A 248,816-nucleotide genomic window follows, 5' to 3' on the forward strand; every position below is an offset into this window, starting at 1 on the left:
AATAGTTTTGCTTAGAAATATGGGAGCAATTAAATTTAAATAACTTCTTTAATGGGGAAATTATGTATTGGTTAGGGTCCCTGAGCTACAAAAATAAATCTATGTGGTGACAAAACAACATTCACCTACATGGATCAACTCAATGACACATTAAAAGGCAAAATGTTGTATGTTTGTAAATTCATTCTTTTAAACATGATATAATTGATATGAATGTATTTCTGCCTCTTTCCTTTCAGCTTACTGGAATGCCACCAGGGCTTTCATGATCCTCTCAGGGATGTCGTGTTTCGCGGGCATCATTGCTGGCATCATGTCCTTTGCACACTTCTCTTCCTTTGAAAGGTTCAACCGCTCCTTTGCTGCAGGAATCATGTTTTTCGTCTCCAGTGAGTAATCTGACCTGAGTTTTCTAACCTGATGCACACATCATCATACAAGTGCAAGTATACCTCACGTAGGACTGACACACATACTTTCCTCTGTCCACATCAGCGTTCTTCGTTCTGCTGGGTATGGCCATCTACACTGGAGTGACAATCAACTTCCTGGGAAAGCGCTTCGGTGACTGGCGCTTCTCCTGGTCCTACATACTGGGCTGGGTGGCCATGCTTATGACCTTCTTTGCAGGTGAGAAAGGTCATTTTTGCCATGTAGCCTGAGATCATCTTCACTCCTCTTGATCCATTATGAATGTAATGTTGTTATATGACACAGTGTACATCACCAACCATGCTGCCTCTGTCTGTTGCAGGTATCTTCTACATATGTGCCTACAGAATGTGTGAATGCAGGAGAGGAACCGGCCCACGCTAAAGGAAGACAAACAGCATGGTTGTTGTTTTTTTAATAAAAAATAAAAAAAAGAGGACAATGCTACTTTGAATGGGAGACAAGCAATAGGCTAAGGCAGTTTGACTGATCTACTGAAGAGATAATGGTTGATGCGGCGCCTGGGGGCCTTTGACATTCTGTTTAACATGGTTTCTAAAAGTCACTTTCTTGTGATATGGATTATTTTCAGGAATATTTGTGATGATAGTAAAGTGAAAAAACAAACCTAACTAAACTAATCATGGTGTCTAATTATTGTAATGTGATATTGGTATTATTGAACTTTCTCTTCAGGAGTTCTTTTTCAAATCTTTCTGTAAATTGGCACATTCAATAAAACTTGTCCTCAAAAGTTAGTGTGGTTTTTGCAGCTGTACTCAACAGCCACCAGAAGATGGCAGCACCAAAGCACTCCACCAGAGCCAAGTATTGCTTGATGGGGGACAGGCATAGGGGCCAGGGCATGACATTACAGATGTAATCAGGATTAAATTAAAGAACATCTAATAAAAGTGTGAGATACAGGGAAATATAAATTATCTATCTGGAGCTGCAGCCCTGTGATTCTTTACATTAGAGAAAATTCGCTCATAACGGAAGCAATATTTCCCCTCAGGAAACAGTTTGTAGTTGCAAGAGGTGAAATATATTGTGAGAAAATGAAAATGATAGTCTACAAAGCCAAGAACAATACATCAAAGTTATACAGTCCATATGTTTGTCCAAGGATTCCCCCTGAAGCTGTGTGTTTTGGCCCGTGGATCCAAGGACCGTGCAGTATTTTCTTTATTGGCTCGTTGCTTATGAGAAAAGACTTCAGCATCCAGGCTGCCAGACAGATTTTCCACAACAGGTTTGTTGACATCTCTTCAGTGTATTCAAGTATGGAAGTGGTGGGAAGGTGTGAGTGGGGGGGGGGGGAGGGGGGGGGGGGTCTGAGGCTGGAACATGCCATATAAAGCAGAGCACAACCTGAGAACAAGATCATGTTCTTGGACCGGGGAGAGACCAGGGTGGGGTCTCCAGCCGCTGATTGTTCCATCCCCTCTGTCTTTAATAACGGCTTCCTGCTGCTTCTTTGTGTGTGCCCAGTCCTCGACCATCAGCTGGGGGGGAACAGAGCAGTAGCCGCTGAGGTAATGAATGCTTTGGCTACTTGGTGACGCAGAAACAATGAGAGAAATGTAAACAGTCACCGGACAGATCTCATGATCCAAGTTTCCATACTTGGTCGCTGTGGCTGCAGCGAAGAGATACGCTCTGTGATATCATCCTCTACTCAGTGTCCACTCTGAAGCGTTTTCACTGAGGCCTTAATGCGAGCAACCTGTGGGATGACACAGCAAATTTTCACATCTTAGCAAATCAGCTGACTGATTCTTACAGAACTACTAAGGGAAGTTTTATGATAAATACAGAGGAGGTGAATGTAATAGTGGTTTTTCATTCATCTCATACGCATTAAATTAATAAAAATGTGAGCAATGAGAACACACAGCAGCTAGTTTCCTAACAAATTCAATTAACTGAGAAGATCACATTACAAGACAAAACATTATTTTATTTTAATGGAGGCAAATTGCATATTGTCATGTATTAAGTATTAACTAAGTTAAACTGAGTGATTGTTCTCTCAGTCTAAGAAAAATGCACATCTGACTGAAAGTGACTTTTGTTGTAAATTCTCAAGTATATGTCACCAGAAACTGTCCAGACTGAATGTGCACTTAAGGTTGAACTGTAACTTAAATTGAGCAATGCACATATACTCAAAACCTATTAAAAAGTTTCATAGGTGAGTGATTCGGTGCAGGCATGCAGGGTTAAGGTCATCCTCCTCCAGGTCTGCTCACCCGTCTGAGGGACTTGGTGCTGTCAGTGAAAACACCTGGTAGTTTTCACTGACAGCACCTGTTGATATATGTGGCAGTTTGCTCAATGTGGCTAATTTTACAGACCTGCAATTTCTCGCACTTCAAACAGGAGGGTGCCCGCTCTCCAGGTTAGAACACAGTCTCTGTCGGAGGCAGATGTTTAGCCAGGTGTTTACGCAGAGGCGCAGACATGCAAAACACAGAAATGAACACTTGTATAAAAAGGCAAAGCAGAATCAATGTTGACAGGAGGGACCAAGATCAAGATCAAGATAGATTTATTGTCATTGTATGGTTGATACAACGAAATTACATTGCACTCAATATGCTGGGCTCAATATAAAAACAATTAAATACTCTAGTAAAATTAAAAAGTCTACTCATCCATACATCGTCTCATCCATTCAGTCACATTCACGTCATCATACATCACACCATTTACTCAGAAACGAGACAGTGAAAGTGCATATGCTGTGTATGGTACAAAGTGCAGTGCATTTTGTGAGTTCTTGCTGTTATGTTGGCAGATGTTGGTGGATCTGTTTCAGGTCAGTGTTGAATATGGTAATGGCCTTGGGGTAGATAATGTATTTTATTTAAGTATTGTGCAGAAAAGTGGATATTTTTAATCTATTTGATTATTTAATTGAATCCGTTTTAGAGAGACACACACAAAACAGCATACTCTTTCTGTTTTAAGAGCAAAGACAGAGACTGTCTGATGTTTCTAGATGTTAATAAAAAAGTGAGGGTTTAATTCTTGTGTAATACGACTATGCCTGCAGTAACCTACAGTATAATACATCACACAGAAAATAAAAGCTAGATAACTGAGTGTGGAAAAGAGAAGTTCCAACAAAAAACCAACCTGAACACTTTTCAAATCCAGTCTTCAGACCTCCACTTCTAAATAATAGTGGATAAAATATTGTATATACAAACTCTTAATTATAAATACTAATACTAATAAAACATTGTTCTCTGTTATAGTATATGATTCAGATATCCTGTGTGTCCTTAACTGGCTTCAGTGTGGCCTATACTGTATACATTTATGATGGATCATGCTGCAGACTCTGTGGCCTGGTCTTTCTCTGAGTGATGGCCAGAGTTATTGCGCTTAGTGATGGAAGATAACGCTGACACAGCAGGGCCTTAGAAAAACTGTCCTCATCCCACCCAGCCACGTCCTATGAGGGCTTCTCCCTGATCACCGCGCAGCCTGTCTCTCTCTTTGTGGCTCACTGATCCCAAATGTTCCCAAAAATCACACACCTTCTCTACCATCTAATCTGCATACTATAACAGACATTTTTTCTCCACTGATAATATCTCTCGCTTTTCAACACAAGATACAACACAGGCTATCATTTATTGATCGATGAGACAGTGTTGTTTTTGGAAAGACTTTTATTGTGCTGCACAAGTAAACACTAATGTGGTATTGCATTTAGTGCACACAGTACAAGAGACAGAGAGATAATAAAACATTGCACAGGAAAACGAGGAAGAATAAAAGAATATAATTTACACATCTTGTCATAAATAAAGTCTACACATCAGTGACTATGGAGTGGTTCATTTTACATAAAATACACAACTTGTGAGTGGATGTCTGCTGCAACTCCTGGGTGTTTCAGAGGAGAGGTTGTGTAGTTGGGGGAAACTGTTTGGCTGAAGTTAACACCAATTTGTACGGGTCAGATACGGGTTCAGCAGAGAATCTTTAGTTGGTATTGGTCCCATCTGAACCTTTATGCAAGAATAGTCATGCTAAATGTGGCACATGTATAGTTCATGGACACTTTAATAGCTTTTACAAATCTTCTCTGCATAGCCTGGCATTTATGATTGTTAATCTGACATATTGTAAGCTACATAAACCAACACTGACAACAGGATGTCCATCCACAAAGGAAACAAGATGATTCCAGCTTTGGTCAGATCCCACCACTTTCTTCTGCATGAAAAACTCACTTAGGCCCCGATACACACCAGTTACACTGCCTGTTACTATGCCTCCCTTTGTCAAAAAGCTCCTCAAGGACAAGATGATCTCAGCCAACAGGCTTGAAATGAACATCTTAGTCTTCAGGTGCATTTAGGAAACATGACCCTGGTTTGTCCCAGAGACGCAAAAAGTCATTTATCTTACAATGATGCTGCTCTTGAGCAGGAAGGTCATGAAATATCTTATCTTATCTATCTCTGCCAGTGAGAGCTGCATCATGGTAGAATAAAAAAGTCGAGTAACTTAAGTTCTGTTCAATGATCTTCTCTCTAGCAACAAATGAAAATATAGAATTGAAGAATGCCTCCTCAGGCCAAAGAGGTCAGTTTCACATTGTTTTCTGTGTATTGTCATTTATTGTAAACCGGTTGTGCATCTCATGTCGATGGGCTTCTCTTCATCCATAACTGCCTTTAAGACTCATGAGAAATATGCAACAACTGCTAATCCATCAGTAGCTCCTTCACCACATTGCACATTGTGTGTCCATCCGGACATTTCTCTTTGCTTTTATGTCCATCTCCCTATCCGTGCCTGAAGGAGACGACACACAAGATCACAAGACCTGATGATATAGAAATAGAAAAACCTTTTGAAGTTACAGTTGAAGCACATCAAGATGTAATATAAGGTCAGCAGTAATAATACACCATGTTTTCCTTTTCAAGTGAAGCTGTGCTCGGAAAAGGTCTGAAAATCCCTCAATCAGCCGGCAATCGGTTGGAATAAAGACATCACACAGCGCTGTGACGCTATAGCGGAGACAGACGCAGGGCTGCTGCGTTGGAACCAGTTACATTTCCAGCAGAGCACAATAAAAAATAAAAATGAGAACATACCAAGCGAAACAGCTTATCTGCAACCTGTGTGACTTGAACCGGTTTTTCAGCATTAGTTCAAAGTGGCTTTACATATCTATTACAAATGAAATGCATCAAACTAAAGACAGCTATTGTAGCACAGACTGGATATAGCAGCAGCAGCACCCCGTCCCCCCACCCCCCTCTCTCTCCTGCTCCCCCCTCGCTGTGATCAAACAGTTACAGCTATGTAGAAGCAGAAAAGCAACTGAGTCATGAGTGTGTTATGAAAGTTACTACATACAGTACATCGTAAAATGAGTAGGAAAATAAAACTTAAAAAATATAACTGCAACAGAACGAAAAAAAAAAAACATCTTCATGTCAAAATGTAACAGTGTATACAGAACAGAGCAAATTAAGACTACTATACACATATATCTTCTTTTGCAGTGGTCAAAACAACTTTTTAATCTTTTTCTTTTTTGATTTTTAATGAGATGGTGGGATCAGGGATGGTGCCGTGGCTAACTTTTAACTTTCTCATTGTTTCATAGTTTATTTCACCTACAGCCAAGCACAAATGCTTTTTATTCGTCCCTGTATAAATTTACAAAGGCCTGTTTTACTATCACAGCACATTGATTTAAAAAAAAATCAAAGGACCTTTGATTCTTTACTTAAGTTTCGGTCAGTGGCATTGTCATTGTCATTTCCCCTAAAATCCCAAATCAGAGTTTTTGAGTGTGGAATGTGTGAGAAACTCTTCTGCCTGCAGCCGCCAACTCTTTACAAGGGTGTCCTCTCTTAAACCGAGGGAGCGAACCTGTGCCTGTGTGTAACTGACAGCTAAGTGTCAGTAAGGTCTTCTATGATATATTATCATGTTACACAGTTAAGCTGGGCGTGTCTTTCTGACGGGGTCTGATGTCCGATAATCTGGCTCTCAGATTCCCTACTGGATTGTCGTTATGTAGTTTCAGGTTGACACATGAAAGCATAAAAAGATCAGATTGAGCTTCTTCTTCTGTCATCAGCCAACTTGACATGAACATGTTTCACCAGATATTACGCTGAGGATTCTGGGAAGTGTGGTCTTTGGAACAGTTGGTACCTGAGGTGTTTAATTGCAAGGCAACACAAATAAACTTTTATTTCAGCTTTTTCTTTGTTTTTGGTGCCATAAACCTTGAGCGAGAGGAGAAACGGAAAAGGTTGTCCTCTTAAAGGGGTAACGGTGGAGGAGAGGAGGGGTTCTACTGATCCCCAGGGTAACATAAGGTGTAAAAACAGAGGGCTCTGGGGCTAATATTGTGGCTGTCCCTGCCAGCTTGGTGGACAAGGGGAATTGATGAACTTCTCAGACTCTTGATGTGGTTCTCCTCTGGGGCGTCACCTTGCTATGGGTGGGATAAAAAAACAAAGGTCTTGATGGGGTCTTAACACCTGTTGTGTCTCTAAATGTGTCGGCGGTGATGGTGGTGATGATGGTTGTGCATGTCCTCCATCGTGATCCTGCCCCACACTCCAATCACAAACGCTTCAATCTCACACTCATTGTCCCCACGAGCGATGCGGAAGTAGCCTTCCTCTCCCCAGTTCTTTCCCCAGGAGTTGGCAGCAATCTGTAAATGTATAAAAAAAGATATTAATATACAAGCATCGTCAATAAAATTCAAATGTTTTTTGTTTTTTTTAATATTGATTGATGGATGATTTGGGTGTGAAATCTTTAACCTTTTCTGTTGTGATGATGCAAATTTTGAAAGAATGGTTTCTTGTGGTTGTATGTTTGTCACACTTACCCAGTATTTTCTTGATGTCCCATCAAAGTTTCTCTCCTCTCCCCACCTGTAGCACAAAACAAAGAGGACGGTTACTCAACACTAAGAGTGTGAAAAGTCAAACAACAGGAAAACAAGATGCCCTCTGAAATACGCAGACATCAAATCAGCTGTGTCAGAGTTACACGGGAAAGGGGATGATTTCCAACAAACTTCCCACTGGGTGCAAACAATTCTCAGGAATGTGTTCACGTGGACACACTTGCCGTTATTGATAAAGAAAAGCAGGAAGAGGTGTGAGTGGCATTCAAGTATGAGAAGAAAAGAAATACTTCATCTTGAAAACAACATCCTGAAAACAGAGTATATATAGCTACTTGCACTTCTACATCATTCCAGGAATATGAACATGAACATGGAATTCCCTTTTCCTCTGCTATTTCCATACTCTGCAGGAAGGAGAGGGCAGGTCACAGTTCACCCACTGTACAGACAGCACCCAACAACACTAATGATAAAAAACACACAATTATACACGTGTGACTCTGACTCTTATCTTTACCCTTCTCCCTCGCCAGCAAGCTTTGTTCTCAGGAAACCCTGGCAAAGCTCCATAAATTCCCATCATGCCTTGCACTTTCGTCTTAGCTCAGGCCTGCCACTTCTGCTCGTCATGATCAAAACATTCTCCCAAAGCCAATTCCCATCCTGTTTTTGCACTCCCGGCCTTTCGTTTTCCCAGAGACTCCCGGTGCCCGACTGCTTGTTATCTTTTATAAGGGAAAGGAATGCTGGGAAATAGAGGGGCTGGCTGGCCGGCTGACTCTGCCAACTCAGTAGCCTGCCACCACAACGCTGGCAGATAGCGCCAACCGTCTATCAGCGAGTGACTTTATTAGCCCAGAGTTGTCCTGAGTGGAGTCAGACGTCACATCGACTCGGTGCAGACCAGTAAAAACAGCTGTGTAAACAACAGATGCCAACTCCAATCTGAGATAGGCCGCAGAGAGACGGGATTTGTGTTTTTGGGTAAGGGCGCATACACACCTGTATATGTGTGGGATGAACCCATATGCATGCATGCCTGCCTGCCTGCATATTTATTGGTATGGACAGAGCCAGACAGAATCGGACCACTGCTGATCTCTTATCTGGCCTCCAATCAGCTCACTTGCTCAGTCGTGGACAATGATGGGCATACCGCTGTGCCCATGTGCCCCGCCCTTCCCCAACGCCCCTCAGCCCACCCCTGACCTCTTCTCCGGGGGACTGATCCCCCTCTCTCTGTCCGGTGCAGTCAGGATCAGCAGCCCAGACAATGCCCTTTCCACCACAGTGGACCTCAATGCTCTTTCCACAAACTTTCCCAGGCCCTGGGCTTAAAGGAACGCACCGCTATGGGATTTGGTCTATGTAAACACACTGATGCTTGTGGCTGGCAGGTTGGAGCTCAAAACACTATGTTCATCCCCCGCCCCTCCTCCTCTCTTTGCTCCATCCGTCCCTAAACCCATGTCGCGGGTACATCCACTAGCGCAAGTCGTGGCGAGGAATCACAGCATCGATACAAGGAGCCAAAGTGCAGGAGGCGTTCAGGAAAGCTAGGAATTCTCATCCTCAGCATCATCTCAACAGTCTACACGGCTCTGCAGTTTATTTTACTGAAATAGTGTAGAGATGTAATTACAGTCCACAGTACAGAGTGTGATCCTCATGCATCCACAGTCAACAGCGCATCTCAGAACAGTGTGTGCTCCTGAGGTATGTGAATTGAACAAACTAAGTACAGGTTGGAGGATGAAGGCTTTAGTGTTTATCAGACACATGCCCATACATGACATATGTTGTCATGAAATGTTGTGAAATATACATGAGAGAGGCAGGAAAAACCATGGCTCCCTTGTAGACGGGTTGTATTTTGTCTTCATCTTTGGCCAATCTGATAAAAGCAGCTTTTATCATAGCGCTGAACTCCCCTGTCTGGAGTTTTTGTCATTTTAGAGACTGTTTTTCATGTCAGAGACAAGCTCAGACGCTGAGGTGCTGAGGCACTGAGGCACAGTCAGATGCTCATTCCTTAGCCCCCCATAATAGACCCATTACGAGGTAGCTGCTTATTTCTCTAATTTGAAAAGTGAGACTAGTGAGCACAACATATCATTGTCTTAACGTACACACCACCTGGATGCCTGAAAAATAAGAGCCCTGTCATATATTTGTGAGTGAAAAAAGGGATGTTTATGGCTTTTTACAGGTCAGAAACCTCTGCTGGCATTTCACTGCGCTCCAAACAACACATAAAAAACAACCACCTGTCTGTGTGGGGGATGGTCTGAATGAGAATGAGCTGTGTTTTGGCTTAGATACGGAGAGAAGAATAAAAGAGGAAGCAGGAGGGTCAGTGAGTCAGAAGGCCAGCTGAGCTGACGAGTGATGATGGAGACGCCACGGACCAAGAACAACCGAGGCAGGGAAGTGAGGAAGAAAGGAGGGCAACGAGAGACAGAGGGTGGGGGCAGGTAATCCAGGTGTGTTAGCCGTCTGCCCGCCTGCATATTTGTGGTCGCCGTAGTTACTACATAAAGGAGGTTGGGGCAGACAGGGGAGTGGGGCCAAGGTGTGTCTGCAGCAGCAACAGACTGGAAGGGAAGATTGTCCACACACACACTCTCTCTTAGCCGTGTGTAGAGAAGCTCTGAGTCGAGTCTAATAGCAGCAGCTGTTCAGTTAAAACCTGATTCATCCTTGATAAACTATCGTTCTGCTGGAAACAGTGTCCAAGTAACAAGCAAAAGTAAAACTAGACACATGAAGACTTGGATTGGGATGAGACTGGGCTGTGTTTGTACAGGGAAGTTTGTGTTACAGATGCTTTTCCTGTCGATAACTCAGACTGAACAGAGGCTTTAATTATCAAACACAAACACAAAAGATCCTGGTACACACTCAAAAGCAAATGTGTTTATTTGAAGTCTAATCAAGATTGTGCAAAGAACAAAACCTCTCTACCACCAAGACTGTGCTATGATTAACGAAGTGTTGTGTGTTTTTGTTAACAAAACCAGCTGTGTTACTGTACATTGGTTACGTACCCAGTGATCCTGACTGAGTGTGTGCCATGTTTGCGGTACTGTTGAGGTTTGGTGAAGCTGACGTCAGTGTGTTTGTAGATCCCACTCTTGTAGACAAAGAAGTCCTCGTGGACCTCCATAATAGCTGCAAGAACAAACAGGCAGAGAGAATTAGTAGGCTGCTATAACCTGCATACACACACACACACACACACACACACACACACACACACACACACACACACAATATGACTATATAAGGCGTTTGTAAGAGCTCTGCTGAATCCATCAGGGGGGAGATAAAAATCTTATTCAAACTCAATTAATCTAAAAGTAATTACCTAATTTTACCAAACAAATGTTAATTTTCCCCTTGAGTCATACACACCCAAACATCAGACAGGGAGGCTGTGTGTGTGTGTGTGTGTGTGTGTGTGTGTGTGTGTGTGTGTGTGTGTGTGTGTGTGTGTGTGTGTGTGTGTGTGTGTGTGTGTGTGTGTGTGTGCTTGCATGTGACGTTTTGATTCCAGCTCAGTGGGAATAACCATCAGGATGTACAGCTCAGAAATTCCCTCTTTTTTGAAGATCTACCTGCTTTACCCACACGGAAAGAACCTATAGGTTTTAATATAGGTTGAATATATGTGACATACATAAAATTGGCCGCTCTCATATAGTATACGCATATGCTAGTATACATATATGGTGCATATACGCACAGATAAACTGCATATACCGTAGGTTTCATATATGCGCATATATCCTCATAAGGATATATAGGATATATATAGTATATGTGCACCATACTGTATTAGCATATATGCGTATATATGAAAACGGCCAATTTTATGTATGTGACATATATTCAAACCTACTGTATATTAAAACCTATAGGTTCTTTCTGTTCTTCCGGTGTTCCCTGGAAGACTATGTGGAGCTTCAGTCTTATCACAATGCATCACATACACACACACACACACACACACACACACACACACACACAGAAATGCCTTTGTGTAGGAGAGAAAGTCAAAGGCAAAAGGGAAACTTGAAATTAAGCCAATAAGTCTTCCTGGACTGCTAAACAAAAACAAGAACCTCAGTGGGGAGTTCCTCAGAAAATCACTAACACACACACACACACACACACACACACACACACACACACACACACACACACACACACACACACACACACATGACCCCTACACTCAAGTGTACTTGACAATGGTCCAGATGGGCACCAGACAGAGAGGCGTGCTAGTAAAGGAAGGGCCCATCATTTCTGACCAGGTGACTGAGGTCAGAGTTGAAACCCCGGACACAAGCAGCAGGGTGAGAAGGTCAAGCATGACATCATCCTCTGTCATATACCCCAGCACGGGGCTTTAAGGTGCTCATGTTTGGATTTGTGTGTCCCTCAGGCAATGCAGTAACACAAATATTGAAATGAAGATATTATTTACAAGTTTATTGAAGTAGAAGAGAACACACACATAAAGGCATCACCTTACCTTGCACAGGGCCATTATCCATAATCTCCTTCATAATCTCTTTTTGCTGAGAGAGAGAGAGAGAAGATAAACAGAACGATTTATAGGCCGAGGAGAGAGAGACAGACAGAAAGATCATTACATGTCAGTGAAATGGGAGAGGATGAAAACAACCCCCCTGGATGTTAAAAGTCAGATAACAAGATTGAGTCCAGCAGGGCCCTCTGCCCTTAATGCCTGGTTTATTGACTTCACAGGACAGAAACAACAGGCTGTAATGATTCTGAGAGGCATTAGCTGTCATTTAGCTCTGATGGATGTTGGCTGATAAAACCACATGTTGGCTGCAGCTCAGCGGTCGACTTTGAGTCAGAGGAGATGCTCAAAGCTGCGTGCAGGCCGGGGCAGTGTCAGTGATTGTTACACAACACTTTACACTGATAAGGAAGGGCAGAGGGGCTTCCTGCACGCAGCTCATCACCCCGGTTCGAAATAAACTCTTACGGAAAGTTGTGCTATTTGATATCAATAACCAAACAGAGTGTTTACTGACATTCACAAAGAGTCGAGTAATGTGATATTAGAAGGTAAACACAGAAATGTAATTCCAGATTCACTTTTGAGCCTTGGACTGAAAGCAGATCAGGATTATAGATGATGATATCTAACATGCTTTTTGTAAATTGGTATAATTCACTCACTGCCCAGTTTATCCAACATATTTCAAGGCAAGCTAATCTAATAAATAAGAATAGATCACTTTATAATTCTACATCATATTTCAGTCAGCCTTCTAAATACTGCATGTCTGCCTGCCTGTGAAGAGCTGTGGAGCACTTAATCCTGTACATTCCCATGTTCATTCACAAGGAGTCAAGTACGCATGAGGAAAGTGTGCAAAAACACATGTAACACGTGAGAGAGATTATGTCTGCTGTAGCACAAGGAGAGAACAGGAAGAAGGAGAAGGTACAGTGATGTAATCAAAGCTGATCAGGTGTGGGATACTCGTCTGTCTGTGCGTGTTTTGCTTTGTGTTTTATGCGCTGCTTACGTTGGTTGAGAGCCTGTAAGGCGGCGTGGACTGGTAGATGTCGTTTTGGTAGTTGTGTGTGTTGGGGCAGCGCTGCGTGGCCTGCCTCTTCCCCCGGCCGATGGAGCGGCTTTGCATCATACAGCGGCCGATCTCGGCTGGCGTTTGCTGAGGAGGTCGGTACGGGTAACAGTCTTCCGTCACCACTCTGTGAGGATGGAGGGAAAGTTGCCTTCAAGTAATCACCACGACAACAAATAGCTCCTTTTGTTTGGAGTTTATTCACCGAGTGCTTACCCTCTGCGCCTGAGGTACCACCAGGCTCCGTCGATGCGACCGCCGGCACAGCCGCCCTGGTTGCGTGTGTCACAGGAAATAAGATTTTGGGGCGACAGCTGAGGAGTCATGTGACCCATTGACTGGATAGAGATTCTGTCCGAGGCCACAGCTAATGAGAAAGATCAGGAGTGTTACAAATTTTGCAGGCCAAATATATTGAATCATATTAGATGTTGGCTTTGTACAGTAACTAAACACCTTCAATGAATTACTGTGTGATAGCCATTGTTAATTATTTATCAAGAGGCCCATCAATAAATTCTTTTCAAGTGAAGTTGGCTTGCAAACATTTGCACAGAAGGATGGTATGTATGGTATAAGAAGTTCTCTTCCTATGCTCTGTCATTGTTATATGTCTCATCCCATATTTTACGGATATTTCCATGCATTGTCCTTATACACTGAATTATTTTACCTGCAGTGGAGAAAGCCCAAGAAGCAGCACAGTTTCCCTGGTCCAGTGGTTCATGAATCTTCCCCGGCCACTTCTCTGCTGAGTTAAAGTAGGGCGGCAGACGGTCACTTTGAGGATCCATGTTCATCTGACAGAGGGATAGAGTGAGGAGAAGTTAGAGACAGCTTGTGGGGCCCTGCTTTCTGTGCAGAATTCAACTCACATAGCTCTTCCCTTATATTGACAAAACATTAATATTTCTCAGTAAAAACAGTCATTATCATATCTGACAGGTCAACATGTAGCAGCGGGACAGTGCAGAGGAACTGTTTGCCCACAACAGAACACAAACTGGTGGCTGCAATTAAAATACTTGTGGCCGGCTTTGTATGACAAGTTCTGATCACAGGCAGGTTACATAAGTCTGCTAATCAACCCTGCAGGAGAAGGGACTTATTCATAGGTGATTAGGACCATTTGGCCCAGTGTCAATCTCTGACGCGGGAGGACAGACAGGAACCTTTGATCCCCAGTCGTCTCCATGAAACCATGGGGCCGCTTGGGTACATCAGTGTAAAATTGACTGAACCTCACAGTGTCCACGGAGGCATAAGGGTGTTGCGATACATTTTGAATATAAATTATTTATTTATTTAATACAGAGAATATCAATCAGTTGCCACTTTCTTCCTTACACTCACATTTGAGTCTATTCATTTGCCATAGAAGCAACAAAACATCTCGTTAAAGATCAAGTTGACTGATAGAAATTTCTACAGATATCATGATGATATCATTATTATGAATTCTTCTGCGCTGTGATTTGATCTGATTTCATGATAGCTCTGATTCAGAAACTAAGCATTTATCATCAATTTGATGATGACTACTAATTGGTAGATAAACAGGGTCAGTCTATTAGGCTCCACTTCAGGCTGGATGCTCTGCTCATGTCCCAGTTATGTGTGATGTAGCTGCCTGAGCTGCATTCCTCTGATTAAACGGTGAGGTATTCAAAGCACGAACAGCCACCTGATACATAGCTCAGGAATGTGCTACTGGTCAGAGAGTTGTAGTAGAGGAAGGACAAAGTCCGAAAATACAGGCACCTGAAGGAATGCACCTTAAGGTGTGGTAAAAGAGGAGACCTGGCTGTAGTGTACGAATAAGGTGCAAGGATGGTAATAAACTTGAGTCTCCAATTTTCCATCCCATCACACAGTAGTCTGCAGACAGACAGACAGGAAGAAGAGTGGGAGAGAGATTTATGAATGGGTTACATGGCTCAGATCTGGTTCCTGGCACAGGTAGGGACACGCTGACAGCGGAAGGAGGAGGGGGAGTTGTGAGGGTTTTTTGGGGGGGAGGGAGAAGTTGAAGAATGCTGGGAGAGGTAAAGAGAGTGAGGGGTGAGGACGGATGAAAGGAAGGGATGGATGTAGGGCGACGGTGGGGAGGTGCAGACTGAAGAAGAGGTTGCTCTTTATTCTCCAAGCAGCCAGCCACCATCGCCGCTATCTTTGTCTGACGTTTTGGTTCCGTCTTATGTAATCTGTCTGGCTAAGATGTAAACAAAGACTGAGTGGATCTAGTAGGCGGAGGTTCCTACTGTACATGGAGACGCCATCACAGACCAGCAACAAGGCACCGCAATTAAGTGAGAAACGTTTTGATCAGTGTTCCTTTGTTGTTGTAGATCTTAAAGCTTGATATCACAGATCTCAAATTGAGAGGGAGTATCAAGAAGATTTTCAAAAAGAGTTGAAACAATTACATTTTCCTCTGCATTCTTACCTGCTGGTAAAACTTTCTGCTCTCCTCCACCAATATCCCTCACCACACACAGGCACATCCCCCTCCACTTCCAATTTCTTAATTTTTGATAAACAGTGCATTCAGTGTATTTTAATAAATACTCAGCCGCTTGAGACTAAAGCACCAGGCAGCTTCTTTCTTCATAACCTGTCAAATATGCAAGCTCTCCTTTTTGGACCCCACACATATTGTACTTTCTTCCTACACCTCCAAAATGATCCTCTTTTGAGGATGCACACTATCCTTTACCTGGATCTCATTCATGTTCATGATGGTCCTGGAGGGTCTCTGTGTGCCCAGACGGTACCGGATGCCCTCGTCCAGACTCATACCATACAACTGACTGTAGTTAGCTGCCTTCCACCTGCAAACACAATGTTTTTTTAAAACAGTGCCTAACTATGATATGCCTTTAAGTATGGGTGTTCATGTGTGTTTGTTTTTTTACCCATAGTTCCCTCTGTTGACAGCATGGATCATGTCAGGCTCCATCAGACAAGCGTTCTGCTCACACTCCCATCGTCCTGTGGTCCCACATGTACTGCAGGAGCAAAGGTGAGGCCATTAAAAGACAATCTGTGGTCACATAGAAAATAACTGCAATTTCCATATTTATACCAAAGCTAGTGATGTCAGAGGCCAAAACAAGAAAGACCAGATCTCAGACAAAAATGCAGAGTCTCAGTGGGACTTCTAAATAAGAAATAAATTGCGGGAAGAACGTCAGAAAAGAGAAGGAAATGTTAAAGGGAACATTCAGCCTTTTACGGCTGCAGAATGCAGATCCATTTTTAGTCAGAGCGAATGAAAAAGTGGAGATGATGACAGACGAGATAAGAGCACAGGATATTAATAATAACGTCCACATGTTTACTTTGGGGATGCTTAAAAATAGAGTTTGCACTGTGTACTTTCTGATGATTCACCACAAAGGGGTGTGTGTGTGTGTGCATGCGTAGATACATGCATGCGTGTGTGTTGATACGTGTGAAAAAAAAAAAAGTTGAAAGCATTAATATCAAAACAAAAGCTGTGTATCAAAAGCCCTTCCGTTTTAAAAGTAAAAGCAAAAGTATTAAAGTAGAATTACTTAAAATAACACACTCTGAGAAAGCATTGGATTATCATTTGAAACCTTCAAAGTTTTGGATGAAATTTTCTACAGAAAAGCAAAGCGCTTTCCCTTTGAAATATAGCAACAAAGAAGTACAAAATTTTAAATACTTAAGCAAAGTACTGGAAAGAAAATTAACTTGAAGTTATAGTATTAGTTTCACCAGACTGTAATTGTAATTTTTTCTAACCATTAATATAAAAATGATGTTTAACTTTTCAGAAGAGTATTTCATGCCTCATACTTTCTTATTAAATTATTGGAGGCGTCAAATTTCATGATATCACTCAGAGACATTGACATACTGATTAATAATTTTTAGCTAGCCTAGAATCTAGAAATCTAGTTAGTTGGTCAGTCACTCAGCATAAGACAAGCAGCCTGTTGTGTCCTAAGGTATAAAAAATAATGAACCTACTCTGGCTGTTTTACATCTTTTAACTGAATTCCTTTCATTCCTCTTAGAAAATGTTAAAACTTTAATGGCGTTTTCTTGATTGCTTGATTGTGTGCCTGTAAAAAGTTGCTAAGCCTATGAATTGACTATAAAGTGATTATAAATGACTGTGTGCAGCAGCCACAAGGCCAGCAGCCAAATTGGGAATATTATATAGTGTGAGTGTGAGAGAGAATGGATGAGGGGTGTTCCCACACAGGCAAGTATGTGCCACCATCCATAATGTCTACTGTGCATTAGACGTCATGTTTACAGAGTAGGGAACCTTTCCAAAAGGATCATTAAACACACACACAGTGCAAATTCCCCTTTAGTCACACTGAATCATACAGGGTGTATCACCTCTCAAACTTCACTCCTCCCTGCTGAGTCTCTTAGACACGTGCAAATATAATGTTCGAGCACACACCTACACACAAAATATACACGCACACTGGCAGAGACTAGACTGTCTGCCCGGCATCCCACAGAGGACTCTGTCTGATGGCTTTCATTAGGGGAAAGACACAATGACCTTTCACCTCTCTGTCCAAGCAGCAGGACTACAAGCATGCAGCTCAGTGTCAGTGGGTCACAAACAGCAATAAATTCACTCAGCAATAGCATTGGACGCACACACATGGACAGGAGTAATGACAGACTTATGGAGACGGGGGAAAGAGTGTGAAATATAAGGGTCAGTGGGAGGCTATATTTTACATTCCACGTCCCCCTCCCTGCTAGAGACAGCCTGTCCACCTATGAGACCATACACACCTGGGTGACAGGAGTTGTATTGTCCCAGAGCCATGTTTGTGTGTTCAAATACACATATCAACACTGTCTGAGAAACTATATAACGACATTTTTTCAAAGGAGGTTAAATCGAAAGCAACTGGACTTAGATATTTGTTTTGTTTATTTGTTATTTCTTCCTAGACAAATAACTAAGTCCAGTTGCTTTCTACTATGACCTGGACAAATGAGAATATGCACCGGCTTATATAACGACATAAAAAAAAAGTTGAAGCATTGGCTTCTGTCCGATCTGAAGTACAGAGCAGAGCTGCTGCTGCTGCCAAATCTGAGCTGAGATAGTCGCTCCTGTGTGAGATTGCTGGTGTGAGCAGGAGGCGCCACGTTTCAGATCATTTGGAGGCGATAAAGAGTTATCAGGATGCCAGCAGCACGGGCAGGAAAAGGCCTCAGCTGGAGATACCATTAACACAACAAAAGACAGCCACACTTATCACGGTACATCTTCACACACATGCACACTGCTGTAAACATGACATTGCTCTAATAACTTATGCTCAGTCTTGTTGAATTGTTTCTGTCTAGCACTAACACTGATTTTTTTTTCCAGAATTGGCTGTTGACACTGACATCAAAGCACATCAATTTACTGAGTGCTATTTTTTGATACTTGCTAAAACTTTTAAAAGCTAAAAAGTAAAATCGGTGAAGACATGTGAGAGGTGCAGATGAGAGAGAGTGTGGGCTCCATCACAGTTAATGAGAGACTAAGGAGGGAAAAAAGGGAGAGTTGCCCGTCCACTCAAGGCGGAAGTCCCGTCCTCCTCCTCCTCCTCCAGCTCTGTATCCAAGAGGACGCACATTTGGGAAATCAATAAGTGAAGAGAGTGGGAGCAGGAAAAGGGAGTGTGTTTGTTCCTGTGTGCCAAAGTTGTGGTGCAATTTTTCAAGTGTCCATGTGTATTGCCTTAGCAAGCACGCGTGAGAGCGCATGTGCATAACGCCCTTTTGTTTGTTGGTGAGAGGGGGAGTTAGCACATAAATGCTGTTTTCTAGTGATCCAACAACGCCTGGGGTTATTTTTAACCATGCAACCGGTTTTTGCTTCCACAAGTCTTTCCTCAGCCATTCATCAACCTGCATCCTCGCCTATCTACACGCCCATCACACCCTTCAGGTCAAACCAATTTGAGCTGCTCTGATAAGAGCCACACTTCAGGGCTGTCAGACAGACACAGCAGCTACTGGAGCTGAGCAGGGAGGGAGCTCCAAGTGGATGATGATGAGATCAGCGGGGTCAGCCTGGTTTACATTGGACATGTCATGACAAACAGCTTCAGTGAGTTCACATTGCATGAAACTAAATATAATCTTGACACACAAATGGATGTTAAATCAATATTTGTGTGTGAGTGTGCATGTTCGCACACATATACACTCACAGGGTTTTTGAGGAGCATCAAATGGCACAGATGTGAGAAGCCACAGTGAAGGACAGGTGAGGAATTTCGTTTCCGCTCTCCCTGCCTTTACTCACATAACCTCCCCCGTCTCCTGTGAGACTCTCAAGGACTGTTTTATGTTTTCTTTGACTGTCGTCCATATAGTTCAGAGAAACAGCTACACAAAGTCCGTTGCTCTAAGTTTGTGGAAGGCCATGGGAATAAAAGTCACTTCACAGGCCACTGAGAGTGAAACTGAAATAGAGGTTTTCATACCACGTTAAGGTCATAAGGGGAAGAGTTGTTTGTAAAATATCCATCTGTCCCTGAAGTGGACAAATTGATACAACCCTGTTCAGCAGATCACAATATCCAGGCTCAATTACTGTGCATTAGAGGGCAGTGATTTTTATTTTCAAAGTACTCCGGGCAGTTCAGGCGCTCAACAAAAAGCCAATTACTATGGGGAGACACTGTGATTCTGTTGTATTCAAGTTGAACACTGAAGCTGACGAAGCTAAATGGTATTCAGCCATCAGTTATGTTGTTGTTGTTGTTGTTGTTGTAAAAGACCTTTAATGAACAAAAGGTTGGTGATTGCTCAGTGTGTGAGTGTGTGTGTAAAATAAAGATCATGTGATCATAATGTGATTTCCCTCAGGAGCATGGGTATTTAGATATGGATATTACTCAATAAGGCCACCAATGGATTTGTTTTCTTTACAAAGATTATCTGTGCGCACACATACACACAACTTGTTTTAAAATCCAGTACAGATACCAGAGGTTTTCACAACACCAAGTCATGTGCACAGGCAGGAAACTGTGATGCAAAACACATCTATTATTGGTAATGGTGCGTCCATAAAAACATAGCGTCATGGGCTTGAACAATTTACTCAGTAAAATATCATCAAAATATAATGATTCATATCAAGTGTTAGAAAAAGGAGAAAGGGGGAACAGTCAAAGGGTGAAGGAAAATGTTTTTTCAAATTTTAAGCTACTTAAGGGGACATTTGAGGGAAAGCCCAGGAATTAAGAGGTTGAAAGAGAAAAGTATGGAAAAAAGAGGGGTTTACATACCATAAATTGCAGTTCTCTTTGTATGTTTGCCCTGTAAAGAACCTGTTGCCATTTCTTTCGCAGACGCCTGAGAGGAGACAAAGAGGGGCATCTTAATATATGTGGGTTTGCTGTGGCTAAACAACAAGGGTCTTGCCACTAATCTCACAGAGAAAGCTTCAAATACAATCACAAATAAAACCTACATGTACAGCACTCTCGCAATGAGTGTAATACAAATACACACTGGCTATATTCATCCACCTGCACCCACAACAAAACATGTTCACAGTAACTCCTCCAGTGTGTGTGTGTAGTCTGTGTGCAAGTGTATACACAGAATATGTGAGGTCTAAGGAGCTCTGAGCTCCAGTAATCCAGTGTAGGAATGTGGCGTTAGCTTCTTCCCAGGCTTCCCAGGCCCTCGTCATGCTTTAACCAGCTTACGCTCAAATTCACCACCTCTTGCGAGAAAAAAATATATTGGCATTTGTTGAGCTGCGGCAGCCAGGGTTGAGTGCACACTATTACAAACACACAAAAATTGATCCAGGAGTGACACAGTGTTGGCGTTCGTTTTTGAATGAAGTCTGAACCTCGTTTGCTCTCGGGTTGTGAAAACTATACGTCCTCGGTGACAGGCTCACATTGACACATTATCTACTACCTGATTTACAGCGCAGGGTGCTGTCAGTGTGAATTTCATGTGGAATTTACAGCATGAAAAATTTACAGTGTGAGTAGGTTTCCAGGTCTCTGGCATGAGGCCGTGAGATGATGGTGTGATTTATGGCTCAGGTCTTCTGATATACCCCCCATCCCACACACACACACACACACACACACACACACACACACACACACACACCCAGCTGTCTCAAACAGCTCTGTCACAACTCAGTTACTGCAGAGCTGCCACACACTTGCACTGAGGGGGTTTATTATGGAGGAGGCAGCCTGCTGAACTGGCACTATGTGATTTCATGTAATGGGTGGCTGTGACTTTTTTATGATGTGTACATTTTTTTTCAGTTTGATTTAACTTAATTTAATTGAACTCCACTGGTGGTGAAAAATTGAAAATTATATACTGACTTTGACAACATAATGAGCAAAGTCCAGCTGAATAGAGCTTTGAATACTGAGTTAGAGACCACAACAAACTGTGACTGGAGCCCAGCGATAAGAGAAAAGAGCCATTGTAAAGATCTGTCACTTCCTTTATTTAGCTTTCATAGCTTTCCTCCAGGCTGCACAGCTGAATATGTGTGAGTGTGTAATAGTGTGTGTGTCCCCACCTCGTGATCCCCCTACCTTGTCGCCCAGGGAACACATACCTGCAACCCCCCTCTGCACCCGTTGTCTGTCTCTTCCTCCCTCCACATAGCCCACATTCTTTCTCCTGACCTCCATTCATCCTTTCATCCACCCTCCCTCCCTGTGTCTGGGTTAATAAGAAGCCTACTGTTCCCTGCTCTGTTCTCAGGTAGGCCTCTGCTGGCATATTTTACACCTCTGCACTAAGAGAATGGTACTTTTAATGTGAAGATATACAAACATACGGATAGCTGAGCTGAGGCTTACTGTAGCTCATCTCCCTAGGGAAAGAAGAGGTCAAAATGGTGAGTGTAATACTTCTTATTGCTGAATGGGCAATAGTTATTATTTCTGAGATGTATTGTGTAGAGACAAACACTGTAAATTGTTACTCTCTATCTTCCCCAGAATCACACATGTTACTTATAGAAAGCAGATGCCTGTTTTTTGAGAAACAAACTACATGTAAAGCTAAATAATGTTTATTGATAGAAAGTTCTCTTCACTTCTTCCCCAATTTTAAGCATTTTTCTTTCAGGCCAGTTTAACAGAGAGCAGGTATGTATTTGTAATTCCTTTTTCAGGTGTCATGCTGCTTTGCATTGTGGTCCAGCACAGAGCTTGTCAGCATGGTTCTCTGATGCTTTCTGGCTGAGCTTAACTAACTCCGACAAGCCCACACATACACATTGTGCACCCATACTTACCAATGAAAGGTGGCTCGACGCCCAAACAGTGTCCCCAGAAGTCAGGGCAGCAGTCCGAGACGGTGCGGTTGCAGAACAGGTCGCAGTAGCAAATGGTGTCCAGGTAAGGCACCGTGCACAGGTCGTCTCTGCCCGGGCAGCAGCCTCCTCTCCTCTCGCAGTATGAGCCAAATGGGTCCCTGATTCCACCAACATGGAGAGGGCTGGCAAGCTCCCTCTTGGTCCTCCGGGACAGGACTCTGTCTGCAGTGCTGTCCCCCACCACCAGGAGCAGCACCGACACCATGAACAGGATGAGCTTCATGATGAGTCTGTGAAGGACAGGTATCTCAGGTCATTCTTCACTATTACTATTTCAGTATTATAATATTATATATAATTGCTATTAAAACAATGAACAGACTGAGTGGAAAAACATTTGTGGAAGTTGGCCCATTTTCCTAAGAAGACACACTCCAACTGCTCCACACTTCACAGACGCGAGGTGAGGAGGTTACGCAGTGAGCTTGGTAATTGGGGTATGACTACTGCCAACACACTGTCCTCCTCCTGCAGTGGGTAATTCACATACACACTGCTGCATATACACTTGATAGCATATGTACATGAACACACGTGAGATACATTTTCAAAGCTGGCAGCAAATGTTCCAAATAGAGACCCACATGTTCCTTGGAGCATCATCTGCTTACTTTTTCCAACTTTTCCTTTCAAGCTGCCAAGACAAACAGCAGCTAAATCTGAAAATGCACTCAGCGAGAAAGTGATGAAAAACTTGATAGGGCATGATAGAAACAGAGATTGCCTTCAGTGTGTTGCTTCATGTATGAAGGGTTAGTTTTCTACCTGGTTTTTTGTCCTCTGCTCCTGTGTTTATGCTGGTATTTAGTCCCTCCTGCACTATCTTTATTTTTATTTACACAGCACCAGTTGCACAGTAGAGCCATATAAATCCAGCTGCACTATAATCACCTTGTAATTAAATATTGCACTTCTATCTGTGATAGACCTGCCAGTGCACTCACTTGTCATAAGGAGGGGACGTTATCATCCAAGATTAGGATGCTATCGCAGTCACGGAAATAAAGTAATGTCCTACTGTCAGAGCTAATCTGTCATCCTTTCGGAAATAGTCTGGGTAACAGACACAGTCCATGTCAAGTATGAACAATTAAGTTTATCTAAATGCCATGTTGGGGCCTGGCAGCAGGGCAGCCAGAGGGACTGCACACATACAGTAGATGTCTATTCAATACAAATCATATGATAATCATACTTTTGCTCCAGCTGCAGTCTCACAACAAGCATGTCAGACAAATCTGAGAGACTTCACATAATGAACGCTGTGTTACAGTTTCTTTATTTTGGTTTTAATTGTTACACAGTTAATGTACAGTACTGTGCAAAAGTTTTAGGCACTTCAGATGTTTAGATTCTTATCCATCATCTGAGAGACCTCTGATGGTCTGATAATGACCCAAAAAATTACAGTCAGTGTCAAAAGTAACTATTTCAATTCACAAGAAGAGTCATGCAACAGGTGGTATAGCTGCCCCACAGATTACTGATCTCAACATTATGGAGTCAGTCTGGGATTACTGTACATGCAGAGACAGAAGACAATGAGACAGCCTAAATCTACAGAAGAACTACGGCAAGTTCTCCAAGATGATTGAACAACCTGCCAGTCAAGTGTATCGATCAGAACTGGCGCTGTTTTTAAGACAAAGTGTGGTCACACCAAATTATGATTTTTTTTAGGTTTCTTCTGTTGACTGAACTTTGTATAAAGTTAATCTTAATAAAGACTATTCATGGTATTATTTTTGAAAGCATCCGCACTTTACTTACGTTGCCTAAAACTGCACAGTACTGTCTGTGTATCAGTACCCTAGCCCAGCTTGGTGTTTGTGTGTGTGAGAGAGCACTACAACTCTCTCTCTCTAAGTCTTGACAAAGGTCAAACAATCATCTATATGTATGGTTATTTGCTCGAGTGCATCTGTCTCAGATTACTGAATGGGTGAGTCTACGTAAGGCTGGACAAAGACGAGGGGTTGGCCCCCTGCTTACATAAATAGCATCATTAATTATCCAATCAGATCTCAGAGGACAATAGACACTCCGCACATAAAGCAGGGCTCCGGAAAAGATCTTTGCTGTGCTGTTTTCTGCATGACTGCGCCTTTAGACGAAACACACACACACATACCCCACATTCACACACACACACACACACACACACACACACACACACACACACACACACGAGCATATGGCAGCATGGGATGGGCAGTTCTCCTCCTTTACACAAGTGTTTTGTTGTGGCAGACTGTGAGCAGCAGTGCAATAAAACACCCACCAGTCTGCTCAACAAGCTGCTGAGGCCTTCAGGTCAAAGTGTCCGTGTAAAACCAAGTGATGGTCACAATGACACCTGCTGACAGTCCCCTGTCAGTAGCCTCCTCATACAGCACAATTTCCGCCATAAATTCTACCGCTTAATTATAAGAAAACTTGTGCTTTGCAAAGTTTGATAAATAAGAAACAGTATTTGACTCTGAGTAATAGATAATATCGATTAGATTAGAACACATAATGCACAGATGTCACAGCTCATTTTAAACTTATGGTACATGGCTTTTACAGAGTGTCAGTGAAGCTGCCATATGGCCCATCAGTGGTCCGGACAGCTGCAGCCAAGCTACTGATCCCACTCTGAAGCCACGGGACAGATGAACCCTTGGCACAGCCGACACATACAGTACACACTCTGAAACACACACACATACACACACACACACAGATATACAAAATGTACATACACATATATCACTCAGAGAACCACAGAGTCAGTAGGAGTGAGAGTCACAGCTGGACTTCAGTCACAGCTTCAGGACCAAACCACACAACCTACACGTTCTTGGCCGCTCACACCACTGTGGAAAATCTCAGATTAAAACATTATAAAGGGTCAGTTCACCAAAACTACAACACATTCTTATACCTATTACTATTTCTATTACATTTTATTCATTATTATTATTATTATTAGTGATATGTGCGATTCAATGAAAAAAATCACCACAGACCTTAGTGAACTATTTTTAAAAGTACTTTCCACTAAATAAATGACCTCTAAGAAAGATTTTACAGCATATTGAAATATTCAAATGCGATTTTTCAATGCCATCAGAACCCCGAAATTTAAAATTTGTTCACTGCAGCATTGGGTTGGTGAAGAGGTTGAAACTCTGTGAGTTAAACTCTGTGTTATACTGTAATTTAGGTGAATTTAACATTTATTTTACCCTTGTTAACACATGTTCTGTGGGTGCACGCTTTCACTTTCCTTCACACTACTGACCTTTGAGATATCTCGGCACCACCCACCAGATGAGCCTGGAATCTTGGCTCGCTATATCTGTGTAAAAGCTCTTTCAGCTCTGTTCCCTTCTGTGTGACACAGACCCCAACTATTATCTGTTCAGCTCTATTTTCAAAACACCCACCGGGTCAGGGCAGTGGACAGCATTTAGACTGCTGTACAGGTGTCTAATAACACCTGAACCACGACAGGTGAGTGAAGAGATTACTGCTCTTGATGTATTATCAGCCTCATTGTAAATGAGCAGCCAGTAGACCCAGTAAACTGCTGAAAAGTGAAATCTAAATCTCAGCTGTCTCATTATCACTGTTCTTGAATCTATTAATAACATCTTGAATAATGTGTTCTACTGTACAATCCCACACCCAGAAGGCAAATATGTTGCAACGGTAAAGACTCGATTCACCTAGTAATTTCTGCGCCTTTGACTCAGTAAAGAAAGAAAGTAGCAACACAGAGAAAGAGGATGAAGAAAAGACAAGGAAAAATAAGCAAACATGTACTGTAGAATAAAATAGTTTAAAGGTTCCCCGTAATTCATAAAGTAACTTGAGGGAAGTCTGTGACATTGAGTTTGCACCTGCTTCGGATCTGGTCCGAAACAGACCTGCTGTGGAACAGAAGAAAAGAAAAGTGAACAGTTTATTTACCTTGAGCTGAGAGAGAAATCCGGGTTTTGTAATCCGATAGAAGCTCTGTTGATGTGTTGCTCGGGAAGTCACCCACAGGTAGAGTCAGTTTGGGTAAAAAGTGAACCTCCCTCCCAGCCTCTCTCACAGGATCTGCTCTGTCAGGCTCTGTCTTCTCTATATACAGGCAGTCAGTGAGCAGTAACCACTCCGCCCCTCCGACCCCTCTCTCCACCCCCCACTCTTTGCCCTCTGTCCCTTCCTTCAGTGCCTCCTGCTCATTCTCCCTCCCTCCCTCCCTCTCTCTCTCACATTCACACTCACATTGCTTTCCCTGTGACTCCCACAGGTCGGATATCTCCTCATGTCTTTCCCTTTCTTATCAGGCTGGAACCGTTGCTTTGCACTCAGCCACATCTCCATTCACTCTGCTGCTCCTAATGCTATTCTCTTCCCACTGTCACTTTCTACAAACAGCACTTCCCTCTGCACTATCTGTTGCTTCCCCTGCAGGGTCACATCTTCTTGTGGCAGACACAGTTAAAACTGACCTCCTGCCCACCACCTAGTGGTCACTAGTTGGAAAGCTTCACCCCAGGCAGCCAGGAAATAAATTAACAGCCTTCAGAGGACTCAGCTTCTAGAAATGTACAAACTAGCCCCTGGAGAGGGGGTTCTGGCTGAAGGTTTAGGGAGGCCAAAGTCCCTGACCGCTCAATAAAAGAATTACGGATGTTTTCCCTCTGCATGACTCACATGTCAGTTGTTTTTAATCTGGTTACATCCTCTGTCTCTGTTTTGTCCTTTTAAACCTGAACTGAGAGTGAAATATTTTTATAGGTTATCTACTGTATGAATGAACCATCTCATGACTTTTATGTTTGATGCAAAATTTAAGTATTAAGTAAAAATACACAAACACACAGCACTGTTGTTTTTCATATAGTATGAATGATTTTTTTTCTGCCTTTTGTATATTTCTGGACAAGAATACTAAACAGGTACTTAGGAGAGTGACATGGTGGTCCCGAAGGACACAGCTGTCCCATGGACCCCCCTTTGGGTTGATCAATAAGCTAAAGGCTGAATCAATAACTGTAACACAGCAGGGTGTTAGACAGAGGAGGGAGGGGGGAGGGAGGGCAGGGCCCCCTAGAAAACCCTCTCAGAACAAAAGAGACCAGTGACCACACATAGGTAGATTAATGTCTATAATAGACATAGACTCAGCATATATAATATGCTGAGTTGTTGATCAGAAATGACAATTGCTCTGGTCACTGGTTGATTGATCATTGGTCAGTTTTGGCCAATACTTGTTGCAAATTAATACAAAACATTGTTATGTGAGATGTATGTCAGCAATTATCTGGACATCTGAAACTCAAAGCTTATCACACAGTATCAGCATGACTACTCTCTTTACCTAAAGAGATATATTGACTCGTCATTGCAAAACACCATAGTCACGCTCAGAGACAGAGTTTCTTATGCAATAACCATCCTTAAAAAGTAAATTCTGATATTAAATCAGTGATTGATTTCAACTTTTGAAGCCTGAATCTGTAATATGTATGATATGATTATTAATGATAGTGACTCTGACTAACAGGTCAGAGGTGAAAAGCTTGCAAACAGTTTCTATCAATAATGTGAGTAAGATGAGACAGTTCTGGTTAGCTTGTTTGCTTTTCATACGACACTATAATTATGGTTTTGAAAGCTTTTACGCAACCGGATACTTCCTGAAGAAAAGTGCATGAAGCTATTTATTACTCATCACACCTTTGACTAAACATGTTGTTTACTTAACAGTGAAGACTGATACTGATAGTGTACTTTGACAGCAAATGATTCATGCACGTCAGAGTGTGGCTGTGATTCTACGTTGACGGTAAATGCACAAGAACTTGATTGTAGCCATCTGTCGGAGTGTGTGCGTGTGTGTTTGTGTGTGAGGACCCTCAGATAAGCCCTTAACAGACCCCTGAATCAGTGGAGGAAGTCGCCAGATGAGGGAGTGTGTGTCTGTGATTCATCCTCAATTCATCAGTAAAGACGAGAGTGAATCACAATGGATGGCTGTTACAAACGCTGTATGATTTACAGGATCTGTAGGTGGTGTGTCGCAAGACGTATGTCACAGCGTACATCTGATATGTGCACACACACGCTTGACCAACCCTGCAGTGACTCAGGCCTCCAGATGTTTAACTGTGACAGAAAAAAAAAAGGGAAACAGATATGGGATCAGCGGTGCTTCTGTTTGTGATGTCATTTCCCCGAAAATAGACTGAACTGTGGAGGCTGAGGACACACATGGTAACAATAGAGCCTATACATACACAAGGAGCGCTCAGCGAGGGCACTCCAGGGAAACACATTCTGTACTTGGACACACACACACTCATATGCACACAAAAAGACAGTTGTGTGCACTCACTAATGCGTGCTCATTTATATGAATAGACTTTAAATGTGTTTAATTGGGAAATTATCAGGAAAGACGCTCAAGCTTTGAGATGGGACCTGACAGGCATATGGTGTAGGCCAGAAACACACACACACACACACACACACACACACACACACACACACACACACACACACACACAGTCATCTTGAGGAACAATCCCTCTCTCTTTCAAGATCGTTGCATCACAATCCTCCAGTGATGCTACGCATTGAGGCCGGGAATCCCAGCTGCACTTTGTCAGGGTGGAGGTCTGCTCCCCTGACCCCATGGAGGAGTGGATACATCGCCGTCTCCACCTCCCTAAAGCATTTTCCCTTCCAAGAACATGTAGGATGTATGCTGCTGGTAGTAAACAAGAAAGAACGTGCTGACGACATGCACGTGGACAGAGTGCATCGACTCTTTTCCTGGATGTTTTGCGGCAGTGACTGCAGCAGCAGGTGTGTGGAAAAACGCCCACACAGAGAAGAGACATTTGGGAGACTGTCAGAATATCATTGTACTGTTTGTTCTCTCTCTGCTGCAGCTGGAGCTACGGCACATGACAGCTTTGTTTTTGAGAGCAGTGGACGTACTTATGAAATGACCCAAACACAAACAGCTACATGAAGTGTGGAAATAAGACACACATCTATACTAGCCCCCTAATCCTCTTGTTCAGGTCAGTCTCAGGATCAAATTGCTTCTCACGTTGAGTAAAACAGGTCTTGATCCTGATCCAGTTTGGGGATCTACAGCTGCTTTTGTTCTGTGGATCTCAGTGACACAACACCTGTCAGTCAGCAGAGAAACGACAGGGATGGCAATGGTTTTTTTTACTTCTGACACTCATGTTAGCGGATTTGAAACCTAACGGTGGAAAGAGGATGTAAGGTCAATTCCTGAAAGTGACTGAATGTGTTAAAGGGCAAAGGCAACAAACGTTTCAACTTAGTACAAACACTATACACAGATATATCTGATCATTATCAAAAAATATGCTATGAACTTTTGTAATACAAGAAGGTTTTACTGCCTGGATTCTGTGTAAGTAAATGAACTGCTTTGTTTGTGGCTCTGGGGGAGGAGGAGTGCTGTTATCAGGTTTAGACACAGTTTAGGGGAAGATTGAGAGTGTGATTGTGGTTAAATGCTAATTAAATAAACAGTTTGTGTCTCTTTTAGTTGCTATGAGCAGGTATCAGGCAAAAGCTGCAGAGGAGACGGATGAATAAAAGAAAAATGGCATAAAAGGGCTCTCACACCATCCCAACAATCTCACACCATCCCAACAAATAATAAGTACACTGGACTTTTGCTCTCTGTTGATTGGACCACTTTGTGACTTTGTGACATGCCAGGCTACAAGACGAGACTGTTGTTCACTCATGACGGACAAATATGGACACATGTGCAGACACACACGTAATCTGTATGTACTGTCTAGAGCTAGACTTCAGCTCTGTATACTACCTACTGCTGTAACATGTTATGTCAAAATGTCATAAGTAAAAGAATGTTATGTCAAAATGTAAAAAGCAAAAGAAAAGAAAAGATTACGATAAAGATTTTATTCTGTGGGTAATGGGGGCGGGACTAGATAAGCTTTTGCTTCTCCCGCTTTCCCTTTCGGCCATGTGTATTGTATTATTTGAACTAAAATGAAGTGTGATGATGATGATTGACATGCCCGAAATAAACAAATTGATTGATTGATTGATTGATTGATTGATCATATATACACCTATACATCTAAGCCCTTTTCCCCAGTTTCTGTCAGTGTCGATCACAGTCATCTTCATGAGATGGAGAAATGGATTAGTCAGTGCGCACTACAGGATGCAAATGCCATGAAGGTCAGTTTGTCTATCACATTTCACACCCACGCGTCTGATCGTCTGTCACATCAGATTCATATTGATTGTGAAACCACCGGCTTGCAGGCTGATTCTTGCTGACTGAAAACCTAAAGATTCTGAATCATTCTGTCAAAGTCATAGGAAAAACTGAGTTGCTAAAAATCCTTGAACTTCATTTATGTCAGCAAAATTAAATACAAGTTGGTTCATTAGTCACAAGCTCAGTTGAAAGTAGTTATTTTCAGTCTGGATGAACATCTATTGATACTGAACTTGCAGGGAAAATGCAATATGTGCAAGCCAGAGACATGTTCACCTTGTTGTAAATTATTAAGAATTTATGTTTCTTTTACACTGACATCACAAATTTTATCATGAAGTCATTTACAATAGTATTGCAGTTAAGGTATTTTTCCAAGACTTAGTAATGAAAACCATTATTATTGCCAGTGATTTTATCACTTTAATGACTGCTATAAAATCAAAGCGTTACTTTGCCTCGGCTTCTCTAAAAACACTAAAAACTTCAGCTTGTCATGATTTATTTTGAAGGTCCCTGTTGATATCATATCACTCTAAATTACACTGCTCGGTATCTTCAGAGCCAGAGATTACACATGAAACATTGCCTCAAGGTGTCTCGTTGTCTAATTGCATTTTTTTTGTCACAAGTAGAAATTTACTGTATGAGACATGCAGGGGCTTGTTGCTTTGATTGTTTTGTTTCTTTAAGCTGAATGTAGGCTACACTAGTGGTGCTTTTACAGATAGACAAGCAGACCCCCCACGTAGAGAAAATGTAACATTGGACAGTGAAGGAAACACTTATATAAGGATTTGTCCAGATTTGAGATGTGTGTGTCCACTGGGAGAAGAGAGGCACCACATTATCCCTCTAATACACCCCCACCCCACTCCACCCCCTTACCAATGATGTCATCTGCTTACTTTAAACAAAAAGACAAGAGGAGGCCTCAGGTGGTCTGTCCTCTCCCTTTCCCCTCCATCCATCTATCCTCTCCATCCCCACAGGAACTGACCCACCCATGGTAGTCTCAACTCTCTCGCTCAATATCTGCCACCCATCCATTCACTGCAGGCACTCATCATTACTAATGGGACAAAATACAGCCACCAGGTGTGTTGTATTGACCCATGCAGCCGTCTGGTCTCTCCATAATTTAGAATATCATAAGTAAAACTGCACAAAATCCTTGTATCAAATTGAACTTTGATAAACTCTGACACGTATTTGCACCGTCAGCAGGTTTTCATGACAGTGCTGACCTTCAAGGGAACAGAGATCTGGAGATTACAACATAGGAAGTAGGAACCACCATATTATTTGAGTTGCTACATCCAAATTTATCATGCCTCATTGTCATTGGCAGTCAGGGTCAGAGGCATCTTTTCCAGTCATCTGTACATGTGTCTATCTTATGATACGCTGAATACGCTGTGCAAATTTAGATTTGCCTTGGCTAAAAGATAACAAGCTCCCCTTAGCTTTAAATCTTACACGTTCCCATTAATCTAACATGAATTATTACCTTTTTTGTTAATTTAATAACAATCTTTGAGTTCACAATGCTAGTGCAGGTCATTGAACTGCACAGGAAAGACAAAAAAGAAAGCAGCTTGGAAAGCTATCGTCACCAGCCAGTGTTAACATGTTTCCAGCTTTCAAAATGCTAGCTGTGAGCTTTCATCCTAAATTACTTTACCAGTCAGCCCCGCGAGAAGTCTGAATTTGCAAGGACATATTTCACTGTGCCAGTTTCTGACCGGACCTGTTCTGCCGTCCACCAGTTTGAATCTTTACGTAAAACAAACCTTATAGGGTCTAAAAATGTTGAATCACCTTGTAAATACACTGCTTGTTTTAGAAATATCCTTTAAAGTGGCATGACTCCTCACTGCATGACACGTTTACATGCTTAATTTCCTTAAAAGTATCCTTTACACAAATACAGTGGAGGTAGTGTTGGCCTAAGGAAAGAGTTTTGTTTTATTTGGAGCAGAGTGGGGTTCACAGGGCTCAGGGGGCGCCGGCATCAGCAGAGCTCCTCACCTCTCCTGTGTTTATCATCTGTTTATCCTGACTCACACACAACTGTTGCGCAATCAATCCACCGATGGGATTCAAGACTGAAGAAACATCCCGAGCTTCAGAACAGTTTGGCTGCTTTGTTTTTGCTGGTAACTTATGATTTTTTGAAAGGCTTTCTAAAGTGTTGTTTTAGAGCCAGTTTCAGAAACGTGTTATTCCTTCTTCTTCTCTCCTCTCCTGTCTCAGTTCAACAAGTTGTTTACCATCCACTTCCTGTGAAGGACAGCAGAGCAGTGGATGGTCTCATTGACTACAAGATGCTTATATCAGTGCAAAAAAAGGAAAAAGAACATACAAACACATTCATATGCAAGGTCTCATGAGCATGTGCAGGACAGAGAGGGACTGTATGAGTTTTTTTGATACCAGTCAGTGTCACAGGAGCAAGACTGTCTCAGTCAGAGGCTACAACAAGCTGGCAAAGACATGAAATGGCATTCATTCCTCGACGACTGTGGAACATCCAGCTTCATGTCAGATGGTTGCACAGGGACCGTTACGATGGAGACCGGACTAGTATTGGTCCAAACAGAAGTCTTGAGTTCTCGAGCGGCATAAAGAGGGTGTTTGGGTTGTTGCAGAAATGTCAAGTGGGTGAGAGAGAGGCAAGAGAGAGAGAACAAGTTCAGCCATCAAGTCGCTGCACAAGTGATATAAATGGAAAGTGTTGCTAATATAAAATGCATGTATACGTCACATGTCTTTAAAAGGAATCTATTAACAGTATCGTGTTAACAAACTTTATCATCCTTTCCTGCCTCTCTCTTCATTGGGAACCAGGCATTTTACATTCTCACAGCAGGCGCCTTTGTTGACTAGTGACTCATACTATTTCCACAAACATTCATCTGGAACAATTTGGGGTCATGATAAATCACCAATATGATTTATTGAACATGTTTGTACTCTCATTGGTCACCAGACACATCACAACAACTTCACTTCACTTGTTTAGAGTGGATGTTGAGACTATTTCAAGACAATAGCTGCTTGTCGTGCGGGTTAGTCTACTTGAGTGCTGTTTGTTTGTGTGTTTGTGAGAATAAACTGGTTAAAAAAACTATGTACGCAAAAAAACAGCTATTACCCATGCATCAGCCACTTCATATAATAGTCCTGACGTCTGACCCCTGCTAAGCTGGAACCTCTTTGTCTGTAAAACCACAACACTTACCCTGTAAGCCCGTCAACACTGCTCCCCTAAGAGCATCACTGTTAGATGACAGCACCTGCTATCCATCAATACGCTTCACGTAAAGTTGCTGACAGGATTAGGTTCAAGAGGCACAGTACGGCGAGGAGACATGGAGCAGACAATCCCACCCACAGATGGTATCAAACACACATTAAAGGCCAGCCACATCAGTGAGGGTCTTATCGCAAGAGACTTGTTCCACCTGTGGCCTCTTCCCATTCCACCTCCATCTCTATCTCCCCCTCCTCCATATTCCTGCTTCTCAACATGTTGCTGCAAGGCTCCTCTAAAATTCCCAGAATATCTTAGATACACTATCACAAAGCATGGCGGAAAATTAATAAACAAGGGAAAATAAAAGAAGAGCGAACTTAGACGTAGACATAACAAAACTACTGCTGGTTTCTGACACTCCCGTTTTATTTGGACACAGACAGAATAAGAGCAAAGAATATTCTGGGAAACAGAAATGAAAATTTTTGCTTATTTCTTGTGATACTTAAACACTTTTACCTCTTTCATCTTTACATCCTTCAGATGACTTTTGCCTAAACTTGCACAACTCATGACCATGTGAGGATGTGTCACAACTAGGCATTTCTTCACTTTAAAAGGTCATGGGTCAACCAACACATGCTGAAACAGCTGCGTACCGCATCAAGTAAATGCATTTATCTCTGATCATTTGGAATATTGATGCTCTTCTAATCAACAATAATTCATAAAAAAATGGTTGAAATGGAATAAATGTAAGAAAACAAGAACATATGAAAGAAAATGTTCAAAAATCAAATATTATTGGGGTGCACAAACCATAAACATGCAGACGATATCAAAGAGAGATAAACTAAGGTTTAAAATGTACTTGTCGCTGTTTAGTCACTGTCTTTTATGTTGATATAAGCCACACTGCTCCACAGCATCACAATATGCCATACAAAGACAGGAGCAGAGTGCAGAGTGACTGAGAATAACCCTGCTCCCACTGGGACTGCTGCCTGACCCTGAACAGAATGAAACAAGCTCAGTATATTAGTTCACTCTCACCATGACATCACTAGGAAAAGTTTCAGATAGTGATTCAGTCACAATCAAAATACTGCAGGACTTTTGAATTGTTCTCCAAGTCTGGGCACAACTCCCCTCCTCACTTCCTCTTTCTCAGTATCATCTGTGGGCGTCTGATCTCTACTCAAACAAACATTTCTCTCTGTGCTCCACAAAATGAACGCTGCGAGAATGCTAGAACGAAACTCAGACATCATCGCCAAATTTTGTAATCTAAAGAATAAAAAGAAAGCATCTAATTTTTTTAAAGTTTTGAGAGAGATGAGACATTAAGATTAAGAGCTGTTGACTTACCAGCTCTCAGAGAAGCTTCAGCCACGTTTGTATAAGAGGTTATAAAACATCCTCTCATCACCACTGCATCTTCATAGCAAACTCAGTGCTACAGTGGCTCTGTATTGAAAAGTGATGAGATGAGCCCAATTAGAGGACTAGCGGATTAGTATGCTAACCTCAATGGAGGAAAGAAGTAATAGAAACAGAAGAAAAGCAAAGAGGTTGATTTCCACCACTGGAGACAGCTGTTGGTGGGAAAAATAATGATCTTTGATGGGAACTCAATGTTGACTCTGGACTGATAAGTTTACAGCTCTTAATGCCAATGTTGTGCTGTGTGGTCCTTAGAAACAACTCCTTGAAGTGACATGTGATAAGAGGAGGAAAGCGTAGCATATACTAAAGGCTGACCCCATGGAGATAATGGCGTGGCTCAGAACGGTCCTCCTGGGGGCCTGTGAGGGAGGGGCTGGTGCAAACTGAAGCTATGTTAAGCCTCTTAATTGTTTAAGTGACATTTGGGAATGGGAGACACGGCCTGCATTGACAGATAATGTCACTGGGCCTGGAAACATGATCAGTTCACTTAACCAACCAGGAGTCAGACCACAGGGCTTCTCAACTTAAGAGATATTACTGAAATATTCTCCTCACCCAGAGCACTGGGCCTCGACTTTCTCTTCTCTCCCCCTCCTTCCTCTCCTTCTGTTTATCTTTTTCTCTTCAGTCTTACTGATTTGGGAAGATGTCTCATACTCAGACTGCTGCCGCCCAGGCACAGCCAGGTGGGTATGGAAAACCACCTAATGTACACACACATGTGGCGTTTATCTCTCACTATGAGTGGAATGATGCAGAGATAAGGAAAGAGGCTTCAGTCCACCCACTAAAACATGTTAACGTGAGCTTTTAACAGTATCAGCAGCTTTGCTCCTGTAGAAATGACCATGGCCTGCCTCACCATGTGGAAACAATAGCCCAGTTTTTTGTTATGATTGTATTATATTATGGCCAAGCAGTTTGATTATGCAGGGGGTTTAAGTTTATTAAATCCAAAAATGATGAGCTCAGGGCTGTAGCCATGATTTTAGAAAGCCTGAGCTTATTATTCCTACAGCCCCCCAGGAAAGTCTGACCAGAGACCGAAAATAAAGTCTGTAATATTGTTGCAATTGATATATGTAATTAAGTTAAATTGTATTTCTTGTCAGTTATATTTTTTCTGTTGGTAAATACATTTTTAGTTTCTTTTGTTATTGGCTAGACAGCAGCACATTTTATACACAGTGGGTTTGAAATTCCCAGATAAATTTAAAACCAGTAGTTTTTTCTTCTATATCTCTTCCATAGACAATATCTGTCATGAAGCAAATATCATGTGGTTGCCATGACAGTTACATACATGCAATTACATAGCAGCTGGAAAAAGCTCAGTCTCGACAATCTTTTTATCTGTTTGGAAAAGATACAATCACAGACAGCGATCACTGCACAGCATTCCTCAGCAGTGACATCTTCTCACCTGCTTTTACCCTCCTGCCTGCCAAGTTTCAGTTTTGATCCTGACGGATGTAATGGGAGGAATCAAGTGCCATTACCACGCTAGGCACGCTTTAATTTCAATGACCTGACTCAGCTGGAAAGTGTCAAAACATCAATTTGGCACAATTTTCTCCCTCACTCTGTCAATTTTTGGACTTGCTCCCACCTCGAGTCTGTCATGTTTTGCGTTAGGCTTGTTGCTAGGCAGACATATATATCAATTTCTATCATGAGAGCATAACACTTAAATATAGTTATTACTCCAATTACCATCAGTATTTTGAAGATGGTTAAATAGTTAACTTGTGGTTCATTGGTTTACACAGTGGTCTTACATCATAATACATCAACATAATAGCCCCAGTAGGCAAAAGATACAGACTATCTGCAACTTGAACCTGCAATTTCAAACCATAGTTTCATTAAAAAGGTCAGGGATCTTTTTGAATTATTGTGTCCTTCAATCGATTAATAAAATATTCCAGATTTGACTGAAGGTAACCACTGTGCTGTGACTTCATGATTCCTATTAAACTGTAGAAGCCACACACTCATCATGGTAATAAATCTCACCTGTCTCACCTGACCAAAAGTTGAAGGATACACACTCTTATGACCAAGAGCAACAAAATGAAAGATAAAACACAACAACATTTACATTACCATGACTTCAGGGTGTCCCCACACCGGATATTCTTGGTTCCCCTCGAGGGGAATAGCAGGGTCTTGTCGTCCCATGTTGGTATGTGGATCAAAAGGATCCCACATCCTCAACCATCCAGGAATGCTGGGAATGAAGGGAATGAAATGAGTATTTGAGCCAGGATGAATAAAATATTTGTAGGGATCTGCAGGGAGTCAGAAGAAAGACTTATTTGGGGGTTGGGGGTAGTTTTACGTAGGTTGTACAAGAGTAAACACAAGTGCAAGATCAGGCTCAAAAGCATTTGTGGTCTATCTATCATCCTTAACCGACAAGAGGCTTCAGAGGACACAGTGCCCTTTGGATATGATGAAACAGTCATCATCTATAAATGTAAGACTGCTGGTTAAAGGGCACTTGGCCTTTGTTAGTTTCTGAGGCTCAGCTGTTTCTGCTTGATTGAACCTAAACTTTACCACGTTTAGCCAATTATGGTCAAATCTGAAACACCTGGGTTATAAACTGTATCAAAATATGTTTGGTTTGATTTATTCACCATGGCATACCGGTCTGAATTACACAAAAGTAGGCTATAGTACAGCTTCAGTTGAGATTGTTTGTTAAGATTGATGCTGTGTAAAGCCCTTTGAGACAGACTGTTTGTAAAAAAATGGGCTACAGTACACAAATAAACATACCTTCCCTTGTAATGTCAATATGACTGAATATGACTTGTCAAGCTGAATGCATTTAATGTGATTTAGCAGGGAAACTTCATCCCCCCAAAACACCTTGACAGATTATCATATAATTTACCTGTTTACATCCTGTGAATACTACAGGAATGATGGAGAAAACAAGGGAGGACAAAAGCATCTGCATTAACGTGGACAACTGAGACAGATAAGACAAAGCAAAAAGAAACGTGACAACATCCGGTAAAGGAAGTGAGTTCTGACCTTATTTTTACAGTCCATGGTTCTGACCGGGTTTGAAGCAGGACAAGGTCGCTCCCTGGTGGTTGTAACAGGTCGTCCTCCCCGTGGTGAACGCTCTTTCACGTTGATTATAATTAATTAAATTAGTTCAACATATTCAACAGAGAGTGAAATAAAGAAACAGAGAGACCGTCGCCTTAGATAAACCAAGATAACAGTTAAATGGATGTTAGCTTAGCTTGGCTGTTAGAAAAAGAATGTTCTAGTGAAGACGTTAGAGGGTTCGTTGTCAAGGCAACGACACGCTAGTCTGAGATGGGAAGAAAACTAAAGACGTCTCACTTTGTTGTCGTTGCTTGGATGCGGGGACAGAGTAACAAAGCCAGGCGCTCATTGGCTGTTAGTGAACACACCTGTCGCTGATTGGCCTGTGAACGCCTACAAACTCGCTGCTTGTTTGTGGACCCGAGTGAGATCTCAGGTTTTTTTTGGGTTTTTTTTTCTTGGCTAACAGCAACTAGGAGTAAACATGGCAGGAGAGGAAGCCACGTTTGAAAAAACTTTTTCTTTTAGTCCTCTTCCCTTTAAGAAATTCTCTTTCCTACAGGACAAAGATGCTGTATCACTGTTAATGAAATGGTAAATACATTTAACTTAGCTAACGAGAAAAGTGTTAAGCAGAGCATAGCATGTGACATGACTTGTAATGGGTGTGTGTGCGTTAATTTCAGGTCCATGCTGGGGAGGATTTCGGCTGAGTCTTACAGCTTTGACCAGAGCTTCTACACATACAACAGTGACAAGTTTACACTGGTAAGGCCCACCACAATAAGATCATGCTCTTGGTTCACTGTAATAGACGTACACCTGCAAGAATTAATTAATTACCCAAGAGAAAGAAACTACGGTATTGTGATGTCTTGTCAAGCAATTTGTGAAAAATGTTGTTTACAAATCATAAAATGAATAGTAAATTTGATGATACTAAGGGGGAAATGGCTGTATCCCTAAACTCTGATTTACCTTTGTCAATAGACTGAGCTCATCACAAAAACAAAACAACTGCAGGTTGTCTGTTTTAATAAAACACTTTACATGTTTCTAATCATATCTGAACGCGTGTGTGTGTGTGTGTGTGTGTGTGTGTGTGTGTGTGTGTGTGTGTGTGTGTGTGTGTGTGTGTGTGTGTGTGTGTGTGTGTGTGTGTGCAGTGTTTCTTCAGAGACCCTGACGTGGTTGCCAATCTGAAGAAGATGGAGGCCGGAGTCTGGGTGCCTCTTGGTATGTAATATCCCACAGAAAGCCTTTCATCACTGATCATAGGAAATTGGTTTCATCTGCTCGGGCAATATTTGCTGTCAGATCTGTGTGGAATGTTTTTGAGTTTTGTGTGTGTTTGTGTGTGTCGTAGACGAGCCGGTGGTGTCTGTCGATGTGGAGGAGGTGCCGTGCACTAAAGTCTCCATGGAGCTGTTTGACCCAATCTACTCTTGTGGCATCGTGAGGCCCTCTGGACACATAGTTAAATGCTTGCATGACGTCTACTCCGACTATGATGAACTCAGACAGGTGATTCTCTCCATCCACTTCGATCTGTTTGTCTTGTCCATATTTATGTGTTTTGACATGAGGTCAGTGTTTGTCTTCCTCTGTTCTTCCAGATGCTGCAGGAGGAGAACAGTGAGCACTACCACTTGGTTGGGAGAGAGGAGCGAGGAGAGTTTCTGTTTCGCCTCTTCAAGCACCTGTGTCTCGGAGGGGAGCTCTGTCAGTATGAAGACACCATTGATCCTTACATCAACACCACAAAGAGAGTGTACAAAGATTTGATCAGGTGAGAAGAAGGTTTCCCCGCATCTCCATGTATCTAACACATATCCTACATGTATCTGTGTAATTTATATAAAGATAACTAAAAAGATCAACTTTATGCTTTACTTTGCAGTGTTCAAAAGGATCTAGACACAATGAACATCAGTGCTGTCTCCACGGTGCTTAAAATCAGGGCCTATGTAAGTTACTAGTTGAGTGTTTGTGTCAACTGCATGGGAAGTGTGTCTGAGGAGAGATATTACATAATTATTTTAAGATTAAGTTACAGTGATATTATCACCATTATCAATTATCTTCAAACCAGTGACGACTATTTTTTTTATTCTTTGCAGGATAAGTTAGGGCAGTGTTACCCTGGGAGACAAGAGGAGGAGCAGACGTTTGCCTATTTAATTGTTGACCCCTTCAAAAGACATGTGACTTTGTTCTACCACTTCTATGGCGTTGGAAACTTCACATCGTGACAGTGAAGAACTGGACATAGGCCTGTTGCCTGAATCAACGAATAATCATTTTTTCATAGTTAACTGTCACAAAAACGTTTTAACCAGCCTTAACTCCATGTCTGCCTTTACAGGCAGTGTTGTGCTGTTTGTTGTGTTGGCTTTCTCACTTTATTTGTAATTTAACAGGTAACATCTTGTTCTGACTAAATATCAGTAATTCAATAAGGGAATAAAAGAGTTTTGCCACATTCTTGACAAATCATTCTGTTATGCTGTAAATATAGACAATTACAGTTTTACATTGAAGAATCCACTTTAAAGAAAAGAGAACAATCAACATACAGTTCAAAGAGCTTTATTGAAACAAATAAATTAATAAGTTAGTCAAGTGAGCTAATTTTATCCTCAGCAGATACACATTTTTGTATCTCTTTAAAAGATCAAATAGAGGTGTGCATTAGATTAGAAAATAAGATAAGCGCCATATGTCATCAACCAGTAGCTACATCAATTGGAATTGGAAGACTTTGTTAGGTTAGCATTTTGCTTATTGCTTTGATCAGTTTGTGTTTCGTTTCAACAACAGTTCCAATACCTAAGAGAGCAGTTAAAGGGCAACGAGCTGGAATGTCAAATGGCAGCAAGTCAGTGAACGACGGATGGTAAAGGACGTCATGAAGAAGAACAGAGTGAAGAAGAGAAAAGAGAACATGCAGATTGAGTCATGCATAGCATTCAGTCAGTTAGACAATCAGTTACTTGTTTTTCATACTTGGTTTCCTAGACTAGTGCCCCCTAGTGGCCTCAGAGGTAGTTGTGTGGAAGCCATTCTGATCTAAGTGACATGCTTATGAAAGGAGACATGCCTGCAGAGTTTCCTGTGGTGATTCAAAAGTCCATGCCCCCAGTCGCCAGATCTGACAGGTGTTAAAATACAATTAGGGCATCGACGCACGGAGGTCCTGGTGGGGTTACAATGATATGCTGAAACATACAGTAATATTCTCAGAAGATATCAAAGGATGCAGCAGTGGTAAAAGACCACCACCCCTAAAAACAAATTTGATAGTATTCCTTTAGTTAGATCGGCATTTTTGCAGAAAAAGAGCTAATGGCTATCCTCATGTGATATTTCTATCAACACTGTTTGTCATCAAAGCAGCATTAATATTTAAGTTTGAAACAGAAAGCCGCACCATATCATTTACAGAACAAGGACATAGAAGGCACAGGTCATTTCCTTTCATGACTTGACTCAAGGCTTCACAGAAGACATCCTAAATTATTATTTTTTTCTAATACTGGGGCCACTACTAACAACAACATGCAATACAGTGGTCTCACATACATTTTCATGAAGCTCAACATTCCAGGTGACAATGAAGTGACAGTACTGTTCAGAGTACCAACGCCTCTAATAACGAGACATCTCTGGTATAATTTAGGCCAAACAATAAAGCTACCTAGCATTTCTCTTTGAAATGAATGCAAAGACTTTACAATGCCAACAGCAAGTTGAAGTGCCATTTTATTCCGCATGGCAGCGATCTAAAATAAATAGATCTAAATAGACCGAGCAATGGAGTACTGTACATTCACTAGGCTTGGCTTGAATGGAGAAGTGGAGCACCTGAGTCAACTGGCTTGACTGAACCAAATAAATGAATGACTTGCAGGGACAGAGGAAATGTTTTCACTGGCCAAATAACGGTATGATGAATGTTTTCTTAGTTGAAGCTGGCAGCAATTATCTGATGACATAAAAAAAAAAAAACATGATTAAAATACATATGAGCTCTGCGAGTTGTGTGCATGTGTCAACCTGATCAGCTGTGTGTAGTTACAGTTGTGTCATCCATGATTTAGCTTGACAAAAATGCTACATTTATTTAAAGATCATATCTAACAGAATTAAATATATTACCTTAAACCCTACATTCACTTTAACAACCAAAAAGAAAAAAAAATCATTACAAAAACATAGAAATTTGCCGTTATAGGTTACACAAAATTGAGTACATCAACAAAGTTACAGTAAAGAAATAAAACAAAATGACAAAAGTTACACATGACAAAAAAATGTGTTATATTTATCAAGTGACAAAGTATTTAAGTAAAGAAATTGCTTTCATCGTGTGTATGTGTGTGTGCGCCTTTGTGCACTCTCCAGTTTAGTCCACAAACACAGAGCATTTACTGTGCGACAAGAAAGAACCAGAAAAGACAGACGAGAGTAAAGTGGACTGGCATTGACAGTGTAACACCTATAAAGTGACGGCCGAGACTCAACCCTGCACGCTGTCTGTTTGTGATGAAGCTGTAAGGCCGGAACCATTTCCTAAAACACGTGCATTCATGAGGACAATGGCCTGGTATTCATGCGCTGGACCTGGACTCCTTACAGGTGGTTCATTGTTTAAAACTGCATCAAACTGGCCAAAAAAGTCTCTGCGAGTGCATGTACCATGTGATCATGACTGTAAGAGTGACAGGTATCCTGCTGTAAGATATAGGCTGTGAAGTAATGCCGACTGCCTGAACCAGCTGATGTGGTAAAACCTGACCTGAGGCTTGATGTGAGTTGCGAGGACTGGTGGCAGAAAATAAATAACCTAAATGTTTGAATTCTGACCGTGAGGTTTTATCTACATCTGAGCAACATGCACGTTCGTTCGTAGGTTGGGCTGCAAGGCAGAGTTTTGTGAGATTGTGTTGAAAACATAAATTCTAGTCACTGGAATACTTCAAACGCAGCAAAGAAGGGATTTGAGACCTGTGAAAGGACATTTTGGCTCTGTTAAATCCTAAATAAGTGGGAACATTCCTCACTTGAATGCCAGCCAAGCAGGGAATAATGTCTTATGTCTTTTTTTTTTTTTTTGCAAGTGGGCTTGTTGAAGACAGAACTTCTGAGAGAGGGAATGAAGATCAAAACAAACAACAATGTACAGTACACATCAGTCACATTTTTCCAGCTCTGTTTTCATGTGACGAGTTTGGGGCGATTAAAGCAGGATTTACATATTTATAACCCCCTTGTTTGGGTTGGGAGGTTGTACCGTTTGGTGCATTGGCGAGGTCAGCCCGGTCTGCCCGTCCAAATCCGAGGGGGGAGCAGATTATTTCTCCTCTAGTAATGTATTTTGTTTTTTCTGGTGGTGTGAATGGAACGTTTTCAGGTGGTACCCAATACATTCATTTGAGAACCGTGATGCCATCCTAAGGTACTGAACAGACGAGTGGCGTGGCACGTGCAGCACTGTCAGTGGAGTCGGAAAACTCTCGGTCAGTTGATCAAAGCAGCCAAAGAAAAAAACTGAAATGATGAATGAAGGAGGAGAAGGGGGGAGGGCGGAGTGGGTTTTCCAAAGACGTGCACAACTTCGAAGCTCACAGTGTCTGATTATCTACAAGTGAAGCTTCAAAGTAGGCACAGATATAAAGGATGAGGTGAGTGGGTGACAGTGGTTCAGTAGTCAAGTAATAGTTGTTTATGTGTCCTCTCTTGATCTCCAGCTTTAGGAGGTGGAGCCATCTGGTGGCCTCTGTCTGTATCAGCTGCAGAGAGACATTCACTCAAAGAAAAAAAGGGGGGGGGTTGATGCAGTTTTGAGGAGAAGAGGGGAGACGGAGTCGGGGCTGCTCGGAGTGAGGGCTCAGCTGACAGAAGACGTACTGTAAAGGGTTTGTGTCTGTGTTCGAACGGCCCCCCAGACTGCTCGGCGGCTCACTGTCATTCCAAGTTGCCGCTCTCCGACTGGGAGATGTTGAGCGTGTTCGCGGAGGGGAAGAGGTCTCTTTGGTCCGTGGGGCTGTGGTAGTCAGACGTCAGGTCGGGCTCCAGGAGGGAGGACAGGGTGAAGTGGGATGAACCTTTCTTTAGGCACTGGGAGTAGAAATTGAGCAGCAGGTCCAGCTTGTTCTCTATGGACTGAACCTGAGGAAACACGAGCAGCGAGTTTATTGTCACACTTTGTTTTGGCAAATCCTGGTTACACTAGTGTTGGTGATAAGATGGATGATGACACTGGGGCTAAATGGGTATTTACTAATGTGCCGAGCGCTGGTAACACAATACCTTATTATTTCTTAGCATTCAAAAACAACTTAAAAACCTCCTGGGAGCTGTAGTCAAAACAGACTGATGATAGAAAACCCATTGACTAAGTAGAACAGGGACTGCAGCTGCTAAATTACATCATTTCCTGCTCTCAGTTTATTGCACTTCCTGTACTTTTTTTTTAATCCAGTAAAAGCAGTCCAATCAGATTTTTTGACGGATGTGTGTGATTACACAGAAAGTGCTGTCTTCCTGTACAAATCACAGTGTTACCTGCTTCTCCACCTTGACTACACGTCCCATCATGCTTAGCTCATCCAGTGGGTCCAGTTCTGGTGGTGTCTTCTCTCCTTTTTCAGGGCGTGCCTTTTTATCAGGCTGGACAGTTCCTCGTCCAATTATCTGGTCCACCCTGTAACACAAATACAAGAAATTACAATAAATATAATGAAGACTTGACATAGGCTTATTTGCCATAATTAGATGAGAAGAGCCATACTAGCCGTGCTTCTATCTTAAACTAAGCTTATATGAAGCTGAGGTGTACATGACCTTGCCTGAAATTAAATATAATATATATAATATTAAGAAACAGCAGCACAAAGAGCAAACATGAGTTTCATGAGTCCATCTCAAGGCCCAAACAAAGAATTACATTTTGTTCTCATTCAGTTACAAAGTGACAAACCATTAGGACCTAAATACAATACTGTGTATGTCTATGTATTTTTTGTGTATGTCTTCTTCTTGTGTATCCTTGTGTCTTCCTGTCATTTTTTTTAAAAGCTCTTGAGCTTGAACGAACATTTTAATGATTTCTTATACTTCTTCTATGTGTGAATAAACGATTGAATTGAATTGAGTTGAAACATGAAACCTACCGCATCTGCAGACTCTTGATGCGGCCCAGCATGTCCAGGTGTCCAGCAGAGTACTGCTCTATGACGTCCTTCACATCATACGGACGCAGCGTCTCCTTAAACTTCCTCTTGGCCACAAGAAACTTTAAGATCCTAAACATCAAAACCAAAAAATAACTCAGGCTGTTACCACTGCTCTGGGTGCCTTTAAAGGGCCTCACATCCACGTACACAGGGACATACAGTACAGTAAACCTTTGGAAAAATGCAGGGGCAGCCCACCCTGATGAAGATTAATTACAGTCAGCGACCTTATCATTCACAAACAGCCCCCGCTAAACCATATGGATATATTGTGATGATGACAACATCTTCCAGAGACATTTTGCTTATCAGTTCTTGCCGTTTCAGCAATTAGCACACATCCACACACACACACGCATGCATACACACACACACACACTTCTATCAGAGCTTCACCCTCTTTCTGCTCTATTGTCAGCGTGACACTCATATCACAGGGGCGCTGGTGGACCACAGCTGCTCCCACACCCGCTGCTGCACACAGCCCATCATCACCACCCACCCACATCCCACTGTGGGGGGAATCACACCGAGGAACAACTGCACCCACCAAACGCAGCACTGACAGCCGGGGTGTCACACCGGAGAAGTTAAAGTTAAAGTGTGTGTGTGTCTGAAAGTGCGTAGCTCTGTTTTGGGTGGGTCAGTCAATTCCCTTCTTATCACTTATGCGATGGGTCGGCTCAGAGATGCTGGCTCCGCAGGAAGGACTCAAAACACCAAATGTAAGCGAGACAAAATACAGACACCCAAGCTGTCATCTCATCATGTGATGGATTGCACTATACGAGTCAAGCCGGGTGAGATGAGGAAGTGAGGAGGAGGAGGGATGGAGGGATGGCGCAGAAGGAGATTTTTTTTTTTTATAACGAGGAAATCCTATCTCTCACACCCAGATGACTAAGTCCACTATTATACTCCCAGCTGCCTTCACAGGGGGAAAAAAAGAAATCACATCAAAGGTCTTGAAACTCTCAGCTGTTTCAGGAAAACACCACGCTCGCAGATCTCTGTACACAACCGCGCACACGTGCACAAAAACGGAAATATTATGCCACAAACGCATGCACAAGTGTAACAACACACTTGTCAGACACACTTAAGAGTAACACAACCACGGGCACGCAGGCTAAGCAGGAGGAAGTGAAATCTGAACTTGTGCGAGACGGGTCATTTTCTGAAATAACCACAGTAACCTTTATCCTGGCCTGCAGCGCTTGCATTTACCACAGCCACTAAACAGCACACAGTTGTGTGTAGTAGACCGATGCTACAACAATGAAGAAGAGAGGGTGTGAGCGTAGGGGAAGAAAAGTGAGAGGAGGAGGAGGAGAGGTCCACACAGCTGGTGCCGTAGCAGCCATCAGCGCACTCTTCCCCCTCACGCAGCACAATTGTTTCTTGATGACTCCTGCATTTGGGGTATTTTTGCAGCCGGCCTTTTTCTTATTTTGCAGGTAGATGCAGATTTTTTTTTGCCAGGGTGGGTCTCAGGTGCAGGTACAAGAAAAGGCTGGGGAAAGACTTTCGTTTTGGATCCTTAGAGGGTTTCTTCAAAATGCTGACTCTCTTTCTCAGTCGATGAAATGGCTTTCATAATACATGGTTAGATCTGAGTGTGGCCCCCTCTCTCTCCTCACAGAAAACTTCCAGCTACGTGGCAACAGTCAGCCGCAGCGACACAGCGGCAGCTGGCACCGCTCGCTGAAAGATATTATACCTTCGTGATGTTGGGAAGTTGAGATGTAAAGACACAGCGATGATTGGACGGACAGGAAGTGTCATCTGTGCAATAAAATGCTTGCATAGCTAGGACAAATATTTTTTGCAGTTCAGCAAAAGGTGGATCCCTGACGGTCTCCAATAACAAGGTTTTATCACTGACTTAAAGATGACGCGTATCCTGGGTGGCCAAGTAGCGTGAGTCACTGCGGGGGCAAGGGTAACAAAATCTAATGCACAGTGTGAGAATTCAGTCGTTCTTGAGGAGAAATATATTGTATTAACAATATCTGAGTTTAAAAATACTGCAGCTGAAATGCTAGAAAAACTGATGACGACAACAAAGATGCAACGGTTATAAACAATCGCATGTCCAAACTATTTATTTAATGAAGTGGGAACTTCATCTGAGACTGTAAATGTGCAGAAATTTGCAGAAGCAGTATTGGATTTGTGTGTGCAAAGAGTCAAAGTAAAGAGAGAACAAAAACTATCACACCTTGTTTCCCCATCCTCTTCCTCTCCTCCTCTTGCTCTCTCCACCCATCCCTCCGTACGTAAACAGAGCATCATGTGCATTTATTCAGGGAGCCTGGCTCTGATAAACCACACTCCTCTCTCTAAACTGAAGTCTCAGCACTACGGCCTGCTCCAAAAGTCTGTTCCACAGACATCAATCATGGACCTCACGGAGACACTGCATGGAGGTGTGTGTGTGTGTGTGTGTGTGTGTGTGTGTGTTAACACAGTGAAGCACCTGCTGTTTACACACCGGCACTATCTATAGGAACTCCCTCTCTCCTGTTGTCTGCGCCACAGAGCAGCTGAGGTCAGAGCTATTTGCTGAGTCAAGTGAAAACCCGAGGAGAAATCATATAATACTCTATCAGCGCCCCGACAACATCAAACAATAATAAATCAAGCTGTTTCCCTTGAACTAAAAGTATCCACCTGCTGTACGTCTGCCAAGGAGAAGCCTTCAGTGAAGAGTGAACAAAGCACCTGGTTCAGTCAGCTGACGAGTGTTACTAACATGACAATGTGCTCATTTATAAAATGAAAGACAGGAGGACAAATGGATGGACTTTATTAATAGAAATACCTTCTCACTTGCCTTAGCTTAGGGAGCAAACTGAGGGTCGATGTCTAGGACACTTCAACAGGAGCTGGTGATCAAACCCTAACTATGGATGACCCATTGGACCACCACAGACACAGAGGCAGCTGAACATATGTATGTTATGTAAAAAAAAAAAAAAAAAAATCCAAGTGATGTTATATTAATTGCCAAATTGTACTTTATCATTCAACATTATGTCAATGCTGAAGAATAAACATGACAAAAATTGTGTGTACATCTATACTGTAGGTTTAGTGTTAACTGTAAATTTCCCCAGCGTGGGATGAACTGGAATATCTGGTCTTGTCTTATCTTACAATCACTTCAGATAGAAAAAGAAGCACTACAGACAAAATCAGGGAAGGATATGAAACTATGATTCCCTCTTTAATATTTTTGACTGCTTATTCAATTTCAACATCCACAATGTTTCCCAGAACCACACACTACAACACAGCGCCACGCCATCCTGAGAAAACCAGATGTTAACTGTCCCACAGGACCAAAAAGAGAGTCGTTGTAATCCACTCTCACCTGCCTCCTCTCCACCAGAGGAGCAGCCCGGCCCCAACACCAGATGTTTGCTAGCAGTTGTAGTTTTTCTGCCACCATCAGTGAAAAACTCTACGCTGTTACTACACTGTGTGTAATTTTGTGTGAGTGTGAGTTGTGGGTAGGTCAGCGTTTACTGTTGGTACATCGTTCTCTGTGGGACATCTATATATTTAAACACACAGAGGGCTGTGATTAATTACTAATGTGGCATATCTTCCGTCACACAAACACACACAAAGCTTCTGCTACAGGCAAAGATGACACAGTGGCAGGGATTGATCAGCTGTTATTACAGTACAGTTGTCTCCATCTCTACTTGAATTCCTCAGTGTGCTTGCTCACGTGACCTCTAACAGGCAGCCGTATCACGCCACTTTACACGATCAGCCTGAATGAGCTGGGCTCGCTGAGCGACAAGGTCAGACATGGGAACTAACCCTGCCTGCAGGAGGGCTCGGTTTCCTCTCCTAAGTGGACATTTCCGCTCCGTCAGCTGTATCTGCACACAGCAGCACCTAAATGGGGCGGGTAGCAGCATGTTCACCTATTAATGCACAGGTTGTTTGTATGATCAAAGTGACCTTAATCCAGTGTTGACCAGCGGCTCATCAGTTCCAGTTTTCACCGTAACGTTGTGATTTGTTGCTATGTACTGTACAGTGTAGCACCTGGAAACACAAACTTAAAGGTAAAGTAATCAAGGTTTTTAATTCTGGTGCTCTATTGTTTGGTAAAGCACATGCTGCAAGTTTCATAAAGGCTTATTGAGCTTAATTGTGTAAATCCATGCAGCATAAAAAGGTTGATGACTTTGTAATAACGTTCCTGGGTGATACCTCTCATAATTGCTGAAAAACAATATAAGAACACAAAGCACAAAATCCGAGGACACCTGTGTATATTTTCTACATTATAGCCTACATAATTGTTGTGGTGTAAAGGTGAACAGGGAATCATTTTCTTGTGCTACAATACAAGACCCAAAAAAGTGTTGTACTATAATTGCACCAAAACAAATTTCAGCATTTCTGATCTATGTCTGCATATTTTACGATTTATTGCTTTTTGCTTGTTCTGTTTTGTTTGGTGATCAGTTGGGACAAATGATCTTGTCAGAGATCAATTAAATGTCTCACCTGACAGCTCGTATGAGCGTTTTCACCGCAGGGATAACCTCCTCCATGGCCACGTCATAGTATGGTTTGTCTTCCACGCTGTCTTCCCCGACCCCCTCCACTGGAGCAACGTAGAGGGAAGATTTTAAGAGATATTGTTGTGTGTATGTGTGTGTGTGTGTGTCTGAGTGTGTGTGTGTGTGTGTGTGTGTGTGTGTGTGTTTGCCCACCATCAACAGGAGGTCGTGGTTTGAGCCGAAGCGATGTGCGGAAGCGCGTGCGGTCGTTAAAGCTCCAGCTCTTCTGGACCTTCCCCGGGCTGGTCATCTCGGGGACGTTCTCCTGGCTGGGAGAGCGTCTGACACCGGAGCCCGGGGGCAGCGGCGAGGCCTTGTTCCGAATAGTCTGGGAAGATCGGGAATTGTTCATCCTGATCCGATCCCGGAAGCCCATTTTACTGCTGACAGTGAGGATAAAACAGTCAAACATCTATAAGCAGAGTATTCATTTCGGATCATGAGAGGCACTCAGTCTTTGTCAATGATCACAATGTCCATGCCTTTGACCTTAATGGGAAACTATGTAATCCTGGGAGCTAAGAGGAGCAGCAGAAAGGCAGCCTGAGCTTGTTAGAGAAGAGTTTGTTAGGAAAAGTGAGACACACACAAACATTCAAAAAGAAAAAGACCTATGATTTTTGTAACAAATAGACAAAACGGTGACACAAACAAACACTTACATTTTGTCTCCATGAAAGACAGACTAGCTGACTTATCATGGAGGCAGTTTGACCTGAGGGACCACTCAATAAAGCTTAAAACTGATTCTGCTTTTTTTTTTTTTTTTTAATGTGCCTATCATAGCACCTGATTCAGCAAAATCAGACTGAAACCTGATTCAAGACTTGTAATAATGCTGGGGCGGCGGAAAAATCCACCTCCACCTACCATCAGACCAAAGATACATCCTTAATCCCTTCGACAGAGTGAATAAGCATCAGAATATTGACTTCTAAGTGCAGCCATACAAAAAGGTGTCTCATTAGGTACTCTACACCACTCACTGCAGCTCGACGAAACGTCATCTATTTACAGGAGAAGAGCTATTTGACGGCCGTTCTCTCCAAAGGATTGACTCCTAACGCTGCCGTTGGAGCATGCTCTGGAGACCGCTCCTTCGCTGCAGCCACTTTCATGTTACACACCGTCACGGATCCATAAGGAAATGCAAACGTCATGCACCACAGAGCAATTCCGACCCCGTCGTTCACTCCAACATGTTTACGATGATATATACTCTTTGTTGTGCGTGTGTTATAAAGCAAGCCATTTAAATTAAAATTTAAACAGTTTAAGGGATGCGAGTGGACACGGCATTTCATACGAGCAAGGCTGAAATGTTTCAGGTACACTGGAGGAAATGGGGGAAGAGAGACTGAAAGGCCTTTGCATGCTGTTGGAGAAGGAAGTAAATGATTGGGATGCATCCAAGACCATGAATTTCACTGCATCTTTCAAAAACATTGAAGGATATCGCATGCAGACAGAGGCATTTTCACCCGGAAAAACCTTTTACAAAAACAGCACAAACAATCTGATTTGGTAGAAAGGCTCATACGACTAATAGGAAATGTAAAAGCATGCTGAATGATTTAAAGTGAACTGAATTGGAAATATGAAGCAGGTCTAGAGCAGGGGTTTCCCCTTCACTTGTGAATATTGAGTGAATATTCAGTTTCCTCGTTTCATCAGAGACGTTCGATGGGAAGGAAACAAATGTACAAAACTTGTCACAGCCATAAACCGACACATGGTTTATCAGGACCTTCAAGCCAAAGAAAACAAACTCAGTCCCAGTTTCTCCAGTGCTCCCAATAAAGACCAAGCTGGAGAAACATCCTATCGGAAAAACAGAACACAACACGTCCTCCCAGTGAAGGACTCACTCAAGCATTCATGGACCAGAGACCAGTGCCTATTTAAGGGTTTCAATTGGAAACTACTGTACAGGACATCATCGAAAATAAGAAACATCTCATGGCATCTGCTGCTACAAAGCCACTTTAATTGAGCTTAACTTGATTTTTTTAACAATAACACGATATTTGTATCCAGCCACTGCACCGGTCCACAAATATTTGAGTGTTTCAGGCAAGTTCAAGTGAGTAGGATGTGTGCATTAAAGGAGGAGTTAAGAGTGGTGTTATTATCGGATGGTGACGATTTAGCGTGCCCCGTGCACAAGCTCGTTGCCGTGGATACCTCTGCTTGCGCCCAGCGTGAATCCGGAAGAGACCCCGCTTTTTAGAAAGGAGCTGACTGAGGAGACACACAAGGTAGAGGGAGAGAGGGTGAGGGGAGGAGAGGAGAGCAGTGGAGGGAGTGGGAGGGCGAAGGTTGGACAAGGAGCTCTGGGACAAAACCTGCGTACTCTGGGAACGTGTGAGGATAAAGGAAGAAAATCAGAGAAGGAGAGTGAGGTGTGATATCTCAATAATCCAAAGAGTCCCGCTCTTGAAAAGCTGAGAATTATACTTCAGAGAGGGTTTTGGATTACAGAGACAGACTCAGTGAGGGGGTGAGGGTGGGGGAGGATCATGCAACAGTAGTGGGCTGCAATGTTTCACCCGAGTATATTCATCACAACAGCCCATTAAACAACATGGTGTGAGAGCAGCACCTCAAATCGAGGGACACTTCCAGCAGCAAAAGTCGTATTATTCAGAAACACCGATGTGCTCCTCTCATCTAACGCATGCACAAGTCAGATATACACTGCTTACGTAATCAAGCCCTTTATTACCCTGGCAGCTTGTTAAAGGTTTTTATGCAGACAAAGTTATGAGTCTAATGCAGCAAAGTCACCCTAATTATTACGGATATCCTCCAACCGACAAGCACAGCTCATGACTTGAGGAACAAACCTGAATGGACCTTCTGCCTTCCTGAGAACAGATGAGGGATGGAGGATGGATGGATGGCATGGAAAAGACACAAAGGAAAGGAACGAAAAGAAAGAGGACAGGAAAGACAGGAAGAGGAAACCGATGAGTGAATAGCGGGAGGCGGTGGAGATGGCAAGAGCATGAGCTAAGCAGACAAAGATGCTGAGAAGCAGAGGGTCCTGTAACACAGTGGTCTCAGATCAGACATTAGTGGAGTATTGTTAAACACACAACACGTCCATGCAGAAAGCTCCACAAGCAGTCAGCCTTGATGACCTTTTGTATGTGTGTATGTATGTATGGGTATGTGTGTGTGGGTGTGTGTGGGTGTGTGTGTACACCTGTTGAATGTGTTCTTCTGTATGTCCCCAGTGTGTGTGTGTGTGTGTGTGTGTGAGTGTAGGTAGACCTTTGGCCACCTATCTGGATGCACTGTGAAGTCATGAGTGGTGGCGGTGTGCGTACCTGTCTCCCGACAGGTAGGGGGAGCTGTAGGGCCGCAGCCCAGACAGCAGCGTGTGGTAGGAGTTGTGGAGAACCTTCTTGGTGTTACGCTGCTGTCGCTGGAGGTGACTGAACAGTAGCGTCAGTTCTCTGACACCCCACGTGCACAAATAAAAAAACAAAAAGAACAAAACAAAACAAAACAAAACAAAAAAACACATGACAAATGAACAAAAAAGCAACAAATAATGATCAACTCACAAAAAGGCCAAATCAATGGTCCAAAGGCTCAAAAGAAGAGGGATACTTGAGAGGAATAATGTGATGTGTTAAAAACTTGAAAATTTAAGATTGCAAAGAGAACATTTTGACTTGATGTCACTGTAAAATAGATGCATCTTTCTATTTGTGTTTCTGATCCCCTCCTTTTAAGCAAATAAAAAATTAGTCAAATTAATACATAAATGCAAAATATAAGAAACCACTGTGTAGAACAAAAGTTGTGGAAATTGAATTGAACAGTGGTGGCAGTGGTACTTCATAGTGCTGGGCCAAAGTTTAATTTAAAATAATCGTTTAAAAACATAACAGAGAGATCAACACTACGGATTTTTCTTAAAACCACCACTGCACAGAACTGAGAGGGGTTCTTCATGGGTTAAAGGTAGCAGGTTTATTTATTATAATGCAATGAAAGTATGAGCAGAATCAAAACAAAAGTATAGTTTTCACCCCTTTGAGATGCACCTCTCAAATCTCTGTCTGCATTAATTACACTTCAAACAAATGAGCAAAGGCAGATACACAGATACTGGTTGAATCCATTCAGTGCTGAACATGTAGAGTGATGGCAGCGCCTACCTGAACGAAGGCAACATGCTGTCATAGAAGTACCATGTAGCTGTTAGATAGGAGTGTTTGGGATCTGTAGAGTAGAGACGCCATGCAGCCTACACAAAGCCATGAACACACAAAACAGAAACGCAACGTGAAAGTTAACACACTACCTGAATTTATTAAACACCATATTACATGAAGACTTCATGTAATATTTACCTGTATTAGGTTGGCAGCAGGCATCCTCCTCTTCTCAAAGTGCTTCTGTCGGTGCTGCTCTTGAACCTTCAAGGCAAAACCTGACCCCAGGATTCCCTAAAGGTCGGAGGTCAAATCTGAGTCAAGAGCGCAGCCAAGCAGACGGGAGCCACTGATGGAGATATGAGTAAACACACGGGGGACTTACAGCAGGCAGGGCGAAGAAGGAGACTCCCAGGAGAGCGAAGCCTGCAGCGAGGAGCCGCCCTTGCCATGTACGAGGGGTCTTATCACCGTAGCCAATAGTAGTCAGAGTAATCTGCCAGTGTCAGGAAATGCACACACACACACACACACACAATGTGATGGGTTTAACAAAATGCAAGAGAGAGGCTGCATTTGTCTAAAAAATACTTGCACTTGAGCTAAAATTATACACAGAATGCAACATTGCTCAAAAGATTTAGCATGACAGCATCTACAGTACATGTTCTAGTCACATGTGTCAGTTCAATGTGAAAACTGTCCATAATCTAAACTAAAACTCTATGCGGATCATTCTGTCAATTGAAGTTGATACATGGTGTTATTGTCAGCTTTTATGCCTAAAATAATAAAAGAAAAAAAAGAAAACTACTGTGTTAAGACGGCTCCACCAGTTGCTTGGCTAAAAACATACTGGTCATCTGGAATGCACTGACTATTATCTGCAGCTTGGAAAGTCCCCTACAAAGAGTCTGTTCACAAACAGCGACTAGTATTGCCACAGCCGCACTAGCTCGAAAGGGTGATTGTGTGTTTGTGTGTGTGTGTGTGTTATGCAGTACTCACAGTCCCCCACCAGAGGGAGTCTGCATAGGTGTTGAAATCTGAGTTGATGTCTTTCTCTGCCAGGTAGACGAGGAAGGAGGCAAAGATCAGGACCAGGAAACCGATGTACCAGGCTGTAATCAACTCCTGAGAGAGAGAGACAAAGAGAGACAGAGAGAGACAGAGAGAGAGAGAGAGAGAGAGAGAAGAGGATGTATCAATCACACCTGTCAGCAGCAGAAGTAGCAGCAGCATCTTTAACATAATAATCCCTCATGTCATTACCACTGTCATCATTATTGGCTAAATTCCCACCATCATCACATTTAGCTTCTACTTCGACTTGGCTGTGCAGTTCTGCTTAGACATCATCATCATCATCATCATCATCATCATCATCATCAAACAGGGTTCTGGAGGACGTCAGCTCAAACACTAACAACCAAAAATGAGCCGTTAATGAGGACTTTGGTGTTTCCCTCACCATTTATTCCTCGACAGTGAAAGTTATTAATCCATCCTATTAGTAACCATCGTAACCATCATCACCTTCCTGTACCTACAATAATCCCTAGAACTGGATATGACCGGTATTGCACTAGTATTCTTTTAAATTGTGTATGTCTGTGAAACTGGGGCATGTGAAATACACTCAAACATAAACCAGAGTGAGTGTGTTTTGTAGGAGAACAGGTGTAAGAGGAAGATATATTTAGCAGTCTTTTATTCCCACCTTGCTGTGTGCGTAAACCACTGAGCCCAGTAGTTTCCAGGTGCCTCCCCGTCTGTCCATACGAACCATACGCAAAATCTGGAGGAAGCGCATGCTCCGCAGGGCCGAGGTAGCAAAGATGTTGCCCTGCGTACCTGCAGCGATCACCGCCAGCGACGCCACAAATACTATGAAGTCTAGAGGGGAGGAGTTTGATCCATGGAGACACAGAGAGGGGATGAGGGTTAGGTGATCTCACAGTGTTCACACAGCACTTTGACATGGCCTTGTGTGCTTTCCACACACACACACACACACACACACACAAACACTAACCTATGACACAGAATGGCTTTCTGGCAAATCTCAGCCGGCCCTGCCATCCACGGTATCTGCAGCAACAGCCGGCGGCCCAGATCCTGATGAAGTACTCCAACCCAAACACCACAATCATCACAAATTCCTACAAACCACACACACACGCATGCACGCAAACACACACACACACGCACACAAACACACACACAAAGAGAGGGACACAGGTCAGTGATACTGGTCAAGAAACGCAGTGTTTCAAAGGCAATCAAAACACACAAGCCCCTCTGGTTTTTGGGTAGATGTATAATCTTTCTTTTACAGTAAAAGTCAAAAGTGAAATCCAGAGCTACAGTCTGTCATCTTATGGTGTATCCATAAAATAATTAATTATTAATTATTTAATTATTATGACTAGCCTAGCACGTTCTCATGATCCTTTTTTTATGGTTTTGTTATGTGTGAATCAAAAAAGTCATTTTGAAGTGTTCTCACTTTACATCAGCCTGGCATACGTATGAGTGCATCCTGTGCTGAATCGGAGAGTGCGCTACTCGAAATCTCACATTCGAATGGACAATTAGAGTCTGAGGAACAAGAGATGTGAAACAGTGAGGGCAAGAAAATAAGCAAACATCAACGTCAATGTTGAGGAAAGGATCATGGGACTGTGACGCCATAAAAAGTGACAAAGCTCAGAGTATGTCAGATAAACAGGTTGGGAAGTCAGTTTTCCAGGCTTTATTTCTAGCACTTGAACACATCCGCACCTCTCCAGGTAAGCTTCTTCTTATGAGACACTCTGATAACTGATACGTATAATCGCGATTTACACGATCTTTACTCTCTCTGTTAGATCCTTTATCACATCATAAATTTAACTGATAAAATACATAAATGGCAGAAGTGATCAAATAAAGGCTGAAATGTTGCAAAACAACAAATGTATATTCAATATTAAACCAAAATATTGAGAAATCATAAAAGATATACCACAAAAGTCATGACCACTGTGAGTCATCTCTCTGCGTCTTTTTTAGCCTCAGGTTTTTTTGGACTGTACGGACAGTCGAAGGTGCAGCGAACCAGTCAGTCATTAGAGTAAATGTTCGCGTGAGTAAAGGTGAATAATGGCTGATTGCCGGCTAATGGCTGAGTGATTGATTGGAAGAGTGAACGGAGAGAATGTGGAAGTCAATTAAACCATTAAATAACACGTAAAGATGAGCAAGGTGGAATGAGGGGTCGGGGGCGGGGGAGGCTGACAGAGGACGAGCCAGGTTGAGGAAGGGGAGAGTGAGTGTCCATTACCTTTCAATAAAGCAGTTTGAGCACAGAGGAAGAGGGGGGATTATGGGATGGCTATTAGGATTAGTGGATCTTGTCTGTGATTTCCTGCGCAGTCAACAACACCTGAGTCCCCCCACCTGCTTACATGGCTGTCTGCATGCGCCTCCACCGGCAAACAAAACAACATGCATGCAAGCACATAAACTGCTGTGAGTGAGTGAGTGAGTGAGTGAGTGAGTGGTGTGTATGAACGGGTATGAGGGTGGATGTTGAGGTCAGTGTGTGTGTGCACTGCAAAAAAATCTAATATTGATCTTACCAGAATATTTGTCTTATTTTTAGTCAAAATGTCATTTCTAGTCAAAACCAATCTCATTATACTTAAAATAAGACTCATCACATTAAAAAGCAGCTTGTTTTTAGACACTTTTCACTTCTTTCAAGCATATTTTCACTTAAACCACTGATAGTGGGGCAGGTTTTTCTTCCTTATTACAAGCACAAAAAACTTGCTTTCACTGGCAGATTTTTCTACTTATTTCGAGTGAAAATGTGTTTGAAACAAATGAAAATTATCTAAAAACAAGTTACTTTTTTTAGGTGATAAGTCTTATTTTAAGTGGAAAGAGATTGTTTTGACAAGAAATTAGACATTTTGACAAGAAATAAGACAAATATTCTTTGAAAGATTTTGAGTTTTTGCAGTGTGTGTGTGTGTGTGTGTGTGTGTGTGTGTGTGTGTGTGTGTGTGTGACAGAAAGAGAGAGAGGGGGATTGGGGTGGTGGGGTCTCACCAGGATGAAGAGGCCTTGGTTGGCAACTTTCTGGTGATCGCGGATGGTGGAGAAAACGGACAACACCAAGCAGCTGAACACCAGCAGAAATCTGAAACACACACACACACACAAACACACAGGGTCAATGAACACAATCTCAAAATACACACACGTCAGAAATCAGAACAATCTGGGGTTTATCCCTTTTGAGAAGAAATAAATGGTCTAAATAAAAACCCATTTAAATAGGCTTTGTTCACTCTCCATGTGATTAGCCAACAGAGAAAACCTAAATTGCAAATAAGCAGGAAAAGATTTGTTGATCCATAACAACAAACACAGCATGCTGACTCATATTCGGTCAGTAGCACAACAATCAGAACAGTGAAACCGAGCTTTGCTCTTCTGGGAAAACAATTTTTACAGCTTAATGAAAATATCTGTCTTTGAAAATATGGTAGGCAGCATTTATTGAATCAACATGATAATAAATGCCACATATGGTAATAATAAACAGGCCACACCTATTTTTTGGTGGCGTCCTCTATGGGTCGGACTCTTCTACAATAGACAAATGTATAAGTCCTGTTGTGCTCCTATTGTTCTACATCTTCACAACTTAATAAGACATCAAAAAGCTAAACATGTTTTTAATAACCTTGGTCCGATGATGATCTACTGAATATCTTGTGGCCACAGTTGAGGAAGAGATGCAAAAAAAAATGGATTTCTCAAAGAACTAAAAATCACAGGAAATCCGTCAAGGTGGACTTTTATAGCCCAAGACTTTTGTAAATCACTTTGAACTGGACTTGCAAATTAAATTTAATCAGACAAACAGTGCAGCACCACCATGTGGTTGATTGGGCTCCTATTTATTGGGAGGGATTCACATAACTTCCAGTTATTGTGTCAAATTACATGTTTCTAACTCCTCCAGTACCAGAGGGCTGACTGCTACAATGCTGCTCCAGTGTTGACTGCGTAGCCAAGAGACTGAGCTTGTTTATTTCTCTTCTTCATGTACTTCCATTGATCTACAGAAACCATTAAAAACACATCACTGAGCCACAGTTTGGCACTGGGTGCCATTTCCCTTCACTGTGATGAACATAAAAACTGTATGAGGCATTCTGAGTCAGTCCTAAATGCATTATTTACTCCAATCTCATATTTCAAAATAAAAATGCAGCCATTTCAGGAAATCATTTTTGCCTTTGAAAAGAATGAAAATGAATATACAGTATATTTATGTTTTTCTGATTTTCAAGATGTACATGAGGAGATGGGGGTTGAGAAATTGAGGCTGTGGACAATAACAAAGACACAGAATATTCCCAGGCCTGTTGAACACAACAGATGAAACATACTGAATGTTTTACTATAGGATGACTGGGATCATCCTCCCCTTTCAACAAAACAATGGGACGATGCATCTCTGCTAGGACAGAAATTACTGTCCCACAGAAGTAATGGCCACTTCAGTTTGAGAACTACTCCAGAATAAAACACAACATAAATTCTAGTAAATTGTGCCTAATGCTCGAGGTGCTCTCATGTTAGAATAAACACTTCATCTCCACAGAAACGTTGAGTCTCCACTCCTCGATCACCATGATTAAATCAGGTTTCAAGACAGGAGGCATGGACATAGTTTCTGTTCCCAACTTACCAAAACTATCATCACACTTTAGTCTAGTTTCACTGTGCAGTTGTCACAATCACTTGAATCAGTGATGTAAATTCCTCTCGTCTGTCAAGAGGGAAAATTTAAGAAGAATTTCCTCACTGTCAAATCCTTTAGGAACAGGTTATAAACTATCTGTCAAATAGCAAATATTCCCTCAAGTACAAAAAAAAATCTCCACTAAGGATGATATATTAACTCTGACTTTAAAGTTAAAACATTTACATTAGGAATGGTGTGCTGCTGAAAAGAATAATGTCAGCACTTATGTAGTAGCCGCCACGCTCCCTCTGTCCCTCTTAACCAGTGGAAAAAGTTATTGTTAGACGTTGTTTCAGTGGAACTGTCGACAGTGAGATGAAAAGGACCAACACTACAGCAGAGCAAATCTGTTGTAAAACTGCTTAACACTGAAACAATGTCCATTCATGTTATTTTTTCAGAAGCATTTGATCTTTTTTTTTATATCACACACACTGCTTCTGTTTATGGTCGTGATTTTCATAGTTATCTTCATACTAAAGCTCTAAAATCTCCAAACTGTATCCTGTGTGATACATTTCACTACCAGTTGTTATTAAACTGACACCCAGCAGATAAAGCTCTGATGATTATTACTGTTCTGTTGTGAGTTTCCTCTATTTTTCATATCATGATATTTATTAAAAATAAGTACCCGTTCTAGAAACCATCCAATGACAATGGAGTACCAGAATCTATATCAATATCCTTTATCAAATTCGGGTGATCACACTAAGAGCTGTAATAGACCCCTGGAAAAATACTACAGTGTCAGTAATCAAGTGTTTGCTGCCAAACTCCTCAAGTACGACAGCGTTACAGCAGCTCAGTGACAACAGCCAAAGCACTTTTACAACATTTTCACCAGAGAATGATTGTGTGAGAGCAAAAACATTAAATGAGAGGGAGGCAGAAATAACCACAAACACACAGCAGCACTGCCATGTCTCTGTGCCAAGGGAAGAACAGAACAGTGGGCAGGATTAACCAGGCGGCAGCTGCTGGTCCAGCTGGTCTGGATGTCAGAGTCCAGAGTTGAAGAACACTTGTTGGACGCTAAACCAGTTCCTACAGCCTCACACAATGGTTCCCTTTCTGCACGATTAGTAACGCAATGAGCAAGTCTCTCATCGGGCTAATGTTTGGGGGTGAAATTAATTCTAGGCACTGACATTAAAAGCCTGCTGCTTGAGTCAGACAACACAGCAATGGTGGACTGGTGCTGAAACATACACATATTGGACTGCTTATAATCCATATTCTGGATTATTGATTCTGCTGAGACGTTTCCAAGGGAATAAGTCTGAGAGGATGGGGAAAAAAACACACAAATATAATTAGAGAAACATCCAATGGATTCATCTGCAATGATTCAACAAAAGAGGAAGAAAGAAGAAAGACCCATATCCTCTCAGGGTCTAATTGGTTGAGTCACAGAGTGCCATGGTATAGTGTACATTGTATTGCATCAGACTCACCAGTAATGACAGAGGACAATAAGGAAGGAAGAAAAGCAAAGTTATGTAGAATTTTGTCCTTCGATCATTTGACTCACTCATTCACACTGTAAGGAAGAACAACAACAAGCATGGTTTCCTCACCAAAGGTTCATCATATGCCCCTCTGTGGAACATCTGCACTTAGCAGGGGCAACGTGGCTTGATTGTGAAGAAGCTCAATATTGAAAAATACTTGTGATTTAATTATTATGATTTGATTTTTCCCTACAACTACAACCTTCACCAAACAGAGTCAGTTGTAAACTCTAAAAAGCCTCTGAAAGTGCAAGACAGCCAGTTAGTAACGGAGAAGTAAGTTTATTTAAATTAGTTTGTTTAAATAGTTGCATTGCAGATGGTGTGGGTTCTATCTGTCTTACACACAGCCAACATGTCGTTTAGTTGTTGTAATGTACTGTGTACATAATTAAGATACTTAGTATAGAGTCTGCAGGTTGTGAATAAATGTAAGTAATTCAAATGCAAATCTTGCCCAAACCAACCTGAATGCCCGCTAATCAAAAATGATTGCAACATTTTCTTTACAGTGTTCAACACATTTGGTGCTGATGAAGAAATACATGAGCTCATCTGATGGGAAACCACCGTTGTGGGGAGAATTAGTTCGTAAAAGTATGTTATTCCTGATAACTGGCCCATATATCATTACAGTAACACAGAATTACTAGCCAAGCGAATATCTGAGTGGACTGTACCAGCAGTGATTCATAGGCTCTAAAGTCCGGTCTCTGTCGTCACTTCTCTCCATCTTACACCACGCACAAAAACATTGTGCAAAAAATCAGTGAATGAGCAACTTGTCCAACTGTTTTTGTTTTGTCTGCCTTTCCAGCCACGGGTTCCCACATGGCGAGACGCTACAAATAGAAAGACAAAGTAGCTCTAAGACAGCTAGAAAGACACCAGAAACCAAGTGTAAATAAACAGTCACCCCCAAATTACCGCTGTCTATTTCTGAGCCCAGTGATGCAGCACAGAGGAGAGTTTGTGCTTCAGCTACAGTGGAGTTAGTTTGAAAAAGGCACTCAGATGACTCCCTGCAAACAATGCATTTTGGTCGTTCATCAACTGAGTAATGCTGAGTAAACTGTCTGTCTTTTTCCCCTCAATTAACTCAAAGCGCTGTGTGTATTTCCATAAGGAGGCGATTAGTTGGGTCAGAATCTCATGTGGTTTCCTTCATTGACTTGTCCTTTTATGACGAGTTACAGCGGACGCAGCCAGATCGACAGCTTGGCTTCTTCAGAAATACCGACACAACATTCCCGTGACTCTGCATTTACCTGAGTACAGTATTATTGCTTACATGCAAAAAGTCTGAAACCGCTGCAATGAGTTGCTGCCAACACACACACTCACCAAATCTGTGGGCAGCCAGTTTGCGTAGTCACAATGTAGACTTCTGCCGGGTGTCGCTTAACAAACTCGTCAAACCTCATTTCATCCAGACCACAAGCCACAGGCAGGCCTCAAGTCACACCCGCCAAACTCACATCTGGCTGTAAAATACCACTTACATTGTCTGTGTTGACTTTCTCCGACCAAACAAATGCTGGCCTACACAAATCCCATCAAGGGGCCAGAATCAGATGTTAGACAGCTCAACTTCCTTTGCTTGTCTGAGCCTGTCATTTGGATTTCATGGCACATTTAACGGCAATATAAATCTTTAAGTCAGTGAATCCACCGCTTTGTTCTTGACTGAAATATTTCAGCAGCAATTGGATGGATCGTCATTGGATTTAACATTCATTACTGTGATAAAGCAACTGGCAGTTTTCAGCTGCCTCCATCAAAAGCTCAAACATGTTTACTTTTACTACCGAGGATCATCCCCCCCACCCGTTCATTTATTATTTAAGAATGGAAAACCACAAGTGTTGGCCTGTTTGATCAGCTCTTGTCCTCAGTGCTCGGCTTTAGCTTCTCACATGGAATTAAATGACCTGGGCTTCACCCGGCAGGACAACGCCTCCGCTCACATCTCTCCTGCTGTCTCCAGTGGATAAATAAATACACAAATATATTGACAGACATTACTCTTGTTCTAAACTTCACTCTTTCTACCCTTCTATATCCCCAATCTGCTCAAAATGTAAATCAGCGGAGGGAACTCTGGGCCATCTATTTTGGTATTGTCCCAAATTAAATAAATTCTGGTCTGATATTTTCAAATCTTTGTCAACGTAACCACATGTCTTTGATTTTTATGTAATACCTGGTACGTTCTGTATGTCAAGGTATATACTGTTTCTGAGCAGGGCCCTTTTCTTTTTTCCTTTCTTTTTTTTTCTCTCTGTCTATTTGTCTATGTGTATTTGCTCTTGAGCTAGTGATGTGTTTTTTTAAAATAATGTCATAGTTCGTCTGTTGTCTCGTTTATTATATTGAAAATTCATAAATAAAATATTAAATATATATATATATATTGACAGACAAATAAGTGAATAAATGAAACAGATTTTTTAGAGGCATTTTGGCAATGAGTGATGTATGTGTTGGGGGGGGGGGGGGGTCACATTTCTGCTGAGGTTACACTTCATGCAACAGAAACACCCATCACCGCTCCTTCCTTTCAGGGAAATGTCAATTAAAAGCAAAGCATCAGTCGAAATCCATCCAATCAGCAGGGATGGTCTCAGGAGGACAGCCAGGGGTTTTGTTGATGCTTCTCTGCATCAACCAATATGTTCAGATTGAAATATTTCAACGAAGAGTAAGTCTGGTATAAGGGTTCATAAATTACGATTTATAGAGGAGTGAAAGTATATATCACTATGATTATTGTTCCCATGGTGAAGACAATCAAAGAGATAATTGCATCCTCTTCTCAACAGGATAGTGTGTCCTCCACTACAGCTACATGTGAGTGAACCCAGGGTGGAGGGAGGATAAAGGGAAGCAAAAGCCTGGCTCATTATATACATTATAAATGGGAATGTTAATGTATAGATGCACTGTGTGTCATGAATCAAAAAGACCTTCATGGTATAATGAATACAGTGCTTTATGAAAGTTGCTCAGGAGGTTTACTGTAAGGCTGTCCACATTAGTAATTGCTCCAGAACTTTTTTTTTTTTTTAGAAAGAATAATGCATGCTCTGCTATTATACACAGAATATCTGACTTTTCTCCCAAAGCCGACTGAGTGTAATTTGTCTCACGGACACTGAGGAGAATAGAGAAAAATGCAAGCACAGTAAGATGGAAGAAAGAAAGAAAGAAAGAAAGAAAGAAAGAAAGAAAGAAAGAAAGAAAGAAAGAAAGAAAGAAAGAAAGAAAGAAAGAAAGAAAGAAAGAATCTCTTACATCACAATCACAGGTAACTCTGACCCATCACTGTCAGTCACACACCACATGCCTCTGAATGTGTAATATAAAGTAGACACACTTTGCCTGTGAGGGCTGTTGGGCCGCTGGTGGGGGCCGACTGACAACAAATAAACGCACAACAGCAGCACAAGACGACCAGATTGCTTCTAATGGAGGCTGGACCGGGTGCTTTCACTGCTGTTTTCCTGTAAACCTACATAAGTGAAAAAGGGAGATCTCACATTACTCTGACTGGCCTGTGAAAATACTGTGGCGAGATAAATAGGTATCTCAAGTGGTAATAAAAATATATGACATTGTGTATTGCTGCATTACGCTTGTGTGTGTGTATGTGTTTACGAGGATATAGCACTCTCTGCTGTGTGCCGGGCAAGCGCGGCCGGCGGAGAGGAGCAGAGCTGTAGTGCAGGAGAATGCACCTTTGATTGAATCATGACTGGATGATAGAGCAGCTATCAGTTACACACAACATGGGCGGCAGAGGGAGGAGAGAGGGCGATGAAGAAGAGTGAGAGGGAAGATGCAGAGAAACAGATAAAAGTGACGTAAAAAGATGTGAAGACTGATGGTTGATGAATCAAAGAAAGAGAGAACGACTTGAAGAGCAAAATTGCAGAAGAAAAGAAAAGTTAAAAACAGAGCAGGTGAGGGGTGAAGGTGGGATAACGGGAAAAGGCCCCGAGGTCGTGTCACCTGTACCTGTACAGTGCACTTGTGTGTGTCTGTGTGTGTGTTTGTGTGTGTTTGTGTGTGTTTGTGTGTGCGGCGCCAGCCCCAATCAATGTGGCTCTGACAACGGCTCTCAGGCATTGACCCACAATCTGTGCACATGCTGCAGGTGCACAAACACGCAAACAGAAAAAGGAAGCACGTACGCGCGCAGTCTGATTATCGAACACACAGTTGCAGTGACACCTTCCACAAGGACACACACAGGAAAACATATAGATCTGCTTAAACAAATACATCACGGAGGCACAATTAGAACATGAGATTTATTTATAGCAGAGTGAGTCTGACACGCGTGTATGTGGCCTGATGTCTGCTGCTGTCCCCTTGGAAACACTTCACATTAACACACTTTTACAGAAGCTGTTACCATAACACACACACACACACAGACACACACAGGCCTAAACAAACCTCACAGCAGCAAAGTGCTAACAAGCAAAAATGAAAGCCAAGAATTATTGCGGCCTATCCGGAGAAGGGTAGGAATCAAAAAAAGGAGGAGGAGTGAGAGTGTCATCAGCAGAGAGAGAGAGAGAAGGGAGGGAGAGGAGAAAGAGAGGAGAAAGGTGGAAACAGTAGAAAGATATTAATAGAGATTCATTCTCCTTAAATAGCGACTGCGGGCAGAGTGTGAGCAGGTACAGGCTGCAGAGCACCATGCAACACATCTCAGAGCTCAGAGCAGGCAGCTCTCTGGGCCCGTTAGGTAGCCTACTGTACCCCCTCCCTCTCTCCTTCTTCTTCTTCTTCTGGGACAGCAAAGTTTTCAAGGCAGGAAAAAAAACAAAAAAAACGACACACAAACAAATATGAGATGAAAAGTGCTTTTTCATGAGTGAAACAGCTGACGGAGCGATTCAGAGGCTCTGGCACGGAGGAAGGGGAAGAGAGAGAGAGGTGGGGGGGGGGGGGGGCTGACATGAGAGTGTTGTGCAGAAATGAGTGGAATGTGTTTGTTTTCCTCCAAACGCCACGAGCTTCAGGAATATTACGTGACTGGATCAATTATTTACATGAGTGAGAGAAAGCAGGGCTGTGTAATGAGTGCTGGTCACACTTCTTCTCACAAAGGTGCAGCCTTGGCAGTTTGCATCACGAGCTGCGGACACTTCCGCACAAATGATTTCACACGCGCAAAAAGTTCCACTCAGCGGACACACACACGTCCGCTGCGCAGCCAGACAATCACACACACACACATACACACACACACACACACACACTCGCCAAAAGAGCGGCTGACTGCCACGCTGTTCCATTGTCTGCCCACGGGATGATGCATTTCAAACAGAGTGCCAATTAGACTGATACATTTTCCAAGCTGGATAATGTCACACACCCAGTCAGTCACGAAAGGATCTGCCATCAACACACACACACACACACACACACACACACACACACTGTCGTAGGTCACTTTTGACGACAATACATACACTATAATTTCCTGGAGAAGTAAACTAACTTTGAAAAATCAGCTTTTTCTCATTTGGGGCCAGGACTTCTTGCCTCTAAAAGTTACACACACACACACACACACACACACACAGTGAGAGAGACACAGACACAGACACACACACACACACACACACACACACACACACACTTACTCTCTTTCTCTCACTCAGCCAGCGTTACATCACATCATAACTGAGTGTATTGTTCCCTGCTTTTGATTCATTGAAATTACTCCTCCAGCTCCATTAGAGCACCAGCGCTCCTTCCTTTCACTGAAAGTTTGTTCCTTACTCTCTGTAACAAAGAAGTGACCTGACCCCTGAACGCTTTAATACCAAAGTATCACACACATTGGATTAAGGGTGCAGTGCTGCAAATTCAAGTTCCTGTACTATTTTAATCAGGTGATTTATCAGTGCCTTCAAAAACATTTCAACAAATCTCTTTCAGAGAATGAAATGAAAACAAACTTCTATTGCTCCAAGGCATAATTGAAAGTACAATTATTTTTGGAAGACACTCAAATACTGCAGCAGGGACTCCACCATAACAAGCTACTTTATGAAATCAGAGCAGTGAAATGATTTCTCTTTCGTTTGCATTAGCCAAAATCTGACATCATGAAGTCACATGATCCCTTTATACGTGGCAGAATATTTGACAGCCATGTACTACAAATATCGAACATGTTGTGAACAAACATATCCTTTCTAGACAGTTAGAACCAAATCCAACCCGACCTCAAGCTGCACTAGTCAGGGGTCAGTCATAATGTGACCACACATGGAGTCATCACCTGACTGCAGTCACCATCAGCTCAAAAAAATACTTTTATTTTGGTGTCCTCTCAATGAAGTCTCAACAACCCCATTTCCTGCTGTTTTCAACGACCGGCAGCTCAGGACCAAACGACACACACTCCAATCTGGCGGAAGAGATTTTCTCAGGATTTGATATGGAGAGATAGAGATTGAGTGAATTTTATTTTTAAAAAGTGTTTTGAGATAGCTTCTGTTGTCACTATATAAATAAAAACTTACTTGACGTGTTTACTTGATCTCTGATTTTACAGTAGTTCAATGTATTAAAGTAGAAAAGAAATAAGTAGAAAAGCTGTAGAAAGGCATTTACACACAATTACACCACCTCAGCCTCACCTCAGATACTATCAGGGTTGTTTTGATTTGTTATTGTGTCTCCTCTGTAAAAAATAATCTTTCATATTTACACCATGAAACACCTTCTTCTCATTATCAGTAATGATCCATTAAAAAAATTGATTCATGTATTATAATGAAGCTGAATTTTAATGTTTCTTGACACAGTATTCCTCGATGTTGTATCTGAAGGATTGGATTGGATTTTCACACATATGGTGCAATAAATAGATTGTTTATTACAGACTGATAAAGATTTTTGATTCTAGTGACAAGTTTACCTGACAGGTAATGGTGTCTGGTGCCTCACTGACAAACTGTCTTTGTAGATGTGGTACAGGTGGTTAGAGACTGAGGACGTGTGTCCAGTTAATGGTCACATGTTTAAATGGAGCAAAATAAAGGGAGGACCACAGAGAGAGGAGACATTCATGCTGATTTCTGAGAGCTGGACAAGCCTGTGTGTCTAACTGACCTGGATTAATAGTAATAACACACAATTTCTTGATGACTTGTGTTTCTTAACCCTAATCCTGTGTAAATATTATGAGCATCAGGGTGGAATAGTCCACGTAAATTATAGAGAGAATTCGTAATTACGGAGAAAGGAGAAAGATTTATATACAACATCGTCATCAGTTGTTCACTTAAGTGGAAAATATTGTGACCATCATAAAAAACCAGAATGACCTTAAAATTATGCGTGAATGCACACAAACACACCCAGACACACAAACACACACTCACACACATACATACAAGGTAAGTTATTTCAAAGTAAAACAGGAAATAAAAAAGTCCAAACAAAGAGTCTTTCCACTGTAGGTCACGATACACCCACCCACCCACACACACACACACACACACACACTCATCTCCCACTGAAGTCCAACATACACGTCCTCAGAAGACGCTCCATTGTCCCTGATGCTTCCTCTGATTCACGCTGTTTGCTGCTCGTGCACTAGTAGCTGGTGAAGAGTACTACACTACACGGAGCTGGGAGATGCGACCGGGGCGCAGGCGAAGTGCTGAGAGAGCGCTGACATTTAGCTGGGGTATTGTTACCAGCAGCGAGCCAATTAGCACAGAGTCAACAAACCCTTTAGTAGGTGTACGGGCCGGGGCTGCCACTTCACACACCAGTGTGCTTTTATAACGCTGACATTTAACCATCGCAAGCTCAACCTTCACATAGCTTGGATCAGCAGGGTTAGCTGTTGGGGAAGGGTCACCGTTAATAGTTAAGACTGTAAAAGGAAAGCAGAGGGTGTGGGTGGGTGGGGGGTGGGGGGGATGTGACATTTCTGAGCGTGTTTTATAACAATATCAAAATATGTTGCACCAGAGAACTTCAAACCTTCGACCAGACGACGTACCAGTGGAAGTCAGGACCCGGTCATGAGGAGAAAACCACGTCACGACCCAAAAACACACAAACGCCCCACACTCCTTTACCCCCCTCGACTGAATTTCAGGCCGATCATCATTACTCTGTGACAGGTCTAATCTTGTTTCCATGGCAGCAGGGATCTCCGGTGATGGATTACGGGGGGTCAGGGGCAGCTCTCCAGGATTGAGAAACAACAAAAAGAGAGCAGTGACTGTAACATTTGAACTCGTGGTAATAGGATTGGCCCAGAAGTTTGAGGCAAGGGGGTGTGAGAAAGTAAGTCAGGGTCACACACAACCCCGGTGGTCAGCGGATCTCCAGGAGGAGATCACAACGGTTGCAGTAATGTGAAGGGCAGCGTTACTAACACCAAGCTCTGAGGTCATTTAAAGCACTGTGTGAAACCGATCTATGATCCCTTTTAAATTGGCTGCAATTTGTGCAAATATATTATTAAATATTGTGCTGTCTTTAATTCTATTGACCAATATTTGAGAATTCATAATGAATATTGGTGTGTCACTGTTTTTAAACTTCTAGATTATATTCGATTTTTTTCTGTTAGACAACATCTGGCTAGTTTTTCTGCATTTGTATTCGTTAGAGATTGATTTGTTAAACCTGCTGCTTTCTCAGATATATTGGTATCGACGTATTGGCCAATAGTGAACATTATTTCTGACTTCAAACTTTGCAGGTAAATACTGTATGTAAACTGGGTGGGTTAAATTAATGATGACCTTGCATTGGTTGTCCAATAATAATATTAGTTTTATCTTCATTCAGTTTGTAGTTATCTGTTTACTTATTTCATTTATTTGTTTTTACATTTTCCTGCACTGAGGCCTTTTGAATAAAAGTTATCAAGTGAGCTTCCAACACGTATTTGTCAAGTGTTTGAGCCATATTCAAGGGATCACTGCAAAAACATGTGTTTATGTAAACTGAGGAACATCAGCTGATAAGTAGGTTATCTGAATTTTACTCCCTGATAATGGCATCAGCCTCAAAAATTCCCTTGTGAGCAGTGTGTGACATTTGAGAATCATTATTTACTTGTCACCGTTCAGTGAAGAGCTGCAGAGGGGGAAATGTTAGTATCCATAAAATCTGCGACGATTTGCCCGATGCCACAGGTTATTTTCATAGACCTTTGCACAACCCCCAAAGCTGAAGTTCAGTCTTTGATGGTGATCCCTCAGTTGGCATGGGACAGATATGCAGTGTGTATACGGGTGCTGAGCGCCCGCAGTCCGCCTCGCTATCTGTCTGCTAACGTTATCTTTGCTGTTCTTACAGTCAAACACTGGTACCCAGGTCACATCACATGAGGGGCTGCACTGTGTTACTCCTCAGTCCGGTGTCAGTGCTGCTATCCCTCCCTGTCAAACTAAATCTTTGTGTCTGTCTCTGCGTGTCTTTGTGTAAAGTAGCGTAGTCTCTTTATGTTATGTGTAATTTTAAGACAGAGTCCAGAGCCACGTGAAAAACACTTGCATCACCTTCCTGGGAAGCCCTGAAAAAACCACCTTCCACACATACTAGAAACCACGCTCACAGCAACTTTGTCAGTTTCCACAAACGAAGCACGTTTGCCAGTACGGAGCATTTGCTACTTTTATTCCGTTTTTTTTGTTTTTTTTATTCCTCGTACATTGAGCAATATCAGTGTTCACGACAGTGGGCAAAAGAGCACAGCTGACATGGGAAGTGCTTCCTTGTAGGATAAAGGGCACTGCTCCTCATCCTCTGCTTTAGTAAACAGTAAACACAAAACCATGTTTTTACTTAATTCATTGCACAACTGTGTCACTATGTTAAAAACAGTTGACCCTTGTTCGCTGACCCAGAACAGCACAGGAAGTACATTTTCAACGCCTGGACTTGGCCTTCTGTTTGCCTAAATTTGGGGTCATAAATATCTCATCCATGTACAGTTTTCCCCTCTGAAACACATCCCCCTGTGGGCGAAACAAAAACATGGCTCAGGATTAAGAGCATTCATAAAGTTTACACATTCTGACCAAATACCAAGTGCCTCCCTCGTGTTACTAGACTGGATACTTAGACACAACTCAGTGTCTCCCACATGGGATGGCAAATGTCAGCATTTGCTTTCCAAATTTCAGTGTAACAACTGGATGGATTATTGAGCTCATGGTTGAATAACATGTTTTCCAGTACATACACAATATGCACCCTTTCAAGCCTCTTTTGCACATTAACGTTACATTTTGACCTTTTTCATCCACCCTCTTTCTCATTTTCACCCTAACTTTGCCCCTCTCTCCACTCCACGCCTCCTGTCATCTCCTCCTCTCCTCCTGTCTTTATTGTAGCTGAAGCAGAGCCAGGACCAGAGTGGACCACTTGTGGACCTCTCAGCCACCCCCGCCCCCCTCTTTAACTCATTACAACCAATTAGATGACAGACCAGGGAGGGCAATGGCGGATGAGAGCAGAGAGATAATACTCTTCTGAATAATTCATCCTTTTACTGAAATTCGCCCTACCTCCACCCTGCCCCTGCTCTCTCTCTGCACCGATCCTCTCTCAGCTCTGTCCATCTAGTCTCTCACTTCACTCACACTAAAGGTATGCTTGAAACAAGCTGGCCTGAAGTGATCGGTGCTTTCCCTTTCTTTTGTGGGCCATAGAGCGAACAGCTACGATCACAGAGTGGGAGGGGGTGTAATGAATTTTAGAAAATCAGGTTAATTTCAATCACTCTCTCCACCAAGGCATCCAGCTGCGGCTGAAGCAGCTGTCTGATGGAAATGCTAACTTGAAAGCATGGAGACAACTCAAGCCAAAGTGGTCTGAGGGTTATATTCTCTGATTGCACTGAGGCATGTGCTCCTCACCGCTGCCCTAAGTTTTATTGGCCTGGTCTGAAGTGCATTGTGCAGGACACTGCTCAGACATCACAGGACACCATAAGGTCTGGCAGCCCAGGGCCAAAATGATTGATTGAGCGCTGATAAGTAGCGAAGGATGAGAGAGAGAGAGAGAGAGAGAGAGAGAGAGAGAGAGAGAGAGAGAGAGAGAGAGAGAGAGAGAGAGAGAGAGAGAGGAAGAAAGACTGATAATAGACATAGTACGGTAATAAATGTATAGATAGAAATAGAAGTGAGGGGGAGAAGAGGAAAGTAGCAACGACCACAAGGAGTGAGTATCAGACAGACAAGGAGATAGATAATGAGAAAAAATAGTGGACAAGAGACAGAAAGAGGTGGCTGAATAATGGATTGGACAGACGAGGGGACAGTGAGACGAAGAGAGCCAGAATGGAAAAGAGGGAGAGATGAGGTATCGTCTGTGAGGTCTCATCACACACTTGCTGACATTGCTTTAATCTCAGGGCCAAGAGAAGACCAGAGGGTCCACAGACACACACACACACACACACACACACACACTGTTGCACCGTGGACATGGGTAAGCACGTGGGTAGTTTCACTGTGTGTGTGTGTGTGTGTGTATGGGGCTGCGTTACTTGGCTTTTTTTTTTTTTTTTTTCGCAAAGAGAGTAAAAAAACATAAGGGTCTGAGTCTGACAGGACTCCTATGTGACGTCATAATATACAAAAACAAAGACAGTTTGATGTGACAGGTTTATGTTCGTTTACCACAACATAATCCATTACAGTGTGATACATTTCTGTACTTTCTTCACCAAAACATGTTTTGACACCACCTGAAAAATTTTCACCATTAATAACCATTCATTATCTCCAATCTCCGCTGTTAAAGAAGAAGTGAATTAATGTCAATTGAGGCCAGAGCAGCACACGACCTGGAAAACAGAGGCAAGATGGCTTTTGGACAAAGTCTCTCTCCCCCGCTCTCCTTACAGTGACTGTTGACAAGGAACCTCTACGTGCAGTGAGCAACTAACACAGAAACAATAAAGAAAAAGGAAATAAAAACATATGAGGAGAAAGACAACTGTGGGAAAGAGGGTGGAAAAACAGGCGAGCGGATGCAGCTGAGACGAAGAGAAAGCACCGAGTTGTTATGGAAATAGAGATACAGCACGAGAGCAAAGAGGCAGATTACAGCAACAGGAACTGAAAGCAACTGTCGCACAGGAGTGGAGGAAATGACACTGCGATCAAGTGAAGCAATTGTGCAAATAGGACATTTTAGCGGAGGAAGAGGGCGAATGCAGGAAAAGAACAATCTCACAAGAGTGGCAGGCAGCCTGTGTAATTACGGCTCAGTCGTTAACATTTGATTATTGTTTATGCTCTGCCCACAGTGCCATTGGCCGGGCATTAATACCCAAGCGCACCATCTCCATAAACCTGCACATGGATGAGTGCACACATATTTTGCAAATGTACGCACGCCAATCAGACAATCTGACAGCATGCACACTCAGCCACATGAACGATGGGACACACACACACACATACACACACACACACACACACACACACATAGTATATACACACATTGCAAAGCGCTTTCTGCAGGCAAGGCAGACCTTATAAATACTGTCCTACATTGTGATTTTGTTTGAGCTCCGTCTCCATGGTGCTGCTTCCTCACATGTTTATAGTGACGGCCGTTATAAATTAAAATGATCTTAACAACACTTAAGCGAGGCCGTGCATGTGGGTGCAGCCAGGCAGGGACAACAGGAGAGAGACACAGAGACCTATGCTGGGCTATCCCAGGATGTAGAGAGACGAGACACAGAGACCGAGCAGGGGGACGATGAGGAGAGAGAGAGAGGAAGAAAGAGCAGGGTTCGCACCAAACGGCGAGTCAGATACTAAGCAGTTATTTACAAAGGTATACTGAAAAACCTGAGGATGTTTTGGTGACGGTGGTTGGTGTGTGTGCCTCTATAACTATGCATGCAGTCATGCAGCCTCCTCCTCCTGAAAACTGTATCCTCACGTGCCTGATGGGGTTCAAGTTACAAACACGTGGACAGAATAAAAATCTAATACCATAAAAAAAATAAGCAGCCAGAGACACCGTCTGATGGAGAGGAGCTGTTTGGGCTGCAACCGGACGCATCAAAGAGAGTGGCCGACCACAGATGATCTGCCTTTACTCCCACAAAACCAAGTTCAATTTTCATTCAGCCTTCACATAGCTATGAAGCTTTTATCATAACAAGTTACAGCAGTTCATATCCAGGTCTACTTTAACATTTTCACATTGAAAAACATAAACAAGTTTTAGTTTTAGTTGACAGTTTACCTCCTTTCTGCAATAAAGAGGCAAACACCCAGACATGACAATATTTCACAACCCATGGCAACGGAGCATATCTCTGATTTATGAACAATAGTCAAGTCATTAGCTCTTTAATTGTTTTTAAACAGCCTCTTAACAGATTTTCCTGTAAATGAATATTAGAAATAATATATATCACCATCAAGTAGGCTTTATCCATATGACCTCACTTCAACCTCAGTTTGTAAACAACTCATTTGAAGTTTCTCTTTGGTTTCTGGTGCTTTTGAAAGAAAAAAAAACCCTCATTTCCTGTTATTCTTAGATTTCGATCAAAGTTCTGCGCCACAAGCAAAACCTTTCACCTCCTAGATTCATTACTTCAAGTCAAGCAGACCAGTGAATGGGATGACAACGATCGGCTTTCCCACATTTGTATAAACTAACATGTTAATTTCTAATCAGCGGTTTAGCTGCAGCGTTAGTTTCCACATTACTCAGTATCTGCTGATCATCGGCATGTGCAGTTACAGCCGCCCATTAGGGTCAGGCCTTAAGTGTGCTGCTGCTGAAGAGATAATGGCTAAGCTAAAGCTATTGATTTACTTTGTGCCCGCCTTACGGTCTTCGCAGACGCTGGCGACACACAAACCCTGCTTCCTAAGTACTCTGCAACACTCTCACTAACACTGAGCACCTTGACGAACGCAGCACGGCCGTCTGCTCCGTCCATTGAAGAACTAACTCTTTTTGCTACTTAACAGACAAGAGAAAGGAGGATGATTGTGGACAATGGAGAAAAAAGTTTGTGCGAAAGCTCAGCCGGGCATGGTTACTGTACAGACGGTGCCCAAGCCGGGGGAAATTCTCTGACTTTGTATACAAACAGGATTTAGTAGTGGCTGTTCGGTGACGCAGCAACTGTGCAACATTAGCAGCGGGTGACGGTACAGAGCAGCTTTCCCATGGCTTGTGACAATACATTTCCAGTCCAAAGAGAGGCAGATGTTACTGGCAGGGCTGTCTATTGTCGCCCACGTCCTAATTGTCCTGTTTGACCTATCTGCCTGGTTGTGGGGTTTTGACAGTCCCGTGTTAACATTGATTTAAAACAGGAGAGTGTGAGATCCAAAGCGGTGGCAAACACAGTAAAGACTCCCAAGAGAAAGTTCAGAGAACAACCAAGAAGAAAGGTGTTGGGAGAAATTTAGCAGTGAAACGGAGGGAGAGTAATGTTGATCAATCAAATAACATCAATCAGGATTGGACAAGTGCAATGAAATCATCCCTGATCTGATCATGTCTCTCTCTTTTATCATTTTGCAGTGGGAAGTTACAGAAATGAAAGTGTGATGCCAGCAAGCAGGAACCTTTTGGACAGAAGGTGCTGCTGCAAAAAAAACAACACATATGTCTTTCATATGAGCAGCTTATATCAAACCATAAATGTGTAGGAACTACGTGAATTATGAGAAGAGAAAAGGAGAAAGTCAGGTGACGCTGCATAAAGATCAAGAGTGCTCATCCAAAGGAGGCTGAGGTGGATGAACGAGTCGACACAGGAGCCGCTGATTGTTTTCTGATTTATTCTCTTCGTTTCTTTTTTAATCTAACCTAAAAAATAGTTATCTTTAATCCAAACAATGTTTTTTTTTCCCTAAACTTAATCAAGTTGCTTTCCGGCCTAAACCTCATCAAGCCATGACCAACAACGTCTTAAAGGTTCAGTGTGTAATAATTGGCAAGGTTTATTGGCAAAATCTGAATATACTACCCATGAATATATTTGTATAAGTGTATAATCGCTATAAAATAAAGTTTTCGTAGACTTATAATTATTCTTTTTTATATACATAAGGGTCTTGCTACAGAGAGTGTCGCCATCTTGCACCGCCATGTTTGTATGGCAGCCCAGGGCTCGACAGTGCGACTGTTTTGCTCGCATTTGCGAGTTGATAATATCATGTGCGAATAAAAAATTGCATTCAGTCGCATCAGTGCGACTCCGACAGAAGCTGCATGCACCGCTTTGCATGCTGTTTAACGTGAGCAGTATCCCCCCCCCCTGCCTATTTGGTGATTTTGGCCGCCGCATTGATTAAAGTTTGTGTACATCGGGGCCGTTCAGGTGTAACGTCTTTTCCGCACATTACTTTCGAGTTAGACCAAGCCAAGGCGACACCGTAGCAGCGCACATTCGGTGCGAAGCGCTTTTTTGTCGTGCACGTTCGACCTGCTTCTCCCTCCGGTACACGGTCTCGGGCTGTGTCTCTCCTACCCTTTCACGGAGCTCTGCTCCTTTTGAAAGGTGAAGGAAGCCAATAGGTGGAAAGACGTGACCTCCAAGGCTACCGCGGAGCTATCAAAAAAAAAAAAAACGCTCGTCGCGGTGAGAACAGCTGACATGTGGTCACAGTCTCACAGTGCAACATTCATATAAACTTCAACCTCAAAGCTCCCTGTCTGACCTGTCCCTGATCATCACACAGGGGCAACATGGAGCTGCTTGTGTGACAGGTTGTTGAGTTTTATTAATGTTAAAACATTATTAAAAGGAAAAATGTTTGGTGTTTTTACTGTTCTCAAATATAAAAATGGGTCATGTTGAACCCTCAGCATTATTTAAGGCTTAAACAGTCTGCTACTTAAACATTTTTCATTGTGCTCCTAAAAAATCTTAGTGTAGAGCCCTGTATGTAATGTTCAGCTTTTTATACTGAGGGAAATATAGGTTCACTGTTCATCAATACCCCCACCCCTGGGCCACATGCACACACATACAGCGCAAAACTAAAAACTAATATTGGTTGTAAATATTCTATTTTCTCACACATATTTGCATTGTTTGTCTTTCCTGATTTTTGTTAAGGCAAAGAGCCAGTTATAACATTAAAAATCAGTCTACAGGGTTAGGATTATAGGCTAAATCTACTTTATTTGTTTGAAAATTATATTTTCACCAAAACTGCTAAATTTTTATTGTGCTACTAAAAAATGTTGTGTGCTACTAAATTTTTCAGCATGGTAGCACAGTGCTACTTGGAAAAAAGCTTAGCGCCAAGCCCTGTCAGCCCGAACGGAAAATCCAGCCAGCTAGAGAGCGCGTAGGAAACAGCAGACATATCGTAAAATAGTTTCGATCTTCACCTCATCGCTCCATGCTCCTGAAATACTCCCAGTCGCCCAAGTCGTGGTAAACAAGTTTTTTTGTCCTCAGAGGCCACCGTCACTTTGCCAACGGGAGGGGTGAGTGCGAGCGAGCTAGTGAACGCTGCAAACTAGAATCTGAACGCTATATCACAGTTTTCCCCTCATTTTACACACTGGACCTTTCATAATGTGTTGATTATTGTTGCCAGTACAACAAAGATCTGTTCCACCTGCCACTATAGGTATGCTGTTAGTGTCTTTTTGTTTTAAACCGGCTGGGCAGCTGATTACGGGTTTTGTCATCAATACCATAAAACAAATTTCTCCGTTAATTTGAATACATTTTTCAGACAGTGGGCAAATTGGCTATCAACCCTTTTTACACTTTTCACTGGTACAAACTTTTCCCTCTGACATTCTGTTTTCTTGAGCTTGTTTGCATTAGGTGTCAATTTTGTATCTTCAGACAGTGGTTGTCCCTCCTTACCATCACGGAAATGTGTCAGCAGCTGAAAGGAACATGCAAATATCCCAGAAAATTACTGTAAGAAAGTCCCTCACCTACAGCATTTTGTTTAAGTGAATGACAGCTACAAGAAAATAACACGACAATTTGTCAGCTTCTTGCAGCTCCTGTGGTATGTCTACTTGAGGAGACTCACCACCACTGCAGAAACTGCAGATGCTATATATTTCACAGATGTAATAATAAGATATAAAGTAGAAGGGAGCTGGGAGGCTGCCTCTGGATTTTCCTGGCTGTGAAAGCAGATCTGGAGTGTTTAGAGGGTCTTGACTAGTCAAAATAAACTCTTGGCATTTCCCTCAGACCCTCCCAGCCAAATGCCACAGTATTTCTGGACTGCCTCAGTGACAATATCATTACATAAACACAGATTACTGCAGATTAAGGGGTGTCAACACCCCTCATGATCACCTATCTGCATTGTCTGTGGCTCAAGGTCTCTTCTCTCTCTCTCTATCTATCTGTGTGACTGTGAGTGTGTGTGCGCATGTTTGCATGTATACTGCGTTTCACCTTCAGCCTTTTTGCATGTTCTGCACTGCTCAGTAACCAAACATCTGTAGTTTGCTTTCCCCTGATGACAATGGTGTTTGTTTGGATATATGTGTTTGTGTGTGTGTGTGCAGCACTCGGCGTGTGTGTGTGTGTGTGTGTGCATGACCCTTGCCTGGGTGAAAGTGAGCACAGAGAGCAGGGCTGTATATTGGGGGGGAAACCTGATTCCTGGTCAGCCGTCACAGGACAGACAGTCCCCTCCCCAGGGACAAACATTTTGCCCCGAAAGGAGAAATTAATACAGCAACTAACCTCGACTCTCTCCTCTCTCCAGCCCACTGCCGCTCTCCGTATCTCTCCCTCCATGCACACACAAATCACTTGTCCTGTTACAAGTCATTGCTTCCTTTTGAAGGACGATAAAGCCTTCAAAGGATAACACCTCGGAAACAGAAGTGTTTTCTTTATTCCTGACATCTCCCACCGCCCGCACCCCCTCATTTGCTTGGAAGAAACAACCGTTTAGTCCAAGACAAGAAGCATCTGCCCTGCTGAAGTGCCCTTGAGCAAGACACTAGATCTCTACCAGCTGGGGCCATTGGCTGATGTTGTCGTAGAGGACAAACAAAAAGAGAAATTTCCAACAGGAATCGATAGAGTATCAAATTATCATCATCCCTAGCAACCACAATCAACCACCGTCCTCCTCCTTCCTTCTTCTTTTGCTTGTCCTCTGTGTCGCACTGTGGTGTAAGCAGGCCACTCGATTAAAAAATAAAGCCAGAGCATGGCAGGCAAGGATGTTAAAACAGACAGACATCAGGACACAGGACATAAGTCACTCAGACAGACAATGGTGAACACGGGCCAGGTGTACAAGTAGAGCAGGGAAGACCTCAAGAGTTTAAAAAAGGTCAAGTTAAGGTTAGGATTTTCCCCCCAGATGCCTACTGGACATATTTCCATCAGGGAAAAATTGATAAATGGAAAGAAAGAACTGTTTATTTATCATCTAACTATTCATTCATTATTTCATTTAAGTATTCTATTCCCTTTAATAAAACCAAACATCAACGACAGTTTTAGTATTTATTATTAAGGATCTTTGATATTTCGACAGTTTTTGGTGTGTGCAGCCTTTAAAACTTTGTCTTCTATCAGATGAACGATGAACTGTTGCCCTCTCAGGAAGCACAGATGCATCCGCTCAAGACATCTTGACCAAAATTACCTTGTGTCTGTCAAAACTGTGTCTTTAAAATCTCAAGAACGCTGCACCAATCCAGTTACTCTGGCCTTAATCTCATTAGCAGCTCGACTGGATGTTGGTTCCTCCTTCAGTCAAATCAAAGCCAATGCCCAGGATGCTCTACCAGAAGCATTACTGAGGCTGCACTGGTGGTGAGTCGACAGTCAACTCTGAACACTGGAGATCCTGCATAAATACATAACGGATTATATAAACTAGACTAGACCACAGTGTCAAATTATTTTCCTATATATACATTTTGTGAATTACGTAAATACAGACAAAATGTGATATTGTAATTTTCCAGACTTTCCAAACTTCCTGACTCATATTTGTGAAGATGAAACAGGAAAATGTTTCCAATGTCTCCAAAATAAATACAATTATTAATCAATAGTTCATAATTACCAACTTATCAATTAACTAATTCTTTCAGACTTATTAACTTGTAACTAAAGGGTATGCAACCATTAAAATTTTTGTCTATGTTTTAGTGTTTTTCTTTCACATAGATGACAGCCCTCCCAAGAAAGAAGACGACCAGTCAGGACTGTATGAATGAAAGGGGGGAAGACTTAAAGAGGCAGCCAGGGAGGGGAAGTCAATCACACAGGGTGGCACAGCAAATGAGATATGATATTCCCACCGAGGAGGAAAGGGAAGGAGTGAATGATGGAGTGAGAGTGAGGGAAGAGCGAAGGCATTTGGGCCGTTAAGGATTCTTAATGGAGCAGAATTTACACAACCTGCTGAGGTGAACAGATAAAAAAAAAAACAGCAGCGGTAAATGAACAACAAGCGTCCAATCTGCAGTCCTGAGCAGGTTCAAACACGCACAAAGTGCCGAGTGGCTTTCTCCCGTCACCATTTTACGGTGCCACTTCTCCCCTCCACTCCACTCTTCTTTCTCTGTTACTTAGTCATCAATAAAAACGCATTCATGTGCTGAGTAAAAAAGCAAACAGAACAAAACATAAAGCTATTTTCTGACATTGCTCTGATCATTAATAATAAAAAAGGTCCAACACCAAACACATCAGTGGGTTTTTTGGTAGGGGGGGGGGGTGCTAGAAGGAGGGGTGGGGGTGGCAATTTTAGTGGATTTTGTGTCGCATGGTTGAAAACCTGGAAAAAGCAGGACTGTTTTCCCCGACCCAAGCAGATTAGCTTGCTCAATGTGGAGACGGGAGGGAGGGAAAACTGCAAGAACAGACAGATAGAGGGAATGTATTCAATCAACAAGCTGTCTGAGCTAAATGACTTTAATAATGTCAGAGAGGCAATTCAACTTTAATGAAAAGCTTGCAAAGTGAATTCTGTGTACAGCACAAAAGATGTGTGAAGAATTAACCGTCACCATATAGATATCTCAAAGGCCGTTTGAGCAAACCACCACCATCTGTGGAGAGGTTATGGAGAGCACGACGCTGCCAGTCCTGTTGTGGGTATCTCCCTCCGCATCTATAAATAAGGCGGCTTTAGGATCGCTCAGGCTTTCATAAACAGACACCATCACTGGTGCTTGTGCTCATAAAAGGTGAAGGTGAAGCAATTCCCACACGCCATGGAGACTGAAGGGTGGATGTGATATGAAGATATATCGGGGGATACGTACTTTGGAAATTTGTTAAGCTTTTGCTCCAGATCAAAGATAGAGAGAGAGAGAGAGAAAGATGTGAGTGTCGAGGGCCGTTCATTTCCTTAAAAGCATAAACAATGCATTATTTAAAGTTTAGATGAGAATAGATTTACGAGCGCTTCAGTGTTTTCTCTTGCATTCAGTTATTACAGAGTAAGGTGTGCTGGTTAAAGATTACATCTTAAAGGAAGTGATATAATAAAGTAGAAGGTGAAATAGAGTTTTTGGTTTGTATTGTGGTTAACACTTATCAGATCTTCCCTTCATGGTCAACTGGTCCAACACTTCCTGTTTGTTTTTTTCAGTAGATCGTCTCAGCATCAGTTAACGCAGCATGTGCACGAAGATGAAATGCATTTTCTTACAAGTGGCACAGCCCAACGGGGGCAAAGAAGGAAGTCGGGTGGGGTTATTACAGAAAGACAACAGAACATTTGACTTTCACGTGTACGGCTGTGCGTTGTTTCCTGTTCGAAATAAACAGTCAGCTTTTTTTTAACCACAGCTGCAAACTGTAGCCAAACTTTCACCTCCTGTTTTGAACTGTAACCATCACAACAAAGGCTCACAAATCTAACAAAAGAGTCGGCTTAATGATGTAACGATTTATCTTTCAATAGACGACTATGACTTTCATCATCCAACTGTTACAGTTACAGTTACTGTGACAGTTACTCCCTCTGACAGGAGAGCTCACTGTGATGTGTAAAATGCATGTTTTCTTCTAACTTGAGCGGGGACCTATGAACATGATGACACATGATATTCTCAAGTACAAATCTGCTAAATTGTCAATTAGCCTGTTAGCACGGAGTTCCTCATAAAACAACTACTTTTCAAGATTTCTCTCACGACCCTGCTCGTACAGATGATACTGCTCAAGCTCAAGTCTAAAGACCCCACATTAGTCCTGTGTATAATTATGCCCTACATCTCTGCTGCACCTCTGTGAGACATCAATAATACATGACCGTTATATTTTCACCCTCCTTAGAGCCAATCAATCACTCTGGCTGGTCAGTGCCGGGTCTTGACTCTTTTTCCTGTAAATCCACGTGCGCTATTACTGTATGTTCAGGATGGAGTCCAGAGGAATGCTGCGGACTAAGATGGAGTTTGGCCGCCAAAGCCAACATCAAGACATCACACGGCTTCTTGGATTTCCAACTGTGCTGGTATTAGTTGGCAATGTGCAGCATGACCTGATCAGAGGCTGGTGGCCTGGTCTGGAGGACCGTGGCCCCGGAGCAGGACCTCCTGCTGGGATGAATTACTATGGGTGCGACAGGCGGCCTCATGTGATAGTCTATATGTGGCGCTGCCTATGGCGAGAGACAGTAAGGGGTCAAAGGTGAGGGGAAACACTGAAATCAATCCTTCTGAATGTTGTTGGGCATCCGCAAGTTTACACACAGACTCTGTACATGCATGGACACACAGAAGTAACAGCATTAGCAGTAGAGCTGAAATAATGGGTCAGTCAAGGATATGGAAATTTAATCTACAAATATTTGATGATCTATCGTCCACTTCAATCCACATTGAAGCCAATATTCCCATTATTGTCTGGTTCTTTCCTCTGCTTTATATGATACATTTAATATCTTTGGGTTTTAAACTGCTCAGACAGTTTGAAAAACATCCCAGTGTCTAGAAGATAGTGATAGGAAATAATCATATTACACTTTTTTTTTTTTCCCTGGCTTTTTTTAAAATCCAAATAAGTAATCCATCAGATTAATGAATAATTTTTAAAAAAATGCAGCAGCCCTAACCAGAGCTTCTCACAAGTACACACAGATATTCTTTATATTCAATGTTGCCACATGCACAGCTGAACAGTACAATGGAGTTACTGTACGTGTCTGAACTCTGAAACTCTCACAAACTTACTTGCTGTGCCGCTGGTGTTTTTATAAATGTTAGTGGATTTAAAGAGCTCAGACAAGCAGGACAACCCTCCAGCTGACATTGTACCTTTACTGCGAGTGAAAAACAGCAAAGGGATTCAAAGGTCACAAAGAGGTCTATATGTTTTTACTGTGACTGAGTGAAGGGCCCATACCGAGACATGAGGCACTTCACATTTCAAATGGTCCATGCATCATTTGAACCAGAGCCTCAGCGAGTGCAAGAACCTGCTGTGTGTCCAAGCAACCGAACAGGTTGGTAGGCAAAGGAATTTTTTTTTGTAGCCGAAGCGTTTCCGGGAACACGGTTGTCTCTTTTAATAAGTTTCTGTGTTCCCTACTTCCTTTGTAATGTGGGCAAAACAAGGCAGTTGAGTTCATTTAACTTAGGCCAGGAGAGAGGAGAGGAGAGGAGAGGAGAGGAGGGAAGAGGAGAGGAGGAGAGGGAAGAGAGGAAAGATAAGGAGAGGAGAGGAGAGGAGAGGAGAGAGAGGAAAGTCGAGGAGAGGAGAGGAGAGGAGAGGAGAGGAGAGGAGAGGAGAGGAGAGGAGAGGAGAGGAGAGGAGAGGAGAGGAGAGGAGAGGAGAGGAGAGGAGAGGAGAGGAGAGGAGAGGAAAGTCGAGGAGAGTCGAGGAGGGGAGAGGAGAGGAGAGGAGAGGAGAGGAGAGAAGAGAAGAGAAGAGAAGAGAAGAGAAGAGAAGAGAAGAGAAGAGAAGAGAAGAGAAGAGAAGAGAAGAGAAGAGAGGAGAGGAGAGGAGAGCGCTGGTTCTGAATTAGCATACAGCTGTAACACTTACAGGAGAGGAGAGTGTCTGAGGTCTCTGTCTCGTGCAGAGGAGTCGGCTGACATACAGATGTGAAACTTGTTACGATAAGGTAACCTGAACCGCTAAAAAGACAGGATGCTAAAACAGCCCGAGACCTTTATCTAACAGAGAAATCTGTCTCGGCGAGGGTGCATCTTATGTGCAGCTGTGACAGCAATGAGGAGGGTTGAGGAGTGTGGCGGGACTTAAGTGGGTGCCTGTGGAGAGATATTAGAGTGAGGAGCCACCTCACCCCTCTTCCATACACACTCCAACACACACCTGCAAAGGCAGGCTCTCCAGAAGCAACGCATCTGTTCCAGCATCCGTTACAATGCACGACTAATTAAAGGATCTAGGGAAGTTAGCGCAGCGCCCTACACAGCAGTGTATGCCGCAATTTAATTACAATAGATCAACGGCGCCTTAATTGAGCTTTGCCGTACGATAAATTTGCCTCGCACATGGTTCAGCTCTCAGCATGGTGAGTGCTGCACATGTAATTAATGAATACAAATGCACAGCTGAGGGTGATAGGATATCATGGGAGCGATGCCCTCAGGAAAACATATGTGCACTCAACATATTGCATGTGAAAGTGCAGGGATTTCTAAAAAAATATATTTCTGTACTTAGTCTGAGCGACATTAAACAGGCCATTACAGAGGCAGCTCACTTCCAAAGTCAGTCCACCTCTGTCTTTGAGGCCGTGGCATCTGAAACATGATCTGGGCACCTCCGAGCGCCTGCCCTGGCTCCCTGTCAGAGAAATAACAACAGTGGCAGAGCTGCCATCCACGCCGACACCCAGTAAAGTCAAGGAGAATGTCACCAGCAAACCCACCCGGAAAAGGCCATTGCTCTTAATGAGGAACACTTTGTGTGGAGGCGGGACGTGTTGTTTTGTGTGTGCAGGCTCTTGGGAATAAAAAAAAAAGGAGGAAAAGAAAGTAAGAAGTGAAAGATGTGGAGTTCAGGTTGTGCACATTCACTGATGTGGCAGTATATGAAGTGAACACGCATGAGAGTCATGGCCCTGCAGCGGGATTTCCCTCTGCTATAAACACATGATGGCATTGGCAGGGGGACAGCTGTACTTGTCTAAACAACGACACAGAAAGCACGGCCCGGTCCAAGGAGCCTCCACACATAATGCTCTGTGTCCACCATGTGCCAGACGCACACACTGCTGGAAGACAGCTGCTGATGCACAGCTGTCTGGAGCTTCACTTATAAAGAGACGGAGACAGACCTCAACATATACTGAGTGAACTTTGGCTTTTAGTCAGAACTAATCTTGGCATTTTTCCTGTTTAGACATTTAAAAGTTTGAATAAAAACTCTCAAGTGGATACAAATTCAAACAAATGACAAATAAGTGCAGTTTGGTTTTATGTCAGGTTTAAATGGGCACTGTGCGTTTCACATGTTAGTCCTGGTCTGTTGGTTTGTCAGTGAGAAGCAGGCACAGCCACCAGTCAGCTCATCCTTTTCCAGTGTTTACATGGTGTATACATTATAGAGCATATGGCACAGAGGTACTTTAAAACCCTGACAGGATACTTTCTATACAGTGTGGGAGTTGCTTCAGTTTGAGATGTATGTTTGTTCAGTGTGTTTAATTGGTGAAATTTAACCCCCCAGTTTGATTCGCTCTCATGTACTCAGCATAAAGTCAAAAGTTTTTAACAACGCCTATTACAGTGACAACTCTGAATCTGCTCCCTGTCATTGCAAATGTGCTGCACTTCATGTTATTAAACTCATTAGTCAAGCATGTCAACTTATGGAAAGACAGAAACTTGCTGCAGAGTAATTCAATGAAAAAAAATACAACAATCAGCAGGTTTCAAAAATGTTTACAGGGGACTTTGAATGGATTTGGGTAGATTAAATTTATTATGGAAGGTCCTACTGATGATTTAATCAGACAAAGACAAGGGGAAATTGAACACTGGACCCCGTGTTGAGATGATGTATGGCATATGACAGTGCTAATTGCCGCATAAGCAACTCTGCTTGGTTAATTGGAAAATTCATCAAACGACTGTTGGCGTGCACTGATAAAAACACCTGATTGGTGGAAACGTAATGGAGTTTTTACATCGTAGCATGTGGCTTCATTCACTAACTTTATGAGACTTTTAAAAAGTAATGTTTACAATTCAAACTACTGAAGAAAAAGCACGTGGAGGGTTGGATTTGGGCAAACGCGCATGAAATAGACAATATAATGAAAGGGATGGTGAACTTACATGAAAGCATGGTAGATGAATGCCCATCCTCTCGGTCTCTCCAGCACGTTGTACAGGCAGTTTTGCAACTTTCTGTAGCGCTTGCTCGAGGCGGAGGAGTTGGCCCGGGGTCCCGGCGGCCCGGGCAGCGGGGTGCCCAGCAGACCGGTCCGGTGAGACGGGTGTCCGCGCTCCGGGGTGGACGGCTCGCTCCTCTCCGTGTGCACAGCGGTGAGAGCCACGAACTCGACCCGCCTCTCGTCGTTGGGAGCCGGTGGCGCCAGCATTCTGATGCCGCCGTTGTTGGACGGACTTCCTAACATCTTCAGGCTAACTCTACATAAGATTTGATAACTCTTTCCCTCAACGGATCGTCCGCAGGAGCGCAAAGCAAAGTTTAGACCAAGTCATAGTCCGGTGAAGTGGACAGAAAGTAGTCTACCGATCAAAACACACGCGTAAATATCATCCCTGCGAGATCACAGCATGTGACTTGGTTCGTTAAGATGTTAAAAAGTTATCTGCAGATCAAGTCCCGGTCGCAAAGGAAAAGATGCACAAGACTTGGACAAGTGCGTCGCGCTGAAACGTCAGCGATCATTGTTAAGAGTCAGATGAGAGACGTAAACAGCGGGGTGCACAGACGGAGCTACGCGCGCACCAACTCCAAGAGAAATGTGAAAGTGAGCTGCGGAGGACCTGCCATCACTTTGCAGGAATCACAGCAGCACAGCCGAGCCCCAGCCAGGCAAACCACCAACCTATCCCTGCCGTGAATACACTTTAGACATGCAAATTAAAGCACAAAGCAAACAAATTGTTGTCATCTAAACCGGCCTCACGACTCGAAATTGTTTCGTTAAGTTGGTCTGAGCTGCGCCTCTGTAGTTTTAACTGGCGGACTGAGCCTCTCCACAGCTGCTAACATCAGGCTGCCCTAACCTCCTTGTGCGTCTCTCTCTCTGGTCCAGCGCTCCTCCGCCCCGGCAGGCAGGCGGGGTGCAGCGCGCAGGGGAGATGAAGACCATCAGTGTGATGTCAAGAATCGCAGACGAGCAAACTCCAAAAGTGCGTGGAAAGGCCGCATGATTATCTGAATCAGCCAGGTATTTTGCAAACGCTTGCAAAGATAGAAACCTCCTTCCTTCCTTCCTCACCGGCTGAGTTGACGTGGAGGAGCAGGAGCGCTGGTGAGAGGCGAAGACTCCGGGATGGACGCAGTGACGGGGGGAGGGGAGGGGGTGCAGACCGGACAGTGACTCCTATTTTCTTTGCAACTTGCTGCTTATGCATAAGAGCCTAAATGCTGCATAATGACTAGTTATCTTGTCAGCATCAAAGTGTCCCATGCATAGTGCTCTGTTAGATTTTAGGTTATTATTAAACACTTTCTGGTTGCAACAAAAGTTTCACTTTGTCTTTCCTCTAAATGAAAATGTCACTTGTGTTTATTGTGGGAGGGGGCTTGAATCCATGGCTACAGGAGTTTGGGACAGCAGAGACAGGTGCTGGGGGACACAGCGACTCTCTCCGCCACCTCAGAGAGTTTCTAAATCTATGACTCTGACACACACCCATAGGCTTGTGGTTATGACACAAATACTGGGGTTATGGAGCACAGCGCCCTGTAGAGACATCACCTGTCGGAGGGGCCTCAGAGGAATGCAACGAGGTGGTCCCCAAACTCCTGCTGGCCTCATTGTGTCATCTGATCAACGAAAAGTAAAAGTAACATCAGCAAAAGTCGAGATCATTCACGGTGAGCTGATTTAGCTCTGAAACACCAAGTCAAGTGTAAACTTGGTGTAAATGCAGGTTAAATTCCTTATTCCTGAAAGAGAAAAGAGACTTTCCGTCTTCTTATTATGAAGTTTTTCCAAAACAAACAATGAATCTGCTCTTTTTCTCCAGTAATACCATATCACTCACACCTCTGACACATACTTAACTACATTCCTGTAAAAGTAGTCTTGGATAAAATGTTTATGATTGGCTCCATCAGACAGAGAAGCTGATCGTGAACCTCAGACGTGTTTGGTATTGTGTAAGTTTTATGGCGCTGGGTTAACAACAGCAGAGGGAAGGTTACTCAGACTTACTGCGTTTGTGGCTGCTGCAGTTTATGGAACAAGCAGGACCGCAGACTGACATGTGGGAATGCCACAAATCTAGATGTTATTCCCAAGACGCACGACCATTACGTAACTGAACATTGGTGATCCTTGATGGATTTAAGGTCAGCTATGAGATAATCTGCTAATGTTTTCAATGACTGCTGTCCTATTATGAATTTTAACCTTATATTTGTGTGTGTGTGTGTGTGTGTGTGTGTGTGTGTGTGTGTGTGTGTGTGTGTGTGTGAAAACTTCAGTGATCTTTGAGAATCAGATTAGTAATTGCAAAATGAAAGAATCAACTGAGAGCTGTGTTTAGTAGCGTTGTGTCTGACATGTAAGGTCAAATATTACGGATTGCATACAGATTATGTTTTTAATTATTGTCTAATATTTAACAAAAAGTATACTGGTGTTGCTGTTTGTGTGGGGCCCAGTTTCTCAATGCTACATTTGATCAGAAATGCCAAATAAATTTGACCTTTTTATTTTCAGAAATGCTATTTTAAAGGTTTGTTTCTGTTTATAACAGTGAGGTATCAAAAAATATTGGTTTGCAGTAAGTATTGCACTGTTAGTATGAAGTTGAGTTGAGAATCACACAGATATTTCTATTTGATTTATAAATAAAACCCTTTAACTTGATTTAATTTTAATTTAGAGGGCAAAGGGGTTTTAAAAGGAGTGAAGGTGAAACTACCACTCCCCCACACGTCTTTGCAGAGGTGTAACAAGTATTTCCGCCTTCTTAAAATAGCAATATACTGTAATGTAAATGACTGAGATGGAGGATAAGGGCATCTAATTTGGGAGCAGTTGAGTCTTGTGGATTGTAAACAGCCCATGATGAAAGAGGAAGAAGAAGAAGAGGGGTATGACCTACACATCTACACCAACGACATCCTGTAATGGGAATCTCCCACTACAACCTTCTCTCTGTTTAGCGTGCTCTCTCCGTTCCTCCTCCTCTTCCTCCTCTCATCTCTCCTCCTCTCCGTCTCTCAGCGGTCCAAACCAGGCCACAGAGGAAGAAGGTGTCGACGGACAGGCCGGCCCTGCTCTTACCCTCAGGGGCTTTACATCAAAGTTTCCCAGAGGCAAAAACTCCCGCTCCCCCTCTTTCTATTACAGTACCAGCTCTGCTCCAGTGTTACTTTCATCCAGTAATCAACACTTGGAGCTGGGCAGAGTATCCAACATGGCCTCTGGGCTAAAGGCTGCCGTGTGACAACACACAACAGCTGAGCAAGGTCAGACTGTAAAATGTGAGTGCGGAGCGGATGGTTCAATGCACAAATGTACGCCACCAGGCCATCAGGAAGAGCTCACACACACTCGTCGTATAAACAGATTTGGTGGCACTCAGCAACAACTCTTTACGCGGGTGGAATTACAGGCGGGGATGACCCGGAGCGGACTGCAGGGGCCCGGTGTTAGGAGGCGGCTGTTGTGTTCCCTTCAAGCCCACCTCTCTGGGCTCTGTTGTGTTTTTTTTTCACTGCACTCTTCACTCCAGGCATTCACTCACGCCCCACAGAGCCCGCTGAGCTCCGGGAGTCGACAGCCACTCAGGGAATCTATGTGGGAACTTAAAAATACTCACATCAGCAATTGTTCGCTACACATAGCACAGTGCAAACCCCCACCAACCTTTTATTTCCGCTGCGCACTTGGACGTTTACTTACACCACTTAATGGCTTTCCCAGACCACACTGTTGTTTTTGCCTTTGTTTAATCTCTTCTCTCGTCTTCCTTTCTTTAACACAGATTTTCTTAATGGAAAACTTCAGAGGGACCTCCCTTCTTCAGAGAGGAGGAGGGTGGAGGGGAGCAGGGGGCCAGATGAATTGTTGATACAGTGTCTGTTGGGTTAATGTTGTGATAAGTGTGGCCATAGTCTTCGTAGAGATGAAATGACCTTGCTTCAAACAGCGCTGTGTTGGGAGGAAGCACACTCGCCGAGCAACACACTCCAACCATCACGTAGATGCGGTCAACTGATTCTGTGTTAATCAATTGGACAGTCTGCCTCGCAGCAACACAAGTGTCAGCCACGACATGCAGTGACTCAGGAGAGCAGTCAGGAAATTACAGCAGTTTGGGCAGAGACCGCTCTCTGTAGCCCATTCATGACCAGTCAAAAGATCCTTTGTAGCGTTTTGCCACTCTTCGAACTTTTACAGAAGTGACTGAGCGTGTTTCTCCAATGACTGTGTGGCATTCACTGACAACCAGAGGGAGAGGGGTTGGGGGGGACGACAGAGTAGACACGACTTCACTTCCATCAGGCAAAAACAACCCTGAAAACGTACAACACTGAGCTATAAAAAGACTGAACAAATGCACAAAAGCAGCAGTATTGAAAACTTGTATAACCTGGCTGGTTTTAAAAAATAAAACATGATTGATAGGCCGCATCGAAAATCTCGGTTTCCTCACTGAATTCTTGAAAGTTACTCCTCTGTATGTGAAGCCAAAAGAAAGAACAGGAAGTTCATGAATATGAAACAGCTGAGAGCAGAAAGTGCTACAGTTAACATGTTTCTGAAGGTCTCATACCACAGGGGTGAGGGATCCTTTAACTGACACAACGTTTCTCAGTTGTCCTGAATTAACCTGGGCCACTCAGACAGGAGTACGTTTCTTCTTCATAGATTAATTACTATAATGCATCTGTCTGAGAAAAGAGACCTGGCCTAATAAATATTTGAGCCCTTTTATCTCACTATCTGATTATGTCCACACTCTAAATCAAGCTTTTCTCCACAAACTATGCAATACCCTTACAAGCAATCTTTTAGGCTTTTGGATACAATTTGAATGTTTTTTAGATTGATTAAGATCCATGTTTGTTTGTTTTTGTTGGGTTTTTTTGTTGTTGTTGTTGGGGGGGGGGGGTCTTTTGCTGACCCTGCACTCTGCGCTTCCTGAAAAAGGGGGAGTAGTAAGAAATTCTTACTATGTGGACTATTGGACTGTCACATTATTCTTACACAACACTGAAATGCCAGGACCTGGGAAAAGCTTGTATTATGGTTTGATGGTGATTAAAACAAACTCTCCCGACACCGAGCAAAAGACAGAAAAAGGGGATCAAACGCAACCCCCCCATCTAAGTGAACATCCACTCCTGTTATGGGGTTTGTTGCTAACTTGTTGAGGCCAACTGGTGTTGTGGCCCAATCACAAGGTCCAGGCCGCAGCCAAGGCAGTCGGCCCCACTTCATCTGGCCGAGGCTGCCTTGATCTGACCAGACGGGCCAGCCAAGAAAAATACCACCAGACAATCCTATTCACGCTTGACTTAAGCTCAAACATTCTCACAATCCTTGTTCCTCTTATTAGAAAGAGCCGAGCATGAGTCTGCACTCATTAATGCAGTTATTGTTTGGCGATTAAGTCGATTAAGAAAGGGCCCTACGGTTGCGTAATGTTTACGTGTGGCTGTGACTACCATGCTTTACCCAGACAACTGTGTTGTGAGCAGTCACTGCGGGTGTGTGCGTGTGTATGAGGGATTCTTTTTTTTTTTAACACAGCTTGATGTGAAAGCACTTCAAAGGGATACTTCCAACTTTTGAACTTTGACTCAATGCTGACGCCAGGCCAAATGTGACCTTTTACTTGGGGCAAAGCGGGACATTATGAGCATCATGCATCTCCCTGCTACCCAATTTTCACTTCCACCATAATTACTTCTCTTCCTTTTAAGATTTAGGTCGGATAAGGAATGCAGTCTGATCTCGCAGGAGCTGAGCAGTCTCCAGCCAAATAACTCGTGACTCTATTGTTAACTGCTTGCCCTTTGTGGCACATGAAGCTTTTCCAGCACGCGAGGGGGGCAGCAGAAGTAAGATTAGTGGCGTTCATATAGCCTGGTTTGTGTGCAGCGTGGGTAAATATTGATTACGCATTTTTGCAAAACAATTGTGGTGCTGTGCACTTTGGATACGTCTGTACTCCTTAAACAATGCCCCCTGGTGAAACATTGTACACCTGTGTTTGGCAATACATCAGGTGCCCTAGTTTATCAGTGACATTTATTAGACCAGTGCTGCCCTCCTGTGGCCATTTGGGAAAATAACACTTAACTCACACCAAGGATTGCACAGCTGAATCCACCAGTATTTCTTGTGCCCATAACTAAAGTGATCCTGATAAACATTTAAAATACTTCTTGCTCTATAATATTGGTTCCGCTTCATACTAATGATAAAGTTACAATAAACGCAACACAAGCAACGGTGTTTTAGGCTCTGGTGGTGAGATGCATCTACCTGGAAATACAGAGGATGGCTGATTGGGATGGTTCAAGTCTTATCTCTTGAGTGCTGTAGCATTTGTCTCCTGCCTCCCTGTCTACTGTCCATGCAGAAACGAAGAACTTATTTCTCCTAAAACAAGAACAATACAACAAAAATCAGCGCCTGATGACACACACAGAGTGATTCTATAAAAACAGGACTCTTAGACAAGTTATGGTTTTTTATTTTTTCTCACAAACAAAGTTTGTTTACAAAAAAGAACATCAAAAATAAAATTGTACCTATCTATTGCATGTCATGCTGGCAGTTTGAACTACATGCAAAAACAACAATAATAAGAACATTAATAATAATCATTACTGTACAAAAATGAAGGGGAAGATATGAGGCCAAACATTTCAGAACCAAAAGAAAAACACTTGAATCGGAAAAAAAATATTCCTATAAAAAGGGTGTTTTTTTTTCTCCAGATGGAGTCATGTGTTTGTACATGGGACTTAAACCAGGGCACAAGACTCCAAAACCACCCGGGTAGAGGGGGTTATGTGAAACTGCATAGAGGCAGAGAGGAGCCTCCCCGCTCTAAAGACAGAGGGGTGAACAAAGTATTTGAATAAAGAAACAAGATGGAAGAGTAAAGATGACTGCAGCGTGGGTGCTTGAAACGCAAGCACACACACCATCACATACACAGTTTACCTATACAGTTTGAAGCCCTTACAACATAAAGTCATGCTTCATCGTCAATGTGGAAAATAACAACATAGAAACTACATGAAATTATCAATGAACCTATAGCTTCTTCTTGAGATCCCTTAGATTGAGTTGCTGTAGAAAGTGATATCTGAGGTATATGGCTTCATTTCATATATCAATTACGTGACAAAGAAAGAGGAAGGTATGATTCAGGTTTTCACCGGGAGGAAAGTGGGAGGTGAAGAATCCCACAGCTTCCTTCAGTCACAAATATGCCAGGACCAGATCATGTAGACAGAGACAGACACTTTCTCCAATTCACTTCCAAATGGAGTGAAGAAAGGAAGGCGTCAAGAGTAAAGCCCACACTTGTTTATGTTTAAAAACCCTTGTGGTTTAGACAAAGACGAGAGGAAGAGTTACTGGATGGAGAGACGTTGGATGTGGCAGTAGATGCATGTTTTCTCTAAAGATGTGGGTTACAGATGTACAACAACATAAAATGGTTACTGAGCACGGATGCAACTTAGCATGTGATTGTGAAAGAGTCGATCGGTGTCCCTTTGGTTTTCCAGTGTACTAAATTTATTACAAAAAACATGAGTGTTATTCATTTCAGGTCCCTTGTCTAGATGAGCAGTGCTTAAAATCAAGGTTATCGAGCGTCTTTTGTCGAGGTTGGCGGCATCTGTCGGGCGTCACATGGGCTGGTGTGCATGTTGTGTGTGTGAAGTAAGGGGTTTGCTGGTTGGGCTCAGTCAGTGCTGACCTGCGTGACCTGTGCGTCAGCTGTCTGGTTGGTGGACTGAATGAACATTGGTTGGGTCAGCTCCTGTCCCGCTGGCATCGTCACCTGCTGAATCTGATACAACTGCTGTGAAACGGAGACAGACAGAGAGGGTGAGTGTGTAGTTGGATTTCAACAGGAGGACACGGTGACAAGGTTTTACATAGTATTGTTAAAATGTGCGATTCAGGCAGCCTCTCAGAAAAAAAACCACCTCTTATCTGATTATCTGATTGTTACTATGTGTTATATAATTACATTTCTTACTTTCTAACTTAACAATAGCTGTCTTTACCTGTATCTTAGCCACGGAAATAAAGGTTTTAAATCTAAATCAGGTGTTTCTGGTTAAACAACAGTTGGATTGAGTGATTCTAAAAAATGCTGCAAACAAGGATGATGCGTCTAGTGCCACCTGGCAACAAATCCAACATACTTAAGTTGCTGAAATGTCACTGTCATTTCTACAGCTTGGACACATTGATATATTTGCTGCAGTTGTTACCTGTCCGTCAGTAAACTGGTTGAATTGCTGCTGTCCTTGCTGTACCTCTGTTTGTGTGATCTATACACAAGCAAGGGAGAAGAAACAAAAAACAGTTAAACAATGTAAATGTTTGGACATCATCATATTTGTTCTCTAATCGTTAATCTGCATCGCTGTCATGATTACCTGCTGGGTATTGGCAAGAGTCTGAATCTGTCCTTGGACCACTTGTGCTCCGGAGACGGACTGAGCGAGACGGATGTACTGTAGTTGGCCTGTGTTTAGTTGCACCTACAGTCGACCAACACAAGGGGGAGACAGAGTTTGGTTAAGAGCAAAGGTCATTTGAACAAAGAGGTCACAGCCATTTTCCTGCTCTAGACAACAGCAGCAAGAATAATTCACCTTCCTCTGGTGAATTGTTAACTTTCTAAATCGTACGTTTCATGGCTCCCGTCAAACGGTGAAGGATGATAATTCACCGAAGGCACCAGGTTTGAAAAGTCCCACATTGTCGGGTTTAAACCGCTGCTCCTCGTTCTTTCAACATCATTAACCCCTACCCCCTTGTTCCCCATCACTTCTCTGTTCCAGCGTGGCGCCATCTCTTACCGGGATTTGCTGAATCTCTCCCGTATTGGTGATGATCTGCTGCATGACCTGCATGGTCTGGCCCTGGGCCTGAGCGGTCTGAGCCTGACCCTGAGCAGCCTGGACGATCTGTACCTGCTGGCCCTCACCCACCTGCATGGCCACCGGTGCACTCTGACACAGAGAAGCAAGACAGAAAGAGGGAAAAAGAGACAGAAGTAACACATTAGTCACTGAACAACCGGTATGAGCATGTAGTTTAAGATTGACATTGACACAGAGATCCAGGAAATCAGTAACACCCCTGGAATGTGATTTTAACCAGAAGCATGAAGCTCGTATGTCCTTAAATATTAAAAGGTCTGTTAGGAGATCATCAGGCAGGAACAAAAGACAGAGACTTAGAGACATAAGGTGACAATGCAGGTATCACGACCTCTCTTTCTCTTCTGCCTGTCACACTATCCAAGGTAGGTCACCTGATCTCACACTGCGGCCGCCCGTACAGACCTGAGTCATCTGAGCAGGGCCGAGCTCATAGGCGGCGGCGGCAGCAGCAGTAGGCACCTACAGTCAGGGGCTGATGCAACATTGAGCGTTGGCCTCTGCATGTGTGGTTAGTGACAATAAATGCATGCGTGCACGTGTGTTTACCGTGATGGGTGTGCCCTGTGATTGCACCTGCACTTGCTGTAACTGCTGCATGGTGGCACCTTGCAGCATCTGATGGCCGATAGAACAGAATGAGAAAATGAGAGAGAGAGACACACGGTGAGAAAAGCAGCGACAGCAACAACTCAACACGCGAAATGTAAGCGTGTGTGGAGTGTGTGCACAGATAGCTTCAATGCTAACACGGCAAACAGTGACATATAAGCAGGAAATGAACTTAGGAGCATGGTTATGATGTATGCAAATAAAACAGGAGGAATGAAAAAGAAGCTGAGGTAAAATAGCAAAACACAAAAAATAATAATAGTTGAGGTTTTAAAAATACATGAACTTCACAAGTAACGCCAAAGGTTTCATCAGTGCTCATGACAGAGTTGGTGAAGTAACTACGAGTAAACACTGAATGGTCTGCACAAGGACACGAGGATAAATAAAAGATATGAAATGAAAACTCTCTTTTGTTCAAATTACTTCTTTCTTCTTTAATAGGACTTCCTGTCAAAAACTCGCTCCACACACCACTGAACCAAACATAACGTGTGTTTGGAAGCGACAACTGAACTCTTATTAAATCAGGAAACACTTTTGGAGAGGAAAGGAGAGGGATAGCGGGGATGCAAATTGTCAGATAAATAGTCAAATAGTCCATTTTAAACCTTCCACTGATTATCTAAAGGCCCACCTTTTAAAGTGCTAGCTTGTAAATAAGTTACAATGAGGTCTACGTAAGGTGAGTGTCACTGTGCGACCTCTCTGCTCTCAGCGGGGACTGCAGCAGTCGCAGCACTGGTGAATCAGGCCAGGTCTAAATGACTATGACAGCTCAGCTAAAGGCAGTCTGCTGAAGCAGCACGAAACAGCACAGCAGCACAGCAGCACAGCTACATGACATGCAGAGACCAAGCTGCAGAGAGAAAGCGCTTCAGAGCAAAAAGTAGTGGGAATGAGATCATTAGAGAGAGAGAGAGAGACAATGGAACAGCGTCCCTAATTATGCAGGTTTGTCATCTTACTGTTTAGTGAAACACTGTGATCCTGAGGGGGAATGCAATCTAGCTAATAGTCTCTGTGAGTGTGAGGAGAAGAGTCCATGTGTTGTGTTTGTGCGTGTTGGAGACTCATTTTTATTAAGAAACACGTATTGATTTTCACTTTTTGTTTCTTACAGCTCATTTCTCTGTAGTTGAAACATGGCGTGTGTGAGTGAGGATGAGAAACAGCAAAAAGAGAAAAAGTCCAGCGATAATATACATTTTTAAGTTGGTGACAGATTTTCCTTGTTTTTTCCACTGTGTACTTCAAATATTAAGGCAAAACATACACTGGGCAATTTCAAAAACTCAAAAGTTTTAAAGGCTGCAATACAGGGAGTGATAGGACGAATTTCAAATCAACCAGTTGCAGTAAGTATATAAACATAATTCGCATGAGTAAATAGAGGAAGAGGAAATATTCTCTGTGGTGAGACACTCAGATCAAATGTTTACTCTCCAGGGTTTCAGTGGGAGGGTGTGCATATGTGTTGTTATGTGTGCAGGGTGTGTTCTGAGGTTCAGCTATTCCTGCTGGTGGGAGAGTGGTCAGTTCCTAAATGTGAGCTAATACTAATGTCAATAAAGCTGGGCACCACGGGCCGAATAACAAGCCTTTTTGCAGCGGGATTCCCAGGACTGGGTGGAGTTGAGAATGTGCTATTTAACACCACTGGGGAGAAGCAATCCTCCAACACACACACACAATCACACTCTTTTCTTGCAGTTCAGAGCGGGATTCATCTTTAGTTTAACTTTTGCTTCTGCTACTGAGTTTATGACAAAAGCTGTATAGAGCTCCTCAAACAAGGTGTTGGTAGTACCTGTCCTTGTTGTGGCTGTGCAATGATGATCTGGCCGGGCTGGATGGTGGTGGCTGTTTGTGCACCGGGTTGCTGGGCCTGCTGTGTTCCCTGCACCTGTACGGCTCCAGGCTGCTGGGCCAGGGTGAAGTAGTACTGCACCGGCTCTGCTGGAGCTACTGACTGACGCATCTCCTCCTGAAAATGAGAAACATACACACACACACAAACACACACAGAAACACACACACGCACACCGAAGAAGGCCTATCAGTCCATTACATCTCCATAAATTATTTTTGCTGGTGTAACAGAAGAGAAGTGCAGGTCTGATAAATAACTGATGGGATGCGGCTGGGGAGAAGTAATGTAATCTGGACGTAAGCTCCATTACAGACATCATACTGGTCAATACCACACGATGCAACGCCTGGAGGCAGGTACGCTACCTTTGTATTCTGATCAGTCAGGAGCAATTCATAGAAAATAAATTGTCTCAAATATTTGTAACTCAAACAAGTAAGTGAAGTAACTAATAATGCGGTGGCAGTTATTGATCTGTGTTTAGAAATGACCTCTGTCCGTGCTCTCCCTGGGTCAGCCACATAAATGCGGTGTCAGAGTCTGATGGGTTTCGGTTTACTCGGCACAGTTCAGCAGGTTAAACGTTTGTTGGCGTGGGGGGCTCAAACCCAGGTCGAACAATTCTTACTAACGTAATTATCTGTGAACACTGACCTGCGCTCTGCTGCTTCATAACTGACTAATGAGCGTGGCTTCATCTTGATGAGGTTTCTCCGTCACCAGAAGCGTAAACACCCCTCTCCCAGCTCCATGACAACACAGCTGAGAGTGTAGGATGTTTACATGCCTGGAGACAGTCTACTTGACAACAAATTTAAATATCTCACTCCTCCATCTGGTATACAAAATCTTTTTGTTGAGGACATAATTCCTGTTGGGAGCAAAACAATACGCTGTCCTCCTTCACTGCCCTTGTGAAATTAGCTCCTGTGAGGCGACATGTTTAAAACACACGATGCCACCACTAAGTGTGATCTACTGACTCAAACAACTAGCGCCACGTCTGAGGCTACTGTTGGCTGTCAGAGGCAATAAGATGCTGCAAACATCCGACTGAAAGCCCTCACTGACCAAACCCCAGCTTCCAGTCAAGGATGTTTACAGCCCCTCCAATATTGCCAACAATGAAAAGCACCCGAGATGAGGATCCGAATCACCAGCCCTGCTGAACCTCAACCCTGACGTTAATTTTTATTTTTCGAAGGACTCGTATAAACCTTGGATGCTCTGTCACTGTGAGAGAAGACCATCCTGGACGTGTACGCTTCCCTACCTGTCGTTTTGGGGGCTTCAGGTCGTCCCGGGGCACAATGTCAATCAGGAAGTCGAACTGATCAAACTTCGTTATCGCCATGGCAATGTCGTTCCTCTGTAAAAAACAAAAAACAAAACAAGAAACAAGGAAGGTGATTAGGTCAGAGTCGATGTATGCAGCAACCTATATATAAACATGCCTCAAGGCCTAAGGTCAACCCGCTCTAAGAATAGCCACACGAGAGGCGACTTTGGAATTGAAATGAAGTTCCCAGTAGCATTGTAGCAGGTATTTGCTTTGATGACTGACCTTAAAGGAGGACAGAGCGTTAAGAATTGTTACAATTAGTCTACAGAGATTTCATTATTGATAATTTTCATCATCAATTAAGAATTTGAGTGACTTTTCAAGCAAGAAGAAAGAATTCATATATTTTGGCATTAGACTGCTGGTCAGGCACAGCAAGTCATTTCGACATGTCACCTTCACACTTTTGTTTTATATACAAAACAATTAATCAGGGAAATTATTGGCAGATGAGGTGATAATGAAAATAAAGATCAGCTGCAGCCTGAGATCAGTTTAATCAAAGTTCGAATAAGGGCAAATGGATTCATGAGACCAACCAACCTAGCGTCATAATCATGAACTGTGGAGTGTGTGACATGGGTGGAAATGAATAAGAATGACGTTTTCCTGCCCTCGTGCGCAAACGCTCTGCCTCTATAACGCCTTCCTATATCCACAGCAGTGCGCTGTCTCTGTGGAATTTTCCACAGGATATTGGCTGTCAGGACCCCCCATTGTGGCCTTCCCTGCACTAGAGGCTATTTATAGCAGCTTGATTAATATCTGGTAACACCAGGTCACATCTACACTTGTTCTATTGATGAGCGTTGCTATGGTGACCCCAACTGGCGTGCCCTCTCCACAATAGGACTCGGGCTCAGTGTATCTGCGAACATGTGGAAACGGAGGGGAACTGTTTTTCCCTTACTGAGAAAAGAAGATCACACATTCATGAGGTGAAGAGTCACAAGAACCTTGTGTGCCGTCTGTGGTACGAAATGTAATTAACATGTAAACCTGCATAGTAAATGAAGTTTCTATTTTAAGCATACAGTCGAGCAACAGAGCGTTTCATGCTAAAACAACAACAAAAAGGACTCGGGGACAGAGATAAGCCAAGACAACAGGAAACCAAACACATTTCCAAAGTAGGTCTTCAATTTTAGATTCTTTTGTTTATTCCTGTCTCTTTTTTTTTTATACCTGCATTGGCGCGCGCACACACACACACACACACACACACACATCCATGGGCTGCTAATCTCTCAGAGGTATGTGAATGGATAAAGTGGACTTAAGAGCTTTCATGTTCTGCTCCACAGTTTTCCCCTCTTGACATCCAGGTGAGACAAACTAGCCTGATTTTTTCCTGCTGCTCCCGTCGGCCCCTCGAAAGCTCTCCACTTTCTCTCCCTTTCGCCTCATTCCAGGGTCCATCTTATTCAAGTTTGGGACAGCGGAGCACGCAAAATGGCACCGGAGGGAAAACTGGGTCACCAGCGCCCGCCTGGCTTTGCTTTCAAAGTCAATGGAGGGAGAAAGAACTAAACAGAGGGATAGTCCTCATGGGGATGCTGGTATGGGGCCTCCGCTTGTATGTGCTCACAGACAGGAATACGTCAGTGAATAGAAAGTTAACAAACCCAAATGACGGCTAAATGCAGAGGTGTGGGAGAAGTTAAAAGGTAAATGGATATGTACAGATGGAAGAAAGAGGCAGGCGGACAAAATTAAGAGTAATTAATGTAATGTAATTATTACAGTTAATGGATGTGATCCCAACAAATGAGCGTGAAATAGTGTATGAAAACAGAGGAGAGATTCAAGGAGGATGTTAAGATGTAAAAGGAGGATGACAACTCGTGTGTGTGTCAGACCTGTAGTGTGCGTCTCTTGTTGTCTTCAGTGTGGATCCAGGCTCTGAGTGTGAGCTCTGTGATGAAGATCTGAGCCGCCTTGGCAAACAGGACCGGAGCCTCTGCACTGATCATCTGTATAGAGGAGATGGAATTACACTTGGTTAAATACACCCACAGACTATTAAACTTCAATCACATGAATCGGTCAGGACCTCAGTCACAAAAGGCTGCGCCACATTCACAGGTGCTGCTAAATGATTTGTTTAAAATGCTAATGCCCCAGCTCTAAACACAAGTGCTATTACATCTCAACAAACACTTTAACTTCTATGTCCTTACAGCGGCGAGTTACACTACTACGTCTTCATATCGATTGGCGCTGAACTCTCTCAGACTAAGTCATGTGATAATTGTTGTGAAGCGTAAATAAACTGTAATAATTCCACGCTGCTCACATGTGCCTGCTGCACACATGCAGTGAAAACGACAGTGTCAGGGCTGACAGAAGACAGATATGCTTGTGATCTCCTGATCTCTTTACCAGTATAAGCTGCCGCTTAACTAAGGGGATAGTGCTCTTGACACGACACATCCGAGCCACACATGCACGCGCACAGGGGCACGCATACACACGCGCACATGTTCCAAGGCTTTCTCTTTGGAGACTACGAACAGCGCTGGTTGATAATCTGGTGTAATGGAGGGGGGTAATTATTCCTCCATGTGCTGCAACTGCCTTGTTGAATGCCACTGACAAATGTTCGGAGATGGGGAGGTTCCTCTGAATAGATTTTTGTGCACACATGCCCCCAAACACCAGCCATACCCTGAGAATATCTGCATATATATCAGCATTGGTATCAATGAGTGCTTTGAGTGAGTGCTATGAGTTATAAAAGGCCCAATTCAATTCTGCTTGGTAGTTTATTCTACTACATATTCAACATAAACAACAACTTGAAAAAAATGTGGAGTGTTTATAAAAAAAAAAGTCAACAAGCAGTGAAAATCTAAAGCCAACCCTCTAATCTTCTAATGGCCGCACAATCAGTTTAGTAATTTCACTTAATGATGGTCGATTATTCCCATATGCATGCAGTTAATACGTTTTGATGTAAACCCATTTGATATAAATAATGGACCTCTTATCAACAGGCGCTGCTAAATGTGCAACAGCTGATAATATTTTTCCATTATAAAATAATCTTTGGTGTTGAGTCCAGCGGGCGCTGCGCGTTCTGAGGAACAAGGCCACAGTGAGAAACGTTATTCATAAGGTTTTAAATAATTGACACACAAACTATATATGTGTACGAAAACTGTAAGTAAAATCAGATGTTATAAATCACTGTAAAAATATACTGTCGACCTTTATTAACCTCTTACCCCAATCTTACCTTTGAGTGAACTTCTCTCTCCTGTCATTTCAAAGGCTTTGCATGAGTGTCATGTGACTTTATTTACTTGCTCATGTCTGTAGTGGATTTAACCTCTGGATGATGTGGCAGTTTGTATTGTTACAGGCAATCTCCCACATAACAGATCTTCTACTCACATTCCACATCACCGTCATTTATCAAACTGTTTTCTTACTTTGACATCTTCATCCAGCTTCATAATTTTCTTGATTCGGGCCAGAGGCAACTCCTGCACACGAAAATCCTTCTGAAAGAAACACATGGGTTGTTAGAGAGATCAAAGACAGAGTTGAGCACAAAATAACTTGTATTATTAGTATCTACATTTGTGTGTGTTTGAAAACACATAAAACCATTGAATTTCTTTGTATAAGTCACTAGCATGTGTTGGTTTGGTCTATTTCAGTGGCAATAACGTACCACAGTCAGGTTCCTGATCTCCTCCATGACACGGGGCCAGAAAGACTGCAGGGTTTGCTGGGCATCGCTGCCCCCGGCTCCAAACGCATCTGCGGACATCTTCTACTCTGCTGCAACAGGGAGGAGAGAGGAAGAAATAAAGTGTAAAACATTAGAAAAAGTACAAAACAAAAGGCGTGAGGTGAAAACACTAGAGACAGGTCCTTCACCAAGAACAAATGACAACAGGATACAGAATACAGTGTCGGTTCAGGCCAGACCAGCGCTGCCCTGTGCTCTTCCCATGTGTCACAACCACATATCCTATCACAGCCTATAATTATAATACAGTGAAATCTAAAATAGAGCCCCGATGGGCTTCTATTCTTGTCCTTGTGGGACGTTGACATGCCCAAGAACCCACCACCAGACGAGCTGCACACTCCCTGATTATGAATGGCTCTATCACCTTTGGCCCATAGCTGGAGCTCCTCTGCAAATTCAAGCATGCAAGTCAGTCGCTGCTGCTGGTGACCCTGTGCACTGAGGACACGTGTGTTTGTGTGTGTGTGTGTGTGTGATAGAGAAACATTCTCCTGACAACAACTGAGTCGGTAGCTGCACATTACGAAAACACAAACACGATTCCACGAACGCGCGCTTTTTAAACCTACTCAAAAGTTGAAGTAAAGCGACTGCTACACATACCGTACATGCATACAGACATGAAAGCCACTGCTTCTACAAGGGGTCTGACGGTTTGAAAGAGGATCCGGCAGGTTACTATGGCATGCCAGGAATCTGCTGGGGGAATATTGGCCTGCCTGTCTGAGCACGCAGAGCTTGGAGTGTCTGGATCGCACTCTTTCCCTCTCTCGCTTTTCCCCCTACCTCGATAGATTCGGCAGAAGGGAGAAGAAAGAGAGACATTGGTGGGGGGACAGAACAAGAGATGAGTGTGTGGAGCTACTCGAGGGAGACGGAGTGTGTTTGTGTGTGTGTGTGTGTGTGTGTGTGTGTGTGTGTGTGTGTGTGTGTGTGTGAGAGTGTTGCTGAGGGAGGGGTAGTGCCTTGTCCAGTTCAGCATTAATCCAGCACTAAGACAAAGTGCCAAAGGCTTTAGCAGGGGGAGGTAAGAGACAGACAGGGCCACAGTCGGACTGCTGTGCAAACTAGCTATGTGGGTCAAACAAGACAGAAAGAGGGAGACACGGAGAGAACAAGAGAGACATGACAGTACAAAGAAAAAGAGTGTTGGAAGAAGAGGGGGGGTCTCCTCTTTATCTTCTCTTTCTTTTCTCACTCCGAGTCATGAATGGCTGCAGCTCAGGTCCAGCTGACGGACCAATACAATACAAAAAGACGGGGCTTTCAAACACTCCATCCAGTGTGTCCGCCTCCAGGTCCTGTTACAGTGCTGTTGTATGGCGTTGCTTTGACTCTGGGTCCAGGTCAGCGCCTTTTATTCATACCAGTTAAGTGCAGCTGTGAATATTTTACACTGATAAATCACTAATTCAGAGTGCAAAAAACCCCTTTACCTGATTGATTTTTGACAGGGAAAGATCGCTTTCTCCGGCCTTTTGAGGAAGTTCCTGAATAATACAGAAGAAGCAACTGCTGCGTCCTGTTCTGTCATTCAGTTTTCGACAGAGAGTGTAACCTAAATCGATGAGACAGAATGGCAGCAGGGGGGCGAGGGGGGGTTTATATAAATCAATCAGGGCGCTTGTAGCTATGACATGCCAGGCTAGTGATTGACCTTGACAATGTCTCCCCTTCTCTGTCTGATGCTCCAGTGTCCAGTTGCATTTCAAGGTTGATTGAAATCCTGCAGTCACTGGAACATTCCCAGCATTCCATGCGGCAGGAATGGCTGATGGGAAGTGTAGTTTCCCCCCCCCCCCATCCCCCCGATGGTTGAACTGACCTCTGCCGGCCGCTGTGTACTTTACGGCACTGTGACCATGTAAATAGAGTGAAAAACACACGGGCGCTGCTGATGAGAACCTTTTGTTTTTCTAGCTGGATGGCATTTTACCCACTGGTAGCTATCAGCTCTCGATCTTGTGATCATTTCTTAAACAACGCAACCTTGTCTATCTGCGTGTGCGCTGCCAGCTTGTGTGTGGCTCTCTCCCGACTGGTAGCCCCGATAAGGAAACCATAATTAGGAATTTCACTTAACAGCATTATAGACAACCATCAGGCTAATTACCATGGTAACAACGCTAAGGCCCCCGAGGAAGGATAGAAGTTAAAAAATAAGCAAATGATTCAATTGATAAAAAAGATAAGTATAAAAGCACACAGTACCACCCAAACTCGTCCTTCTGCTCTCATACACAACTTCTCTTAAACTCCTGCCTTTACTTTTAAAACACTTACAGAAAGAGAAAGAGAAAGAGAGACGTTATTAAATCACACACACACACCCCAACCCCCTCTCTCTGACCCCGTGACCTTCAATCTAAATACACAGCCACGCACTAACCACAGCGGCAGGAGGGGAGGGAAGTGGGGGGAGTCAATAATATGCAAGAAGAAATGAGAGAGCAAGTGTGATGAGAGGCAGGCTGAAGTGCGAGTGGGGGAAAGAGAAAGAGAACATATGTGAGAGCGGAGGGCAATTGGGCGAAATATCAACATGCTCTTGAGTGCTGCTGCTGCTGCTGCTGCTCCAAGCCACAGAGCCCAACCTACAGTACACCAATATTACCATATTTCCCAAGGCTTTGCATCAATGGAAAGTTTGCGTGGGAGAACGCTGATGTCTGACACACAAATACAGAACATTATGTCTTCTGCTGACTTTATGCAACACCTTCGACGGTCTGGGTCTAGTCAAATAAACTGAGTGGGGCTCTCCACTGCACAAAGAAAATCAATTTTGAAATTCCCCTGAAAGCTAGTAAATGTCAGCATTATAAAACTTATAATGGTCTGGAGGTTGATGCATATAACTATAGAAAGCCAATGTCAGGATGGCTTATTTCATCTGCACTGATGAGTCCTATCTGCCTCTGGATTTTACAGGTCGACAACCTATAGTAAGTTTTTACGGAAGCTTCAGTTAAAATCTATACTAAACAATTTGTCAAAGCTTGTTGGTTAGTTTCACTTCTTTCTACCTGTTGTCAGTGTTACCTCCAGATGCGATTATTTTTATTGATAATGCCGTGGATCGCTCTGTTCAATGAGCCTGACAAGTTCATGTACACTGTGTTTCTCTAAGCTGCTACTGTATGCTTTATTAGGGTACACCGTGTTGTTCTGCACTGTGCATCTCTGCTCTCCTCTTCCCTGCGGTCCTGTTGTCCTTCATCAGGTCACCGAGACCGAGAGATGCTGGTGTTGGGTTTCCTAGGAGCTCTGCTCTGTGTACGTGTATCTTTGAGGACAAATGTGATGTCTGCACTTTGTCGACATTGTCCAACACAGCAACTTGCTCTTCCTCCTTCAGCGGCTTTACATCTCTCTTCCTGTCTCTTCTCCAGTACTTCCCATCTCTCTCTGTCACTTGCGGGTGTGCGTTTCTCTCTTCCTGTCTTACTTACTTTCACCTGATCTCCCTCTCCTCCAACTTCTCCGGTAAAGTCAATGTTGCTCCTCTTGCAGCAGCTGAATCAGCGCTAATGTTCTCACAACCCCAGTCCTGAGTCTCCCCTCTCTCCCGTCCTCATCCCTCCCTCCCTCCCTCCCACCTCTAGCTCGCTGGCACGTCACATCAAGTGGCCACTCGCAGCAGCAGCATCGACAACTCGCTCCAATTCTGACATCACACCACTTTACATGAGCCTTCAATTCCTGTCCAAATAAACCTGATCGGACCTTGGATGGGCAGGCAGAAAGGCTAAAGACCGGAAAAAACAACCAGATAGCATCTCTGAGCCATGCGCCTATTTATTTGCTCCGAAAAAATGTGTAGAAGAGGAGAGAGAGAGCAAAGACTGTATTGTAAAAGAGAGTATAGTGAAGCAAATTAACTGACTGGTGTTTGGTTAGGGGGGAAGTGTTTTACAGTTAATTGTTCCTTAATCACCTAACAATTAACGTAAAGTTAAGTGAGCTTCATTTTGCTGAGTGTAGTTGAGTAGTAATGAGGCAGGGCAGTTCAGGAGAACCTGAAGTCCTATTTGGACAGAAAAAGTCAACTTTTCCCTGAGGTGTTTCAGCACCACACTGTTGCAGTGGTGAGGAAGAACTCATCTCATCCCAGATCTTCGCCCGGAGCAGAGCTGACACTTCACATCGAAGCAGATGTGCATTAAGAAGCCCTGACTTACACACAAGGAAAGTGGAATATACTGTACAAAAGCAGCGCATCATTTTGTCCTAAGCACAATTTCAATTGGTAAGAATTTCAAAACCTCAATCGAGAGAATTGCTCATTGTATTGTGTGTAAAACTCGTCAACGTAGCCATTTGGTTGATTTGATTAGTTTTTATAATCCGAAGCAGTAAAATCACACAGAAACTGAAACAGTAATCACTACTTGAATATTCAACGCTCGTTTATAATATAGTTCAGCCTTTTTGTTTGTTTGTTTTACAGCTCCCTGTTAAACACCAGTGGATGTTTATAAATGTGGACAAGTGAAATTTGACATAAATTGTGCTGAGTAAATGTTGAGGCAAGGGCATGAAAGAGGGGAGGGAAAAACCACCACTATGACCTTAAAGTGTCCTTAAAGTTAAAACATCAGTGTGTTCAAAGAGCACATATGTACCAAGATGGACTCAGTTTCAATATAAATGATGAAATCAAACTAAAAATACTACTTAAATGACACAGAACCAACTACGGGACGAGAGTTGCTACACTGACATGTATTTAGCAAGAGGTTGGTTTTCCACATGCTGTAGTGTGAAACTGTCAATGATGCAGAATGGACAGTTCTGCAGGAAGGTCACAAAAGGTCGATGTCTGCGAGGTTTCAGCTGGCCTCCGAAGCAGGAAAGGAATGCAGCTGTGTTTACACAACGTATGTTACCGTAAACAAGGATATATCAATGAACCACTGAATGTTTAACGTTAAACGTTCACGGCGACAGTTTTATTCTGATGTACAGTATCCAGACAATAAATACAGCCTAGATACCACATGTCATAGTGACAAATACTCTGATGGCTATAAACCAGGGGGGGGGTATATTTACAAATAAAGCGCTCACCTTGATGAACCCAATCACAAATGCCATACAGACTGGCATGGTTACAACATGCAGGGTAAATGATCTACTCAATCAAAACAAAGAAACAAGAAGTTCCCAGCCAGGAATTACAGATTAACTACTGGGAAACGCACAACATTTTCAAAGATGTTGGTGCAAATGTCTTGCGATTTAAAAAAACCCCCAAAAAAACAAGCAAACAGGATAAAAATGACGGACGCGTCGTGCACACTGTGACCCGCGGTGCAACATCTCAACGGCACGGCTGGACCGATCCAGCCAACCGAACGGCCCTGCAAACTTTGCCCTTGGTTCTGCTTCGAGCCAACTCCAGGAAGTGCTAGTCACTGATCTCCCAAGGTCATTCAACAGAGGAGAGAGAGAAACCAGAGAGGGAGGAGGGAGAGAAAGAGAGAGAGAGAGAGAGATGAAAGAGAGAAGGGGAGGGACAGGGGGGAGGATAGAAAAAGGACACGTTTTTCAACTTTCACTGCAGCACTTAAGTGACCCCAGTGGTTCGGGCTGTGTACTTTCTAAGAAGCTTAATAAAAACATCACATACTTTACATATTAGCTACATTCTCTGTCCCCCTTTGAGTTTCACTTCTCATCTCCCACTACATGTTTCCGTCTTGTTGCTGACGGAGAGACTGCAGGGAGCCAATCTCACATTCCTGTGACCTTCATCCAATGCTAGGCCCCGTCCCTGGCGTCAAAGTAGGCAGGGCTAAAGCTACCTGCATATTACATGCAGGAACACAGCTGACTCCCCCTGGCTGCCCACACGCACTGTCTTTACTGACAGAGCGCACATGTAAAAACACGAGAAAGAGGGGAGGGGGGAGGGGGGGGGGGGCAAGGGCAAAAGAGTGAATGCACAGCGGTGATAAGGTGAAAGGCCTAGCTATGTCTAAGTGGTTTGCGTGTGTCGTTTACTTTTTCCTCCTCCGGTATCCCTGTGGTACAACGTAGGGCACAAATGATATTCAAATCTCATGCAGACAGCAGCCAGCCCTGGGATTTGGCAGCAAGGGCTTCAACTTAAGAGTTATTTTTAGTCTCTCGCACTCTCTCTCTCTCTCTCTCTCTCTCTCTCACTCTCTCTCTCTCTCTCTCTATTTCCCCAACGGGACTGTTTTGTCAAAGGCACCAATGGAAACTTTCAATTAAGGAGCGAGGGAAAGGAGAGGAAGGGAGGCAGAGGCAAGTGAGAGAAGAGGCACCCTCCAAAGATCCCATCAGAAGAGATCAGATCAAACTCTTAGCCTCCCCGGCCCCTGGAGCTGACAGGCTGACAGTCTGTCCCATCTGGGCGTCTGGCACTGTCGGGGAGGGGGCCCGAGGGGTCCCGAGGTCACTGCAACCAGCTGCACCTCCACCCCTGGAGACCCCCTCACACCAACAGTGACAACAACATGGAGAGATATCCCCCCACATATATGACAAAATCTCCTTTCTACGTGGGGGCCGTCGCTGCTGCTCGGCTCTGCGTCACTGTCTGGCGCTGACATGTAAACAAGGACAGTGCGTTGAGGAGAGCAGGGTCCGGGCCGGTACCCCCCCCCGGCCCCCCCCACCACCACCACCACCCGAGGTCCAGCGGCCACAGGCCTCCAGGACACCAGCAGCGCCGAGACGGTGAAGGAAGCACATCTGAGCACAGAGTCAGAGTCTGGCAGCTGTGCACTTCCATGCGGCCGATGACGAGATGCAGAGTACGTTTTTTTTTAAAGTGTGTGTGTGTGTGTGTGTGTGTAGTAGTCCAAAGTCAAAAAACACAACAAGTGACGAGCACTGACAAAACAAAAAAGACTTAACCTATATTGTTTTGTTTTTTTCTCTAAAAAGCATCAATACTGTACTGAGGGGATAACTGAAGGACATGGATGAGAAACACAAACACACACACACTCACAAAATGCACAACTCCGGTCTCCCAAGGAGAGTACTACAGGACAGAAGAGGGAGGGGGGGGGGTGAGGACGACTGTAAAGGACAGACACAGTCTCATCACTGCAGAGCGTGATGGAGAGAGAAGACATCGGAAAGTGAACAGAGGTTCTCGATTTACTCCGAAAATCTAACTCTCGACCAAGTTGACAAGTCTCTCCTCTCTCTCTCTCTCTCTCTGTGCGTGTTTCCAGCGGTCGGACGGACGGACGGACGGACGGACTTACCCCTGTGCCCTTCATGGTGAGCTGGTCTGCCTGCCTGCCTGCCCCGGTGGAGCAGAGCAGAAACAGAGATAGCCCCGTTTCAAGTCTCCTTGAGAGCAGCAGCAGCAGCGGCGGCGGCGGCAGGAAGAAGAATAAGAAGAGGCACAGAGGTTGACAGAAAAACTCTCTCCAGCTCCTTCATTTCCTCCAGTTCCCTGATCGTATCACCAGACAAAAGGCACTCTGGCTCCACTGGACGGCTTTAAAAAAAAAAAAAAAAAAGGCTCTCAGCCCGGACACACAGAAGAGCGAGCCCCCCCTTCTTCTACCCCTCCCCCTTCCCCTTCCCTTCTCTCTCCCACTCTCCCTTTACACATTGCCCTGTCTCCTTCAGCAGCCCCCCCAGCGTCCTCCTCTTGCCTAAACATACAGCCCCGTCTCTCTCTCTCTCTCTCTCCTGACCAAGTCCCCTCAACTCGCTGACCTTTCTGTGTTTCTCTTGTCTTTTTCTACTCTCTCCAACAACCCAGCAGCTCCTCTCGCGCTCCCTTTAAAACCGGTGACCTGTGCCGTTTGTCTTTGAGCTGACCCCTGGCCCGGCGCAGAGAGACGAGAGGCGAAGTGTTGGAGGAGGGTTGGGGAGGGGGAAACAGAGAGCCAGCACAGCAGCAGCAGCAGCGCAGCAGCAGCAGGCAAACAGTACAGCGGCACTCCCGACTCAGTCACAGACAAAAATCTTTTAGCCTCCTTCCCCTTTAACATTCAAGAGTAATCAATCTAGCATGCTACATGATACTCAGACCCCGCCTCATACCCGGCTCCCACCCCGGTCTAAGCCTCGCAGCCAGTAAGAAGACAGGGTCCTCCTCTGCCATTGGACGCAGCACACTCCTCCCCTTTCCTCCGCCCAACCCCCTTTTACCGACAGCCAACTTCCTGCTCTAAGTTACCTTGAGCTGCAGGATAGGGGTCAGGGAAAAGAAAAGAGGAAGAGAGAGTAAAGAGGAGAATAGGTGGAAAAAGAGCAAAGAAAGTTGTGGAAAGCTCCTCGGGGGAGTGTGTGAGGGTGTCGCTCGCGGTGGCTTGCCTCGGCATGATGTTGTCCTCAAGCGTTTCCCCCCTCTCTCTGCCTCTCCTGCTGCCGGACGGATGAGAAAGGCTCCACTGGCTGCTCTCTGACAACTGCTCTCTGCTTATTTACAATGTCAAACTAAATGTCTCTCTAAGCCCCGCCTCCTCTGCGCCGCTACAGGCTGAGCGCGCGGTGATGCAGGCGGCCGCGCGGGCCCTCATTGGCTGAAAGAAGTGCCAGGATGGATGCCGCATGTTGCATCCACATGATTTAAAGTACAAAAGCATACTAGGCAGACTCCTGTCTCATACGTGTGCACAGGCGTACATGCACATCCACACACACACTCACATCCATGTTTTGTCCTTGCTTTCTCATTCATCCTTGCTCACAGCCACAGGTACACGCTGCAACATCTAGCCTCCAACCAGCCTACTTCTTATAATGAGATTCATTGTGCTCTTCTTAATATTATGCCAACTGGAGAACAAAATTATCAACATGCATGACCACTCTTTATTCGTTTAGAATATGAATTAGTTGAATTAGGCTTTTATATTCAACATATTCTCATGACTCACCGAAACAGTCACTTACTACAACCACAACATGAATCCAGTGAAAACCTAATTATGGTGTCAATCACATTTACACAAAAAATAAAATAATTACTGCAAAACCATTGCAGAGCTTTGCACAAAATGAAGAAGAAATCAGCTGACTGGTGAGCAGCAGCCACAGAAGTGGGGGGTGGAGGGGAGGAGTGCATTTGATTCTCGTCCTATTTGTGGATAAACAAGACTTAAGAGATATGGGTGAAAGTCTGTAAACAAAGACATTGTTGTCTTGACTCCGAAAACTACGCTCACAGCAACTTCCACAATTAAAACGTCATCAGAAAACCACGTCAGCAATGTCATACAATGTCCTTCTTGTTAACTCACCGGTTTAATGTGCATACTTTCAACACAGTAACCTTTGCTACGAACTCAGAGGCAGGACGCTGCTGCTCATGTGCAACACCCATGGTGTTTAATGCACCACTGACTGCATCACTAATTCCACACCGAGACGCGTAAGGCTTAGACAGAGTCGTATGGAGAGGGGACAGAAAGTGAAGGTGTGATGGTGATGATGACATTTCAGCTAAAGTAGCTTTTAACTGTTAACTTGTGCTCCCACGGTGGTGTGACCTAGAGCTTTATGCTGCATATTACTGCAAATCCTGACAGTAGTGAGGAACACAACAAGCTTAAGAGAGAGAGAGAAAGAGAGCAAACCTGCCCCATCAATGAAAAACCCAGAGGGGGAGGGGAACCGGAAGGATGGAGAAGGACAGAGAGGAGAGTTGTTACAGGATGGGAGGGGTAGAACAAGTGGAGAGAGGACGAGAGAACAAGATAGAGACTCAGGAGAAACAAAGCTAAATGTTCTCTTTTCTATTTTAGTGAGGAGCATGGGGACTAGGGCAGGTACTACAGCGATCCAGTTAATGATTAGAGTGGAGCCGCACAAAGATTAATCTCTCCAGCATGGCTGCCATGCCAGAGCAGTTTTTCTGCAAGTGCATTCGAGCTACCCAAAATGCCACAGTAATGACACCTGGCAAGGTCACTGTACAAATGAGACCTTCCCATGACCCATGCTGCCCGTACCAGGGACATGTTTGCTCTCACTGATGCTGTTTAGAGATAAACATCCACCTGCCAGACTTTTAGGTTTCATATACACACAGTAACCTCCGGGTAGCAAGGCCAAACCGCGCATTCACCCACAAAGATGCAAAAATACATGCACACCTGCTCATTTAAATGGTTAGCTGAGTGACTTGCACATAAAAATGCTCAGGGAATAAGTCCCATGATGTGTGAATGGGTCTCATCCAGACACTGTTACTATTATGTCACTGTTATTTTAAACATGCATGCACCGTGAACAATGAAAGACAGGACAACTATTACAGATTTACAAAGTAAATTAAGATGTAAAGCTGTAAACTGTACACAGCTATACACAACTGTAAACTATTTCATTTGCTAATGAGGAGGGGGAGATGCTACAGTACATTTGAAACTCATTCATTGCATTTTGTATGCCAAGTAAAATTCCAGCTAAAGCTTATGGAGGACTGTTTTGTCCTGTTCTGCACATTAGATGAATTTAATCATGAATGTTACACAGTATCTACTTTGAGTTTAAATCAAAAACACTTATGTGCTCCCACCATCCCGAAAAACAAAACAGGGGCACACTTTAAATTTACATATAATTAGTATTGGGCATTTTTACTGGAAATGGGGCAACTTTGCTCTTGAACGCACCAGCCTTTAATGCCGTGTCGCACGTAAACTAGGTCGCTACATTATACATCATAAGCCAGTTAGGATGACAAAATGGCTAGCCGGAGAAGCCGACGCAGACAGATAGCAGATGGAAGTCCGTTTTAAACATCATACCACGGTCGCTGAAATTAACGACTATGTCTAAATGCACCGCAGCGCTGTAACATATCGGCAGCTTAATTCGTATGACAGCAGCCTTAAACACACACTCAGCACTAGTAGCTACTAGCGTTATGGTGGTGGTCACTGTTGAAAGGGAGCTCCACGTTAGTGAAGTTAACGTTAGCTTGAAGGAGATGCACAGTGCTGACGGTTGTTCAGCACAGGTGACCATCCGCAGTTTGTGTGTAATTTTAATCGCCACTGGACAACGAGTCTTGCCATCAAATGAAAGTTTGCAGAGCTTTCCAAAGCTAGGAAGAAGCAGTCTAACCAATAAAGACAACGTTTGGATCTGTCCTTCAGACCAATCAAACCTCGGACTAGATTCCACCAATCAAGGTTTTTAGGGCTAAGTTCGTTCTGCAACTGACGCCATTCGGGGCCCCGGTACAAATGGCCAGTCCGTCTGAAATTCGCTCAGACGGGAGCCAACATGGCGGACAAAGAGCATCAGTTTCCTGACCGCCCGTGATCCCTTCAGCGGGCCACCAATAAGCGCCTCAGAGAGCGGGGAGGGAAATGGCGCCTATGTTCATCTTCCAAAACAATCGTCTATTGGTCAAGAACAGCGAATGAAAAAAAGTGAACTAATTGCCCCTACTTCCACACAACACGCACCCCTTTCTTGTAAACGCTCCACACACAAAGCAAATTTAAATTTCTTACTCACTTTGTTTTACGGGTTCGAAGTGAAGTCCTGCTCAGCGTATTATTTATTTTATTTAGCTAGCAAGGGGAAACAAGATGGCTGCTATTCGAACCGGAAACAGTTGGACGCACGAACGTCATGACGTAGCTGTTACGTCTCCCGGAGCGACGCTGTCAATCTCCATCCTTTTTATTAAATTAAATTGAAAATGCGTTTATGGGTTTTATCGAGATATTCACTCCGCAAGTATTATTGGTCACAGTGAGACGTAAGTTAACTATTAAACGCTGTAATTACTCAAATTATATGGTCGGGGAGCGGTGCGTGGCGCAGTGGTTAAGGCGGCCGCCCTATGTAGAGACTACAGTCCTCAACCTATGTCCTCAACGCAGGCGTCCCCGGTTCGAATCCCGCGTCGGGCAGACCTTTCCTGCATGTCATTCCCCCCTCTCTCTGCCTCCCCCTTTCCTGTCTATCTCACTGTCTATCAAAAAAATATATATATATATGGTCGGGCAAAATGATAGAATTAACTATTCCATGTGGCCCTGCTGCCAAAAATATCAATAATAATGCAGATTCAGCAATCCCCTAAAAACACTAGATCGGTTCAGCTGTATCAAGTTCAATTTAATTAAACAGGATATACAGATAAAGACTAATATTGTAAAACTGACAATACTATTGCTGGTGCTAATACAAATTTTAGCAGACATTACAGCTGTAGTAGACAAATGTTTTAATGTTTACATAAACAATGATGCTTGAAATTTTTTTGAAAAGAAACAACTTCATAAAAGTCAAAGTCAAGGCAAATAACACAAAAACATGGAAGGTAATTTCACAACAATTCACAATTTCAGAATATCGCAAACATATGTGAATGTATGTACATTTTTATGATGACTATTTTCTTGCCACAAGCTCCAGGAGAGTGGAGGTAATTTTGTCAAGGCTCTTGGAGTATTGAGGGCCCCTGTGCATCCTGGGATTTTGTTCCATGTGTAGAGTTGATGCAGATGAGCGAGAGTCAAAATACTCCTTAGCAGCAGGGTGGTATTCTTGAGGGTGCGTGGGTTCTTGAAACCTTTCACGATAATATCCTGGCTCATCTGAGCGGGTAGCATGTGGCGTCCAAGACGTTTCAGAGAACCCAGAAACCTCTGGAATTCAAAAAGAAGAACTTATAAAGGGACGTGGGAAAAATTCATTTTTGAGAGTGGAAACCAGCAACTGTAGCGTACTGTTCATCACAAGATGAACAACAAATTTCACTGTTTTTCTATGATACTTTTAATGAGGAATATTTCATCAAATATGACCGATAAACAGACCTTAAAAGGATAATTCGGCTTTTTTGAAGTGGGTTTGTATGAGCTATAAATGCCCATTAAGTACACTATATGCAGTAGAAAGGAGCCTGCCTGTGTGGAGGAGTACTGAGTAAGTTGGTTAGTTCCAGATAAACTTTTTTCCGACCAACCAATGCATTGTCAAATTTTACTTTAGATCGTACTCTTTTTTCTTCTTTTTTTTATAACTTTTATTTATCAAATGCCCGACAGTCATAGAGTGCATAGGTACATACGAGGAGTATTATATATATATATTTTTTTTTTTTTTTATAACGTTCAATGAACTTAAATGAATTAGATCATACTCTTAAACTGGTGTATTATTTTGAGACTGATTAATTGTCCCTCGTTGACAACAGTGTACTGCCTGTGTCTCAGTGCAGCGCGATGTGTCGATGTTTTTCAGTGGGGGAGAGCAGAGCCCTTTCTATTCCATCTAGTTTTCTTAATGGCCATTTGTAGATCTACAAACCCACTTCAAAAAAGTTGAACTATCCCTTTAACATTTGAGTTATTTATGAACATTAATGCCTGTTACAGAGCAAAGATAAAGTTAGTGGTATCAAGTTAAACAGTTTGTATTGACAAATTACCTCCATACTGGCCTCTACTTGTGAGTCTGGGTTCCTCATGGTATTCCTGGAGTTGCTCATCAGGCATATACTCAGGCTGCTTCCAGCCTCGTCCTCTGTTTTCATCTTGGAAACAATAGTCTTGCGGTTGTCTGAGGTCTAAATCCTCTCTGAGGCTTCTTTCATACTTTTGTTGTGGAGACAGCTGTGAGTCTGGCTTTAAGCTGCTGTAATTGTTGTTGACAACAGCTCCACTTTGGCTTCTTTGCTACAACAGAAACAAATTCCTCTTTAATTTATTCGACAGTTTTGCAAAGGGACAGAATTAAAGCGCATATTTATTAGAAAGACTGGCCATGTGCACAGTGACACCTACCACAGCACTGTCTGACTTTTTGGACTTGAATTCTCTCAGGAGGCTGCAAAGTTTATTCTTCAGGAAGTCAGCTTCTTCTGCATTCTCAATTTCAATATTTTTCTTGAAGGGGAAAAGTGACATGGAAAAAAGATGTGGTTAAGACCCCCCTTGCATAGCAGACACCTCTCTGCTTGTGTATGTTGCAAATACTTTTCACTTTACAACCTTACCAGCATGTCAAAGACACTCTCTGACCCAGAACCACCTCTTTGGTACATCTCAGAATGATGTGGGCTCTAAAACAACAAGTTTGACATCAGGTATGTTAAATAAGAGCATCATGTTCTTTTATTACTATAGTTGGAAGTAGAAAACAGTAGTGGTCCCCAATCCCCAGGCTGTGGACCAGTACAGGGACATACAGAGAAAGAAATGTGTGTTTCTATGGTGTACAAAAGGACTATTCATATGAATTCATTGGTAGGATACTATTTCATCAGAATAGCTTAATGTCATGACAGATTACCTGTGATTCTGTGTAGGGATCAGGATATTGTTGTGCTCCATGGGTTTCAGGTCTCTGTGGTCGTGATGTACCAACTGGTCTGGGATGACCACCAAACTTTTTTGGATTTGGAGGTCCATATTCATCACCAAACCTTTGAGAATAAAACAGACATGTGGAGATGAAAAAACAAACCATTCAGCCAAACAATATAAAAGATTCACGTTTCTAATGTTTTACAGATAAATGACCGGGGATGTTATCACTCACATCTCCTTCGTCATCTCCACCTCCTCTGCTGTGGCATCAGAGAAGCGACTCTTTCTTTTCCTTTTACCATGTCCGTCATCATCATCAGAGGCCCCCGTCAGAAAGCGCCTGAATGGCTCTGGGATGCCAGACATGGTCCTGGTAACTTCCACTTGTCTATGGGAGGAAGGGGGTCCTGTTCTGCTTAGCCCAGGGTTAGCAACTGCTACCTCTTCACGTGGTTCTCTCAGTTTGTGCTGATAATCTTTGATAATATTGAATAAATGATCATGGGGATCATCACTCTCAGAAGGTGTGGCAAAGCTCCTTCTCTTGGCCTCTGATTCAGTTGATCCCTGCCTACTTGCTCTGTTCATACCATCATATCTGCCAGATTCCCTTTCCATGGGCCACCGTTGTTTATCTTCTGGGTATGTCTGCTGTGACGCCTGATACTCAGAATTCATCTGCCTGCGTCGAACTTCCTGAGTGTAGAACTCCTTCAGAGCATCTCTCTCTGGGAAGGGGCCTTTGATAGGAGGAGCCTCTTTAGGGTAACCCAACGAAACCTGTCGGGGCTGGCCACGAGGCATTGGCATCTCATCCCTAGGATCATACCTGGAAACACCACCAGGATTGTACGGCTCTTGAACATATTCCTCTTCGTATTCTTGTCCGTGCATATTACTTTCCCTGTAATCGCCCCCTTGCAGGTCTTCTTCCATGTAGTCACGGCTGAGAGTGTCCTCCGGTTGGTACATCTGTCTGCCTCTGTTCATGTAAGTTTCACTTGGGTGGAATGATGGTGTATCGGGGTAAACTGAGGGATACCTCCCCTGGTGAAAAGGTTTATCATCATTGAACTTTGGTAGATGTGGTGGTACATCTCGCTGTGTGAAACTCTGGGTGTTATTTCGGCCCCTATTTTGCTTCTGATTTGATTCAACTGTGAAACAGGAGTAAACACACAGTTTCAGTAAAATACAACTTATTATAGATTCATTTGCATTTTCACTATGAATAGCTCCATGACAAATTCTTTTTATAGTGGTGGTTAGATATCAAATTTAATATTGCGTGTATTAGCAGCATTCAACAGTATTGAAAAGTGTACCTCTTGGAAAGTTTGAAGTCCCTCTTTTGGCCATTGGCTGAAACACAAAAAATAAATCACAAAGAGCATAATGTTAACCTCTAAAATAATTAAAAATGAAAACTATTGAAATAAAACAAATGCAATTTAATATCTTCATTAAAAATGACTAGTTACTGAAAGCTGTGTGGCTCACATTTGGATTTCCTCGTCCATCCTGTCTCTCTATTATTTCTGCTCTGGTTCGTATGATCTTTCCTCCTTGGGTTATGATGGACTGTTTATCCCAGGTCACCAAGTCTGGCCGTTTCAATTCCTGCATGAACACAAAAATAAGACAGTCACACTTCAGTCCTGTCAGCTGAAAAGCAAACCAAACACTCAAAGGGCTTATAGATTTCTGAAAACTTCGACAGTGCTTTACCACATATTTCTGCCTGTGTTTACGTCCAATCACATGGTGGACCATTTCTGGTAGGTTCGTAGTCATGTGACACAGCTTACAGGCATAACAGGGGCCGGGGTGCTTGTCATCTCCGGGGACTTCATCCAAATAGCTCAAACCTGAGGCATAAAACCAAAACATTTTAAATCACAATTAAATTTAAATTGATGGTTTATTTTTAAATGTTGTATCAAAGTACTCACCGATGATGGGTTCATCAAGCTTCAAGTAGTCCAGATACTGTAAAATGTCCATAAATTCTGGTAAGGCATGTTGTTTGACTGCAGCCCCTAAGAAACCAAAACACTGGTAGTTAGCAAAGGAAAATATCAGAGATGATTTTAAGTGTAGAATGTATTTTATATATCATATATCATGTGTACAGACCAAGGTTATTATAGTTTAAAAATTTTCCTTAGTTTATATTTTTATTTAATTTTTCAGTTTGCTCTTTTATTTCAGTTTAGTTTTAGTTAGTTCAATAAGTGATTAAGCAGTTTTAGTTTAGTTTTTTTTTTTTCCCCCAGGTAGCCTCTGTGAGAACTCTGAAGATGAACTTTCAAATTTGTGGGATTCCATAAATGTTCCCATCAGTCCTCAAATCCTCATCACGTTGGGGCGGTGGCGATAGACATTCCTGTCTATCTCTACTGAACTATCAAATAAAGGCAAAAAAGCCCCAAAAAATATTAAAAAAAAAAAAAAATCCTCATCACGTTACATTCACTCTTTAATATCTACCTGTGGGTCGTACTCGAAGTAGTCCCATATTGAGCCGTTTTCTTCCTGCAACTTTGCCATCTCTAAGAAAACTAAAACTAAGCTAATGTTATCTACAATTCAGTTTAGTTTTGCATTGTTTATTGTAGTTTTTATTTAGTTCTCGTGTTTGGAAAAATTGTAATTTTTATTTTATATTTCAGTTTACTAAATTATTTTTTCACTGATAGTTTTAGTTAATTATATTAAACCTGGTACAGACTGACTCGTTTTGCTTAGTTCTCAGTACAGCACATCCTTATTTTTAATTTTCAAATGTATCTGTAATGCAGCTTAACTAACTGCTTTACATACAACACAGACGGGATCTCTTTGATACAAACATGGGATGAAATCTTCTGAAATCATTACGACAGCCGATTAAAAAAAAATGTTGACAACGATGCTTTCATTGTATAAAAAAAAACTTACTTTGCAAGAAAGAGAGGCCTCGGCCTCCTGTGACATCCATCTTAGAGAAGTAAAACTACCACATTCCCATGTTACCTCTATTATCCCTAGAGTAGAGGAAACCAATTTTTCCTCTACGATTTGTTTTGTCAGGTGACTTTGGAACATGCTTCTTTGGGGCTGCATGTTCAAAAACGTGTACAAGTATCTCTTGGAAGAATTTGTCGCCATTTTTTTCCTACGCAAAGCGGCATGAATGTATTTTTGTTTTTTTACATTTGAACCCTCCTCTAAACAGAAAGTTGGATCAAACAGTCAGACTGTTTGATGTGCAAGGATGCATGCATGCTCTGCATAAACCTACAGAGATGATTACTTGCATCTTTCATCATCTACTTCAGTAGCCAGGCACCAGCCAAGTCAGGATCATTGCAGCTGCGTGTTGGTGCACTCATTAATGATGCAGTCACAAATCAACTGGATGTGATCCTGCTCTGTCTAATACATAGCCACCAAAAATGGTGGCCAAATGTATAGACATTTGGGGAGACATGTAGGTTGGCCTATACTGCATTCTTTCACTAATTGCCGCCCATTTGATTGATGGGCGGATGAATGACGTTTATGAATAACATGTTGACCCCCGAGGGCATCAGTAGGCGGCACAATCTCCATTTGTGGGGAAAACCAGTTGTGTCCACACAGTCCAGTAAAACAAGGACACACAGTGGAAGATGCCCTGCGTATGGTGCACTGAGCCCAGCTTGCATGCTACCTATTTGCCTAATACCATTGCATCTGAGGCTAGATCCAGTCACACTGGTAGCCTTGTCAGCATTCTGCTGCTGGTAAATGTACAAGCCCCTCAGTCGAAACTGGGGTAATTTTAAACCAAATATACAGTGACTTGACGGGACTACACATGATGTTGCACAGCCAACTGGTAAACATTGCAGATGCCCAGAATATAAGGATTGCCCTATAATAAAAAAGACAGAGGGGTTCACAGTCTTCACAGATTTTTGAATGATTCATCTACCAAAAACCACACAAGGTACAAAGTGGAACTCTTGCTGTCCTTTGTTTTGGGCACATAGACTTGGCTGATTTCAACAATCAATCAGCTCCAGTCAGCTGCATTCCAGAAACCTTTGCCCAGTTTCAGTACCCACCATCAAACCAGTGCTGGGCCAGTTCCGGCACATCATTTGTGCCAATACCTGCATTAGTCTGACAATCAGACATGCAGGATTTATGCAATTGATGAGTCATAGACTCTATGTCAAGTATGTGCATAGCAGTACATGACACATGTGTGATGTTCAACATCTTATTCCAAAACTATGGGCATAAATCTACTGCTATAGCAGCAGATCGTCTCCATAACATTTTAGAAACTGGACTGAATTTGTTCCCAATCAGCCACAAGCGCATCAGTGAGTTTGGAGCTGATCTTGGAAAACAAGTTTGAAAACCCATTATCCCACCCGTCTTCAAGGGGCAAGGTCAGGGCTCTGTGCAGGCAAGTCGAAGTTTCCCTTAATTAAGGAGGAACCGTGACGTTTGTGTATTTCAGTTTTTAGAGTGCTGGAACATTTTTTATATAATCCAGTCCAAACCATGACATGTTCTTAGATTTTTTTTTTTTCCAGTTTCTCAAAGCATTCTACGGGGATCACAACCAATGCAATAAAAATGCTGTCCATAAAAAACCAGCAACAGAGTAGACTGACCTCTGTTACCTTCATCTGAACAGACAGCAAATACACTCTTGGCCAGAATAGAACAAAATAACAGGGCTGAAGATGAAGTCTACTTACCCGCAGCAACAAGGGCTTCCTCTTTCTGCCAGGAATAAAAGGAGAGCAACAAAAATCAAGTCAATCAGTACTGGGTTAAACAGGACAATGGTTAGGGTTCACCACTGCTAAAAACAGAACCATTATGTCATGGACACAAAAATATGTTTTAGCATGTTATTTTCACTAAAACAACTTGAGGTGCAGTAAAGGTACATAAACTCACCTGTCTTCTTTTAAGTTTTTTTTTTTTTAACCTAGTATATTTGAAAAGAAAGCAGTTAAGGACTTGAGGGTGTGTCCTTCTGCTTGTAACTGTAAATATTTAGCTGTTTTATTAAGAGAAGGTTATCGCAATACTTAAAGACCAAATTTTATGTGAAATGGCTGTCTGTGTGGAGAGAAGTAGTTAGTTGCAAGGTTTCTTCTTTCTTCAGTACAAACAAGAGGAGACATAGGCTACGTTTAAACGGAAACGATCCGAACAGAAAATGCAAAAGTGGCGTCGCGTCTTCACTTTTTATTCCGCGTTTAGACGAGCGTTTTTGGGGTGGAAATCTGCGTGCAACACACAACACCACCAAGTCCGCACGCCTGTGTGTTTTCCTCTTCTACTTCTTCTTCTTGATTTCCGGCAGGCTGTACGCCGGCAATCGTAATGCTGCCCTCCGTGCCCTCCACAGGTCATAGCAATCAGAGCAGACTTTTGCGTTTTCACCCTTTACATGGGGATGCAACGGTGGAGTGTTTTTAAGATTTCCACTCTGGAGGGTGGTTTCACTTTTTTGCGTTTTCAAGCCCCCAAAACAATCTGTTTTGATCAGACATCATCCCTCCAGACATAACAGGCCTTACTCATGCAAGACATACAAGTCATCATCAGTTTTCTTCAGACAAGGGCGTATACCTCAAGTGCAAGAAGCTCAAAAGCTCTTCCAAAACGCAGCTGACCATGCAGCAGTACGCTGAACGGATCCTTTTTGGACAACCAACTGAGGACTGAGGCTTCTATGCCTGGGCACAGTGGGCAGCATCTTTGCAACTGTGATGCCCGGTTTGTCAGAGTACAGTCCATGTTTATGCATTATTAGTCTTCCATGTTCAGCTTCCCAGTAGTAGAAACTGGAAACCACTGAGAATCAAGCAAGTTGTCCAACTTGCCCACCAAAACATGAATCTTCAGGGAAGGATGTGAGATGTAGTCATGTGCAAGAACAAATTCACATGTTCTAAACCTTAGTGTGTTGCAAGTTTTGGTCAAATCAATGGTGATGGAATAAAAGTTCCAAAAATCTTGCAAGATCCTGACCTGGTGAATTTCCCAAGGGAGCTGGAGAAAATTTCCAGAGAGTGGATGTGGGACAGTGACTCTAGGATGTCCTTCATTTAAAACAAACTATTAAAAGGAGAGTGACACAGATCAGTCACCCAGCAGGTTGTTCAAAAACATGAATCTTGCAATCCTTGTGTCGATCACAACTGTCCACATATGATGATGATGATGAAGAAGACTAAGAAAACAGAGATCAAGTCATATAGCCGTCACTATGATGCCCACTGAAGGGTGCACCAATCAAAGACATCATAGTCATCCTGGATGCGCAGCACGTTGTCTTCACAAAGGTCGAAGAGCCTGCTGGTTTCTTGTAGCAAGAGAAGTGCCTGAATGCTCAGACATGAAAGATGCAGATGCAAATGTGCCCAAAATCTCAGTTTCAAGCCTCACTCAGAAGAAATGTTCAGCACTTGCCTGTTATCACTGATGTGGGACTTACCCACCAGATTGTTTTTACTATGACACAAGACGGCAGGACTGAGGGAGGAAGAACTGCAGGATACACACGGAGAGAAATAAACCAACAGTCCAGAGATCTCCACAGCTTGTGAAGACAGTGGGATGACACGTTTTGTTTCTAACTGTGAGTTTTACCTTGAGCCTGTTGAAAATTTGTTGTTACATGCAAGGAAAAATCGTCAGCTTAAATTTAACAATAGCAATAGTCGCAGTAAAATAGCTTGTTATCCATTACCATTAATTTATCACAGAGTATTTCATATGTTAATATTCAACACAAATTTCAGATTACATAGCTCTCTGCACTAGTAAATAGTGCTGTGTACCTTTAAGTGCCCTGATGTGGTCAGGTGGATCTTGTACAAGGTTTCTCCTCTTATGGATTTATCACAGACCTGGAGAGAAACAGAAAACATTATTCCCTGCAATAGCAACAAACAATGGTAGCAAAAATGGATGAATTCTCTCGGTGAGCAGCATCTTAAACTACGAACTGAGCATTAATCACTGAATACTAAACCACAAGTATATTGTATAACTACAAGTATACTGTGGTTTAGTATAACCAAATTAGTATAATTAGCTTATTATCTATCAACCGAGTGTAAATAGTCATTAGCACTTGTAAATCATGTTTTATTTCTTTCTCGAACCGTGTCACATTAGCAGGTGAAGCTAACGTTAGCTATCTTACCGTGCACTCAATGAATTCAGCTTCAACGTCGTAAGGCGTCTCGAAATTGTCCATTTTGGAAGTTTAACGACTAACAAAGAGTTAAAATGTTCACAATTTAGAAAACGTAAGCTACTGGGCCTAACCTTTACGTTTATATTTGCAATGTATAGTTTGAAAACACTATCCGTTCGTGTGCGTGTATGGTTTGTTTCATCGAGACGTTACCTTCCGTTGACACAACTTCCTGTGAGCTCGTGTCGTCGGCCACAGGAAGCTCAGGTGAGCGGGGTCAGTCTTTGTACCGTACCGCCCTCCTCCGAAAGCTGTCCAGGCGTTCAAAACGAGCGCACATCGTAGAAAACACTGGGACAAGTTGACAGGCGTCCATTTACTACGCCCCCTGGTGGCATAACCGGCTCAGTGTCACAAACAGCAGACATGACTGCAAAGGGCTTATACTTTTTTTCTTCTGTTTATTTGGTTCTTAGAATAATTTGCTCCATAGTTACAAAAACAAACAGCTGCTTTTCAGGCCTGGCTTTGAAAACTGGGGCACTTCTCCGGCTGCGAGGCACCATCAGCAGCACAGCGTTCAGTAGACATAAGGATAAAACTATGAGGACAATGTTACAGTTAACAAGACGTCAGACTCCTTCACTCAGCAGTTCCTTATCATGTAGGTATGGGCAACTACAAACATATCATTGTAAAGAAGAAAATCAATAACCTGACTGAATGACCACGTCCAAGCCATGTTCACATGGAGGGAAATCATGAGCGCTCAAAGGTACAACGCCTTCATATCTATATACAATCTTGAATATGTACACTTACCAATGATTTACACACCCCTCTCACAAAGAGGCATTATGTAAATTATAATCACATGTGTTTGCTTTTAGGAACATGGCATACTACTCAGCTTCACAATATGGTTTCCCAATTATTTAACAAAAACATATTTTGCTTCGGAGGCAATAAAATGAATTATCCCAATTTGGAAAAACTGCTGCAATAATCTACAACCTGGAGTGAGGAAAATTAAGTAAACTAAAAGTATGACAGCAATCCAAATAATGAAAATCATTACAATGGTCACACTAAAGGAGTATTTTCTGGTGTATTATTTTAAGTCACTATCATACAAAAATATGTCACCAGCATCATCCGTACTACTTTAAAGCTGTAAAAGTTTGATGGGCAGGGGCCAGAGCATGACAGGCCTGTGTCTGATTATTATACATCTTCATGTACAGTGTACCAGTGACATACAGCACAAAGAGATGAGCTCACAGACAGAGAGAAAAAAAAAGAAGACGTTTCTGTTAATAAAAGCGTGGATGTGGATAAATTATTTATCCAAGACAGAATGAGAACCATAAGTCACCATACAGACACTTTCCAAAATCAAAAACAAAAGGGCTGTGGCGATGTCGCTGATCAAGTATCTAAGAAACAATGTTGAGATGTTTTAGTAGCAGGAGGGTCAGGTGTAAACTTCAGGAGGAGAAACTTGGGTCAGTCAGAAGAGTTGTAGAGTCCTCCTGGAAGATTGTTCAGACGCGAACGCAGCTCCTTTCGGACCTGGGTCACCCTCGCCAGTTTACGTTTGTATTCCTGAAAAAGTCCACAGCAGAAGAGGTCTGTCAAAACCTAGAAACATGTTTGCAATGTTGTGATTTTTTTTCTTTTCTTCTTAAAATCAGAAATATTTTAAGAATACAATTTGTCTCAAGGAAGCAGAGATAAGACTCAATCACACAAATGAAAACTAAATAAGAATAGAAATATTAGTGACATAACAGAATGTGTTTCATTTGAAAACAGAAACCATATTAATTGTCAAAAGGTTGTATGAGACTTTATCAGTCATCTTACAAATGACTGTATCTAGGATGAGATTTAAATGTGTTTATATTTCACTGTATTTACCTCAGGTTCATAGATAACTCTCATCTTGGTTTACTTTATGTCTATAAAACATCTCAAGTCATTGAGGACTCAGACTGAGGTGTTTACAGTTTAACATCTTGATCGAGAACTGAACATCTAAAGGGCATGTTATGGAGTGTTTGAAATCTAGAGAGGGCCATGAAACAGCTGACATAAGAAAGACGTTCACCTGATTCATGTACATCTAATTATTCTAACAGTAAAAAGACACATTAAGATCAAATGTTACTCAAGATGTTGTTGTTTTTTATCTCTGCTCCAGTTACATCACTTTTAAGGTGTTACTTTGTTATGATTGTTGGACAGCTGATGTGTGGGTGTGTTGTACAAGCAAAACACATTTCTTCAGGTCAGGGGGATAATAAATATACACTACTGTCTATTTATTTGTGTCTATACCAGATTCCTAAAACTTTGTTCTGCTCTTCTAACGTTTTGATTTGACCTGTTATACAATGAGTTTCCCTCCATTTGAGCACATCTGCAACTTCTATTGAACTTAGCTCAATTCAAACCTTGAGGGTGTCAATACCAGAGAAAAAAAACTGTTAATGCTGTTAGCATAACATCCTTAAAAATGGAAATTTCAAACACAGCACACACCACCAGCAACTGCAGGTGTTACAGCAAAATAAAAGCACTCACAAAATTATTTTCAGTTTTTATTTTCAGTTTTTTATTACAAGAGACTTGACTGGGTGAAGATACAAATTCAAGATCCTCTTGGTGTCCTGTGAATAAAGGCTGGACAGTTATTGTCACCACAAAGAAATCAAGGTTACGGGAAAACAAGAAACTTTGTAGATAAGTGGTTCAGCGCTACAAGACTGGATTTGTTTTGGTCGATACTCTTATCTTGTGGAAAGTGCGCAGTGAGTGACCTCAGCTAACTAAAAGGTTCAAGTAATTCTCTATGACAATGGGAAAATCTCACTTGGACGTGTGTGAGAATGTTTCCTGTTTGGCGATGCAATGAGGCCTAAGACTTGGATTGAAATCTGCAGTAAGACTGAAACAGCTGAAATACATAAACAGAAATGTTACTTCAAAACATGGGAAGACAAGCTGTGCGAGCATGCTGCTAGATGGAGGATGACCACTGAGAATGGATATTAATGACACAAAAGGCGAGGTAGACGAAACATACACACATACAAAATAAGTGAAAAGAAAGAAAGTGATTTACGCACTTCAAGTTTCTGCTCGTTCTGGGCCAGGCCGTCCTTCTGGCTTTGCAGGAAGACCGTTAGTGTGCGTGTGAGCTGCCTCCTATCATCTATTTCCGCTGCCAAGCGACCGCTGTAGTCTGCTAGCAGCATGCAGGCCTCCTCCACCAGCCGGGAGAGACGATCCCCCGACTCTTTATCTGAATCACAGAGAGCATACAGAGAACAGGGAACAATGCTCAATGATAACCACTTCAGAGGGTTCAGCTGGAGGTAATTCAGACATCTGCCATTCCCGGACAAGGACGAACAATCACTGGCAGCTCTAACATTGTTTCATATGATGAATTGAGGCATTTTGGGCACTTTTTACTCATTCTAGTTCAAGTGTGTTGTTTAAGTGATCTTCAGCCGGTAGTGTTTGTCTCTTGAGATGAAGACAAGTGAGCTCTTTATAATGTTTTAAAAGGCTTTAAACTACTTTTAAAAACATTTAAATAATAAACAAATATTAATGTACAGTCAGAGAGCACTTTATTAGGAACACCTGGACATTTGCTATTTAATGCAATTATCCTCTCAGCCATTCAGTAGATGAAGTAGATGAGCTACAATAGCAGAAGTCCATGTTGTTTCTCATCCCTGTTGGCCAAAAGCAGAAGTCACCACCACGACAACAACAGGACTGTTGGAGACTGCAAACATAGACAGGTCAGATGAACGTTGACTTGTGCTGAGGTATTCAGATGGTCAACAGTCCAGTCTGTGGTGTAATAGTGTGGGCAATGTTTTCTTGGCACACTCTCTGCTCTGTCATTCACTGTCCCCGCCTATTTGAGTATTGTTGGTGACAATTTACCCTCTACACTCTAAAACAGCGGTTTTCAAAGTGTGGGTGCTGGAGAATGACTGGGAACGTGCAGCAGAAAAAAAAAAAAAGATAATAAGATGATATGAATTATCTGTTACTATCCAATTGGCTAAATTCTGATCGATTTATCCCTTCCCCACATCAACACCATCTGTCTGCATCAAAGAAGCAGGGCTCTGCCCAACCCTGGAGGCAAGCAGCACAAAACACATTGCAAGTGTCTTTGCTAGTTTCATACCAAATGCAGCTGTAATTTCCCCATTCAGCACCCACACTGTTTAAATGGCAGGAGGTGTGAGAGATGTGTTCTGCTATCTTCAGGCAGCAGAAAGCCACTGACCAACAAAAACAAGAAGTTAGGGGCAGCACATTGATTCAACAGCTTTATGCTGAAAACCCCTGTTCTTGAGGATACTTCAACGCAATGCAATTAGGGGATGGAAATCTAAAAGCTATGCTTCGTCCATCCCCCTTTCAGGCCAGGTGTTGTTGTTTTTTGTGTTGTTGCTGTTTTGGTATGTTGATGTGTGAGTTTGTTCTGTCTGGTTACTGTGTACTGGTGTGAAATAAAACACTTAAAAAAAAAAATGTCACAAAGCAAGCTCCAGAGGAACATCTTTGAGACTTGGCTGAATGGGAGCAAGAATCTGCAGCAGACAAATCTGCAGAAATGTGATGCAATCCAAGCCACGAAGCACTGAGGCTGTTTCAAATGTAAGCAGAGGCCTGATCCAGTGTTTTTAGGGTGTTCCTAATAAAGTGCTCCATGTGACTCAAGTACACAATAATGTCCTGTGTCCTGCCTCCCACCTGTGATCCTGTGAAGCAGCGACGTGTCCTGCACCTCAGCAGGAAGGGAAGAGATTCGCTGACGCAGCACTGAGTCGCCAGAGGCTGCATTTTCCAGCTCCTGCAGAGCTCGGATTAACTCCGCTGTCTGAGGTCGCAGGTGAAAGGAACAAAGCAGATGAGAGGAGTGAAAGAAGAGAGCGTGGTAAATGACTGGTTAAGATTAAGTATGTGCCAGACATGAACAACATCTGACAGGTAAGCAGAGAGGTAAGACAGTATGAAGAGACGCATCCTTCCAAAAGCTGCTGTGTCAACTGTGACAAGTATCATAAAATGATCCTATGTGGTTTACAGCACAACTTCATTAGCATCCTGTATTTATGGCTGCGTTGTTTGTCTAGAGCAGCACCTGTGGGGGCTCAGCTGGGGAGCTCTGAGAGGCAAAGTCCTCATCATCTGGCTGGATTTCCTCATATGACCTCTTCTTCGCCTTCTTTTCTCCATCTGTGATTTACAAGAAAAAAAGCAAAAGCAAAGAAAAGTTAAAAATAGAACTTGGTTTAGTAACATCGGTGAAACGGTGAACATTTTATATGATGAAATACAGAGCAACTGTATAATAATTTCACAGTCGTAAAGACGATTAGCCATAGAGGAAAATTCATCATACAGAAAGGAGGCAAAGCAAGCACGTTAGGTCACACTGACTTGTTGTTGTGAGAAGTACATACGTAGACATGGTTGGGTGTTGAGCGCTACTTCGAAGCTATACAGTACCACTACAGGTTAGTAGTGAATTAACTTACATAGGACTTGCGAGAGCTGATCCAGCAGGTTGTTCTCGTACACGGCTCTCTCCTGCCAGATGGACAAAACCCGACCCAACTGTTTCTTACAGCCCTCCTCGCCCTCTCTGGACAGGAACACAGCACATAACAGACACATACTTTTTACTGCTTTGTTCCAACAGCCCTTTCACTGCCAATATGCTATACATGACATAAGCTGCATCAAAGTTTGAAAGATATCACATCCTGAACGATAAAGTAATCTCAATCTCAATTAAGAATTTCAGAAACGATTATTGGAGAAGTCTGAACACTCTGTTTCTTGAATTGTTCATTTTAAACGACAAAATTTTCTAGCGCAATTCAATAGAAACATGGACTTCAGGAATAGAAAATTAGTGATACAAACGAACCTATCACAGAGACCTGAAACAGAAGACACAACACAACAACACTTATCGCTGATGTAGTAATGTAGAATCTGACCTGTATACGTGTTTGAATGCATCAACGATGATGGGCGCAAAGTCCTGGGTGAACTCTGGTCCTTTTTTCTTGCTGTTCTGAATGACGTCATTGGCCAAGTAAAGGAAGGTCAGCTTGCGTGATACCTGAGCTGCAAGCATTCACATGCAGACACACATATTACATTGAAGAATTTGGATATGATACACAAACCCAGACGATTAGGCTGAGCAAAACAGTGAGAGGTTTGGACGCAACAGATGTGTTTTGATCACCAGATAACGTATCAAAATGTTATTTATGATTATTTGATTAAACTTTTAAAAAGGAAAAAAAGATACCAGCATGTTTTCCCAGCAAGCAAGACCACAACACAACCAACAGGTTTTAACAAATCAACCTCACAGAAAATAATCAAGCAAAATCTATAATGTAGCCTAACACCCAGGTCAGGTACTCTTCATTAAAGCGACATAAAAGCCTCAAGGACTGAAACACTAAAGAACTTTTTTTATTTTCTTCCCTAATTTAACTGTTTCTTTTATGTTTCTTTTATATTTCTTCTCTATTTATGTTTTCTCCACCAGCAAAGACTCCATGGCAGATTGATAACAGACAGGTGATAATTTATATGTCTGTTGTTTTTGCACAGGTTACAGTCAACACTGAGCTAAGCTTAAAGCTCCAGAGAAAATGTGCCATCTCTATCCCCATTGCTATTAACACTGCACACTACTTTCGGTCCTTAGACAGAGCTCCTAAAATACAACATCCACTTGAGATATCATTAGGTTGTTGAGGAGCACCCTAAGGGAAAGAGGGCTTCTATTAGCTACAGCAATACCCAACATACAACAGGCTTTTTTATCATCATTTAAAATAATATTGTAAGCAGCTCAAAGATTATGTGTTTAAGCTCTACCTGCATCTACTTAATAAATTCAGAGCTAGTATTTACTGTGAGTCAGTTATAAATGGCAGGTTAGTGGTCTGAAACCTCCATCAGTCACACTTTGAGTTGCATCTTTAAAAAGACACACACACAAACACCACCAGCCACTCCTTTTTTTTGGGTTACACACTCTGCATCAGTTTTTGTTATGGCACACCATGTTTTATAAACCTATTGTGACAATAAGGCAAAAATAAAATTACACAAAGAATATCCAACTACCACAGCGAATCAGAGGTTACAGTGTATTTCAGTATCAGTCCACAAAGCTGTGAAATCGTATGTTGTAAATCATGATGCTGCCTGAACTACTTGACACAGTTACGCATTTAGTAGTAACTGACCATGACTAACTTTGACAAATCTTACATCTATGTAAAGTTTCAGGGGACATACTGTTGTGCTCCTGTGACAAGGAGAGGGAGAGAGGGAACGAAACCAAGACAAAACTAATGGCAGAGAAGCTAAAGCTTCAATGAGACAAATAAACCCACCCCTGCAGCTACAAACAGCTCAAGTCGCACTGACCAACTTCTAACATTTAAGTCTAAGTTCTCCTTCTGATCCAGTATCACCTTACTATCCAGGTGGCCCAGTTATTTCTAGCATTCAATGTTAATTTAGTTCACTAAAACTTAAATGTTGGCAGTGTTGCATGGCTTGGGGAAAGGACAAGGTGAACTTCTCAGCTATATATTCGGAACACCAAAAACCAATGAACAGAGAGAGAGTCTTTCATAAAAGTTAACACTAATTTAAAAATAAATAAATAAAAACATGATGGAGCATGATCAGCTCATTTTCTTGACCTGGAAGAAGCTAAAACTCCTCGTGTGACTGACAGAAACTGGTGAGTTGGGTGGAAATATCTGAGTGTTCATCAATATGAGCAACAACCTTTATTTGACACATATAGCCATGATCTCAATTGCTAACTGGGTGTAATCTTTATTTCTACAGCTTAAAGGAAAATCCATCTTAATATGGATTTACTATGTGCACTGTGGGAGTCCATTTAAAGAGCAGCTCGGTGGTTCAGTCTGCCGCATCAGGGCTAAACAATTAGAGACTCGTTTACCAAAGCTAACATCAATGTATACATTTAGAAAAACCACGGGGTCAACATTTTAGACTTCACATGGCTACGAGAGAAACAAAGCAGCGTTAGTGGGGGGATAACGTGGTTACATGCTACGTTAGCCTTGGTGTTAAGACAATGCTGATGAGTTAAACCTCCTTGAACTGAAAGTTGGCTAGCGTTGGTTAGCAACTGCTCTGCTAACAACAGCCCGTTGTCAATCAGCTTTAATGTAATTTTAGTAACAGCATTGCCGAAGTTAGCCAGCGTATGTAGCCAGGAGCTACATCTAAGTTGTGTAAACATGCTACAGCCGTGTTTTATCACGAGGAACTAGCTTAGCTCGCACCGTCCTTACCTTTTCTTAACTCGTTGAACCAAACGTTGACTATGGTCTTGGAGTGTTTTCTATGGTGAATGAGCCACAACGACAGCGTCTGCACACTTTGCTGGGAGTTACTGAGCTCGGAGAGTTTCTTTTCTAGAGCCGCCTCAGAGAAAGCTGACATATTACCGACGAGATCAGGGGGGAGTGTGAGAAACCGGGAGAGGCAGCTCCAATGTTCCTCCCAGATGTTGTTTACCTACCTACAGCCAACCAGTCGTTACTACACTTTTAGCCATTCAAGGTAAATGCCATACGATACCGTTCCTATGGTGAAGACACGGTATTTATGCTAACTGGCTGCCACCGCCGCTGTCGTCTCGGTAGTTAGAGGAGAGGAGGGGGGAAGGGGTCTGCCCTGCTGCAGGCTCCGCTTCGGACAAACCAGCGCAGACACTGCACGAAGCGCTTCCGCAAGCTCCGTGTGACAGCGACGGTGCGTTCAGGTCCAGTGGAAATTATAGATCCCGTTGTGACAAGTCGTCTGGCTGATAAATATGACGAAGCATTATGAGCTCGTCGTGTAGGTAAAATATGTCTTTTGGTCTAGGTATCTTGTTAAGTCCAAATGAAACCTCACAGTCTGTGTAATGTGATGCAATTACTCTGTTTATTGTAGGAATATCGCTGCCGGTAACTGTGCAGCTTGCACGCTGACATCACAATAATGTTCACATTACTCTCCGTATTAAATGCGGCATTTAAACCATTATCATTGACAGACTGCACATCTTTGTTCACCATTCATTGCCCTGATCTGATATAATTGGCCAGGAATATCATGTATTCCCAACCATGTTCAAGGAAATGTTACTATTTAGATATTTTTTCTTACAAAATGATGCTGAAAATGAAAGAGATCAGGGGAATCCTGATCTTAAAATATGAAGGGAGGAACAGCATGCATGACAAATATGAATTCTGACATATAACCTTCAACTTATGTATCTTTCTCATTCACCGATATATCAAAACTGATCAAAAACCAATTTGTATTTATCTACTTACTTCAAGGTTGTATGGACTGGGTAAACTGCTGAGGTATTGTTCTTCTTGGGATTAATAAAGATGTCCAAGTCTAAATCTAAAAAGATTTCAACCTCTTAAATGATGAAACAAAGACATCAAGTGTAGAAAGCATTTATTCTGCACCAAATCAGTTGGCAGTTGCATTTGAAATTTATGTTTCAAAGCCTTACATTCTTAAAGCACAACATAATCATCACTTGCATCATTTCCCAAATCTTGGTCATAGCAACCTGGTGCATCACTGCTTAGTGATTATGCTGTTATCTGATTTCTATTAAGTCAATACTGCTGATTTAACCTTGGATTGATTGAATGGAAGTTCAACATTAGAAGACTTGGGCATTGCTGGTGAAAGGTTAAAGGTGCTCTGCTGGGCCAGGAAACCAGAGTACAACAAACTTCATAAACATATACATAAGTAACTGTATCAAAGGAGCCCTGCAGTACATCACGAAAAGAACTTAACAGTCTTTGCGTAAAGACATTTGAACTCCCACTAACAAAGAAAACTTTTATCTACGCAGAGTCAACACAAATACAACATCGTTAGTGGTGCACACAATCAACAAAAAGGGGCAAAGTAATCCAAATAACTTCAGCAGTGCTTTATAACAACTACTTCTGTAGCACTTTGACATTTCATAACATATTGAGTTCACTGGGCTCAGCTTATACATAAATGCAGTCGACCTGGCAAAACGGTTCAAAAGAAATACAGGTTAGCAGTCATATTCATTTAGTGACAACTGCAAACCATAGTATTAATAATGTGACTTTTAAGTATAACAGCCAGCTGCCACACAAACAAAGTTTGATGCTTAATATAACTGAATGGTTCCCACAATCACTTGGTCAGAACACATGAACTTAGCAATATCCCAGCACTTTTCATTTTAAATGATCTCAGTATCTCTAATTCTGCCTGTATGCATCAAGTCCCTTACACTTTCAGATAAGAATAACATAGGTTATCTTGACAAATATATACAACTCTATATCAGGCATGCTCATTTCATGTTTATAGTTCAAAAGTTCTGTTTTTAACATTTTACATAAATGAAAATCCCTGTCAGTGTTACTACCACAAAAAAAATACAATCCTCATCAAATTATGATCAAGTAAAAGGCAACAAAGCCAAATACTGATGTCAGAGGCTATAACTCTCACTGCAGTCAACATACCATATAGAAGTCTCACTTCTGACAGAAATAAGATATAGAGTTTAAATGAGCATAATCACAAACTTTATCATCAAAATGAGATTTCATTCAATAGGGGCGACCACTACCTTGAGTAGAGCTCTGGTCTCCATAGGGTGTGGCCATGTATGCTGAATTTAAATTGGGATATGCACTCACAAATGGAGGTGCTCCTCCTACACTTCCTGGCATCAAACCTGGTGGCCCTGTGTCTCTGTAACTATGTCCAGAGTAGGCTCCATAACACAGATTACTGTAGTTCAGATCATAACTGTAGTTGGGGGCAGACGTTACCCCGTGGCCCATGTAGACGCCTTGATAGGCTGCAGGTTGCGCCACATAGCTTTGTGGAGCTGTGTGAACTTGGCTGCTAGTGAACTGCATGTATGTTTGCTGATATCTCTGCTCAGTCTCAAGAGACTGGACTCTAGGAGGCTGAGGTGCCATGATGCCACTGTGAGCAGGTGGATTTAGCTGAGGATACCCGCTGTTCCAAGCAGCATTTGAATAGGGAATCGTTTGACCAGGCAAACTATGATTCCCAATACCACCCGTCAGATGACTGGGATGAGCTGCTGCCATGTACTGGTTTTGGGGTGGTTGTTGTTGTTGTTGTTGTTGTTGTTGGTAATAACTTTGAGCAGCAGCTACGCTCATATCCCATTTCTCTTCTTTTGGCACTTTCTCTCCTGTTCCAACCTGATTCTGTGGAGCAGAACTGTACCACTGTGAAGCATAACCGTCCTCAGGTCTGTAAGAAGAGTTGTAAGATGCCCAGTCCTGAGTGTTGTGCACAGCATGTGACTCTTTGTTTTCTTTCTGTAGGTCTCCAAAGTTCTTAGTATCTTCTTGAGAAGCATGCTGTGTGCCATAACTACCCTCACCATAAACCTTTTGATCATTTGTCCAATTAACATCTTCAGACTGCCTGAAGTCTTCATTAATACTGAATGAACTGTCCTCCTCTTGATACGGAGTGTCTGTGAAGATTCTCTCTGGTCCCATGTATTGATCCGCTTCTGCATCTCCACTGTAGAAGTCTTGCTCAATGTCATAGCCCAAGTCACAGTCCTCTGTCTTGGGCGATGGAGTGAGGTCTGAGGCCGGTGAATGTGAATCTGACATGGGGGGGCTGTCCTCACGGAAAGCCGACCTCTCCAGCAGCACCAAACCTTTGGTCAGGGGCAGGCTGACATTGAACACAGTATTTGCCACTTTCTTTACCTTTTTTTTTGCCTTTCTTTTTGTCCATTTCAGCTGCACTGCTTTATTTTTCTCTGCTTTGCCCTCAACTGAGTCCTTGCTCCATCTTGGCCCTGAGCAAAAAGCAACACAAAATTACCCAACTGTTTCAATATTGAGAGAACCAAAGAAACTTCTGCAAGTGAAGAGTAGCTTCCATGAACACACCTGTGATTTTGCTTTTATGGGTGCCTGCAAGTGTCAGTCCATTACATAGCATCTTTATACCTGGAAGTGAATAAAAGACAATCCAAGAGTATACAAAACAAAAATACAAACATAAATCTTTGCATTGAAAAATAAACAATTTGTTTAGAAGCTGTAAGAGGACAAAAGATGAAAGAGAGAAAAATGGGTGAAAAATACAGATAACAAAATATAAGACATACTTTGCTTTTTTAACCACAAAAGTATAAATGCTTTTATCAACACATGGCCTGGACAAATGCGTGAGTAAAACTCACTTCCTCTACAACAAAGCATTGGCTGCAAAAGAGAACAGAAGCTTTGGTGGATTTATTTGAGATCTTATGGAGTATTTCTTTTATGCACAGCACCCAGTGCTACACCACCTCTTAAATATATGGAAGCAAGAGTAATAACGTGAAGGGACAGAGGAAAATATAGGTTGTACTTACATCACAAGTGACTCTTCAAGAGCAGAGAGTTGAAGTTAAAGAGGTCAATTGTTTATGGCCAAAAAAAACATGAATCTGTACTTACACCAATGGTAACTTTTGCCAGTCATTGGGATACAGAGTGATTCTGGTACATTTATCACCTAGGAACATAAGATATTTAAAAACTGATGGAGAGACAAATTTAGGCGAGGTCAAGATCTCCTCTGTGAGGGGTTAGAGTTACAGGTCATTTCAAAGCAGGATAAGCTGTGCATAAAAGTGAATACAATACCTTCAGTTCTGCTCTGCCCTCCTCTTGTTCGTCTCCCCTGACGAGTGATTGGATTAACTGACAGTTGTCATTAATATCTGCTGTCATTACACCCATCTGCTCAGGGTGTTTTTCCGTCTACACAGAGATGTTTTCAGTGAACTTAAAACTTTCTCCAAGCATGTTTTTCAAAGCCTCAGGAGGCTTAATGAAAAATGATTTGTGTTTGTTCATTTCGGTTATTTATTTATATATATATAACAAACTGACCATGTAGTTGGTGAGATGAGAGGAGCTGGTGAGGTGATCAATGATGTCCTCTTTGTTGGATCTGATGCGACAGCAGTGGCATAAGAAAACATGCATGTTGCCATCTTCACTCCTACATTCAACCACACGGACAAGACCTGGTGCAAACATAATACAAGCAATTTTTTTTAATAACTAACATTTGGCATCTACTTTGACTTACACTATTGTTATTATTGATTTGCACTCACCAATAAGAGGTGTGGTTCCTGTGTAGCCATTAAGGAAGCTGTTGTTGCTCTTTGACAGCACAGAGGCTTCAGGTGACATCTGAGTATTGCGTGATGGTGAGATGTTTTTTAGCCAGTCGGCTGGCGGATGCTTCACATGTGGAGGACTGTTTGTTTGTGTGCTTGAAGTTTGTGTGCTTGAAGTCTTATGTGATATCTTGTCAGCTTTGAGGGACTTCCCAGAAAGCAATACAATCCTCTGCGACTGGCTGGAACGGTCCTCCATCTGCTCAGGTGTAGCCTCTGAAGCGCTCACAGGCTCATTGTGCCAGTCTCTTAAAAAATGTATCATAGTTACGGCTGTGGAAAAAGAGAACGAGAGAAAATGAGACCCACATGGAGTAAAAAATGACACCCAATGGAAATCATGAAAAAAAAAAAAAGTCTAGACAAACACAGGAAAAAATACAATAATAATTTAAGACTTTTCCCTTACCATCATTTTCACTATGTGTTGCCATCTTCTGGTAAACAGCATCTTCAACCTCAAACAACTTCATGTGGAGGTGGAAAAAGATTATTATTATTTTTTTTTTAAATACTTGCATCCAAAACAACCATGTGCTAAAAAAAATGTACATACCTGCACCTCTCCAGCTCCCTCTTGTCCCTCAATTGTTTTGGCTATCTCCATTAAAGGCCATGCCAGCTTAGACAGGTCAGATTTCTCTTTCCATTTCGACACTAAGCTCGGGTAGTAGTCTTTCTGTTGAGTAAAAAATAAACATGTTAAACTTTAATCCAAGACAGCACCCAAACTTGACGTAATGACTTCTACTGTAGTAATACTGACAATGTAGTTGTATCTGTGGAGACTTCCAATGATGTGGTTCCTTATGTCAGCTTTACTTAGTCGACAAATACACACCACGCATAGGTACAACACTTCTCTGTTGCATGTTCCCACCTTCACGCATTCTATGATGCTGCCCAGGCCTGGGTGTAAATAAAGCAACAAATCATTTAAATACACACAGGACACACAGGACACACATACGAAATTCATAAGCATTTGTTGCTACGGACCAATAATGGGTTGTAGTCTGTTCTTGTTGTTCAGATACACCTTCAGAGAACTGAGCAGCTCGCTTTTGCTTGAGTCTCCTAAAAAGAGAAAGACATCAGTCAAAAATAATAACTGAAACGGTATGCAGATAGGCAAAGCAAGTATAAGGTATGATATCTATGTATAGTGTATTATAGCCCATTCGAAGGGAAAAGGGAGACATACCTCTGTGTCCCTTAGCCGGATGCATGCTGCTGTTGTAGGATCTCTACCTGCATAAATTGAAATTGGAGCGTACATTAAGTTATAATACAGCGTTGTGGGAATTTCTAAATGTACCGAGTTGTTCTACACTCACAGGTGTTTGCTCTGAACAGCAACAAAATGGGGTCACTGACAGAAAGCACAACGGCACTCTGAATGCTCCACACCTGTAGTACACACGTCACTTCTTTTGACACTTTAACCCTACATGGTGTAGTGCCAAGTTAAGCCTAACAAAAACAGACATGGGGGTACACAGAATGCTGAACAGGCACCTGAACTTTTTCTCTGTGTCTTAAATAGATTTTACACCCTTAACCAACAATTTGCTTGATGGAATCTATGTATTTTTCTCATACAGATGGATTGTGGTCATCACCTCTGGGGGTTAATATGAATGTGCTTGTGTCCAACGTTTTTTTTGTTTTCCTCTAAAACAGCATGAAAGTTTTAATAGAAATATAGACTTGGATAAATAACAGGGAAAAAATATATATTTTCTCGTGTTTCTCAAAGTCAAAAATAATGATGAGTGTTGTCTCTTGTTTATCTAGAGAGAGGAAGACCAGACAATGTTATCTAGTGTCACCCATACATTCCTGTGTAAAAAAGCTAGCACAATGGTGTGCTGTATTGGACAGTCTTAACTCTTCCAGTCTCAGAGGTAGACTCCCACATTGTTTCAGAGACACAATTATCATGTGTACTTCTTCAGCTGCCTACCATTCAAGGTCAGTGGAGGAGTAGCTGCCAGAGGAATTTTAAAACAAAGTCCCAAATCTTATTAGAGTTTTTTGACTACGGAGGGCCACACAGACTGTGAAGATATCCTGCAACTGTTGTCTTAGCATGTGCTGGTCACTGTTGAGCTATTATTCCTCCATAATCCGCTCCGTATAATTTGATGATTATATATGCAGAAAACTCTGCATGCAGCATACTGTGTCCAAGTTATGCAATGCAGAATATATCAAAATTCACAAAAAAACATAAGTCAACCTAACTTCTTCCTCCAGATTGTCCACAAATCAGAAACCATGATCATTTACCTGTTAAATATTTATAATATTATATTTTCTAAGTTAAAGTGTAACCACCAGATGGAGCTGCGTCATCATCAGGCTGTTCAGATCTTTATACAGTCTATGGTTCAGATAGGACACTCAAATCAATGCACTGGTCAACATGAGGTTGTAGAAGTGATTTTTAAAACTTTTTCACTAAAACCTCACTTTGATGAATTACTGTTGTGGCTTTCTGATGTTCCTTTTTTTTTTTAACATAACAGAAAAACAGCTCCTCCCTGGTAATTTACTGTTTATTGGGGCTTGACAGTGCCTAACATTAATCATAACAGTTTCAACAAGAATTGAGTGTTGTTGTTTTTTCTGTTGTTAATCTCACCCTGTAAAATCAAATCTCAACTCTTCCTCATTTGTCAGGAAACGACGTTAAAGCTAAATTTAACGCACGTTGACTTTCCACAGGAAAAGTGAAAAAGAAAGTTTTCATTTACCGTTAACGTTTCAGTGTAACGTTAGTTGCATTAAAGACCAGTTCAGTGAAAAAGGACCATACATGTTGTAGGATTATGATACTCACCGGTGGTGTGAATCAGTGGTTCAGTGTGCGAGCAGCGTTAACTCTGTTTTGCAGCGGACTTCCTCCATCGAGCTGAGAGAGAAAAACAGGTAAACTTTTTTAAACAACTCACTAAATGGCGGATCTTTTTAAACGTCCGTTAACAACCGTTGGTGCACAAAATTGTTGTCGAGCGATATTAAAAACGAGTTACAAACAAAACATAGGCTACATCTTCTCAAGGGACGTTTTTGTTTGTTTTTCTATCAACATTCACCACCACAACTCTGTAAATAAACCAGTGCTGAACAATACTAGCTCGTTATATTTGTTTGAAAGGTAAAGACATCAATTTCCAGTTGTAACTTAGCTCAACTTACCGATAAAAAATGCGGTGTCTGCTGCAAGTCGTAGCTATTAAACTGTCTAATTAACCGTGTTGCTGTGCTAAAAGTCGTGAAATGTAAGATTGACGTTCATACAAAGTTTGTCCGTCAGTCCACTCATGTCTGCTTCCCGCTGCCTTGATCACACACAGGCTGTGACCTTATGAACTCTGCGGCTCCTCTCTTCTCCGTCTGCGGTCAGACAGCCTCCACCATCAACGTTGAAGAGCGTGAAAGGACTGATTTCAAAATAAAATATTTACATTAAAACAAATATTTTCAAAGTGACACTCTTGGGTAGCTGTGCTCAGTCTGGAGTGGAATTATTCTGTGGAAACAAAAAGTTTCCTTTTAATATTAATCAGAATTCAGAAATAGCATAGCTTATGAGGTGAGATTTTAGAGGGCTTTTATTCTGAAATTGTACTTGTACCAGAGATGTTCTGTGCCCACTAAGTAGCTCTATTAACCCTGTGAGCTGTCTTCTATGATTAACCCCCTGAACTATTTGTCTTCTTTGTGTTGGATGTATTTCCCATTTCCTGACTAATGATGTTTGTTTTGGTGAAATGTGATTATATGTTTTCCTGTACATTAGAGGTTAAAAAGGTCAGGGGATATGGGACATCTGGACAAAGGCTCCTCTCTGCCTGGAGGAGATCAGCCGAAGACAGGAGGATCTCACATTGACACCAGAGATTCTCCAGTGCATTTTTTGTGACGTTGTTCTTATCAACACATCAATATAACAGTATACACATATATTATATCAGCGAATTCATCTGGATCCACAGAATACAGGAAAAAAAGATTTTTGTGTTTGAGACTCATCGGCCTCATCTCTGATGGGGGACGAGTTGGCCTACAGGAGCGTGATGGACTGTCTGTTGCCTACTTTGATGAATCAAATATTTTCAGTTTTTGCCACATGAAGACCAAAGCATGGCTCTAAAAAAGATTAAACACCACCTGGTGAACAAAAGAAAAGCTCACCTCATGACAAGGCCAGGCTGATTTAATTAACAATACATTGAGCTGTTAATCATCACTACAATGACTCTCTCAAAACCTAAACATGGAGACTCACAAAGTCTTTTTCCCCACCTCCCTTATCAACTGAAAATTTAAAACCACATTAATAAGGCACTTTAACATTCTCACAATGTCCCCCTTTTCTTTGCAATTCATTTCAAATTTCTTCTTATTGTAGCTACAACATTTCCACAAATAAATAATTGATCATAAAAGAGATAAGAACATGTGTTAAAATATATCCATAAGAAATTTCAGTGTTTCACATGTAGCCAGCAGGGGGAGTATACTGTTGGGAGAAGAAGGGAACCTTGACCTGGAAAATACCCAGAGCTCCAGCTTCATAAAAGTAGCCTGCAACAGGTGTACCAGGAGGCACCAGCCTCTGTAATGAGTGTAGGCCAAGGTGTGCCAGCACCTCGTTAAAACACCAGAGCAATGAGGCATGTGCACCCACCAGAACGGTGTTTGGCCTATGTATCAAAATAAGAGACCAACAACTCAGTCTGATAGGCTCGGGTTTATGTCTATTTTGGGGATGAACTCCGCACCAAACTCCACCTGTCCCCATCATTTTTAAGAAGTTATTTCACTTTGATGAGCATTTTTCTGAATTGCCTATTAACTTAGAAATGTTTATAATGCATGACATGACCTTTGCACTTTTGAACCGACTTCATCCACGCACCCATCTGAATTGTGAAAACCCCAAAATTCCTTCTCCAAACAGAGAGGGGCCTCTATCCAGATGTTCCATAACCTCTGACCTTACCTTTTAACCTTTTGGGTAAAGAAAAACATAGGTCCACATTTCACCAAAAACACACTCCATTAGACAGGAAAGGGGAACAGAAAAACACACCCCACAAGAAAGAGAAGAGGGTTCAGGGGGTTCAGATACTTTCCCCCTACGAGGCTCGTAGAGTCTCAAAAAATAAAAAGATAACACATACATGTTTACTATCATTACAAAAATAACAGTTCCTGTATACGTGCTTGCTACAACACAACCTTTCTCAATACAGCAAATTTATGGAGTGTGAGAGTGAAAACCCAGTCCCTCTGCCTTAGACAACCACATACCAATTAAAAATTCAAATTATTAAAACTTGTATAAAGGAGTAACTCAAACAGATACATGTGGAGACCCCAGAAAAATGTAATAAAAATAACGTCCAATTTCAGGCTGGTCAACCCATTGGACCCTCCATTGGACCTTTAATAATAGTAATAATGATAATTAATTTTATTTATAGAGCACTTTTCACCTGATAAACAGGTTTCAAAGCACTTACAATTAAAAATTTAAAACATACAGAAAACTATCAGGAAACCTTGTCAGACTCTAAAAACCCTAAAAATAAGCAACAAAATTGAAGCACATGGACATTCTAAAAGACCAGGACATCAGGGATAGGCCTTTTTAAACAGGAAATTTTTAATTAATTAATTATTCATTTGTAATACTTCACACTATGTGTGTGTTATTGATTCTTATTGGTCAAAAATGCATTGCATTGCATTGCATCGCATTGCATCCCCGGTGGCGGGGAGAGTGGAGGTTCCCTCAGTTCTACCAGCAGTAGCTATCCATCCTTAGGTTTATTGTCCGTTTCTGTCTGCTGTCAAAACTTGGATTCCTGGATCGTCCAGAGACATCTTCACGAACCAGGTCCCATTTAGCCTACACTCTTGAGGTTCAATGCTACGGACAATTCACTCACCCCCTCCCATTTACAGGTTGATTACTTCACACCAAACTCAATCTGATACATGGCTTTATATGGTAATATTCATCCCTCATTTAGAGTGCTATAGGTATTTTTCCATCGCAGGCCCACCTGCAAAGGGAGATGTGTTAACATTTTATTGGCCATTGGGCATAAACACTGAGATTAAGATTTACACTTCCAAGGTGACGGGAAAGTAACAATTGTTTCTCTCTTCACACACAAAGTGTTATCTGGTGACGGTGCCAGTTCTGCAGCTGTGACTGGAAACCATCAAATAATGAAATTTAAGACACAAAGGGAGGGAACAAGACCTTGGTATGTTCCTGGGAGAGAGTGCGGGGGCGGATAACGATCTCAGGCAGTACATCTCAGAGGAGCAACTCTCAGCCTTCAACTATAAGCACAGAGAACTGACCTTTAACCACACAAGACTGCATAGGAGATTAAAATTTTTCTCTAACAGTTACAGAAATCATACATTGTGTATGTCAATCATATAATACTTGGTTACAGCAAATATTACCCTTTTTTTTTTAAGGAAAAAATAACGTATTTCATCAATCAGGCCTCTGTGTTCTTGAGATGATTTCACTGATTCCAAGGGATCTCAATTCTACTTGACAACAGTCACATCACTGTCGATGGTAACCGTCACTTATTTATCGCCAACATCTGTAAAACACTTTGCCCAAATGCCCAACATGTGTTAGACCAATACAATACAATACCACAGGATACGTGAAGATAAAGGAATATAAAGATCAGTAATAACATGAGACAATTCGAATCATTATAAAGGTTCATCCCAAGCACAAGTTGATGGACAAGGTGCCACTACATCTGGACAAGTTGACGGCAGCGATAGAGTCTTGTTGATCTAAAGAGAAAGGTACCCCCTAAGGTCATCTGGATGTTTCCTATGTATTCCCCATATATGAGGTAGGTTCGGTCGATCGCATGCCGGTGATGAGCCCGAGCTGGAATTAAAGTGCATTGAACTTCAGATCTTAGCCTAATCTCTTCAAAAAGAATCACCTACTGCAGAAAACATCGTCACACCTAGTGATAAGAGGTTACGTACAGGTAATTCTCATCCATGTCATACTGCTCTATTATGTACATATACCATACCTGGAGAAATAAATGTGTTTGAATAATATTACATGGACATTCGAAAGGCATCTTCAGTTTCTCGTTGACTAGAGAGATGTTCCAGGAATGTCATTTTATGTGGGGTCATAAGGTTGAGGAGAGGGCTTAAGCACTCATCGAGTTGCAAGTGTCACCTAAGTCCTGCCGTATTTCAGCTCTGCTCTAATTTTGATGGTAGACAGGTTTCATGTGGACAGTTTGTGTGTCTACCAACTAGTAGCTCAGGTTGACCTGTCCTATCAATTTAGATAAAATAGATACGGTATATAGATAAAGATGCAACAGGTCTGTTTAACAAAAAATTTATTCACATGAACAAAATATGAATATTAAAACTTCTTCCAAAAACCACAGTAGTTACTGCTGAAAATGTTGCATTAAAAAAGTTAAAAAGTGAAATGAACAACAGCAGCTTAATATTCAAAATTTCAAAAGGTTTGACAGAATTACAAACTCAATATTCAGATACAAAGCTAACAGTGCTTACAACGTATAACAATATCCCTAAGTCGTTGCAACTTCAACAGAAGATCAGTTAACTTCATTTAAAACTCATGTTTCAGGACTCTGAACAGATTTACAACAATATTTACACATAATGGCACCATGCCTGTGTGAACACACAAGTACATAAATATAATGAAATAAATGTTATAAAATTAAATTACTTGCCTACAACATTTATATCAAGATGCAAAAGTATAACAAACTGAAATCTGCAAGATTTTTTGATCCGTAGTATACCAGGATGTTACAGCCATTTGAGCTTAAGGGGTTAAGCGATAAGAGATACATGAAATATGTCTTCACCATAGTTTACCTGGTAGTTTCATCGGATATTGAAGAGAGAACTGAAATAAAAACCCCTGAACAAGAAGATAGAAAAAGATTTGCAGGTGCCTGGGGGATACTTTTACTATTGGCTGCAGGAGAACGGAGAAGGGCTGGAGGTCTGGAGAGTTGGAGTGAACAGAATAAAGCTACAGAACACAGCATCATTGGTGACTTTCTCCAACATCCTGGTTGTCACTGTTTCATGAGTACTACTGCTACTGCTGCGGCGGCGGCTGCTGCTGCTGCTGCTGCGGCTGCTGTTGGTATTGGTATTGCCACATCTGCATCTGTTGGTGTGGGTGTAGTTGTTGGTATTGGTATAGCCGCTGCTGTTGTTGTTGGTGCTGTAGCTGCTGCTGTTGGTATTGGTATAGTTGCTGCTGTTGGTATTGGTATAGCTGCTGCTGTTGGTATTGGCATAGCTGCTGCTGTTGGTATTGGCATAGCTGCTGCTGTTGGTATTGGCATAGCTGCTGCTCTTGGTGGGGCTCCAACTGCTGTTGTTGGTGCTGTAGCTGCTGCTCTTGGTGGGGCTGTGACTGCTGTTGTTGGTGCTGTAGCTGCTGCTGTTGGTGGAGCTGTAGTTTCTGCTGCTGCTGCTGCTGCTGCTGCTGCTGCCACACCTCTAGATTATGTTTCCACACCTGCTGCTGTTGGTACCGCCATTGCTCCTGCTGCTGTTGTTGCAATAATTGCTGTTGCGCTGCAAGGTCAACACATCCTGGAGAAACAGCTGGGTTGTCTGGTGATGGGTAACCTGCAACAGCTGCAGTGGAAAGGTGATGTGAATTTCCATTTGTGACAGGAAACATTTGGCTGTACTGAAAATGCCCTGCCGAATGTGTCTGAGTGTTACTGGGGTTTGATGTACCGGCTGTGGAGCTGTGAGCCACCTGATAGCCACTGTGCCCCTCAGTGTGTTTCTGTTCTTTGCTGCCGCCCCTTTGCTGGTTGGTTGGGTTTGACCCGACTGTTATGATGGTGCTAATGGGCATATGAGCAACACCACTGGTTTCAGTCTGCATGTTCCCTTGTGGCTGTGATACCTGCTCTGCATTACGACTAGTGACTGCACAGTCAGTACGACGAGGTTTGAGCTGGCTCACATTGCCTGAGAGGGTCTCAGTGCTGACACTCTGGGTTTTTGGCTCACTGGGGTCAGCAGTGCTGGCAGCAGATAATATGGTGCCATCTGACTTGGCTGTGGCTTTAACTAGCTCACACTTTGAATCCAATGTGCTTTCCACACCACTTTCAGATTCAGCTTTATCTGGATCTGGCTTGCAAAGAAAGACCTTTCCCCCAGACCTATCCTCTCTCATCTGAGCTATTAGGTCCACAAGCTGTGTACATTCCTCATCTGCATATGGTTTAGGCCCTGTGCCTTTGTCGTCTTGAGGCAGGGTGGTGGAGGTTGCATTGGGGTCAACAGAAGAGGACTTGCAGACTAGTTCCGAACTGGGTTCATAGTCCTGTTGCTGTGAGCTGCGAGTGCATTTGGCTGGTATAGGCTCATTGAGTTGGGGGTTATCAGTGCAACTTCTGAGCAGTGCCTCAACAGATGTCTCAGCTGGCCTTTTCCTTGGTGCAAGTGATTTACCTGTAGGAGAAACTAGCAGGGTTTGCATAGTTTTCCGACTGACCGTAGACTGGGGTTCTTCCTGCATCTCTGCCTGTTCCACTTTAATAATAGGTACTTGGTGCTGAGTGTCTGGTGGTCCGGGCTCCGGTTGTATAGAGGGGCTCTTGCAGGTCTTTCTGGGCCTGAGATCTGTGTCACCGAGGAATGGCAGGACAACAGAATCAGCGTTTGAGGAGGCACTGGTAACACGCAGAGGACTCCAGACTGTTCCGTGTTTGACTTCATCCAAATGTCCAGCCACTGCAGTCTCTTCTTCCAAATTCTGCTCATCTGTATTGTGTCTTGCCTCTAGCACCAGAAAATAGCATTAATCTATTATAGTTGAGAGAAAGAAATTTACATGCTCAACTTTTGACAACTCTATAATAGTGCAGCAACAAAATGACAGAAACCTGCAGGCTACATCAATCTTAATATATATAGTCCATGGTACCTACAGTGCCTTGCAAAAGTATTCATACCCCCTGAACTTTTCCACATTTTGTCACATTATAACCACAAATTTAAAGGTTCAGTGTGTAAAATGGGGGGAAAACTGTGATATCTAGCATTCAGATTCTAGATTGCAGCGAACACTCGCACTCACCCCTCCCGTCAGCAAAGTGACAGGGGCCTCCAAGGACAAAAACACTTATTTACCGCCTACTTCTTTGTTGGTTATGAACGTGAAACTCACAAAACGTGCTATCTGGCTGGCTGGATTTTCCATTCGGGCTGCCGTACAAACATGGCGGCGCAAGATGGCAACACTATTAAAGCAATAGCTACGGGGGGATTATCAGTCTACGTCACTCTAGCCTGACGACATTCCTTTCACTTCACAATTGTGCGCTACTTTGTGTTTGTCTATCACTTAAAACCTAAATAAAATACATTCAAGTTTGTGGTTGTACGGTGACAAAATGTGGAAAAGTACAAGGGGGTATGAATACTTTTGCAAGGAACTGTACATGATACATGAACTGTAAATTTCCCCATGGGACAATATTTCATACCTTGGTCGCTTGTCTGGTCTGTCTCAGGCTCCTCTGTTGGAAGAGGTTCCTCTTGAATCTCCCATTTCTCTTCAGACGGTTCGTCTGTGCAGCAGAAATCAAATGTCATAGCCCGTTGTACTCGTGCAATGGGTGTAAAGACTTCATGATTTCCAAACTTTAACTGTTCTGGGTGCTGGCACTAACCTGTTTGTTGTGGAATATTGGTGCACAAGACGCTCAGTTTATCTGCTTTCCCGATGTTTTGAACCATTTCTAAAGCTACAAAAAAACCCAAAAAACAGTCAGTTCAGCAATCAGTTCGGTTGATATCACATTGCTCTATAACACCAAACCATCAACTACTGCACATAATACCTACTCCTACCTTCACTGAATGGAGCGGTGTGCAGGCATTCGTAGAGGTGCATTCCAAGCGCTACACCCTTTGTGAGAGAAATACAGGATTACAACTGGAATAATGGATGTACTTCCCAGAATAAGTGAGTGGACAAAATGTCAGGGTGTCTGGAAGAATTGACAGGCTACCTGTGCATCAATGTGACGCTCCCGCTGATACAGTTTCTGTGCGACGCCGTTTAAAATAAACTCTTTCTGCTCTTGGGTCACATCCTCACACTGCCAGAAATTCAGATGCTGTGGATATGCCCTACTCTAAAAGACATACAGTACATATCACATAATTGAGAAAAAACAGTGAGAGCCCATGTTAAGTATATTTATGGTTAAGAGGTTTTCTCAAAATTACTGGCATAGCACTCACTATGTATTTGACCATGTGATCAGTGCTGGTCAGATGCTGAAAGATGGTCTTGAGTGACAGCTTCTCCCTGCAGCTCTCACACAAGAAGAATGACGTCTTAGATGGCCCTTTACACTCCCACACGTCGCCCAGACCTGATGAGAGCACAGTATCCTTTACATATGTTGTGCTTCTGTGACATTAAATGAAATAATAGGAGCTTAAAAGGGAATGTTGTCCAAGGATGGGCACACCCACCAATTGGTTCCAGTTTCTTCACACTCAAGTATTTGGACAAATCGGAGGAGCCCTGAACTCTTTCCCCTGCGACACCAGTAAAACAACAAAACAAATCAGTATGTTATACGATAAAAGCCACAAATCCATATAGTGCAGGATAAATGCATAATACCTACCCACTGAAATTTTTGGGTGCGCTTCTGCTGCTTTGTGCTGCTCAGGTCTTCCACTGGATCTGAGGGGTTTGGATATATGTTCTGCTTCAAGGCTGCATCTTGATTGGTGCTGCTGTTCTGTTTTCACCACAGCTGCAGAAGAGAAAGGGGTTGGGCTGCGGGGTATTACAGGTGGTGTCTTCTCTGTGTCTTGTGTCCTTGGGTCACATCTCTCCTGCTGCTGTCCGTCCTGAGGAGCCTCTTGGCAGGGATAAGGGATTTGAGCAAAGCTGTCCACGGATTCTGATTGCGTGACTGGAAGATCTGCACAACCATGGGCCGCTGGGAGGTAAGGAAGAGGGAGTGGGCAGATGTGAGACAGAAGTAGGGGAGACAAACTAACAACAATAACAGAATCGCCAAGACTAACAAACTAATACCTTTTGTATTTAAATTTAAGGTAAATACAATGCAATGAATTTATTCTAATTTATTCTAAGAATAAAAAACACACATAGTGGATTTTTTTTAAAAAAAGGATAATGGATAAAAAATATTTACGCTGCAAGAATCATGCTCTTTAAAAGAACTTGCAATTGTAAAAGCATGTGAAAATAAGCATGTGGGAGAAGCTGAAAGATAAAGCTTGGTGTTTACCAGGACTGTGTATTGCAGGACTGACTGGAACATGAGCATGGGCCTCCACATATTGCCTGACCCTTTCCTGTTTGACAGAGACTAAATCGAGCAGAAATCAGTTTTAGTCCAGTTGTAAATGTGAACGTTACTAAGATTGATTCTCTGTTGGTTGCAGTAACAAAGACAATCATCATACCTGCTCCATGTCGGGGGTCTGAATCACTTTCGATGGTCTGGTTGGATTTCATTTCTGAATAAAGAGCAGTTTTTTATTCTACAGCAAGAAACTTCTATAAACTTCTAAAGCTATATTGTTTGGCCATTTTGCGTTCATTATTACCAGACAGTGGAGAGAGACAGGAGAGAGGTGGATGACATGCAGCATTCTGCCACAGGTCTGATTCAAACTCACACAAAACCTGTGTGGTACATCCTCTACCAGGTGAGTGAACGGGGTGTCCCTGTTGTTTGCCTTTTTATTCTTACCTTGTATCTGAAGCTGGTTTGGTTGGTTCTTAGTAGAGAGTCCTGACACTTCATTCTGTTGCATGTACATCTCTGAGAGAAAGAAACCGCATAAATTAGTCAAAGATAATCCAGACCTCAGTGTCTCACTCAAAATACCTCACTACAACTTTAAAATAACTTTACAATAATGCAATGAGCTCCTCAAGTGGACTCATCTACGATGTCCAACAAACAATATCCCCTCAGGAATGTAAATAGAAAATCATAAGTTCAAATCTATTTGTATGTGGATGAATAACATGTTTCAACCTGATTCTCTAAAATGATGTAAAATTACCGTAATTTGGGCTTGAAACTTCATATGGTGCGATGAGAGCAGCTTTCTGTCTCAAAGCCTCTGCTGTTGTGAAGGGTGATGATGGGGCATGCATGTTCTTCTCTTCCAGCATTTGTTCTACCCTTTTAAGACCTAAGAGCAAAAGACAGAAAAGTTGATTGAGACCAAAAAAATATTCCTGATCCTTAAATTAGACAAAGACATTTGGAATATCTTTACCTTCGGCGTCTGAGAGATCACCCAGCGCTATGTACTCATCTTTCGTCACTTCTATAGTCTAGCAAAAATAAAGAAAAAAACAATTAATCACCAATACTTATTTTAATTTGTCTGCCACAATTTCATGTAAATCCAATCCACATGTAACCGTCGATCGACTGAGGAGAGCAGAGGAATCACTTCTATAAACTTGTAAGTTAACTTGTGGATAACTTACTGGTCCACTGCACATGAAGAGAGAACTATGATCTACCCTCTAGTTTGAGGGACCTCAGTTATCTACCTGGGGATAACCATTAGGGATGCACATGATTAACCATTTAACCGTTAACCAATAACAAGAACTTTGACCGATTAATACTATCGGTTGTTTTTTTTATTTATTAGCTCTTTATGTCGTCAACTCATTGGGGCGTGTCGACACGTGCAGACTTCCATGTGCCTTCAGTCATATTTCGCAGCAAAAAGTTACACAGGAGGACTGACAGTATGTGCAGGGCAGCCTCCATGAAGAAAGGTGAGACAATAAATGTAACCTACATGGACATAGATGTGCATCACCTGTAACAACAGCGCTGAAAAAAAAAAAAAAAAAGAGGACGTCACCTGTCTTCAGCCGGTTCACCTGCAGCTCTCCTGCAGCTGTCAGAGGTGTTTGGCTGCACTTTGTATAAAAAATTGTTCAACATTGGACGATCACACACATAACCTCCATATGAGCGCGATCAGCTGAGACTGAGCACAGTGGATGTGGGCTGATCAGCTGTTAGAGCGCACGTGTGTATTTAATGGCTAAATTTTTATTTATTTTTTAATTGGAGCAATCAAATTTTTGGGGGGGGCGTTAAATACACACGTGCACCGCGAGCGTTGTAATCATATCGGTTAACGGTTAATAATCGGTTAACGAGCGTCGGTTATCGGTCAGAAAAAAAATTCAAAATGTGCATCCCTAGTACCTATGGGGGTGTTTCACAGCTCCCTCACATCAGCATCTCAGTTAAGTTTCTTTTCCTGCTGCAAAATTAGGCACTCGCTTTTTAGGATGTCTCGTCGGACGTCTCCTCTTTTCCAGGGCAACGTAGCGTGTGCACAGCGAATTAAATCATTAACTGGTAAAAACGACAGAATGATCGTGCAACTCTGTTCTAATAGACACGGTTTGCATTAGTTTCAGTTCAGTGCCTCAACACCTTCTGTTTTCTCTGGACACTTAACTCTAAGAACATCTTGATAAACATTCTCAATTAAAGATTACGCTTCTGGTGATCCTAGTAATCGTTTTTAATCATATCAACTGTTTGAAGAGATGCGTGCAGCTCACCTTGCCCTTTGGAGATCCATTAGTTTTCTCCACCTCAAGCAAGAGGCCCACAAGATAGTCCAATTTACTCTCCTCCTCCGGCTTGACACCCACCGTAGGCAACATGCTTTTCTGGAAAGAAAACACACTCGTAAAAATCTGTAATACTGCGCTGCTTTACTCACAGATGTTCTACAGCAAGACGCAGTCACGCACCACATAGTTATACTTGTGGCGTGGGTCATACAGGTGACCAGAATTCCTTAATTTGACTGCACAAAGCTGACAGTAGAGCTTCTGCTTTCCTTTACACGTCACTGTGATCATGGAACTTACACCTGTAACACAAAGCAGCAGATCACCGATTAAAACCACTCAGGGTTATCGAGTTAATTTCCCCATATGAATAATGATACTTACCAACTTTAGGAGGCTTTTCACTTGGTTTCATCTTAGTGGTGAAGATATGCGATGGCTCTGTGGATGGACTCTTGTGCTCAGGCCTGACCATGGTCTGGTGAGGAGCAGCGGGTAGATTAATCTTATGACAGTGTGGCATAGCCTTAGACACTTGAGTGTTTTTATGTTGAACTGTTGCGTTAGCCACATCATTAGCCGAAATCGTCACTGTAGTTTCCGATGTGACTGTAATTTTAGATTCTATTTCGGAAGATGAAGTTCTGCTGGTGACTTGCCGCACCACTGTGGAGGATCCTGTGGGTGCAGCTTTACAGGAGGAGGGTGCTGTAACTTTGGGTGCAGCCTCGGTTTTGCATTCCCGCAGTTTGGGCACCGGTGCAGATTTGGTTGAAGCTGTAGATGTGCTGTTTGTCTCTCTGCTCTTCGTGGTGCTTGTGGTGGTGCACCTGGAGGTGTTCTGAGCCACCACATATGTGGATGCAGGCACTGAGGACAGCTGTGTCATTGAGACTTTTGAAGCACCATCAGTCCCCAACACCTTTGAAAACAATCACATTTAATAACATGTAATGTCCATTTATCAGATGTTTTCATACACACCAGAACAACTACTGTTGGGCTGGTTATCTTCTAAGGCAACATGCTCATATCTTCACTCCTAAATGCATATAACAACTTCCGTTCTTCATTTACTTCCTGCACCCAACTTTGGAGAGGGTAGCACTTTAAAAAAGGACCAAAATGACAGAAGAAGAGAATTAATCACTAGTGTTGCAAGAACAGAGCAGAGCAGACACAACAGATGTGATAAGCAGAAACCATCCACAACATTTAGATGACTCAGACTCAAGCAGTAAAGCAATTAAGTCAGTATTTTGCCTGCTATAAAACCCCTGCAGCCTGACCCATAAACATTTCATTGGGAATGTATTCTACTTGAATTAATCACACTGGTTTGAATTTAAATTTCATTTTAGACTCATCAGTTTCAGATTGTCAAACCGAAAGGAGACATGCTAAATTTCATCCAACCAGCATGCAGTTTGACTTTTGCGTGACAACTTGAAAAACTAGAAAATTATCTTCACAAAACATTTAGATGCCAAGTAGACTCACTTTAATATTGTCGCTGACGGAGCAGACCTCATGTTGAGCATGATCAGCGACTGAGGAGTGCACAGGTTTAACACCAGACATCCCTGAGGCTGCAGGGAGGCCACACTCACTGACCTGCCGAGTCAGTGGCTCCTTCACTGCCTGTGAGGCTGTGAAAATGATACAAAATAAATATTACACACCGAAGCCAGCATGAACACAGGGATATGATACAAAAATTTAAGGAATGTGATCCCTTACCCGACTTGAGATTTTGCTTTGACGTGTTGTGTTTCTTGTCATCCAGCTCAGCAACCTAAAGTCCCAACAAACAGATAATAAATCTTATTGAATTTGTTTTGAATCAGTCACCTGTTTTATCTCAGTTGTGTGGCCTAGAACTTGCTGCCCCAGGCTGACCAGTAGAAAACAGTGTATTTCTTCTATCTGCGCTTACGCAGTGACAAATGGAAACATGTCTGCAAATTAAAGAACGAAGGGCTGGTGCGAACCTGAAGTTGTCCATGTCCTTGATCTTGTTCCCATAAAGTGGCAAAATGTTTGACTTTCTTCCTCTGCTGCTCAGTTAATGTGGTTGGGAGATTTATTGACACCTAATGTCAGAGAACAGGGGACACACGGGGGGAGGTGCAACTGTTACCAAACTGACCACATCACTTTGAATATAAGCTTGTTTGCCACCCATCACATATGCACATGTTATATCGCAGAAACAATGGACCACAACCATTTTATCTGTTAACATATTAACGTGAAATGGACAAAGTATGCGCACACAAGAAACTAAAAACAATATTGATATAACAGGGAGCTGGCTGAAGCCAAAAAGGCAGTCCAAGGCACTCTGAATAATATAAAAATCCTTTATTTAAACAGGGATATATCCTAGGATAGATTTCTATACCTGTTTAAATAAAGGATTTTTATATTATTCAGAGTGCCTCGGACTGCCTTTTTGGCTTCAACCAGCTCCCTGTTTTTTCAAACATCCTTTTTGGTCTTGATGAGCACCTGATTTTTTTATCCACATTTTTTTACATCCCTCCTTGGACCCAAACTGCAGCACTCCCTATTGCTTTGTCTCGATATTGATACATGTTGTGTAGTGGTCACTACAGTGATTCCTCCTCCTCTCCCTAATGGCTGTGAAGTGATACTGTCACTGAGTGACTACAATATGAAAGACGTCATGCTACACAGCACACAGAGCTTCTCTCAGCTCACCATCAAATGCATCCGCTGGTCCTCCGACCCAGTAACATGGCTGAGGGTTTTCTTCTTCTTCGCCTTCACAGAAGAGCTCTTAGAGAGGTGGGCAGAGTCACCTTCATCACACTGGCGTTCAAAAGACGCACATGAGCCTAGAAAATACATTACTCATTGATAACAATAATAAATGTGAAATTAAAATGTGAAACAATTAATGAAATGTTATGATGAATCAAACATATAAGAACTTAAAGCAGAAGTAAGTGGTCCAGTCGTTTTCGCTAATGCTGCGTTCCAGGCAGGCTTTTGAAATCGTAAATTACAGCTTCAAGTCACAACTTACGACTTTGTAGCGTTCCAGGCAACCCACTCGTGTTTTTCCGACCTGTTTTACCGGTGAAAGTCACTATAACGGCCACTCGTAACTTCTGACCGGTGAACTCGTACCAGATCGAACTGGTACCACTTCACGGTCGGAAAAATACGAGTTTCCTTGAACGCACCATAACAGTCCTCGTCCCTACGTCGCCACATTCACGGCGTCCCTTGGCTGCACACACAGCCCTGCATGCCGTTCTCTCTCCTCATTGGATAAAAACTGTAGGATACGATAAATGTTTTCTCTTCGGCTCAGAGCAGAGTGACTGACAGACCCGTGTTTCAGACCAAACACTCTATGTAAGTGATTGCTGTCGGAAGATATAACTATTTAAGACTTATATTAACACGAATATATCACTTACTTCTGCTTTAATTTTCAAACCATCATTTACAACATCCAATTTATGAGAAGGAAAGATTAATTAGTGTATTAACTACTCAAAAGAATGAGATGTGACAACTCATGATAGATTAACATACCTTCTTTCTTAATAGTCTTGTGACTTGATGTGCCACTCCCTCCTGTGTCAGTGGTGGTCACCCCTTTAAGTTCATCACTTGGAATTTTTTGGGACTGTTCTGCAGATGCATCCTGTTCGGGGGTGCACCCCTGTTCGGAGGTGCACCGGGGTCTTTTACATCCCATTTCTATCACCATGTTCTTGTCAGAACCTTTGTCATCTTGTGAATTTTCAGAAATGCTTCTGGCCCTCTTTCTTTCATTTCCTTCACACGGGTAACTCTTCACATGTGTGGGGACACAGTTATACATTGTGTTCTCTTCTTTTCCAACCTCTGCTTCATCATCTTTCTCCACTTCCTGGATGCTGTCTGGAATCTCACTACTTGAACTTCTGGTTATAGACACTTCTATATCTTCTTTCTCCTCTTTTATCAGATGGCATGGCTCCCTCACTGCAGGCTTCATCTCAGCTGTACTAGTTGGTGAAACAGAGCATTTCTTGGCAATTTCAGGATCAAGTCCTCCTGAAATCTTTTCAGGGATGTTCTTATTGTTGTCTGTTGTTTTTTGACTGCTCTGGTCCTTAGATCCCTCCTCCGTTGTACATTGTTGACTGTTGTCCATCACCTTGTCCACATTTCCCAGGGTTTTCTTGGGGGCTGAGGAATATGTGATTTTGTCAACCATCCAGCAAGCAGCAACATGAAGAGCACTACATCAGCTGTTCAAATTAAAGAGGAACTATGCAAGTCCAGTCGCTTTCCTCCGCTAACCCTCCGCCTGGCCATGTGCATTTGTTTTTAACAAAGCCGGTGAAAAATCAATCCATGCAGCGGTGGATAACGTTATATAACATATACGATGTTACGACGTGTATATTTTGTGTAGTCTTATCTGTCATAAACAAGAGATTGTGGGTTACGGAGCGTGTTTGTGTCGTGGTGCCACAGAGAGGAGAGCTGCGACACTGGGGCGGCAGCCAAGTAAGTCATTTTGCAAGGTTTGTTTTCAGCCATGAGCCAGGTGGAAGGCAGAGAGCCTCCATTCTCACTCAAGTTTCAAGTCATGTAGTTAACTATCACAATTACTCCAGAGCTTTTTAATTAAGATAAACATGTAGAATAGCCACGGGGAAATCCTGCTTAGTTCCTCTTTAAGTTTACTAACAGATGATTTCAAGACATAAGTATTAATGGAATGCAGCCAAATGTACTCCTGAGGTCTATATTGGTATGGGAACCAAACACATACACAATATATCTATAGTACTGTGCAAAAGTTTTAGGCAGGTGTGAAAAAATGCTGTTAAGTCAGAATGCTTATCCATCATGCAATACCATCAGTGAGGCGTCTGATTGGACCCAAATTTATTCACAACAACAAACAACAACAAACATGCTCAAAATATATTTTTTGCTGGACTTACTCAGTTTCATTTTTGGTGTTATCACAGGTCTAAGTGCTCCTCCCCCAGTTCTTCTTTTTACAGACGTCAAGATGCTTCTTGCTGGGACAAAACAATGTGAGAAGAATCAAGAAACCAATTTACTTACAGGCGACAATAGGCGTGTTTCCTCTGCAGGAACTTCGGGGTAATTTTACGGGGCCAGCCCCGTTGGTGCGTGTCTCCACTGCAGGAACCTCCCCCACAGGGCCATTTACAGGAACTTTTATGGGGGCCAACGGAGTACCTACTCCAGGGTAGGTATTCCGTTCGGCCCTGAAAAGCTCCTGGGTGGGGCTCGAGGTTAACCCGGCACTGACTGGCTAAAGCTAGAGCAGGCTCTGACGCTACCAGAAAGCACCAAAACAACCGGCATTTTTAAAAGGGGGAGCAGAAGGGGAGCATTAGCCTAGCAGACACCGCTGTAAACAACAAGAAAACAGCAGGAAGATGTACACAAATGGGCCGACGATGAGGTGCAGACATTGATTACAGTCTACAGCACCGAGGAGATTCAGAGGGGGTTTGAGCCATCGCGGCGAAATGAAAATATCAGCGCACCTCGACACACTGGGGATCCATCACGCCGCAAAACAATGCCGTGAAAAATTAAAAAAAACAAAAAACAAAACTCAAGCAGGATTACAATCAACCGCCATGTGCACAAACACACAAACCAGAAACGCGGCTACCGCCTCAGCTCCTTCCATCCTTCTTCGTTGTTGTTATGATTTTTGTGCATGTGCTTGTGACCTGCCTGGGCGACGTCACGGTCTAAACTGACGTCACGGTCTAAACACGGTTTAAACAACGATTAAGCGGCGATCGAAACTCATGATGTCGCCGCGGGGTCCTACTACTGGCCGAGTGAGAGGACGGTTCCTGTAGAAGTTCCTACCCCCTCCCTTTACCAGGAACTCCTGCAGTGGAAATACGGCTATTAACATTCATGGCATGACACACTTACCAGTGCGGTAAGGGTACGGCTCCCTGATAGGCATATCCAACTCAATTTTCTTTGAAAAACAAAAACATTGCATCAGTACAGTACATGACAAGAGAAGATGCCAGATAGTACAGACAAATCATTCTTTGCGTAAAATACCTGTACATGTGCTATGGAGTGAATACGTCCCGCCTGTGTTGCCAGGTCCAGTAAGGTCTCTGCATCAGTGTTTTGAGTCTGCGTGCCTTGGTGGACACATTCCTGCACGCATACATACACACAATACACTTAGTATGTTGTCAAGCAAACAAGCAAAACAAGCAATGATATCTAATAAACAGCACTGACACATCTGAAGACAAAACCTGCAGAACACACTGTGGTAATACATAATAATGACCATTTTATACTTTATGATTACATTAGCATTGCTCTACTTTATCCAAATTTTAGTACAAATGCATAAAAGTATTCTTTGAAGTGCTCCATATCTGCAAAAGCAAACAAAAACAACCCTGTTATGATTTTTAAAATTTGCAAGAGCAGAGCCACCGTCTATCATCTAACAATAACTACAGAGGAATTGAAATCAGATTAGGAATAGGGCAAAATGAGAAAAGAAAAAACAGCCCAAACCTAAAATTATTAACTTGACACAAAATCTTTAGCTGGAACAACTGAATAGCTGAATATGGAGCAGAGCACTTTAAAGAAAACTTTCATATATTTGTACTAAAATTTACAAAAAACATTTTAAACGTTAACTTTATGAGACAGAGAAACCTCCACAGCTAGATGCAGCAGCCCTGTCAACTCTTATGATGCCACCATAGAGTTTAGCTAGTTAAGCTAACTCAAGCTTCATTAGTTACTGCCGCAGCAGCTTCATCTAACCAATATTTCCTTATCATAATAGATCATAACTTGTTCGAAACTATACATTTTAATCAGATTATTATATAAATCTAAACTATAAATCCAAGTGAAAGTACCAATAAATAGCCTACATTTTTCCTTACACCAGGTAACATTTAGCAGGTGTTGCTAGGAAGCTCTTCCCATCATGGCGACAGTAAATTAGCTAAAGTTTTTTTTTTTTTTTTTTTTATCATATCGAACTCATATCGAGCCGTCGTTTTTAATGCTTTCAAACATTTTGCTTCTTTTGAATCTTCTAATGTTAATATTAGCTTAAATGTCACTAGCCAACACAACTAAACTAAACTACGCAACCAGTGCTGTAAAAAAAAAAAATAACGCTGTGCCTCTGAACTGAAAAGGCGGTAATGAAACGAGATTAATGTTACCGTTCATTACTTGGTTCATTACGGTAAAGGACGGCAGTACCTCTCCCTACATCTTAATTCATTGACCGGTTTACCGACTCACCCTCCAAACTTGTCACCGACTCACACATCTTGGCAGCAAACCCACAACTTCCCACCACCCAGAGCGGGAACGGAGATGACTGTCACAACACCCCAGAACAACAACAACACTGACTGTACTGAGGAGCCCGGAGCTCAGCCCCGCCTGCTCACCGGGCAGTAGGCCCACAGCCAGCAGGGGCTCAGCTCCCTCTGCTGCAGGGTTTTATTATACTAATCGACTTATTTATAAACTCGATCATAAAACGGATAAATATTTTAGTTTTTGAGGAGCAATCTTTGGCCTGCTGCTGAGGGCTTTGGGTAAATTTCCAGTTACTGTTACTTTACAGTCAGTTGTACTTACAGTGAGATGTAATGTAAGTAATGCAAATAATTGTATTGTGTGTAGATTGATGAGATGTAAATAAATATTGCTAATATGTGAATTGATTGTGTATTGTGAATACATTTTACAAATTAAAGTTTGGACTGATGTACAGTATGTGAATTGATGTGAGATATACATAAGTAGGCCATAAATTGTCATCCATGCATTTATTCTAGAAAAAAACCCCAATTATATTTCATTTTAAAAACAAGGTTTTGTTTACCTTTGTTTGAAACAGGTCAGTCTTAAGCACAACACTACAAAGACTGATCTTAAATGTATGGATTTTACATGCCAGATACACTCAATTTATAAATGTTCACTGGAAGGACAATCAATTTCCCTTCAGAGGGATTAATAAAGTAAACCAACCAACCAACCAACCAACCATAGTGATATTTACATATGATGAAGTGCAGGTGGCTGGCACCTTGTTAACCTTGCTGCTAATAATAGATCCAGTTCCTCTTTTGGTATCTTCAAGCATGCTCCGTCTTCTCACCTAATGATTTGGTGAATTGATACTTAGTAATCACTATATAGCCTACCGTTATCTCAGTCTCAGTGTTGGCCATTGTGGCCTTCTTACGGTTGTATTCTTCCACTGTTGTTATGTTAACTGTGGTTTGTCCTTTGTCTTGTTGCTGTGGACTATTTTTTTTGGTTTGTTTGTTTTTTCAGTATTGTTGAGAACATATTTGTACAATGAGTTAAAGCAGAAGTGAGTGATCCGGTCGTTTTCGCTAATGCTGCGTTCCAGGCAGGCTTTTGAAATCATAAATTACAGCTTCAAGTCACAACTTACGACTTTGTAGCGTTCCAGGCAACCCACTCGTGTTTCTCCGACCTGTTTTACCTGTGAAAGTCACTATAACGGCCACTCGTAACTTCCGACCGGTGAACTCGTACCAGTACGTCTTTTTGTACAGTCTATGTACCAGATTGAACTGGTACGACTTCACAGTCGGAAAAACGAGTTGCCTTGAACGCACCATAACAGTCCTCGTCCCTACGTCGCCACATTCACGGCATCCCTTGGCTGCACACACAGCCCTGCATGCCGTTCTCTCTCCTCATTGGATAAAAACTGTAGGATACGATAAAAGTTTTCTCCTGGGCTCAGAGCAGAGCAGAGTGACTGACAGACCCGTGTTTCTGTCCAAACACTCTATGTAAGTGATTGCTGTCGGAAGATATAACTATTTAAGACTTATATTAACACAAATATATCACTTACTTCTGCTTTAATGTTTGCCTATATGTTTGGACCCCCTCGAAAACGAGATGATTAATCTCAAGGGGTTTGTCCAAATAAGGAAATTTCAATATCGTAGTCGTAGTACACTGTAGTTTGCCTGCTTTGTTTATGCCTCAAATAGCTACTATGTAATAGTTGGGGATATAGGGCAAAATCCCTAGCCAGGCTAGCGCCGCCTACTGGTTCCGGCAAATTTCATTTGCCTCAACAATGTAGTCAGGACACTAGCAATGCGTTTCGGTTTGGACGGATTGGTCCGTCCGCCAGAGCGGACGGACCAATCAGCGAACAGACGGGTAAGTGAAGGCGATGACGTTGAACTCAAGCGCTCAAGATTAACCTATGAGCTTAACCGGTGTATAGCACACGTGACCACCAAGCAGCAGCGATTAGTTGAAGCAAATGTAAGCAACCGCCTCCCGGAAGCAAACGAATCCCTATGGCTCAGGTTCAGACGCTTTTTGAAATGTAATGAAATAAGCGGCTGATGCATCAGGCTACAAAATCCCCACATCTAATAACAATATAATGCAAGTAGTAGTGTAAAGAGTAAATCAACTCACCAGAAATGTTTCTACATGTTCACGACTGAACACATGAGCATAGAATTCAGCACCAGACAGTGTCCTTTTGCAGAGCAAACACAGGAATCCCATTTCAAGCGTCTCATGTCTTGTGATGACATCATGCATGACCAGGAACTGTTTGCCTACAATGCATGTAAAGAAAAGTCAGAAACACCCACATCCACCTCTGATTATGGGCAAGACTTTTTCTTTCCAGCAGTACTCACCAAGCAGGGGGAACCGCTCATTTTCTTTGAGCTTGCTGTATGTTTCACAGTGTGGAACTGCACAGTTGCAGACAGACAAACAGGTAGAAGTCAGATGTCAGTAATCAAGGCACCCAAGTTGTGTTTACTTGTTTAAGGCTAAAGATCATTACAACACCAACCGTGATTCTTTAGGAGAGTTTGGTATAGTTGAAGTCTTTGCATCACTAAAGACAAAAAACAAACAAACAAGGAGCATGTTGTTGAACAGGCTACGAGACAAACATGACCAGAAACAGTTCAAATATTCTCACAGAGCTCATTTCACAGTACAGTGCTCACAGTTTTAATATAGTTAAGTGCAAAGAAAAAAACAGAACTAATTGTTAGGGAGAAATTATGAGGTGATGCAGGAAGAAGAAGAAGCACCAGAGTCCTGGACGTCTAGACTGAAGAAGTTTATGAGGGCTTGATCAAGGAGAACAGACAACACGGGTGCATGATGCTACCAATTCTGAGGCAGCAGACCACACGTTCACATTCTTATACCAGAAAGGTGGACACTGTCCGCAAAGGGAGATGTGTTATCATCCTATTGGCTATTGGGCATAACACTGAGATTAAAGGCTCTGAAGGCTGTGGGGCGGTGCGTGGCGCAGTGGTTAAGGCGGCCGCCCCATGTAGAGGCTACAGTCCTCAACGCAGGTGTCCCCGGTTCGAATCCCGCGTCGGGCAGACCTTTCCTGCATGTCATTCCCCCTCTCTCTGCCTCCCCCTTTTCCTGTCTCCTGTCTTCCTATCTCACTGTGCTATCACATAAAGGCAAAAAAGTCCCAAAAATATACTTAAAAAATAAATAAATAAATAAAAGGCTCTGAAGGCTCTAAATCAGCATCAACAGCGTCAACACCGAGCAGATCAGCTGATGGCTCACCTATTGGGAAATTGCATTCAGAGTGCGCTATTTAAACTGCTCTAGCCCGACGCTGCTTCCTCTGCTGGCTTTTTTGCAACCCACCTCCAGCCCGCCATCTGTTGTGAACCTTTGTATTTGTATTGTATCTTGTGGTTGCTCTGCTCTGTCTGGGTTTTCTTTGCTGCTGCGCTCCCTGCTGCTTATGCCGTTCATCATGATGGCTCATGAAGGGCAGGAAGGTGCTCTTCCTGCCTCAGGCTTTCCACACAAGCACGTGGAAGAGCAGGGGGTCCCAGAACAGTACCATACCGCCAAATGAAACTTGTGCAAGTAAATAAAGATTATTTTGACAAAGTGGTCCTGACTGAAACAAAGTCTTTGTAATTTTAACCATGGGTTATTCAAGGCTAGACAGCAACACTTTTCTGAAATGATTAATAAGAACATCAACAACACTCACGCTCTGTTTGCTATATTATATCAGCTAACCCCCCCCCCCAAAAAAAAGAGACAGTTTCAGAACTCTCTTCCACAGAAAAATGCAATGAATTTGCTTGCTTTTTCAATGAAAAAATCAAATCTATAAGGCTAAATATCAACACAAATCAGCAAAATAATACAATGATTGCCTTCGTATGAAATGCGCTATATAAATAAAGATGCCTTGCCTTGCCTTGGGTTTTACAGTTCCAAGGTGGTGGGAAAGTAACAATGGTTTCTCTCTTCACACGCAAAGTGTTATCTGGTGACGGCGCCAGAGGGGCTGACCTTTAACCACACAAGACTGCATAGGAGATTCAAAATTTTCTCTAACACTAATATCTATACAAGGATTTGTGGCTACTCAATCTATTTTTCTTAGCCATCCATTAACTATTTTTTATATTCTGATATACACTGTTCCTACCTTTTAAGTAACTTGGTGGCATGAGGCTCTGAAACATGAAGTCTGGCAAGTCAAGAATCTGAAAAGGAAAGACAAAACCTACATTAGTAATGACTGGTAATGGTATGATAATTTCTAAATGTCCATGACTTCTTTTTTTTGTGAACAATTATTTTATTTTACATTCATTGTTACAAAAGCAGCAATAAACATTTTCTCCTGGACATGACAAATTAACAGTAAAGGAGATAATCCCGTACCAGCCGCCCACCCCTCCCCTCCCTTTAACAAGTCTACACTGCCAGTACATATGAACGAATGAACAGAATCCTGCTAACAGAGGGTGCAGAGTGGGAAATCAATTTTCTTCATTGCATGTTGTTTTTTTGGTGTCAAATAACTACGGTGTAAAAAATTAAAATGAATAAGCTGATGATTTGGATTCTTGAGGACAATTTGTTATTAGAAAAAAAAAAGGTTTCCATGGCCATTTAGAGATAAATCTTTCTGCCAGCTACTTTACAGCACAAGTGGTCGGTGTGTTGACATCAAGAAACATTTATATAAAGATGAGACCAGACCAATGTTTTTAATGGAGTGTAAGGGCAGTGTTTCCAATTTGCTGTTCCAGGGTACCCCATATGCTTTTACTGAGGATCTTAATCTCAAATAAAAGAAAAACGAAGTGCCAGGTAATTTGTACTGCTGTTTGAGATCTTGAAAGGTCTGCAGACCTTCACCATTACAAACATCTTTAAGTGTATGTACTCCTCTTTCTGACCACGTAGGGAATACAAAAGGATGGGAATCTGTTAGTAATGAATGCTTATGAAAAATTGGAGAATGTTGGTGCCACCTAGTGGTTGTTTTGGTCATCTTCAATGCAGATTTCCAATTGATTAACAAATGTGATATAATGGGACCAAAAATTACTTTGGCCTGTTTAGGAGTGATTGCAGAATATACTACGTCCTGAAGTCTGTAAGGCTGGACTAATTGCTCTTCGATCTCCCTCCATGAGGGTCAAACCATACAGAGAATGGTCTAAGAGAAAAAGCCAGTGCATAAAGTCTAAAGTTAGGAACAGATAGTCCACCAGCAGTTCTGTCATGCTGTATGGTGGAGAGCTTAACTCTTGGTTGTTTCCCCTTCCATATAAATTTTGATATAATAGAGTGGATTCTTTCTCAATACTTAGGAAGGGTGGGGATCATTGAAGAAAATAAATGTATACAGGGTAGGATCAATTGCCTAGACCCAATACAAGCAGCAGGTTTTGTTTGTCCATGCTGTTCATGTTTTAAACCTATCAATTATTTCTGGTAAAATGTGTCTTTTCTCATCGTACAAAAGGAACTGTGTTTTAGGACAAGAGGACAGAAGCTACAATGTCAGAAAAGGGGAAACGTGTCGTCCTGTCTGAGGGGTAAAATACTTGGTCAACAGCTGCACTTCAGATGCTAAATTTCATTACATCAGCCAAGGTCTGTCTAGGTGCTCTGTGCTCTGTACCTTCATCACCCACTGATCTGGTCCCCTTTCACTCTCCTCTTTCCATGCCATTGACTTCAACAAATCCACATCCACCTCATCCTCCCAGGCAAAAGGAAGACGCCAGGGATTCAGGTACAGCTAAAAGACCAAAAACAAATCGAATACAGGTTTTATTATTGTAAAAAAGGAAGACTGCAAACACACATTGTGGTGACTATGACATAAAAACGTTAGACATGCAGACCCACACTTATATTCATGATTGAACTGACTCCACATTAATGCAGCCAATATGAAACATTTAAGAAAATGATCTCAATTAACTCACCAACGTGAGTATGAGATGTTTTTCACAATTCAAGTGTTGCTTGATAGTGTCCTCAAGAAAACAGTCCTTGCAAGCGAAGCACACATAAATATTGTCTGTCTGAACCTGTGTGCTTATACAAGTCACAATCAGGGATGCACCTAATCAAAGAAACAAAGGCAGAACACAAATTATATATTTTTCATACGCACAAACCACAACAACTTGTAAAATGATAACAAGTGGGTCAACTTACCAATAACTGGTTTATTTTGTCTCACGCCATTGCCGATGATTGAGTACAAGCCCAGGTGTGGCATGCAAGACTCTAGAAAAGGAAAGGGGGGAAAAAAAACATTTAGACATGTTTTGGTAAAAAAAAAATCTGCTCTTGACATAAAAACAGATTCACATTTATCCATTTCAATCATGGTCCTGTATGTTTTCACAGACGGAGAAAATTGCACCTTTTTGATCAAAACCATGGGCAGCTTCATCTGAAAGAAAGGGGGAGGACATGTTCACATGATATTTAAATGAGCTTAACAATACACAAAAATATGGGAACTGAGAGAAAGGTGAACATGTACCTTCTCTGCAGAATCTGGTCAACATCTGGGGACAAAAACATTATAAGCTGTATGTCTTCAGTGAGTTATGATTTTGCAGCATATCGTCAACGTCATGATCCATACCTTGATGTGTCTCCGTTCTGTCAGATGTCTCTTATATTGATATATATTATCATAGACAAAACTGCAGTCCTGCCGTAAGGGATACACAAAGGTCAGTGCTTCAAACAAGCTTGTGCTCTCTGTTGTCAAAACCACAGTGTGTATTATGAGTAACAAAAGCATAATCTATCACCTGACACCAAAGTTTGTATCGTGCTGGTGAAGTCTTTGTTTCTTTAAGAGTCTTTGTTTCTTCAGGAATCGTTGTTTCTTCAGGAGTCTTTGTTTCTTCAGGAGTCTTTGTTTCTTCAGGAATCTTCGTTTTTTGAGGATGATACTCTACAAAAAATAAAAACACCAACAGAAAGGTGGTATTTAGTTGTTCACCCTTTGTTCATTCTTCCTCTCTTTCTGGAATCTGGTCCCCCTTAAAACTGACCTTACACAACCAAAACATACTGTGGTCAAATTAAATATCCTGTAAAGCAGTGGATCCCAAAGTTGGTTCCAGGACCCCCAGGGACTGTGTAACAAGAGTAAAGGTGACTATGACACACACACAGTGTGATAGGTTCTTGATTGGTTCATTGATTGGTTCATTGATTTGACATGTTTGCTAATGTATGTAAAGGCAGCTATGGATATACTTTTGTCACCACATGGGACATTACAACTCCCTTTAGTGGAAGTGGCAAATGACTATGGGAGTTTCCAGGACATGTACAGTATAGACAATGGACAGTGGCAGATATGAAGGAAGTTGCACAAAGTCTCCCACAAGTTACCGAAGTGGGAGGAGAAGAATATGGAGATCAGCTATGACTGTTAATAGGACAATTCAAGCCAACCACAAGCGAAATTAAGCGCTTGTTGGGGATCCAGATGGGCTTGAGGTGGAGTCATGTGGAGGCAGGATGGCCCACAAATGACTATCATTACAACTGGACCCAAGGTAGTCACTACAGAGCTGATGTGAAGAATGTGACACCAGTAGAAGCGCCGACGCAGATAACAACGTGGGACAATTCCATCTGTGTTTGTAACAACGGTAGTGGACAGTTTATGGGACTATCTAGCGAAACCACAGCCAAGGGAACGGGCTTGGTATAGGTTTTTTATATTCAAATTACTGGCAATGTGGTAATAATACATATGAAATGTTACCGACTAATTGGAGTGGATGTTGTCATTTGGTAAAGTTACGAATGCATAATGTTGTGATGTTAAGAGGAGAGGAAAACTTTTCCACCAGGAAAAAGCGTAGCATGGCTCAATTTCATAACATACAATCCTATCACTGGCGTATTTCTCTAGGGGAGAAATGGGGACTAGGATTGTTTCCATGGTATGGTGTAACTTTCCTTGCAGATCACATAGATAACATCACTTACACCATGAAAAGCATTTGCTAATGAAACAATTAATGGATTTTCATTTTTGACTGATAATGATAAATCCCAAAGACTTACACTGCTTAAGCATGAGATGGCATTAGATTTCCTCATGGCCAGAACCGGTGGACTGTGTGTGACTTTGAATCTGACTGGAGATGCATGTGTAACTTTGATTCCTGACAATACAGATAACTTTAACAATGTAATAGAAGCTCTACAAAACATCAGAGATGCCTTTGGTCCATCAGATTCAGCAGGTTACAGTTTCAACAATTGGCTGTCAGACAAGCTAGGACCATGGGGTGCAATGATAGTGCAAATTTTAATTCCATGTTTGGTTATGTTTTGGCATAATTTTATGTTTCTGTACCTTTGTACTGACATGCATGAGGGCATTACTGTACAGATGGTTAGGAGATGTTGTAGGAGGACATGTGCAACAATATGTACAACTGCATACTAATGATGACATGGAGATGTTTCCAGTTCCAGGATGGATCCCACCATATTCTGATGATAATGTGACTGTGTAATTTTGATTGTGCTGTGATGTTCTATCTTCATTTTTGGAGTGTATTTTCTTCTTCGATGTGAGCATTGAATGCTCAAGAGGGTGGAGTGTATTGGGACAATACACTCTTGGAGGTTTTTCCATATATGGTCTGTATTCTATTTTAGCTTTTCTCTGCACATTCTATGTGAAGCTGTTACAAGGGTTCAAGTCTATGTATGGTAAAACCTTGAAATGTATGTTTAGTGTTTAGACACTTTACGACCCCCCGTGGCTGTTTTTGTTACACTCAGTCAGCGCGGTGCCAGACCATCTAGGGGTAAGTGGGTGAAAGTTCCCACTACATAGACTTTTCATATAATTCCAGCCAGTGTGTAAGGTGCAATACAAACAGCCCCTATCCCACTGGACAAACTAATTCAAACTGACATGACACTTACCCAGCTTGTTCCCTGGTTTGATGCTTGTGATCAAGGTGCATTGTTTGTTTTCTTTCACGATGGATTCAAGCCTCTTTAGAGCTAAAATGTACAGAAATCCAAGTCAGTAAATCATCATGCAAGAGTTCGTCTGATGGTTTGGTGCTTTCAGAGCAACATACCGGTAGTATGGTAGATGACATGTTGTGTTTTTATACCAAATGTGGTAATCAAATCATTACTTATTCGATTGTTAATTAAAGCAGAAGTAAGTGATATATTTGTGTTAATATAAGTCTTAAATAGTTATATCTTCCGACAGCAATCACTTACATAGAGTGTTTGGTCTGAAACACGGGTCTGTCAGTCTCTCTGCTCTGCTCTGAGCCGAGGAGAAAACATTTATCGTATCCTACAGTTTTTATCCAATGAGGAGAGAGAACGGCATGCAGGGCTGTGTGTGCAGCCAAGGGACGCCGTGAATGTGGCGACGTAGGGACGAGGACTGTTATGGTGCGTTCAAGGAAACTCGTATTTTTCCGACCGTGAAGTGGTACCAGTTCGATCTGGTACGAGTTCACAGGTCGGAAGTTACGAGTGGCCGTTATAGTGACTTTCACCGGTAAAACAGGTCGGAAAAACACGAGTGGGTTGCCTGGAACGCTACAAAGCCGTAAATTGTGACTTGAAGCTGTAATTTACGATTTCAAAAGCCTGCCTGGAACGCAGCATTAGCGAAAACGACCGGACCACTTACTTCTGCTTTAAATTTACTAAGTTGTGTCAATTTTTTTGTCCCTTACTCTTTGTGCAATAAAAAGGTTAACATGACTTGGTATGGTTGGTACAAGGTGGTGCAGCCATTGTGCAAGTCCTGTTCCTGTATTGATCAATAGTAATCTATGGGTTAATCAGTTTCTGTGTCCAGTGTAAAACGAATGGTGAAAATCCACCTTCTAAATAAGACTTGAAATTCACAGATAGGAACTCAGCAGGGCTCAGCTTCACTTCCTGCAACAGAAACACACAAGACTCCACATGAATACATGGGAAAACTTAAACAGGTGCACCATACAATATGCAGTACTGAATTCTGCTAACTATATTACCTTCATATCAGTGTTAGCAGTTGCATGAATTTCCTCTGTCTGCTTTGCCAAATTTCGCATCATGGAGGCGAAGTAAAAGTTATACTCTTGGTAGCATTCCTTTGACAGCAGAGTGGAGGGGTGCCACACTTTCTGCACAGATTAAAACAGATGTGAATTCCAGACAGCCAATGGAAAGACAAACAGCTGTCAGAGATCCATTAGTCAGATACACCAGAAGCTGATCAGAAACTAAAACAAAAGCAAGCACACTACACTGCATCTACAGGATGTTAGATACTCTAGTCAGTACCACTGGCACCACTATAGTACCATCTCACCAGTCTGACAGCATGAATCTTAGCCCATCTTGTTTTTCTAACAGAACTCTCTTGAAGCTGCCAGGCCACAACGACCGTCTATTTAGTTATGAACAGATTATGTACAGAGTCCAGTGCTCTCTACACAAAGATAACAACAAACCCAGTTGGTCGACAACTACACCCTGACCTCCTGGTCTTGCCATCTTGTTGGTTTTGGCATATGCATGTATTCTGTTCTGTTTCTTTTTTTTTTCTTTTGTGTTGTAAAATTGATGAAGATGTTTTCTGAATTTGCACCACATCTGTGTCCTGCATACATTGTCTTAGGTTGCAGTAAATTTGAGCTATCATAGATTACACCTCTTTACTTTACGAATGTCAGATGTAATCACAGCTACTTACAAAGTAACAAAAGATGTGGTCAAAGCTCAGGACATGCTTGATGATCATGTGCTCGGTGAAAGTTAGCTTGCAGAGAGTGCAGAGGTAGTATCTCTTCTCAGGTGGCCCTTCACAGATGCATTCAACAAGGTGCTGCATACCTAAATGGAAAAGGGGAAGATAATTACAACTATGTTAATTATATCTATGTTGGGATACAATAAAATGTATGTGTAAGTACTGCCTTCTATGAGCAAAAATTATATTTTGTAAGGTACATAGGTGTTAAATGGGTACCGACCAAGAAGTGGATGTTTTCTGCTTTTGTCCCTTTGGTATGTTTGGATCAATTTCCTCTCAGACTTGGTAGCTAGATGAAGGGAATAAACCAAGTGTTGATTTAACAACTGCTTTGATTATTTGTGACAGTCTGATTGTGGTCAAATGAACTCCAAAACGAACTCCCAGAGTCCTAACCAGTATAAATAAGAGCTTGGTAAACAAATAACTATAAAATCTGAACAAACCTTCAAGCAGCTTGCGAAGCTTTTCATTTTCATTTAGGGTGTGCATCACTGAGAGGAAGATCAGATCATTTTAATTAATATACATTACATTCTAATTAAACTCAAATATCTGTTAGAGAATCACATACCTTCAGAGTAGGTACTCATTTCAAGCTTTTTAATCAGGCTTAGGGGTAACTCCAGCATCTGCAAAGCGAAATTGTGGTGGAAATGGTAAAATTATCAGAAAACATTGATACGTTTTCAGCTTTTATGTCAACACCACGTTGAGATGGGGGCCAGGTCAACCTGACCTTGTGGAGCAGTAGAACCGGTTGGATTTTGGCGCAAACAACTGTACTCTTAACCCATGTTAAAACCTTCCAAAGATATTATCTGTATTCTGTTTTGATCAAAAGGATGGACTTCTAAGTCCAGCCTCGGGTTTTCTTTTCTGATTCTTGGGCATTCGTGGTTTAACCATTCTCTGTCTAACACAGGTTATTGTAACACTAATTAGGACCTTTATTGCTCTGAAAACTATGTCTCTGATGCTTTGATTTCCACCACATATTAAACTTTGAGTGATTCCATTGACATACAAATAGTCATGTGATCTGCTGCCAATACAATTAAATTGTAAATATGTGCTCTTACTATTCATTATGTGTTTACATTTGTGATTCCAGGTTACAGACCTGTAATGTTCCAGATCCTCTCTCTTTCATCTCCCGTTTGTGCTGATGCCCCAGAATGTCTCTCCTTTCCCTACTCGGCATCCAGGAGAAATTCAGTACATCGGGGTTTGTGTAATTCTAAAACACAAAACATATCATAATATTGAAATGAATTCTGAATTCTGAATTCTGCTTCAAAATTCAAAAACACTGAATTATTTCTCTGAGTGCTTACAAAGTAGTTGATGCAATGGTCACCAGAAGAGAGGTGGTTTAAAATCCTGAATGGTTCACATTTTTCCTCACAGATGTGGCACAGGTAGAAAAAGGTCTCTGTGCGTAAGCTGAAGCATAAAGACAGCATGGACAAGCCTGGAAGAAAGTTCATTTAAAATAGCATAATTACTTCAAACATAATAAGTCATCAAAGGTCAGTGTGATCGCTTGATCCACCAAAAGTATAAAAGTCAAATAAAATAAAACTAAAACAAGCACATGAAGTACAGTTTGTTTATCCCATTAACATTTCAAACATTCAAATTCAAACCTGCTCAAACGCAGGTTCACAATGAAACAAGAACATTCAGACACGTCACACAATCCTGAAGACCACAGCTTCCCAGGGATGAAAAGGCTTGTAAGCAGCCTGTGAGTTGTGGTCTGTTGCCTAGGGATAATAACTAATGAACTTAAAACTTTAAAGTGCGCTTAAAAACCTTTTACTAACCTACGATGGGTGCCTTCATCTCAGATATGGCACGTGAGTTGACAACAGTAATGAAGGGAATGTCTCCTGTGGAGCAAATGCAACAGTGAAAAAAAAATATTACGTCTGAAATACTCAGAAAAACTTTACATTTTACTTACATTTTAACATACAGGCAGAGTGGTGGACATTGGCACAATGAAAATTTACAAATGATCAAATTTCTCAGTTCAAACACTAGGCTATGACTCAGTATGCTTCAAACAAACTAGGTTATAGACTGTGTAATACATCTCTAAACTTGACAACTCTGCATCTACCTGGACGAGACCTGACTTTAGAGTGGTAGAAAGACAGACGAATTGTACAAATCGGAAAACACTGGACAGAACTTTCCCCATTAGTTCCAGACACTGATTCTGGGTTTGTTTGTCATGTAGTGTAAAAATGTGTGAATGAAGTGTAGTATATTATACACCTTAACTTTCTTGCTTTAATATCTTGTATCATCACTATGTATTATGTTCTTCTTTGTATGTGTGCCCTTTTTTGGAACTGAAGGAAAGTGTGAATTGGTGCTCTACTTCATGGACATGTTTTGCTTAGAAGTAAACGAATCGAAGGCAGATGTTATAAGAGAGATAGACGCACATACATTTACAGATATATAAAGATGTTGCATTAGGTGTTTAGTAACAGTAATAGATGAGACAATGAGTGACCCTTGTGAAATGTACCCTGGGAGAATGTGTTTCCTGTTATAATCACATTTTTCCTGTGAGAGTCTTAACTAAGTTGATTAGCCTCGTCTGGAGGATGAATAGGTCGGAAAATTATATAGGCTAGATCCTGTCTCATGCGGTGATTCGTACCTGTGCAGAGAAGTTACATAGTGCAGTTTCAGCCGACGCGACCCGGCTCAGGCTGCAGCAGCAGCACCATTCATCCTATTAACCATTTTTCTACCATTGCAATGAGTATGGAAATATTATTTTAAGGCCAAAAATCCTTTTTCTGCCACAATTAGATCCACACTTTTAGCAATGATGACTGGACAGCCAATTTATAAATGATATAAATATACATTTATTGTTTATTTAAATAAATATAAATGACTAATATGATCATTTTAATATGATGACAACTCGTATTTGATTAGTACCAGCACTTAAAAGAAGCAGAAGCAGCTTACCACCTTTCTTGAACACATCTAAAAAAGAAGCAAACAGGAGACAAATTAACAAACTGAACACAGAGTCTGAATAACACATTTCTTTGGAGGAAAAATGCACTAAATTAATTGTTACATAAAAGTTATGGGTAAATTATTACCTTTTTTGAAAACTTCTTTCATTTTCTGTTGGTGGAGAACAAGAAACATGCAAAGTAGGTTTAATAACGCCAAATGTGGCAACAGGAAAATTTAAACTGTCTTATGATATGAAGTATCTGATCTCCTATCCTGTCTTGTAAAGTGTGTTGTGTTCTGTGGTCTCCTTTCCTGTGTTTTTCCCTAGTTCAAAGGTTAAACGCCAGTTCAAAGCCTTCAAATCAGAGGTTAACCTATGAAGGCTAGGTGCTGTTTTAATCTATGGACTAGCTGGACAGGGACGACTCTCTGTCTGGAGAAGGTGGGTTTCTGGAGATAAGAGAATCATATAGTATATAAAGAGAGTGGTTTGAGCTGAGAGGGGGAGATCTCACATTTAGCTCCAGAGATTCTCCCAGATTTGGGTTATTTTGACACTTTTTTTTTTTTTGTAATAAAGTCTTTCAATACACAAGTGACCAAAGGGGATCTCAGGAAGGTAGAGTGATAGTTAAGATGCCCCACAGACTTGGAGGTCTCAAGGTCAACATCAGCTAGTCACTAGACTTGTAATAGACCTTGTTGTGTTTTTCAACTTGTCGGGCGGATTATGTCACTTTTGATCTTTTGGTCACAAGGTATCATCTTTTTGACATGCATTTGATCCAGTAATCAAAAACACAACTACTTTATGGCACAAACCATTGTTTTTGTTACAGTTGTTCGAAAATGTCCCTTTTTTTTGACAAATCCCTGAAAATATTATAATTAGATCAGGTGTAAAATAGGGTTATTACCCACCTGTTTATGATCCTTTGAGTGCACATGTGTCCGGAAATACAACGGCTTTCGATATGTGAAGACACAGACCTACAACAAGAAAAGTATATCAGTAAATCAGAAATAGAATAAGATAGGTTAACATGAGCGAAGATCTGTGGGTAGTTTCTTTGATGATGCTTTTTCTGCAGTAGTTGATTTTTCAGTGAAGAGATAAATCCAAGATCTTAAGTTCAATGCGCTAAGCCCAGGTCCATTGCTTAAAGCAGAAGTAAGTGATATATTTGTGTTAATATAAGTCTTAAATAGTTATATCTTCCGACAGCAATCACTTACATAGAGTGTTTGGACTGAAACACGGGTCTCTCAGTCCCTCTGCTCTGCTCTGAGCCGAGGAGAAAACATTTATCGTATCCTACAGTTTTTATCCAATGAGGAGAGCAGGGGTAGACAATAAGGGAAATTTGCTTTTGAAGATCACTGGCCCCACCATTCTAACCACCGGCCCAGGACAATAGGTATCGATCCCCATATTAACGAAAAACAACATATCCCAGCCAATTCCTGCGGTCTCGCCATCGAGGCTGGAACTTTCTGATACCATTACTAGTCAATTTCCAACATTCTTGATACTTATTCAATACCACGATCTTGTAGTTTCTTGAGATTTTGGGGGATTATTTTGTTATATGTATTTTAGTGATTATGTATGAGTTGGTATATTTGTGTTTAATTTTTGTATGTTGTTATTTATTTGAGTCTGAGGATTTATATCCTGTATCAGATATTTTTTATTCAATGTCATTAAAGAAGGTCAAAAAAAGTGCTTTTAAATTCATCAGGCTACTTTATTTAATAAATAAATAACTGTTTCACATATTTAGCCTCCACTGTGGTTTAACAATGAAGTAAAAACAGAGTTAAAATGGTAAATATGCCTCAACACAAACATGAAGTTATGTAGTCATTACTTTTATCCTCCAAGTAGTTCAGTGATATAACTGTTGTTCTCATTCATTCACGTTTAGGCTGTTTCCACAGATTGGTGCAAAACTGACTCATTGTTTCATTTTCAGCTCAGTTTTGCGTTTACACACGTTTTTTTGTTGTTGTTATTATGGTCTAAATGTCACGTGACGTGTCACCGCTGTGGCGCACACCGAACAGCTGGCGCCCCAGCGCGAGCTCTGGCCCGTGTGTAACGTTCGCGTCGGTCCCGACAGGACTCGACCCGACGCGCTGAGGAGGAGGGAAGTTTCATGGTTAAGAAAAAGGTTTTTATCGGTTCTTGTGACGACCTTCTCTATGGATACTCTTAGAATGTTTTTCACATGTGTTTTTACATGTGTGCATGGATGATGTAAGTACAAAGGCTATGGATACTCTCTGGAGCTGCAGCTGCAGCTGCTTGCAGGTGGTGCTGCCGTGCCAGGGCACAGCGCTGGCTGCGCACAGAAAGTAGATGTCTCTGTCGTTGATCGGGTCGGGATCTCTTAGCACTAATTACCGAGACGATTTGACAGTTATCATTTCAAACCACAGGGATTTAATGTGAAATTAGATTTATTTATTTACTTGTTATATTTTTTTCAAGGCATTATTTTCACTGGCCCCACCGGGCCAGTGTTTGGAGCGTTCTGGTGGCCCTGACGGTTTGAAAAGTACGTCCGGGCCACCGGGCCATTTATATTGTCGACCCCTGGGAGAGAGAACGGCATGCAGGGCTGTGTGTGCAGCCAAGGGACGCCGTGAATGTGGCGACGTAGGGACGAGGACTGTTATGGTGCGTTCAAGGAAACTCGTATTTTTCCGACCGTGAAGTGGTACCAGTTCGATCTGGTACGAGTTCACCGGTCGGAAGTTACGAGTGGCCGTTATAGTGACTTTCACCGGTAAAACAGGTCGGAAAAACACGAGTGGGTTGCCTGGAACGCTACAAAGTCGTAAGTTGTGACTTGAAGCTGTAATTTACGATTTCAAAAGCCTGCCTGGAACGCAGCATTAGCGAAAACGACCGGACCACTTACTTCTGCTTTAATGCAATACAATTAACACTGTGAGGCTTTCCAATTACCTCCTATGTAGGGAATACATAGAACATATCTGTAAAATATGATGGGATTCTTCTATCTAGATAATCCATCACTGTTTTCAACTTGTCAAGATATAGTGACACCTTGCCAATAACCTTGTACTCATATTTCATGGCCTTTGTACTTACATCATCCATGCACACATGTAAAAACACATGTGAAAAACATTCTAAGAGTATCCATCTCCAAATCCTGTTCCAACCCTGATTTTTACTGAGCAAACCTTGTTTCGTGGTGCAGTTTCCTACATCAGGAAACCTTCTACAATGTACCCAATATTTATGGTTAAGGAAACCTGAGGCTCGGACAGACGGACATACAACACCACACAGCAGAGGGAGAAAGAAACCTGTCAAGGAATTTAAGTGAGTGGAGGGCGGGGTGGTTTTCTTGACTCCTGCCGTAGTCTGACAATTGACACTTTGTTTACATAACTAACTCATCTCCCTGCTCAAAGAACTTCACTGCCATTTACTGATTACAAAGAGTTCTGGATGAAAGTTGTTGTAGAAGAGCGAGAGCTAGGTCGATGACCTGTATACTGATGCCGAAAACAAACCAAACAACAGGAAACATCTGGAAATATTTGGAAATAAGCCAAAGCACACCAGACACACGCACAGTGTTGAGACACCAGGGCCAGAGTGGGACTCATTTTCAGCCCTGGAGTTTCATGCCTCAGACTGGCCCACTTCAGATACTTCGAAGTGGGAGTGGTTTGGGGGTGGGTGTGGGGGGCTTACTGTTTCTCTGTCCTGGTGCTGTCAGTCTAATACACGTTGAAAAAAATTATGTTATCATGTGCCCCTACACACACACACACACCCACCCCCCCCACACACACACACACAGAGAGAATAATGATCGAATGAACTGACATTTAATGCAACAAAGAAAGTATTATTATTATTACTTCCGTACATAATGTAGAAACCCTACTAATAGCTCGCTGTTCCTCCCAAGGCACACAGATGACTGACTGTAAATGAGACTGTGTTTCATGTGATCCCAACTTTGATACAAACTGATTTAAAGTTGTGAATATTAGGCCTGGATGACAGCAATGAGAAAACAGTTTGATACATAGAATGATGTTCCGACGGTCAACAATGCTGTTAAAGTGGTTAGAGACATATTTACTGCTCATACGCGACACGTTCACATTCATTGTGACATATAGCTGTATAATGATATTAGGGCTGTTTTCGACTAAGGATTTTCATAGTCGAATCTGATTCGTCAGATTTTGCCGTAGTCAACTGATCGTCGAACCTTTTTTTTTTTTTTTTTTTTTAAAGATAGCAGCAAATTTGCGACTTTTTCCCCGTTTCAAACAAAAGAGCTAAAACACCCCAAAAATATGGTCGGTGTAAAACAAATACCTTTATTTATTTCCCACACTTTGGATGATTTTTAGTAGCCATTGTGAGCCAGGGTATGCGTTTATGTTACGTTGCCCTGGACAACGCTCCTTTTGCGCGGACTGAGTGGCAAATCAAACATCCCTCAACGTGATGAAGGATAGCGGTGGTCGTGGACACAGAGAAACCAGGTAAAACATGTAGTATCAAAACAAACTGAGGTCAGAAGGACTCGACAATCCGTACATTACGTTGTGTGTTTTAATTAATCCTGTAACACACAGTGTGACCGCGGCAGCGGCAGAGAGACAGACAGGCTCAGTGTTAAAGTGCAGAGGGACGAGATCACAGCTGTTACTCGCATCCCGACTCCCGGCACTTATGATGCGTTCATGACAACTCGGAAGTCGGAAAAAACGAGTTCCTCTTCTGAAAAACCCTGACATGTCAAACTTTAGGATGTGTTAGAGGACTAGCCTAATTCATCTGTCTAACCATCAGAACTATTGACACATGAAACGGTAAACACAGCTGATCCATCGAAAAAAAAAATTACACCTTGAGTTAATTTATTTTCCGTGGTTGAAAGCAGCTTCTTGAATGTAACTCGGTCAAAGTCAGACGTATCCTCACAATGTTTTGTAGTTCTGTCAGGTCATGCATGATGTAGGCATGCTGACAAAGTTAGACCGTCAGACTTCCTTGATTTTAAACTTTGGCGGCTCTGCCTGTTCTGCAGTGACTTCTGAGTACCGTGACGTTGACGCTCCTGTTGTGTGTACTGCTCACCTCCGCTCATTTGAAAAAGGAAAAAAACCTCCGCTCATTTGTGCAACTGCAGTGGGTGATTTATTAATACATAGTAAGAAGCTAAGACTACCGTTTAAACGCACACATCATTTTGAACTCTTTATTAACAGAAAGTAGCCAGATTTTGTATCAAAATAGGCTTTTTATAACGAAAAAAGACATTCTATGTATGTAACAATTTATGCTCAGCAGCCGTGGGCACCCCCATATAGTCAGAATGGTACGGTCTTATGTAGATTCGACTACGAGGTTCATAGTCGAATCAGACCTCTCCGAATCGAATCGTCGAATAGTCGACTTTTGGAGGTCAGCCCTAAATGATATGATATTGAAGGAGACGGAGCTCAGCCCTGGTGCGCGAGCCGCGAGCGATCGCATCAAGCTGGGCAGGAAGTCAAACATGAAACAACGAGAGAATCCGGCCAATTTTCAAAATTAAAACAATTTTAATAAAACACTGCGATTGACAAATAGGTACGACATGCGAGTGCGTTAATATATGCCTATTTGTCAATCTATAATCAGCGCGTGAGAGAGATAGGCCTACACATACACACACACAGCTGAGGGGCAGAAGCGCTTGTCGGAGAAATGCACATCTGGTGCGTCAACAGGAGGGGCGCTGCCGCGGCTGGTGTGTCCCTGCCATTACATAGAGGCCGCCCAGAAACAGCAGCAGCATACGTGATGTTTCAACCCAGTGTTATGATTGAACACCAGCCCCAAAAAAAACCCCAAAAGTTACACTGGCCCTCGCGGCCCAAAAATCAGACTGGCCCACCAGGAATTGTCCCTGTCCTCCCGATTAGCCACTCCAGGCCTGTGAGACACTGTTGAGTACGTTCAAATTCATCTTGGTTGAAGTTGACATCTTGGTTAAAAGTTCAAGATAAGTGAAAGTGAGAAATGTTCCCACTTTTGAGAAATTGAGTTAAAGGCCAAGATTAGTGGAATGGGAATTTGGGAGAATTGGCCAAAACCAGTCTGGTAAACAGTGTGGTATATTATCCTCAATTTAGGTTAGTTCAGGGGTCTCATTTATAAAACTGTGCGTGGGATCGTTACTAAAAGTGTACGTACGCCCAAAAGCCAAGTTTTGCGTGCGCCAGTAAATATTCAGACTTATAAAACCCTGCGTATGCACACTTGCAAGCAAACTTCCCTTTATAAATCACAGAGTTCCTACAAGTGTGCGCAGCTGAATCCGCTTCACGTTCCGCCCTGTACACGCCCTGTTTTAACCGTAGATGGTCAATGCAAACCACCACATGAATGCGATCTGCATGTCAATGAGCCTGACGTGCTCTTGTTCTGTCGGTGTTGTGAATTAGCTGCAGGTGTGAAAGTGGCAACGTGACGTGTTGCCGCAGCTGTTAACGGCGTCAGCGGCACGGAGCGCACGCGGTGTTGTTTTGATGCGCTGCCTCTCTAATGCTGGACCCGGTTCGGCACATAGTTACAATGACAACAGTTATAATCTGAAACGAGTTATTAACCATTCGTCTCCCTCTCCCTCCTTTCTCCTCCAGCGGTGCCGTGGTGCAGAATTACGCACGGGGCTCACCGCTGTATTATTTACAGTAATTAGACTGATCGATAAAACTTTGAATAATTAGCGGAATCAGTTACATTCTGAGGAATGATCAAACATGAAACTTCTCTTGATAACAAGAAAACAGAATGTAACAATTGTGGGAACGATTACTGGATTTTTTTCCGCCAGGGTTTGAGATTTAATTGACTCAAGATCATATGTTCACAGTATCATAGGAACATATAGTTATTTACACCATGTATTTATCCCATGCAGCCGCGGCGTCCTCTCCTCCTCCTGCGCTCTGGGAGTGGACAATATGACGGAGAGATGGTGGTGATTAAATATAGAGAAGGAATTTTGATTTTGAATTTTAAGTTAGATTCTAAGAAGATGTTTCTGAAACACCAGTCCGATGCAAAATAAGGGCGCTGTTGAATTAAATCACCGTGGCAACATGGATCTAACGCATACGGGTTGAAATTAAATGTGTGACGGCCGATAATAAAAACATAATCGTTCTTCTCAATCATCATTTCCTGAGTCTGTCTTCAGTTCACCACCACACCGTCTGTGTCGCCAATTCCCTTTTTCCTCCAAACCATGCGTACGCATGGGTCAGAGTTTGCTTAGAGCTGCGCACATTCTCCCGTCAAGTTAGTTTTTTATAGATCACAACCTTGGCGTGAAAAGTCACGTACGCCACTTTCAGCCCCGTTTTGTGCGTACGCAACGGTTATAAATGAGACCCCAGGTCAATTCAAATCTGAAGTACGAGGAACTTAATTTGTGACGATTGACAGTTTATATGCGTGCAACACATACACAATGATAGGGCTGACCCAAAAAATTCTAAGCTTCGAAGCTTCGTTCGTTGCCATGGTAATCGATCATGAAAGTCTATGATCGATTTTTTTTTTTTCCTCCTTTTTCCCTTTTTGACACCGGTTCACATCAGCAATTGTTACATTAAAATGAGTAGGCTACTTGGTATCCTGGAAATCTGCCTGATTTTGGAGATATGCAGTGTTTGTTTGCCATTACTTACATTAAAAAATAAAATCGATTTTATGTCCGCGAAGCTTCGATTATCAAAATATGATAATCGGGTCAGCCCTAAACAATGAATGGTAAGCTGTGCGCTCACCGCGTGTGAAAAGGGGCTTTACACTACTGCAGCAAACACAAATGCATCATGCATCATGCCATTAATGTTTAGCCTTCTTGCTGTTGAGCAAGATATCTGGCATGTTTTAAATGTCCAGTATGTAACATCTGCCAATACCAAAAGACTGCATTTGGAGTTGTCATTAAGTGACATAGGATCATGGGGGCCAATGTTTTTACTACTAGTACAGTCAACTTCTTTCAACTTGGATTAATTTAGTGTGACTTGTTCCAGGAGGTTTTTACCAGGAGACAAAACAAGATAATTACGTAGCCATCATACCTTTTTAGTATCTGCACTGTTCAGACACTTCCATTCATTGACATCAATGTCAAGTTTTTGTTCGAGTTTTGGCCAGTTCAGGGGATCTAGCAAGATGTACCCCTATGGATAATATTCTGCTGTCTTTTATTCGTAATACAATGCTTTGACCACCTGCAAACAAAGGAAGTTGAACCCAAGTAGAGGGGAATCCACTAGTGTGTCTACATAGAGGTGGTCCCCTATGCAATATGTCTGCTCTCTAATACTGATGCTGGTCTTGTGCATTTGTTCAACTATAGACAAGATATCACAGCAGGGGAGTGCTCTTTACTCCTCAACCTCTATCAGCAGCCAGGGTCAGTCAGTGGTATCACTTTAGAATGGCCCCTGGCTCCTCGAGATATACAGGCACATCTCAATAGATTAGAAATTATAGATTAGTGTAGTCTATTATCCTCAATTTCATTTGTAACAATTGACAGTTTATAGAATAAATATAAATAAATGGAGATATTACAAGAGAGAAAGACGCACATACATTTACAGATATATAAAGATGCTGGATTAGGTGTTTAGTTACAGTCACAGTTGAGATAATGAGTGACTCTTGTAAAATGTACCCTGAGAGAATGTGTTTCTTGTTATTCACCTTTTTCATGTAAAGCAATCATTTTGAGTGTCTTATCCAAGTTCTGTAAGCCTTATCAGGAGGTTGAAGGAAGGGTCAAGTCCATAGGCTACACCCTGCACAGCAACGAGCTCTTTGGTGTTCTCTAAATCCAGATTGGAAAGCTTCATAGTACTGAAACAGCACTGGTCAAAGTCTCTAATGATCTTCTTATAGCTTCAGACAGAGGTCTACTACTCTAGATGGCATCACCCTGACCCCGAGTACAACTGCGAGGAACCTTGGAGTCATTTTTGACCAGGACCTTTCCTTCAGCTCCCACATAAAACACGTGACGAGGACCGCCTTCTTCCATCTGCGCAGTATCGCTAAGATTAGGAATATCCTCTCCCAGAGTGACGCTGAGAAACTGGTGCATGCATTTATCACTTCTAGGCTGGACTACTGTAACTCTCTCCTGTCAGGATATCCAAAAAACTCTCTAAAGAGTCTCCAGCTGGTCCAGAATGCCGCAGCGAGAGTTTTGACAGGACTTAGGAAAAGAGAGCACATCTCTCCCACTTTAGCTTCTCTCCGCTGGCTTCCTGTAGGATTTAGAATAGACTTCAAAATCCTTCTGCTGACTTATAAGGATAAATATATATAATGATAAAGCTCCATCCTATCTGAAAGAACTAATCATTCCTTACTGTCCTACCAGAGCACTCCGCTCCCAGAATGCAGGTCTGACTCTCAGTCCCAGTATCTCTAAAAACAGACTGGGAGGTAGAGCCTTCAGTTACCAGGCTCCTTTACTGTGGAACCAGCTCTCTCCATGGGTCAAAGAGGCAGACACTCTAACTACATTTAAGTCTAGACTTAAGACCTTCCTTTATGACAGAGCTTTTAGTTAGGGCTGGTTCAGGTAGCTCTGAACCATTTTATAGCTATGCTGCTATAGGCTTAAGCGGCGTTCACACCGGACGCGATAGACGCGAATACAATCGCGCCAGACGCTTCATTCGCGCCGCTTGATCATTTTGGATCATTCGCGTCCATCGCGTCATTCGCGCTTGACGCTCCACCCGTTCATTTGAAAACCGGTGATCTCAACCCGCTCTCTTTCCACGTCGATCGTGGCTGATATCACCACCGTTGCTGCACTGTACTTGCTGTACAAGTCTCAGAAACACCGGAAAACCACCCGCCGTCGTGTCTGGGTTCACTGTGTGTGTGTGTGTGTGGTTTTTTTTTTGTTTGCTCACTCTGTGTAGAAGACGGCAGCGGTGCCCACACACAGCTCATATACAATTAGCTTCTCCTTCATGTTGTTCTGAGTGTAAACAACCATACAGAGAAGTGACGTCGTCGGCTTGAACTCGTCGCTGATTGGATGTCACGGCGCAATGCCGCCTGAAAAGTTCAATATTTTCAACTTTATTCATGCCGCTCCAGACGCTTCATTCGTGCCGCGTCTCATCGCGCCAGGCGCTCCATTCGCGCCGCCTCCGCCTGAATCGCGTGTCATCGCGCCATCTACATTGATTTTCAATGTAGAGTTGCTGCTCCATTCGCGTCTATCGCGTCCGGTGTGAACGCCCCTTTAGACTGCTGGGGGACACATCTGGTTACACAAAGCCCTCTCCTCTTCTCCTCCCTCCTCCTCTCTTCTCTTCTCTTCTCTCAGATACCGTCCTAGTTCCGACCATAAACGGCGATTCGGTGGGACCTGCCGGGCAGCGCCCGCGAAACCTAAAGTAGGAAACGCTGCTCGCCCAGCATTTCCACCACTAATAATAATAACAAAATAACAATAGAGACAAAACGATATATTTATCGAAAATTGACCCATTAACAAGTGTGGGTAACGTAGATTCATCCACATTAAGGTGAGACTTTTTCGGCATCGGCCCTAAAAAACCTGTATTGTCTTATCACACAAATAATAAACCACTCGTTAGACTCCGGCCATGTCCCACCCTCACTCAAAACTGCCGTTATCAAGCCTCTTCTGAAGAAACCCAACCTCAACCCAAAATGTCTCTCCAACTTGCGGCCCATTTCCCATCTTCCATTCCTGTCCAAGGTGCTTGAAAAAGCTGTTGCTGCACAGCTACAGGAACATCTACAATGTAATTTACTGTTTGAAATATTCCAATCTGGTTTCCGCACTGCCCATAGAACAGAGACAGCATTGTTGAGGGTAACCAATGACCTTCTCATCTCTGCTGATTCTGGATCCCCCTCCCTGCTCATCCTCCTCGACCTTTCAGCGGCTTTTGACACTGTCGACCACCATATCCTCCTAAGCCGCCTCCACATCGACATTGGTCTCCATCACTCCAAATTGGACAGGACGGAGTACGTCAGCGAGGTACGTCAGTCTGGGATCTGCCAGGTCCCAAACCAATATCATCCGGTTGCGGACACAAATGGGCGTTCCTGTTGTTAGGGGGGTTCCTGTTCTCGCAGCTAGGAACGCCCCCTTCTTCTTCGCCTACCCACGCTTGTCAACATCCAGGTTAATATCTGGGTTAACATAGCAACATCCGCTAGCTAGTTATTTCGTTAGCTAGTTATTTTTTCCCGAATGTTTTTCAGAGTGTTAAGGTTAGGTTAGGTTTAGGGTAAGGTTAAGGGTTAGGGCTACTTAAGTCGGAGAAGTGGGAGGTAGGACTAATGAACGCAAAAATAAAGAAATGTATGGTCGGAGGGTAGTCGGACAGACGTCATGCGCCCGAGCATCAGCTGATAATGAGTGAAAAGTCACGGAGAACTAACTTATGACATGAGGAGCAAAGAGAGGCTGAAAAAATACCTTCTAAACTCCATAGAGTTGGTTGCCCTCTTCATAAACATTACGGTGTTTTGTTTTGTTTTTTTTTTTAAATAAAAGCCGAGCGGCTAACTAGCCGTTAGCGTAATGAGCATGGATGTATTATATTATCGGTAATGAGCCGTTAGCGGCTAGTTGTTATATTAAAAAGTTATTTAAAAATGATAATTATTTTAAAAATGAAAATATAAAACACCGTAATGTTTATGAAGAGGGCAACCAACTCTACGGAGTTTAGAAGGACTTTTTTAAGCCTCTCTTTGCTCCTCATGTCTTAATTCTCCATGACTTTTCGCGAGCGGCTAACGGCAAAATGCGATCAATGATTAATGATCACAAATACTTTGACCACTATAAAAATGCAAACGGAACCGACTATCCACCACTTTCCGGAGAATGACACTCCATTCCACCGTTACTGTATTGTTGATAGCATAAGACTGGTTGATAGACATTGGCCTTGATGACTTTATTTATAATCATCACGTAATTTTAATGAGAACAATACGGACGAGGTTTTAGCTATATGTCACATTTTCACGTCACTATCACCGTTGCAACTACTCTGATGTTTATGAAGTCTATAAAACGAATTGTTGAACAAACATTTTAGATTAGCTGGGCTAACCGTTAGCTGGGATAACCGTTAGCTGTTGGGCGTTCCCGTGTCATGACGGAAACGCCCCTGGCCGCAGCCAGACCCTTCTCTCCCAAACAGCCCCTGTTATTTGTGGTGTCCCCCGAGGATCTGTCCTAGGACCCCTCCTCTTCATTTTGTACATGCTGCCACTGGGTCATGTCATCAGCCGACACGGCATCTCTTTTCACTGTTATGCCGATGACACTCAGTTGTACCTCCAAACTGACCCCAACCTACGCTCTACCCTGTTCCTCTCATCATCACCTGCTCTTGTCCTCTCCAACTGTCTGGGTGAGATTAGGGCATGGATGAATCACAACTTCCTCCAGCTAAACAGCTCTAAAACCGAAGCCATACAAATTGGCACCCCTCATCAGGTCCAGTCATCACTCATAACCACCATCTCCTTCTCCAGTCAAGACATCCCCCTCTCCACCTCAGTTACCAACCTCGGTGTGAAGCTGGACCCACAGCTTACCTTTGTAAACCACATCAAATATCTGTACAAAACCTGCTTTTTCCATATAAAGAACATTTCTAAACTCAGCCCCTTCCTCACTTTCTCTGATGCAGAAAAACTCGTCCACGCCCTAATCTCCTCCAGGCTTGATTACTCTAACAGCCTGCTCATCGGTATACCCAACAAACACTTTCAGAAACTTAAATTCATTCAGAACTGTGCTGCCCTCAAGAATTCAATACAAGATCGCCCCTCACCACCCACCTTTGCATCTACAGCAACGCCCCGCAATACCTCAAAGACCTCCTTACCCCTCACTCATCTACCCGTAACCTCCAGTCCCAAAGTGCACAAGTCTTCGTACCATGGGAGACCGAGCCTTCTGCTCTGCTGCCCCCCACATCTGGAACTCCCTCCCTGAACATCTATGAAAACCCCAGTCTGTGGACACTTTTGCCTCGTTTCCTCTGTCAGTACGGTACGGCACAGTACGGATTGGTACGGGTACGGTTCGGGTTGAATATGGTCAGCTTTACGTTTCTATTGTATAAAGGGGCGTCACTACGTTGACTTAAGTCTGTAGTCGCTGCGAAGCTTCTTTAGCTTAACGCGACACTGGCCCGGTTGAACCCATTCTCTGCCATTTTTACAGCAATCAGCTGGAAAACCTTCTCATTCCGCACAGCGCTCGAGCTCCCGCTGCACAGCCTCCTCACCAACAACAGAGAGCAGAACCTGCACCTCCTCGGCACTCCAGACTCCGTTGCTAGCAGACTTTTTTTTTTTTAATGGCGCGGGTGTCTTGTTGTGCTTCAGATATCCGTTGCGCTGCGCGATGACGCCATATGCTCGACCAATCACCAGCTCGCAGTGCTTTGGCTCCTCCCCAAGGGAACCGGTCCAGTGTGCTAGGTACCCCAACCAGAAGGGTTACAAAAATGGTAATGGGTACCATGGGACCAGTACGGTTCCATGGTAGTGGAAACGCTGAAATAAGCGTACCGTTCCGTACCGACCAGTACCGTACCGCATAGTGGAAACATTAATAATTATTACTATTAAAATAAACTGAATAAATAAAGACATGGGATGTTTCATTCAGTGTGTAATGGACATATAGGCCTATATAATGTGTTAGTTTCACTTTAATTGAACACATTCTACATCGCGGAGGCGACGTCTTTCCACTTAGGGCTTCCTTCACCTCTGAAACGGGGCAGAGCTCCGTGGGAAACACCTGCCTGATACAGTAACGTAGTGAACCGTGCATGTCCGCGGCGCACAGCTCCACATGCACGGAGGGGAAAAAAAACGCCGTCGCCGTCGCACCGACTGCACGCGGCTACGCGCCGCTTTAATGAGCGCACATGTCGCGTCTACATTGGAGGTCGGCTGTTATCAGTATAATCAGAGACAACCATGAATGAGTTCGCCTCAGTTTCATGTGATTGTCACTAGGTGCGTTTCCATTACCCCTTGAAATGCGCAAAACCTAAATATCGAAATTAAAAACTGATAATGGAAACACCTACATTTCGAAAAAACTCTCAAATATCGCAAAAAAGTTTTTGCGCTCTCATGAGGTGGTTTTTGAGACGTATCGATACAAACGTGTATCGCAAAAGTGTAATGTAAACACTTTTTTCGCTTTTCTACACGTCACCGGCGTCACCGGAGTTGTGTGTGTCCACGCTGTGTTGGTTTATGTAACTTGAGGGGACAAATGAACCACATGTTTATTGTAATGCATTGCTGACCTGGGCATTGTTTCTCAAAAAATTAGAAAAACCTTTCCTATCGTTCCCCTTTTACGTGCATGGTTGAAGGAGACTGGCTCGCATCCACGCTCCCACTCCCTCCTGCGCCGAAATGTCACCTTAAGTCACATAAACCAGTACGGGTGTGTGGACACACACCACCACCTATATTGTTGTCAGCGCCTCATCACCGCTGGTGTTTAAAAGGCTCCGTTCTTTCTGCAGTCAAGTTAAAGCGCACATCCGCCGTGTGGGTAAACAAATAATCCCTCTATATCAACGGAGGCGACCGTGCTTGAGCAGCTTGGGTTCGAGGTGGTGTGAGTGCGGGCCAGCGGGGGACAGAGGAGGGGGCATTAGAGCTTCAGCACGGTACAACTGGCCCGTGTGAGTGCGTCCTTATTTGTGGCCGCTGCAGCGCCACACGGGCTTTGCCTTTCAGCAATCAAGCGCTGTTTTTGTCTTTGTTAAAAACAATAACAGCAACAGCTGTCGGCAGCTGAGATCGCTGTGCCGTCACCATAGAAACGCAAGACGCATTACGGCTCATTCGCAAAATACCTTTCAATGGAAACACCCGCAAATAGCAATTGCACTTTTTCGAAGTTTCAGAAATATCGCTTTTATTTTGCGAAAATCTGTAATGGAAACGCAGCTAGTGTCAGCCTGTTAGAAAAACATTTTACTGACCCCAGCTGAGACGCTGAGACCCCCCCCCCCCCCCTCCCCAAAACAAAAACTCTTCGGATCTGAACGATTCACACAAGTCACCTAATTGGTCATGAAAAAAGCGAGTTTCGCTTTTCGGCGCGCTGTTTGCATCCATGTCTAACAGAGGTTATATACTCTTCTGCTTCGGGGGGCGGCTTCCTATCTTGCACAACCTGCTTGTGTGGGCTTCCTATCTTGCACAACCTACTTGTGTGACTTGACATTTAAGTTGAGAATAACATCTCCTTATAGGGTATTATCTTTAAGGTGCAGCTGACTTGGTGTGTCCAGTCGAGTCCTTGTTTATTGCAACATTTTGTTCTAGTTCTTGTTTTGCGTGTTGACCGTTTGTCTAGGGTGTTGTGATGATACTGTTGTGCAATACTGTCAGCCGCTCCCTTCCACAGTCTGAGGGTTTACATTGACTAAGTACAGTTAATACATTTGCCCTATGATATACGTGTTATTTAAGCTATTTGCTATTAAGCTAGTGCGCGTATTCGTTATATTCCACAAGACCTAGTGGCATAGCTACCGGTAGCCTAACTGTAAAGCTGCTGGTCTGTGTTGTGACTGGAGCAGCTGCCGTTAGCGCAGCTCCACCTGAGCTAACGGCGGTTTGAATTACCGGCGGCCGGAGCGTCTCAGCAGCAGCTTGGACGTCCTGTCGGAGAAACGCTTATTTACGTGACAAAATAATCAATGACAATCGCCTGACATTTTGTTTGTTTTACATGTAGGTTAAAAGGTGTGAGAGGCTGAGCCATGCCTCCGTCTAGGACGCAGCGCTGCCGGGAAGAGTCCGTGAAGATGAGCACATGACCCCGGACCTCACTGTCCCGGCTCCCGGTCCCATCCCGGTTCCACTACAAAGTCCTGCTGCTCAGCTGCTCAGCCACACGTCTCCTTCTACAACAAGTCATCACTCCACAGTCCTCCACCCGCAGACAGCTGCTCCTCCGGACCCACCGGAGGGGGACACACCTCTGGAGCTGCCTCCTCCTCCAGCTGAGGACAGCAGCACAAAGACTGGACTCTTTACAAACAGGCCTGAAGACCTTTAACTGCTAACAGCTGTATGGACTAGGTAACGTTATGCCCTCTGGTGAGCGAGCCTTTCTTTGAATGAAAAGTGCATTATAAGTTAAATCGATTATTATTGTTATTAATAATTAATAAAATGCTGGCTGTACAATGTAATGGCTCCTATGTGTGCGGTCGTTCCCTGAGTCAAGCTCTATGTTTTTGTTTTGCTCGTAGCGTTGTTATTTCATGTGCGGTGCCACGGCTCATAAGTCCGATCGGGAGACTGATAATAGGAGAACTAAGTCATATGTTTTCACATAAACTTGCCTTTTCAGAATAAACCTTGAGTATTAAAAGCCTGTTTTCTGTCACTTTTTTCAGTTATTCGAATATGTTTTAGTATGATTCCATATTTTTGGACTAAAATAACATTTATATCTGCCTACAATTAACACAGATACTTCCATTTAGATAACAGTCGATTCAGTATTGATTCAGTAACATGTTTTCAATGTAAAATCAACTAAAAATATAGCAGCAGATTGCTTTTAGATGAACGTTGAATCAGTGTTGATTCAGTATCGGTTAATGGTTGAAAATATGACGTTGATTCAACATCTATCATAACGAGCGCTTTCAATGTTGATTAAATGTCGGGAATCAATGTTGATTCAACGTAGCTGCCTGACCATACTTCAACGTTGATTCAATGTCATTTTGCTATCTGGAAGTCCTCCTCCTGCCAATTAGACATTTTACCTACTCCCATGCTGAAATCCGTCATTAGCACAATTGGTCCTTGTCTTCTGTCTATTATCAATATGTCTTTGGAAACCGGCCATGTCCTCACCTATTTCAAGCAAGCCATTGTACAGCCTCTCCTTAACTCATTGAGTGCCATTGACGTATATGTACGTCAATCAAAATCCAACGCTTGAGTGCCATTGACGTACATATACGTCAAACGCAGTTTTCTGCGGCTGGTAAATGGAGACGCTGTTGCGCACACTGGCCCTCATTTATCAAACTTGCGTACACCCAAAAAATGGGTGTACACCAAATTCACCGCAAGGATCGGCATTTAATCTGAGCGTGAGCGTACGGTACGCACAAATCTCACGCCAGCTCTGACCAGGTGTACGCACATTTAGAACCAGCGTAGAACATGCAGGAACGAGTGCTGCTGTGTCAGAATGATTATTAAACCATAGTCTAATAACGCAGCGATGTGGACCACATGTTGTTGTTGTTTATATTGATAAAAAGATAAAAAGTAGCCAAAAAAAAAAAAAAAAGAAACGCTACAACCAAGTCCGTGTTGAAAATTTAACTCGAATTTTATTTTGAGCAACTGAGATGAATTAAAAACCACGATGTGACAGATGCTCATTAATCAGCTGTGTAAACAGTCAATGACAGACAGACCTGTAATTGTATATCACACACACAAACTTCCAACATCTCCTGCACCAGAGCATGACCGGACGGCTGCTCAGTCTCTCTCTCTGCCGGACGCTGAGCGGCTGGTGTCTCTCTGCCGGACACCAGGTGCAGCTGATCTCCGCGGCGGAGTGTTGTTTTTTTTTTTTTTTTTCCGCCACCGGGACCTGTCAGCGGGACATCGGGCCGGTGTTTATCCCTCCATCAGCCAAACCATATCGCTGATGGTTATAAAGTAGCGTTCGCAGCAGTAATATACTTATATGATTTCTCCTCAATCACTTGTGTTTAGTAAACTGCAGGAGCATTTCATGAGATCGCTGGGTTTCCTGACGTGGTCAGTGACACGTGCGTCTGCAGCCTCCATCCACCGGGATGACGCTTATCAATCACAAAATCTATCAATCCATCAATGTCCAGATATTTAATGTTGCCGCGGCCGCCCTCTCCCTGTTCAACGCGGTAATGTCGGTAAAGTCCCTCTTCTTGGCCGTCTTCCGTGTCTCCATGTCGTAAAAGGGGCAGGGCAACGCCTCTAAAGCAGGAATATATCGGGGCGTGACATTTAAATTACGCTCGTTTTCAGCCGCCGGATTTATCACCACCACGCCGGTTCTACGCCGAAATCAGCAGCGTACACACTTTTAGTAAATCACACGTGACACTTGGCGTACACTGATATTTACACCAGAATCTACACCAGATCCTGCCCAAGTTTGATAAATGAGGGCCACTGTGAGTAATTTTGGGGCTTCTGGGATGTGTAGAACGAAGAAGACTGTAGATCAGAGCAAGAAGTGAAGAAGAAGGAGAAGACGAGTGCGATCGGTACGGAGATAAAAAAGTTGGAAAAAGTTTCTATTTCTAGAGAAAAACGACGGGCAGAGCCTGGAACAATTAGCTTAGCCACGGATGCTATTAGCATAGCTCCAGCATGAAGTGATCAGAGGAGGCAGGAAAGGTAAACTGATCTAGATGATCAGTACCAAAATGCCGAAGCAAAAGCGGAGGTGGATCGCGCAGTCAGTTTCACCAGTTGCTGTCTGAAAACGCCATGACGTCTCCCTCCCTACTTCAGAGATGAGGGGATGCAGCAGGAGGAGAAGTAGGAGAGGGGAGGAGGGGGTTAGGAGAGGGTGAGGGGGCAGCAACTGGAGAAGGAGGAGAGCAGGCATCACTCTGCAGAGTAGGACTCCTACTTGTTGTATTTTAGTTGTTTTTTTATTGTACAATGAAAAAACATGTGAAATGAAATTTTCAGAGGTCTTACATGTTTTTGAAGCCAAAATTAAAACGGATAAATCACTGTTTTTCTTGAGAGACTCTCTTTCACAAAAATGCATTTTCCTCAGCTTTCTAGAAAAAAAGTGGTCTTTTTGGTGCAACCAGGCTCTATTCAACTTAAGATATATCAAGAATGGAACAAGCTACAAACAAATGTTTTTTTCCCTAGTTAAATAGAGAGTCTCCTCTTTCCTTTGAGCTATTTGGTGTTTTCAGAGTCATAGTACAAAATATTCTGTGGGTCTTGATATATTACTCAAAATGCCCCGAAACGCTGGCACCAGGCACTGACCATTTTATAAAAGGGCTGGCACTCAATGAGTTAAAAAACCAAACCTTGACCCGTCGACCCTGAACAACTATAGACCAACTTCTAAGGTGCCTTTCTCTTCCAAACCTTTGAAAAAAAGTGGTCGCTAAGCAGCTCAATATTGCGTTGATCAACCAAAGTTTATTTGATAAATTTCTCCGGCTTTAGTGAGAAACACTCCACTGAAACTGCTCTCCTCACCCCTTGGACACACTGCACGCGGAAGCTGGGCGCGCGCACTGCGCGCGGCTTCTCGGGCGCTTGGGTGGTCGCACTGGGAGCATACTTCTCCTCCTCTCTCCGCGCCGGTCAGACATCGACTGCAGTCGTTCATACTCGTATTCACTCGGTTTTTCACACACACGTCATTTTAAACATGTGTCTGTGTGCCCCATGTGCAGACGCAACGGTCAAATATGTATAGACGGACAAGCAACAACTTAATTAATCATAATTTAATTATTTTATTTTGAAAATTGACCGGATTCTCTCGCCTTTTCTGTGTCCGACTTCCTGTCTGGTACGACCACGTCTGTCCAGCTTGACAGCGCGAGATGTGCGGCCAGGCAGACCGGTTAACATGTGCGCCGAACTGAAACTCCCTCCGCTCCAGGGCGCTGCGCTTCGGTTCCGCGTCTAGTGCGTCCAAGCTGTCAGAGTCATTAACGATATCATATCATGTCCTCTGATGCTGGCAAGTGCTCTTTTCTGCTGCTTTTAAGCCAGGGACACACTGGCCCGACCGTCGGGCGTCGGGCCTCGTCGGACGGCGTCGGGAGCTCGTCTGTTTGGTGTGTTCCTCTCCGTCGGGGAGCGTCGGGTCTTGTCGGGGCCGATTGAACATGCTCAATCGGGACTCGTCGGCCGTCGGGAGAGTAGACTCGTCGGGTACTCTGATTGGCTGTGTGCTAGCTATGGCGATTCTGATTGGCGGTGCCCTAAGCGAATCAGCGCAGTGTGTGGGAGGGACGGAAGTGACAACAGTAAACAAACGGTGTCCTAGCCTGTCCTACAGTAAAAATGGTATACAAAATAAAAAGAAGAGTAAAGCAATATATTAAGCGACAATATATATATATTTAAACATCAAAGATGTTCAATCAAACCCACATAGTTTGAAACAACGTTCAAAACACACACAGCTCACACAGGGTTTCCGCTACATGTAATTGATCGTGGCGCACCGCCACGGCAAAATAAAAGCCGCCACACCTTCAGAATGATGATTTTTTTTTTTTTTTTAATGTTAAAACAATGTAAAGCAGGGTTTCCACTAGGGGTTGCACAGACTAGTCCCCTGCTCCACAATGACGTTTTGAGCTTGACGTCGACTAGTCGCTGATCATGTAACAGTAGGCTACAAGAGTAGTAGGGCTTTGACAACGAACTTCGAAATTCGAATATAATTCGAATATTAAAAAAATAACCATATTCGAACGAATATTAGGGCAGCTCTAAATATTCGAACCTGTAATAAGCATTATTTTTGGTAAATGTGTTTGCCTGAAAACGTAGTTTTCAATCCAGATTAAAGGCTTTTTTTCAGCCTGTTGAAGTTGTGAAACGCCAGCTCATTAGCATTGATCACCTGGGGCTCCTGTACTTACAGTATGACGTTATCACGTAGTTAACGCCTGTTCACACTTCTTCACTGATAAACAATGGCGGAGCAAAACGCTGCGAGTGCGACCATAGATACTCTACAAACCACGGAGGGAAAAGTTGAAATATGTGTTTCCTCTACATTCATTTAGGAGTGGAGGGCCGTTTTTTTTTAATTGTCGCAAATACACCACCGCAGCATGTCATCCGTTCATTTATCTCCGCATAGCGCTGTTTCTTATTGGCATGCGTGCGCGCGCACACATACTACACACACACACACACACACACACACACACACACAGAGAGAGAGAGAGAAACGCGCATGCAGGACAGTGAAAGCGAAACTTTTATACCCCCCCCGTCGGACAATCCGGTCGCTTCGGGCGGGGGGGGGGGGGGTCAAAATATTAAAAAAATATGATACATAAATATTCGAATATATTCGAATATTAATATTAATAAACAAACGAAGTTCGAATATGATTTTTTGGACAAATGTCAAAGCCCTAAAGAGTAGCGGCTTGAAACAACAGCTGAGTGCGCTGAATGAAAAAAATACGAGCGCAGTCAAGCTGGATAGAACGAGCGCGTACCAGACAGGAAGTCGGGCACAGAAAAGGCGAGAGAATCCGGTCAATTTTCAAAATAAAATAAATGATGATTAAGTTTGCTTGTCCGTCTATAAAGTATAAGTTGCGTCTGCACACAAGACACACATCCATAGGCTACATACAGCGCTAGAGACAGACCTGTGTGTGTGGAAAACCGAGTAGCCTACAGACGGGTCGATGTTTGACCGGCGCGGAGAGAGCAGGAGAAGCTGCTGCTTCCGCGGGCAGTGTGTCCGGGCTGCCGGCAATTAAAAAAAAAAAAAAAAAACTCCGCTCATATCGACAGCTTTACGTCGCACACAACAACAACAGCAGCAACCAACCAGGAAAAACAAAAACTGTGACTGAGCAGGACTGTGATGGTGACGAGGCTTGTGTGTCGTTTTCCTCCCTGATTGTTTAATGAACAGTAGCTACAGTATTTTCTTTTGCACCTGTATATGTTACAAAAAAACAAACTGATTTACAGTTTGTTGTTTATAAAGCTGCTGTACTGTGGACTAATTTCTTTGCGTGAGCTGTCTGTCAGTGAATACAGATTGTTGCAGAGCATTTCCCTCCTCCTGGGATTATAGTTATGATGGGAAAAATATGAATGACGTCATCAGCGACTAGTCGACGATCCGGTCTCGCGCGCACCCCCCCCCCCGTCGATCAGACCACCCTCGCCGCCACTTTGTAAAAAAATCCTGGAGGAAACACTGTCACAACTAAGCATATAAAGCCCGCTAGCTTAATGCTAACGGGCAATGTAAAACACCATAGGCGGGCTAACAGAAATTAGCATCGGCTATTGGCTATCGCCAATTCGCGGCAAGCGAGCCACAGCAGTAAGCTGCTAAAAACTGTTTTAATTTTGGCTTTAGCGCTGTTAACACGTGGCTGGTTAAATTGTTTTTGGGAGATTAATGTTGGTCTCATTGATGAAATTAACTGTGGCAGTGGCGTTTGTTTGAATGAAAAGTGAACAGGACTGCCTCTGGGCTACGTACTGAAATCACCACATTTACGTAAATAAATAAATGTTTTACAATGAACCGATCAGTCTAATACATTTTATTTTGTTAAGTCAACATGGTTACTGTACATGGCAAAGATTATTACTACCACTTTGACTTAGAATTGATCTGTATTTCTATGGGGGAGTCCTCGCCACTCAATCGCTCTGGTCGGCAGTCGGGGCAGTGTGTTTCACTTTTTCCTTTCTCCCGACGAGAGGCGACAGACTCGTCGGCCAAAGCCGTCGGCGTCGAGAAGCGTCGTGGCGGTGTGTTCCTGGCTTAAGACGTCAGCGCAGCTTTTGATACAGTTGACCATAGTATCCTCATTAATAGACTTAGGGATTATGTGGGTATCTCTGGGCGAGCCCTTGACTGGTTCATCTCATACCTGTCGGGAAGAAGCTTCTCTGTGTCCGTAGGCCCTTTTAGATCAGAGTCTGCTCCCCTATCTTGTGGGGTGCCTCCGGGATTGGTCCTGGGTCCAGTCCTTTTTGCCCTCTATCTGCTCCCACTAGGCAAAATCATTTCTAAGTACAAAGGGATATCATACCACTGTTATGCCGATGATATTCAGCTATATCTCTCTCTCGACCCCAGCGGTAATCATAATCTTAATGTTTTATGTGATTGCCTGGCCGAAATCCGAAGCTGGATGGCCAGCAACTTTCTACAGCTTAACACTGACAAATCGGAACTCCTTATCATTGGTGCTGACAGTATTGTCTCCGAGGTGAACAATATTATGTTCCCTAAAACCATTGGTACACCCCAACCTTAAGAATCTTGGTGTCATCTTTGATCAGCATATGAATTTTGACAAACAAATCAATCATCTATCCCGGACCTGCTTTTTTCACCTCCGAAACATCGCTTAGCTCAGAACTATGGTTTCTACATCTGAACTAGAAATGATCATTCACGCTTTTGTCACATCTCGCCTTGATTATTGTAATTCACTCTTCTCCTGCCTTAGTAAATCTTCCACTGACCATCTCCAATTAATTCAGAACGCTGCTGCCAGGCTTCTCACCAGGTCCCGTAAATCACAACACATCAGCCCTATTCTGTTCTCTCTACACTGGCTCCCGGTATGTTTTAGGATTCATTTTAAATTACTGGTTATTACTTATCAGGCCATTCACGGACTAGCCCCCACCTACATTTCTGATCTCTGAACCCACACACCACATCTAGACCACTCGCTCCTCAAACCAAGGCCTACTTGCCGTCCCCCACTCAAGGCTTATAACCAAGGGTGACAGGGCTTTTCAATCAGTAGCCCCAAGGCTCTGGAATGCCCTGCCTCCCCAGCTGAGAGCAGCTTCCTCCATTTTTCATTTAAAAAACAGCTAAAAACGCACCTGTTTACACTGGCATTTTATTAATTATAAATTTCTCGTAATTGTAACTGTTTTTTATTGCTTGTTGATTTGTGTCTGTCAATGTGTCACTGAATTTTGCCTATCGCACTCTGCTTTGTAAAGCACCTTGTGACTGTTGTCTGTGAAAGGTGCTATGAATAAACTTTCTTCTTCTTGTTCTTCTATTGCGTTGTGTGATTAAGGTTCAAAATTAATTAATGCTGATATTGCTTAATGTGCTGATTCATTTGAAATTAGGAAGTGCCTCTGACACTCACCTCTCTGCATCCAAGATGGAACATTATGTGTTTGAGGATGTAGACCAGCTGCTCAAAGGTTATAGACTTAACGCCTGAATAAACAACTCCATCTGCAGCAACATTACCTTTAACTGTTTTTGATTGTTGGGGTGCAGTGTTAGGAGAAAGCAGAAGATGTATCTAAGTTTGCAGGATGTGCTATCTTTCTGTTCTGCTTCTGTTGCTGAAAAAGAGGAAGCTCGGGGGGTGCATTTTAAGGGCACGGAATATGGAGTCAAAAGGTCAAGAGGGGAGCCCTGGCAACGGAAGTGAGCGCAGATTCATCCAATCACCGTAAAGATGACACAATCACTTTTGCGTCCTGTATAGTAGTAATAAATGTTGGACCAGGGAACCTACAGTGTGTCAGACTTCGTGAACTGACACTGGAAGATGTTGTTGGTCAGGGAAGCATAGTCTGGTCCAGAGCTCTGTAAACCATCTCATTTCTCTTAGTATTCACCCACCTTTGCATCTACAGCAACGCCCCGCAATACCTCAAAGACCTCCTTACCCCTCACTCATCCACCCGTAACCTCCGGTCCCAAAGTACAAACCTCCTCCATAAGCCCCGCACAAGACTTCGTACCATGGGAGACCGAGCCTTCTGCTCTGCTGCCCCCCACATCTGGAACTCCCTCCTTGAACATCTACGAAAACCCCAGTCTGTGGACACTTTTAAAAAAGGGCTTAAAACTTTTTTTGTTCAGGCAAGCGTTCTTAGGTTGTCCCTAGATGTTTTTACTATTGTCTCTGCACATTAATCTCGTCCTTTAGCTGTTTTATAGGGTCAGGGCCAACCTAAAACGGGTCATGCCAAACTTTTGACTGCCAGGCCACAGGTGGTGAGGATGGGGACACACACCTCCATGCAACGCACACTCAACATCGGAGCCCCCCAAGGTTGAGTTTTAAGTCCTCTGCTGTACACACTACACATGACTGCACAGCCCAACAACACCATTGTTAAATTCGTGGATGATACAGTGGTGGTGGAGTTGATCTCCAATAACAACGAGACTGACCTATTTAACAGAGGTAGATGGGCTAGCTGTTCGGTGTAAAAACAACAACCTGGACCTACATTTCTCCAAGACCAAAGAAATAGTAGTGGATTTCAGGAGGAGAGGCAGAGGAACAGCTACACACCCATCACAATCAATGGGACTCCGGTGGAGAGAGTGAGCAGCTACAAATCCCTGGGAGTAAACATCATGGAAGACTTGTCCTGGACCACACACCGCTTTACCATCTAAGAAACTCGAATGACTGTAAACACCCCACGAATTCCATCATCAAGTTCACCGATGATACTACCGTGGTCGGCCTGATCACGGGTGGGGGGGGGGGGGTCAGCCTACAGGCAGGAGATTGGGATACTGGCGGAGTGGTGCACCAGAAACAAACTGGTGCTAAACAGCACCAAGACCAAAGAGATGGTCATTAGCCACGTTTCCACTGGAGGAGTTCCTGGTAAAAGGAGGGGGTAGGAACTTCTACAGGAACCGTCCTCCCAGTCGGCCCTCTTGGTGGCCGTGTCTCCACTGCAGACAGGACCCACCGGGGTCTTATGGCTTTTTTTTTACTTTAGACCTTTATTGTCCCTCTAGGGTTTGACACAGTCCAGTATGATATCCTTTTGAACAAACTAAAAGCCCTTGGCTGTTCTGATTCATCTCTCCAGTGGGTGAGGTCATATTTGGTAGGTAGAGAACAGGTGGTGGATGTGGAAGGGACCTTGTCCTCACCTCCTATTTGCTGATGATTCGGCCATACTAGTCTCTCATAAAGAGAAATCAGAGGTGGAAAGGCTGCTTAGTATAGAACTTTCCAAACTCAGTGAATGGCTGGTAGATAATAAGCTGTCTCTTCATCTTGGCAAAACAGAATCAATTCTTTTTGGGTCCAGAGACAAACTAAGAAAGTCACAAGAATTTAGGACTTTTAGGAGAGTTTAAGAGAGTTTTATAATCACAGCCAGGGAAATGGTCACCTACCTAGGCTGTATCTTAGACAAGAAATTATCAGGGGAATTTATGGCCTGAAGAGTCATTACAAAGGTTAGCAAAAGGACTAAGTTCCTGGCAAGAATTTCTAGCCTATTGGATAGCAACACCTTAAAAACCTTAGCTGATGCCCTTGTACAATGCTACTTTGACTATGCCTGTACATCTTGGTACACTGGCACCTCTAAAGGCCTCAAAGTAAAGCTACAGACATGTCAAAACAAACTGATTAGAGTAGTACATAAACTTCATCCCAGAACACACCTCCATTCTGACCACTTCTCCAGCCTCGGGTGGCTCAGAGTGGAGGAGAGAGTTTCTCAACTCAAGCTGTGTTTAGTTTATAAAATAAAAAATGACCTGGCACCAAAGTATTTAGTAAACTACTTCTCCAAAGTCAGTGACACACACAATTACTCAACCAGAGGGAGCTCCACTGACTACAGGCTCTGCCGATTTAAGAGCTGTATGGGAACGTTTTCTTTTCTTTACTCAGCAGCTGTCTTGTGGAATGGCCTTCCTTTAAACCTTAAAGCTGTTAGCTCCTTCTACTTTCTTTTTAAGTCCTCAATAAAAAAATGGTTAGCCAATCGATAAATTAACTTTATCAAAAGAGCCGTGAAGCACTAGATTATTGTATTGTTTGTGTGTCTGTTAAAAGTTTTGTTGCTTCAGTTTGGGACCTAATCCCTTGTTTTATCTATTTCATCTTGTTCTTTTTCTTCAATGTTGTAGTCTATGTGCCTTAGTGTCTTTCTCCCATGTCTTTAGTCCATGTGTTGTGTGGTTGTCTTCCTTGTTTTTAAATCCATGTGTACTGTCTACCATCAAATAGGACCATAATGGAAATAAGCCTTTGGGCTTTATTGTGTTTTTAATCCTTTTGAACACTTGTCTAATGTTGTTCAATAAAGTTTTCAATCAATCAATCAAAAATTATTTTTCACATGACCATTTATATTTCGTTACCGCTCTTTTTCCGGCAGTATAGACGCTTTCTAAAATAAATAAATAAAAAAAAGATGGGATTGGCGTCTCGATAATCACGTAATCCCACAATCTCGTATTTAGTAATATTGGGTTTTAAAAATGCCGCTTATTTCGGGGCTTTCTCTTAGCGTCACATCCTGCTTTGAGTCAGACCAATCAGCACAAAGTAAATCTCAAGCCCCACCAGGACTTTTTCAGGGCCAATCTGAGTACCTACCCCCAGGCAGGGACTCCGTTCGGCCCCGTAAAAGTTCCTGTAAACGGCCCTGTGGGGGAGGTTCCTGCAGTGGAGACACGCACCAACGGGGCTGGCCCCATAAAATTACCCCGAAGTTCCTGCAGTGGAAACGCGCCTATTGATTTCAGGAGGAGAGGGGACCATGTTCCACTAACCATCAACGGGGAGGGTGTGGAGAGAGTGGCCTCCTTTAAGCTCCTGGGGGCAAACATCCAGGAAGACCTCAGCTGGACGACCAACACTTTAGCACTGATTAAGAAGGCCCAGCAGAGACTCCACTTCCTACGGGTGCTCCATAGGAACCACCTCAAGGAAAAACTGTTGGTGTCTTCTACCGAGCCACCATTGAATCTGTGATGTTGTATTGTGTGACTGTGTGGTTTGCTTCTTGCTCGGCTGCAGGAAAGAGGGCTCTGCAGAGGGTAACTAGGACTGCAGAAAAGATCATTGGCTGCTCTCTGCCCCCCTTGGAGGACATAGCCAGCTCCTGGTGTCTGAGCAGAGCACTGAAAATATCTGCTGACACCTCCCACCCCGGTCAGCACCTGTTCAACCTGCTGCCGTCAGGCAGATGGTTCAGGACCATGAAGAGCAGGACAAACAGGCTAAAGAACAGCTTCTATCCATGGGCTGTCAGAACTCTGAACCTGTCACTGAATGTGTCTGTCTCTCATGGCTCACACTGAGCACGAGGGCTCATATATGAGCTAATTTTGGGCTGCTTTAGCCAGTAATTGCACTCTAAGAGTGCTTCTGATGTGTTTGTGTTTTCTAGCTGTTATTTAAACTGTGTACATTTTCGTACCTTCTTGTTTTTATCTATTTATGCACCGTACATGGGTTGCAGCAAATTTCGTCATGCACTGTATGATGACAATAAAGGATATTCTGTTCTATTCTAACACCAGCAGCCTGGTGTAGGTAATTTGGTCAGGTTCTGGCAGTATCATCCCTGCCTTTGATGCCTTTCTAACACGCTGTCTAACTCTGGTCTTTCCTCCATGCTCTTCAGACTGTCACAGCAAACCTTCTTGTTACTGCACAATATGGCTGTTTCATGTTAGAGGAACACAACTATCTGGTCAATCTCATGCAGGTTGTCACTCAGAGTAGTGCCCCCAGAACAGAGATTGCAGTCCCTTCTTATACCCCACTTTATGACTCTGGTTACTACTACAAGCGCTAGCTTTCCCAGGCCATAAAACAAGTCAACAGATGTATTACTCAACGAATGGCTACCCCAGTTGTTGTAGGCTACCTATAGGAATTTACAACCTAGTTCAGTTAGTAAACAAGGTTGTACGTGGGTCATCCTAGTGTCCTTCCTCTGCCCCCAGGTTTATTGTAGTCAGTACACAAATGTCTCCACTAATGGAGTTAACAGGATTGCAACAAGGTTTACTACAACTACTTCAAAGACTACCTTACTACTCATTACAAGGAAAATACTCTAATAATCCTCTCTTCAACAGCCTTTAAATAAGTTTCACTTTGATGTCCACGACTTCATTCACAATGTCTCCGCTTCCTGCTCCACGCGCAGTGGGCATCAACCTCAGGCTTAGATGGATCAAACCTGCCAAGGGAGCAGGTTTGCTTCACAGCACATGTTGCCATAGCAACTGAGTCAGCATTACGCTGAGCCGGCTCTATGAAACGAAAAACTCTGAGTTTCCCTCATCTCAGAGTCATATACTCAGAGTCTGCACAAATCCCACTATCTGAAACAGGACCCAGAAGAATATCAGCTGTTGACACATGTTGCCAAGGGTGTCAGTTTACTTTGAAAAGTGGTGGGGACAATGACCATATGCGCTTCAGTTCGCCATCTGTTCTATTTTTCACGCGAGCCGTGAGCGCTGTCTGTCAAGCTGGATAGACGGCTCGTACCAGACAGGAAGTCGGGCACAGAAAAGGCGAGAGAATCCGGTCAATTTTCAAAATAAAATGATGATTACCCGTAATGAAGTTGTTGCTTGTCTGTCTATAAATATTTGTCAGTTGCGTCTGCACACGAGACACACACACACACACAGCCATACATACAGAGCTAGAGACAGACCTGTGTGTGTGGAAAACCGAGTACAGATGAGTGGTCGATGCTTGACCGGCGCGGAGAGAGCAGGAGAAGCACGCTCCCTGTGTAACCAGCCAAGTGCCTGCGAGGCTTCGTCCGGACTGTGAGAACTCTTTAATCGAAGCTACATTGTTGCGAGTTGGCTCCGGCAGAAGCTCTGCGCCGTGCACACTGTTTCGGCTGCCTATTTTGTCATAGTTTATCAACGTTTTTTTCGTCATTCTTCATTAGGATAATGTTGTTAATTTTGTGGTGGGGACAAAATTGTTCTTGACAAAAAGTGGTGGGGACATGTCCCCAGCGTAAATGACGCCTATGCATGTTGCTTTGATTGTTTTCCTTCTGTTGAACGACCCGGCTTTCCCTGTGTAGTACAATCCACTTCTGAACTTGTCTCTGGCACTTGTTTCTACCTGTTGCTAGTAGGGGTGTGTATTGGCAAGAATCCGGTGATACGATACGTATCACGATACAAGGGCAACGATACGATATATTGCGATGCCATAGGCACGACGATATACTGAGTTTTCTAAAGAATTTAATTGCAGGAAAACTGTCATAGCATAGTAAATACACAATGCTGTTACATGCTTAACATCAGCTTACTGAATTGGAACAGAGGGATCTACATTTGTATTTCACAAGAGAATAAATAAAAGCATTTGCAGGGTTTTTTTTGACTAAACAACAAATGAAAAAAAGTTAACAGATTGTTTGATTCTGTTAAAAGGTTCACCTTTAATTGTAATATACCTTATAAACAGGTTAAAATTTCTAAAGTTGAAAAAGAAAATGTCCCTGCAACATCGGCTCTTTATGTGAAGGCTGAAGAAATTAATAGGTTATCTACCCATCAGTAAAAGTCTCAAATACTTGCAAATATATGCAGTCCCTGTACAATCAAACATAACACTACTTTTTCTGCAATAACAGTCTTTAGCCTGACATGATGAAAAAATTATGTAAACAATGTTACCTTAAGGCCGTATATATTTTTAGATACTGCTTAGAGGTTCACAATCAGTGTGAGGAGTTTTTGATTTCAAAGTAGTTATCAAAATAAAACATGGTCTCTGCACCATCAACACTTTCTGACTGTTACCACAAAGGAATTAATTTATACCTCTCATTGTATATGTAATCAAATATGAAAGTGGTTGTAGGATTCTTAAAATAGACATTCAAGTCTGTGTAAAGTGAAATTAGATTTGTTTTCTAAATTAGTCACATAACAGACATATGGCTTATTAACCATCCTGCCAAATTTGAATGTTAGAAAAATTTGTTTAGTGGATGAAATTAGGTTTTAAAATCTTCAGCTGCCATACTACTAACTTATGAAATATGTTTCCAATCAAATCTTGAAATTCACTTTACACAGTCTTTAACAAAAAAAATGTAAACAGTTATTAACAAAAGAAAGTACTAAGCCCTGCAACATCCACTTTTTCTGTGCAATCTCAATAAAGGAATTTACCCATCTGCCTAAATAAACAAAAGACCTTGAAGGACTCAACAAAAATTAAATATGGTAAATATTCTGAGATACTGGATTTTACATGTTGTTCCAGTTCAGTGCTTATTTTTTAATCTCAAGGTTTTTGTGGAGGAATACAAGCTGGTCCACATGCCCAGCTTTCAGGACACTTCTCTGTGCATTCACAATGTCTCTTGTGGAGGAGAAAACTCTCTCCACAGAGATGCTTGTTCCAGAAATGCACAGGAAACATTTTCCTACTCTGAATAGCTAGGGTACTCCTGTTCATGGTCCCTCCACAAACTCAGGGGTCTGATCTCTCCTGTCGGGGTTTATTTCTTCATAACAACCAACTAACTCTACATTATCCTGCTTATTACACGGCTTACGAGTGAAATAATTAATTTGAGACAATGTTGATCAAAATACGACTTGTCGAATTATAAATTGCATCTTTTTTTTCTTTTCTTTTTTTTTTTAAAGTATATTTTTGGGCTTTTTATGCCTTTATTAGATAGGACAGTTGAGAGTGTGACAGGAAACAGGAGGCAGAGAGGAGGGGAATGACACGCAGGACAGGGCCGTCCGACGCGGGATCCGAACCGGGGCCGCCTGCAGGGAGGACCACAGCCTCAACACATGGGGCGGGTGCCCCACCAACCGAGCTAAACACCACCCCATAAATTGCATCTTTTAGTGCATCTGCAAGTCCGGTCACTTCTCCGCTGTTTTGCTAAGCCTCCTTCCAGTCGTGTGCATACGTTTTCAACGAAGTCTTTGATAATCAATCAGTGGATCGATGGATTATCATATACATGTTACGATGTGTGTATTTGTGTAGTCATATCTGTCATAAACAAGAGATTACAGTTTACGGGGCGCGTTTGTGTCACAGACTCGCAGTGCCACTGAGACGAGAGATGAGACACTGGGTCAGAGGCTCTGATCAGCAGGTCTGGTTTTCAGCCACAATGTGGAAGGAGCCTCCACTCTTCCGGTAACAAGTTACCTAACATCCGCGTTCGACGCAGGATTCGAACCGGGGCCGCCTGCAGTGAGGACTATAGCCTCAACACATGGGGCGGGTGCTCTACCAACTGAACTAAACACTGCCCCTTCCCTCCATTTTACACACTGGACCTTTAAGTGTTGAAGTCACTCAAAACATGAAGAAGATCTTGTAGTATATTATCCACCTGAACTTTTTTGCTTTAATTTCTTGTATTATCTTATGTTCTTCTTTGTATGTGCTTTTTCTGGACTTAAAAAATGTGTGAACTGATGCTCTGCTTCTGTTTCATATTCTATAGAATAGAATATCCTTTATTGTCATCATACAGTGCATGACAAAATTTACTGCAACCCATGTACGGTGCATAAATAGATAAAAACAAGAAGGTACGAAAATGTACACTGTTTAAATAACAGCTAGAAAACACAAACACCTGTTCCTATCCGTAATCTGATCTAATGGAATGTGTCTGGTTCAATGTGAATGATTGTTTTCTCTAATGGCTAAGGGTTGTGGGATACAGGATATGGTGACTTCGTTGGCCTAAAGATTAAGGGGTAGGTCAGAGGTCATTCACCATCTGGATAGGAGCTCCTCTCTGTCTACAGAAGGTGGAGTTTTCGGAGTTAGGAATAGATATAAGGTTAGAGCAGGCATGTCCAAAGTCCAGCCCGCGGGCCAAATCGGCACAAGAGGGCAGCATGTGAGCCTGTGAGGAGCAACGCAAGGTAACGTCAGTGTTGCCAACTTGGTGACTTTCTCGCTAAATCTGGCGACTATCCAAACCCTCTTGATGACTTTCCTTTTGACAAAAGCGACTAGTGACAAATCTAGCGACTTTTCCGGTGTTGTTACAAACGTTTCTGGTTTGGAGACTCGGACTTGAAAGCACGTCATCACTGCTGTCTTCAACGAGCAGCGGTGCTGACGTGAGCCCCGCCCCTCACCGGTGGTCAGTCTCACAGTAGTGTCACGGAGCTGTCCCCGCTACAGAGACCCGCTCACGCCGCTGACACCCCCACCCCACCCGTCTTAAGAGCGACATACACAGCCTCAGCTCAGTCACTTACTCACTTCATCTACTGTGATGACACACGGTCAATATCTATTGGAGTGCAATTTTGTTGAGACTTGATTCGATTCGACTCGATTATACATCTAGGGCTGTCCCGATTAATCGACCTAATCGACCGCTAGACTAATCGAAAAAATAGTCGATAGATTAATCGGGAGAAAAATAATCGTTTGGGACAGCCCTATATACATCCTCAATAAACATGATCAAAGCCTGGAGTCATCGCGTTTTTTGGTCTCAACCGATAGTTTCTACCCCCGCACACACTCTGAGGGGGGTGAATTTTTTTTTTTAACTCTACTGTTTTACTATTATTAGGTTTAAAATTTTCGCATAAATATGGGCATGGAAATGTTGAGTGACAGGTCCAGAGACAGCTAGCTCAGTTTGGCAGTTGCTTCGAGGCCAGTGGGCGGGTTCTCGGCCGGTTGACCCGTTGAGTTACCGCCTCTCCTCCAAATTATGGAAAGTACACGCCCACCAAAATCCAACATGGCGCTGTTAAGGCTGCCATATTTGAGTCACAAAAAACGACCCCCCAAAACCAATGGGTGACGTCACGAATGCTACGTCCATGCCCTTTACAGTCTATGCCTATTACCCTTTCCAGCCCATTTCTTAAATAGGATATAATATAAAATATAATAATTTCAAATGAACCTAGATATGTTTAGGCTTCCTGAAAGTATTTTCTTTCCAGACAAACTTTTTCTTTATTTTATGTGGTCTTCAAATATGAAAAGCAGAGTGATTTTGGTAAAAACTTGTTTAGATTTATTTATCCATGTGAAGAAATGAAAAAAATGCCATTTGCAATTTTAAAAAATTATTTAATAGTTAATTTGCATTTAATGTTAATGGTTCAAAGGATGTCAGGCTGAATGGTCGGCCCCCACACATTTTCATATAGCCTATGCTAAAATACATTTGTTGCCATTTGGCAACAGTATGCAAATATGGAAAATTCCTGGTGCATTCAACGTATGAATCTACCCTGAGACTATTTTAAAGGTAAAAACATTATATATTTTTGGTCGGGACCAGGTTATGAGCTAAGCATCAGTCTAGCCAGGTTAAAAGAGAGCCACCTTTGTAGTACAGGAGAGAGCCCGGCTTTAGACTCAACATACCTCGCTAACCCACTAAACTGGCTTTGCAGTACAGCCCTGCTATCATCACAAACGGTGTCAACAACGGTGTTTTGGGCCACTAGTTTTGTAGACGCTGTGCCGTTGAGAGATGCTTCAGTAGATTGGAGTTGCTTACAACGGACGTGGACAAACACTTCGCTCTGGGACACAATGTACAGCTCACATGTGTGTTCTTGCCTTTTACCTCAAGGAGATTAAAGTAGTGTCTGTACTTCCACTTTGAAAACGCCAGCTTTCCCTCCGAACTCGGCAGCTTCCCTCTGCTAGTTTGTGTGTATGAGGCTACTGCGTGCGTGTGTGGTTTGTGTACAAACTGAACACTGCCTCTGATTGGCTTAGCATGAGACCTTACTCTGCCTTAACCAATCATCATCACTTATCCGGTTGTCTTGCCCCTCCCCCTCCATCCTCCCCCCTCCCCTCACTAAAGGAGAGAGAAGAAAGAAAAAAAAAACAGTTTTGCAGCTTCTGTGGCTGAGATGAGCCAAGTCGGAGGACAACGGCTTCACTGAGTAGTTTGTAACGCGCCTCATTTAATTGTCGGTAACGGTAACGGTGTTGTAATGGTGGAAATAAATAGTAATTAGTTAGATTACTCGTTACTGAAAAAAATAATGCCGTTATTCCCATCACTGCTTAAGACAGATCTACTCGTAATCTCCAAAGATCTTTGCTTAAATAAAACAAGTCTTTGACTCAGAACTTCTTCTCTAGGCTACTCGTGATCCTTTCCTTATGCTTTCCTTCGACCAACCGCGGGGAAGTCAGAACACGACTTCAATATGGACTTGCATTTATATCTTCTAGATAACTGAATGAAATGAAATAAAATGAGTGATTGAATGTACGTCATTGAGACGGGTTCCAGGTTCCAGGTTCTCAGACATTTTAGATAACAGTGTTTGTGTGTTTTGGTTGAGTATGAGATGGATTTGTTGAGTGTTGCTTTAAAAAAAAAATTTTTTTGGTCAAAAATGTTGATTTTATGGTACGGTCTACGATTGCATATTGTTGTAGATTGTAGATTTTTTTAATATTTAGACAATTTTACGTAATAAAAACATGCAAAACTTTTTTCTTTTTTTTTTACCATGCCTAAGTAATATTTCATGCAATAGAGGGTTTTAACAGACTCAGAGTTTTCACTAAACCTGCTTTGTGAAACGGACCCCTGGTCGTTTAGCGCAACAGCTGAACGGGAAGATAAAAGCATCATATCTGATCTGACTAACTGTTTCCATCACATTTGCTGACTACCCTACACACACAGCCGAAGCATGCTTGCACACATTCACACATCCACCCACCTGGCAGCTCAGGCTGTTGCCCTCCATTGTCTCAAGTGACTCTCAACGCTGCCGCAGCAGAGAGCACACCAAAAAAAAAAAAGTAACTTCTCAGAACAGGAAATTACTGCAGGTTATTAGCTGCGGATGTGTAGAAACTTCTCGTCAAACGTCTCCCGTGAAAAAATCCGTCGAGTCCAACACAAACTAACTCGTTTAAGTTTCTCTTCTGCAGCCGAGCTGTCCCGTCCATGTGGATGGTCATCAGTGCAGCTTGCCCTTCTCCTTCTTCTCCTTCTTCTCCGTCCGGTTTGGTTCACAGCAGCGTGTTGACTCTGCAGCCTGTTGACTCTGCAGCCTGCCCTGCAGCTGTGTTCAAGATTTACTTCACAGACCCCGCCCCTTCACCGCCCTGCCCCGGAGCACGCAGGGCGGTGGGCTCATCAGTAAATTACCCAAACATTGTTATGGCATAGGAATATCTTGGTGAAAAAATAAGAGCCTGAACATCAACATGGATGGATAAAAGAATGAACGCAATGTGTTAATATGAAGAGTAATAAATACTTCTTTTTTTCCCTTCTTTTTTTGTTTACCTGTTGCTTACAGCTAAATTAAATGCAGCTTAAGAAAACACATGCAAAGACACAGAGGCGCCAGAAATTCAGACAATCAATTCATCAATTACGATCAAACGGGTTCAAGCAACCCATTGTAGTAGGCTATATTATACTCCTTTATGTTCTTAGTTTTAATATCTTATTATCATCATCATTTATTCTTCTTTGTATGTGTACCTTGTTTGGAACTGAAGGAGTGTGTGAATTGGTGCTCGGCTTGATGGACATGTTTTGCTCAGAAGTAATCTGATCGAATGGCATGTGCCTGGTTTAAGGTGATTGTTGATTCTGCCGTCTCCTCTAATGGTTAAGGGCACCTGAGATACAGGGCGTTCTTGCCTAAAAGTTAGGGGGTAGGTCAAGGGTCATTTCACATCTGGTTTAGGGCCCCTGTGGTATATTGATGTGTTGATGAAAAGAAGGATCACCGCTGACACGTCTTCGCTTGCATTCAAAAAAGAAGTTTATTAACAAGAAGAAGAACCGTGTACAAAGAATGCCGAATCCTGGAGTATCTCTGGTCAAAAATGAGATCTCTCTCGACTGGCCCAAAACCTTCCCTTTTTATATGCTGGCTTATCTCCAAAACTCCACCTCCTCGGACAGAGAGAAACCTCCCGAGACCAGATGGTCAAGGACCTTTGTCTTAACCTATTGATCTTTAGGCTTTTTTAGGTTTTTTAGACTTAGCTAAAAACCCCATATCCTGTATCCTATGTCTCTTGTCCATTAGAGAAGACAACCCCCATTCCCTGTATCCCATTAGAAAAGACATCCGAGTCATTAGGTCATCTTGGACCATACCTATCCCATTAGGTCAGATGACCACTAAGCAGGACATCGATTCACACATTCCTTGAGTTCCAGACAAGGCACACATATAAAGAAGAACATGCAATAATTTAAGATATTAAAGCAAAAGCACAGGTGGATAATACACTACACCCCTCTCCGTTTGGACATGGGGGTGTCAGAAAAGGTACACTGTTCTTCTTGTTAATAAACTTGTTTTTTGAATACAAGTGAAGACGTATCAGTGGTCATCCCTTCTTTTCATCAACACATCAGTATACCACACCATGTAAAAAAACAAACAAAAAAAAAACAGTTGTGGTGTATTATCTTCAATTTAGGTTAGTGCCGGTTCAATTCAAATCTGGAGGACGATAGGAATTTAATTTGTGATGACTGACAGTTTATAATCAAATATAAATGAAGGCAGATGTTATAAGAGAGATAGACGTACATACATTTACAGATATAAAATGTTGGATTAGGTAACAGTAATAGATGAGATAATGAGTGGCTCTTGTGAAATGTACCCTGGGAGAATGCGTTTCCTGTTATTCACATTTTTCCTGTGTAGTATATTATACACTTTAACCTTTTTGCTTTAATATCTTGTATCATCACCATGTATTATGTTCTTCTTTGTATGTGTGCCCTTTCTTGGAATTGAAGGAAAGTGTGAATTGGAGCTTTACTTCATGGACATGTTTTGCTTAGAAGTAAACGAATCGAAGGTAGATGTTATAAGAGAGAAAGACGCACATACATTTATAGATATATAAATATGTTGCATTAGGTGTTTAGTAACAGTAATAGATGAGACAATGAGTGACCCTTGTGAAATGTACCCTTTTCCTTTTGTTTACATTTTTCATGTGAGAGCCTTGCTTAAGTTTATGTTAGCCTCGTCCGGAGTATGAGTGCAAGGTCGTAAAACATGTTCATAGACGCAAGACATGAACTGCGTATGTTAAATACTTACAGGAATTGTTTAGATTAACAGATACATGGAATGTCCATGTTAATGTTGAACAGTTAATGCCTATTATGGTAAGTGTGGGAAATGGCCATTCACTATGTATCTGAAAATATGTGTGTGTGTGTGTGTAGTGATTTGCTGTATGCCTGTGATACATGACACTGAATTACACAAAGAAGTTGTACACTGTGTTCTGTCGAAGCCTGCTTGATAGGAGAAGTGCATATAAGGACAACATCAGGAGGGGGGTGAAGATTGTGTAAGACCACAGTAGATGCTTCTTGTGCAGGTGTGAGATATCAAACTCTAACTGAAAGCAACTCCTAGTAGGGAGAGGTATGAGTAACTCCTAGCAGGGAATTGGTACGGAGAGGAACCAAGGCGGGGGGAACTGACAGAAAAAGATTATAAGAAACACTGATAAGGGTGAGCTTCTTCAGACAGGGCGCTCGGCTCAAGACACAGACCTTCTGTATTGTGTTCTCCAAAGATCTTTGCTAAATAAATGCTGATGATATATGTAGTATATTATACACTTTAATCTTTTTGCTTTAATATCTTGTATTATCACCATGTATTATGTTCTTCTTTTTATGTGTGCCCCTCTTTTGGAATTGAAGGAAAGTGTGAATTGGTGCTTTACTTCACGGACATGTTTTGTTTAGAAGTAAACGAATCGAAGGTAGATGTTATAAGAAAGAAAGACGCACATACATTTATAGATATATAAAGCTGTTGTATTAGATCTTTAGTAACAGTAATAGATTAGATAATAAGTGGCTCTTGTGAAATGTACCCTTTTCCTGTTGTTTACATTTTTCCCGTGATAACCTTGCTTAAATTTATGTTAGCCTTGACCAGAGTATGAATGCAAGGTCGTGAACTCTATAGGCTGTATCCTGTCTCATGTCCATAGACGGAAGACATGAATTGCGTATGTTAAAAACTTACAGGAAGTGTTTAGATTAACAGACACATCGAATGTTCATGTTGATGTTGAACACTTAATGCCTGTCATGATAGATATATCCTTATGTTGGGAGAAGGTGGAGTTTTGGAGTTAGAAAGTATATAAGATCATGTTTTTGAGCCTTAGAGGAGAAGATCTCACTGGGATGCTTCAGGATTCGGCATTTTTGTACACTGTTCTTCTACTTGTTAATAAACTTCTTTTTTGAACACAAGTGAAGACGTGTCGGCGGTGATCCCTTCTTTTCATCAACACATCAATATACCACATATATCAACTCTAATTCTCTCGTGCAACATGGTTCTTTCCTTGCATCAACCAACCGCGGGGAAGTCAGAGGTGGACTTCAACATAAGCTATATCCTTATGTTGGGAGAAGGCGGAGTTTTGGAGTTAGAAAGTATATATGATCATGGTTTTGAGCCTTAGGGAGAGAGATCTCACTTTGGCACCAGGGATGCTTCAGGATTCGGCATTTTTTGTACACTGTTCTTCTACTTTTTGAACACAAGTGAAGACGTGTCGGCGGTGATCCCTTCTTTTCATCAATATACCACACCTGTGAGAGCCTACGTTTATGTTAGACTTGTCCAGAGGATGAATGCAAGGTCGTAAAATTCTATAGGCTAGATCCTGTCTCATGTTCATAGACATAAAACGTGAACTGCGTATGTCAAACAGTTACAGGAATTGTTTAGATTAACAGATATATTGTTCATGTTAATGTCATGTTATTTTAACAGTTAATGCCTATTATGGTAAGCTATATCCTTATGTTGGGAGAAGGTGGAGTTTTGGAGTTAGAAAGTATATAAGGTTATGGTTTTCAGCCATCTCACATTGACACCTAAGATGCTCAAAGATTCAGCATTCATTTGACACAGTTTTTCTTCTTGTGAATAAACTCTTTTTGAATACAAGTGAAGACGTGTCGGCGGTGATCACTTCTTTTCATCAACACATCAATATACTACAAGAGTAATAAATACGTTTTTTTGTTTGTTTGTTTTTTTACCTGTTGCTTACAGCTAAATTAAATGCAGCTTAAGAAAACACATGCAAAGACACAAAGGTGCCAGAAATTCAGACAATCAATTCATCAATTTCGATTAAACTGGTTCAAGCAAGCCATGTTTAAAAAGAAAAAACTGTGCCCTAAGCAAACATATAGCTAGGTAAACAAATGGACTGACACAAACTAAGCATTTTTTTTAAATCAGGTAATTTAATCAAACTTATGACTGTACTGACATTGAAACCATCAAGCCTCAATTTTAACCTGAATAAAAAAGTAAGACTTACACTTCAGTCACTCACTCACTCAGTCACTCACTCACTAACTCACTCACTCATGAGCACACCAAGTCCTAAATTGCGGTTGGCATGTGGATGGAGACAACAACAGGTGATGGGAAACCAGTTGACCTAGTTAACACACTGGGAAGCTGGTGAACAACATTTAGGAGTTTTCAGTGTTGACGGACAACTGATGAATCATATAAACAGCAGAAAACACAGAAGGCATCTAGACATTTGAAAGTAAAACACACATAAACTACCTAAATAAAATCCTTTTCTCACTTAAATCTCTCACTTATTATTGTCACTTGCAAATGAGAGGCAAACCTCAGAAGCAACATGTAACTTAATCACAGTGTATCACAGTGAGTGATGACCGATTAATTGCTCCCTAAAGATTTTTCATGTATTTTAGACAAAGAAGTTGATTCCCGGGGAAAAGAATGGAAAGTTTCACGCACAACCACAAAAGAAAAAAAAAAAAAGTCAGGGGGAAATGTTGAATGTAGAGATGGTGGAGTGAGGCCTTGATTTGTTCTCTCACACAGGAGTGCTTTTATACCCTTCAAAATAAAATAACACACATGAAAACACACAATGAACTAGATGGAAAAAAGCGGTAAAAAATAAAAATTAAAAATTAAAAATTAAAAATTCACTGTTATCATAGTTTTCATATTAAACATTTTCTTTCCAACTTTTACCTTTCAGATTCATTTGGTTCTTACAGGGTCTTTAAAAACAAAACACCCTTTTACCATCATCTCAGCCCTCAGTATAAAAACACAGAATACCTCTCAGCACGTTTCCCTCCCTACCCTGGCTGACTCTACACCCACATCCTTTTCTACCAGAACCACCCGCATCTTCCCACCGGTCTGACCCTTCACCCGAACCCTAACCTGAGTTTTACGCTCAGTCCCGTCATAGCTCATCGTGAGCAGCAGATTCATCTGCTTTAAGCTTGAACTCTGCCTCTGTGATTTTTCCATCTCCGTCGCGGTCCTGGTTGGAGAACATGTTGTCGATGATGCGGTAGGGGTCGAAGCCGGGAGCCAGGCGGCCTTTGCCCTCATTCACCTGCCGCATGATGTAGTCAGTGAACTGTGAGACGAAAGAAGAGATCAAAGGTGGCGTAAGAGAATAACAGAGTGCATACAGTATCACACCATGCCCCTAGTAGAGCGCCAATAGGTTTGTGAACGCCAGGCCACTGTGGAAACTGACTGCTTATGACTTATTTAAATAGAGTGAACTTTGAGTGAACTATGCTTGCTATACTATTGCCATATATGGAACTGGATAGAGTTAAAGGAAATGTACACTGTTGTTCGGGGAAGGGGTATAAGGCAAGTGTCTAAAGAGTACAATGACCATCTTAAAGACCAGTGACAAGACAAACCGGAAAATGCCCGCAACAGAGACGAGCCAAAATCAACTCTATGTAAGGAAATGTGTACATTCGAACCAATCAGGGGAAAGGGCGCACCAATTATCTAGGGGGGAACCAGAAGAGTATATAGCTCGCTGCAAACGCAGACTTCCTTAGAACACAGGGCGCTAGGCTCGAGAGCAGATTTTCTGTATTGTGTGTTCTCCAAAGATCTTTGCAAAATAAATATTTTATACTTTAAACTCAACTTCTCTCGTACAATGTAATTCTTTCCTCTGCACCAACCAACCGCGGGGAAGTCTAGTCTGACTTCAACACCACCCAAGATTGAGCCAGGTCACCGTGACCTGTACTGGCGCCAAACAAGTTGAAAACAACAAGAAGAAGACCAAAAGATATGGGAATATGGAACTGCACCACACACACGCACACATAGAGATAACAGCCAAGTGCGTGACCAGGGTTAGGTTACGTGACCAAAAGTCCAAGATAAATGATACTGAGCTGTTTCCCCCAATTTCCCTTTTGGGTTAAAATGGCAAAATATCTGGTAAACAGGATGATCGGTACACCCAATACACACACATAGCCTGGGTTTGGTATAAAAAGGCATGTCACTCTTTGTAAGGGGGGATGATATCTCGAGCCTACGGGGCCGTGTTGGAATAAAGAGATCTCGACCATCTGATTCCTCTTTTGTTTCACCTCTTTCTGTAGCTGATGATTTGGTGTAACTTGTAGCCTCGGTAATAATTTTTATGATGTATTCTGGTATTTCTCGTACTGTTATGTATTAATTATACGATGTATTTCTATCTATTTATTGCTACTTTATGTGTTGTATCCGGTGTGTTTATTGTGCCAACTGCTGCTGTACACTGAATTGCCCCCTTGGGGATATTAAAGTTAATCAATCAATCAATCAATCAATGGTAAAAGATGTTTTTGTCATTGTGCATACTTCACAATTTAATTTTTGAGATATAAACACAGGACGGCAGGTTATCACACACCTCAGAGGGCTCCACCACCTTGTCGCCGTCTACGTCCATCTCCGTGAAGAGGTCAGCTGACACTTCGTCGTTCCAGATGAACATGTAGCCCTCAGGAAGTCCTTCCTCCATTTCAACCAGCTCGATGTCAAACACCAGCACGGCGCTCCCTGGGACTTCATCAGCTGTGAACACACACACACACACACACACACACACACACACACACACACAGGGGCTCAGATACTGTCTGCTAATTGAACATCAGTCATCATCAGCAAAGACTAACTCATTTCCACTACCCAGAATATCTGCCACGTTGAAAATCAAATCATCTTAGATTAGGTAAGAGACTCCTACGGGATCACGTGCTATTCATGATCAGGGTACGTGATCATATACTGTACATATATATGACCATTGTCTACTGTTTAGTATGTGTAATGTATAATGGTTTCTGTAAAGCACTTTGGGTGTTGGGAAAAGCGCTATATAAATGTAAACTGCGGGAAATGGCCATTCACTATGTATCTGAAAATATGTGCGTGTGTGTAGTGATTTGCTGTATGCTTGTGATACATGACACCGAATAAGGACAAGAAGTTGTACACTGTGTTCTGTCGAAGCCTGCTTGATAGGAGAAGTGCAAATACGGACAACATCAGGATGGGGGTGAAGATTGTGTAAGACCACAGCAGATGCTTCCCGTGCAGGTGTGAGATATCAAACTCCAACTGAAAGCAACTCCTAGTAGGGAGAGGTATGAGTAACTCGTAGTAGGGAAGGGTACGGAGAGGAACCAAGGCGGGGGGAACTGACAGAAAAAGATTATAAGAAACACTGATAAGGGTGAGCTTCTTCAGAACACAGGGCGCTCGGCTCAAGACACAGATCTTCTGTATTGTGTTCTCCAAAGATCTTTGCTAAATAAATGCTGATGATATATCAACTCTAATTCTCAACGTGGTTCTTTCCTTGCATCAACCAACCGCGGGGAAGTCAGAGGTGGACTTCAACAAAACCTATTATTAATATTATTTTTGTTTTGTTTTTAACACTTAGTGATGATATCCTGTGAAAGTATGTAGGCTGAAGTAAAACATGCACTAGTGCAGAAGACAAACCTCTGGGGCCATGACTCTTACAGTAACTGTGTGTGTGTGTTTCTCTGTAACTTACTGACTCCTCTCTCCCCATAGCCCAGATGAGGGGGGATAACAAGGTGTCTTTTCTCTCCCACACACATGTCCAACAGTCCGTCCTCCATCCCTGGAACTATCTGATTGGCCCCAAGGACGATGTTGTACGTTTTTCCATAATTATACCTGAAACAGATGGAGTCAGAGTTACAAAAACACAGAGTAACTGTACTGGTTTTGTAACTGTAAGGTTTTGTAACTTTCTCACAGTCAGGATGGCATGTCTACATCTACATTTCTCAAGTGTGGCAGAGGTTAAAAGGGTTTTGGAGGGTGAAACTGGTGTCAAGAACAGCTCGAGACACTCCTGAAAGCTTTTTTTTTTTTTTTTTTTAGTATATTTTTTGGGCATTTATGCTTTTATAGATAGTACAGTTGAGACAGACAGGAAACAGGGAGGCAGAGAGAGGGGGGCTCTAACCACTACGCCACGCGACGCCCCGACACTCCTGAAAGATTAGCTAAACTTTCACATTCATGATGTTGATATGGTTTTATTATGAAGCCATATGTTGGATGTTGTGTTGTCTATCTTTCTTGTTTCAAACAACTTTAACTTTTGAAGTGGTGATAAAGTTGAGGCAGTTTTACTTCTGTTGCAGACCAGGCGGGGATGTGGAACTGAAATTCTGTGTTAGGACTAAAAGAGGCACAAGAGGAGGAAATAAACACAGAGATTTTGTTATATTAGTCATCATCATCATCTGCTGTGTTTCCTGTGTGATGCCAGACACATTACAGCGTTATGCATCCGTTTGTGTGTGTGTGTGTGTGTGTGTGTGTGTGTGAGAGAGAGAGAGAGAGAGAGAGAGAGAGAGCCTGGTGCAGTAACTAGGGTAACAGGTATGGTGGAGGGTATATGCCGAGCAGAGTATAGAGTAAGTTTGCCAAGAGGCCAGCCGTAAAACACTAATTGACACTAACATTTATTGTGTGCATTTGCTAGTCATTGGTCTATGTATCAAAACTGACTTATAGATTAAGCTTTTAAAACATAGGCTTGGCTGGTCAGAAACTAATGGAGGCCAAATGAGGACACTGACCTTAAGTTGAACCCCCGCAAAATGTGACACATAGTTAAAAGTAAAGGAAAGCCCCAGCTGGTCAAGGCGAGGAAGAAAGGTGACACCCTTATTTTTCGGACAAATTGTATTGGATATGAGCGAAAAAAGGAAGAAATCTCCCCTGCTCTGAGGAAGACAGGTAGTACTTTCTACAAAGACTAGAAAGACAAGGACAGAGGCCAGCAGCTGGTCCAGAACAGGCTCGGATTTATGTTTGTTTTTCACTGGGGTAAACCCTACTGCACCAAGCTCAGTCTTGAGGAGTTATCCTGATACTCAGATGAGCATTTTTCTGACTTATTGAACACCTTTTGAGAGTGTTATTTTATCATATTAGTTTTTCCTCAACACAGGTCTTTTTTTTTACTTATTCAATATTTCCACAATATTTACAACCACTTTCCTATTCGCTTTGTTGCTGTGTCCAATTTTCTAAGACGCTTTGCTCTCCCTGAAGCCTTAACGTGTCTCACAGAAGTTCACTCACGTGGAGTCGATGGATGTTCCGTCCATCAGAGAGGCATTGTAGTGATATTTGACGAAGTCTCCCTTCTTTGTTTCTCTGTCACAGCTTTCTGGCTTGTAAACCACTGTGATCTCCGTGCTGTCTGAAGGGTTGTGGAAGTCGATGATGTGGACGTCAAACACCAGGACAGCTGATCCAGGAATCTTAGTGCCTGAGGGCAACATACAAATACAGAAAGCCTTTATATGAAGGCTAAACTGGGGAAGTAAAACATTTCTTATAGAGATCAGTGTATCCAAGTCATCCGTGCACACCCACCTGTGCCCTCTTCTCCATAGGCGAGATGTGGGGGAATGGTGATGGTGCGCTTCTCTCCAACGCAGACGCCAATCAGACCCTCGTCCATGCCAGCGATCACGTATCCCCGACCCACATAGGTGTCATATGTGCGATTACGAGAGTAGCTGTGGAAAAGAAAATATTACTGTGATACAGAAAATGTAATTGTTGCATACTCACTTGATAATATGTGACCTTGTGCCCAAAAGAAATGGCGTGATCAAGGAGATACAGGACAAACTGACTTGGTCAACAGTAAGTGTGGTAGCATAAGGCTTTGTAATTGAATGTAATGAGGAACAAAATTTACTTTAAAATTTGGACTTAATTTCACCAACCTACACCCATGCATTCAACCAAAAGGTCATAAATGCAGGATGCCTTAACTGTAACTGATTGTATGCAGTTATCCAACTACTCCGCCAACCACAATTATCTTTTCATAATCATATACAAAAGCAATACCACTCACCCTCAAACCACCTACTGATAACAGGAAATAAAACAAGAGTCTGTTATGACAACCTGGTTCAAAGCTGCAACACAGCTGGGCTTGAAGGATATGTTTGTGGTTTCTTTTTATGAAAACAGATTCCTAGCCATGCAATACATCACATCAGAAAAAGCCTGTGGTAGGAAGGACACATAATCACTTCCTCCGAAAATTAAAATCAGGGTGTGACAACAGGATGTATGACGTCTGAACAGAACAGAAAAGAGAGCTCAGTAGCCACAACGAATATCTTCTTTCCATTCAATTCTTGATATGAAAATGATCAAAGCAGGTGCAAAGCGTCCAGGGCCGTACGCAGGATTTTAAAAATAATTATGTTGTGGTACGCGAGGGAGGACAGAGTGGGCAGAGTTTTCTACTGTACTCCAGATATGTCTGTATTAATATCACAGGTCTTAGCTTTCTTTCTTTTTTTTTTTTAAACACACTGAAATAAAACTAAACTAATGGTTGCCTAAAAAAATTCCACAATAGGCTCTTTGTTAAATCTGTCCAGAAAAGCAATTTCACAGTCTTTGTTGTTTGTGACATTTTGTGCACGTACGCTCACATCACAGTGTACTGTAGTTACAGTGTAACAACTGGTTGGGAAAAAAAACACAGAGGTCATGACCTCGGTGTCCCCAGTGGTAGTTACGGCCTTGATTAAGCGCCCTTTGTTTCAAAAAGTGAACCAAATGTTTGACTTTTCAAACATGCTGCAGGACACAACCGATATTATATTTATATATCCTAATCCAGACTCCTTAACTTGATTTACATAGTGCTGTGTCTTCTTTTTCTTAACTATGGATATTTCAAAGACCTTCACCCTCTATAATTATTCCATAGTTATCGATAATTAGAGTGACAGCACAAGAAGAACTAAAAACTATTCAGACAGGCCATTTTTATGACAGGAGATATTGTTCAGTTTAAGTCACTGGTTTTGACTCATCATCACTACATCTTCAGGACACAGAGAGATGCTGCCATCTTGTGGCTGCTTAAAGATCAGCAGACTTTACACAGGTAAACAGCTCCCAGAATTGAAACATTCATTTCTACTGATAGCCCAAAGATTTACGACACACCCGTCTGTGTGATTGAAATGATGAATAAAACACACCTGGAATCAAAAAAGGTTCCGTCGAGGAGGCTGCCATTGTAGTGGTAGCGGACAAAGTCTCCAGAGACGGTCTTCCTCGTGCAGGACTCAGGCGCCTGCTGGTTGGTCACTGTGATCCCGTCTCTGGGGTTGTGGAGGTCCAGGAGAACAACGTCAAACACCAGAGATGCCTGTCCTGGGATGTCACTGCCTGCAGAGAGGAGGAAGAGAAGAGGAAGGAGAGGTGAAGACATGAAAGAGCATGGAGATTCAGGAGAGAACTGAGGATGAAAACTAAAGACTTTGACTTGCTTTTAGTGTAAAGATCTGGAAATTATCTTAATACGTTTTTTCCAGTTTGTTTATGCATGATAAGTTAATCAACTTATGTTATCATATATAAAAAGGTATTGTACATGTGTTAAACTGCTGCACCTGTTGCTTTAAACTCATCAATGTGTGTATTTTCAAGGGTTTTATGAATGAATAACTCACCATCTCCATTCTCTCCATAGCCAAGTGATGGAGGCATTGTGATGATGCGTCTCTCTCCGACACACATTCCCAGAAGCCCCTGGTCCATACCAGCGATCAGCCAGCCAATCCCCACGTAAGTGTCGTATGTGCGCATGCGGGTGTGACTACAGAGAGAAGGCCGGGTGGAGGAGAGACGTCACATATTTGTGTGTATTGGTGTGTTTTTATGCGGTGGAGGGATCATTACACAGAACAAACCTGGAGTCAAAGAGAGTCCCATCGAGCAGCGTCCCATTGTAGTGGTAACGGACGTAGTCGGACACCTCCACCTTTCTGGAGCAGATGGAGGGTGTGTGGTACGTGTTGATCTGGACGCCGTCCTCTGGGTTCCACACATCGAGCAACAGGACGTCAAAGTGAAGGATGGAGTCAGGAGGGATGATGTCGCCTGCAGAGGAGAGTGATGCAAGTCAAGCAGTGCTTTCATAGTTACAGCTAAAAATGCCAAATGAGTCCTGGTTCCAGTTAGTTGTTCAGATGTATTTGTAAACTGAATACCACCAGTTAAACCTGATTGAGTTATTTTTTTAATACACCAAAAACATCCTTGATTAATCAAAGAAGAAAATGATATTAAAAAGTCGTCCTGTCTCACACATACTCTCACACATACACTCTCACGCTTTCTTGGAAAACAAGCAAGGACTTTTCAATAAAATGGGTCAAATTCTGAGGGGGGCAAACTCCAACAATGCCTGTTGCATCATTAAGAGCAACTTTAATGTGAGACTAATGGCTTAAGGATTTTAATGCTCTTAATGAACTTCTGTAAGTTGACTCACGGGTCTGTTTATCACTCATAAAGTTGTTCTTCACACGATATGTGGTGTAAGGCCCTTTAAGATGGCCTTGTCTCAACTGAAATTAATTATAGAGAAATAAATAATGAAAGTAAACTTCTTTTGACAACATACATATAATGATAGTAACAAGAATATTCTCATATTCCCATTCATTCTTTTTGCTTTATATGTTACAGATAAATGTGAGAACAAGGCAAACATAACCCTGCCTATCAGAGCAGTGGTCAAACACACAGAAAACACAACCTACCACCTCCAGCTGTATTTCTGTTGAATCAAAAGGTTTTTCTTTTCTTTTCTTTTCTTTATTTAGTATCTTGCCAAAAAATCACATAAAGAGAAAGATCTAAAGGTCGAAAATTCATTCACAGTACTGATGTCATGTCATATTATTCCTGGGTATGAATGTTTCTAACAGTTATCTCTCTCTCTCTTGTATCAGGGATGTAGCCGACTGTCTAAAGAGCAGAAGGTGAAGTGGCGGGTGGAAGGACTGTGTAGGTGGCAGCCATTAGATCTTTATGACTGGCAGCTTTTCTCTCTGTTTAATTCTCTTTCCACCTCCAAGCAAAACCTCACAGCTCTGTTTTGCTCTTTCTCTGTCTTGTTCCCTCTAGCACAAGCCGGTAGCAGAGGATACAGCCGCAGCCTTTACCTGTCCACACATGTCCCCCTCTCTTCTCTCTGTTCCATTACCTAAATATTTCTCAGACACACTCGTCTCTGCATGTAAACACTGCCTCAGGATTTATGTTCCTATAGAAGTACAGTCTTCGGTTTCACACAGTTTGCTGTCCATTAAGTGTGTCTGGGCTGCTGCTGATGTTCAAGCATTTGCAGCGTGTTCCTAGCAGCTCGATCTAGAGCTTCCTGGTCTGTGATGTCCCTGTGACATCATCCATCATGGACGACTGGGAGCAGCCCACTTCCTCTCTCCCTCTCTTCCTCTATACAATGCTAACTAGTGCTTTCCTTAAAGACTCTTGTGTGTTTGTCCCTGTGTTTGTCTGCCAGTGTCCAAACCAAATTCCCTCACTGTTATGGCGAGCGGTGCCAGCTGTGCGTTCACTCATCTGTGGACTTACAACGACTCCTGGGAGGAATAAACAGTGTGTGTCCACAGAGTTAGTGGAGATCATGTTTCAGTCTGACTCCATATGATCAGGCTGAGGCATGATGGGTACAAAGAGATGTGCCTGATATCACAGGGTGTGGGGTTAACACACGCTCAGACATACACACCATATCCCCTCTCTCCATAGGCCAGGTGCGGTGGGATCTTGACTAGTCTTCTCTCGTTGACACACATCCCCACCAGAGCTTTGTCCATCCCTTCGATCAGCTGCTTCTTACCAACAAACACGTTGTAGGTGCTGCCACGGTCGTAACTGAAACGGGTTAACACATTATATTATTATTATAACACATTATATATCCTTGCTTTCGCTATAAATATGAGTTCCCAACAGGACGTGCTCAAAGTCTTTACCAGTGACTATCTTTCTGTTTGGTGTTAAGACTTATGTAAACGGTATACAGCCACAAGTGTTTGGGTGGAACAAATAAATCCCATACATCATTTGAATGACAATTCCCTCCAGTAAATCATATTTTGGCAAAACTTTTGCAAGAATTCAGGATGCTCAGGATCATGTTCTATAAGTGAAAGCACCAAAATGCAAAATGTCTTTAGACTGCTAAATATTTAGGCTGCTTTTATTTTCACAGGGTCATATTGTCCCTAGAGTAAGGCCATTGGTTACAGTCAGACAGGTCACACACACATGGCCAGATTAACATGCAAGGGGGGGTCACATGCAGAACCCCTCCCCCCCCTTTTTTTTACTTTATTGATGAATATATACAACTTGAAAACAAGATGGGGACACGAAAATTAACTAACATCACAGGGGACTATAGGGATAGTGAAGAAAATGTGTGTTTAATTAGATTAACAGAAACAGTGGAGTTTCTTGGGTCTTTGGGGGTCTGGGGGCCACAGTCAGCTGCCCCATTTGTCTAGGTGGCAATTCAGCCTTTCCATGGGAACCATTGATTCCCATGGTCCAGAGGTCCTGAGAGTGAGCTTCAATAAAAATTAAAAAAATTAAAAAAGACCAATGTGATCAAATTAATATTAATATAAAACTTTCTGTCTTTGCGCTAGAGTTTAATCTCTGTTGGTGTTGGAAAAAAAGTGTTGCAGCCCCTGGACATAGTAGAGACTGTGTTGACCTACAGCTCAGCCAGCTCGCTTGCCTGCGTGGCTCACAGGGACAAACCACTAGCTACGCGCACTTTTACGCATCGCGCACGCTGTTCGCACCGTGCACCCGGTTTGCTGCAGAATCACCTGAGAGCAAAGTAAACGTTGGCTAATTGTGTTGCGTGGTGCCACTCACTCACCTGGAGTCGAACTTCTTGCCATCCGGAAACATGCCATTGTAGTGATACCTTACGTAGTCACCTACTTTGACTGCGCGCCCGCACTGCTCTGGCACGAAAGTTTTCTCAATGAGGATGTCGTCTAACGGTACCGGAGGCGCGTTACAGGCGGCGAACGCCACCAGAACCGACAGATACAGCATCGTCTGCACGCACTGGATCATTTTCACTGCCCACCAACGACTCAGCTATGAGGATACCTGCGGGGCTCGTCCTGTATGTGTGTGTGCCCTCCCTGCTCACCGGTAGCCTACTTTTAGTTTCCTCTACTCCGGCTTGGATAGAAGTCCTGCCCTGGCTCCAAGCTCAGGAATGATCACTTGTCAAGTTAGGGGAAAAAAACGCACAACATCCGGTTCAGCTGTAACAAAACTAAACCCTTTTATGACCCAAATCTCACATTATAATCCTTTAACACAACTAAATAGGACAGAAGATACATGCATTCGTGTCTATTTGAGACACAAACAAATATAAAATCAAAGTTTACAAGGTTAATGGTGCTTTTATTTTGAAGTGTTTCCTGCCCGGTGCTCTCTCTTTCTAACAGGCTTGACTCTCTCTGGTGTTGAATGGAGTAGCTTGGGCACCACGTATCGGTCTTGCGCAGTGCAGCTTCTGAGATGTGTCAACGTGGTAACGTAGGGGTCTCCACTCAGCTGCAGACACATCCCTCTGGATCCGAAATACATAAGAACAAGGCGCACATCTGGCTGCACCTCTGGTTCTGCACACAGATTTTTAACTACAAGCTGAACACATAAAAAGTTAGTTTTTTGAGTTGATGGTGAACATGAGATCTTGTTGTGTTGGTGCTGGGGTTTAGGCCCTCGGGTTGGGATGGGGGTTGGGGGTGGGGGGGGGACCCATACAGGAATGTTTCTACGTGGCAGCGGGAGGGGGAGGGACCATCCACTCTCACCGGGGGTTCAATTAGCAGCCCAGAGGAAACAGGTTGGAAAAGTCCTAACTCTAGACTTTCATCCAAAATAAAAGTGTAGGCCCACAAACCGCTGCATCATTCGTGTTGTTTGTGTTATAAATGGTTTGTTGCATGTCATGTTTTAACTTGTACTGTATTTGGGCAGAGCAGCAGCACTGATTTACTTGTGTGATTCAGTAGTGGGAGGAGCAGCTCCAGCAGCCCCCACTCGCCGGAGAGACTGCTCCAGCTCTGCGTCCGGGGGAGGGGAGGCTTCGTCCGGATACGTGGTGGAACTTGAGGCGGTCCTTGAGTCCCCACGCAACACACGGACCGTCCCGGATAATCCAAACCAGCCCCCTCTCTCCAGTCTTCACCAGTATCCAAACTTTTTTTTTTTTTTTCTTTTTAAAGATGGCACCCTCCACTTCTTCACAACTTTTTGCTGCGTTTATAATCGCGTCTTCCCTCTGTGTGGTGAACTCCCAGTATGAGAAATACAGCTTCAGGAGTTTCCCCAGGCACGAACTGATGCCTCTGGAGTCCGCTTACAAATACGCACTGGACCAGTACACCGGGGAGAAGTGGCTGGACACGGTGGAGTACATGGAGGTGTCTCTGCGGCTCTACCGGCTGCTGCGGGACAGCGAGGCCTTCTGCAACCTCAACTGCAGCTCCGTGAGGCTGGACGACGAGCAGAAGTTTGTGGAGTTCCCAGAGCTGCGGGCGTTTGGCAACGTTATGAAGAGGGCGCAGTGCTTGAAGCGATGCAAGCAGGGGCTGCCCGCTTTCAGACAGACCATGCCCAGCCGGGACACCATAGATGAGTTTGATAGGAGGGAGCCGTACAGATATTTGCAGTACGCCTACTTCAAGGTGAGCAAACATCTGACTCATGTGGGGTCGCCAGGCTGCTCCAAAGTATCCAGACCCCCAGAAGTCAAGCCATGAATAAGAATGATATGGTGTCACAGCTTTGTTTGCCTTATGGTGATATTAAAAATAGGTCAATGGCTTCATTTGGTCTTCACTGCTGTGTGGACTCTAGTGTGTCCAGTTTCCATTTTAATGTCACTGACAGTGGTTTTTCCTGACGTCACCTACAGTACATGCCACGGGTGCACAGGGGGGGCTCTGCTCTGCAAAACAGGAGGTCTGAACTTCTACTAGTGCCCATTTGTGTTCATGCTCTTCCAGCTAAGAATGAAAGAAAACTCGTCCCCAGAATATAGAAACTATAAAAGCATCCACATGTGTGTCTAAAAAGGATTTCCACAAGAATAAGTTTTTGGATCAGAGTTAATTATGGGGTTAAGAACTGAGGTTAAAGTTAGACATAGGGTTATTACATGTAACCCTATTACATGTAGTTGTGACAGTTCTTTAACTCAAATCAAAACCAAATGAAAAAACATGGACAATGTACAACATGACAAAAAATACACAGGTGCGCCTGAGGTTCATATAGTCTACATGACATTTACTCATTTAGCAGATCTGCTAAAGCATCTATGCTGTGATGTGAGAGGAAACACTAAAGCTTCAGGTCAGTATGAGATGTAGCTGGATTTAGAAAGTTCCTCTCCCAACAAGACTTGTAAAACAATGATGCTGGGGTGTTTATTTTCTTGGTTTGAGTGTATACCTGCACCCAAATGTTGTATATTCACATTTTTCATCTTTGACTTAAACTAATACTAATGTGTCCATGTGAACACTGACTGTATAGTTGGTCGTTGTGATTAATGATTTGTGAATAAAATTTGAACCACAGTTTAGCCAAAGCTAAAACTAAAGAGTCTTTAGGAGACTCAAACAGTAAAACAGGAAGCGCCCACATTTATTCTAATATACTATATGATACTGTAGACTAGACTCTTTGTTACTATGTCTCAATTGCAGTCCCCTGCCTACACTGCAAAAATAGTGAGGCATTTGTTAGTGAGAGGGGATGATTACACCGACTAATAAAACTTTCAATGTCTAATATGCGCTCCATTATTATTATTATTATGTACTATCAATTATTATAATATAATTAAACTATTAACAGTCCAATAGATTATAATTACACTGCAGTTTGTATGCTGTAGCCTGAAACATTATTCTATTAATATATTTATGCAAACATTCCTCGCGGGATGACCTCAACTGTGACAGGAGGTGTTACTGAATGACCTGATTTGTATGAAAATTATATGATGAGGTCTTCACAGTCATCAGATGTCACTCCATCTATATGTGAGACTTTGTATTAGTCAACATTCACCACCACCATCATCGAAACACCAAATAAATGAACATATTTGATTTTAGACCATCTACATAACTACTCTCTTCAGCCAATGGAAGTCATTTTAGAAGAGAATTAGACTAAATATAAGCTTAATTTAATGGTTACAGCAAGCAGAAACACGACTAGACTGTTTTAGTTAATAAACATATAGCCCAATATGCAACTCAGTAATGTATGTAACATTATGTGTTTGTCTCAGTCGGACAACCTGGCCAAGGCCGTGTCTGCTGCCCACACCTTCCTGCTGAAGCACCCAGATGATGAGATGATGCAGAGGAACATGGCCTACTACAAGAGCCTGCCAGGGGCTGAGGAGCACCTCAAAGATTTGGAGACCAAATCATATGAGGTACACACACACACACACACACACACACACACACACACACACACACACACACACACACACACACACACACACACACACGCACACACGCACACACATGCACACACACCCATACCCACATGTCTATTTAAGTGCACTCACACACAAACTGTTCCACTCTTGGCTCTGTGGCTGCACTGATGTGGCGGCTGCCTGTGATTCAACCGGGGCAAAATATAGAGGATGGAGGGAGGATTTTGTCCTGGTCTTGAGAGGAACACATATTTCATTCACTGGTGTTTTTTTTTGTCACATCGTACTCCAGACGTTGTTTGTGCGTGCGGTGAGAGCATATAATGGGGACAACTTCCGAACCTCAGTGTCAGACATGGAGCTGGCTCTGAGGGACTTCTTCAAGGTCTACGATGAATGTCTGGCTGCGTCCGAAGGCCCGAGAGACGTCAAAGACTTTAAGGACTTTTACCCCTCCATAGCTGGTCAGTATAACTCTACATTTACACTTTTCCACTAGCTGACCAGCTCCCTCCAGACAGTTTACTATGTCAGGATATGAACCCTTTTTCTCCAACATGTTTACATTATTATTTGATTTCACCCCCCTTTTTTTCTTGATATTTTTTTATCTCTCTGAAACATCTCGGGTGATTTCTTTTCTTTTTCAGATCACTACATAGAAGTCCTTGAGAGGAAAGTGAAGTGTGAAAGTGACCTGACACCTGTTGTAGGGGGATTTGTTGTTGAGAAATTCGTAGCCACCATGTACCACTACCTGCAGTTTGCCTATTACAAATGTGAGTAGTGTTTTGTTAACCTGTCCTGGACACACATTGTTTTGCTGGAACACTCTTACTATTAATTTCTAATGCCAGTTGTTTTGTGTGTGACTTCAGTCGAGTATATTTCTTGTATTAAGTGATGATTTGTTTTGTTTTCAGTGAGTGACCTGAAGAACGCGGTACCATGTGCAGTCAGCTACGTGCTGTTTGACCCCAGTGATGAAGTTATGAAGAACAACGTGGCTTATTACAAATTTCACAAAAGCCAGTGGGATCTGACAGAAGAGGACTTCCTCCCCAGATCAGTAAGACATGTTAATCATTATACACCTTATACACTCAAAGTGAAGCATAAACAGCTCCTGGTCCTTGTTTATCGTTCTGAAACAGTGTCAACTTTGCTTATAGGCCTATACATTACCTACATAGCTCAATAAAGGCTTTAAAGTTTTTAACTTTTCTTCTTTCTCTGCCTTAAAGTGCTTGAATGTCTGTTTTGTTTACTTTAAACCTGCTGCACAGAAATAGTTTGACATTTTGGGAAACATGGATTATCACCTTCTTGTCTATTACTAATATAACACTCTCATGTTGTGTGGTAAATATGAAACCACAGCCACCAGCTGGTTTGCTGAGCTTAGCACGAGTCTGCAAAAGACTCTAGGGGGACTCTCTTGTCAGTTTCTTGACAACCTCACAATGTTGACAAGACTCCAGGAAGTCACTACTCCCACCTAATAAACGATCCGAACACAAAACCACAAGTTGGTGCAAAAAGCCTTGAGATAGAGGAAAACCTGTAACCTACAGGTAACAAGATGTACCTACCAAACTTACTAATTTGTGTTTATTTTTTGGAAAGTTGAAGTGAACCTTCTCGCAGCATTAATGGGCAGAACCAGGTTGACCATGTCTGTGATAAACTCTGATTACCTGCTGCCAGTAATTGGGTCAGTTGTTTCTGAATCCAACTCTCAGGAACAAAAGAAATAAGCATATTAACTAATTTTCAACATACTATTCCTGTCAGGTTCTCTGGACTAACCTAATATTTCTAATTTTCTGCTGTTTTTAACACATATTATTCCCTTTGTGTGTGTTCGTTATAGGAGGCAGTGCGGTACTACAACCAGACCACGATGCAGCTACAGATGATGGAGTTCTCCAGACAGCGCCTTGCAAGTGATGATGAGGTACCTGCGTTTACATTTTTGTTGTGGGTGTGTTAGTCAGTGTGTCACAGGACGTTTCCAGTCAAGAGTTCACAGTATCTTTTGGCAAATGAAGGACACGTTAAGAAATAGACATAATAGATAAAGATTTTCGATGAGGGTGTAAACACTTCTCGTTGCCTCTGTCCTTGTGTAACTTATGGAAAAACCCTGGATTCTTCTGTCAGGTCACATGATGCCCTGCAGTACAATGTAGGCCCTGTCTTTATCAAGCTGCAGTATCATATAGGACCATGAGGTGGCAGCACCACGCTGTGTTTCTTTAAATTGTTGTGATGCAAGTACAAGGACTGTGGCCATGAGGGCAACCCAGCATTAGCCAGGATTACAGGCTGTATGTGGCAAATACCATTCACTTCTTGACTGTAATCTCTTTAGTAATGCCAGGTACGAGAAATCACAATTATAACATCCTGTGGGAGAATTTATGCTCAGTCACTCGGAGCAAAATGTCACATTGAAACAAAACAGTGCCTCCTGAGTCGTCTCTGGTTGATTCTTCTCCTTCTTTGTGTGTGTGTGTGTGTCTCCACAGGGGGAGGTGGTAGAGTTTATAGATGAGTTCCTGGACGGGGATGAATAGCCAACGTTGGAAACTCTGCTGAAACACTAAAAAACAAACACAAACAACAAGAAAAGCACCAGTTTGTATTTATTGGGTTTCGTAAGATGCTCTGATTGGTCACTGTGTTTTTTTTTTTTACCCTGCAGCACCACAAGCCTGAATATTTTTGAAAACATCAAATAACAAGCTCAGAGGTACGGACATTCAGCACAGTAGCGTAATGACTGACGGTCAGTGAAGATAACAGAAGCAGAAATATTTACTGTTCATACTTATTATGAATTCATTCCTCCACTGTGAATTATCGCTGTTGTCTTTCAAAAATGGTCTTTTTCACAATAAAATAAGTTTCCCAAACATGAGCTCTCAAGTAATCATTACAATTCTGGCCTGTAATATGTGATATAAATAGTTAAATATAAATGTTACAATTTCATAAATCCTAAATTCATGTACTCAAATTGCTTTTTTGTATTCTTACAGTGATGGCAAAACATAATCATTTAGAGAGAGGAGCTAGTTGCATGTGTCCTTTAGATGAAACCCTGGATTGTGCTGCACAGACATGGCCAGAGAAAACACTGAGTTGTTTAATAATGTTTGAACATTGAGTCTCTGTGCAGTTTGTCACACAGTGATGTTAAAAACCCGCAGGGGAACATTCCCTCTGTGTGACTGTGTGTCTCTCTCTGTCTCCCACTCTGCGTTCTTGTTCCTCTCCTGTCTATATTTACATGTCTCTTTTATTTCCTCTCCCTCCACAGGGCCTTACATCTTTGCCTCTTCTTTTCTGAAAATGTTGGGGACATGTCAGAGAAGCAGAAAGATAATGGCTGGTTAAAAAAAAAGAAAAAAAAGGAGCTCAGATAAAAGGAGGATTCAGGGTCACAGGTCAAACTTACACAATGATTGGTAAACAATGCACTATTGAACGTGATCCATATCTCCATGAGTGACGGTATCTGTTTGACCCTGTTGGAAATACAAATATAAATCAGTTAAAACCACATCTAAAGCGATAATTACTGCATTAGCCCAATGTTAAAGAGTTTATTGTGACCGAGAGAACACATACAGTGTAGTTGCACATCAGGCTGCTTGAAATGGAAGCAAAATGGACACGGTGAAGTGTCATGTGAAAGAGATAGGACAATGATAAAATGGCCATCAAGAGCGTCATGCTCTTGCACAAAACTCAAGTGACTCATTCATCCTCACCGTTGTTAATGATTACAATCAGTCTGGAGGCATCACATCATGTGGCTAATCTGGTGTGAGATCAAACAGGTCCTCCGTTGATTTTCTACAGTGTGTTTTTATTTATTTATTATTATTTGGGTGTACAGTACTTGTGTTTCAACAGCAGAGTGGAGTAGTACATGTAACAGGCGGCGGAGGAGATTTTGATGGGTGGAAATGAGTTGACCCTGCATACAAAGAGGAGCTCTCTCGTGTTAACCGACCTCGACCGTCTCAGTGAGGCGATTCTCTAGACACCGGTTACGCTACAGTATGTACAGCTAGTTAATACAGTCATAGATCCATATTTACAGAAACATATAGGCTTCATTCTCCATGAACAGTGTCGATATAGTTTCAGACATCATGATACAGAAAAAGCTGAATTAAATCAGTGTGGGAAAGATATTGGCTCTAATTCACTTAACTCATCAAAATGCAACAATTCCTTATTTCATTACCAATTTGAAAATAACATTAGACATGTTTTTTATAATCAAGAAGAGAATATTGAGTTACATTAGAGGCATATGTGAGAAAATGTAACCATCATTCATGAGCTACCAGCCACCTGTGACAGATTTCATGGTAACATACATCATTTATATATTGGTTTAAATTGTCTTATGGCTCTTTGTTCTTTATTTACATTTGCACCTTTTTAGGAAATTTTCTGTTAGTGTTTTTACGTTATTCTCAAGTGCATGGCACAATATTGAAACAGCAAAAGTGTAAATATCACAGTCTACAGTGCTAAAGTGAAATCTTTCTCTCTTTTTTTGAACTAGGGCTGGACAACCAAAAATACTCATTATGGTTTTCTTACCTAAATAATTATCAGATTTTTTCTTGATCAACAAATTGAAAACTGAATTTACATTAACTGACATTTCTGTCCTGAAGAACCGCCATAACAGTTCATACTGTAATTAATCAGGACAGACAGCAGAATAGAAAGATAACGAAGAGATGGTAGCCTATATTCAAATGTATAGAAGTACATTTATCCTTATAGAGCTAAATGTAATAAATCTACACATTTGAGAGCATGACATCCAGCCATAATTTTAACCTTAAGTCATCGTCTCACCGACTCCACTCTTTCATCAACATTTATGAAATATATCAGAATATGTCAGAATATCACAAATCTTTTAACTATAACATTTTGGATAGTTTCTCTCTGTTGCCATGGCAGCACCACAATGTTTGATCTCTGCTTGGTCTGAATGCCGTCAGCATCCACCCTGGTTCCTCAGTCGGAAACTTCAAACACGACGTACCGCTGAGCGGCAGATTGCACGAACCTGAGACACATACACACACTCACACTCACTCACACACACTCACAGACTCTATTATATGCACACACACACACACAGACGCACACACGCGAGGTTGAGTCTGCAGTCTGGACACCCACTCTGTATTTCTCACCAGCTTACTGTCAAAACCAACAGAGTTAAGTCTTCAAATGCTTTTCCCGTCACACGTCTTTTTGTTTTCTTTCGTGCTGGTCTGACAGAAGCCGGGTCGTTTGTTCAGGACTACCTGCCCAAATCTGCCGCGATGATCTGAACTTCACCTTTCGTTGATTAATAAGTGGGATATACACGTTCTTTATAAACACAATAAACAGAAAAAGAAGATTGAGATTGATAAATCGAGAACAATACACATCAACAGAGCACTCAGTAAAGTCAACAGAAACAACAGCAAGGTAACACAGAGAATCTTTACCACGATGTCTAAGAGCTTTGGAGGCTGCAGTCTCGGTTCATAGATTCAGGCAGGCGGGCCTTCTTGTGGTTTTCCTACACGGTCATTTCCTTACAATCTCTTTTATCTGTTCCTGGAGTCCGGTCGCGACACAGCCCCTGCACTGCTCAGCTGGATGCTAGAGCATTGAAAATAATGAGTAGGTGTGAAAAAAGACGGTTGAATTTCCTTAAAATTGCTAAGTGAGAGGGAACGGGGAACCACCGCCGTGATGTCGCATCAGTTCCCACTGCTTTGCTAAATGTTGTGCAGGTTTCATACGGGGCTGCAGCTCAACTCATCTGTTCACACCTATCCAAAATCTTCAATCATGCAGGAGTTTCTAGCAGGACGCAGGGCTGTGCTCTCCTCTCAAGTTCATCTGAATCGTCCCGTCACCCGCGAACGTCTCTGCCCTCCGTCAGTGTCCTTCTGTCCTCGTCTCTCGCTCTTACACCTTCTGCTGCATCTCTATCTGTTGGCCCTGTCTGCTCTGACTCTGGCCCTTCCCGTTCATCTCGTACACCGAGCTCTTTTTCTGCTGCCGTCGGTAACACCACACCCCGATGGTGACCGCCACGGCGACCACGCACACCGCCACGATGATGGCGGCCACCGTGGGGCCTCGGCTGGAGGAGCTCGGCGGACGCGGGGGGCAGTTGTCGCCCGTGCAGATCGCCTCCCCCATCTCCCCCTCCACCTCGGCCCTCTCGCCAGTCTCGCCCGGCAGGTTGCGCACGGTGTGCTCCTCCATCACGTCGCCGTCGCCGTCGCCGTCGCGCACCGGTGGCGCTGGGCCGTAATCGAGGACGGGGTGCTCGGTGAGGTCGCCCTGCCAGGAGTGGGTGGGCGCCGCTTGTTGAGTGACGTAGTCGAGGGTGTCGGAGGACGAGGGGGAGTCTGAGGGCGCTAGATGGTCAGACGAAGGAGCAACGGTGGCGATGAACCCGGGCCACGCCTCCTCCGCTCCCTCCCGTTCAGGCTCGGAGGTGGGAGACTCGCGTTCCTCAGGCGAGCCGGTGTAAAGGGCCGGTCCACGCATTTCCACTTCGTTGGGTCTGTCCGTCGCCCCCCTCTCTCTGTCTTCTGTTCTCACGCTTTCTGTCGTGGCGTCGCCTTTCTCCGCCTCCTCTGGAACGACAGGATACCCGTCCAGCCAGGTCTCGTCGGTGGTGGCCTTCGCTCCCGCGCCCGCTCCCTTCTGAGTGCCGTTCCCGCGCTCACCCGTTGCTATAGAAAAGATCACGTGCTGATTACCGCCGTCGTCGTCCTCGTGGCTGTCGTGATCATCGTAGCTGTCTTGGTCATCGTGGTCGTGATCATCGTGGTCGGTGTAATGGTCGTTGTCGTGCTCTTCCAGGTCGTAATGGTCCTCGCCATCGTCGTGGTCGTCATGGTCTGGATGCTGCCTGGAGTCCTCCACGTGGTCTCGATCGTCATGGTGATCGTCTGTCACGTCCTCGTGATCCTCGTAGCTCTGGTGATCATCGAAAGTGTCGTCTCGATCATCGTACTCTTGGCTGCCGTAGCGAGTGCGATCGTCTTCATGTTCGCCCATGTCATAATGGTCCTCATGGTGGTCGTCATGGCTATCGTGGCGGTCCCGCCCATCCAGATCGTCACGCTGAGCTGGAATGTAGTGTGTCACGTGGTCATCATGGTCATCTTCGTGCTGGTGACTGTCGGGGTCATCTTGATCATCATGGTGGCTGTCCTCATGGACGTCATGGCGGCTGTCGTCATCGTCGTCCCGGCCGTCTGTATCGTCGTAGCTTTCTTGGCCGGGATCGTGGTCGTCCACATCAACCGGATGCGGGTGGAGCCTCTCTTGACTCTCGTGTTCTCTGCTCTCCTCTGATTGGGCGCCGGAGGCTCTCTGCGTCGTCTGTGTGACCGGGTTGGTGGAGACGGGATGTCCCGCCTCCTGAAAGGCCTCGGACGGGAACCAAAACATGTGTTTCTGGGAGAGAAGAGAGACGGAAGCTTCTGTGGCTGCAGCTGCATCGACCCTGACCACCTCCCTCCGCTCCTGCTCCCACCTCGGATGCCCTGTGAAGTCTTCGACGCCCCGTTCTTCATCTCTCTCTGCCCCTTTTACACCACCGTCAATTGTTCTACTGATCATCTTTACATCTTCTCCGTGCTGGTCTTGATGCTGCTGCTCTACTTCGACGTCGAAGCTTGTTTCTTGCTCCTCCTGACTCCTCTTCTCCTCTGAGTAGGCAGGTCCTTGCACCTCCTCGTAGACTTGGCCGTGAGCCTCCTGCGGGCTCTCACTATGACGCTCTTCCTCTCTGTAGGAGTCTGTGAACTTGTCCTCGTAGTCAACATGACTTTCAGTTTCATCTGAAGAAAACACAGAGAGGAAACATCAGATCTCTCTACAACAAAGATCACACAGCTCAACTCAAGAAACCAAAGTGTATCAACAACTCTCATATTCTGACAATATGTAATTTGGACTTTTGGGATGATAATGACTCATTGTTTACTTGCTTAGCATAAAGACTGAAAACAAACTAGCTCTGACCCAAAAACCGACAACACTTTTATAGCTCGCTATTTCTTGGCCTTGTTCTGACCTCAGTAACTTCTACCAACCAAGAAATAGTACAGCCCATAACCTAACAGCAACAACATGTTCTTTTTGGACTTATGTTGTTTAATGAGTGAGCTTTAGAGCTGCAAGTCGGTGGATTTGGTTGCAGGTGGACAAAACCTGGCCAGATGCTTAGCTTTTATGCTAAACTAGGCTACAGCTTAACCTCTGTGGTTACTGCCTAAACCCTTCTGAGATGTTTTAACAGACATGAGAGTGATTTGAAACTCTAACTCTCAGCAAATCAGTGTATTTCCCTCCAAGGACTGAACTGATCTTTTAAAATAAACCAGTGTTGACTTGTGACCCTTTATTACATGATATGGCCAATTCATTTGACGGTTATCAAGAGTCTTGACTAGGTGAAAGTGTACAGCATATGACTAAAAAATAAAATTCTAGATGAGAGGTGAATGTGATTTTATTTTTCTTTTGTTATCTCTTCAAGATTTTTCTGGAACAGATTGTGAACCGCTGCTTTAAAGCACAAACATGACTTCGTCTCCATGGACCATGGACTTTATAGACTCTTCTTTCTTCGACTATGAACTGGGACACACTATGGTATGTCACGCTGATGTGTCACAGCGGCCATTTTCCTCTCAACTCACAACTAAGACTTTGTTTCCTAAAAGCCAGAAATCAAGCACCGAACAACACTGGGAGCTAACAAGTGAGGAGGTAGATCTCCTGTCTGGGTCAAAACTCATAACTTTGAAGATGAGCAAAAAGGGGTCTTTTTCTTTTTGCCTCTTGCCCCCCCCCCTCTACCCCTGCTCTCCAAGATAAACAATTTAAACACCTTCTGACCTTTGACACAAATCTGCACCAGCCCATACCACTCTCCACAGCTGTCGCACAGCAGGCTGAAGGCACTGTGTCCACTGGGCATCACATAACCGGGCACACAGGTGAACAGCAGCTCATCACCCATCTCGAACCCAGTGTGCCCCTGCAGACGGGCGTTGGGAAAAGATGGGGGGTCTCCACACGGGACACCTGGTCAGCAACAAGCACAGAGATGCATATAGGGTTAAAAAGAAAAGAACAAGACACAGGCTACATATACAGTGGGATGTAACTGAAGTGAATTCCTGGATGAAGATGATGCCGTCCCTATTCAGTATTACACAGGCTGGTTAATGAAACATGATTCATTATTATTATTATCCAGCTTTACAGCATCACCATCCCATTTGTAAACAGAAAGAGATAAGAACAACTCAAGGGACAGGAAGCAGTGGGGTTTGGGGAAAATGTGGATGTAATTTCGACAAACACAGCCACTAACAATGCCACTGGGATGAGATAAGGCCTATGTATTGTGCCGACTCTTGTCTAATTTTTCATGGTAATTACACTAAGGAAACACACTCTAAGTTATCTTATTCATGCTCCTAAATAATAATAATAATAAAAAAACATTTTAATAATACATCCAGTTGTTGATTTACTGTAACATTGAACAATAAACAGTTTTTTTATGAAGCAGTTCTCATAAATTTAAAGTCAACTACTTAATTTACAGAGGCCCTGCATTACACAATAGACAAAACCAGCACTTATTATTATTTATATTATATTTATGCTACTATTATGTATTTACTATGGTCATATCATGGACTTAAGCTACAAAAAACACATCTAAAATCGTATTTTAAACCAACTTCACAAGAAATGGCTTGATTTACTGTTACGTGGAAGTTGTGTGCTGCCCTGATAATGGGACTAGCATACCTCCACACCTCAGATCGTAACTATAACCATCGCTACATAACCTCAGCCGCAGCCACAACCACAGCCCCGACTGTGAAGCTATGTCATTGCTTTCCTCTGTGTTAAGTGGATCCGTACTGTTCATTTCTCCCACAGCAGAGTGCTTGTCCAAGCCCCGGGGTGTGTGGTATATACACAGCCACAGTAGCTCTACTGTTTATGAGGAAGGGGTAGAGATCTCTTCTGGGTGGTGTCCAATCATAGTCTGATCCAAAACTAACCACTCGCTGGCCCCCTCCCCTGTCAGGTCCACGCCAGTGGAATAGGTGTGTGGAATGTAGCTTCAGCCCCGTCAGGGCTTTAAGTACATTCATGGATCACATCACACACTTAGATATTCGTGAGAAGGCTTATAGATTGGTACACGATGACAGATAGGAGTAAAAACATAGAAGTAGGAAGCACACACATGCACACACACACACTCGCAGGGAGTAGTGTTGAAAGTAGAGGTGTAGATGGAAGGAACGCAGGAACACAGCCTCTTTCACACCTCAGTAAATATCTCAGGAAGGAGAGCTGCACACAGATACACACACACATGGTGTACGCACAAAGCTCGTCCATTCATATCCGGATCACCACTTTACACAGCTTTATGTACGCATTTATAAATCATGACTGCCCGGCGTACATCTGTGTTTGTGTCTTCACTGACCTTTGTCTTTGATACAGAAGGCGTCCAGGTGAGCAGCGTCCTCCGTAGCATTTTCCGTTCTCACATCCACGGCTCTCAGTGTGCTGCCCACACCATTACACACCGTGGTCCTGCAAATAAGTGGATACACACACAGGCAGACTATAAGAAGCACACCCAATAATTTCAACAAGATACGAGAGTGAATGGCCCGCAGCGAAGCACTTAAGCACCGCTATGGGACTCCAACATTGAGGGTGGTCATGATTAAACCCATTTTGTTTATTTCTGACACACTCTCACACAGACACACACTCCCTCAGCTGCACATCATGAACATTATTACACCCTGTTGTGCAAGTTGACTAGTACATTTACTCCAGCACTGTTGGGTATAGTTATGAGTTACTGTATCATTTCCCTTTGCCTCTATACTCCACAACATTAAAAACAATACAGTCATTTTTACTCCATTACGTTTATTTTTCAGCTTTAGTAGAAAGTTTATTTTCAGATTAAGATGTAACATAAAAACAAATGATAAGATACAGTCTGTTTCTTTCAGTCCTGATCTCAGTCCTGAAGCTTTTTGGTTTCTGGACTCTGTCCAGTCGGGTCCTCTTCGCATGTTCAAAATTAGGTGTTATTGCTTACTTTATGTACCTAATGGTTTCAGTTAAATAGCCTAAAAAGATAAGATAGTATTTCTGTGACATTTAACAAAATGTTAAGATTAGAATCCCAAAATACAAATTATCATCATTAATTATGTGACCACGCCTCAGACTTATCTTCTGACCCTTTGGTTGGGAACCAGTGGACTAAAATATTGAACCGTGTAGTTACAGCTCCTCATTGACGAGTAAAATACAGCATGTCATCACTTAGAGGCTTATACACTTTTAGTTTTGAAACAAGGACATTTTCTGCTTAACTAGGTGTAACTGATGATTTATTATGTACAGGTTCACTTACTCAAAAAAAGACCTGAATACTTTTTTCCACCACAAATCACATCACTGACTAAAAAGAGAGATTTCTGCTCATCATCACAAGTACATAAGTTGCTCTGGTTTATATGTATAAATGTAAGATGACGACTGTACTATATGTACTGTGTACATGACTTGCTGCACTCTCAGTTTCCATCAGATTTGCTGCTTTTTCAAATATTATTACAGCATTACATCAGAGGTCAGGAACCTACATCATGGCTCAGACATGCTGCAGTATCAGCAGTCACATAATGTTATCACACAATGGTACGTTAGGAATAGATGTTCCCATGTACAACCAGCTCCTTAAAGAACAACCATAACATCAGGGACTTAATATAATACTTATTCCACACTGACCAGATGACTAATGTGAGCGATCCACAACCTCCAGAAGCTCCAACAGCTAAAAATGCTGAGTAAATAGTCTATTTTTGTTGCCTCATTATTACCAAGGTTTATAGCATCATTAGCCCATTTATCATCCAAGAGCACCAGATAAGACTGACTCAAACTTCCCAGGCCAATCAAATCATGTTCCCATAGCAGCTCCCGGCTCCACTCTACCCCGAGTGGAAAGAAAATCCAAAGCAAAGTTTTACTGAGCTTAGAAACATAATTAGAGGCCATATTACACTTTTCATTAATGACAGGTTTGACCGGTAATGTTATTCATCAGGCATCGTCAAATGGAAAAGGTATCGGCCCAGAGTTGTGCATGTGTGTCAGCGAATGTGTGTGTGTGTGTGTCTGTGAGGACTAACTTGTGTAACTGAGTTAATCAAAGCATCAGTAATTGGAAAGAATTTGACTGGCAGTGCAGTGAGACTGTGAGAAGAGAGCGGTGTGAGTCATACTGCATGCTTGTGCCACGCTAACTTCAGCTTATAAGGACAAAAGTCTGAGAGAGAGAAACGTGGAGTTAGACAGAAATCGCCAAGAAAACACTCAGACAGAGACAAAAATCACAAAGACTGTTTTCACATTAAACTATAGCTCCCGCAGGCATCTCTGAGTGTGAGTCTGTGTGTGTGTGTGTGTGTGTGTGTGTGTGTGTGTGAGAGAGAGAGAGAGAGAGAGAGAGAGAGAGACCTCTACCAGGGGCAGTGTAGCCTACACTTCAGCTGAGCATTTCTCAAAATGCTCACCTTACATGACATAACTGCAGGAAAACCTCAGAGGATGTGTGTGTTTGTATGAAACTCAGTTTGTCTTATTGTGTTTGGTTACCACGGCAGCAGGTCTGTGATCGACAGGTAAGACGAAGATGTTAAGACAGGAGAGTCCATCTGAGAGGGACTTGTTCTTATGCAACAGACCTAAAAATTATGTCAAGGCACCACTGAGGCCTATAGGTCAACTGGCGCTCACACCAGAGCGTTACCTTCTGGGAAGCTGACGAACCAGCACAAATGTAACCACAGGAATAGACTGTGTTTCCCACACTCACACCCCCACCTCAAAATGAATAGCCTATGTAAACTACAAACTTTGCAAACAAATCATTTGAAATTGATGAGCCCTTTCCCTGTGTATAAAAAAAAATCTGTCCACACTACATGAGCCGAACTCATTCTGCTGCCATTTGAACGTTTCTCATCTGATTTACCATTTCATATTAGTCATGAATGGATCAGAAAACGTCAAAATGGGTCCATCCTGGTGATTTCTGGGCCTAAAAGACACTGACCATACGGCCTAATTACACATCTCTGTGCCAAGTCACCATCAATAATGTCACCAATGCAAAAAAAAGAAACAGAAAAACCAAAAAAGATCAGAAACACCCTCAGTTGGGATACTCCTGTTCCGTGCAATTTAACCTGTTTTTTTTTACACAATAACACAACAAACTAACCCCAGGATCATCAATGATCTAAATTATTACCTCTCATTATGTCATATTCAATTTCTAAATACTTCCATCACCACATAGACGTAGTTAAATGTGGCGCTTGCATATAATATGACATGTTGGGGCCGTTCATGGAGCAAACAGGAAAAAAAGAACAGTGTCCCTTTAGCTTAACATAATCTGAAACATGAATTTCACTGTGTATATTTTCTGATTAACATTAACGTCACTATAAACTTTCTTCACCAACACGGAGGAGGCATGAAGGGAGTTCAGGTGGAAGAGTGATGAGGAGGCATGGAGATGAACTACGACAGACAGAGCCAAAGACAGATGATACACTGTGAAACATGGTAAGCGGGTGTGAAAGCTGATGTCCACTGTTCAACACGTAGAGAGCAGGGAGTGTACAGAAAGAAAGAAAAAAAAAATGTGTCAGCTTTTCCACCGACCAGACGTTCATCATTCTTGGGCAGCCGCCATTTTGAAGCAGGTTCAGTTTTGTAACACTGAATATTTCTTCACCGAGTGATGATTTAGCTGTTTATTGTTCATTTACCTTATTAAACAACGGTTTAACATCCTGAGGGAAGAATGTACAGAGAATCAACATACTTGTGAAAAAGTTATCAGCATTAGCCATGTACGCATTAGTTGTGCTGTAGTAGGCTATGGGGAGCCTCGCTAATCTGTATCTGTATCTGTATCAGTCAATTAAAGGTAAAAGTTTCAATTACACCTCAGTTTTTTACTAAATAAATATAATTAGCAAAGGTCGGAGATGGTGAACATGGTAAATATCGAACCAGCTAAACCAGGGGTGTCAAACTCAATCAGACAGGGGGCCAAAATTTTAATCATAAAGTATGTAGTGGGCCAAATGTAAAAAAAATAATAACAGAACAAAACACATATATTTAGCCTGTTTTTCTGTCCTGTGCCATTTTGTCCATACAAGTTCATGTCTATGTTTGGGGTTTGGTCCTGAGCTGAGTGGAGGTTTGATCAGTGAGACGAGAGATGTGCTGATTTATTTGTTGTCAACAGAAGGGCGGATAGGGCTTGGTGGCACTTGGTGGTCTATCACTTGGGCACAAATCGACCGTACGGTAACTGTTGCAGTGTATTATGGGATTTGTAGTGTGAGTAGTGTGAGCGCCCTACTGGCGGGCCATCAATAATAGAAATGTGAAATTTTCTCACAGTCCACATAAAAATGTATCGCGGGCCGGATCTGGCCCCCGGGCCTTGAGTTTGACACGTGTGAGCTAAACAGTAGCGTGTTAGCATCGTCATTGTAGGCATGTTGGCTTGTTAGCATCACTCAAAGCACTGTGTTATTTTTCCCTTTCCATTGTCTAAATGTCTTTGTATGACTGTGACTACAGAGCCTTGTCATCGGCTTATATTTGAAACCCCAGGACGACGGCTGCCATACTACCTGTTCTGTAATTGTTGCCAAGGATATAAGTTGTCAATCAGACACCTGGCTGTATCATATAGGCTACCTGACTTCCTCCAGGTCCAAATCAGCTCTGTGTGTGTGTGTGTGTCTGTCCCTGTCTCTGGATGCTGAAGGCTGTGTGTCATGTTTCCGTGGAGATGAGAGGTGTAAATGGAGGCAGTTGTCGACATGACACCACGGCTCTGAATTCCCTCCTCCTCCAGGAAGGAACAGAGGAGTCTTTCTCCCTCTCTTCCTCTCTGCTTTTTCTCTTTCCCCCTTGAAATGTGTCACTCTCTTCTTCTATCTTCCTGCTCTCTCTTTAACTGCCGCTGCTGCCTCTACTTCCTTTCTCTTTCATCCACTCCGGCAACCTCCGTCACACGCACAGAAGCACACACACTACAAATGACCTTTGACATCTCTAGAAATCAGCAGTCTCCGTGACACGTCCCTTGAAACAATGAGGACAAATATCTCCTTTTCTTTGCTTCTCTTACCCCACTGTGCCTCCATAGAGCCAGCCACGGGTGCACGGGGAGAAGAAGCACTCCACCACGGCGTGACGGAGCTCCTCTGCCGAGGCCAAGCGGGCATCTTGTGAGGCACAAGCCTGCTCAGCGTCTCTGAAACCCTGAAGGTCGGAGGAGTTCCTCAGGTCCAACACAAACACTCGACCTGAGAAGAGACAGACTGGGGAGTTAGAGGAAAACCTCCTTCCTTTTACCTGTTATCACCTCATAAATCACAGAGTGACAGGTAGAGGTGTAGAAAAATGACCCGTGAGCCTCTATAGTTAATGGATGGATGTGTAAAACTAGACACCTCCAATTCCAAAAATATTGTGTGGGCTATGATAAAACCTAAACAACATCCTCTTGAAAAAAACACTTGATATGAGGAGAACTATATTTGTAAAAGTAGATTATACATGTGCCAACAGTTTGTGTTGGGAGTTGAGTTTTTTAATTGGGATAGGTGACAGGTGATCCGTTTTTGTTGTTGTTTTTTTTAGGCCTTTATACATACTGTTTTTAGAAATTTGCTAATTTATAATATCTGCTGTGACAATTATTTTCATTGGAGAACAAAGACAGGTGTAAAACGTTAATTTATCAAGACATTTTCTTTTTTATCCTTACAACAGCTATAACAGCTTATTTACACATAAAATGTCAGTTACTGTAACGGCTATATTTCACCAGCTGAATAAAATCAAGTCTTCATCAGTGATCAGTCCAAACAGCTGCTTCGTCCTCCTCCTCCTCTGGTGGTTAATTGGCCACAGGTGCGACCAATTAACACAGCAACTTCATTATCACCTCCACTGGCACATCATTAGCCCGGGTTCAGTAACACTACAGAAACTGGGCTGTGATGTTTAGAAAATTAAGAGTAACAAATGATGAAACCTGAGAAAAACAAAGATGGCTGCGCACTAAAGCTGCATTTATGCCCATTAAACACATACTTTACAGAGGCTACTTTAGAAAACTGAACTTACGGGTCGAGAGAGAATGATCACCAAACGCACGAGGTGACAAGGCAGGTGGCTGCGCGCGCTCTCAGTGCGCAGCAGCACCTCCAACTTTTGCTTTAATTAGTTTCTAATGAAGTGTCTGGTTTCCTTGTCACATTCGTGTGTTTTGGTGTTTCCCCTCCGTTAAAATCTGAACTTACCGTCTGCGTTTACAACAGAGGTCACCGCAAGACAGGCCAGGCAGCCAAAGACCAATGACAGCGCAGTTTGGGTCCAACGGTCCAGCATCTTTTAATTTTTTTTTTCTCTTATCGCGCGTTAAATTTCACCTTTTCTTCCCTTTTCCCCCCTCTAAAAGTCGAGAAAAAGTGTCCAAAAAAAGCAAACAAACAAACAAAAAAAAAAAACTTCCAGTGGTATTCACAATCTTGCAGGGACACAGAAAGAAAGCAGTGTCGGTGGAGAGCAAACTGCAGCTATTTCCCTCCTGGTGGACAGAGGTGGAGTGAGGAAGGTGGACGCAGCGTGTTGACAAATGCGGGTGTTAACGGAAAGAAAACGGTCCGAGCCGCTCGAGGAGCGAGGCGCAGTTTATCTCCACAAATAGTCGCCCTCGCAAGCAGATGGAGCACCGGTGTGAAAACTCGCGTGTCCCCGTTAGTAAATACGTCACGGCCTCAAAATCCTCAGGGTGGGTTTAAAAAAAAAGAAAGAAAGAAAAAAAAGGCGGTTAGATACAGAGGAAGAGGAGGGTGGTGGTGGCAGGAGAGGAAGAGCTGGTGCTGGTGCTGCTGAAGTTCCCCTGAGCAAGGCACAGAGACTCTACCTGCTCACTGAGAGCTGGGTTGAATAAACCCTCCTGATAAATGTTTAAAAAGTGTGGATTTTTTGTTGAGGAATTACACATAGACTTGACACTGCATTGCTATTTATAGGCAATTTAATATCCGGTGGCTAAAAAAAGGCACCTCAGGTTCAGCACAGGCAAATGGAGCTGATCCTTTGGGCATATAATCTTAATTAAGGTGAATTGTCCCCTCTACTACTCTTTGGTCTCTCTCTCTCTCTCTGTCTGTCTGTCCCATTTGGTGGAGGAGATACAGACGGTGGACCGCGGCACAAAAAGCACATTTTGGAGCATTGTTTCAGAGGATCTGCAGGTGAAGATAACCCAGTCACCCACACATGTTTGAGTCTCACTGGTAAACCTGAAAGCAACATTACGACCTATAAAAATGCTGCAGAGTGTAAAGATACAGAGCGTGAAAGTAATCACAGTTTGCACATAGCCAGTGCTTCTTTTTAACGAATGCACTCATTAAACAACTGAATCTCCCTCTTTCTTGTTTGCATGTAGATGCATGCACATGAGCATCACATGCGTCAGAGTGTAGTGTAAGATGTGCAGCATTCACTTCTCGTGTGCAACAAGAGTAGAATATTTAGAAGCTGAGAGTCCGTCTTCACCACAGACACAGTCATCTCAGCATCAGCATGTCCATTTAGTAGCTGTCCTGGAGCTTTCACGCAATCTTTGTCAGCAGATGGTGATTTATTGATGAAGACATTTCAATTTTCACAGCTCCTCTGAAGTTTTCTCAAGTTTCAAGCCAGTGAAATCAAGAATTCTATGAAGTGACGAGGAAGAGATGGAAGTTTGACAACATGTCTGATTCAGCGATGTGATTGAAAAGCTCCAAAGCAGCTGGATGGATGTCGATGAGACTTAATGAGTAGAGGAAGAGTAGATGTACTCGATGCACTGCTATATCAAATAATTAGGTTATTATTACTGATGCATTTTTCTATTTTTACGCATATGTTTGCTTAATCTTCTGATTATTTTTCTCAGCTGATAATCTATTTGATTTGTAACAGAATATTCTCATTGATTTTTAGGGCTGAACTCCAAAGGCATTCAGTTTAGTGTGAATTGAATAAAGGATCAAACATCAAATCCTCACTTTTGAGAAGCTTGAGAATTTGAGAGTAGTTTTAATTTGCTGTTTGATAATTCAGTTTATAACAGTGTATCAAATATTTGATGCACCCATCATATGTTGTCCATATAACATCCAACAAAAATGACAATTATGGAGGATCAGATGGATGAAATGTTTCATAAAAGCAAATGAAAGCGTTTATGCAGGGTACGAAAACGGAAGCACAGCACTTCTGTACTTTATGTTGTAGTCACACTCACACTTGTTATGTCAAAAATGAGACAGGTCTTCTTCTTTCTTCTTGTCTCTTGTTCAGTTTAAAGAAAAAGTGGAGAAGAAGATGAAGAAGAAACAGCAGCAGAGAAAAGTGGAGATATCTCAGGGAGATGATTTGTTTTCCTGCTCCCTGCACCCAGAGAGATGATGGGTGTGATTTCTGGTGAGAGAAAACTGCAGAAGCAATATACGTGTGTGTGTGTGTGTGTGTGTGTGTGTGTGTGTGTGTGTGCGTGCCCGCGTGCAGAAATGGAGGAATCATTTTTGGAAAAAAAAAAAAACAATAGCAAAGAAATTCCCTGTGGAGTGACACCTTTATGGAGATTCACACTTACTCATCTGTCTCCACATCCCACCCTGTTCATTTTCATAATTCTCTACCCCCCCTCCCCTCCCCCCTCCATCCCCCACTCCCTCTCTCCCAGCGGAGTCTCCCATGCTGCTGCTGCTGCTGCATCATTCTGGCTTTAAGTCCCTGACGGATGTTTTTCCGTTGCAGTCACTCTCTGTTTCTCTGTCGCTGTACTCAAGCATCTCTCTCGCACTAAGGATATCCTGGGTTTAGAAGTGGGGTGGGATCCTGACTCATGAATGGTGGTGGGCTATTTCTGGAGCGGTGGGGGTTGTATAGAAGGCAAAAGAGAGAGTGATATGGGAGGCGAGGAGGAGGAGAGAGACAGTGATTCACACCTGCACCATCTCAGAGCGGCTGGTGAGAATTATGTTTGCTGCTGCAGGTGTCTGGGGGGAGGAGGGGGCGATGCTCTGTTAGGACACACACACACACACACACACACACACACACACACACACACACACACACACACACACACACACACGTCCAGACATCGCACAGGTGTGTGATCTCACAGGACCTCCAGTGCACACCCATCAGGCAATCCAAGGAGATAAACACTCTATCTCTCTCTCTCTCACACACACACGCACACACACACACACACACACACACACACACACACACACACACACACACACACACACACACACACACACACACACACACACGTCAACCACAAGATTGCTCTGACTATGTGCGAGACCAGTGACTTCCCATGTGAGACATGTCCTGTCAGAGTGAGGTGTAGTGCAGGTGTGTGATTGACTGACTCACAGGAAGTCGTCGGTCACAGCAGAGACAGAGCGAGGAATGGCTTTGTCTCCATGGCAACAGCAACCCAAACCTCCACGAAGGGTATACCTAGGGTCCAGAAAAACACAGGAACGGTGTTGAGAGCTACACGGAGGAGAAATGTGGTTTTGAGAGGGATGATTGATGTGTGTGTGTGTGTGTGTGTGTGTGTGTGTGTGTGTGTGTGTGTGTGTGTGTGTGTGTTCAC

The 248,816-nt window shown here is 42.6% G+C and overlaps 12 protein-coding genes and 1 long non-coding RNA gene across 37 annotated transcripts in view; 3 read left to right on the forward strand and 10 right to left on the reverse strand.

The window, feature by feature from the left end:
• The window catches only part of LOC146978777 (lens fiber membrane intrinsic protein-like), a 2,546-nt gene extending 1,360 nt beyond the window's left edge, over positions 1-1,186 (forward strand). The window contains exons 3-5 of one of the 2 annotated variants that reach the window (XM_085790400.1): positions 240-389; positions 496-630; positions 755-1,186. In XM_085790400.1, coding sequence (XP_085646526.1) covers positions 240-389; positions 496-630; positions 755-816 — 347 coding nt within the window. In that variant the 3' untranslated portion in view covers positions 817-1,186. The remainder of the gene's footprint in view (positions 1-239; positions 390-495; positions 631-754) is intronic. The other variant, XM_085790399.1, reaches the window with a different exon arrangement.
• Positions 1,187-4,100: 2,914 nt separating this feature from the next.
• tinagl1 (tubulointerstitial nephritis antigen-like 1) lies at positions 4,101-26,457 on the reverse strand. Its single transcript, XM_085791683.1, has 12 exons — positions 26,324-26,457; positions 22,286-22,596; positions 20,283-20,349; positions 15,897-15,989; positions 15,698-15,812; positions 13,655-13,781; positions 13,198-13,348; positions 12,922-13,108; positions 11,889-11,934; positions 10,396-10,519; positions 7,325-7,370; positions 4,101-7,144 (listed from the first exon to the last, which is right to left on the reverse strand). The coding sequence occupies exons 2-12, from the start codon at positions 22,587-22,589 to the stop codon at positions 6,977-6,979; spliced, it is 1,428 nt and encodes a 475-aa protein (XP_085647809.1). The 5' UTR covers positions 22,590-22,596; positions 26,324-26,457; the 3' UTR covers positions 4,101-6,976.
• An 8,867-nt stretch (positions 26,458-35,324) lies between these two features.
• LOC146978779 (uncharacterized) lies at positions 35,325-38,566 on the reverse strand. Its single transcript, XR_015037116.1, has 3 exons — positions 38,437-38,566; positions 37,471-37,594; positions 35,325-35,382 (listed from the first exon to the last, which is right to left on the reverse strand). It is a non-coding gene; the product is annotated as an uncharacterized LOC146978779 (long non-coding RNA).
• Positions 38,474-42,452, forward strand: cfap300 (cilia and flagella associated protein 300). 2 transcript variants are annotated; one of them, XM_085791710.1, is made up of 7 exons: positions 38,474-39,027; positions 39,120-39,201; positions 39,600-39,669; positions 39,800-39,957; positions 40,050-40,222; positions 40,334-40,400; positions 40,554-42,452. In XM_085791710.1, exons 1-7 carry the CDS (start codon positions 38,918-38,920, stop codon positions 40,683-40,685), a joined length of 792 nt encoding a protein of 263 aa, XP_085647836.1. In that variant the 5' UTR covers positions 38,474-38,917; the 3' UTR covers positions 40,686-42,452. The 2 variants fall into 2 exon arrangements, with proteins under 2 accessions (XP_085647836.1, XP_085647837.1); XM_085791711.1 differs by lacking the exon at positions 40,334-40,400 and having other exon boundaries at positions 38,873-39,027; positions 40,554-40,685.
• Positions 41,007-87,994, reverse strand: kcnq4 (potassium voltage-gated channel, KQT-like subfamily, member 4). Of its 6 annotated transcripts, XM_085791684.1 has the most exons (16): positions 87,034-87,587; positions 58,528-58,618; positions 56,465-56,591; positions 56,150-56,325; positions 55,438-55,563; positions 54,815-54,925; positions 54,628-54,723; positions 54,433-54,521; positions 53,593-53,721; positions 53,107-53,127; positions 52,445-52,501; positions 50,414-50,643; positions 50,205-50,304; positions 45,609-45,740; positions 45,001-45,139; positions 41,007-44,604 (listed from the first exon to the last, which is right to left on the reverse strand). In XM_085791684.1, exons 1-16 carry the CDS (start codon positions 87,333-87,335, stop codon positions 44,401-44,403), a joined length of 2,130 nt encoding a protein of 709 aa, XP_085647810.1. In that variant the 5' UTR covers positions 87,336-87,587; the 3' UTR covers positions 41,007-44,400. The 6 variants fall into 6 exon arrangements, with proteins under 6 accessions (XP_085647810.1, XP_085647814.1, XP_085647811.1 ...); XM_085791688.1 differs by lacking the exon at positions 53,593-53,721; XM_085791685.1 differs by lacking the exons at positions 52,445-52,501; positions 53,107-53,127 and having other exon boundaries at positions 87,034-87,994.
• A 5,598-nt stretch (positions 87,995-93,592) lies between these two features.
• Positions 93,593-115,191, reverse strand: nfyc (nuclear transcription factor Y, gamma). Of its 17 annotated transcripts, none has more exons than XM_085791700.1 (11): positions 115,121-115,191; positions 103,565-103,671; positions 103,320-103,388; positions 101,745-101,858; positions 99,817-99,912; positions 98,481-98,657; positions 96,608-96,676; positions 95,975-96,127; positions 95,549-95,653; positions 95,381-95,440; positions 93,593-94,962 (listed from the first exon to the last, which is right to left on the reverse strand). In XM_085791700.1, the coding sequence occupies exons 2-11, from the start codon at positions 103,661-103,663 to the stop codon at positions 94,843-94,845; spliced, it is 1,062 nt and encodes a 353-aa protein (XP_085647826.1). In that variant the 5' UTR covers positions 103,664-103,671; positions 115,121-115,191; the 3' UTR covers positions 93,593-94,842. The 17 variants fall into 17 exon arrangements, with proteins under 17 accessions (XP_085647826.1, XP_085647821.1, XP_085647823.1 ...); XM_085791695.1 differs by having other exon boundaries at positions 103,320-103,391; XM_085791697.1 differs by having other exon boundaries at positions 103,565-103,674.
• Positions 115,192-115,821: 630 nt separating this feature from the next.
• On the reverse strand, positions 115,822-125,364 carry LOC146978783 (uncharacterized). Of its 2 annotated transcripts, XM_085791712.1 has the most exons (13): positions 125,135-125,364; positions 124,767-124,835; positions 122,667-122,691; positions 119,880-119,966; positions 119,656-119,795; positions 119,428-119,547; positions 119,253-119,289; positions 118,160-119,084; positions 117,911-118,043; positions 117,615-117,680; positions 117,403-117,504; positions 117,048-117,294; positions 115,822-116,262 (listed from the first exon to the last, which is right to left on the reverse strand). In XM_085791712.1, exons 1-13 carry the CDS (start codon positions 125,186-125,188, stop codon positions 116,006-116,008), a joined length of 2,262 nt encoding a protein of 753 aa, XP_085647838.1. In that variant the 5' UTR covers positions 125,189-125,364; the 3' UTR covers positions 115,822-116,005. The 2 variants fall into 2 exon arrangements, with proteins under 2 accessions (XP_085647838.1, XP_085647839.1); XM_085791713.1 differs by lacking the exon at positions 122,667-122,691 and having other exon boundaries at positions 125,135-125,349.
• A 199-nt stretch (positions 125,365-125,563) lies between these two features.
• Positions 125,564-133,961, reverse strand: LOC146978784 (regulation of nuclear pre-mRNA domain-containing protein 1A-like). The gene is made up of 7 exons (XM_085791714.1): positions 133,540-133,961; positions 131,173-131,302; positions 130,705-130,811; positions 130,308-130,402; positions 129,917-130,043; positions 128,260-128,435; positions 125,564-126,733 (listed from the first exon to the last, which is right to left on the reverse strand). The coding sequence occupies exons 1-7, from the start codon at positions 133,688-133,690 to the stop codon at positions 126,635-126,637; spliced, it is 885 nt and encodes a 294-aa protein (XP_085647840.1). The 5' UTR covers positions 133,691-133,961; the 3' UTR covers positions 125,564-126,634.
• Positions 133,962-135,048: 1,087 nt separating this feature from the next.
• On the reverse strand, positions 135,049-139,754 carry LOC146978785 (uncharacterized). Its single transcript, XM_085791715.1, has 11 exons — positions 139,699-139,754; positions 139,494-139,571; positions 139,261-139,403; positions 139,051-139,173; positions 138,904-138,961; positions 138,429-138,767; positions 138,199-138,335; positions 137,950-138,066; positions 137,761-137,818; positions 137,206-137,265; positions 135,049-137,111 (listed from the first exon to the last, which is right to left on the reverse strand). The coding sequence occupies exons 1-11, from the start codon at positions 139,721-139,723 to the stop codon at positions 135,865-135,867; spliced, it is 2,385 nt and encodes a 794-aa protein (XP_085647841.1). The 5' UTR covers positions 139,724-139,754; the 3' UTR covers positions 135,049-135,864.
• A 6,831-nt stretch (positions 139,755-146,585) lies between these two features.
• LOC146978786 (uncharacterized) lies at positions 146,586-210,163 on the reverse strand. The gene is made up of 48 exons (XM_085790234.1): positions 209,845-210,163; positions 175,355-175,423; positions 174,577-174,601; positions 174,437-174,454; positions 173,266-173,331; positions 172,774-172,910; positions 172,560-172,676; positions 172,011-172,068; positions 171,883-171,930; positions 171,657-171,725; positions 171,377-171,516; positions 170,673-170,804; positions 170,517-170,574; positions 169,585-169,665; positions 167,433-167,578; positions 167,261-167,329; positions 167,033-167,180; positions 166,822-166,893; positions 166,587-166,726; positions 166,277-166,396; positions 164,786-164,843; positions 163,145-163,189; positions 162,984-163,040; positions 162,754-162,899; positions 159,334-159,435; positions 159,196-159,244; positions 158,211-158,291; positions 156,802-157,443; positions 155,956-156,092; positions 155,223-155,324; positions 154,972-155,026; positions 154,732-154,880; positions 153,616-154,153; positions 153,412-153,533; positions 153,217-153,327; positions 151,893-151,950; positions 151,674-151,805; positions 151,355-151,426; positions 151,065-151,118; positions 150,887-150,967; positions 150,251-150,571; positions 150,093-150,158; positions 149,856-149,989; positions 149,614-149,746; positions 149,460-149,510; positions 149,279-149,353; positions 149,093-149,176; positions 146,586-148,385 (listed from the first exon to the last, which is right to left on the reverse strand). Exons 1-48 carry the CDS (start codon positions 209,869-209,871, stop codon positions 146,671-146,673), a joined length of 7,110 nt encoding a protein of 2,369 aa, XP_085646360.1. The 5' UTR covers positions 209,872-210,163; the 3' UTR covers positions 146,586-146,670.
• A 4,233-nt stretch (positions 210,164-214,396) lies between these two features.
• Positions 214,397-225,649, reverse strand: fkbp9 (FKBP prolyl isomerase 9). The gene is made up of 10 exons (XM_085791717.1): positions 225,281-225,649; positions 224,117-224,262; positions 222,270-222,459; positions 222,030-222,175; positions 221,556-221,745; positions 219,913-220,058; positions 219,616-219,805; positions 218,045-218,190; positions 216,887-217,050; positions 214,397-215,584 (listed from the first exon to the last, which is right to left on the reverse strand). The coding sequence occupies exons 1-10, from the start codon at positions 225,481-225,483 to the stop codon at positions 215,405-215,407; spliced, it is 1,701 nt and encodes a 566-aa protein (XP_085647843.1). The 5' UTR covers positions 225,484-225,649; the 3' UTR covers positions 214,397-215,404.
• A 798-nt stretch (positions 225,650-226,447) lies between these two features.
• Positions 226,448-232,120, forward strand: crtap (cartilage associated protein). Its single transcript, XM_085791719.1, has 7 exons — positions 226,448-227,117; positions 228,737-228,886; positions 229,188-229,359; positions 229,546-229,674; positions 229,819-229,964; positions 230,769-230,852; positions 231,427-232,120. The coding sequence occupies exons 1-7, from the start codon at positions 226,656-226,658 to the stop codon at positions 231,472-231,474; spliced, it is 1,191 nt and encodes a 396-aa protein (XP_085647845.1). The 5' UTR covers positions 226,448-226,655; the 3' UTR covers positions 231,475-232,120.
• A 663-nt stretch (positions 232,121-232,783) lies between these two features.
• On the reverse strand, positions 232,784-245,542 carry susd5 (sushi domain containing 5). Its single transcript, XM_085791718.1, has 5 exons — positions 245,440-245,542; positions 244,260-244,437; positions 239,487-239,596; positions 237,863-238,051; positions 232,784-236,799 (listed from the first exon to the last, which is right to left on the reverse strand). Exons 1-5 carry the CDS (start codon positions 245,525-245,527, stop codon positions 234,905-234,907), a joined length of 2,460 nt encoding a protein of 819 aa, XP_085647844.1. The 5' UTR covers positions 245,528-245,542; the 3' UTR covers positions 232,784-234,904.
• Between the last annotated feature and the right edge of the window lie 3,274 nt (positions 245,543-248,816).

Source organism: Trachurus japonicus, chromosome 11, assembly GCF_045865225.1.
Source record: "Trachurus japonicus isolate A0001 chromosome 11, Traja_1.0".
Classification (NCBI taxonomy): Eukaryota; Metazoa; Chordata; class Actinopteri; order Carangiformes; family Carangidae; genus Trachurus; species Trachurus japonicus.

Coding starts and splice junctions, on each gene's coding strand:
- cfap300 (XM_085791710.1), top strand. CDS start 38,918: ATGGCAGGAGAGGAAGCCACGTTTGAAAAAACTTTTTCTTTTAGTCCT. Junction 39,670..39,799: donor CGGAGTCTGGGTGCCTCTTG/GTATGTAATATC, acceptor TGTGTGTCGTAG/ACGAGCCGGTGGTGTCTGTC. Junction 40,401..40,553: donor TGCTTAAAATCAGGGCCTAT/GTAAGTTACTAG, acceptor TATTCTTTGCAG/GATAAGTTAGGGCAGTGTTA.
- nfyc (XM_085791695.1), bottom strand. CDS start 103,663: ATGTCCGCAGATGCGTTTGGAGCCGGGGGCAGCGATGCCCAGCAAACC. Junction 99,913..101,744: donor ACAAGAGACGCACACTACAG/GTCTGACACACA, acceptor TGTTTTTTACAG/AGGAACGACATTGCCATGGC. Junction 95,441..95,548: donor CTCTTGCCAATACCCAGCAG/GTAATCATGACA, acceptor GCTTGTGTATAG/ATCACACAAACAGAGGTACA.
- LOC146978783 (XM_085791712.1), bottom strand. CDS start 125,188: ATGGACAATTTCGAGACGCCTTACGACGTTGAAGCTGAATTCATTGAG. Junction 122,692..124,766: donor CCACATCAGGGCACTTAAAG/GTACACAGCACT, acceptor TATTCCTGGCAG/AAAGAGGAAGCCCTTGTTGC. Junction 117,505..117,614: donor AGAGTGTCTTTGACATGCTG/GTAAGGTTGTAA, acceptor TTCCCCTTCAAG/AAAAATATTGAAATTGAGAA.
- LOC146978785 (XM_085791715.1), bottom strand. CDS start 139,723: ATGCATCCGGCTAAGGGACACAGAG. Junction 137,819..137,949: donor AGGGCAGAGCAGAACTGAAG/GTATTGTATTCA, acceptor TTATGTTCCTAG/GTGATAAATGTACCAGAATC. Junction 137,266..137,760: donor TGGCAAAAGTTACCATTGGT/GTAAGTACAGAT, acceptor ATTCACTTCCAG/GTATAAAGATGCTATGTAAT.
- LOC146978786 (XM_085790234.1), bottom strand. CDS start 209,871: ATGGAGGGCAACAGCCTGAGCTGCCAG. Junction 153,534..153,615: donor TGAAAAGCCTCCTAAAGTTG/GTAAGTATCATT, acceptor TTTGTGTTACAG/GTGTAAGTTCCATGATCACA. Junction 150,572..150,886: donor TCCTGCAATACACAGTCCTG/GTAAACACCAAG, acceptor CTTACCTCCCAG/CGGCCCATGGTTGTGCAGAT.
- tinagl1 (XM_085791683.1), bottom strand. CDS start 22,589: ATGAAGCTCATCCTGTTCATGGTGTCGGTGCTGCTCCTGGTGGTGGGG. Junction 15,813..15,896: donor GTCAACAGAGGGAACTATGG/GTAAAAAAACAA, acceptor TTGTGTTTGCAG/GTGGAAGGCAGCTAACTACA. Junction 13,109..13,197: donor TGGTACCTCAGGCGCAGAGG/GTAAGCACTCGG, acceptor CCATCCTCACAG/AGTGGTGACGGAAGACTGTT.
- fkbp9 (XM_085791717.1), bottom strand. CDS start 225,483: ATGATCCAGTGCGTGCAGACGATGCTGTATCTGTCGGTTCTGGTGGCG. Junction 221,746..222,029: donor CTATGGAGAGAATGGAGATG/GTGAGTTATTCA, acceptor TCCTCTCTGCAG/GCAGTGACATCCCAGGACAG. Junction 217,051..218,044: donor CTATGGGGAGAGAGGAGTCA/GTAAGTTACAGA, acceptor GTGTGTTCACAG/CTGATGAAGTCCCAGGGAGC.
- crtap (XM_085791719.1), top strand. CDS start 226,656: ATGGCACCCTCCACTTCTTCACAACTTTTTGCTGCGTTTATAATCGCG. Junction 228,887..229,187: donor TGGAGACCAAATCATATGAG/GTACACACACAC, acceptor ATCGTACTCCAG/ACGTTGTTTGTGCGTGCGGT. Junction 229,360..229,545: donor CTTTTACCCCTCCATAGCTG/GTCAGTATAACT, acceptor TTTCTTTTTCAG/ATCACTACATAGAAGTCCTT.
- susd5 (XM_085791718.1), bottom strand. CDS start 245,527: ATGCTGGACCGTTGGACCCAAACTGCGCTGTCATTGGTCTTTGGCTGC. Junction 244,438..245,439: donor CTCTGTTGTAAACGCAGACG/GTAAGTTCAGAT, acceptor GTCTCTTCTCAG/GTCGAGTGTTTGTGTTGGAC. Junction 239,597..244,259: donor CTCTATGGAGGCACAGTGGG/GTAAGAGAAGCA, acceptor ACTTATTTGCAG/GACCACGGTGTGTAATGGTG.
- kcnq4 (XM_085791684.1), bottom strand. CDS start 87,335: ATGTTAGGAAGTCCGTCCAACAACGGCGGCATCAGAATGCTGGCGCCA. Junction 56,326..56,464: donor AAAGCCATTCTGTGTCATAG/GTTAGTGTTTGT, acceptor CCTCCCCTCTAG/ACTTCATAGTATTTGTGGCG. Junction 53,722..54,432: donor AGCATGTTGCCTTCGTTCAG/GTAGGCGCTGCC, acceptor GTGGGGTGTCAG/AGAACTGACGCTACTGTTCA.
- LOC146978784 (XM_085791714.1), bottom strand. CDS start 133,690: ATGTCAGCTTTCTCTGAGGCGGCTCTAGAAAAGAAACTCTCCGAGCTC. Junction 131,303..133,539: donor GTTCAACGAGTTAAGAAAAG/GTAAGGACGGTG, acceptor GAATGCTTGCAG/CTCAGGTATCACGCAAGCTG. Junction 126,734..128,259: donor AGAACGAGCAGAAACTTGAA/GTGCGTAAATCA, acceptor GGACTTTTTCAG/GAATACAAACGTAAACTGGC.